Source organism: Pelodiscus sinensis, chromosome 15 (genome assembly GCF_052426305.1).
Source record: "Pelodiscus sinensis isolate ZL-2025 chromosome 15, ASM5242630v1, whole genome shotgun sequence".
Taxonomy (NCBI): domain Eukaryota; kingdom Metazoa; phylum Chordata; order Testudines; family Trionychidae; genus Pelodiscus; species Pelodiscus sinensis.
The window spans coordinates 38,717,595-38,965,492 of record NC_143066.1 but is presented as its reverse complement, the minus strand read 5'-3'; the positions used below and the strand labels follow the sequence as shown (position 1 = coordinate 38,965,492).

The window sequence follows — 247,898 nt, the reverse complement described above, 5'->3', positions numbered from 1 at the left end:
CCAATCAGTGACACACAATGAATTTTATTTCCTTCTCCCTTAGACCACGGTAAGGCACAAGCGGGGCTTTAGAGACCAACGTAAATGAGACCAGAATCAGGCCCACTGACATAATGGTCTTTCCATCCTTTGACAGGTCCTGAGTATTTCAGGCCTAATTGTGATTTTTGAACGCCCAGGGGCTCTCAACGGAAGCAAATTCGCTCTGCCTCCCATCTGAAATGTGTAGAATAACGACTCCTGTTGGCACATACCTGTTAACATGGGAACAGTAGGTGGGAGCTGTGGAAAGACAAGGAGAACAAAAGTTGGCCTCCTGAAGTAGGACATGGTTTTAATATCGTCATTTGAGGTGAGATGCAAATGCTGTCTGAGTAGGAGGAAAAAGGCTCTATTGGTAGAGCCGACAACCGTCTGCAGGGAGGAATTGAACCTGCAACCTTAGGGACTAAAGCCATGTGCCTCTGCAGCAGTGGTTCCCAAACTTTTTGGCATCACGCCCCCTTTTTGATTTTTGAGAATCTCTCATGCCCCCCCCCCCCCATAGCAGCAAAACAAAAAAAAGGAACTGACAGGGGCCAAAAACCAAAAAGAGCAGCACAACTTGGGGCGGGGGGTGGGAATTTGAGAAGGGAGGCTGAGTTGCCTCGCGCCCCCCCCCCTCCCGGAATTTCTTCACGCCCCCCAGTTTGCGAACCCATGCTCTACAGCATGAGCTAAAAGCCAACTGCTTCTCAGGCTACATCGACCCCAGGAAGGTTTGACTACAAAAGTGCTGTCAAGATGCAAAAGTCGCCGTAAGTTTTTCTGCCTCCCTTTGTTGATATTTCGTGGCCATATTGCTTACTCCCCTGCAGACAGAGAGAGCAAAGCATTGTGGGGAAGCATCCTGCGGTGCGGCACTGTGGGATGGCAGAGCTGATCCCTGTGCTCCTTGGGATTCTCTCTGAGTTCTCGTACAGCATCCTCAGCTGCTGGGAACAGCATCATGAGTAGCTGTGTGAGCTCTCCGTGCTGAGGAATGTCGGAGCAGCACAGTTGTCTCTCCAGCCTTCCCCCTGCAGCAGCAGCCGGCGTGCCGCTGGGTTCCTAGCAGGGCAGAACAGGAGCATCCCAATGACTTGCTCTTTTTGTTTGTTCCCCAAATGGAGCAGCTCCCTCAGCTGTCAGATGCTTCCCAGAGCTTTGAAAGGGGGGAGGGGCGCATGCCAGCATGGCAGCAGAGATCACAAAACACTGAGCAGAGCCATCAGGACAGGCATTGTGGGATACTGGCGGAAGCCAGTTCTCTGGACAAACCAAATAGCAGAATCCACACTGGCTCTTTGTCGACAATAAAGGAAGCTGGAAGTTTTTATTGCATAACTGGGTGTTCTTCCCAACAGAAGTCCCAGTGCAGCGTCAACGCTCTCACTGTTTAGTCACCAAAAGGCAGTTTTGGATGACAAAACATACCAGTGTAGATGAGGCCTCAGCAAATGCTGCAGAGCAGACTTCTCCCTGCCGTGTCAGTGTCTCTGGGTTATATCACATACTTGAGAATCTCTCAATTTAACTTCTCCATGTGTATGTTCTATTCACATTGCACCGACAGTTACATTTATTTAGGGGGCATCCGTCTTCAGTGCAGGTGAAAAGTGCTGGGCTGTGAGTTCTGAAGCTTGGAGGCCTCTGTGAAAACTCAGAGGATGAAATTCTACCTTATGCAAGCACGAGATCTATGAACCCCTAAATAGGCCCTTGAAATAAGTGATGGATGAACCCTATTCTTATTCTCCGCATTGGGCTGAATTTCATCCAGCGTATGCATTGTGTAGGCAGCAATTATACAAGTTTCTTCCAGACTGGCCCACCTGTTTGCCCCAGTCCTGCCCCATCTTGGCTGAGATTGCCTACCTGGGATGTTTTACTAAAACAAAATAATCTCTACTTACAGACAGGGAGCGCCGGGCACTGGTAAAAGGAGAGAGAAAAAGTGCTGGTTAGAGTATTAACACGGATCACAGCTGATCCTTTGAACACCATGGACAGAATTAGCTCAGAATGGCTCATTAGGGAGCAGGGAACGATAATCTCATTGCAGGCTGAGTCAGGCGTATTGTATTGATAAGAGCGAAAGATACTCTGCCTGAGACCCACTGAGGGCATTTGGTTTGTCTCTCTACCCCGATCCCGAGCTGGGGAAAATCAGTTTAGTTCCATTCCCGTTAGTGGGGCCACGATTCACTCCAATGGAGAGATCTTGCATTAAGGAAGAAAATATTGAAAATGGCAATTCAGGCTGTCCATGCATCGCAGCGGACTCACTGGATTAACTCAGAAAAGTTTGTTGACATGGTTTTGACCCACGAACGCTGATGCCAAAACAATTGTCTTTAAGGTGCCCCAGGATTCCTCGTTGTTTTTGTAGTTACAGACTAACGTGGCTTACTGCTCCGAGATTAAGACAAACAAGTTTGTGTACATTGATGGGAGATACCACTTCCTGCTTCTTATTTATAATGTCACCCGAAAGTGAGAACAGGCGTTCCCATTGCACTTTTGTAGCCAGCATTGCAAGGTATTTACATGATGTGCCCCTGCATGCTTCACCCACCATTCCAGCGGCCACCCTTCCAACCTGATGGTGCTTATTAAAAATATGCTCAGTATGTTTTGACTGCACTCCTTGGGGAGAATTGTATGTCTCTTGTTCTGTTCTACCCGCATCCTGTAAATTTCATGTATATTTCAGTCCCGGATGATGACCCAACCCGTGTTCCTTTTAAGAACACATTGGGCACATCAAAAAATGAGGTTTACAGGTTCTTCCAAAAAAGGGTTGGTTTTTTTTTGTGAAAAAGCCATGTCTAGACTGCATTTTTTGGCGAAAAAAACTCTTGTGCAAAAAGGGTCGGAAGGGGATATGCAAATGAAGCATGAGAATATGCTAATTAGCGCTTCATTTGCATTTCCTTTTTCGGAAGAGGAAAGCCGTCTAGATGTACTCTTTCACTGCAGATTGGACAAAGTGCCAAGACGACCCAAAGCAAGATTTCTAGAAAACAGCTACAGCGCTTGACCCAAGATTGAAGAATCTGAAATGCCGTCCATAATCTGTGCAGGGCAGGGTGTAAAATATGCTTTTAGAACAACACTCTGATGCAGAAATTCCAGAACCTGCACCACCAAAAAAGAAAATCAACTTCCTCCAGCGGCCTCTGACTCAGTCGGTGAAAATGAACATGCATCCGTCTGCACTGCTTGGAATCACTAGCAAAGATCACTATGTCATTAGCACAGATACATAGCCCCTGGGATGGAGGTTAAAGCATGAAGGGCCATATGAATCTTTACTGCATCTGGGTGGCAATCATTTTTTATGTGGGGGCCACTTCCATGAATTTCAGAATTTCATAGGCCACCCTGGAAAGTGCGGGGCCTTGGGTGGAAGAGGTGGGGCCAGAAGACTTTGTGGGCTTCCCCGCCTGCAGCCCTGATTGGCATGAGGGCGGGGGAGCGTGTGAAGTCTTTGCCCCCCCGGCCCTACCCTGCCAGGGGCACACAGCGCCTAGAGAGAACCACAGCTGGTGCTGCGTGCCCCTGGCAGCGGGGAGGAGACTTTGTGCACTCCTCCATCCCCAGGTCTTGATTGGCTTGGGGGTAGGGAAGTGGCAGAGCAGCCACAGGCTGGATCAAAGGGCTTGGCAGGCTGGTGCCAGCTCACAGAAGCTGTCTTGCCCACCCCTGTTGCAATGCCTACTACAACAGTATCATGCAAACGCCTGTTTTCTCTTTCAGGTGATACTGTAAACGAGAAGCAGGCAGCATTATTTTCTGCAAATTGTAACCAAACTTGCTTGTCTGAATAATTGGCTGGACGAACATAGGACTGAGTGGACTTGTAAATGCTAAAGTTTTATTTTTGAATGCAGTTATTTTTCTACACAATTCTACATTTGTAAGTTTGTCTTTCATGATAAAGAGCTTGCCCTGTAGTCCTGGTATGAGTTGAATACTTTTGCTTTTATCATTTTACAGTGAACATATTTGTAATAAAAATAATATAAAGGGAGCATGGTACACTTTGTATTCTGTGTTGCAATTGAACTCAGTATATTTGTAAATGTATGAAACATACATAAATATTTAAAATAAATGGTATTCTATTATTGTTTAACAGCATGACTAATCATGATTAATTATTTTAAGCACTTGACAGCCTTAATTACAATGTAACCATCCAGATCCCTGCAGCTATTTTAAGTGCCGCTAGCAGTTCAAATAAAAACCAACCAACCAAACAAAAAAACGGCAATTGATGATTTCACGTACGTACCAGATTTAAACCTTCTATAGGGTGACCTAAAAGAAACGCAAATGAGATCGTTAAACTGATGGAAACAAGCTTATTTTCTCTGACCCCAACACAAAACCTGACCACCCACATGAAACAGAAATGGAAGCAGGTGGCTTTGAAGTTCTTTTTTTCAGATTTTTTTAAACACGAAAATAACGACAGTGATAATGAGTGTCAGAGGCGATTCACTTTTCACGAGTTGCTGCTGTGATTCTCATTTTCTCGTCTCAGAAGGATGATAAATACTCGAATCCTCTAACTAAGCATAATCATAACAATTTGCTTTGCCGGATATGGAGTGACACGGACTCAAGCATCTTCCCTGCGTTGGGAACTGGACAGCAGCTAAGATGGTTTGTTATGACAGGTCCCGACTGTATGCACAGTTACAGGGGAGATTAAATTACTAGCCATGCATTATAGCTGTGTAGTCTAAATAACTTACCTGAAATTAGTATAATTACAAGGGCAGCTAAAATGGATGATCCTTCTTTTCCCTTCATAGTTTTTCTTTCTCCTACCTGGACCTTCTATTCAGGCCTGGAAGGAAAATATATTACCAGTTTGTGAGTCTTCCTTAGTCAACCCTGCTAAATTCCTGCCATTCCCCCTGCGGCCATGGGGCCGGATTGTTCGCATATCATAGAATTACAAAATTGGAAGGGACCTCGAGAGGTCATCAAGTCCAGTACCCTGCCCTCACATCAGGACCAAGCACCGTCTAGATCATCCCTGACAGGTGTCTGTCCAACCTGCTCTGAAATATCTCCGGAGATGGAGATTCCACAACCTCTCTAGGAAACTTATTCCAGTGTTTTACCAGCCTGGCAGGTAGGAAGTTTTTCCTAATGGCCAACCTAAACCTCCCTTGCTGCAGTTTAAGCCCGTTGCTTCTTGTCCGATGCTCAGAGACCAAGGAGAACAATTTTTCTCCCTCCTCCTTGTAACTCCTGCTAACATGGGAGCTTTGGATCTATCTCCAGATCTAAGCTCATTTCGCCTCCATGTTTAATTTGCCATGCTATCTCCTCTGCCTTCTTTCCACCGTTACCTGTTCTTGCTCTTACAAATGCTGTGAAACTAAGCCTTTACGACAGGGACCAGCTAGTGTTGGGGTAACACATCTTGACCTCCTCTGCTTTGGAAGTAGCTCTTTGGGGGGTGGTCCCCTTCCAACATTTCCGAGGTCATGATGGCGGGGGAGGGGAGGCATGTAAAACTCGCTTCTCCATTAGGGAAGTCCCAAGGTGGAGGAGGAGGCAGACACCAATTTTTGCGCAAAACAGGGTCAAAATCAAATGTCTCACTACAGAAGGGACAGAAAAAGCTCTGTCAGGGTGCTGTCTAAACCCCTAATTAATCCCACCCACTGGAAGTCATCACCTGCTGGAAGCCCCACCTCCTACCCCGCCCCTTCTCTGCGGCCACGCCCCGGCCACGCCCCTTCTCTGAGGCCCCACCCTGGCCACGCCCCTTCTCTGAGGCCCCACCTCCTGCCCATTCCATCCCCTCTCCTTCCCCCATCCTTGCTTACCAGGCTGGGGCAGGGGGCGAAGGCTCTGGTCTTGGGTCGAGGAGTTCAGCGTGTGGGAGGGGTTCTGAGCCGAGCCTGCGGGAGGGGATGGGCCTGCAGGAAGGGATTCAGGGTGCAGGCTCTGAGAGGGAGGTTCCAGGCTGGGGCAGGGGTTGGGGATGTGGGTTCCGACTGGACACGACTTACCTCAGGTGGCTCCAGGGCAGTGGTGCAATGGGGCTAAAACAGGCGCCTCCCCCCCGGCCCTGTGCCACTCCCGCAAGCAGCCGGCATGTCCACTAGCGGCTCCTGGGGAGGAGGGGCAGGTGGCTCCTTGCACTGCTCCCCTTCCATAGGCACCACCCCTACAACTCCCATTGGTCAAGGTTCCCCATTCCCGGCCAATGGGAGCTGCAGAGGCTGTGCCTATGGGCAAGGGCAGCATGTGGACAGTCCCAGGGACATGCCAGCTGCAAGAGCTTCCAGATCTAGCCCAATTCCAGGAGACTCACAGCCAGCATTTTGCACAGGGATGGAAAAAATTGGAGGGAATGAATTTTGTTCTGTGCAACGATATTGCGGTAATGTGCGGATGCGCACCACCCACGGAACCCAAAAGCCTAGCTATATACTTGGAAATGTCCCCATAGGGATGACGACTCTGGCCACGACCAGTTCGGTATTTTAGCACTCCCTTGCTCAAAGAATTAAATTGATGCATCAGAGGGAAATGAGACATTATGGGCAGCACAGACCACTCAAAACCCCAGTACAACCCGCTTAGAAAGCAGGAAAAGAAACACCACCAACCTCACAAGCACGTGCTGGGTTGTGAGATGAGTGCGGCAGACAGTGTGTTTGTGCGAGTGACTGACACACACACCGTGCCGGGGAGTGGCAGAGGTTTGCACTGCCCCTTGTTTGCCTCAGCACCTCATCATTCAGCGTTAAGCAGGTACACTTTCTCTGCAATGCATCTCAGGGCTGTTACCCCGCCTCCATTCCACCAGAGCAAATCTCTCTGGTTTTTCGATGAGCGTATTGCCTCTGTAGGCATGACACTACCGGCGTAAGTTGCAGCCAAAGCTAGCCCATCATGTATGCAATTGTCTGGAGCAAAGCCTAATGGGCAGCAGGTTTAAAACAAATAAAAGGAAGTTCTTCTTCACACAGCACATAGTCAACCTGTGGAACTCCTTGCCTGAGGAGGCTGTGAAGGTTAGGACTATAACAGGGTTTAAAAGAGAACTGGATGGACCTTTGGTCTGACCCGATGTGGCCATCCTTATGTTCTTAAAATCCCTCCTGTCCAAGAGTTTCGTGCATTGTACAATGACAATTTTCCCTTCCTCTCTCTCCCTTTTGCAGTGGTTTCCTCCTGGTTTTGTCACGAGAGTCTCTAAGCACCCAGCCTGTGTTAAATCCTGAACGGAGTATCTCATACAGTCTGTACGCACGGCCAGTCGTGAAAACGCCTCCTTAGTCACCATTTGAGAACCACGATTCTAACACCCCTCCTGAAACAGTAGCACTGGGTGCTATACCACATCCTGTGCCATCCCCTCCCATCGGTGCTGTTATCATTAGCCCGGACTCAAAATGATTCGAAAGGGAAAAGATCCCCCCGACCTTACCGTTGCTTTTTTCACAACTTCACGCACTCCGGAGCGGGACAGGCATTCCACAGCCAAATGTGTCGCATCCGACCAGAGGTGGCACTTTCTGCAGCATCACCTTTTTATACGCGGCCATCAGAGCGAGCCGAGGGAATGCAGGGCACCACGCCAAGCGCCGGCTTTGACTTGGTTCCAAGAAACAAACAAACAGACTCACGCCCTGCCTTGCTTCCGGCATCTTCAGGTGTCAACCTTGTTTTGGCACAGCTGTTCCGTCCACAGACAGTTTGGGCAGAGGGAAAACAAATCATTTCATTATAGTCAAAACCACTGTTTGTATAGATGGGCCTCACCTCCACCCACCCAACAGGGTGATGGACAATCCCAAAGCTGGAGGAAAAGAGTCAACGAATTCACACACATTTTAGCCAGGCCGCTGTATTGCTCTGATAAACAGACTTGGCTGAATTTGATTTTTATGTTGTGTTATGTCAATGGATAATGTCAGAGGGGCGGCCACATTAGTCTGTAACTTTAAAAATAACAAAAAGTTCTGTGGCACTTTAGGGCACGTCTCCATTAGGCAATTATTTTGAAATAACTCCTGAAATAACACAATCAAAATGGCATGTCCACACTACTGGAAAGCCTCAAAATGAGTCCGAGGCAAGCTCCATTATTGTGGACATGCTACCTCGACTTAGAGCCCCCAAAAGCAGCGGGGAGTCATGCATTCGAATGACTCTGGGGAGGAGCTATTTCAAAATAGCAGCAGTGGAGTATCCACACTCTTGCTATTTTGAAATCGCTATTTCGAAACAAGCATTATTCCTCGTGGAAAGCAGGAGTTATTATTTTGAAATAGCCAGCCCCTTCTTTCGAAATCAAGGGCTCGGTAGCGTGGAAGTTCCACTTATTATTTCAAAATAAGGGGTGTTATTTTGAAATAACTCCCAAGTGTAGACCAGGGCTTAGAGACTAGGGGTCTGTCTACACTGCATGGCTATTTTGGGATACCAGAGGTATCCCATAATAGCTACCCTGTGTCTACACACGCTGCCCATTATTTCAAAATATTTTTTAAAATAACAGGCGCGCTATTTCACCATCCCCTTAAACTTCTTTGCACAAGGGATAAGGGATGTCTCGAAATAACGCATTATTTTGAAATTTGGTGCCGTGTAGATGAGCCGGATTTCAAAATAAGCTATTTCAAAATAGATTCAAAATAAGATACGCAATTTGTGTAGCGCAAATTGTGTATCTTATTTTGAGTTTAGGGTGCTGTGTAGATGCACCCCAACAAATGATAGATAGATAGATAGATAGATAGATAGATAGATAGATAGATAGATAGATAGATAGAGGGGGTGTGTGGGGATAGATAGATAGATAGATAGATAGATAGATAGATAGATAGATAGATAGATAGATAGATAGATAGAGGGGGTGTGTGGGGATAGATAGATAGATAGATAGATAGATAGATAGATAGATAGATAGATAGATAGATAGATAGATAGATAGAGGGGGTGTGTGGGGATAGATAGATAGATAGATAGATAGATAGATAGATAGATAGATAGATAGATAGATAGATAGATAGATAGAATCATGAGCTTTTGTGGGCAAAACCCAATTTGTCATCTCCAGATTGGGGGCACATAACAAAATTCATTCTGCAGTACATGGACATGAAAAATTAGAGGAAACACTGCCCAATATAGTCATAATATTTAGCAAGTCAATTGTGCTCTCCATGTCAAAGAGTTGCTAGAGATCTAGGGTCAATTGGGGCTGTCTGCTGGATAAGAGATCTCCAAGAAAATGGGTGGTTTTGTGGTCTGTGGGAAAAAAAAAAAGATTTGTGGAATATAGGCACAGCCTTATGTTCAGCAAGAACAGCCTAACATCCGGGAAACCTCAGTTTCCATATCAGTTTCGACCTCTGTTTTGTAGCATCAGTTCCCATTCTGCCGTGAAGGAAGAGACTCACACTTTAAGTGACCTGAATCACCCCTCTGTCGTTTGAAGTTCTCATTCGGGTGGTCACCTCAGCTGATGGAACATCTCTTGGGGGGAGCACAGTCGATTGATGCCGGCTAGTTCCTGCTGAGCTATTCACTCCTCTCTTTAGAGCCGTGGTTCTCAAAGTGTGGTCTGTGGACCACTAGTGGTCTGTGACCATCTTGCAGGTGGACAGCAGGCTTGGAGCTTGCCCTCCTGCAGTGGGGAGCATGTGCTGGTGCTCCATGAGGTTAGAGCACCAGCTTCCTGCTGGGTTTGGAGGAGCGGGGTGGGGGAGCCTCCTGGGCCACATCTGGCTAGCGTGGGAAGGAAGCAACTCCGCACATTGCTGCTCACCCTCCCCCGGCGGGAGGAACGGCAGTGCAGGAAATCGCTCACTTGGAGGCTTTTCTCGTTGCTCCCATTGGCCGGAATCACAGCCAATGGGAACAGCGGGGGCGGTGCCTGGGAGCGGCATGAGGCACAAAGCCACGTAAGCTCCTCCATCCGCTTCATGCCCAGACCCTGCACCCCAATCCCCTCACATGCCCTCCCTCCCTCCCACAACCAGCCCGCTCCTGCCCCCTCCCTCCCTCCCAGACCCTCACAACCAGCCCGCTCCTGCCCCCTCCCTCCCTCCCACAACCAGCCTGCTCCTGCCCCCTCCCTCCCTCCCACAACCAGCCCGCTCCTGCCCCCTCCCTCCCTCCCAGACCCTCACAACCAGCCCGCTCCTGCCCCCTCCCTCCCTCCCACAACCAGCCTGCTCCTGCCCCCTCCCTCCCTCCCACAACCAGCCCGCTCCTGCCCCCTCCCTCCCTCCCAGACCCTCACAACCAGCCCGCTCCTGCCCCCTCCCTCCCTCCCACAACCAGCCCGCTCCTGCCCCCTCCCTCCCTCCCAGAACCCCACAACCAGCCCGCTCCTGCCCCCTCCCTCTCAGACCCTCACAACCAGCCCGCTCCTGCCCCCTCCCTCCCTCCCACCCCCAGCCCGCTCCTGCCCCCTCCCTCCCTCCCTCCCAGACCCTCACAACCAGCCCGCTCCTGCCCCCTCCCTCCCAGACCCCCACAACCAGCCCGCTCCTGCCCCCTCCCTCTCTCCCTCCCTCCCAGACCCCCACAACCAGCCCGCTCCTGCCCCCTCCCTCCCAGACCCTCACAACCAGCCCGCTCCTGCCCCCTCCCTCCCAGACCCCCACAACCAGCCTGCTCCTGCCCCCTCCCTCTCTCCCTCCCTCCCAGACCCCCACAACCAGCCCGCTCCTGCCCCCTCCCTCCCAGACCCCCACAACCAGCCCGCTCCTGCACCTACCTCTGCTGCCTGCCATCCACACAAGGTTGTTAGCAGCATTGTTTCCAGTTGTGAAGAAAGCCCCCAACGGCTTTCCACGGGCTAGGTACCAAAATCTAGACCCTGGGTGCAGACTCATAGGCTGCGTCTAGACTGGCATGATTTTGCGGAAATACTTTTAACGGAAAAGTTTTTCCATTAAAAGTATTTCCGCAAAAGCGCGTCTAGATTGGCACGGATCCTTTTGCACAAAAAGTGCTTTAGCGCAAAAGCATCCGTGGCCAGTCTAGACGCAATTTTGCACAAGAAAGTCCCGATTGCCATTTTCACCATCGGGGCTTTTTTGCACAAAACAGTTCTTCCCTGTCTACACTGGCCCTCTTGCACAAGTATTCTTGCACAAGAGGGCTTTTTCCTGAGTGGGAGCGTGAAAGTATTTGCGCAAGAAGCACTGATTTTGTACATTACAGAGTCAGTGCTCTTGCACAAATTCAAGCGGCCAGTGTAGACAGCTGGCAAGTTTTTGCGCAAAATCTTGCCAGCCTAGACACACACATAGACTGTAAGGCCAGAAAGGGACCATCATGATCTTGGCTGAGCATTGCAGGCCGCAGAACTGCACCCAGCCACTTCTGCAATAGACCCGGACCTCTGGCTGAGGAGCAGAAGGCCTCAAGTCATGACTTAAAGACTCCAAGTTACAGAGAAGCCAGCCTTTATTTTTAATCTGCATGGCTGTGTCCAGACTCAGGGGTTTTTTCGAAAAAAGTAGACTTTTTTCGAAAAAACCTCACCTGCGTCTAGACTGCAGCCGCGTTCTTTCGAAATTAAATCGAAAGAACGCGGCTTTTCTTTCGATGGCGGTAAACCTCATTTCACGAGGAAGAACGCCTTCTTTCGAAAGTTCCTCTTTCGAAAGAAGGCGTTCTTCAATGTAAATAGGGCTTCTTCGAAAGAGAGCATCCAGACTCACTGGATGCTTTCTTTCGAAAAAGCAAGCCGCTTTTTCGAAAGTTCAACATGCAGTCTAGATGCTCTCTTTCGAAAGAGGCTTGCAGTCTAGACATAGCCCATGTGGCCCAGGCCCCATGCTGCAGCATCTCTGCCAATCTGACCTGAGAGAAAATTCCTTCCTGACCCCAGATATGGCAGCCAGTTTGGCCCTGAGCACGCAGGTGAGACCCACCACTTGGATACTTAGGAAAGAATTCTCGGAGTGAAAAAACAACCACCATCACAGCTCCACAGGAATTAAGTGTGAAAATATCCCTTCCTAGTTCACCCCACACAGTTTCTGCCTCCCTCAGCTCCTCGCAGGGCGGGGTATTGTGTGGTAGGTGGAATCACATAGTCCTCGATCCCCATCACCCATGTTCTACGCCATGCCATGAGCGCCCGGAGCCCCTGTGGAAATGTGTTTGGTAACATGCAAGAGACACGGACCTCATGTGTCGTCCTCTCCACATCTGCTCCATGGAGCTACGTTGACTCCATTACCTTGGGGGTTCACTGTGCTTGCGAGGGAATAGGGGCAGGATTTGCCCCTCAGAAGAGCAATCCCATGAAAACCATTTCTCATGGGTACACAGCAGATCAGGGACCGTGAACACTCCTGCCAGAACATAAGAACGGCCATAGCAGGTCAGACCAAAGGACCATCCTGTCTTCGGACAGTGGCCAATGCCAGGTGCCCCAGAGGGAATGAACAGAACAGGGAACCATCAAGTGATCCCTCTCCTGTCACCCATTCCCAACTTCCGGCAAACACACTGAAGGGACACTCTCCTGGCTAATAGGGACCTCTCCTCAATGGACTTATCTAGCTCTTTTTTGAACCCTGTTATAGTCTTGGTCTTTACTACATCCTCTGGCAAGGAGTTCCACAGGTTTCTGTGTGTTGTGTGAAGAAATACTGCCTTTTGTTTGTTTTAAACCTGCTGCCTATTCACTTCATTTGGTGACCCCCTACTTCTTGTGCCACGGGAAGGAGTAAATAACACGTCCTTCTTTGCTTTCTCTACATCAGGTATGATTTTATAGACCTCTATCGTATTTCCCCTTAGTCATCTCTTTTCCAAGTTGCCAGGCAGGTCTCTTGCACTGTGTCATTGTTTTTAATTTGCTACTTCCCTGTTGATCTTCAGAATAAAACACAGAACTTTCTCCTGTGCTTTATTAATCCTTAAAAGACCTCACCTACCCAGCCTCACCAGTGCACAATCACCCCAGGTCAAATGACATTTGGCTCTGAATAACAACATTAGCATTCCTGATGTGCTGCTCATCATGAACACACTTGTAAAATGCGTGTGGATGCCTGCAGGGCAGGCTTAACACGCTCTGCACAGCCGTGGGGAGGAATCCCCACTCCCCGGTGCAGGGAACGGTATTAGAGGCTAGGGAGTTTGGCTTAGCGAGTGCATGCCCCACAAACATGCGATGGGATGCAGGAGCAGAGTTCCATGGGGCATTGTCAATGTGCCAGCTCAACCACACAATATTTTGCCCGGCTCCTACTGGTTTCTGCATTGGACTAGACCCGTCTGGGACTGGACATGGTGCCTGAAAGGGCAGAGGTACCCGGGCAGTCTGGCCTGGGCACTGTGACCCCCTCCCCCATGCCCACCAGGGGGAACTGGACACAGAGACGTGGGCAGATCTCTTGTAAGCTCCTTAAGCACCAAGTGATTTCTGAGCAGCACTGCAAGGACTGAACGACCAGCATCTCATTACTCCATAAAACAACTCAGGTGTCATCTATCTAGCCATCCCCATACGCTCCACCTAGCCATCTATCCCCATACACTCTGCCCATCCCTCTATTCCCACACACCTCCTCTCTCTTCCTCTCCTCATACCCCCTCTATCTAATCCATCCATACACCCCCTCTATCTATCCATCTATCCCCATACACTCTGCCCATCCCTCTATTCCCACACACCTCCTCTCTCTTCCTCTCCTCATACCCCCTCGATCTAATCCATCCATCCCCATACACCCCCTCTATCTATCTATCCATCTATCCCCATACATTATCTTTCCATCCATCCATCCCCGTACACAATCCATCCCTATACACCTCTCAAACCGAGGCGTATGCACTGGCTTGGCCATGTCTCACGTATGTTGGATGGCCGAATACCGAAGGACCTTCTCTTTGGCGAATTGGCGTCTGGAAAGAGACCGAAAGGGCGACCTAAATTGCACTATAAGGACACGTGCAAGCATGACCTCAGCGCTCTCTCTATCAGTGCGAAGACCTGGCATTTGCTCACCTTAGACAAGTAAGCCTGGAAACAGGGAGTGAAGGAAGCTCTTGCTATGTATGAAACTACCTTGGTGAAGGAAGCGGAAGACAAGAGAGCCCTCAGGAAGATCCGTGCCCGTGATACCAGAGCGACATCTGCCTACTGCTGCTCACAGTGCGGAAAGGACTGCCATTCCCGGATTGGATTGCACAGCCACAGAAGACACTACTCGAATCAGTCCAACTGGGGCACAAACCCATGAACCTTCAGGATCGAAGGATGCCTACGAGATGACACCTCTCCCTCCCTCTCCTCAGACCCCCTCTATCTAATCTATCTATCCATCCATCCCCATAAACCTCCTCTCTCTCTCCTGTCCTCATACCCCCTTTATCTAATCTACCTATCCCCATACACTCCCACTATACTTACTATGAATGACAATACGCTATGATGTATGTACAAAGTCTATTCTAGGTTATGCCCCTTCCCAGTTTTCCATTGCTTTCTAAGTTCACTCTAAACCCAGGCACAGAATCATTGGGACTGCTAGGGATTCCCAACCTTTTTGTGGGGCACCTGGGGGGGTGGGGGCAGACTCAGGGCTCACGGCTTCACCCACCAAATTAGAGGAGGGGATCTTGGGTTTGAGCCACAGAGAGCGGGTGGGTGGGTCCGGGCTCTGGACTCCATTGGGCCTCTAGACTTCAGCCACGGGGGCTTCAGGCAGGGGGAGGCTGGGGCTTCTTATGGGGTGCGCTGGGCTCAGGACTCTAGGCCTGGCTGGAGGGGCGGGGCTCAGAACTCCTCACGGCTTCGTTCCTGCTGTTAAACCCCTATGGGCACCAGAGCTCCCAGCGCTGGGTCTCTGCCCAAAGCCAATCAGAGGAGGAACCAGGGAGGCCATTTGGTCTGGGCCTCAAAGTCAAAGGGGGGCTCAAATTTAGACCCTTGTGAAGTTTTCCTGCACAGAGAAAGGCTAGAAAAGCATGTGAGAAATGAAAACCACTCCCATTCTGGCTCACTCTTTTGCAGCGCCTTGCTTTGTTTTCATAGAATCACAGCACACTAGAACTGCAAGCGCCTTTGAGAGGCCTCAAGTCCAGCCCCCTGCCCTCACGGCAGGACCCAGCACCATCTAGACCATCCCTGACAGGTATCTGTCTAACCAGCACTGAAATATCTCCAGCGATGGGGATTCCACAACCTCCCTAGGCAACTCATTCCAGAGTTTAACCACCCTGACAGGCAAGAAGTTTTTCCTAATGTCCAACCTAAACCGTCCTTGCTGCAGTGTAAGCCCCTTGCTTCTTGTTCTATCCTCAGAGGCCAGGGAGAACAATTTTTCACCCTCCTCCCTGTGACACCCTTTAGATACTATCTTGTCCCCCCTCAGTCTTCTCCTTTCCAAACTAAACAAGCCCAGTTCTTGCAGTCTTCCCTCATAACTCACGTTCTCTAGACCTTTCATCTTTCTTGTTGCTCTTCTCTGGTCCTTCTCCAGAGAAGAGCAACAAGAATGGCTTTCACATGTTGTCATTTTTAATTTTTATTCTGGCTGGGGGCCTCAGAAGCTTGAAGTAGCCTGGGCCTCTCTGGGCCTTTCAGAGGATCTGCTTCTGCCATGGGGCCCATGGCCTCCTGAAACTGGCTCAGCGCCTTCCAGGGGGGTTGCAGACCCTGGCTGAGGGCCACTGGCATAGATGAAATGAGTAAGGCTTCTGAGTCACATCCTAGGGGGACAGATACTCATGCCACAGAAGCCACCTTGGCAGCTGGTGTATATTGGCCCCTTTATTGACCATCTTTAAGGCAGGAAGACTGAACTCTGGGGTGAAACCAATCATGGAAGGTGGTTGGGTGAGTTAGTTTTGGTCTCCTCTTGCTTTTCTGGAACAGCGTGTTTTGCAAATCGGGCTAATTTGGGCAGGTTACCTAGGAACAAAGCCCAGGGACTCGAGTGTTATATTTCAGGCAAGTGCTTCAGGAAGTGGTTTTCACAAAATATAGATGGTACCATAGGCAACTGAAACAAACCACGCCACATTACGAGCTGGGCAGCATCAGAACTAGGCAAATTCCTCCCTGGTGATTGCTCCCTGAGTTGTCCGAACCCACATTCACCCCACTTCAAGTCCGCGGGCAATTTGGAAATGAGGAGGAAGAGGCAGGAAACTAAAGGACCGTGTTGAGTGGTCAACAGAGGAAGGAGGTGTTGATGCACAAGGATGCACCTCTGGAGACCTGGAACATGTGCAGTTAGATTGTTATGTAATTACTCCCAGGCTGGGCAGACGGCAAGTTGCGACTGTTGAAGGGCTAGGAATTGTGCACGCGGCTGGGCTACGTGGAATTCCCTGTTATTTTTGTTAATAGAATCCTAAAACTCTAGAACTTGAGAGGTCGAGTCCAGTCCCCTGCCCTCACAGCAGGACCAAGCACTGTCTAGATCATCCCTGAGAGATGTTTGGCTAACCAAGGGGTGGGCAATAATTTTTCATGGGAGGCCGCTCCAAGAATTTGTAAAGTGGGCAAGGGTCGCACTCTTCCGTGATATTAATGGAGGAGGTGCGGGGTCTGGGGTGGGGGTTGGGTGCAGAAGGGAGCTTGGGGTAAGAGAGGGAGTTTGGGTGCAGGAGGCAGTTGTGACCTGGTCCACTGGACTGAGGTGCAGGGGGTTGGACTGTGACCTAGGGCAGGGAATTTGGGTGCAGGGATTTGGGTTGTGAGCTAGGGCAAGGGGGACTCTAACCTGGGGCAAGGGGATTGAGGTACTGCATCTGAGAGGGGATACGGGTACAGAGGATTTGGGCAAGTGGAGTAGGGGGCAGAGGATTGGGGAAGGGAGGCACTGGGGTGCCAGAGGCAGGATCTGTCCAGGAGACTTACCAGCTAGCAGCCCGTTTCTGAATCAGCCTCCCGCTACAGCCATGTGCTCTGGAGCCCCCTGTGCTTCATGGCTGCCTGTTATTGAAACAGACAGCTCCCATTGGCTGGTTTGACTAGAAACTGGCCAAAGGGATTGTGCTGGGGGCAGGAGCAGTTCCTAAATCTCTCTCTCCTCCCCTCTGGACTCAGTTTTTAAAGAAAAAACATGCTGCAGTCGTGTTTCTGAGCAGCTTTCGGGTGGGGCGAGGCAAGTGGAGAGCCTGCCTAGGGGTCCCCGCAGCATCCTTGGGCTGGATTCGGTAGTTTGGTGGACTGGATCTGCCTGCAGGCTCTATTTTGCCCAGGCCTGGTTTAACCTGCTCTGAAATATCTCCAGAGATGGAGATTCCACAACCTCCCTAGGCAATTTAGTCCAGTGCTTAGCCACGCTAGCAGGTAGGAAGTTTTTCCTAATATCCAATGGAAACTTTTCTTGCTGCAATTTAAGCTCATTGCTTTTTGTCCTATCAGAGGTTAAGGAGAATATTTGTTCTCCTTTCTCCTTGTGAAACCCTTTTAGGTACTTTAAATCTGCTATCATGTCCCCTCTCAGTCTTCTCTTTTCTAAACTGAACAAACCCAGTTCTTTCAGTCTTCCTTCATAGGTCATGTTTTCTAGACCTTTAATCATTTGTGTTGCTCTTCTCTGAACCCTCTCCAATTTGTCCACATCTTTCCTGAAATGTGGTGTCCAGAATTGGATACAATACTCCAACTGAGGCCTTAGCGCAAAGTAGAGCAGAAGAACAACTTTTCCTGTCTTGCTTACAACACTCCTGCTAATGCATCCCAAACTCATGTTCTCTGGGCTTCCCTCCACAACGGATCCGCTTGTTTCTTTCCTACACTAGAAATGGCAAGTTGTCCTAAACAACTTGCTGTTTAATCAGAGACACTGACATTTACTATCTGTATGTACAGCCCCTAATACCAGGGGCTTCTGCCCAGACTGAAATCTAGACGTGCTAACACAACATAATAAATAATAATAATAATTAATAAACAACAACAACAACATGTGTTGACAAGAGTTAGTCTGTAACCACACTACTGAGTTTAATGAAACTACCTACGTGCTTACAGTTAAGCACCTGCAGAAGTCTTTGCAGGTGAGTCACCATACCGCAGAGAAAGATATTATTTCATCTTACCTACTGAGATATACTTGCAGATTTTAGGAGATTACAGACAACAGCCATGTCTCCTGAGATCTGTTTTGAAGTGCTAGGTAATAATATCTTACCCTTTGTGACAGGGTATGGCCAGAAGAATACAAAAGGATATTAGCCTCTAAGGGAGTAAATCTCTGTTCCCAGGGTGAACTGGCAGGGGCTAGTTCAGAGCCAGCGAGAACTTTGCTGAGTCAATCAGGGTAATTGAGCACCTGGAGCTGATTAAGTGGGCTTGCAGTGTCAGGTGATAGGACACCTGGGGCCAATTAAAGAACCAATGGAGACTGGTTATCAAAAGAGCTTCCCAGCAGTTAGGATGCATGAGGAGTTGGGACAAAAAACAGGACTATGTAGCACTTTAAAGACTAACAAGATGGTTTATTAGGTGATGAGCTTTCCTGAGCCAGACCCACTTCCTCAGATCAAATAGTGGAAGAAAATAGTCACAACCATATATACCAAAGGATACAAAAAAAAGGAACACGTATGAAAAGGACAAATCAAATTTCAGAACAGAAGGAGGATGGGGGGGGGGAGAGTAAATGTCTGAGAGCTAATGATATTAGAGGTGATAATTGGGGAAGCTATCTTTGTAATGGGTAAGATAATTAGAGTCTTTATTCAAACTTAAGTGTAAAGTGTCGAATTTAAGCATGAATGACAGTTCAGAGGATTCTCTTTCAAGTGTAGTCTTAAAAGGCCTTTGAAGCAGGATGCAGGTAATCAAGTCATTGAGACAGTGTCCTTTCTGGTTGAAATGGCAGGAAACTGTTTTTTCTTTGTGATCCTGTCTAATATCTGTTTTGTGGGCATTGATCCTTTGGCGAAGTGTCTGAGACGTTTGTCCAATGTACGTAGCAGACGGACACTTTCGGCACATGATAGCATAAATGATATTTCTGGATGCACAGGAATGTGTGTTCTTGATCTTATAACTCACTTGGTTAGGTCCAATGATGGTATCAGCAGAGTGAATATGTGGACAAAGCTGGCAAAGGAGCTGGGAGCACAGAGGGAGCGCTGCTGGGAGTTTAGGAGAAACAAGCACCAGAGACTACTAGGAGGAGGAGATTCCCCTACAACATCTCTCCAGTCTTTTGCTCCTGTTGCCACTGCCCCTTGGTCATCTCAGATCTGGACCATTGTCCCCTTCATCTCTCTGACCCCTCTGCTTCTCAGCTCTCTCCTTTCCCGCCCTTTCGAAGTGCTGATGCCGAAATCTTTGTCCTCGCTTGTTCGTCTCCATCGCTCCCTGTTTTCATCACCTTCTCTGGCTTCTTCTCTCTCACTCCATCCAGGTCAAGCTTTGCATCCTCACCGTTGCATTTCCTGCTTCCTGTACATCTCTACATCCACGTTCTCTCCACAGCCCCTTGCTCCGTTTGCTCTTTCTATCACCCTTCCTTCATATGTGGAGCAGCCTCCTTCTTCCCCCACGCCAGGGGTTCCCAAACTGGGGGGCACGCCTCCCTGGGGGGGTGAAAAAATTCCAGGGGGGGCAAGAGGTGACCCAGCCCCCCCCGCCAGTCTCCCCCTCAAAGAATCCTGTCCAAATGGCCACCTTAAAAGGGCAATGCCTGTTCTGCTCTTAAAAGGGCAATTTTTTTTTTTTTTGCTCAACAAGTTTTGCTGTTGTTTTTGGGGGGGGCATGAGGGTTTCTCAAATTAAAAAGGGGGCATGTGCCGAAAACTTTGGGAACCACTGTCTTACACCAAATAACCCCTCAAATACCTATAGACACGCCAACTGCTGGATCAGATCTATCTATCTAGATTCTCTTACTGGCCAATGGCTAATAGGTACATGTGAAAACCTAGTGTATGTATCTCCCTCGCATCAAAGGAGCCCATTTCATCCAAGATCTGACACATTCCCCACACTCCTCCTCTTCCTCTGGCAAGAGCTCGAGGGAAGTGTTCATTGTAAATGAAATTGTGATGGAAGACAGCAATGAAATTAGATGGTGGGTTTTTGTACTTCTACCCCCCTCTCTAAAACCAGCTAGAAGTCTAATAGATGCTGAAGTTCTGAGATGAGAATATCATACAGCACACCCCGATCTGCAAATTGTTCTGAACCACAGAATTGGTCATCCTAGAGTTCAGCTACTTCCATTGTCCCAGAAAAACTCTTTGAACAGTCAGTGTGTATAACCACAGGTAAGTTTGACCGTGGGTTCAGGGAACCGCCTAAAAATGCGGCTCTCCCTGCTCTACCGTTAAAGAAAAGATTCTAATGAAACTGAAGAGCAGCCAAATGCTAAATTGAACACACCCTGTAGGAAAATGAGACAGATTTTTTTGTTGCACTGAAAATAAGAGCACTGGATTAGAAAAAATTGGCTCACACTTTGTATTAACAGGACTTTTATAAATAGCTCCTATAGGGTGGATCTCCCTGGCCTGGCACTCTTGGGACCTGATTAGTCCCGAACAAGGGAGTTAGCCAGACCAGAGAGGTTGCTGCTTGCTGTCAGCCCTGGCAGGCTGCGAGATGCCAGACCCGCTGATGGATGCTGGCCCCCCACCACCAGCCCCACTGCCAAATGGTAGCCTCGCTGCAGCCAGCCTGGCTCTACTGATGGATGCTGGCTCGGCTGCCACTGGCCTGGCAGGGCTCTCGGCCCCAGCTGGATTCCCGGTTATTGGGGCTCTTTGATGCAGGAACATCCGTGATCATGCTGGACCACTGATGTTACCAGACCAGAGAGTTCCAATTTTGAAAGGTTCAACCTGCACAAAGTTAATACAGATTTAATAGTAGAGAGGGTTAAACTTTTAACATAAACCTTTGTTTAACAGAAAACTTTGGGGTTTGACTCCATGAAAAATCCACAGAACTGTCCGCTTCCCTTGGAAAGGTTTGATTTTTCACCAGAAAACCAAACAGCCAAACGTTTTCAGTATTCAAATCTTTGATTCTCTTTGCTGAAAAATTGAAATGTCCACGGGGGTGGGGGGGGGAGGGGGGAATGCTGACCCACTGTAATTAACAGCACTCTTAAAAATGGCTTATCGATTATTATAGATTGGTTTCTAGTCCTACAGGTCAATAGTTGCTTAGCACCATGTTTTATAACTGTAACAGCAGCTAGTGATGTGCTGGGGACACACACTGCGCCTGGCTGACACATGCTTGAAGAATTTATTATTAATGTGAACCTCTTATGAACTATTTACCAATGCAACCTGAATATAAGGTGGTTAAACAGGTAACATCTGAGCTTATTTGCTCTATTGGAATTTATTATATATTCATCACGAATATCACCAGTGTTCCCTGTAAGCTGAGCACTTGGGCGGCTGCCCAGAAAAGATTTAAATGCCGCCCAGCTGATTAACAGAGTGCCCATAGCTGGCAGCATGTGTTTCCATGGGTGGTGCACATCCACACTTGTCTGTGCACATAAAATTATTCTGCATAGGGGGTGGAACTTTGTCATATTATTTTGTTCATTACCCCATGTATGAAGCAGGTTCTGATGACTCCCATGACCTCTGATGATTCCCCAATCTCCAGACCATGGGCCAGATTCGTAAAGGTTTTCAGGCCCCTAATTCGCATTGAAGCCAATGGGAGTTAGGCACCTACATAACATCCCATGCCCATTAGTGTTTACATTATCGTGCTTTCTGACCAACAAGCCCTTTGACAACCTTTATCAATTTGGTTCATAACTTTGAACCTTTCTTTTGCAGTGGGCATTCACACTGGAAACGGGACCACGTGAAACATGACACTAGACGTCATGGTTTGCAGTGAGGTTATAGCATTGTTGATCGCACAATATTAAAGAGACAAGCTGGGTGAGGTCACATCTTGTATTGGGCCAACTTTCTCCAGTAAAGGACATGTTATCCACTCCAGAGAAATGTGACAGGCTGGAATGAGTCTGGGAATGAAGAACACCAAAGCAGAAGGCTCCAGATGAAACAATCAAAGTACGATCCTAAATTTCCGGACACAATATTTTCAACTGACTTGTCTCATCACTGACTCTTCCAGTTGTTTTTCCTTCCCTCTCTTTGTAGTCAATTAAGCCTTTGGGATGACAGAGGTAGAGACTTTTTAAATGAAAGCCATGTGGTGCATGACTCCTAGGCTGTGAACGCATTCATAAGATCGGCTCTGTTGGACACCCTTATATGTAGAAGACTCAGTTGCGTAGGGCGCCTGAACATTTGGGGCACCGCTGGGTCTTAGTGCCCCACCTCGCCTCACCGATCCCTGTTCTGTAGCTCTGCTTCCTCCACAGCCTGCCAGAGCCATTAGCAGATGGAGCCTGGGAAAGAGCCATTCAAGTGGCAATGAAGCTTTTTACATAGGCATTTGCAAACCCCAAGTCTATCCTGTCCCTTTCTGAATTGACTGTGTTAGCTGACAGGGCCTTAGCTTACAATTTGTTTTAGAACATAAGAACGGACAGACCAATGGTCCGTCTAGCCCAGTGTCCTGTCTGCCAACAGTGGCCAATTCCAGATGCCCCAGAAGCAGGGAACACAAGGAATCCTCACATGATCCCTCTCCTGTCACCCATTTCCAGACACACAGAGGCTAGGAACACCATCCCTACCCATCCTGGCTAATCGATTCATGGAGGTTAGGTCCATCAATGTCTATCTAGCTCTTTTTTGAACCCTGTTCAAGTCCTAACCTTCACCACATCCTCCAGCAGGGAGTTCCACAAGTTGACTATGCGCTGAGTGAAGAAAAGCTTCCTTTTGTTTGTTTTAAACCTGCTGCCTATTAATTTCATTTGGTGACTCTTAGTTCTTATATTGTGGGAATAAGTAAATAACTTTTCCTTATTCACTTTTTCCACATCAGGCATGATTTTATAGATAGATGTCTGTCATACACCCCACCCCCCGGCTCCTCTTTTCTAAGCTGAAAAGTCTTTTTAATCTCTCTTCATATGGGACCCGTTCCAAACCCTCATCATTTTTGTTGTCTGTTTTGAAACTATTTCAGTAATTCGTTGCTGATTATTATAAAATTGCATCTCTAAAAAACTCACACCCCCTCCAGCTGCCATGGTGCACAGGCGCACCAGTTTAATGGTACTGCGTAGGGCCCCATGTGTCCTACAGCTGGCCCTGGTGCCTAATTCTGTCTGTTTCACCCACAGGAATCTGACTCGCTGCACTGATTTCAAAAGAGCGTCTCTGGGTTTACATGAGTGTAACCCAGGTCAGCACATAGCGCTAACTGCAGCGTTCTCCCTTTCCTCCGGCAACTTGGCATGAGGGAAGCCAGCAGGGCCAACAGCTACTGTGGGCCTGGGGAGGAAGGGGTGTGTGTGTGGGGGTGGGGGCTGGCTCCGTGCCCCCAGAAGGTGCAGTCTCAGGTGGAAGGGGCAGTCCGTTCTTACACTGCCCCAGTCCTCACAGGCCTCTGACTACCACCGCTGTCACAGAAGCAGCATCAGCAGCTGGGAGCTTTGGCCCCTTTGAAACACTGGACTCAGTGCAATTGCCCCCTAGATACTCCCGCACACTCTAGCTGGCGGGCCGGGGGGAAACGAGCCAGCTCAGGCTGAGATCTTGCACATTAGCACCGCACCATCCACGGTTCATGGTCTGAGCAGCATCACTGCAGTCCCCCTGAACGGTGAGAGTCAGCTGTTCGCAGCATTCCAGAAGCACTGGAGTCCCCCAAGCCCACCACCCTCCAGTTGTTCGGGGCTTGCCTGCTGGTGCGTAACTCTGCTCGCTCCAGATCTAGTTCAGGAGGAGAGCAGCTGAACCTGCTGCATGAGCAGCATTAGAAAGCTGATCATGCTCAACGAACCGTGATGAACGTGAGCCCGTTTGGTGGCTTCCCAGTGACAGGGTGCTGAGCGAGCACTCGGCTTTCACCTCTCCGCCCAGCGCAGGAATGTGAGACATAGCACCATGAATCAACTAGGGACCGCACACCCCACCGCTGACACCAACGGTGACTAATGTAGAAGGTGAAACTCTCTGGATGGGGCAGCAGCAAATACAGAAGCCAATTCACTATCAGCACATGGAATAAAGAAGCCATTCCCGCAGGGTGTAAACCCATGTCTACGTTTACAAAAAATACCCGCCGCATGGCATCTCAGAGCCCACGTTAATTCAGTCGGGCTGGTGAGGTTCGGACTGGGGGGCTAAATATAACAGTAGAGATGCTCTCCCATGGGCTGGAGAGCCAGCTCTGGAACCCAGCTACGAGGAGGGTTGTGTAGCCCGTGCACCAGCCTGGGCTTCTTGCAAATTAAATTGACACCCAGTTAAATGGTTTTCACTCTGTTTACACCTCTGGTCTGATTTGCCAAGACACAAAGTGATGGCCCAGGTTCTGCCTAGGGTCCAGCCCCCCTGTGCGGCAGCTGGACAAAGAAGAATTCTCCCTGCACATACGTTGGCAGGAAGATGAGCTGTGTGAAGAGGGTAGCAGAGCTAGGCCCCAATTCAGTAGTGCTCTGGGTCTGGAGCACCCACAGGGAAAAATGAGTGCACCCACTAGCAGCCAAGATCCCCACTTTGCCCCCCTCCCCTCTGCATGACTCTTGCCCACTGATGACCCAACTGAACAACTCCCCTGCCCTCCGTTGCTTCCAGAATGCTGCACACAGCTGATTCACACTGTTCAGGAAGCTCCAGGAGGATTGGGGAGGGGCAGGGACAGGGCGCACTCCGGGGAGGAGGTGGGTCAGCAAGAAGCGTGGCAGGGCAGGGGGTTGAAGTGGGGGCAGGGTCTGGGGCAGAATGGGGGGGTTCAGCAGCCCCCGGTTAAAGGAGAAGTCGGCATCTGTAGTAGAAATAGGCTATGCCGGTCCTCCACTGGAGTGTGTTAGAGCTACCCCTCGGATGCGTTAAATCTGGACCCATGTGCTAGATTTGTGTATGTCTAGCTTTTCTAAATAGTTCTTAACCTGTTTTCTCCACTGAGGGCTGCCCACCTCCTTCCCATACGGCATTGCCTAGTGCATTTGTCTGGAAGCTGACCTTGTCTGTGAAGACAGAGGCAAAGGAAGCATTGAGTACTTCGGCTTTTCCCACATCTGTCACCAGGTTACCTCCCTCATCTAGTAAGGGCCCTGCATCCTCTCTGATCACCCTCTTAGTGCTAACATGCCTGTGGAAAGCTTTCTTGTTACCCTTCACATCCCTTGCTAGCTGCAATTCCAATTATGCTTTCGCCTTCCTGATAACTCCCCTGCATTCTCAAGCAAGATATTTATACTCCTCCCTAGTCCCCTGTCCAAGCTTCCACTTCTTGTAAGCTTCCTTTCTGTGTTTAAGCTCAGCAAGGATTTCCCCGGTAAGCCAATCTGGTCGCCTACCATATTTGCTTTTCTTACTGCACATCAAGAAGGTTTGTTCCTGTGCCTTTAATAAGGCTTCTTTAAAATATTGCCAGTTTTCCTGGACTCCTTTCCCCTTCATGTTAGCATCCCAGGGAATCCTGCCCATCAGTTTTCTGAGGGAGTCAAAGTCTGCTTTTCTGAAGTCCAGGGTGTGTGTTTTGCTACTCTCCTTTCTTCCTTTTGTCAGGATCCTGAAATTTATCATCTCATGATCACTGCTTCCCAGGTTGCCATGTGGGTCTCCAGCCACTCGATGCACCCTGAATTTTCTGGTCCAGCTTTGGGCATTCATTGTGCACATGCAGTGGCAGGGGCCTGGCTTTTGGAAGGGAAGGCACTTTGCCGCTCATTGGTGTGATCAAACTTTTCCCTAGTTTTCTCGCTTTCCCAGAATTGCCCCAAGAAAGGGAGCTGAGAGCCGTGGATAGTTCTCTGAAAACATGTGCTCCATGTAAGAGGCAACAGAATGTTAGGAACCACCAGGAATAGAAAATAAAACAGAACCTATCATAATGTCACTCCTATCTCTGTCCTGATGGTACACCCACCCTTGAATACTGCCAGTTTTCCTGGACTCCTTTCTCCTTCATGTTAGCAACCCAGGGAATCCTGCCCATCAGTTTTCTGAGGGAGTCAAAGTCTGCTTTTCTGAAGTCCAGGGTGTGTGTTTTGCTGCTCTCCTTTCTTCCTTTTGTCAGGATCCTGAAATCTACCATCTCATGATCACTGCTTCTCAGGCAATTTTAGTTCCCCATCTCAAAAATATACATATTAGGATTGGAAAAGGCACAGAGAGAGGCCACAAAAATAATCAAAGAGGTAGAACCACTTTAAGCAGAGATGAAAAAGACTGAGGCTGTTTTGCTTCGAAGATGGATGACGAAGGGGGGGATATGACAGAGGTCTATGAAATCCTGAACGGTGTGGAGAAAGTGACTCGGGAAGTTTCACTTACCTCTTCACACAATGCAAGAACTCAGCGTGTCTTGATCCAATTACTAGGCAGCAGGTTTAACACAAACATAAGGAAGTTCTTCAGCAAATACAGTCACCTCACAGACTTCGCTGCCAAGGAACGTTCTGAAGATCAAAAAAGAATTAGATGAGTTCTTGTTGACGACGATCAGGGATGCAATGCCCAGCTCTTGGTGTCCCTCAACCTCCAAGTGCCAGAAGCTGGGGCTGGCCGACGGGATGGATCACTTGAAATTCATAGAATCATGGAACACTAGAACTGGAAGGGACCACGAGAGGTCATCGAGTCCAGTCCTCTGCCCTCACAGCAGGACCCAGTATCATCTAGACCATCCCTGATAGATGTCTGTCTAACCTGCTCTTCAATATCTCCAGAGAGGGAGATTCCACAACCTCCCTAGGCAACTTATTCCAGTGTTTCACCACCCTGGCAGGAAGGAACTTTTCCCTAATGTCCAACTTAAACCTCCCTTGCTGCAGTTTAAGCCCATTGCTTCTTGTTCTATCCTCAGAGGCCAGGGAGAACAATTTTTCCTCCCTCCTCCTTGTGACACCCTTTTAGATACCTGAAAACTGCTCTCATCTCCCTGCTCAGCCTTCCCCTTTCCAAACTAGACTAAACCCAGATTACATTGTTCTGTTCATTGCCTCCGATACATTTGGCACTGGCCAGGGTGAGAAGTCAGGATACTGGGCTAGATGGACCATTGGGCTGACCCAACAGGGCCGTTCTTGTGCTCTTAGTGGAGGGGAGGGAGCGTGTCCAGAAAACACATTGGGGAGCACTTCAGAAGTGACGAGCGCCAGACAGATACACACATAATGAAAAGCAGAAGAGTCAGTCAGAGCCAGCACACAAGTGAGAAACGCAAAAAACCCGCCTCAGCGATGTGCCCCCCCCCCATCTACCCCTCACACACCAGAGCCTGGGGGGCCCAGGGTAGTAGATTGTGCATGCACCAGCCCTGTGGGGCAATCACTGGGGGCAGGAGTGCTGGCGTGGGATCCCCAATGCAGGTAGGGGAGCCCTGAGCCTCAGGGGCCAGACCCAGGCAAGCTAGGGGCTGCATCCAGCCCCTGGGCCTTAAGATCCCCATCCCTAATTTACAGAGTCACTCATTAACTGGCTCAGAGAGCAGCATACCTTCTCCCCTTTCTTTTTCTGGTGTTTCTTACTGACCCTGCCTCCCTCTTCCTCCAGCTCACCCGGCCTGCCTGTGTTTTCCTAGCGAACAGGGACATCCAGAGGCCAAAGAGGGAAGCTCACCAGGAGAGTTTAGCAAGCCGGCTTATTCACTCGCCTGCCTTTCCGATCTACTGCCCTGAGCTGCTGTGTTCCTCCTTTTCCCAAGGGAAGTGCAGGGGCCCATGCCCGGCGCCACCGCAAATTAGCCTTAGAGCAGACGATTTGCTCCAGGAAGCTGCACCGGCAGGGCATGGAGCAAACGGCCTTTTCCACCTCTGATTTCTAGACTCACAAAATGAATCTTTGGGTTTTCTTCCCCTCTGGGTGTTTCCCCTCCCCTCTTCACCCGTGGGGTCCATGCCACATTCTTTGACCAAATGCAAGACATCAGCAGACAGGGCAGGGAGTGAACTGAGCGCTCCACAACTGGGTTGCTCACTGCAGAGGATAGTGGTGGTCCCCATAAGAGCTGCCTTTCCCACTATGACACTGACTCTGCTGTGTGACCTTGGTCAAGTCCTTTGACTTCCCCAATCTCCTCCCAAACAAGGGGTAGTGAGCTTTGCAAAATGTTTAGCCCCAAGCCCAGGTGGAAGTCAGCTGGTTTCCCATAGGCTGTGTCTATACTGGCCCCGTTTTGTGCAAAAAAATCTGCAAATGAGGCAAAGTGTGGAATATCGCTGCACCCTCTTTACATAATTAATGAGGCTCCTTTTTTGCACAAGAGGCTTTTGCCCAAAAAGGAGCCGTCCACACAGCTCCTTTTTGCACAAACCCCCCCTCTTCCTCAAGAGCCATTCTGCATTTCTTTCAGGAAGAACAGCTCTTGCATGGGGGGGTGGGGGGGAAGGGGTTGCACAAAAAGGAACCGTGTGGACGCCTCCTTTTTGTGCAAAAGCATCTGGCGCAAAAATGGAGCCTCATTAATTATGCAAAGGGGATGCAGCGATATTCCACGCTTCGCCTCATTTGCAGATTTTTTTGCACAAAATGGGGCTAGTATAGACGTAACCTTATAGGGTTTTGAACCCAGACTTCAGCTTAGGTGCTTAAACCTTCCTGCCATCCCCTATAGCCTCCCAACTCTGCCCTACAGGCACCCCTTGACTGTCACCCTCTAACACCCATGACTCATGGCGCCTCCTGCTGGACATGCAGGGAATTAGCTGCAGAGCACTAGCTGCAGAGCACCCCCCTCTGGCCAGTGTCTCACCTACTGTGACCTGTTTGTGTTAATGGTTCTGCCACCTTCCATTAGGAGCCACGTCCCTCCCAGACTGCGGCACACGCCCCTCTGGGTACCACCCACCACAGTGCCCCCCACACTCTGGGGTTCTCCTCCTCCAGGAACCCCCAACCTCCCACACCCAGCTTGCCTCAGTGACCCACTGCCAGGCACCATCTACCCCCTTACCTCAGGGGCAAACAGCCATCTGACAAGGCCACTCCTCATAGGCCAGGGGTGGGAACCTGCTGCCTTCAGCTGCCTCCCTGCAGCCCTAGCACCCCCAGGCCTTGTCTCAAGCCCTGCAGCCTGGGAGTTTGCCTGGCCAGCACACCCCAGCTCTGCTCTGTCTCAGGAAGCATCTCGCTTCCCTGACTGCCAGGTCCCCACTGCTCCCCAGCTACAGCAAGCCTGAGTGAGTCTTTCTGCCCTGCAGGAGCCTTTATTTATACCGCCCTCAGCTGGGCCCTAATCGGCTGCCACCTGCCACAGCTCTCTGCCAGGGCTGGATTGAATCTTTCTTAGGCCAGGGCAGGGCAGCCCCTAGGGTTGCCAGGTGTCTGGTATTGACCCGGACAGTCCAGTATTTTCGCCTCCTGTCCTGTATTTTCTAGTTTTTTCCCTGCCAGGAGGCGAAAATACCAGACACTCGGCAACCCTACAACACACTCGGCAACTCTTGGGGTCCTTTTTTGGTTTTTTTGCTCAGCAACTTTGGTCTTCCCCCATTCTTTCCCCAGTGTTTTTTTTGGGGGGAGGAGTGTGTGGGGAGTATTTTGGGTTAAACCATCTGGCAACCCTGCCTGCTCTGCCCCACACCCCTTTGGCACCCTGCGAAGTAGCGCGGTGGCTGACAGAGTGGAAGAGCTATTGCTCGGGACATGGCGGACTAGATGGGGCAAGACACTAGAAAATGGGAAGCCTGCACTAGCCAGATATTTAATGGTAGCGAGGTGCCTACGTCCCATTGGTTTCCATGGGACTTGGGCACCGAGATACCTGCGAGGAGCCGAGCCAAGCTGACCTAATAAACAGCGATAACTGCTAAGGCTCCGAGGCCTGTAACCCTCTCTCAGGAGGAAGGGTTTTCTGGGGGCGGCTGCCCCTGGACCTGTGGGAGTGAAGGGAGGAAGATTCCCAGTGAGATTCCTTCCCCCCAACAGCGTCACCTTCCTCCTCCTCACACTGGCTTCCCGCTGCCTCTCCCTGCGAACCGGCCCCGGGGCACTTCTGGGGCTGCCAGTAACACTTGTGTTCAAAGTGCCGTGCCGTGGCTGGCCCGGGAGCGCCCTGGAACTGCTGGGAGACCCATCCGCTTGGGGGGGAGGAAGCCACCTGTGCCTCTAAAACTCCAAACCGTCTCCCTGCCCGGATTGAGCTCCTGCAGAACGACCCAGCCCCTTGCAGCTCTTCCCAGCCGGGGGAAGGCTTAAAACCGCCCCTGCCTGGGGAGCAGGTTCGCCCGGCAGCGCCGCTCACCCGCCATGCTAAGGCAGAGGCAGGAAAGGGTTAAACGTGGGACCCGGCTGCAGCCTGCGGCTAAATACACTGCGAGTGCGCAGCTTAACAGGGCCTAAGGGGCACGTACATAGCAAGCAGGAGTGTGGGTGGGGCCCTATAGTGAGGGCTGAGGGAAGCTGGGCGTAGGGTTTTCACTCTGAGGGAGCAGGTCTCTGGTTTTCATAAGCCCAGGATTTTCCCGCTTCCCTTAGGGAAGGGGTGGGGAGACTAAGCCCTGGGGATGGATGCAGCCCCTGGCTTGCCTGGATCCAGGTCTGGGTCCCCCCCCCCCCCCCCGGCATTGGGGAGCCCACACTGGTGCTCCAGTCCCCCTCCCCCTCCAGCCGTCCCTCTGTGGGGCTGGGCCACACCAAATCACCTAGCCAGGGCCCGCTAGGCTCTGGTGTGCGAGGGGACTGTGAGGCACGTCCCTCTCCTCAGTCACCGAGGGGTCGGTTTTGTTTCTTTGCTTCTCACTCGTGTGCGGCCCCCGACTGAGTTTTCTGTGGGTCAGCAGCCCCCACCCCTGGGGTTTTAACCCTGAAGGAGCAGGTGTCGGCTTGGTTTTTCTCCCCCCCCCCCCCCCCGGCCTTTCCTGCTTCCCTACGGGGGCCATATAGCACCTGCCGCGTCAGGGTTCTGGCGTTAGAGCAGCAGGTGTCGCTCTCGCCTCATGGATCTGGGGGCGCCGCTGGGCAGCGGCTAGTGGCAAAGACCTGACTGGCCCCCGGAGGAGCGTAGAAAGTGGCACGTGCAGAGGCAGGGAACCGTGGGCTGCCCTATAGCCCCGGCAATGGCGTAGCCACCCCAGTAATCTGCACTGGGAGGGGGGACTGATGGATTGGCCCCTTGCAGGGTAGAGACGCTTCTCAGCCCCTGCCCCTTTCCTTCTGCCCCGGCGCTGGGAATTAGACACCAGGCTGGCTCAGCGAGCAGGGGGGGGGTGTTATTTCTGCCCCTTGTGCCCCAATCCCCATAGACCACCCCCTCAGCGCGGGGGAGGGGGGCTCATTGCAGACCTCTTCCGCTGGAGACTGTAATGGCGTGAAAATGCCACTGCCCTTTGGGAAGGCAGGCAGAGCAGACGGCAGGGGAGCAGCACCGTCAGCAGGCTTTCTGGCTAGGGCCTTTCAGGCCCTGCAGGGGTCTGGGTGGTCACTGTGCGGGGCCTAGCTCATCAGAACGGCCAGACTGGGTCAGTCCAAAGGTCCAGCTAGCCCAGGGTCCTGTCTGCCCACAGCGGCCAATGCCAGGTGCCCTGGAGGGAGGGAACAAAACAGGGAATCATCAAGTGAGCCCTCCCCGGTCACCCGTTCCCAGCTTCTGAGAAACATCCTGGGTACGTCTACACTACAGCGCTAATTCGAACTAATTCGAATTAGCGCATCCAGACTAAAAAACTAGTTCGAATTAGCGTTTTGCTAATTCGAACTAGCATGTCCACTAGCATGGACCCTGAACCGGGGTTAAGGATGGCCGGAAGCAGTGCCGGCAGGGCATCAGATGAGGACTTAGAGCATGGAGCTGCTGTCTCAGGCTAGCCGAGGGCTGTGCTTAAAGGGACCCGACCCCCACCCCGGACAGACAGTTCTCAGGGTTCCCCGCTTGCAAAGCAGTCCTGGCTTGGAGTGCCCGGAGTGCCCACACTGGGCACATCACACCACTCGGCCATCAGCCCGGCTGCACTTGCCGCAGGCTGCCATCTGGGGGGGGATCAACCAGGGGGCTGCAGGAGAGCTTCCACCCTGAGGAGCCCGCAGAGCCACCCCAGTCCTCCCCACTGGGGGCTTGTACCCCATTCCTCCCTCACCTCCTTCCACTTGCCCCTTCCTAGCCCCCCTTCCTGATGTACAAAATAAAGGACACGTGTGTTCAAAAATAGAAACTCTCTTTATTGAACAAAACTCGGGGAGACTGGGAAAAGGAGGTGGGAGAGGGGAAGAGAGAGGGTGGTAGAGGGGAGGGCAACTAAAATGATCAGGGGTTTGGAACAGGTCCCATATGAAGAGAGGCTAAAGAGACTGGGACTTTTCAGCTTAGAAAAGAGGAGACTGAGGGGGGATATGATAGAGGTCTATAAATGCAGGAGTGGTGTGGAGAGGGTGCATAAAGAAAAGTTCTTCATTAGTTCCCATAATAGAAGGACTAGAGGACACCAAAGGAAAGGAATGGGTAGCAGGCTTCAAACTAATAACAGAAAGTTCTTCTTCACAAAGCAAATAGTCAATCTGTGGAACTCCTTGCTGCAGGAGGCTGTGAAGGCTAGAACTAGAACAGAGTTTAAAGAGAAGTTAGATAAAGTCATGGAGGTTGGGTCCATGGAGTGCTATTAACCAGAGGGTAGAAATGGTGTCCCTGGCCTCTGTTTGTGGAAGGCTGGAGATGGATGGCACGAGACAAATGGCTTGGCCATTGTCTTCGGTCCATCCCCTCCAGGGTACCTGGTGCTGGCCACTGTCGGCAGACAGGCTACTGGGCTAGATGGACCTTTGGTCTGACCCAGTATGGCCATTCTAAGTTCAGGGCTCAGGGTCGGGGGTCTCAGTGGACCACCTTGATTTTCATGCAAACCTGCTCCTGGGTGGCCAGGCTGGCAGCTATCCTGCCCTAGACGGCCACTTTCCTGTGCCTAGTGCGGAGGTCGTGGACGAGGTCCACGATGTCTGCACTAGACCAGGCGGCCGCCCGCCTCTTGCGGACCTGGGCAGGCTCCCGGGAGCCGCCAGCCTGGTCCCAGGAAGAGGCGGAGGGCTGGGTGGCAGCGGGTGGCTGGCTCGAGCCGTGCCAGGTCCAGGGTCTCCTGGCTGGGTGCTGGCAGGCTTGCACCTGGCACGGGCATCGTAGCCAGCCCGTGCCCCTTTAAGGGCTCTGGGGCCGGGAGGGGGGCAGAAGAGTTTCCCTGGTGGTGCCCAGAGTGGCCACCAGGGAAAGCTGGGGAGGGCTAGCCTCCCACTAGTTCGAATTAAGTGGCTACACAGCCCTTAATTCGAACTAGTTAATTCGAACTAGGCGTTAGTCCTCGTAGAATGAGGTTTACCTAATTCGAATTAAGCACTCCGCTAGTTTGAATTAAGTTTGAACTACCGGATCGCTAGTGTAGCGCCTATCAAAGTTAATTCGAACTAACGTCTGTTAGTTTGAATTAACTTTGTAGTGTAGACATACCCCTTTACCCGACCTAGCTAATAGCCATTAATGGACCTATTCTCCATGCATTTATCTGGCTCTTTTTTGAACCCTGTTAAAGTCATAATCTTCACAACCTCCCCTGGCGAGGAGTTCCACAGGTTGACTGTGTGCTATGTGAAGAAAAACTTTCTTCGGTTTGTTTTACACCTGCTGCCTATTCATTTCATTGGATGTCCCCCTAGTTCTTATATCGTGGGAACAAATAACTTTGCCTTATTCGTTTTCTCCACACCAGTCCTGATTTTATAGATCTCTGTCATAGCCTCCATTAGTCTCCTCTTTTCTAAGCTGAAAAGTCCCAGCCTTTTTAATCCCTCATCAAAGGACGGCCGTTCCAAACCCCTCATCATTTTTGCTGCCCTTCTCAGACGAGGCGCCGTGTCTCAAGCTTCCAACAGCCACACACCCAGGCCCGGGGCTTCAGTTCTGCCCACGTAGAGCTCCGGCGGCTGGTCCCCCAGTGGCACAAAGTGCTGCCGGGACAGCTGTGCGGGGGGACTGGGGCACCCAGGCACCCGCATCCCTGGCACCCACGGCAGCCTCCTCCTCTTCTCCTGAGAGCTAGGGGCCCTGCCAGGCGTGGGGGCCGTCATGCACAGCCTGCACCTTTGGGATGTGCCTCAGGTAGGGTTCACCGCCCGGGCAGGCGGGGCCACGCACGGGGGAACCGACTGCACACGCCTCACACTGTGTGCCTAGCCCTGCATCACTGGGGCTGTACCCCAAAAGGTGCTGTAGCCACCTGACCTCCCTGGGATCCTCATTCCCTGTGCACAGGACTCCACGGGGGCACTCGTGAAATACCTATTCAGGGCCTGCTCCCACCAAAGGCCAACTCTTAGGGTACGTCTAAACTACATGGCTCCGTCAATGGAGCCATGTAGATTTGTTGTTTTGGCAAAGGCAAATGAAGCCGCAATTTAAATGATCGCGGCTTCATTTACATTTACATGGCTGCCGCGCTGAGCCGACAAACAGCTGATCAGCTGTTTGTCGGCTCGCGCGCTAGTCTGGACGCTCCCCTGCCGACATCAAAGCCCTTTGTCGGCAGCCCCGGTAAACCTCATCCCACGAGGAATAACGGGGCTGCTAACAAAGGGCTTTGATGTTGGCAGGGGAGCGTCCAGACTAGCGCGCTGAGCGGACAAACAGCTGATCAGCTGTTTGTCGGCTCAGCGCGGCAGCCATGTAAATGTAAATGAAGCCGCGATCATTTAAATCGCGGCTTCATTTGACTTTGCCTATGTGTCTAATCTACATGCCTCTGACGACAGAGGCATGTAGTCTAGACACAGCCTTACTGGTGTCAAGGGAAGCAGGACTGGGCCCTCAGGCTGCAGCCGGGTCCCACGTTTAACCCTTTCCTGCCTCTGCCTTAGCATGGCGGGTGAGCGAACCTGCTCCCCGGGGCAGGGGCGGTTTTAAGCCTTCTCCTGGCTGGGAAGAGCTGCAAGGGGCTGGGTTGTTCTGCAGGAGCTCAATCCGGGCCGGGAGACGGTTTGGAGTTTTAGAGGCACAGGTGGCTTCACCCCCCCCAAGCGGATGGGTCTCCCAGCAGTTCCAGGGCGCTCCCGGGCCAGCCACGGCACGGCACTTTGAACACAAGTGTTACTGGCAGCCCCAGAAGTGCCCCGGGGCCGGTTCGCAGGGAGAGGCAGCGGGAAGCCAGTGTGAGGAGGGGGAAGGTGACGCCGTTAGGGGGAAGGAATCGCACTGGGAATCTTCCTCCCTTCGCTCCCACAGGTCCAGGGGCAGCCGCCCCCAGAAAACCCTTCCTCCTGAGAGAGAGGGTTACAGGCCTCGGAGCCTTAGCAGTTATCACTGTTTATTAGGACACCTTGGCTCGGCTCCTCGCAGGTATCTCGGTGCCCTTTACAACCGAATAGCCTTCTTGCCTGCCGGGCCACTGACATGCTAGGAATGTCTGCATGAAGCATAGCTTAGCTGATGCATGGCGTTGGAGCGGCAAAGGTCAGAGCCCTCTGCCGTCTGGTTCTTTGCCACGCTACAGAGCAATCTTGCTGGTGGAAGTGTCCTCTAGGTTGCAGGGAGACTTTGTGATGTTCTCTGGCCATTGCTGGTCATGTAGGGAGGGAAGAACTGCCTGCGTTTTAAAAGCAGATGGGTTTTAACCTCCTTGTGGTGCAGCATGAATATGATCCTGTCCCCCCAAAAAAGTCTGTTTTCACCCCCAGCAGGGTGGAGGGGAGGAGGGGTCTGGTTTGATTACTGGATACAATTTCTGGTCAGGTCTTACTTGATCCAAACTGGGGTCTTGCCTGTTTCTTCCTGAGCTTCTAGGCTGTGACTTCCAATTAATTCCCACCACACCAAAGGGCTACGTCTACACTGGCATGATTTTCCGAAAATGCTTTTAACGGAAAACTTTTCCGTTAAAAGCATTTTCGGAAAAGCGCGTCTAGATTGGCAGGATGCTTTTCCGCAAAAGCACTTTTTGCAGAAAAGCGTCCATGGCTAATCTAGACGCACTTTTGCGCAAAAAAGCCCCGATCGCCATTTTCACGATCTGGGCTTTTTTGCGGAAAACAGTACTGTGCTGTCTACACTGGCCCTGTTGCGCAAAAGTCTTTTGGGAAAAGACTTTTGCCCGAACAGGAGCAACATAGTATTTCCAGAAAAGCACTGACAATCTTACATGAGATCGTCAGCGCTTTTGTGGAAATTCAAGCGACCAGTGTAGACAGCTGGCAAGTTTTTCCGGAAAAGCGGCTGATTTTCTGGAAAAACTTGCCAGTCTAGACACAGCCAAGATGTAAAGATAATGGCACCCACTGGGAAACGGACACAGAAGCAGTGTGGTCTAGAGGTTAGCGAGGAGGGCCATGAATCAGGTCTAATCCTAGTTGTTCCACTGATGCACTGCGTGATTTTGCAGTCACTTAAGGCTGCCCTCCTTTGGTTTTCTCTGCTGTAAAATGGGGATCATCTCGAAATCTTTGGATAAAAGTCATCACACGGTGCAACCAAGAAATATTAATATTACCCTGTTTGCACAGGGGTGGAGGGGAGAGAAATTAACAAGAGGCAGGCGTCTCACAGTGGTTCAGGAGGAATCAGATCTTTCGTCACCCCTGAAATACTTCTGTTACCATGGGGAACGGCTTGACAGCAAAGATGAATGGTCTTGGGTGATTTTCAATGTAAAGACAGTTCTGAAAGGCAGACAGACCCCGCCCCATGTTAGTTACCGGACGTGAGCTTTAGGTGTGGTTGGAGGCATTGGAGGCTATGTTCCAACAGGTTCTCCCCTCCCGCATGCTCCTCGCTGTAACCAAAACCACACAAGCCAAGAAGAGCTGCTCCTTTGAATAGAATCCTGTGTTTCACCATAAATCTTTGTGCTGAATTGACGCACACAGCGCACGCGATCATAGCCAGATGCAGGGTATTGCACATTCCACACGTCAGACTTGATTCTGGTTTCTTGTTTTCTCTGGGGAACTCTAGGGAAGTCAATGCACTTCCCCCGATTTACACCATCAGTCTGGACTCTCCGCCTGCACCCACAGGAGAACGGATCTACGAAGCAGGCAGTGCATCTGAAAGTGCCACGAGACGACAATACACCGGACAGGCCAGCGGCTCGCAGACGAACAGGAGCTATGTCGTTAGGATCCTCTGTCTTGTAGTTCAGCGGCTTTCCAACTGTTTTTCTCATGGTGAAAACTGTTCCGGAAAAGGGCCTGTGTAGACAGCGGAAATTTCTTTTCCGCAAAAAAGCCCCGATGGCGAAAATGACGATCGGGGCTTTTTTGCGGAAAAGCGCGTCTAGATTGGCACGGACGCTTTTCCGCAAAACGTGCTTTTCCGGAAAAGCATCCTGCCAATGTAGACGTGCTTTTTCCGAAAATGCTTTTAACGGAAAACTTTTCCGGAAAATCATGCCAATATAGATGTAGCCAATGTGACTGGAGCGCAGGCTCCGGGGTGGGGCAGAGGAGCGGAGTTTGGGAGATGGGGGGACTCTGGCTTTGATGGGGAGGGACAGGGCTGGAGTAGAAGGGGCTTACTTTGAGCAGCTCCCAGTCAGCGGTGCAGTGCGGGGGCTAAGGCAGACCAGGCTGCCCCCAGAAGCAGCCAGCAGCCGGTTCCCAGCCAACGGGAGTGTGGAGCTAGTGCTCGGGGCAGAGGCAGTGCACAGAGCCCTGTGGCTTCCCCTTTCTCCCCCGCAGTCCCATCTAGGAGCCTGGCCTGTTGCCAGCCACTTCTGGGGTGCAGCGCAATCTGTGGTGCCAGGCCAGGCAGGGAGCTGTCTTAGTCCCCTCACTGCTCACCTGACCCCCCTGCAGCACCGAGCCCCAGCGCCTGACATCCTACCACCCACTCCTGGGTCGCGACCCTACGTCTGAAAACCGCTGGTGTAGAGTCTATCATGTCAGAGCCTGCTTTAGTGACACTGCAAGCCCAGCCAGTGCCCCACCCACAAGCCAGGGCTAGTGCAGGTGGCAAGCTTTGGAAGATGGGGCATTAGGGGAAGGAAAGTAGCCAAGGAATTAACCCTCAGATCACCGGCTTCTTCCAGCCCGCCCTGGCGTTTGCCAAAAGGTGTGGTTGCATGTCTGCGGTGGCGCCTTCCGTCCAGGATGGCACGGAGACTTGGGAGCTGGTGTCATTCACCGGCGAGTGAAATGGGATGCCCAGAAAAACGCAGGTTAAGTTGTCAGTTCAGACACACCCCAGCCCGCGGGCTTGCTTGGGCGGGGTGTTTGCATTTAGGGGGGTAGCGGGTATTTCAAGGGACACGGGGCAGGGAGTCACCAAGCACGGTTTGAATGAACTGGGGAGATTCCATCCTCCAACAAGTCCCAACGAGTCTGAGATGTGTACAGATCTGAAGGGATTAAAGAGGGATTGAGACGGTTCCTACGTCCATAATAAACCCCCTCCGAGATGGCGCTGGGCCACGGGTTACACGTTTCCTGCTGTTCTGCTTCTCCACAGGCCTTTCAGCAGCGGTGTGCATGTGCTCCACGCCAGTGTCCCCTGTAAACTGGGCACTTGTGCAGCCACTCCGGAGAGATTCAAATGCAGCCCGGCTGATTAGCGGAGTGCCCACAGCTAGGCTTTTTTTTCCCTACTGGTGCACATTCACACATGCCTCGGTGCACGGAAAAAAATTATTCTGCACATGGATAGAAAAATTATTCTACGCAATATCCCTTTTCTCTGGCCGGAGGGGAATAACTTATAGTATTTTGCACACTGCTACGCAGACGTGGGAGTTATCAGAACACACAACATAGGCGTCCCTTCCATTTCGCTTCTTGTATTTTGATAGTTCAGGTGTCAATCCACCTGTCAACTGCTGGCTGAGGAACAATTTTCTGACATGGTTTCAAGGGAAGCCTGCCTTTCTTTTTCCTGATGTGATGAATCTTACTAGAGCCCAGAAAAACATCACGAGGCTGGGAGGAATCTCGTGATAATTCCCTGTTCTGTTCCCTCCCTCTGGCATTGGCCACTGTCGGCAGACAGGATCTTGGGTTACATGGACCTTTGCTCTGACCCAATATGGCCATTTTGATGTTCTTAATTAGGCCCTGGAGGAAGTTTGCACCTGTGCATAGCCCCCTCCCTCAAAGCGCTTTGCAAATGTGAATGTATTTACCCTTTTGAATATGCCGGGCGGTTAAATTTCGTTATCCTCTTTGAGCAGAAGATGAAAGAGAGGGCAAGGGATTTGGCCAAGTTCATACAGCAAGTCAGTGACAGAGCTGGGACCAGCGTCTAGGTCTCTGGATTCCCGTCACTGTGCCTTGGGGGGCCCGGCCTACTTCACGGATGGTCAGAAGTCGTTGGTCTGAGACGACCAATGGAGAAGGTCCCATGATGCCTTCTTCCCCACTGGTGTTTTGCACTCTGTCCCTGCCGCCTCCTACATGCCAATGAACATTCACTTGACTGTGCTGGCCAGCTGTCGGTGATTGCACCATGGTGGAGGCATCTGCTTCTCTTTCATCTGGAACAAACCTGTTCCTCCACTCAAGGGATGGTCAGAAGGGAGCATTGTGATCATCTAGTCCAACCCGCCCTTCGTAGGCCACAGAACCTCGCCCACCTCCTCCTGGCATAGTCCCCTAACTCAGGCTGAGTGACCAAAGGCCTCCAATCATGCTTTCAAGACTTGCAGGCCAGGTCTACACTAGATCCGGCTCCTCGGCGTAAGGTACACAACTCCAGCTACATAGACTACGTAGCTGGAGTCAGTTTACTGTAAGCTGAGTTTAGCGGCGTCCTCGCAACAGAAGACCGACGGGAGTAAATGCTCCTGCCAGCTTCCCTTACTCCTCGCAAGAGCAGGAGAACCAGATGCTGGCGGGAGCACCCTCTGAGTTTGATTTAGCGAGTCTTAACTAGACTCGCTAAATCGAAATCCGGAAGATCGATCACGGCAGCAGCGATCTTCCGTGGAGTGAAGATGTGGCTTTCAAAACTCCCCAGACTTGTCTGATTCCAACACATTTAGTCTCGTATTTCCTTCACGTTTGTACACGCCGTCGGGTGATGTCGTTTTGCTTCGTTCCAATGATTTGGGCAACAGACTATCCAATGGGCATTTCCAAAGAGATTTGGAGTTTATGAAAAGGGCTAAATGGGTCGTCCTTTTTGGAGCCAGCTCAAAATCCATTGTAGTTCATGGGCAGCCTCCCATGGAATTGAATAGGATTTGGATCAGACCATCCATTCCACAGGGTAAGCAGACCGCTCAGGGAGAGTTTCCCATCCCACCATGCCCCTGCAGGATCAACTTATAGTGGAGGGGGGAAGACCTCCTCTGTTATTGGTCTCTGTTATATTTGCCAACTTTGGTTGCCAGCCAAAATTACCTTTGCGGGTGGCCTCTTGGGGTGTTGTAGGGGTGCTTGTCCCTGGTCTGAGTTGCCCACTGTTTTTCCCATGGGCTTCCCAAAGCCAAGGGCTCTCTGATTCACGGCAATCAATCCAAACCAAATATTGCTTTTAACAAAGAACATAAACAGAGCCTTTTGTAACACCGTTAGCCCCTGCCGGGTGTGTAGGATGGGGAGGGCATACCGCCACACCCTGTGTTATTGTAACACCACCACACCCAGCCTGACGCTGCCTGTTGCATCAGAAATATCGAGCGCGTACACTGCACATACCAGCAAATCATGCCCGTGAAGGAAAACATGAACCATGGGGAGACGCAATAGTCACATCAAAGATAAGGGAGAAGAGGTTTAATGCACTTGTTTTGAGGACACACGAGAGGATGTCAGCTGTACTGATTGTCTGTGTCTCTGGCCGTGACTATTCCCCCTGTGAATCTCTCCGCTGGCTGCCTTTTGCCTTCCACGTTGCATCTCGGGGGGAAATCCTGCATCCAGGAATTCCATAGGCATTTTGCTAAATCCCTAACCCCAGTTCCTTGTCTTTGCTGTCAGTGGCCTGGATGACTTCTAGCTTGCCTACTGCTCCCCCCATCCTTAATCTACTCTATTTGTTCCACAGCTGAAGCCCATAGGTAGCAGGTTTAAAACAAACAAAGGGAAGGTTTTCTTCACACAGCGCACAGTCAACCTGTGGAACTCCTTGCCAGGGGATGTTGTGAAGAGCAGGGCAGGGCTTTAACAGGGTTCAAAAAAGAACCAGATAAATCAATGGAGGTTAAGTCCATTAAGTCCATCAATACTTATTAGCTAGACTGGGTAGGAATGGTGTCCCTAGCCTCTGTTTGTCAGATTGTCAGAGGTGGGTTGTCAGAGGTGGGGAATGGGATCACTTGATGATTTTGTTCTGTTCATTCATTCCCTCTGGAGCACCTGGAGCACCTGGCATTGGCCACTGTCGGCAGGACCCTGGGCTAGATGGACCTTTGGTCTGACCCAATATGGCTGTTCTTATGTTCATCTTCACTACCCTGTTTTCTTCTTTGACTTGGTGCTTTCCCTGTTGTTGCCCGCTACTTTGGGATGTGGTGGTTAGGCCTTATCCTTTAGCTCCAGCTCTACAGACTCATGCATTTAGTTCAGAGACCTTCCACTCCGTTCAACGCTTGGTGTATTTGCCAACGTGGCTCTTGCCCCACTAAATTCCGCTGAAAGCAACACTTCCCACTGCTGATTTGTCCAACACCCCTGAGCTTGTGAGGGGAACTAGCTGATGGGAAGAGAGGAAACCTAGAAAGGGAGGGGACATGCAGAACATAGGGATGAGCCTCAGCACTGAGCAATGTCCCTGCACACAGAGATCTTTGGTTCCTGGGGAAGGGGTAGCTAAGCACAGCATCCCTGCTTCCTGGAAGTCTCTCTCTCACCTGGATGTTGGTGTGTGAGATCTATATACCTGCAGGTACCATGCCATGAAAGCTGAGCTACTGAGGGTGTACTCAGAAGAGGCAACAAGGACCTGAATTTGACAGTAAAGGCATGCACCACCCACACAGCATAGCATGCTGATGACAACTGCCTTGTTTCCAGGGCGCAGGGGACATGGGTGGGACTCAAACCCACAATCCTAGGCTTTGGAGGCTGAATCCTTAACCATTAGTCCACTAGAACCTCCCTACTGGCACCTACTGCCAGCTCCGGCCCATGAGTCTCACTTACGAAGGGACTAATGAGTCTGCTCTACAGCCCGAGCTGAGCGCCAGCTGCTTTTCGCTCCTGCACTAGAGGCTCACGCACTAAGCTGCAGAGATCCTCAGTTCGATTCCACCTCCAGGACACTATGTTCCTGTAAAGCCTCGTTCCTTTGTGTGGCCCCCGTGCAGTGTTAAAGCTCCGGGCGGATATGTCTGAGTTTCATCAGCTGGCTGCCCGGGAGCTATAGTTCTCACAAGAGTGAGCATCACTTCAGGTACTAAGCACAATATGTCAGACACCATTGCTGGGTAGCTTGCTCTTCTAGAATCCCCATCTGCCTGTTGAAGAACAGCTCCACAGATAACACCCTGGGGGCTGTAGTGTAGCTATTTAGAGACCAGTCTGTTCCTGCCTGGCGCAAACCGCTGACGCTCTATTCCTTCCTCCGCGGGGCGGATTAGCTGGGCCTTGATGGCGATTCAGTGTTGATTCTCCTGCTGGCACGAGTCCCTTCCTGGTTCTTGCATTTCAGCTTCTCGTGGTCTGAAAGGAGGAATAATTGTGGGCCTGGCTGCAGACAGAAAAGCTGCCCAGTGTCAGCTGGACTTTCTTGCTTTGCAAGGTGGTTTCTTTTGAAGAATGCTACGTTCCTGTAAAACCGCGCTTCCTTTGTGTGGCACAGATGCAGTGTTAAAGCTCCATGTGGCTATATCTGAGTTTCATCAGCTGACTGCCCAGGATCTATAGTTCTTACCTACTACAGGACCTGCTTCCAAAGCTGAGAAGACCGATTTTCACCTAAAGACGGTGGGCTATTGGAAGTCCTGGGTTTAGATCTTAGTCTCGTGCCCATTGATGTCAATGGAAAGGGACTATTTACGTCAATGGGGCTTGGATTGGACCTGTCTTCGTGGCCAGACGTGTTACGTTGAACTCGGCTCTTCACCAATGTAAAATCTCTGTCGTTTGGGTGGCGCCAGGAGGGGTGTTGGTGCCAGTCGCTGTAATGATCCATGTCCCCTGCAGTCCTGAGTCAGACAGACAAGCATGTGTGCCTGCGAAGGATCTCACGTTCGTACAGAAATAGCTGCTACACGCATAAAGCGACACTTTGAGAATGTTGGGCGACCAGGTAAAGTCGGGGATGGGTGCATGGTAGAGCCATGAGTCAGCGCACACCTGTGCTGCACCTCCCGGTATGGACAGTGAACGAATTTGACAGATCTAGGTGTAAAACCCACCTCGTCTACAGCACTTTCCCCCCGGGAACAACGAGAGGATAAAAAACCAAAAAAGACTCAAATCTGGCCATGCAAAGTCACCCTTGCTCCCACATGGGAAAGGAGACTGTAAAACACCTTTCGTGCGCCTTTGTTTGGTTTGCTGCTTAGGACCCTGGTGCCTGGTCCTGTTTAAAAATCCTAACGCGGTAGAAAGAAAATTCACCCTCATCCAATGCTTCCAGACTCCTAATTAACAACTGAGAACAATTGACTAGATTAGGGAATAGCATGGTCTGCGGAGCATTGGGAAGCCAGGAAAGTTACAGCATAAGATGCTTAGCGAGACAGAGGAGCGGAACGAAAAATTGTGGCTAAAAGCCCTGCTCTCTTGTGCAGCAGCTTAGGTGCCTGGGAGAAGCTGTCTCTGGTTTCTCAGTGGTCTGGGACTGAAAAGAGGCCTCCAATGCACTTTGTAAATGTCAGTTATAGACTCATAGACTCATAGACTCCAAGAACAGAAGGGACCATCATGATCATCTAGTCTGACCCCCTGCACAGTGCAGGCCACAGAATCTCATCCACCCCCTCCTAGAATAATCCTCTCACCTATAGCTCAGATATTGAAGCTTTCAAATACTTTGAAGACCCCAAGATGCAGAGAATCCTCCAGCTGTGATCTGTGCCCCATGCTACAGAGGAAGGCGAAAAACCTCCAGGGCCTCTGCCAATCTACCCTGGAGGAAAATTCCTTCCCGACCCCAAATATGGCGATCAGCTAAACCCTGAGCATGTGGGCAAGACTCACCAGCCAGACACCCAGAAAGTTCTCTATAGTAACTCCTATCATCCCTCCATTGACCTATTTCCCACTGATAATGAATAGTCAATTAGTTACCAAGATCATGTTATCTCATCAAACCATCCCCTTCATAAACGCATCTCGTTTAATCTTGAAACCAGATAAATTTTTTGCCCCCACTATTTCCCTTGGAAAGCCGTTCCAGAACCTCACTCCTCTAATGGTTAGAAACCTTTGTCTAATCTCAAGTCTAAACTTCCTACTAGCCAGCTTATATCCATTTGTTCTTGTTGTAACCTATTCACCTAGTGTGGGTCACTATCCCGTGTAGTGGCACTTAGGGTAGGGCGAGACGACAAGTTTTTGTCAGAAAAAGGTATGCAAAATGTGCTCTGCATTTTGCGTACCCTTTTCTGATTCTTTTGTCGGAAGAGGCTTTTCTGACATTTGGCCCATCTAGACTGGGCCAAATGTGGGAAAATCCCCTTCTTTTGAAATCCCTCTTCTTCCTCGTAGAATGAGGAATACAGGGACTTCCGAAAGAGCGCAAAAAAAAGCGGAAGCGCAAACATGTTCCCTGGATGCGGCAGAGTTTTTTCAGGATGCCTCCGGTAGCCCAAAAAAATCCTGCAGTCTAGCCATACCCCCAGACCACTCACAGCAAGAGCTAAGAACAACAGCAATCTACAGCCTAAGCTGAGTGCCAATTGGCTTTATAACTCAAGCAAGTCCAGCAGTCCCAAGTTCAAATCCACCTGGTGGCAGTTACACAAGGAGAGCAAGCGAGAATGTTGAGATTTTGATCAGCATCCCCTCTTCCATGCCAGATGTTGTCAGAAATCCATAGCTTATATGACACAGTGCTGCCATGTCTCTCTTTGGTGGGCGGAGGGAAATTCTGGGCGTCTTCCTCCCTCCAAAATGATGCGAGAGAACAAGGCTGGAGAGCAACTCTTTGGGATTTCCCTGCCATGGCCTGGAAGACGGACCCAGCGGTCGTGGAGGGCTACACTCTGACCTCAGCAGGGCCCTCCACATTGCTTTCAAAGCTTCAATACGTTGGCTTCAGCAGAGCTTGAAGACGAATTTCTATGTCAGAAAAACCTACATTCAGACGGCTGCGGTCAAAGCGCTGCTCTGCTCTCCCTTTCTTCACCCAGATGATAGGTTGGCGCCACTGGGGGTGTGTCCACACTAGGAAACTATTTAAAGTAACTAAAATCAATGTAATAACTCCAGAAATAACAAACTCAAAATAGCGTGTTCTCACTACGGCGAAGCCTCGAAATGAGTCCGAGGCAGGCTCCGTCAATGTGGACGCACTACCTTGACTTAGCGCCCCAGGAAGCACCGGGGAGTAATTAGTTCGAATGCCTCTGGGGAGTCGTTATTTTGAAACAGTGGCACCAGAGCATCCACCCTAATGCTATTTCGAAATAACGATTTCGGAATTAGCGTTCTTCCCTGAGGAAAGCAGGAGGACAGATTTCAAAATAACCAGTCCATTATTTCGAAATAGCGGTCTTGGTTGTGTGGACGCTCCCCTTATACACTCGATCTAAGGGGAGTTGTTTCGAAATAACTCCCTAGAATAGAGCAGGACTGAGAGATCTATGGATGGGATAGAAAAATGATGCCCTTCTTTTAATTTAACCCTGCCTGTTCCATGCGGCCCTCCGCTTGACCTTTGCCTTTCCTGGCTGTACCCTGGGAGATTGACAAGTTCTGGTTTTGCTACTGACATCCCCAGCGATTATAGGTGTGGTGGACACTCACCCTCCATCCTGTCACTTCAAATGAAGTTTGTACGCACTGAGAGCCACACCCTGATCCGTGCAGTGAAAAGCAGCCCTCGTCTACTGTGCCGTTTCCAACCACACACACAATGAGGAGAGGCAACTGAGAACTCAGAGGTATGTGCCGCTCTGGGTAGGACTCCCTGCCTTTGTTTTCCATGGAACCTGTTGTTTTCTTTGACGAGGGGCAGGCTGTTTGCTATAGGAAATGCATGACAGCCAAAATGATTCTAATGCTCAAATCGCTGCACATACGCTAGCACTAAAATCAGGCAGCAGGTTCCTTAACGCAGGTCAGGCCAATTTCAGCTGGTGTCCGTATCTTTGAAAAGGCACATCATTTGAACGGGTGTCTGCGTTATTTCCTAACCTCCTGCAGATACGTTTGGCATCTTTTGATATTGCAATTAAATATGATGCCCCTAAAATACATTTGATTTCTCTTTGCGGCTGTGCACAGACTCGACAGTGCAGACGGATCCCAAGAGAGCGGTCACAGCAATGGCACCTGGACACGGAGGGCTGGGTTTGCTTCTTCTGATTGGTGAGTAATATTATTTGGGTGCACAACCACCCTCTATGATATCCTTCCAAAGGGCTCTTATTGAAGCAAATCTCTTCTGAAATAGTATTTTCTCCCTGGAAAACACTATGGTAAAAGATCACTTCCAAATTCTTTTGATTGTTGCTATAAAAAATTACTAAATCGCCAGCCTTTTGTTGCTATTATTTATTGTAACACACAATCAAAATATGTTAGGCTCTTTAGTAAACAAATAGAAAGGATATGGTCATAGATTCTTGTGTGTCTTATTTTTAAAGAGTCATTGCTATATGCATATCTGTCTCTCTCTTTCACTCTCTGACACTTGTTTCGGTGGCAAGGAACGTCCTGAAAAGCATTCACTGAAGAAACGATTCGTCCAATAGGGTACAACTACACAGCAGCGTTATTTCAGAATAACATCTGTTATTCCGAAATTACTATGCAAGCGTCTACACAGCTAGCCGGTTATTATGAAATGATTTCAAAATAATGAGCATCTTATTTCGGCATTTGTGAATCTCGTTCCACAAGGAATAACGCCTCTTCCGAAATAGCTATTTCGGAATAGCAGTAGTGTGGATGCTTCATTGCTGCTATTTCGAAATAGCGCCTCCTCCAGGCCATTCAAAGTAATTACTCCCCAGGGCTTCCTGGGGCTCTAAATCAAGGTAGAACGTCCACATTTGAGGAGCCTGACTTGGACTAATGTCCAGGATTCCCTGTAGTGTAAATGCACTATTTCAAAATAAGCTATTTTGGAGTATTTCTTTTGGAATAGCTTATTCCAAAATAAATCTGCCGTGTAAATGTAGCCTATCTGATGCTTTTTGTATTCCTCTACTCCCAATTTTTTTGCTACTTAAAGGATGTTTGCCCTATTGGCTTCTTTAAAATTCATCTGCACTTTTCCCTTAATTTCACACCTGAAGTTATGATCATGTTTGTGTTATCACAGTCGTCACTGGAGGTTTTTAGGAACAGGTTGGTTAAACACCTGTCGAGGGGGTTCTAGGTTTCCGTAGTCCTACTTAATGACTTCTTGAGTGCCTTTCCTGCCCGACATCTCGATGATGCTAGGATTTATTTTTTTTTATAACTCCATCAGCACCAGAGATAATGTCAGGCGGGATATTTAGATCTGGAGTTTGATTGAGACACAAACTTTCTAAAAGTTTGGTGAGGTTCGACCGTGATGTCTCTGCCATAGGTCTGTCTCTATAGTAATATGGTTCACATCACAACCAATGATAAAGCCAGCTAAGAATATTCACAGAGTCCTTGGATGCGTTAGTACTAGAGAGATGTAAACATTGTAGTGGAAACAGCAACTGGATTCTGTGTACCAGCCGCACCATGGGAGATGAATTGAGTATTACCTGTATTTGGGTTTCTTGGGAAGCTGAGGTCTTCATTACAGTCTGGGAAACTTTTGTGCTCAGAGTCCATGACAAATAAAAACCATGAGCCTAGAAGAAGAACATGAGTAGCACCACCCTATTGACGTCAATGAGATTCCTCAAGTGCTCAAAAACAATGAGTAGTCCTGTGGCACTTTAGAGACTAAATACACACACACACACACACACACACACACACACTTCAGAGGGGGGCCGAGTTAGTCTGTAACTAGAAAAACTTAAAAAACAACCAATAGGCTAGTAGCACCATAAAGATTAACAAAACAGGTAGATGGTGTCATGAGCTTTTGTGGGCACAGCCCACTTCTTCAGATGACTGGAGTATTAAAAGTCCAGATCCAAGAATAAATAAGGGAAGTGGGGGGAGGAGGGGAAAAAAGGAGAAAAAAGACACGCTTTCGTGGGCAAAACCCACTTCTTCTGAGGAGCTTGAGCCAAGAAAAAAGCCCCCGGGGGACTCAGAATGATAACAGAAAATGAAGGGGGGGATGGGGAAGTACCTGTCAATTATAATGCCGGTGCTAATGAGGCTGATTGAGTAGGCTGGGAGTGTCCCCTGCTTAGCTTTTGATGTCAGTGAGGTGTGGAACATACTGAAAGCTCATTTCATAATGGGTCATCCCAGTCAAGTTAAAGTTAAAGTTAAGCATCTGCTTATGAGATTTCTAAGATCAAGGCAGGGGCTCAGATACACGCCCTTTGCATACCTGAGCCCAAAGGCAGCCTAGAAGAAAGGGTTGTAATGTTTATGTCCCCGTCTCTATTTCCAACTACTTCGGAGCAGGCATTAGTGCTTCAAAGCCATCCTCTGGCAAAGAAACACTCACATATTTGCTGTTGCATACAAATCTTCAGAGCTTTCTCTCGTACGAAATGTGTACCTAGGGGAAAGTTCCCCCTTTTGGCTATGGGACATGATACCTCAACGATAGCACTTCATGTAATCATCCAAAAGGTGTGGCACTTGATGACATGAATGAGAACAGCCATTGTAAGTTAGAATACTTGCCGCCCAGGTGAGTACAGTAATTAGGGACCCTTCGTTAACCTCAGTGAACTCTGGGCCTGGTCATAGAGGAAGACCAGACCTATTTGGTCATCTAGTAACCCTCACTCCTTTCACCCCATCCATCCCAACGATTTCGTTCCCCAGGGCACAATCTTCATTAGCCAATCTCCAAGGCCCTCCCCCGTCTGGCTGTAAAAGCCTCAAGCCACGGGCAAACAGGAAACCAGCAACAGGAAATTGCTTCTCACCAAGTAGCTTAAATTTCCCTTTGCTTGGTTTCACCTTGTAACTGCTAGATTTGTCCCCTCTGGCTACCCTGAACAATTCCTCTCCTTCGTGCTTCAGGCTGTAAGAAGGCAGGTCGCCACCCCGGGGATGAAGAAATTATTTCCGAGGACATTGATACTGTGTGAGACTAGGGCGCATCAGGAAGTCTTTTCTGGCCTTCCTCCTAGGGAGGAAAATGCCTGGAGGGCCAGTTCTTCCCCAGTCTTCCCGTGTGGCCTTGGTCATGCCACTTAATCCTGTCTGACCACAGTTCCCCGCAGTGGGTGTGGTGGGAGTGATTTTGAATAATGCAGGAGCCATGCTGGGCCGGGAAAAGGGAAGAATAATTCAGCACTGAAGACAAGGTTGTGGACCAGATGGTCGGCCGATCTGCTCGTGTGTAGCAGGAGGCAGGGTCCAGGACTAGATAGCGTGTCCTCGAGCATCTCAGTTACTCAGAGTTACTCAGCGTGTAGTCAACCTGTGGAACTCCTTGCCACAGGAGGCTGTGCAGGCTAGGACTATAATAGAGTTTAAAGAGAAGCTAGATAATTTCATGGAGGTTAGGTCCATAAAAGGCTATTAGCCAGGGGATAAAATGGTGTCCTTGGCCTCTGTTTGTCAGAGGCTGGAGAGAGATGGCAGGAGACAAATTGCTTGATCGTTGTCTTTGGTCCACCCTCTCTGGGGCACCTGGTGCTGGCCACTGTCGGTAGACAGGATACTAGGCTAGAAGGACCTTTGGTCTGACCCAGTACGGCCGTTATTATGTTCAGAGGGGACAGTGAGGCAGGGCTCCCTGGTGCACTGCTCTGGCAAAAAGGTGCCGGCCGGCTGGAGCGCTCCACCGCAGCAGGAGGCAGATGAGAGACTCCCAAGCAGGCTCCTGGAGTTCTCCCGCAGGCTGGCCTGCTCCTGGGAGGGAGTCGCCCACATCCCAGCCTGTGCTGCTGCTCCTCTCTCCCCGCCCTGGCTGGACCCGCCGGGCAGCGCAGGAACACGAGCTGCGTGGGCCAGAGACCCAGCCACAGCAGGTCACCTGGCTGCAGGTGGGACAGGCCCAGGTTTGCCCCGAGCCCCTGTACCGGTCCAGGACTGTCCCAACCTCCCCTCCCCCAAAGGGGTGCCATTTAGAGAGGGCAGGAGGGGCTGAACCCCCCTTCCCCCATTTCCCTTCCCCGAGATTTGTACCCAGATGCTGCTTGTTCTCCTTCCTGTCACTATCAGGGAGGGAGAGGAAGGCCCCCCACAAACCCTCTGCTCTGAGCACTTCCTCACACACCCCAGCCTTGACTCCTGCACTCCCCCATGCACCCGGCCCCCTGTCCTGAGCCCCCCATCCCCTGTCCTGTGCCCCCCACATCTCAATCCCATGCCCTGAGCTGCTCTTCGCCCCCCAGTCCTGATTCCTGCACCTCCCCCACACCCTTAGCTCCTTATCCTGAGCCTCCCCATCCCTTTGCCCTGACTCCTGCACCCTCCGCACCCCAACTCCCTGCCCTGACGCCCCCCCCACTCCACCCCACACTTACATTTCTTACAGGTACTGTCATATCCCCTTCCCCCCACACACAACCTCCTGCCCTGAGCCCCTCCCCCTCCCTCGGGAGGGTTGCAATATGGTGCTTGTGAGAAACGGAAGCAGCTTTCACCCCTGCAGTTCCTCTGTGGGCTGGTCCTGCACCCCTCGAATTCCCTGGCAAGTCTCCCCCGGACTCCAGTGGACTGTGGCTCAGGCCCACAGGTTGGAGTCTGTCTGGCTGCAGGGCATTGGTTAACATGGCTCTTCCTGCTTAGTGTCCTGGCAGCCTCCCGGCTCTGGCTTCTGCCTGGCGTGAAGCGACTGGTTCGACGGGGGTCCTAGTAACATGCGCCGGGAAGGAGAGGGGAAGGCGGGTGGGGAGGGGGGAGAAGAGCCGTGTTCCTTTCAAGAGCCAGCGAACCACAACACAGGCTAACAGACAGGTGCCAAAGATGCGGGAGGCGGATTAGCTCTCTCCCCGGGAACCACCCTCGGGCATCAAACAGGTCAAGCCAGAAGCAGGAGCCTCCTTTTGGCTGGGTGGCGGAGTGTAGAGCGGGACTCCCCCGTGGCGTGTTGTGACTGCTTTGCAGGACAGGGTCATAATTCAAAATCATCTGGACAAACTAGAGAAATGGGCTGAGAAACAGGATGAAGTTTAATAAGGACAAATGCAAAGTGCTCCACTTAGGAAAGAACAATTTGTCTCACACACTGAATGGGAAGCGACTGTCTAGGAAGGAGAACGGCAGAAAGGGATTGAGGGGTTATAGTGGACCACAAGCTGAATATGAGTCAGCAGTGTGATGCTGTTGCAAAAAAGCAAACATGATTCTGGGCTGCATTAACAGGTGTGTTGTGAGCAAGACACAAGAGGTCATTCTTCCGCTCTACTCGGCGCTGGTTAGGCCTCAATTCGGCTACGTCTACACTGGCGTGATTTTCCGAAAATGCTTTTAACGGAAAAGTTTTCCGTTAAAAGCATTTTCGGAAAAGCGCGTCTAGATGCTGGCAGGATGCTTTTCCGCAAAAGCACTTTTTAGCCGAAAAGCGTGTGTGGCCAATCTAGACGCACTTTGCCGCAAAAAAGCCCCGATCGCCTTTTTCACGATCGGAGCTTTTTTGCGGAAAACAGAACTATGCTGTCTACACTGGCCCTTCTGCGCAAAAGTCTTTTGGAAAAAGACTTTTGCCCGAACAGGAGCAGCATAGTTTTTCCGGAAAAGCACTGCTGATTTTACATGAGATCGTCAGTGCTTTTCCGGAAATTCAAGAGGCCAGTGTAGACAGCTGGCAAGTTTTTCCGGAAAAGCAGCTGATTTTCCGGAAAAACTTGCCAGTCTAGACACAGCCTTGGAGTATTGTGTCCAGTTCTGGGCACCGCATTTCAAGAAAAATGTGGAGAAATTGAAGAGGCTCCAGCGAAGAGCAGCAAGAATGATGAAAGGTCTAGAGAACATGACCTATGAAGGAAGGCTGAAAGAACTGGGCTTGTTTAGTATGGAAAAGAGAAGATTGAGGGGGGACATGATAGCCGTTTTCAGGTAATCTAAAAGGGTGTCATAAGAAGGACGGAGAAAACTTGTTCATCTTGGCCTCTGGGGATAGAACAAGAAGCAACGGGCTTAAACTGCAGCAAGGGAGGTTTAGGTTGGACATTAGGAAAAAGTTCCTACCTGTCAGGGTGGTGAAACACTGGAATAAATTGCCCAGAGAGGTTGTGGAATCTCCATCTCTGGAGATATTTCAGAGCAGGTTAGATAAATGTCTATCAGGGATGGTCGACTCTAGACAGTACTGGGTCCTGCCATGAGGGCAGGGGACTGGACTTGATGACCTCTCGAGGTCCCTTCCAGTTCTAGTGATCTATGATTCTATGATCCATCCAGTCCTTTCCAAAGGACTCCAATGAGCAGGCCTGCTTCCCGGCCCTCCTTCTGAGATGGGCCAGGTTATACGGTGAAAGCCTCCGCCTGCTCCTTGCTCTGCTGCTGAGGTCAGGAAGGCTGACTCGGGGAGCAGCCTTGGTGGAACGAGTCCCAGAACACGGCGTGCCTGTCAAGTACCAGCGGCCGGGTTAGGAAAACAAACCCACAAAACCGCCGCCTGGGAATGAATCAGCACTGTTGAGTGGTGCCTCTCCCCACGGAGCGGCGGGGGCTGATAACCATCGCCCTACCCCGCCCGTCTCCGTGCCTTTCTATTGTTCATCGCCCTCGCTCGCTCCAACTTGCCTGCCGTGGGACTCGAAGCCCTTGAGGGCAGGTCATGCCTTCTCCTCTGCAGTCATATGTGTAGCAGCCCTGATCCTAACAGGGCCATGTGGCACACACCCCATTGAAGGTACCAGTTACACTGTGAACTTGAGGGGTCCCTGGATCCTCATTTGGCTTCCCCCATCTGTGCAGTCTGGCAAGGGGATTATGCAACTCAAAAGAGACCTTGGTGCCATTGCAGATAGTTCTCTGAAAACATCCATTCAGGCTACACGGCAGCCATCTTTGTGCAAAAACTCACTGGCTGTGTCTAGACTGGCAAGTTTTTCTGCCTTTGCGGAAAAGCTTGCCAGCTGTCTACACTGGCCGCTTGAATTTCCGCAAGAACATTGCCGATCTCATGTAAGAAATCAGAGCTTCTTGCGGAAATACTATGCTGCTCCCGTTCAGGCAAAAGTCCTTTTGCGCAAAAGGGCCAGTGTCGACAGCTCAGATTTGTTTTGTGCAAAAAAGCCCCGATGGCGAAAATGGAGAGTGGGGCTTTTTTGCGCAAAAGCGCGTCTAGATTGGCACGGACGCTTTCCCGCAAAAAGTGCTTTTGCAGAAAAGCGTCCGTGCCAATCTAGACGCTCTGTTCTGCAAATGCTTTTAACGGAAAACTTTTCGTTAAAAGCATTTGCGGAAAATCATGCCAGTCTAGACGTAGCCACAGAGTGTCCACACCTCAAGCGTGTTTTTGCGCAAGTAAAACGAAAGAACAGAGGGATTTTTTCTGGTGTAGGAATTCCTCCTTCTGTGAAGGATAACTCCTTTTTGCACAAGAGTTCTTGCACAAAAAGGTTGTGTGGATGGGCAACAGGGTTTTTTGCACAAAAACAGGAAAGAGGAAAAAGCACAGGTGCCCTGGTGGCTATTCTGTGGATAGCTATCAGCACTTCCTTTCGAGAGAGCGTCCATGCAGTGCGGACGCTCTCTTGTGCAAATGTGCATCACTTTTGATGCGCTCTGGCAGTGTGGACACACTCTTGCGCAAGAAGTTTTTGCAGAAGATCTCTTCCGCAAAAAGCCTGTAGACATAGCCTCAGTGTGCAGCAGCAGTCAGAAAAGCAAACAGAATGTTAGGAATCATTAAAAAAGGGATACATAATAAGACAGGGAATATTTATTGCCTCTGTATAGATCCATGGGACGCCCACATCTTGAATACTGCATACAGAAGTGGACACCTCATCTAAAAAAAGATACCTTAGCATTGGAAAAAGATCAGAAAAGGGCGACAAAAATGATGAAGGGTTTGGAACAGGTGCCATAGGAAGAGAGATTAAAAAGACTGGGACTTTCCAGCTTAGAAAAGGAGAAATACAACAGAGGTCTATAAAATCATGATGGGTGTGGAGAAAGTGAATAAGGAAAAGAGATTTACTTGTACCCATAACGTAAGAACTAGGGGTCACCAGATGACATGAATAGGTAGCAGGTTTAAAAACAAACAAAAGGAAGTATTTCTTTACACAATGCATAGTCAACCTGTGGAACTCCTTGCCAGAGGATGTTGGGAAGACCAGGACGTAACAGGGTTCAAAAAAGAGCTGGATACATTCATGGAGGAAGCAAGGGAAACACAGATGCCTTCAGAGTGTAGTGAGTAAGACTGGCAACAAGAAGCAAACTAATGTGACCTTGCTCAGACCCATCATGTGCCTGCCTTGCCAGGCTGTTTTCTTTAAAGCAGCTCCCCAGAAAGCTGTCTGCACATCCGTAGCAATGTCTCTCTGGGGGTTCCTGCAGCACATCTGCCTAGAATCCCTTTGACCTCCAGTTTTGCCCTTTGGCTGCTGGTGTTTGTCAGGGTCCCCTCTCGGAGAACTCCTGGGCTGGCTCCCAGCTTCCTCCGAACTCTGTCGAAGGGTCTTATCCCGCTTCCTTTTCCTCGCCGACTCCTCACCTGCATTTTTGTTGCTGGCCCTTGCAAGGTTAGCCTACGTCGGCCAGACAACATGCAGCTGCCCACTCTCTACATCTTCCAAGCCATCGCTGCTCCTGGAACGGACTGGCATCTTTGCTGGCAGAAGCCCAGGACTGGGTGGCCCACGGAGACCAAACTTCCCCTGCGGCCCCCACGGAGGATTTCCTCCAAGTGCATTAGGAGGAGCATTGCCAGCCGAGCTAGGGCAGTGATTCTTCCCCTTCATTCGGCACTAGGGAGGCCACACCTGGAGTACTGAGTCCAGGATTACAGAAAGGCTGTGGACAGCCCCCAGGCCCCTGCCCGAAACAGGACCAACCCCAACTCAATCAACTCAGCCAGGGCTTTGTCAAGCTGAGACTTAAACATCTCTAGAGATGGAGATTCCTCCCCCTCCCTAGGGAACCCATCCCAGTGACCCCCCCCCACCCTCCTAGGGAAATAGCTTTTCCTAATATCCAACCTAGACCTCCCCTATTGTAACTTGCCTAGTGTGGGGATGGAAGGACATCCCTAGAGGGCTTTACGTCCCAGCTTGACAAAGCCCTGGCTGGGATGATTGAGTTGGGTTGGTCCTGCTTTGGCAGGGGGCTGGACTCGATGACTCCTGAGGTCTCTTCCAGCCCCGGGATTATGTGATTCCATGATTCAGGCAGGAAGCCATGTAGGGAAATGTCCCTGCTTGCTCTCTGGGCTTTGCCTGGTGTGGGGATGGAGGGACATTGGTTTCCATCCCAGCCAATCTGCTGCTGTTTATCCTCCCACCCCCCAAATCAATAGCAGCTTTGGACAGCAGCTAGAGAACTACAACATGCCTGCACATGACACGTGACCAGGTACACACACACCCCGTGTTCAGCTACACAGCCCATGTTCAGAAGGGAGACAAGGGCTGCAGAGACAGAAAAAGGAGGAGCATAAGGCCACGGCAGAAAGAAGGCAATGAATGGATGGTGTAATGCCGCTGGCTGAGCCGCCTTTGCAGGGTGGATGGGGGTAAGCCACCCTGCAAAGCTAGTTGCGACGGTCTCTGAGCTGGATTCTGACATGGCTTGTTGTCTTTCAGGTGGGCTGATGGCAGTGGCGGGTTCCGTTGCGACGTACCCAGTAAGCAGATCTTTCCGTACTCTAAAGAAATCGCCTCTTGGCTCACTTGCCAAGCCCGCGTGAATTGGAGTCTGGCCGCTTCCACGCCTGATCCCCATAGATCAATGGGAGTTAGAAACCCAGCGGCCCAATTCCGTCCCATGACTACGGGGGGAGCGCCCATATTCCTCTCTCCTCCCTGTTTTGTACGTCGTCAACGTACTGCCCTTCCCCTGCCGTGTCTGATCGGGGTCCTGAGTTCGTTGGGGAATCAGACGCAGGGCGAGCGTGGCAGGCTGGGAGCCCACAGTTCTGCAAGGGAATGAGCAAACGTGCCCAGCCGCGGGTGTTTGTTACTTGCACTTCTGCACAGCTTTGACCCTTTCCCATTCACTGCTCCTGCTGCCCCACGGGGAACAGTCTGTCCTGTTTCGGACTGAACAGAGAACTCACTAGAGCTGGCTTGGAGCAAGCGCCCCTACACTTGGAGGGGCTAGCTGAGCCCAACACTAACCGGAGTGTTGCCAGTGGTGCTCTAGTGAGAACGGGCCAAATGAAAACTCTGCATCTGGACTCCGGAGGGGTTTGGAATCCTGGATGCAAATCCGAATGTTGGGTGGCTGGTGCCCGGGGCTGGATGAAGCATCTTGAGATGGTTGAAACTGGATCCCGAAATAACGGTCTCTCTCTCTCTCTCTCTCTCTCCCCGCTCAGTGCACCAGCGGCCCCGTCGACGGTAAGTTTCTCACCGTAGAAATGCCCATTAATGGGTTGTTGGTTTTTTTCAAATAAGTCCTTTGCCTACCTTTCCTCCATGATCTCCTTTTTCTCTTTTGAGCAGAAGCTGCCGTGTGTGCCCCAGTGCAAAGGTACGTGAGCCAATTCTTTCGGCATGACGCATGTTGGTAAAGGGACATTGCTTTGGATGGCCAGATAATGATACTCGCCCCATTTCTGCAGCACCTTTGCTCGTGGAGGTTGTATTTCCTAGGGCCTCTCCCAGCGTGCAAGGAGGGGAGGTTTACAGAGCAGCCAAGTGGAAGTAATTTGAGAGATTGGGCATAGTCAGGACGAGCCCGAGAAGAAGGGCTTCTCAGAAAGCCAGGACTCTCAGAATCGTAGAGCACTAGGACTGGAAGGGACCTTGAGAGGTCATCGAGTCCAGTCCCCTGCCCTCGTGGCAGGTCCCAGCACCATCTAGATCAGGGCTACTCAACTTTGGAAGCCCCAGGGGCCACAACGATACTCACAGCACATGCCTAGGGCCACAACTTCAGTGTGGTTGCATAGACATGCAAATATATATGCAAATATAGGCAACAGCTTCTTTCACACTGACGGGCATGAATACAAAGCATGTCCCACAATGCCCCGGTGCTCCCGGCACCTCCTCCCTGTGGGCTAGAAACACTGACACCCTGTACCTGTCTGTTCCAGCCAGCCCGTCCGCTTGCGTCTTTCAATGCTCACCCCGCCTGAGAGATACCTCGCCGTTGTGTTCCCACTGGAGGCCACGTTCCAAGGATCCCACCCGTGGGCTGCGTGTTGAACTCCATATAAACCCAAACCGCACCGTGGGCCACAAACAAACGGGCCGTGGGCCACACATGTTGAGTAGCCCTGGTCTAGACCATCCCTGACAGGTGTCTATACAACCTGTTCTTAAATATTTCCAGTGATGGAGATTCCACAACCTCCCCAGGCAATTTATTCCAGTGTTTCACCACTGGACAGGTAGGCAGTTTTTCCTAATGTCCAATCTAAACCTCCCTGGCTGCAATTTAAGCCCATGTTCTGCTGTGAAATAGTTACCACTGAAAACAGCTGCTGCATTCAGACCTTGTGAAGACCCGAACTCGGCCCGATGGAAATAATTATTAGACACTGTGCCCAGGACTTGAATAGACCCACTCTTTGTCCAGATTTAATTTGTTTTCTGCAAATGTCTCCATTATTTGTCAGCGTCCACAGAGTAGCTTTGGCAAATCGTTCTTGGGCATTCATGTTCACCATTTCGTATCTCGTATTAGATCTCTGTGTTGTGTGATTGGTCACCAAAGTCACACGGTGCTGTTTCTGTTCCCTGATGGGTGGCCTGAAACTTTTTAAAGCGAGGAATAACAAATCACTAACTGCAGTAGTGAATACCTGAATGGATGAAATGTTACGCTTTAAATCTGGAATTCGCTAACGTTTCCCTCAAATTCAGTGGTCATCTGACAGCTCCTGAAACATCCAACCCCTTGGATCATGGGGAGTTGAATGTGGGGTTTTTTTTGCAAAGATATTTGTGGACGTATGTGTGATATATTTTGCTGTTCACCCGGTTCTGCCACTCGGTTGTGAGTCAGGTGAGGCTAACACAAAAATTGAGATAATTCCTTTTGCCCTCCAGCGTCAGCGAGGAGACACTCCTTAAAATCGCCAGGGGCGAAAGTTCTCCCTGCAGTATCGCTTTTGGCCAATATGCATGTGCGGAGGTAAAGCTGCTTCTTCTCTTTCCATGGGCATGTGCTTATTTTCCACTGTAATAAAGCCCGTTAACATCAAAGAAATCCCGTCACCTTTCTCAGCACAGCTGGTTACCCCCGGAGGGACCAACACGTGGGGTGTGTCTACATTCTCAGATTCCCAGTACCTTGCCCGTAAGGTTTCGAGACATGAAAAATGGCCCAACATTCCTTCTGTGTGTGAGCTTCTGTGCCCTAGGAGAACCTTAACCAATACACCAATGATTAAAGCGCTGTGCTACAGTCAAGAGCCAGCCAGCAAATGAACCCTGCTCTGCTGAAAGGCTGTATAGAACTATCGTAAAATTACATAGTTACCGGTAGATCTTGTGTAAAACCGAGGTTGGAGTCTGAGATTCCATCTGCTTCCAAAATCTTGATCTAGACTGTGAAGGGTGTTCCATGGGCATCCCTCCTTAAGTTAGCCAGATCCCAGCTGGCATTTCGACACTGTGTTTGAAGAAAATTGGTGGGCCCTACCATTGCATGACCACCCATCCCAATTCCTTTAGGCAGCATCTTGATTTTGATGGGGCAATACTATTGTTTTCAATCCTAATTTATAAGGCGGCAGGACAGTGAAGGTTTCAGGAACTAATTAGAGCCCAAGAAATGTCGTTTACAATGTAGGGACGAATGTGTTTGTACCATCAGCCAAATCTCCAGAGAAGGAAAACCTCGCTCACCAGAGCCTGCACTTGAGCAGAAAGAGAACTGAGATCTTAGAATACTTACGCAAAGTAGCTCACGTCTGTATTTCAAGGTTGCTATTTCACTAGCAACTTTTCCCAACCATCTCTAGTGCTGTTTTTTTGTTTCCATGAAAAAAACTGAACAAAACCATTTTTGTTGAAATTTTTCTTCAAAGCATGTTTGGCGTTTTGGTTTTTGGATGGTAATGTGAACAATTTAACTAGATTGGGGACGTTTTCTAGGGAAATTTCCATTTTGACAGGAAAAGGTTTTGTTGTTGTTGTTAAAAAAATGTTTACCTGCTCTAAGCTCTTCCCTGATTTTGCGGGAAGTGAAGGTTGGTGTATCTGGAGTCAGACATAGCCACACCTCTGAATTTAATCCTAAGTCGAGAAAGAATCTAAATAGGTATAACCTGACACTTTCTTTTGACTCCTCACCATGGGCATGTCTACAATGGGAATTATTTTAAAATAACGCCCCTTATTTCGAAATAAGGTGAGCGTACATATAGCAAGCCCATTGTTTCAAAATTATTTTGAAATAATGGGCTTGTTATTTCAAAATAATAACTCCTGCTTGTGATAAGGAATAATACTTATTTTGAAATAGTTATTTCAGAATAGCATTAGTGGAGACACTCAGTTGCTGTTATTTCGAAATAACGACTCCCCAGAGTCATTCAAAGTACATAACGGCTGTAATGGGTCAGACCAATGGTCTATCCAGCCCAGTGTCCTGTCTGCCGACAGTGGCCAATACCAGATGCCCCAGAGGGAGGGAACACAACAAGTAATCCTCACATGATCCCTCTCCTGTCACCCATTTCCAGACAAACAGAGGCTAGGGACACCATTCCTACTCATCCTGGCCATTGATGGACCTAACCTCCATGAATCTATCTAGCTCTTTTTTGAACCCTGTTAAAGTCTTAACCTTCACCACATCCTCTGGCAAGGAGTTCCACAGGTTGACCGTGCTGAGTGAAGAAAAACTTCCTTTTGTTTGCTTTAAACCTGCTGCCTATTAATTTTATTTGGTGACCCCTAGTTCTTATATTGTGGAAATTAAGGAAAAGTTACTTACTTTTCACTTTTTCCACACTAGCCAAGATTTTATAGACCTCTATCATATCCCCACTTAGTCTCCTCTTTAAGCTGAAAAGTCCCAGTCTTTTGAATCTCTCTTCATATGGGACCCGTGCCAAACCCCTCATCATTTTTGTTGCTCCCCAGTGCTTCCTGGGGCTCTAAGTCAAGGTAGCGCGTCCACATTCAGGGAGCCTGCCTCAGACTCATTTCGAGGCATCCCTGTAATCTGGACACGCTATTTCAAAATAGTTATTTTGGGTTCCCAAACTGGGGTGTGTGAAGAAATTCCAGGAGGGACATGAGGCGACCCAGCTCCCCGCCCCCCCCCCCCCCCCCCCCAATCAATCCCACCTCAAGTTTTGCTGCTATTTTTGTTTTTCAGCCCTGGTCAGTTCCTTGCTTAACAAGTTTTGCTGCTATTTTTTTGGGTGGGGGGCATGAGGGTTTCTCAAAAATCAAAAAGGGGGCGTGATGCCGAAAAGTTTGGGAACCACTGGTTTACACTATGTATCATTAATTCCCTTTTCTTTTCCAGAGCGCTTGGCTTCAGGTTTTCAAGGATGATTTCCTTGCGTCCTTGCATTCTTGCCTCAGCTCCGTACCCATCAGTCCTATGGATTACACATATTCCATTTTGTTCTTTTCCAAACTCCAAACCAATCTACTTGCAGCTGCCCTGGAGAGTTTCGGTAACCCGGTAGGTACCATATATCTGATGGCTAGTTCCTCCGAAATGTTCACGCCAGGGGATGCTAGGCAAATGAGACACCCATGAGATTTCACAGTCAGTATAGCCGTTCAGCTACTATATTTCGGTCATTGTATTCCCACTTGGAGTAAAGGTAAAGAATGGCACATCTCAGCCAACCTGGGCTTCAGAGCATGCCAGAGGTCTCTACCACCGGCAAAAAATAGTTCCAAGCTACATGACCAAAATTACTAGACGATATAAAATATGTTATACAGTAGAGTCCTAATTATCCGACCTAAACGGGACCGACACGTGGTTGGATTACCAAATATGTCGGATGATAGGGACTCTACTGTATGTGTCCTGGCCCCTTCCCTCCATGAAGCTCCCGGGTGCCCGGCCCTGCTCACTGCCCCGTCGCTGTCCTGGAGCCACTGATGTCGCTCCTGCTGGCGCCGCTTTGCCCCCGGGAGCTGCGGGGTCAGATAAAGCAGAGTGTCGGATTACCGAAGGACGGATAATCCGGACTCTACTGTACCCGATGTTGTTATTATTTGCATTGCGGTAATGTCCAGCAGTCCCAGACAGTCCCCATTGTAGTGGGAGAAAACCAGCTGGATTTGTGTTTGTTTGGAAGTTGACGTCCATGTGACTTCATACGTTTTCTGCTTGTTCCTTCCCTGCAGGTCTCTCGCGGGCCTCTTTCACAGGAGTGGAACGTGATTTTCTTCAGTGGCATATGGGAGAAACTGCTGCAATTGCCTGAGGCCACCAGCCCCTCTGTGTTAGCCCAATGGCTCCCCAAGAGACTTCAGCCATTTGTGGTCAACCCAAAGGTCTTCACTTGTCTGCGGACCAAAAACACCTCCTGTGAACGATTTCACAAGCTGTGAGTGGGAGCACGGACCTGGGGAGGCTGCCATATTGTGGGAACAGCCAGCCTACCCTCACTCTATCCCGCAAAACATGAACCACAGCCTCACTTGGTGTGACGTTGAAATGCCATTGGAGAATTAAATTCATTCCATTCGCGTGTCCGTCTGAAGAGCCGGCTCAAAGCCTCCTTAATATAGTTGCCATTGTCCTAAACTCTTTCCACAATAGCCAATACCCTACAACAGTCTGAAGTGTCTCCCTTTGCCCATAATGACACACACTTTAATGTATCCAGGTCTCTACAGGGGAGGGGGTCACTTGATGATTCCCTGCTCTGTTCACGCCCTCTAGGGCACCTGGCATTGGCCAGTGTCAGCTAGACGGGCCTTTGGTCTGACCCAGTATGGCCGTTCTTAGGTTCTCTCCTTTAAGGCTGACAGGGGTTAAGGATGGGAGGGACAGATGATTGAAATGCCTTGGAAAAAAGAGTACTGTGAATTAGTGTATATAACCCGTGGGTTATACAAGTTTTTACAAACCCCGCCCTCCCCTCCCCCGGAGTATACAAGTTTATTTTTACTCACCTGTGCTGCGCTTTCCGTTTCCCCCACCCGGAGATGTAGTTTATCCTGATATGTGCAATTACCTTAAAGTAGCGTATATAACCCGCAGGTTATACATGTCCGCGGGTTATCTACAACTTTTTTTTTTTTTTTAAATACACAGTCAGGAAAAACCGTAGGTTATGCACGAGTGTGGGTTGTATACGCTAACTGACGGGGGTAATTCTTACCAGGAAGGAATATTACTGCGCCTCTGAATTTTGTTTGGTGTAAGACAGATGGTGTGAGCAGGTAACCGCTTGAGTTAGAATTAAGCCATGTCTGAAATACAGGGCTCTCTCTTCAGAGCCGCTGTAAGTGAATATTCTCCAGTAGCTCTTAGCTCACACTGTTATACAGCCACCAGTGCCGTCAGCATTTCGGAGGGGAGGGTGATACTGTACTGGATTGAGATCAGGCCTTCTAGACCAGCAGTTTTCAGACTATGGGTCATCACCCAGTTTGGGCCGTGGAATGTCGAGCGCTGGGTCTCGGTGCTGGAGGGGGCTCAGGTGACCAGTGAGGGGGGCTAAGGCAGCTCCCTGCCTGGCCTGGCACCGCAGACTGCGCTGCACCCTAGAAGCCACCGGCAACAGGCCCAGCTCCAGGTGGGGGCAGAGAGAGAAAGCACACAGAGCTCTGTGCACTGCCCCTGCCCTGAGCACTAGCTCCACACTCCCATTGGCTGGGAACCGGCCGCTGGCTGCTTCTGGGGCGCAGCCTGGTCTGCGGTGCCAGGAGAGGCAGGAAGCTGCCTTAGACCCTCCTCCTCCCCCTCGCTGCACCTCTGACCGGGAGCCTTTCAAGGTAAATCCCTCCTGCCCCAGCCTGAAAGCTGCAGCCCCCTCCTGCACCCAAAGCTCTCACCCTCAGCCCCACCTCAGAGCCCGCACTCCAGTCAAATTACACTGGGTTGCAGCATCAACAATTTTCTTCAACTGGGTCACGAGAAAAAAAGTTTGAAAACCGCTGGTCTAGATCCACGCACGAGCCTCTTCACACTGGCGAATGTAGCTCCTCCGCGTACTGCCATTGACAGACAAGGTGATGTGACAGACACACACGCGGTGCGTGCAACCTGCAGCCGTCACCGGTGCATTTTCAAAAGGGTGCCGGTGGCATTAGCAGCATGATCGCCACAGGGTTGAATGGGAGTAGTCGTGCAAGCCAGTCCCATCATATGACTTGGAAAACGGACCAACGGCATTAGCTCAGAACCTCCTCTAGACCCTGCTCAATGAGTAGCGTGATGCCGAGTACCGCCGGCAGGTGACCTGTTTCTGAAAAGGAGGGAGCCCTTCCGGGTCTGCCTGAGTCTGAAATCTCTGCTTTTGCTTCCAGAGTTGCTTCCCTGAATGGCATCTATCCCAACCTCACAGCGGAAGACCAGAAGAATATTTACAAAGGGCTCAAATATTATCTCAAAGGGGATGGTAAGTGACTTCCCTCCACATGATGTGACAGACCCAGGGTGGCTGGCTACTATAGTCTGGTGAAGGGCAGACATGCCGGGAGCTGGGCGAATGGTTTCCAGTTTCCTGACTGCACTTGCCAGAGACTGTGGCCCAAGGCTGGCAGAAGCCTGAGGTTAGTTAAGAGTTTGCCTGAGGCAGCAGGCTAATCAGCCACCAGCAGCCAATTAAGGCGACTTCAGAAGGTTTTTCCTCAGGTAAAGAAGAGGGAAGGAGAAGAGGGACAGACTGAGAGGAGGAAGTATGTGGCAGAGAGCTGAGGAAGGAAAGATTCGCTCCGGTGCCAGGGAGAAGGTTCTAGGAGTGTTTGTGGAAGTAAAGGCTGTTGAACTGAGGCGAGAGGAAAACCCTGACCTACAGGGCACGGCTGGAGCCTTGTCCTAATTAGAAAGTGGAACAGTCTTGAAAACAATCAGATATAAGATTAGACACAGGCTCTCTCGTGGCTGAGGTGCCGCAGATTTGCAATGTGCCCATATACTCATGAGAGGGGGCGCGTCGCATGATAATGGACCACCAAGAATAGGTTCCTTGCCTGGACGGGGTGATAACACGGGGCTCTCTCATACAATGAGCACAATGATTTACATTCTGGCCAACCAAACGCCTAGCTGAAGCCAGTCCAGAATTTGGTCCACGAACCACTTCTGTTAACTCAGCTGGGGGAAGGGAGCCAATTAAGATGCCAATGTGTGTCACATATTTCGTCTAGCAGAAGGTGCAGCATACACACAAACTTGAATGCACGCAAAGAGACGGTGGAGCATCTACAAAATGGCAGTGAGACAGCGGTGGTCAAATGTTCCTAAGGCCCTATCACGGGGTAGACTCACCACCATAGCGCCTCCAGCGGGCAGTCCTGGGAATTAGCTTGTTTGGCTGGCTAGACGCCTCCCTCTGGCTGGTGCCGCCTCGTGTTTCTCTTTGTCCACAGCATCCTCTTCAAGACACGGCCCTCTGGCAGTGCCCGAGCCCCCCTTCTGGGGGTTGATGTTTGCCCTGCTTGCACTCCAGGGTCCTATCCCTCCCAGGGGTACCCTGCTCTCCTCCCAGGGAACACCCAGGTCCCCTGGCCCCACCGTGCCTCAGTGACCCATGGCCAGTCTTCATCTAGCCCCTGCCTCAGGGGCAAACTGCCGTCTGACATGGCCACTCATCATGGGCAAAGGGGTGTGGACCTGCTGCCCCGTCTACCACAGCTGCCTGTCTACAGCCTGGGAGCTTGCTTGGCCAGAGCCTCCCCAGCTCTGCCATCCTTCCCCAGCCCTGCTCTGCCTTCAGAAAGTCTCCTGCTTCCCTGGCAGTCAGGTCCCTCCTGCTCTCTGTCCAGAGCAGCCGTCAGTTCTCCCTCTCCCCCCAGGAGCCCTTCTTTATATAGTCCCCAGCTGGGCCCTCATTGGCAGAGCTACCTCAGCTGGGGCTTCGCTCTCAGCCCTCACTCAAGGCCTGGGTTTTGCCCTTAAAGGGCCAGTGCAGGGCAAATGCCCTGTCACAGGCCCTCAGAGAACTAGCCGGATATGCAGATAGGGTTGCCAGATGGTTGAAACAAAAATAGTGAACACCCCCCCCCCCAAAAAGGGAAAAAAATCTGTTGGGGGGGGAAAGGGGGGGAAGAGACCAAAGTTGTTGAGCAACAAAACAAAACAAAAAAAGACTCCAAGGACTTATTAAGCCAAAAAAAAATTAAAATAAAACAGCATATCCCTTTTAAGAGTGAGTACAGGGATAGGAAAACAGGAACGGTTGCGGGGCGGTCCTTAGGTCGGCAGCCATTTTGTGCCGGCAGCCTTGGGGAACCAGGTAAGCATGGGGGCTGGGATCGGGGGGCTGGGAGTGTTGAGGGCCAGGGACGGTTCGGGGGGGAGGGAGGCCGGGTGCTGAGTAAGTGCCCGGCATTTTCACCTCCTGGCCAGGGAAAAATTCAGAGAACACCAGACATCTCAGGTGTCCGGTATTCTCTGAATTTTTTTACTGGACAGGAGGTGAAAATACCGGACTGCCCGGGTGAATACCGGACACCTGGCAACCGTATATGCAGAGTCCTGTGTGGACACAAAATTGGTATCTGCATCTGCAAAAATGAGGGCAAATCTGTGCCTATAAAGTGGATAGCCACAAATTTGCAGGGTTCTAGATCCAAAATTTGTGTCCATATCTGCCACAGTATCCATAAAATGAGCTGCAGACATCCGTGGATCACAGGGCTCTACAGAGATGCACATGCGCATTTTCTGTTCCATGTGCAGCTACTTGCTGAATGCACAAATGTGGGGTTGTCTGTACTTGAGAGTTTGAATGGGGGAAATATATGGTAACCTATCACTTCGGGATCTGAGGAACACAGATACCCTGATGATGAGTGGCTAGAAAATGTTTTGAGACAAAACAAACCTTTCTCTTCTGCAAAGTTAAGAAACAGGAAGCAAATGAAGAGCTGAACTATCTGGTTCGTGTTTAATTGTTTGTTAATGTGAAACAGCCCATCATGTGTGGTTGCATTCAGGATTGTGCAAAACCAGCACAAATGCATGCCTCTACAAGTGGAGAACTCAAGATTATGCATGAATACAAACACAAACTCTTGGGGAAGTCTTCGGTTAATTTATCTCTGCTCGGCATTCCGAGACGATTTCAGACTGCAAGTTGAAGCCTTGGTTTTACAAGGGGGTTGTCCATATTTTGCAGGATCAAAACCGAATTGCTACAATGCCCCTCTTCCAAGCCAGAGCGCCACTGCTTGGTTTGCGAATTACCTGGGTTCCTATCTGGAGCATGCAATAGTGGGAGACCTCCAGCTCTTTGCTGATAAGCGAACTGTAAGTACACGCTCAGCATGGTGGAGGAGAACATGCAGTGTGCAAAACATTAGCTGTGCAAATGAGTCTGGGGCAAGATGAAAGCAGCCGGCCTCATGGTAACCTGCTAAATCTCTTCCTCTCCTGACTGACGCCAGGAAGATGCAAACATTTTTTTAACGTTTTTTTTTCTTGACCCTCTGAAATGTTTTACTTCATTTGCTATATACAGCAAAGGGTCTGTGGGGGTCTTCTTTACACCCAACTCATTTTGTCCATCTCTCGTTATAACAGAGTCACGTTTCTGTTCTTGCACTGAAATTGGCTTCCTGGTAAATCCTAGAAACCAAATTGGAGTCAGCAGCATCAGCAGATTTTAAGGCGAGGCTGGATGGCTTTCTAGACGAGATGTTACAGCTCAGACAAAGGCTGTGGGTTTCCTGCAGAAATCATTTGATGACTTTTTTGACTTGTGTTATTCAGGTGGACAGGTCAGATCATAGAATACTAGAACACTAGAACTGGAAGGGCCCTTGAGAGGGCATCAAGTCTGGTCCTCTCCCCTCGCGGCAGGGCTAAGCACTGTCTAGATCAGTGGTCCCCAATGCGGTGCCCGCGGGTGCCATGGAGCCCGCCGGGGCATTTATGTGCACCTGCCGAATGATCTGGGCTGGTCCCGCCCGCAGCGCATGGGCAGCTCCACCTGTAGATGCCCGGCACATGGGCAGCCCCGCCCGTGGGCGCCCAGCGTGTGAGCGGCCCTGCCACCGGACACCCGGCAACCCCTAAAGGTTGGGGACCATTGATCTAAGTCATCCCTGACAGGTGTCTGTCCAACATGCTCTTAAATATCTCCAGAGATGGAGATTCCACAAGCTTCCTAGGCAACTTATTCCAGTGTTTAACCACCCTCACAGTTAGGGTACGTCTAAACTACGATTTTTTTTTCGAAAGAGGATATGTCAATTCTGTGGGCATTTGCATATCTTCTTCCGATCGCTTTTTCGAAAGTGGGTCTTGCAAAAGTGAAAGTAGTCTGGGTGCGTTTTTCTCAGGGAAAAAAAACCCTTTTTTCCAAAAAAACCGCTCTTCCTTAAAAAAGGAGGTTTACACAGTTTTTCGAAAAAGCGTCCAGACTACTTTTACTTTTGAAAGACCCGCTTTCGAAAAAGCGACTGGAAGAAGATATGCAAATTCCCACCGAATCTGCATATCCTGTTTTGAAAAAAAACCCCGTAGTTTAGACATACCTTTAGGAAGTTTTTCCTAATGTCCAACCTAAATCATCACGGACCTTTTTTGTATTCAAACATATTATTTGATTCATCATATAGTTGAATAGATGATCACCTGCAGAGAATTTGACACTAATCATACCACACCCAGGTCATAAAAAAAAAAGCAAAAACAAATTTTTAACGTTTCAGAGGCCTGATTTCCAAAGATGCTGAGGATTCATTGTTTCCATGAAGGCACCCCAGGGACAAGCACAATCCGGCGAATGACTCTCATGATGTTTGGTGCTTTTCTTGAAGTCTCAGCTCCTAGAGTCCTGCAATTACATAAGAAATTCGGCTTTTACTTAAAATACATTTTTAAGAAAGAGGCCTTAAAATGTGACCCCACTGGACCTGAGGGGATGAGAACACAGAGGCCAAATTAAACAAGTCCCACATTTATTTATTTTAAATATCACAATTTTTAAGCTGCGCTCCTGATTTTTGAGGCATGATGTTTGAACACTTAAGGAAGGCAATACAAAACTAGAGCCCAATACTTACAACCGTCCCTCATTCCCTCTATGGTATTCACCACTCATCAGAGCCCAAAGCCAAGATATGGCAGGATCACATGTGTGCGGCTGATGACAGCAGCGTCAGATTTTCCGATGATCATTTTTTCACACTCAAACAAATTTTCTGTTAGTTTAGCTCTGACTAGTGACCTACTGGAATCTCCTCATTCAGATTCTCTTCTGACTTTTTTTGACTGCCATGTAGGACTATGAGGGATATGCAGGGCTAGCGTCAGACTTTGCTGGGCCCTGGGCAATTGGGGGGGGGGAGGGGGGTTAGCTCTAGGACCCTGGAAGAGGTGGGGCCTGAGGTAGAAGGGGCAGGGCCTGTGGTGGAAGGGGTGGGGCTAAGGATAACCACACCCACTACCAGCCAGTCCTCAGCATCACCTGAGACTCCGGGCCCTTTTAAACTACCAGACTCAGGGGCAATTACCCGCCTCTTTCAGCAGCCCCGGGAGTATGATTAAAATGTCCGTTCAAACCTGTTCTACTTTTGCATGTCATCCTTTTTAGCTTCAGACATTTGCCCGAGATCCAGTCAACTTACAGCTGGTCAGTAACCTCAGTTTACCCAGGGAGACGGCTGTGTACTACACCTCATTGCTTACCTCTGCACCCAGCTTCCAGCTGGCAAGGTAAGAGCACACTTGTGGCGTATCTTGGGGTCCTTCTATAGCGACATCTTTGCTGGCTACTGATTTTGAGTGGCTAACGTTGACCTCTTTGTGGGTCAGAGAGAGTCCTCAGGGAATGATGGGAAATCTGCTTTCCAGTGCAGTGCCCTCTCCCGACTAAAAACCAGAAGCACACTGGGTTATTCTGGGAAATCGGTGTTAGGCTACCACACTTCACAGGGCCTGGGGGAATGTAAAAGCCAATAGGGATTGTGGAAAAAATCAGCACATGGAACCCTCCGCACAATCACAAAAGAAACATAATTTTGGCCTTTGATTGATGGCGGGAACAGGCCTTCCTTTCTGACATTGGTCTCTTGTCCTCCTTTCCCCACTTCCAGCCTCCCCGACAGGTTGGTTTGCTACCTCAGCCCCTTTGCAGTGAGTGGTCTTGACAGACAGGACGCTTTACGTTTGGCTCAGAGGATCACTAAAAACTGTGTGTCAAGTTGGATTCGCACAGGCACCCGCGAGGAGGGGCCAGCCCCGTCTCTGACAACTGAGGAGCGACAGGTAATGCCCTGGGCTAATGGCCTGGTGTGAGCCTCTTCCCCACAGCTCATGAAAGGACAGTGCTCCCGACAGAAGCAAACACATTTCCATGGCCCTGAGCTCAAACCCGCGCTATGGTAATACTATTTATCTCCACCACCCGTGTTCCCTGTAAGCTGAGTGCTTGGCCCAGGAGCGAGTCAAATGCCACTCAACTGACTAGCAGAGTGCACACAACCCATGTGTTTCTACTGGTGGTGCACATCCACCCATGCCTCAGTGCATGCGATAAAATTTATTCCACACATGGATGGAAACAAAATTAGAGGGAACTTTGACTACAGGTAACATTTCCTGAGGCAGGAAGTATTATTCTCTCCATTATTCTGTGAAGAAAATGGAGGCATTAAATGACTTGTCCAATCAATGATTGAGCCAAAAGTCTGAAAGCTGCTCGGATCTTGCCGTGTTGTCCACTCAATGAGAGCCCTAGATAAACAGAGAGCAGGGATTAGACCTTCTTGCCTGGCCCCAACACTAGCGGCTCTCAACCTTTTCAGGGGATGGAAACGCGAAATAATTTGCACTCCCACCCCTGCAAGTCCCATGGCAGCAAGAGAGTGATGTCCCCAGTGATCCCCAAAGCCACATGCTCAGGGGACGGGGTGCCATAGGGGAAGAGGGCAGAGTGAAGGCAGGAAGGGGAGGGGCTCGGAGGCCAATAACAGACAGCACCCCTCAGCCGACGGGCCAGATTGTAAATCGCTCCGGCCAGGACTGACCCGTGTGCTGGGAGTTTGAGACCCTGGATTAAGACTTCAAAAGACAAGCGCACCGAAAAGACCCTTCCTCTGGGTGCGCCTACACAGCACCGTACACTCGAAGTAAGAGACGCAACTTGTGCTACACAAATTGCATCTCTTCTTTTGATTGAATTTCGAAATGGGCTATTTCGAAATTTGGCACGTGCACACAGTGCCAAATTTCAAAATAACATGCTATGTCAAGACATCTCTTAACCCTAGGGGAAAGAGGGATGCTGGGATGCCGAAATAGCGCGCCCGTTATTTTGAAAACTATTTCGAAATCACGGGTGGCTTGTTAAGACACTGGGTAGCTATTTGGGGATACCTCCCGTCTCCCGAAATAGCCGTGCAGTGTAGACACACCCTCAAGAAGCTGGCTCATTGGCTCTGATATTCTGAACTGCTCCTCCGTCACTGGGGGCTCTTTCTAGGTTGCGTCCTTGTTGGTGAACAAATTCGACCGCTTCCCTCCCGACACCCTGAATGCCCTGGGGCAGGCTGCCGTCGGGCTGTCCCTGTCGCAGCTCGAGAATGGCGTCAGCAACGGAGACCTCCACGCGTCGCTTCCGTCCCTGAGCCGCGTTCACGGCTGGAACGCTGAACAAGCCCGCACTCTCGTTAGCAAACTGCTCGGCTCTGGCTACCAGGTACGAAGAGCACAGGTCTCCATTCTGTCCGCATTGGAGGGCTAGTCCCGCATGGCCAACCCTTTGCCCGTGGCTTTATGCTTGCGCCGCAGATCTCGGACGGCCGGAGCCTGGCAGCGCTGGGGAGTCTGGTGGCCGGCGTCAGCAGCAGCAGCCTTCAGAGTCTGCCTCCGGATGCCATCTTGGAAGCGGTTCGGATCCCTGGGTTCGTGGCGCAGCTCGAGGCCGCGCCCGCTGCCCTGAAAATGGCCCTGGTGGAAAAGGTGAGGTCCTTTCTCTTAGCCAGGCGGCGTCCTGAGCAGAGCCTGAGGCGGACGGTGACTCTTCCTGGTTGAGAGCACCATGTGTTGCCAGCAGGCGTGAGCAGACCTGCAGAGGCCTATGTATGTGCTTGCTAACAGGGCCGTGCAGCCGGCGCCTGGGTGTGTTTCTTCCCTGGGAGGAACTTGGCTGCCAGCCAGGCGAGCATGACTTGCTTGGATGGGTCATGTACTCATGGGCGGTGGGTGAACCTAGAGCTGGGGGAGGCAACCCCTCAGCCCCGCCTCTTCCACTTGAGGCCCCGCCCCCTTCAAGAGCCAAGCCCCTCCCCACAGGGGCACCTCCCTAACCCTGGAGTGCAGGGAGGGTGGGCGGCACACGGCCCCCACCTCAACGTGGCTGAAGCCTGGGGAGAGCCCGGGAGCCATGCTGAAGCAGGGGGTGGAGTGTGGGCGGGGCCACAGGTGGTGCTTTGGGAAGGCAACGCCTTCCCCTGCCTCTTACACCCACCGCCCATGCTCATACCAGACATAGGCCACTGCTACATAGTAAGAGCTGAACTCGCCGGGTCCATGGAGAATTCCACGCCCAGCGAAAGAGAATGAGATGGATGGAAGCTTTGGGGCTTATAGCTTGTGAGCAGTCCTGAGGGGCATTCGGCAACTCCCTCCCCCCCTCCTCCGGGTGGAGCGACAGGCCAGTGAGCTTCTTCTCTAGGCACCAACTCACGGATGTGCCTTTACGTGCAATTGCAGGGAATTAGCCCATCTGCCAAGCCTTTCGGCCGGCCACGATTTTACTTCTTACGCTCACATGAGACCTATTCAAGAAAGAGACCACTGTTAATTCCCCGTCCCTCTTTGCGCTCACAGGCTGGCAGGAGAAGCTCTGACCGTCGATTGGCATTCAGACTCAACGGTTGGGCTTCTGAACCACTAAGGGCTTACCTCCACTTACCAGGAGATCCATTCTCTGGAAATCAATCTCCTGGGGTTCAATTTAGAGGGTCTAGTAAAGACCTGCTAAATAGATCACAGATCATAAGAACATAAGAATGGCCCTACGGGGTCAGCCCAAAGGCCAGTGGCCAATGCCAGATGCCCCGGAGGGAGTGAACACCAAATGCTGGAATGCTACCAAGTCACACTTGTAGCTACATTGTTGTTTGTGCTGTTCTCGCTTGCCAGTGCTGAGTGTGAAGAGTAGGAAATGGACATTTCCTTGCTCACAAGAAAGCCCATGCACCAGGGCAGGCTGAGATCTTCTCTATGTTCACAGAGAGTGAAGAGATAGATTCCCCCTCCAATTTCTAGCTTGCTAACCAAAGCTAAGGCATAAAGCCAGGCATGGCAAGGAACTCTTCTTCGCTTGTCAGTCTGGGTCCCGCAGCTCATCATCAAAACAGATCAACTCATCACCATAGGCCACTGGTCTTTGGCAGACCTTTCAGAGTCACCTGTCCCACAACATCAGGGCATAGCAGCACTCCCAGTCGGCGAGATACACCAAGCAGGGAACATTCCTTGGCATATATTCTCTGGCAAACACCCACGTACCAGAGGGACATCTTCCTGGCTTCTCTCCAACCTGTCCTTCCCTCTCCAATGATTGCTATTTTTAACCTCCGCCTGGGGTTTATTACATTTTTTTCAGATTGCTTCAGCAGCCGGGAGCCCCGTCAGCCTGGTGAAACACATCCCAAACAGTCTGGCTATTTACATTCCAAAATCACGGCTGGCCTTTGGGGACGAAAAGCCCGATGTTCAAGAGCTCAACCAGAAGTTGTGGAGCAGGGAACAAGTAAGCCACCCTGTCATTGCCTTTGCCGGCCGTTGGGGGCCTGGGTAGTGGTTAAACTGTGCCGCTAGGAGCTGTCTAGACTCCACCGAATGTCGCTAAGTGGGGGGAGGAGCTTGGTGTTGCGCTAACGTTCTCTTTGGCTTGGTTCCACTGCAGGGGAAGAGTTTGGTGTCACACTAATGTTCTCTTTCACTTGGTTCTGCAGGCTGCCATGTTTTTCAACGATGTACTAAAGGTGGAGTCTAACTTCAGCAGGTAGCGTTTCTTTTTTGCTTTTTCTTGTGTGCCGAGTGTAACGCCGAGAGGCGGAACCGAACAAGGGACCTCTGGAGCGGAGGCTCTACCACCTGAGCTAAAAACCAGCTGGCTCTCAGCTAACGCTGTAGAGGAGACTCCTACTTGCTCTCTCTGTCAGTGATCTCAGTGCCCCTAGGTGGGCCAATGCACCACACCCAGAAGGTGTGTAGGTTACATGACCCATTGTCCCAATTCATAGGTGCTCCTCAAATTCATCCACAGTATGAGGAAAAGAAAGGCCTTGAAAGCCTGACAGACGGGGTTCTGCCCCCAGTAGGCAGAAGTTCCTGCCCCAGGCCCATTGCCTCTCAAGGGCCTTTGGCTGGCTGTAGAAAACACCCTGGAGTGAGAAATGTCACCTAAGTGCCCGGTTTTAGTCCAATGACTACAAGATTACAGGGACCATCTCTCTCTTGCATAGGGTTGCCAGATGGTTTAACCAAAAATACCAAACATCCCCCCACCCTGAAAACCCCCACGGTTGAGCAAAAAAAAGAAAAAAAAAGACCCCCATAGTTATTAAGCAAAAAATACAAAAATACAAAAAACCACCATGGCCCCTTTAAGGCCTTTGGGGTTTCTTTTTGCCAGCGGCCATCTTATTTTCTTACTCTGTGCGGAAAGAGAGCTCCCCTGTGGAACCATGCAAGTGGAACTGGGGGGGAGGGGGGAGATCCGGGAGGGGCCCGGGAGCTGGGCCCAGTTGCTGAGTGTGTCGTAGGGTTGCCAGGTGTCTGATATTTTCACTTCCTGGCAGGGAAAAAAAATCAGAAAATACTGGACATTTTAGGTGTCTGGTATTTTCTGATTTTTTTTCACTCCCAGGAGGTGAAAATACCAGACTGTCCGAGTCAATACTGGACACCTGGCAACCCTACTCCCGTGGCTGTGTGTCAGGGCAACTATAAAATCAGTATCAAGCTCATGCTGATTTATTTATATGTGCTTTTTTATATGGAAAGCCATTCCCTTGGTAAGGGCTGCAGCCCAGTCTGGGAGAACTAATGTGGAGATATCTGTGGGGTAGGGTTGCCAGGTGTCTGGTAATGACCCAGACAGTCTGGTATTTTCGCCTCCTGTCCAGTAAAAAAATTTCAGAAAATACCAGACACTTAAAATGTCGGGTACTTTTTGGGTTTTTTTCCTGCCAGGAGGCAAAAATACTGGACACCTGGCAACCCTAAGACACACTCAGCAACTGGGCCTGGCCCCTAGTCCCCTCTGTCCCCCTGCTCCCGGACCTTCTGGTTACCTGGGGGGGGACTTGATCAAGAAAACAAGATGGCCATCGGCAAAAAGACCGAAGCAAGGGGAAGCAAGGAGAAGCAATGCCTTCCCTGGGTCTTAGTGCTCAACCTCTGCCCCTCGCACTTAAAGTGGCCATGCTGTTTTAATACTGGTTTATTGTATTTAGTTTAGTTTTTATTTTTATTGTTATTTTTATTTTTTTTGGTTAATAACTTTCAGGGTCCTTTTTTTGTTTGTTTTGCTCAACAACTTTGTTCTTCCCACTTTTTTCCCCCCTGGTGGTTTTTTTTTGGGGGGGGGGTATTTTTGGTCAAACCATCTGGCAACCCTACTAGTGTGTTGTGAGCAAGACACGAGAAGTCATTCCACTGCTCTACTGTGCTCTGAGTAGGCCTCAATTGGAGTATTGTGTCCAGTTTTGGGCATCATGTTTCAAGAAAGATGTGGAGAAATTGGAGAAGGCCCAGAGAAGAGCAACAAGAATGATTAAAGGTCTAGAGAACATGAGCTATGAGGGAAGAGTGAAAGAATTGGGCTTGTTTAGTTTGGAAAAGAGAAGATTGAGGGGGGACATGAGAGCGGTTTTCAGGTATCTAAAAAAGTGTCACAAGGAGGAGGGAGAAAAAATGTTCTTGGCCTCTGAGGATAGAACAAGAAGCAAGGGGCTTAAACTGCAGCAAGGGAGGTTTATGTTGGACATTAGGAAAAACTTCCGACCTGTCAGGGTGGTGAAACACTGGAATAAATTGCCGAGGGAGGTTGTGGAAACCCCATCTCAGGAGATATTTAAGAGCAGGTTAGATAAATGTCTATCAGGGATGGTCTAGACAGTACTGGGTCCTGCCGTGGGGGCAGGGGACTGGACTCGATGACCTCTCGAGGGCCCTTCCAGTCCTAGTGTTCTATCTCCCACACGGGCATCTTCTCTTGGGACTATTGCTGTTGCTCAGAGTCTGCCTCTTTGCGTCCCTGGATCATGCTTCTCTGGCTGGCCCCCGCCTTCTGCTCTGCAGCAGGGAAAGGGCAATAGGGCGCTTTGGCTAGAACTATCCTTCCTCCTCTGAAGTTATTCGGGGGACCTCGCGTGTGGGGGAGCTCAGGGCTTGGAGGAGCGCTGGGAGGGGATGCGCCTGCTGCTGTGTGCGTGTTCATTCTAGGAGGTCAGCAGCGGCCGTGAAGTCCTCCTGCACCGCACCCAACTCGCTTCCTTTGAACTTTCAGACTATCCCCATCTGTGCTCCAAGGCTTCACCTGCGCAGCCGCCAATGAGATGGAAACGGAGCGATTTCAGCAGCTGGCCCAAGCCATGAAGCAGAAGAACGTCAAGCTAGGCGAAGACCAGGTCAGTCCCCACGACCACGGGATGCCACGTTGCGCTATTCTCATGAAGAGGCAGAACACATCGATCAAGAACCCAAAACCCCATGCGCTGGGGGAGAGTGTAGCCTTGCTCGGGACCACAGGTGACTCTGAATCACTGCCATGACTTTGGCAAGGATCAATGTTCCCTATAAGTTGCACACATAGATGGCCACCCGAGATTCAAGTGGCATCCAGCTGATTAGCAGAGCACCCACAGGCAGCAGCATATGTTTCTACGGGTGGTGCACATCTGCACATACCTTGGTGCAGCAAACAAAATTTATTCTGCGCTTATATGGAAAAAATTAGAGGGAATATTGGCAAGGACCAGGTCAAAGACTGGCTAACAAGGTTTTGCAAGAATCTTAACCTCTTCCAACCCAATACCACTCTCCCTAGGGTTTTTTTCCCCAAGAAAAGAGATTTGTTGTTTTTTTCCTCTTTCATGTGGATTCTGGTCTATTTTCAGCTAAGTTGTTTGGTTAAGAGAGTGACCCTCAACGGCATTCCCAAGGATTTGGATGACTATCCTAAAGACATGCTGCTCTTTTTAAGGTAACTTCAGAGAGCCTTTTATCTTGCAGCCTTATTTTAGCTGTGTAAATAAGGAAGAGCGCCACTGAATTCCATACGCTACCGATCAATGCATCGGTCTGTATCCATTTATAGTGCATGCCTTCTCATTGTATGTGGGCCACGTCAACCAAGTAGAGTGAAATGCAAAAAGAAAACAAGCTGAGAAATATGAAAACCGAATTAGACGTAAAACTTTTTAGTTGTAACGATCTAGGGGATATTACTAAGAAAGGTACGGATTGCTTTGCAAAAGGTATTTTTGTCTTGCTAGGCAAAAGGTCTTTTTTGTCTAGAGAGCCCTTTGGTTTTTATTACTTTCCAGCTTTGTGAATATTTTCACATACAACCCCTAGTGAGCCAGAAAAGCTAAACTTCACAGCAGAATTTCTCGACTCGGCTGTTATCCTTTTGGCTTCTGTATTCAGAGCGTCAGACATGAACAAAGCCAGGCTGGGTTTCAAAGTAAATTTCCCAGCGAGAAAAATAATTGAAAAGAGACACACATTTGAGGACAAAGTGTTTGAGATATGACACAGACTATAGAACATGGGACACAGGACAGGGGGTCGGCTTTAGTGGATGTGACCCTAACTTATGTCTCTCTTCTCCCTCTGATTGGGTCAAGTTTCAGGAGAGGTATGGAAAAATTGGAGAGGGTCCAGAGAAGAGCAACAAAAATTATTTATGTTCTAGAGAACAAGATTTATGAGAGAAGGCTGAAACAATTGGGTTTGTTTAGTCTGGAAAAGAGAAGGCTGAGAGGGGACAGGATAGCAGCTTTCAAGTACCTAAAAGGGGGTTACAAGGAGGAGGGAGAAAAATTGTTCTCCTTGACCTCTGAGGATAGGACAAGAAGCAATGGGCTTAAATTGCTGCAAGGGAGGATTAGGTTGGACATTAGGAAAAACTTCCTACCTGGAATAAGTTGCCTAGGAAGGTTGTGGAATGTCCATCAGTGGAGATATTTAAGAGCAGATTAGACAGACACCTGTCAGGGATGATCAAGACAGTGCTTGGTACTGCCAGGAGGGCCAGGGACCAGACTTGATGACCTCTCGAGGTCCCTTCCAGTCCTAGTGTTCTACGATTCTATGTTTTGCTCAGTAAAATCCTCTGTGATTTCATGGCGTGTTTGCTTTTCCAGTCCTTCGGATTACGCAGGGACAGGAAGCTGTCAACAGTACGTCAGGAACGTTGGGGAAGCAAACATTGACCTTCTACAGAGAGATTCCCCACAGCGGAAACAGCTGCTATCGGACGCCTTAGCTTGTTTGGTACGCATTCAGTAAGGAGCCAGGGTCCCCGGAACTGGACGGTGGGCTGAGAACAAGGACTGTGCATCTGCAAACCGGGAAAAGGGGCAGAGTTTAAATTCTTACACTTTAATGGGAATGAATGTTGCAAATCAATGGAACCCAGACTCTGTATTGTAGGCTGCATAGCCTTTCTCTACATCCCCACCTCCAAGGCTGTTGGATCATAGAAATTTGCCCAGCCACCGTGCAGCTGCTGAGGGCACTGTACATTTCTCCTGTACCAAACCCGTGAGCTGTATGAGATTCAGTACATAACTGTAATGAGGCTTGTGTGAAAATGTCGCCTCTTGGTGGGATGGACTCAGAACGGTTCACCTGTGTGGCATAAGCCCTATACTGCTAGGAGCTAGTTGGCGGTGTCCTTTAGCTCTAGTGTCACAGACTTATGGATTTGAGCAGGGAGATCTGAGCTCTGAACCAAGGAGGGCTGAGTTCTTAGCAGTCACAGACTGTAGCAAGTGACACCGGGGGGATTGTGGCCATAGATTTGGGATAATGCCATAGGAAGGACGTTCTCTGCCTTTGAAAATGTGAATCTCAGATGTTTTGAGAATGTAGAAGCAGGAAACATCCCTAGGAGACATCCTGGATCCAGCCCATTCCTCCATCTTGTCCAGTATCTTACCCCAGTTCAGTACCAGAGGAAGGGTTTAGGGTCAGCAGCAGGAGGGGAGAAAGAGGAAAGGTCCTTCCAGGGAGCAATCCACAAAAAGGCAGGATTGTTACCTCGACAAAACTGCCCTATCCCCTAATGCACCCAGCCCCGTGTGCAGAGCTGAACAGGAGAGGGAAGATTCCTTCCTGACCCCTGAAGAACTGAGCCGGGAAGCATGAGGGTTGATTTCCCATCTTGGATCCTTAGTGTGCGCAGCAGGAAACTTTGCAGAAAGGATAGAGAGGCTCAAGCTACATCTCGCCAGGAATTTGGGGGAAGCACCAATCCAATCCACACATCCCAAGCCTGGCCTCTTTACCGAGGGCTTGTGGGTGGAATTCAAGCCACAATCCAATCTCTCTCCCTCTCCCCCTGAAATAAGAAGTGTCAGCTGCTCTGTGAATTCTCCAGAGTTACTGTTCTCCCCTTTTGACCGAACACATCTATTGTATTAAACTAGAACATTCCTGACACTGGCGTGAGTGAAGAACATGCAGAAGTTCTGGGTCACCTGGTTTGTGACCTTGGTGAAGAATACATCAGAAGTTCCGGTGGGAGTTTGCTGCTGCAGTTAAATCAGTGTCAGTCCTTCACACCCGGTCAAGAAGAGGCTATTAGAGATGTCATCAGAAATGGAAGCACTCCGTTCGGGTAGGATTGCCATTGGATTTGCTCCCTTTGCACATCGGCTCAGATGACGTTTTCTTGCCTGTTTCTAGGTGGATCATAAATCTAGTGTGAACGGCCATTTCTCTTTACAATCTCAGCCCATCAGATCCTGCCCAACACCTGGAAAGGCAGGTGCAAGAGGGACTCGGGGTGGGGAGAAAAAAGGCCAGGTCTACATTAGTCTTGGCAGCTCTGCTTAAGATGGGCAACTCCAGCTGTGTAGAGTACATAGCTGGAGTTGGCTTACCTAAAGCCCAGTTTGGTGGTGTAGCCACAGAAGGAGGCTGATGGGAGCAAACACACCTGTCGGCTTCCCTTACTCCTGGCAAGAGCAGGAGTACAGGACGTCAGCATGGGTACCCTCTGAGTTTGATTTAGCAAATCTTCGCTAGACTCGCTAAATCAAACTCCGGAAGATCAACCGCTGGAGTGGCGATCTTCTGTGGAGTGAAAATGTGGCCTAAGTTAACCGAACTTTTCTGAACCTTGGAGTTTTTGACTCTGATTCTGGTGGCAGTGTGGAGCTAGGCTGGTCTAATAGCTGAACACTAACCTGTGAGTTTTGGAGACCTGCAGTTCTCGTCCTGGTTGTGAGCCGACTGCTGCATGGGAAGTCATTGGATCCCCACAGCTCCTCTTGTAAAGAGGATTCCAAAGTAGATCTCCCTCATCAGGAAGCTGATACAACATGATTTTTTGTTTTGCTTTCAGGCCTCCTTCAAAATGGTCAGCTTCTACCCTGCACGAGCTCCGTGGACTGTTCCGCATATTTGATCGGAGTATCTTACAAAAGATCCCTCAGGTATGTTACAAATGGGGCATCTTGCAGCTTCCTGGAGTGTCCAAAGTGCATATGGCCTGATTTTGCTCCCAGTGAAATTGATGGAAAACTCCCGTTTATGTTACCAGTGCAAAAGCAAGCCCCTGTTGCAAATAGCTTTAGTCAGTTTTGCTAAGTACGGGCAAGGCTTGGCTTTATAGCACTGTGTGGGTGCATCTAGACTGGCAAAAACTTGCCAGCTGTCTACACTGGCCGCTTGAATTTGTGCAAGAACACTGACTTTGTAATGTACAAAATCAGTGCTTCTTGCACAAATACTTTCACGCTCCTACTCAGGGATAAGCCCTCTTGCGCAAGAATACTTGTGCAAGAGGGCCAGTGTAGACAGGCATCTTAATTTTTTGTGCAAGAAAGCCCGATGGCTAAAATGGCCATCGGAGCTTTCTTGCGCAAAAGCACGTCTAGATTGGCATGGATGCTTTTGCGCAAAAGCACTTTTTCCACAAAAGCATCCTTGCCAATCTAGATGCTCTTTGGCGGAAATACTTTTAACGGAAAAACGTTTCCATTAAAAGTATTTCCGCAAAATCATGCCAGTCTAGACACAGTCTGTGTGTATGTGAAGTGATGTGATTGCTGCACTAAGCACCCAGTTTCCTGTGAAACTTGGAATAACAGCAATCTAGATCATTATCACTCTCTACAGATTGAACCTCTCTAGTCCAGAACTCTCTGGTCCAGGAACATCCATGGTCCGGCATGATTTCAGTGAGCTGCATGTCCACTTAGCTTGGGTGCGGCCAAGTTTCCCGCAGTCCCATAAAGTTTGTTTCCAGCCACCAGTCCTGGCTCTCAGTGTTCTGGGCTGTTCTTTAGCTTCGATTTACCCCTAAACGTCTTTTAAGAGCCCAGCAAGCAGAGGAAGTGTTGGTCTTGCTGCTAGACAATATTGACTTCCCATGGTCTGGCAAATTCTCTGATTCAGAATTGGTCAGGTCCCGAGGGTGAACTAGAGAGGTTCAACCTGTAGATTGCAGTAATGCTATTGGTGGCCATTGGTAAAAGTTATGCCATCTTATTGGAAAGCACTGGGCTTGTTTAGTTTGGAACGGAGAAGACTGAGAGGGGACATGAGAGCGGTTTTCAAGTATCTAAAAGGACAAGGAGGAGGGAGAAAAATTGTTCTCCTTGGCCTCTGAGGATCGGACAAGAAGCAAGGGGCTTAAACTGCAGCAAGGGAGGTTTAGGTTGGACATTGAGAAAAACGTCCTACCTGTCAGGGTGGTCAAACACTGGAATAAATTGCCTAGGGAGGTTGTAGAATCTCCATCTTTGGAAATATTTAAGAGCAGGTTAGACAGAAATCTATCAAGGATGATCTAGACCAGTGTTACAAGCACCCTTAGAGGTACACAAGGGAAGTCGGGAGTACGTCATCACAACTGAAATTTGGAGAAAACTGAATTTTTGTTTTAAGTTTTACAGCATTTTATTATTTTTGTACTTTTTACACCCAAAAATTTAATCGCCTCCCTGGCTACGACTAAGTTGTTTAAACAAATGCGTTACAATGGTAGAAAAAAAATGGTGTGTCTGAAAATTGCAGGTACTGGGGGTACTTACAATTTTTTTTTTTTTTGAAAAAGGGGTACTTTATTTAAAAAAAAGGTTCAGAAACATTGCTTTAGATGGTACTTGGTCCTGCCATGAGGGCAGGGGACTTGACTCGATGACCTCTCGAGGTCCCTTCCAGTTCTAGTGTGCTGTGATTCTATGATTTAAAGCAGTGTTTCGTAAACTGTGTTTCTTAAAGTGTGTGCAAGGAGGCAGTTGGAGGTGTGTCGTGGAAGGTGGAAGGCCCTTAAAAGGACAGGCGACGGTTTTTGGTTTTTTTGTTTTTTGCTCAACAAAAAATCCTCATAAAAAGAATTATTGTTGGTGTTGCTCAGTCTTAAAAAGTTTAAGAAACACTGGTTTAAAGTCACGTTGCCTTTGCGAGTAGCTTGTGTGCCCACCACTGCCCCCTAGAGAATGGAACGTACCACACTTGCTTGAGCCTTCGAAAGTCTCCCATTTCTTCGGGCCTGGTGCCATGGAGCGATTTCCTTGGCTCCCCAAAGGCTGGTCACTAGCCTGGAGCGGGAAGTGGTACGTGCTAGTCTCCATAATACTCCCAGGCGTTTTGCTGAGTGTCAAGGTCCCTGGCTATGTAAGCGGGTAGAGAAACACCCCGGTGCCGCCTGCCTCGCCTTCATGCCGATTGATTTTCTTTGCAGGCCGTGTTAACCCCTTGGCTGAAAAGCTTTGTGCATGATCTGCCTTTGCCCAGGGAGCAGCTGGCTGCCATGGTTCAAAACCTCCTGCCCTCCAGGAGGAAGCGCGCTGCTGGTACGTGGGGCGTGTCCTAGTCCCTGTGCCTGGTGATGGGACTCGGGGGGGGATGTCGTCGTCTGGGGCCCCCTGCGAACGTCCAAACGGAGCTCCTCCTGGGAAAATCCCCCCCCCCCCCCGGACAACCCAGCCCCATGCACGGGCCTGGGAATGGGGGAGGCACCTGGCTCTTAATAAGACCCCGAGTTAGAGCTTCGTGTGTGGAGACGGAAGAAGGCAAAGGGCTGTCCGTGGTGCCTAGCGTCAGGTCACTGCTCCAGAGGGCTGGCGGGTCCAAGGAGACCCACGTTTGTATCCCCCGGCCGAGCTGGGCATATCCCCACCGCTTGGAAGGGCTCCATGGTCAGGTGCAATGGCTGGGGCAAGGGAAGTGGAGGGGAGAAGCCTTCGCCCACCCGCTCCCTTCACTCGCCCAAAGGGCCGCCCGCCGGCTGGGCGCCTCCGTTCCTGGAGGGTTTGTGATGCTGCTGCAGGACGGGTGCTCCACAGCGCCCCCTGCAGGCTCCGCCGAGCGCCAGCGGTCCTCACCCGCGCCGGGGGTGGTGGGGTAGCGACAAGGCAGGGCGGTGAGACGGCCCGTAACGCCGGCGCTGTCGGATCCGTGCCCCGACAGAGTGCCCGCCGGACAAGAACATTACCGAGGCAGTGGTGATGGATGAGCTCATGCCCATCTACTACACCCCGGAGGAATTACAGGCCTGCTTGCAGGGGGTCACCCTGGTGGAGCACCTGGCCCAAATGTCGCACTACCCCTTCACCGACCAGCAGTTGGCCGTGCTGAAGAAGAAGCTGGATGAGGTAAGGCCGGGCTGCAGGGCAGCACAACCCCGTGCACGAATAGGTGGAGCCCAGACCAGGTGCAGCGAGGCTGGCTCTGCGCTCCTGGAAGGGGCGGAGCCTCATGGGGAAGGGGCGGGGCCTCATGGGAAGGGGCGGGGCCAAAGGCAACCCTTCACACCACCCCAGCTGTGTCCCCCTCCAGCGCATGGCATTCCGGCTTCCCCAGGCAGCCCTGGAGTGTGCCATGTGGCGCTCCAAATGCAGATTAAAGCACCCAGGGTCCAGCCACCACCCCCTTTGAATTGCCAGGCCCCAGAGCAATTACCGGGCCCCCCAGCGGTGGGTCTGCTAGCACCTCGCTGTCAGAGGTCCAGAGACCATGTCCAGCTGTCCCCGTCCCACGGCGGCTGGCGTGAGGGAGGAGCCGGAGCCGGCCCAGGCCGTGAGTGTGGGTGAAAGAGAGACACGGAGCGTACGCGAGGAACGGGAGAGCGCGTGGGGAAAGCAAACAGACCGTTTCGTGCGCCTCCCTGCTGGCCCTGCTTCTCCCTGGCCCCACCGCCGTCATGCGCCCTCCGAAAAACACACTGCGTCGCCGGGATTAACCATCCGTTTGTCCCCAGCTGTATCCCAACGGGTACCCTGACAAGGTCATCCGCAACCTCGGGGCCATCGCCTCCCTGGTCACCTTCGACGAAATTAAAAAATGGAACCTCACCTCCGCGGACACACTCGCCTTCCTGCTGAGCAACGAGCCGCCCAACGACCAGGTAACTAGTTCCCCGCCCACCGGGGGGGCGCCAGCGTTTGGGGGGCCTGGTTTCATTGGGGGCTGCTTATCGTATTCAAAGTCGGGTAGTCCTGCCGGGATGGCCGGACCAGGCTTTTCCAGTCGTGTTTTGCACGGAGGGGACATTGGCTTCCCGCGAGGGGCCGGGGAGGGAGAAAGACTTCCAGGTTATTCGGCTTCTTTTTCAAACCCTTCGCAGGCGGCTTTCATCATCACAAAATACATCAGCCTGGGAAACCCGCTGAACATCACGGCTCTGAACGCCATCGGCACGCGATACATATGCCTTCTGACGGAGCCCCAGTTGCAAATGATAGACCCCGACACCCTCAAGTGAGTGGAGGAGGCGGTCTTCTTTGTTTCTGTTCTCCCAGCCAGCCCAGATCCCTACCGCAAACCGACCCAGGAAGCAGCATAGCAAGGAGCTGGCCCCCCAGCTCTGCCACTTCTCTGGCATGTGGCCTTGGGGACGTCACTTGACTTGTCTCTGAGTTTTAGCTTATTTTCTTGGCTACAACCGGTGACTTTTCTCAGTGGAGTAACACGGTGGGCCTCACTGCCGCGGGCGCCTCCTGCTGGAGGCTCTGGGAATTAGCTTCTCAGCTCTGGAGCGCCCCCTTTTCCACTGGTGTCTCCCCACTGTGTTGTATTTTTCCTTCACTTCTGTGTTAGGACCCACGTCCTCCAAGACTGTGGCGCCCTCCCCTCTGGGTACTGCCCTGCCACCGTGCACCCACACTCTGGGGTTCTCTCCCTCTGGGGACCCCCTATCCCCACCTTGCTTCAGTGACCCCCTGCCGGTCTTCATCTAGCCCCTGCCTCAGGGGCAAACTGCCGTCTGTAATGGCCACTGCTCATACACAAGGGGGTGTGGACCTGCGGTCCCCTACAGCCCTAGTACCCACAGGCCTTGTCTCAGGCCTGCAGCCTGGGAGTTTGCCTGGCCACAGCTCCCCAGCCCTGCTCTGTCTCAGGAACCCCCCAGCTTCCCTGGCAGCCAATCCCTCCTGCTCCCCAGCTGGAGCAAGAGTGAGTCTGAGTTTCCTGCAGTCCAGGAGCCTTTATTTATACAGCCCTCAGCTGGGCCCTAATTGGCTGATACCACCTGCCACAGCTGCTGGCTCCACCCACGGTGCCAGCCCTTTCCCAGGGCTGGGTTTTAACCCTTAAAGGGCCAGTGCAGGGCAGACACCCCATCCCAAGCGGGTTTGGGGGCAGACAGCCACAAGAAGCTCAGACACTTGTTTGCCGTGGTGCAGCATTTCCGACGGGTGACGTGATGCCGGCTTTTGTCTTCGCTTTTCTGCAGAAGGGCCAACTCGCTGGACCCGTCCGCCTGTCCTCAGGCTACCAAAGACATCCTGTACCCCAAAGCGAACCAAGCGTTCGCCGACAAGCGCAGCCAGCTCCCGGCGTATTACAACCTCATCAAGCCATACCTCCGTAAGCAGGCCTGCAGGGCCCCGGTGAAGCCTTACGGACAGAAGAGAGGGGCTGAGCCTTCCGGCCTCAACTTCCACAGAGTCTGAGAGAGTTTGGATCCGGGGGGGGGAGGGGGGGCATTTCGGGAGGGCTGGATTTGAGTCTCTGGATTCAGGCCCTGTTTTACAGTCTGGCGGGGCAACTTGAGGCAGGACTAGTGCTAGACACGGGCATGATGAATTAGTCTCCATCTCTGGGAGAGTTCTGCCAGTGCTCGTGGAGGCTGCGAGTCCCAGGCCGGCGTGAATCACAGGTCCGGGCCATAGGATCCGCACTCTCTGGCGAGAAAGGCCCATGTAGCCTGGGAACGGGCTGCCTCTTTGGGCGCTGCAGTTACTCCCACGCCGCACAACTGTGACTGTGTTTCTTTCCCGCCCCAGCCGGCGCCCCGGGCGAAGACCTAAGCGCGCTCAGCAGGGATAACGTGAACATGGACGTCGGCACCTTCATGAGCCTGAGGAAAGACTCCATTCTGGTGAGTGTGAGGGCGACGGAGCGTTCCCTCACGCACATCGGGCCGGATCCCGCCTGCACCCGTGTCCCGCAGGACTTCCCTCCCCCCACACTCCGGGCCGTTCCTCCCGTGTGGAAGCGCTGAGAGGTTGGAGTCAGGCCCGGGCGAGTCCAACGCAGAGGAGTGGCACGGGAGAGCCGGAGGGAGGCTGCGGCGGGCCTGGCTCGGCGCCAGACTTGGGGACTCTCCTGAGGTCAGACTGGCCAGTAGCAGCGGTGGGCGGGGCCGGGGCCCCGTTCTGCGAAGCACGTTACAAACGCCTCTTTAAAAACGGTCCCAAAGTGGTTACTTGCAGAGGGGCTGAGAGAATTGTCGTCCCCCTGGGTAAGGCGGAGGAGGGGCGGGGCTCCGTCCTCCTGGAAAGGGCGGGGCCTCAGGCAGAAGGGGCGGGGCTAGTGGCTCCTTGGCAATTTAAAGGGCTCAGGGCTCCAGCCGCTGCTGCAGTAGCACATCGGTGGCCGGGAGCCCCGGGCCCTTTGGAATCATCGGGGCCTGGGCAGTTGCCCCTTTGCCTCCTCCCCTGGCCTGTCGGCCGGCCTGGTTACTTCCCAAGCCTTCGACAGGTTGCACCTTACAAACCAGAACTCTCTGGTCCAGCACCATCCGTGATCTGGAAGGACCACAGATGTTTCGGGGTCAGGATGTCCCAGTGCGCTGCAGGGGGGTTGGGTGGAAGGTGGAAGCCCAACGCTATGCAGAGAGAGGTCGAGTCGACACATGGTCCAGCTGGACTGCGGTGGGGGCTGGGGACAGGAGCCTGGCGCATGGCTCAGCTGGGCTGGGGGGGGGAGCCAGGAAGCCTGGTGGGGGAGCAGGGCAGGGTGGGGCTGGTTGCAGGGGGCCCAGAAATATTATTGGCAACGTGACATTTCACCTGCAGTCCTGGCGCCCCCGTGGAAGAGCTGGCCCTCAACTCCACTACTTTGCTTTCCCCCTAGAAACTAACCGCTGGCGACATCCGGGGCTTGCTGGGTCTCAATCTCAAAGATCTGAAAGGCCAACAGTACAATTCACCTGCCCAGGACTGGATCCGGCTGCAGAGACAGTCCGAGCTGGATAAACTGGACATTGGGATCACAGGGGGAATCCCAGATGGCTACATCAGTCTCCCCCCCAAGCTGGAAAGTATGAAACACACGGGGCTTTGGGTTTCCATGAACTGGGCTTAAATACCCCTTTTTCTGATAACCCAGGGAGCAAACAAGCACAACTCGGTCTGCCTGGGAGGTTTCACCATTGCACATCAGTAAAGGGGATCTGGCTGCATGATCCTGTGCCGTGATGGACCAGGACTTGGAATCTAAGCAGAGAGGGCCGGTATTCAGATGAGTGCTCCAACTGCTGGACTGAGAACGTCCCTTCTGGCTTGAGATCTCACTAGGACCAGCTATGCCCTTCCACGCCGGCCCGTTCCAGCATGGGGCGGAGGTTCAGTGACACACGGGGTGGATGATTTGGGAGGGAGATGTCAGTTGCTCCGAAATTCTAGCCAGGGGGCTCGTAGGCTTCCCTGGGTGTCTCCAGACAGGACGGGAAATGGCGGATTTAAATGGCTGCCGAGCTTTCTGTTCCTCAGCCGCCACGTTGCTTCTCGTTTCTCTAGAGCCAACGACGGCCTCTTGGAGCACCCGCGTCAGCGCTTCCTGCCTCCTGCCTGCCCTGCTCCTCAGTGTCCTGCTGACTTCATTCCTGTCCTGAGAATCTTCACCTCAGCCAACGGGAAGGCGGAGCGATGCCTTGATTTCGCAACCGCGCGTCGCCGCGGGACCCAGGAACACACAACTGAGGGAGAAACCGGAAGCAGCCGGCACCGTGGGGGGGGGGGGGGGTCAGGCGCCTTCTTCGCAGCTTTCCTTTTGGTATTCGTTATAACAAACAGCAGTTCGGTTAGAAAACAAGATGTGTCAGCTCTTCCAGGCAGGGCCTCGCTGCGTGTTCGGCATTTGTACAGCACCAAGTGCCCTGCTATCCTGCTCCGTGGCTGGGGCCCATAAGTCCTGCCACATGATGCAAATAATAAAGAAACGTAATCTTACCTCACACACTGAATGATATTAGCCTAGTAGGCAAAGGGGCTAGCGGGTGGGCTGGTAGCGGGAGAGTGTGCATGTTTAATCATTTATTTATTGGAAGCTTGCTGTCTATATAAGGAGCTGGGGAGTGCGCATGGAAATCGCTAGGTGGTTTTTAAAAAAAATAAAGGAAATGGGCTGAAAATCGCAGAAGCAAGACGCCATGCTCAGTTCTGTGGTACACAAAACAGGGTTGAAATGACCATGAGTTTTCGGGAGTAAAGAAAACTTCGTCAGATGAGTTGGAGTAGAAACGCGGATGCGCTACTCAACGTAGAGCCCTGGGAAGCACTGGGGAGTAATTAGTTCGAATGCCTCTGGGGAGAAGTTATTTCAAAATAGCAGCACAGGAGCATCCACACTAACGGGATTTCAAAGTAAGCCTTGTTCCCTGAGGAAAACAGGAGTACAGATTTTGAAATAACAGGCCTGGTCGTGTGGACGCACCGTTTATTAATTCGACTTATGGGGTGATTTTGAAATAACGCCCTAGTGTATACCAAGGCTTACATGCCACAGGACCACTCGTTGGTTGTAAAGCTACAGACTAACACGTCTCCCCCCTCTGAGGGTTTAAATGGTGAGTCTTGGCCAAAATAAATGTCCGGGCCCCACCCCATGGTGGCTGACGCTTCTGATGGCATTTAGCCTTGCTGGTGAAAGCGGAAGTTGTTCCACCCTGGCCTCTCCTGAATGGGGAGAGTTTAATCCTCTTCTCCACGCTCAGCTATTTCGCACGTCAGTGAGCAGTGAAAACGTGATACTGTCCCTACCGGCCTCAATGAGTCAGCTAAGCTGGTTTGACTCGCTTTCCCTGTCCATGCCGTCAGGAACCGGCGCTGGACACCAGACTGAGACGTGAGCTGACTGATGAATTGCCCTGCCCGGGGCATTGGGAGTTCAGTTTCACACAACTTTATTCAACAGGCCGTTGTTATGATTTACGCCATGCCCAGAGCGTGCCAGGTGCCTGCTGGACGGGGACGGGAGATGGAGAACCCCTCCAACCAACCTCACTGCCAACATAAGGCCACGGCTCAATGAGACTTTGCAACAAACGCAGGGGCTGAAGCAGAGAAACGGGCAAATCTACGATGGGGTCGTTGTGTGCATGGTCCCTGTAAGTAGAGCTGTGGCTCTAACCAGGCCCCCTGCATGGTCCACCAGCGACAGACTGGAGCCATGTTTCCTCTCCTATTAGGCAGCTGACAGAGAGCCTGGGAGACCGTGAAGTCTGGTGTCACTGGCTAGTTCCCCTTGATGTGGGGAGAGGGTGGACAGAGATGGGAAGAAACTCAGATGACCCCAGCCTCCTCCTCTGCTGCTGACACTCCCAGAGGATCAGGGTGGGTGTGTGGAGGCCAGCCGGGGTGTTGCTGTCAAGAGGGCACCACTCACGGCCCGTGTCCCCCGCCAGGATACCCCAACCTGAGTGGAGACCAGAGGTGGTGGAGTGGAAGGCAGCCTGTTGCTGCTGCTATTCCTACAGCTGACGTCACTTGCAGGGGAGCTGAGGAGAGTCCAGATGTTCAGGAGATGGTAAAGGACCATCCTCACCATGGGCAGGCACTGGAGCTGGGCTGCAGGGGTCAAAGAAGAGCTGCCTGGAAAATTTTCAGTGTGTTGGTTGTTCTGGGTTTTGTTTTGTTTTCATCAGAAAATGTCGATTTGTCAAGAGAGAAAATTCTCAGGGCATGTACCAGGTGCCGCAAAACTTTCAGTGGGAAGGATTCTCGGGGCCGGGATTGACTTTCTGGTCAAAAGCAGGGAGAGGGAGAAGAAAGTAAAAGCATTCCAGGGAGATAGACCCATATATTTCACCCAAGTACATAGCTACGCAATCTACCACTTTTGCCTCCTATTGTGTTTACAGGCCTCCTTTTTCCGATAACATACGAGCAATTAACTATGGATCAATGAGGCTTCCCAGCTTGAAAGCATCACAGTTTATACATTTGGAGAGTTGAATGTTAGCTGAATATGAGCAAGGCAATCCTGTACTACAGGACTTTGCTTGCTAAGGCCTTGTCTACACTACTGTGGGCTGTTGAACTAGTTCGAATAATGTAGCTGAAGTCAACGTCCATAGGTCTGCTTACCGGTATCTTCACTGCAGTAAGTCGACCGCTGATGCTCTCCCGTTGACTCCGCCTACTCTTCTCATTTTGGTGGAGTCCCGCAATCAACAGGAGAGTGCTCGGCAGTCAATTTAGCATGTCTATAGTAGACATGATAAGTCAACCCCCGTTGAATCGATTGCTGCCCATTGATCCAGTCCATAGTGAAGACATGCCCCAAGGATCAGTTGTGAGGTAAAAAATTTTACAACTGTATTGAAAAATATAATGCTAGCTGGAGATCTCTGGAGAGCAGAATAACGGCTCCAAAGTGGGGTGTTCCAATGTGAATGGGACATTGTGCAAAACCTGGGGTGGACTTTTGGGGATAGACTGTTATTGGCTAACCTTCTCCTCCCCCCAACACCTGCCCCATTTTTCCGTTGACCACCCCACTTGCATGTTTAATGAAAGCCCCACAAGTCACCACTCACTGAGGGTTAGACGTTCCTCAGATGGAAGAGCACTTACTTAATCTACTAGCCCCATCAACTTGCCCTCAGCAAGATGTGTAAGAATCTCTTCAACTCACGTGGTAAGAAACTATGAAGCTAGAGGGCCTGGAGGGAAGAGACAAATCCTGAAGTGCCCCTTCCCCATTTTTTTCCTCCATTCACTTAACAGGGGAGAATTTAGAGGCGAGTTATTGGTAGATCAGCCTGAGAAGTCAAGCCGGGGTGGTGGAGATACACGGACACCGCAATTGCATTTCTAAAAGGGGAAGGAACTCAAAACAAAACATGAAAGGAACTGGTATGTTTTATTATAACTAAGCAGAAAGGCAGCTGACACGGAAAGCCCTCTCACAGCCAGGGGTAGCTGCAATTCGGAAACAGGAGACGCCTTTGCATGCGTTCAAATGACAATCCGGCTGCACTCTTCCCCATAAACGCCCCCACCCAGGTGGCTTTGGCATGGCTTGAACAAATCCTGATCAAAGATCTCTCATGAGTCCAAAGTAAAGCAACTTAAAGGCACCTAGTGGGTTCCTGGCACCGGCTTCGGGGGATACACGACACTCCTGCGTTGGTAGCTGAGGAAGAGTAACCCTGATTCGGATGCTCCTGCAGCGAGCAGCGCCTTACTCCCGGAGTGGGTTCAGTTGTGCGGCTACCTATGGGCTAAGGCAGTCGGGCCCGTTGATAGGAGAGGGGAGGCAAATGGGGCAATTGTCCAGGAGTTCAGGAGGCTTACAAGGGCCCAGGGACCCCCAGCTGTTCCCAACGCAGTAGAGCGAAGGCAGGCTTTCTGCCCGCCCACCCCGCAGGCCGCTCCTGAAAGAGGCGGACGGTACGACAATCCCTGGGTGTCAGGCTGCGAGGCAGGCGAGACGCAGGCGTCTAGTAGAAAAGCACCAATCACAGTGCGGTGGTGCATTGCATTCTGGGTAAGGTGCCTCCATGCGCTACCCCTGCCCCGAGCGCGGACTCTGCATCTCCCATGTGACGGGAACGGCAGCCAAAGGAGCTGCGGGGAGGGTGCATGCAGGCAGGGGTGCACGGGGATGCCCTGGGCCCCCAGCCTAGGAGGGGTGTGCCGGTCGCGTTTGGGAGCAGCCTGAGGTAAGCGCCACCCCCCCACACCCTCCTCAGCCCTGAGCCAGCACCCAAACCCCCCTCAGAGCCCAACTCCCCCGCTCTGCACCCATATTCCCTCCCAGAGCCTGGCCCCCACCCCCCTGCCCCAGCCTGGTGAACGCGGTGGGGGGGGGATGGCGCGAGCAGGGCTGGGGGCCCAGGGGAGGGGCGGGCCAGGGTCTTTTGGGGGGCTGCGTGATTAGACAGTTGGCAACTCTACCATGGGAAGCCCTGGCCGTGTCAGAATAGTGCAGCCAGCAGGCAGCTCGCTGGGCATCAGCCAACTCAGGCTCAGCCCTGCCCAAATGTCGGGGGACCACGTCCGTGGCTTGTGCGTGCCTGGGGGCCCATTGGCTGTTCGTCCCCAGGGCCTGAAGGGGATACTCCATGTGCGGGTGGCAGAACAGAGCCTCTTGGCAGCTCGACATGGAGCCCAGCCCACGCCCAATGCAATGCACCAGCGCATTGTGACTCGTGCTTTTCTACTAGACACCTGTGTCTTGCCTGCCTCGAAGCCTGAAACCCTAACAGCTTTGGAGCTGAAGCGGGCCCAGCTTGGTTCCTGTCAGCCATAGGGTGACGTGCTCCCCCGCGGGGCTGTTGTAATGGCAGCCTCGAACTCAGAGTCAACTGGCGTTATGTTAACTTGTGGGGTTCGGCTGGAAAAGCGGTGGTGTCCCCTGCCATCCCATTAATCACTGCTGTGGACATGGCTGCCGCTGCCTGGACTTCGAAGGCACTGTGGCCATGTACACCAGACAAGGACTTGGCAATATCCGTTTCATTTGTAACCGGGGTAGCTAGTGTGTCGTGCACAGACAGCTGGGAAGTGTTCCCTGGAGGCTGGACATTTGTGTGGCTGCTCAGGAGAGAGTCTGATGCTGCCTAGCTACTGGTGGTGCACATTCACACATGCCTCGGTGCACATGAAAAAATTATTCCGCATGTGGATGGCAAAGATTAGCGGGAACGTTGCAACTGGGTCAAATTCATCGCTGGCGTCACTCTGCTGAAACCAGTGGAGTTATATCGGCTTTGCAGACCCATAGGTGGGGCAGCGTGAGCAGATCTGAGGGGGTCCTTCAGGGATTTTCAGCATGCTGCTGCTCCTGGTCCTGGCACGGGGCTCTTGTCCTGCTCTCTCCAAACGGCCCAGAGACAAGGTGCTTAAGGCGACTTGGTTTCCCTTTTCCCAGGGGGATTGCAAGGCCCCAGGAAACAGGGTGTGATGGTGCTACTGCCACTGGAGGTCCTGTGCACGGATTTGCTTTCCATGGTGTCGCTGCTTCCCTTTGGGGATCTGTGAGATGCCTGGCAGCTGCTCTCCCAGCCGCTTTGGGGCAGGGCAGGGGCGGGGGGGGATTAAAAGAAGGAGGAATACGGTGGAGACAGAGCCTGTGACGGTGGCGCTAGAGAAACCTCCACAAGCAGACAGCGACGGCCGCGGCATGCAGCAAGCTGGACACTGGCTTGGTTCCGGATGCTGGATGGCGGAAAGAATAAAAATCAGAGTTAGTTGGATTGGCCGCACGAGCAGCCTGGTCCGACTTGCACGCCCAAAGGAGGCTGATGGGAACAGAGTCCTTTGTGGTGTTCGGGCACCCGTGGGGGCCTTTGACAGAGAGGGAGAGGGAGGTCTTACCCTTTGGCCTCCATCACCTATCGCTCAGACCAGCCCCTGAGGTCACACAGCAGCTCATCAGCCGCAGCCGGGCAGTGGGCGGAACAGAATTTCCTATGCTCTGCCGGGAAGGACCGAGTTTCCTCTCATGGCTGCTGGCAGTGGCGATGGGGTTGCAGATGTAAGGCCGGAGCAAATCCACTCAGCTCACATCAGTCTATGACAGGGGCGCTCCCGGCCCACCCCACTCGACACAGACCTTTCCGTGGTCACCAGCCAACCACCCTTGATGATAAAATGGGTATGGGGGGAGGGAGGGGGTGATGCAGGGTCTGGCCAGGAGGGAGGATGCAGGAACAGGATGGGGGTCTGGCCAGGAGATGGGGTGAGGAGCAGGCTGGAGGGTGGGGGTCTGGCCAGGAAGTGGGGTGAGGAGCAGGCTGGAAGGTGGGGGTCTGGCCAGGAGGTGGGGTGAGGAGCAGGCTGGAGGGTGGGGGTCTGGCCAGGAGGTGGGGTGAGGAGCAGGCTGGAGGGTGGGGGTCTGGCCAGGAGGTAGGGTGAGGAATAGGCTGGAGGGTGGGGGTCTGGCCAGGAGATGGGGTGAGGAGCAGGCTGGAGGGTGGGGGTCTGGCCAGGAGGTGGGGTGAGGAGCAGGCTGGAGGGTGGGGGTCTGGCCAGGAGGTAGGGTGAGGAGCAGGCTGGAGGGTGGGGGTCTGGCCAGGAGGTGGGGTGAGGAGCAGGCTGGAGGGTGGGGGTCTGGCCAGGAGGTGGGGTGAGGAGCAGGCTGGAGGGTTGGGGTCTGGCCAGGAGGTGGGGTGAGGAGCAGGCTGGAGGGTGGGGTTTGGCCAGGAGGTGGGGTGAGGAGCAGGCTGGAGGGTGGGGGTCTGGCCAGGAGGTGGGGTGAGGAGCAGGCTGGAGGGTGGGGGTCTGGCCAGGAGGTGGGGTGAGGAGCAGGCTGGAGGGTGGGGGTCTGGCCAGGAGGTGGGGTGAGGAGCAGGCTGGAGGGTGGGGGTCTGGCCAGGAGGTAGGGTGAGGAGCAGGCTGGAGGGTGGGGGTCTGGCCAGGAGGTGGGGTGAGGAGCAGGCTGGAGGGTGGGGGTCTGGCCAGGAGGTGGGGTGAGGAGCAGGCTGGAGGGTGGGGGTCTGGCCAGGAGGTGGGGTGAGGAGCAGGCTGGAGGGTGGGGGTCTGGCCAGGAGGTGGGGTGAGGAATAGGCTGGAGGGTGGGGGTCTGGCCAGGAGATGGGGTGAGGAGCAGGCTGGAGGGTGGGGGTCTGGCCAGGAGGTGGGGTGAGGAGCAGGCTGGAGGGTGGGGGTCTGGCCAGGAGGTGGGGTGAGGAGCAGGCTGGAGGGTGGGGGTCTGGCCAGGAGGTGGGGTGAGGAGCAGGCTGGAGGGTGGGGGTCTGGCCAGGAGGTGGGGTGAGGAGCAGGCTGGAGGGTGGGGGGCTTGGGTGGGAGGAGCGGGTTGAGGATGGGGGATCTGGGAGGGAGAGAGGGTGCCGGAGCAGGGTGGGGAGGGGGTGTCTCGGCAGGAGGGGGCGCGTGAGGGGAATGGGAGTGCCCAAATAAATCTATTCATCGTTAGTCTGCCCCCTGAGACAAATGACTAGTGTTGCTCCAGGGGTATTTTTTCATTGGGATTGTTTCCTGAGAGACTTTCCTTCTTCCTAACTTTTGCCCATTGTACAGATACCTACCGATGGCTGGTTCAAGAATGATGTATCCTGCAGGTGTGGGCTTTCGTGGCCATGTTGTGTTGGCAGCTGGTTTTTTAGTGGCTGTCTTGGGGGTGATCGTGGTTGTGGCAAACCAGTGGGTGGCCGGTGCTGGAGGAACAGCAGTCTTGCCTGGGCTTTTGGGAGGGGTAGTTGTCGAGAGAGAGGTAGTCTTGCTGGTGGACCTTGTCATGTTGGCAGCGGGGGTGACGACAGACTTTCGGGTGGGTGTGGAGGTGATGAGAGATGGGGAGGTGGAGTTTGGATGGGGTGGCGAGGAAGTGACAGGCTTCTCAGGGGCGGTGATGAGGGTGGTGTTGCGGGTTCTGCCAGGTGCAGGAGTGGTGGGATAGTGGATGGTGGCGGGTAGGATGGTGAGATTGTGGGTGGTAGCAGGCAGGGAGGTGACACTGTGGGTGGCAGTGGTATTGTGGGTGGTCAGAGTTGGGGTAATGATAGCAGTTGGGGAGGTGGTATTGTTGGAAGTAGTGGTATTATGGAGGGCAGGAAATGGGGTGATGATAGCAGGTGTGAAAGTGGTGTTGTAGGAGGTGCTGGTATTGTAGGTGATAGCGGGTGGGGAAGTGGTGTTGTGGATGGTGGTGGCAGTGGCATTGTAGGTGGTAATGTTGTGAGTGATGGTGACATTGTAGGTGGTGGCAGGTGGGAAGGTGGTGTTGTGTTGGGGCGTGATACTGTAAGTGGTACCAGGTGGGGAAGTGGTGTTGTGGGAAGTAGTGGTATTGTGGATGGTAGCAAGTGGGGTGATGATAGCAGGTGGTGAAGTGGTGTTGTAGATGGTTGTGGTATTGTAGGTTGTAGCGGGTGGGGAAGTGGTGTTGTGGATGGTGGTGGCAGTGGCATTGTAGGTGGTAATATCGTGAGTGATGGTGACATTGTAGGTGGTGGCAGGTGGGAAGGTGGTGTTGTGTTGGGGCGTGGTACTGTAAGTGGTACCAGGTGGGGAAGTGGTGTTGTGGGAAGTAGTGGTATTGTGGATGGTAGCAAGTGGGGTGATGATAGCAGGTGGTGAAGTGGTGTTGTAGATGGTTGTGGTATTGTAGGTTGTAGCGGGTGGGGAAGTGGTGTTGTGGATGGTGGTGGCAGTGGCATTGTAGGTGGTAATATCGTGAGTGATGGTGACATTGTAGGTGGTGGCAGGTGGGAAGGTGGTGTTGTGTTGGGGCGTGGTACTGTAAGTGGTACCAGGTGGGGAAGTGGTGTTGTGGGAAGTAGTGGTATTGTGGATGGTAGCAAGTGGGGTGATGATAGCAGGTGGTGAAGTGGTGTTGTAGATGGTTGTGGTATTGTAGGTTGTAGCGGGTGGGGAAGTGGTGTTGTGGATGGTGGTGGCAGTGGCATTGTAGGTGGTAATATCGTGAGTGATGGTGACATTGTAGGTGGTGGCAGGTGGGAAGGTGGTGTTGTGTTGGGGCGTGGTACTGTAAGTGGTACCAGGTGGGGAAGTGGTGTTGTGGGAAGTAGTGGTATTGTGGATGGTAGCAAGTGGGGTGATGATAGCAGGTGGTGAAGTGGTGTTGTAGATGGTTGTGGTATTGTAGGTTGTAGCGGGTGGGGAAGTGGTGTTGTGGATGGTGGTGGCAGTGGCATTGTAGGTGGTAATGTCGTGAGTGATGGTGACACTGTAGGTGATAGCAGGTGCAAAGGTGGTATTGTGTTGGGGGGTGGTATTATAAGTGGTACCAGGTGGGGAAGTAGTGTTGTGGGAAGCAGTGGTATTGTGGATGGTAGCAAGTGGGGTGATGATAGCAGGTGGTGAAGTGGTGTTGTAGGTGGTGGTGGTATTGGACGTGGTAGCAGGTGGGGAGGTGGTATTGTGGGTGGAGGTGGCATTGTAGGTGGTAATATCATGAGTGATGGTGACATTGTAGGTGGTAGCAGGTGGGGAGGTAGTGTTGTGGGTAGTAGTGGTATTGTGGATGGAAGCAAGGGGGGTGATGATGGCAGGTGGGGAAGTGGTGTTGTAGGTTGTGGTGGTATTGGATGTGGTAGCAGGTAGGGAAGTAGTGTTGTGATAGGAGGTGGTCTTGTGAATGGTAGCAAATGTGATGGCAGCAGGTACAGAGGTAGTGTCGTAGGCGGTGGTGACATTGTAGGTGGTAGTAGGTGGGGAAGTGGTGTTGTGGGTTGTAGTGGTATTGTGGATGGTAGCAAGCGGGGTGATCATGGCAGGTGGGGAGGTGGTGACATTGTAGGTGGTAGCAGGTGGGGAAGTGGTGTTGTGGCTGGAAGTGGTATTGTGGATGGTAGCAAGCGGGGTGATGATGGCAGGTGGGGAGGTGGTGACATTGTAGGTGGTAGCAGGTGGGGAAGTGGTGTTGTGTGTGGAAGTGACCTTGTAGGTGGTAGCAGGTGGGGAAGTGGTGTTGTGGCTGGAAGTGGTATTGTGGATGGTAGCAAGCGGGGTGATGATGGCAGGTGGGGAGGTGGTGACATTGTTGGTGGTAGCGGGTGGGGAAGGGGTGTTGTGGGTGGAAGTGACCTTGTAGGTGGTAGCAGGTAGGGAGGTGGTGTTGAGGGTTGTAGTGGTACTGGGGATGGTAGCGAGCGGGGTGATGATGGCAGGTGAGGAGCTGGTATTGTAGGCGGAGGTGACATTGTAGGCAGCAGCAGGTTGGTTGGGGCTGGTGTCAGGGGTAGCGGAAGTCCCAATGCTAGCTGTTGCCATTAAGACTGGCTCTGGCAAGCCCCCGTGCAGACCGATGCCCAAAACGCGGTCCAGTTCCGACTGGTAGCGCCTCTGGATCCAGTTGGCCACTGCTGGGTGATTTTCGGCTCGTTTCAGATCAGGGAGGTTTACCCCAAGCAAGTTTTTCACATGCTGGACACTGAGGTTCTGCAAGGCACGGATGCAAACGGTTCACTCTCACAACCAGGCAGGGTTACCAGTGGCTAACTTTTCCGACAGGATTACTGATGAAACAATGACATGTAACAAGGTACTCAAGACACCGCACCCCACATCCCTCCCACGGAGCTCCGCTTGGGCAAGAGCCTTGGAGCGAACTCTTGCTAAACAGAATTGCGCAGCCTCCTTCCTGTTAAATGTCCTCCCATTTACATAGCTCGTCAGCTTCTCAGGGCAGTGAACATGCATCAACAGGGCTACCCCGTTCCCCTGTGGCTCCCTCCCTCTACCGGCTGCTGGGTAGCATCGCATGGATGGCCATTCCACCAGAGGTCCCGGCAACTCCGAAACAGCTGGTACAGTCAGTAGCAATGGAATTGGGGTCTTCTACTAGGTGGTAACCTGTAGTTTAAGGTGCAGGCAACAGATTAGGCAACAGACCTGCAGTTCGCTGGGTTTTAAGGCTGTAAATGTGTCGATATCCATGGCAATAGTTGATCCTGCTAAGTCTTCCAGGTCCTTCTGTGGAGCTCCACCTAATAAAAATAGATGACGCTGTTCGTAAACATAGAGACGCCCTCGCTTTTTCCAAGAAGGGCGCAGGGTTGTTGCTGCATGGTTTTACAAATATTAATAGTGTGTCTAAAAAGCTTCCTCTAATCCGGGGGTGGGCAAGATACAGCCCGTGGACCGGATCCAGCGCACCAAACCGTTTCATCTGGCCACGGCCCGCCCTGCCACGCCCCCGCCCCCAGGCCAATCGAGACCCAGGGGCAGGGGAGTGCATGAAATCTCCTCCCCCCACCAGGGAACCGCCAGCTGTTCAAAATGGCTGGTGGTTCCCTCTAGGTGTTGTGCACCCCGGCTAGGTGGAGAGGTGAGGAGAGACCGTGCGTACCCCTTCTCTGGCCAGGGGCACGCAGCACCAGAGGGAACCACCGCCGTGTGTCCCTGGTGGGGGGAAGAAGGGGAAAGAGATCTCCTGTGCTCCCCCGCCCCACGGGGGTGCACGCAAAATCTCCTCCCTCCTCCGCAGGCGGTGCTTAGAGGGAACCGCCCCTTCCGGTGGAGGCCCCACCCCTTCCGGGACAGGCCCACCCCCCCTCCATAAACGGTTGTAGGACAGTTCCGTATGGACTGCACTGGAATGGAAGAAGGGAAACGTTTACATACCTACCTAAATACGGACGAATTAAAGGGTAGTAAGCACTAGTTCCCCTTTGGCTAGCAAACGCATCGCGGGCTTTTGCATACAGCCGATCTTTCTTGCTTTGTGAACAAGAAGAAATGTCGACCTTCCCAGCAGTCCTAGGAGAAGGGAACATCGCACGTTACAATCCGTAGATCCTGCTCTGAATGACATTACACCAAGGCCCGATCCTGGGAATCTATGAACCCTCCCAAGATTTGTTCCTTGATCCTAAAAAAGGCAAGCCATGTGAACCTGTGAAAACGGGCAAATAAACGGAGAACGGCTGCAGGTCAGCGGCTCCCTTTGGCCACACGGCCAAGTATGAACTCAGTCCAGCAAAGTATCTGACCCATGATGTTCTGCAGCCCAAACCGGCAGGGCCTTGTATGCACCTATAGCAGGGTGCAAGCATGGATCTCACCCCAGGACTCTGTCCGGACAACTGGTTTCCAATCATCGTCCTCCCATTGGTTTTTGGCATTTTTCATTCCTGCCTCTAGTTCTAACCTCTCTAGCAGGCCTGTCGCTACTGGGGGCATCTGCCTCTCCCCCAACCAGTCTTCAAGGGGCCCCAAATTGTTGTCAGAAAGTCCAAATTATGTACAGTTCTCCAGTGTTACGCAGTGGCCCAGAAGCCAACTGGCGAGTCCTCATCCCTTACAGAAATTATAAATCCCAGCAAATACCAACACAGTATCCGCATTTTACTTTTTAAAGCTCTTAAAATCCAAAGTTTTGTCATGGTCCAACTAATTCTGGACTCAGAAGATTGTCTGTTTTGTTTTTAAAGAGCAACATCCAGGACCCCAAAGTACCCACATCCCCCTCCCGCTCTGTAGCAGGCAAATCTTGCATTTCTTACTAGCACGAGGTTAAGTGATTTGCCCAAGACCACACAGTAAGTCGGTGGCAGAATCAGATCCTTCCCCCGCCCCCGCCCGAGCCTGCCTGAAGCCCAGTCTTATGTTCATTCCACTAGTGCCCAGCGGCAAGCTGATTCTCATGAACTCTCCAGCCCCGCTTTGCAGACCCAAGAGGTGTCCGAAATCAGGCGGGTTTTCAGGATCGCTCGCTACCCCAAACCCTGAACCAGTGGAGTTTGGTCCAACACTGCTCAGCCCTAATGTTGAGTCTAAAGATTCACTCAGGAAATACAAGCGCCGCTTCCATTTCTAACGGTGATTTACCCAATTGCCTCTGGGCTTATTTCATTAATCTGATCATCCTCCAGAGCGCAGAGATCTCTCCCGCCGATCTTCTGAAGTAAAGGTCCCGTTAAGGTGCCCCCCAGGTCCATGTATCTAGTGATCAGTTGCTTGGCCTGGAAAACAGAATTAAGGAAGGTGAATTTATGGAGGGACTCTCAATAGAACACACACGTGTAGAATAGTAACTGCTACAAACACTGCGTCGGGAACAGAGAACCCGACTCCTTCCAGCCCGCGCGGCCAAAGGGAGAGGAGGAACGTAAATCCAGATCTCTGAATATTCTGGCCAATGTGCCTTGGCTCTGTACAAGCTGTAGAAGCTGTTCTCTCCTTCAAATACCTCTCCTCAGAACTCCCCTCGCCCACCAGGCCTGTGAAATCCAACCCTGTGTTGTAACCACCTTTCCAAATGTGAGCTCAGACATGGGCGGTGGGTGAAGGTAGGGCTGGAGGAGACAAGACCCGCCCACTAGCCACGCCCCTTCTGCTCAGTCTCCGCCCCCATGGAAGCCACGCACCCCCCAGCACCACGAGGGAGGGCGGTACATGGGCCCAGCCTCCCCGGTCCCGGAGCATGGGAGAGAGCGGGCGGTGGGGGTAGCAACACTCCACCCCGCTATGCACTTGTAGCAGGCGTTCTGGGTGCAGAGTGTGGGCGGGGCCAGGTTGGCGGGTCAGGAAGGCAACGTCTCCCCCTGCCTATGCCACCCAGTGCCCCCGGGCTCAGAGTCCCTGCTGATCTCCAAGCACATTGCTCTGCTGCATCTGCCCAAAATGGGAGACTCGGCCCTTTAAAATTCTCCTTGTGCAGAGGAAACCAACCGGCCCGGCTCCTGTGTCTATTGCCCCTCCATATCCCTGTCTAGGGTGCACCCTGGGGGCAGGAGGAGCCAGGGGGCAGTGAGCCTGCGCTGGGTCCATGCACCATGGGCCTCATGTCACATGGAGGCAGCCACCAGCTGGGATGCGGTAGAGCAGCCCGTACACTGCCACTGTCTTTAAGAGAGTGAAACTAGCAAGAAAACCACGAGGCCGGAGCTGTCACCTCCGTCCGGCCTCCCTTCGATTTGCAACCCCTTCCGTCTGCTTAACACCACCCTCTTCCTTCTCCCCGGTCTCCTCTCTGCCGACGGGGCATCGCACGCGGTTGCCTCCCCCGCGACTGGCGTTTGTACCTCGGCGGCCTGCCAGCGTCCGCCTGACGGATCCAGCAAGGCGGACAGCGTGTCGCTGGAAGTCACTCTCCACTTGCTGATCTCGCTCCCCTCGTAGCGGCGGGATAACTGCCCGAGCAGCTGTAACTGGTCCTCTGGGATGCCACCCGGGTAAATCTGGAAGATGCCGGGTGACTGAGGGTCAGGGAATGTGCTGATCCGCTGGGTGTATGTGGAACATGGCTACAAAGAGCCAGGAGGCTTAAAGTGTAACTAGAAAACCTGGTTTTACCCCTCTCTCTCTACCAGACAGCATCCTCTCGGCTTCACTACCCTCCTTGTTGTTGTTCCCCCTCCTCTTCGGTCTCCTTGTGAAAACTTCTGCTTGATTTCTGATGGCGAGCCCCTGTATTGAGCTGAAACGCTCGAGTCACGGGGCAGGCAACACCCCAAAATCAGGCACAGGAGCACCACAGCCGAATGCCAACATCTACCATCATGTAATGCCCACCTTTAAGGTGGGAGGGATAGCTCAGTGGTTTGAGCATTAGCTTGCTAAACCCAGGGTTGGGTGTTCAATCCTTGAGGGGGCCATTTAGGAATCTGAGGCAAATCTGTTGGGGTGGTACTTGGCCCCGCTATGAGGGTAGGGGACTGGACTCAATGACCTCCAAAGGTCCCTTCCATCCCTATAAGATAGGTGTAGCTCCATATACACACCTGGTTAGACCATTTGTGCCCATTCTCAGCACTGAGTCTGTCTCTGGCTTCTCTTGATTCAACCAGTCTACTACCTTGCTTCTCTCCATGAGACCTTCTCCAGCATGTATTATTCTCACTGTCCTCCTTGCTTCTCGCTTGCATTCTCCACCACACATTCCTACCAGCCCTGACCTCACCCCATCTTTCTGGGGATGGAGCCATGCTGCCAAGTTTGAGCTCTGACACGCTGCTCTTGAATTGTTTCTGCCTCTCTGGCGTTTTGCACGATCACTCGGCTGGCGTGATAGCACTGAAGGGTGACAGGGGTAGTTTATGGCACCTGCCTCGCCTCCAGCGTTGTGTCTGATGTCACGTGACCTGTTTAGTCGTGCTGAGCACAGGCAGAATAAAGGCCCAGGCTCAAGATCAGTTAACCACAGAACCACGACTATTCATGAGGGGAAGAGGGTACAGAGGCAGCTCCCTTTATGCTTTTGGTGTGGCTATTTCCAGACAGTTTCCCTTTCTCCCAGGGGCAGGGCTCTGACCCTACCCCCAGACTGCCTGCCTGAGGAGAGCGACACCTCGTCAGGGCGGCTATGGATGTGCTAAGAAACCCCCAGCCAGCACGTTGACTGACACAGTACTTCAGGGGGCAGAAATGAGCTTCCCTACTCCACCTGCTCCATTAGGGACGCCAAATCCTGTGTAAATGGTGAACCGGTTTAACTGTAGGTTTCATCGGTTAACGGACCACTGTGACACGGGCAGCGGGAGGACGCTGGAGCAGCCCCCCACCTGCGGTGTGGTGGGCCTGGCTGGGTGCTGTGGGAGAGGGGATGCTCCGGCTGGGCCGGTCCCACCACACCACAGAGCTCGGCCAGGCCGCTCTGCGTGGGCCGGGCACTGGTTACCCGGTTACCCCAGTAAACATGCTGGTGAGGCAAAGCTCGCCAGTTAACTGGTTAACCCTTTACATCCCTGTGCCCAAATGCTTATGTACTTTGTCCTGGTCAGAAATCTTTCCCCACAACGCTTGTTCCACAGGCTGAGAATTGCCTACAAACAGCGCGCTCCCTGCCTGAAAAGGATGCGTTCACTTACACAAGAACGGCCAGACTGGGTCAGACCAACGGTCCATCCAGCCTAGTGTCCTGTCTGCCGACAGCGGCCAATGCCAGGTGCCTCAAAGGGAGTGAACACAACAGGGAATCTTCAAGCAAGCCCTCTCCCGTCACCCATTCCCAGCCTCTCACAGATGCTAGGGACACCATTCCGACCCATCCTGGCATAGCCATTGATGGACCTAACCTCCTTGAAATTACCTAGTTCTTTCTCGAGCCCTGTTAAAGCCCTGGTCTTCACAACCTCCTCTGGCAAGGAGTTCCACAGGTTGACTGTGCACAGCATGAAGAAAAACTTCCTTTTGTTTGTTTTAAATCAGCTACCTGTTCATTTCATTTGGTGACCCCTAGTTCTTACATTATGGGAAGAAGTAAATCACTTTTCTGTGTTTACTTTTTCCACACCAGCCACGATTTGATAGACCTCTATCCTATCCCCCATTAGTCTCCTCTTTTCTAAGCTGAAAAGCCTCAGTCTTTCTTCATAGGGGACCCGTTCCAAACCCCTGATCATTTTTGTTGCCCTTTTCTGAACCTTTTCCAGTGTCAAGACCTCCAGGAGCTCACTGGCCTGTTGTGACTCTATTTCATGATATTCTTCCTTACCTCGCTGAGTTTTCCCTTCATGACATCCAGGTATTCCTCTGGGAGAGGGTGCGCCAGCAACGGGACTAGGTTGGCTTTCAAAACCTCGTTACTCAAGCAGGCCTCAAACTGCCCCTTCGTGTCATAATGCGCGATGAAGAGCGGGTCTTGGATAGCACTGGCGGTGATCGGGTCAGACTTGCACTCTGTTGACAGAATTGGAAAACGGGGTAAATTCGCAGATTAATATATTCCCAGGCCACCACAGGGCCTGTTGCGATCATCGAGTCTGGCCTCCTGGATAAGCCAGGCCAGAGAATTTCCTCCAAACAATACCCAGCCCAGACCTGGTAGGAAAACAGCCAGTCTTGATTGAAAAATTGCTGGAGGTGAAGGATCCCCAGGACGTGTGTGAAATTGTTTCAGTGGCTAATTACCATCAAACGGCGCTTTATTTGCAAGCCAAATTTGTCCAGCTTCCACTTCCCACCCTTGGATCGTGTCAAGATCTTTGACTGTTAAACGGAAGCACCCAGTATGAAATATTTGTTTCCCATGTAGACACTTAGGGTACGTCTAGACTGCAAGGGTATTTCGGGACGCTGGAAGTATCCCGACATAGCTACCCTGCGTCCAAGGAATGCGTCCGCTATTTTGAAATAATTTTCGAAATAACAGACGTGCTATTTCAGCATCCCTGTAAACCTCGTTCTACACGATCGTTCCATGAGGAATAAGGGATGTCTCAAAATAGTGCTTGATTTCGAAATTTGGTGCTGTGTAGTCTATTTCCATTTTAGAATGCAATCTAGACGTACCCTTCCAGACCAGGGCTGGGCAGTAAAATGGCGGCAGTTCACCAGGATTAGCCCCTGGTGAGATGCCGCTGCTATATTTACCTGCTCCTCCACCGGTACTGGTGATCGCGGCTCCCATTGGCTGTGGATTGCTGTTCCCAGCCAATGGGAGCAGCGGGAGGTGGTGTGGACCGGGACATGTTTCCCGCAGCTCCCATGGGAAATTCCATAAAATTTTTCCCATAAGGGAGAGATTTTCCTCCACTTGTGCCCAAGAATGACCTTGGGATGGGTAGGCTGGAGTTAATGTAGGTCTGGGAGGTTAACTGTGCATCTTAGTGGTGGATCCAGGCTTGCTTGGAGATGCCACCCAGGTGTGGAGGGGCTGGGTGATGGTTATAAGGGGAGGAAGTGTAGAGCGGAAGCAGAAAATCCTCAATCCATCTCTGGGACGAGCGAGACAGAGGCCCAGGTGGGAGAGGCCTGACATCCTCACCCCAATGAGAGAGGCAGCCAATGGTCATGAGAGACACAGAACAGCCACTGGAGTGGAGGAGGAGAGCAACTGGACCGAGCAGGAGGGAGCCCTGAGGGGCACTGAGCTGAGAAATGTCGGCCCAAAAGAGAGCGGAACTGGGTTTGGTTTAGACTTTTTTGTGTTGGGATTTGCTTGGGGAACTCTGGGTAAGGCCCTGAGAGTCCCAGCCCTGAAAGGAAGGGGACTCTACAGAGGTTGCATGGGGAGAGGGCTGAGAAAGGCTGGGCAGGAAGCAGCTCAGGAGAACCGAGGCGAGGACAGGCCTAAGCAGCCCTTGGCTGCTGGTTGTAGGGTCCCTCGGCCCAGCGTAGCGGGAAGGAGCAGAAAATGGCGGTGGGCTGCCCACAGAGAAGCCTGAGAGAAGGCTGAGAGGACTGCAGGGCCAGCAGCTGGGGCAGAGGACCTCTCGGAGAAGACGTTTGGATTATGAATTTATTGGGCCCCATTAGGAGAGGGTGGACTAAATCGGGACCTGGCTGAAGGGCCGAGTTACAGGACAAAAGACCACTGCAGCACCAGGGCAATCCCTGGCAGGCAGCGCTGGGCTGAGAGAGACCCACCGTGCCCCGTCTGGCCACAAGGAGACACCGCGGTGGTGAGCGAGCTCCTTCACAGACCTACTAGCACAGCGAGTTTGCAGCCCAGACAGCCTCTGGTGTTGGGAGCTGGGACAGGTATTTACTTTTTCTTGCTGTCGCTGCCCTTCCGGGTTCCAGGGGGACTCAGAGCAGCCTAAGTGTCATATGAAATTCTACTCTTAATGACATTTCTGGCCCCACTGAATACAAGTCCTGGAAATGCTGGGAGGGTCTCTCGTTCTCACCTTCCCTCAAAATTTCCTGCCCAGTTTTGCTGGCCCGAGGAGAACTGAGAGAACAGGGTTGGGGGGCTGAGGTCATGGAGAAGCTCTGGAAAATGCTCCTCCAAACCACTGCATGGCTGTGTCTAGACTGGCCAGTTTTTCCGGAAAATCAGCTGCTTTTCTGGAAAAACCTGCCAGCTGTCTACACTGGCCACTTGAATTTCTGCAAAAGCACTGACTTCCTACTGTAAGAAATCAGTGCTTTTTGCAGAAATATTATGCTGCTCCCGTTTGGGCAAAAGTCCCTTTTGCACAAAACTTTTGCGCCAAAGGGCCAGTGTAGACAGCTGAGATTTGTTTTGTGCAAAAAAGCCCCAATCATGAAAATGGCGATCGAGGCTTTTTTGCACAAAAGCGTGTCTAGATTGGCCACGGACGCTTTTCCGCAAAAAGTGTTTTTGCGGAAAAGCATCCTGCCAATCTAGACGCTCTTTTCCGCAAATGCTTTTAACGGAAAATCAGGCCAGTCTAGACGTAGCCCATGAGTTTCCGAACTAATCCAACCCCACGATCGCCCCATTGCTAATTTTAGCACCTCTCCACTTACGCTCAACGGCACGCTTCAATCTGGGAGATGACGGTGACGCGGCTCCAATGGATTCTAAGAGGAGCCTGGTTTTTTCCTTCTGAGCGGCACTTTGGCTTCGGTATCCAGCCACCACACTTCTGAAAAAGGCCTTCCTCACCCCCTGGGGACAAGGAAGAGGGAGAGTTCTGAAGTCACTGATAAGCTGAAGAAAACACCAGCCAGAGCCCAGACGCCTGCTGCCCTTAGTCACTAGAAGCGTAATCAATTGCCCACTGGAATCGGTGAGCGTCGACCCGGAGACTTCCCTGGATCAGACCCAAGCGGAGAGGAATGAGGGTCTGGCAAAGAGGCAAGGGCGTGTCCGAGATGCCAAGACACGCAGAGGAGAAAGCGCAGCGGCAGAACGGGGAGAGCGGTGAAGGGAGAGAAGAGGCTGGAGACAGAGGAATGGAGGGAGCAGGGGGAGAAAGACCCAGTGCGTGAGCGTCTCCAGCTCGCAGAAGGATCTCCCCATGTGGAACCAAGTCTAGACCAGCTGGGTTCTGAAATCCTGCTTCCCACGGGGTGAACTCAGCCAGGCCCGCCGGCGGGGGGGACAAAAGGAGCAATTGCCCCAGGGGCCGGTAAGTCAAAAGGGCCTAGCAGCCGCCGTTGCTATGGCAATGATGGCGGCGACTGGAGCCCCAGGAGCTACAAATCACGCGCCACGTGCGTCGAGTGGCTCTGAGGGCTGGAGGGGTTCGGCGCATTGCGCTCCAGGTGGCATGGAGGGCTGGCTGTCCCGGCTCCGCCCCTTGCACCTGAGGCCCCGCCCCTTCCGGGAGCACAGAGCTACCCCTCCGCCCCACCTGGCCCGGGGCCTGGCGAGTCCGTCGCCCCTCCAGAACTCAGCACCTCTATCTCCCTGATAAGCTCCGGAGGTGGGTGCCTACCTCGTCGACTGAGCGCCACGTCGTCCGGTTCAGATACACAGGGAGCGGCCCAAGCCGCTGCAGGCTCTCTGCGTCCCAGGAGGCGGGAGCCCTGCCCCACCGGAGAAAAGGCAGAGTTTAGACAAGTCACAAACCGTGGTCACCAGCCCCCAAGAGCCCTCCGTCTCAGGGCCAGAGCAGCCAAAGGCAAAGCCCCTACCCGTAGTGGCTGTCCCCGCAGCTGAGGCGAGCGTTCAGCGCCGCTCGCTGGGCTCCGGCTAGATCTGGACAGAGCTTCAGGTTCTCCAGGATCTGCGGGTCGGAGTCTGTGATGGCAGCTGGCTCCATGTCACACACCAAGGCGCCGAGGCTGCTGAGCTGCTCCTGGCTGAGCGTGTTATTCACTCCTCCCTGGGGGAAAGGGCGACACAGCAGGGCTCAGAGCTCACTTGTCCACAGGCAGCTCCCCAGAGCCGGGCGAGGGGGAGCCGTCAGCTCCACCAACCCGCCTGGCCGTATTTGGTCGCCTTCCTTCAGCCTTCGCTGGGCCGGGGGAATAGCTTGCACGTAAACCCTTCACAAAATGTGTGTGTCAGGCCAAAGGCCGGATCTGACCCCCCCTCGACACACCACAGAGCGGGACTGACTCTGCTACTCAACGAGAACGTCAGCACTCAGCGTTACAGTGGCAGGCTCTGGCCCCAAATATTTGCCGCTAATATTTGTAAGGAAAGGAAACCAACTAGACTTAGTTTATTCTGGGAGGCTGTTGTTGTGCTTATAGAGCAGGGGTGGGCAATCATTTTTTAAGTGGGGGGGGCACTTCACAAATTTCGGAAGTGGTCACGGGCCGCCCCAGAAGAGGTGGGGCCTCAGGCAGAAGGGGGGGGCCAAGAGACTTCGTAGCTCTTCCACCCACAGTTCCTGATTGCCCTGAGGGTGGGGGAGCACATGAAGCATGCTTATTAAGTTTGCAGATGATACCAAAGTGGGAGGGGTTACAAGTGCTTTGGAGGACAGGACCATAATTGAAAATGATCTGGACAAACTGGAGAAATGGGCTGAGGTAAACAGGATGAAGTTTAATAAGGACAAATGCAAAGTGCGGCACTTGGGAAGGAACAATCCATTTCACACACACAGAATGGGAAGCGACTGTCTAGGAAGGAGTGCGGCAGAAAGGGATCTAGGGGTCACAGTGGAACACAAGCTAAATACGAGTCAACAGTGTGACACTGTTGCCAAAAACGCAAACCTGATTCTGGGCTGCATTAACAGGAGTGTTGTGAGAAAGACGCAAAAGTCATTCTTCTGCTCTACTCTAAGCTGATTAAGCCTCAGTTGGCATATTGTGTCCAGTTCTGGGCACCACATTTCAAGAAAGATGTGGAGAAATTGGAGGGGGTCTAGAGAAGAGCAATAAAAATGATGAACGGTCTAGAAAACATGAGCTAGGAGAGAAGGCTGAAGGAATTGGGCTTGTTTAGTTTGGAAAAAAGACTGAAAGGGGACATGAGAGCAGTTTTCAGGTATCTAAAAGGTTGTTACAAGGAGGGGGAGATATTTTTCTTCTTGGCCTCTGAGGACAGGACAAGAAGCAAGGGGCTTAAACTGCAGCAAGGGAGGTTTAGGTTGGACATTTGGAAAAACTTCCTACCTGTCAGGGTGGTGAAACACGGGAATAAATTGCCCAGGGACATTGTGGAATCTCCATCACTGGAGATATTTCAGATTACAAAAGTGAAACGCACAGCAAGGGCCTGTGAAGTGAGGCCCATGCTGAGTGCTCCCTATTGACTCTGAGAGCCGTGCACGCCCTCTGCATCCAGTCAGTCACTTGAAAGGTAAACTGTCACTTACCAAGCACAATAGGGCCTTATTCAGGAGTGCCGTCCTTTGGGCTGATCCATTTGGCAGCAGGTTGAGATTCCCTTGGGAAGCCAGACTGTAAAACTCTTTGCAGGTGTGATTACGCACTTGGGTGAAACTGTAAGGAATGGAAACAGCTAAAACTGGGCAGAAACAAGCCTCAGAAATGACAAAAAATGTGGTTTGCCACATGTGTATCTTCTTCAGCCACTTGTTCCAAGGAGGCCCTTGGCATGTTGGGACAGGAACACCAGCAGTTCTCCTGAGAAATGAGCTAATGAGGCTCTGAGTGGGATGGTCCAGAATCTAAACCCTCAGGACTCTCAGAAGAACCAGGCTCATCTACTTCTGCTCAACCTGTGGAACTCCTTGCCACAGGATGTTGTGAAGACTAGGACTTTAACAGGGTTCAAAAAAGAGCTCAGTAAATTCATGGAGGAAAGGGCCATCAATGGCTATTAGCCAAGCTGGGTAGGAATGGTGTCCTAGACCCTGTTTGTCAGAAGCTGGGAATGGGTGGCAGAGGATGGATCATGTGATAATTCCCTGTTCTGTTCATCCCCTCTGGGGCACCTGGCACTGGCCACTGTCAGCAGACAGGGTACTGGGCTAGATGGACCGTTGGTCTGACCCAGTGTGGCCGTTCTGAGGTTCTTACGCCCACACTCTGCACTCCCATGGAGAGGGCATGCAGTGCAGCCAGGCGCTAGACATGCTGTTGTTGCCAATGTCCCAGCCCTGCCCAGGTAGCCAGAACTAGTAGGTGTGACCTGCCACTTGCAGCCTGAGACCCTCCGAGTGCTACGCTACAAGACAGGCTCAGCCTGGTGAGGATTAAGGTTCATTCAAGCATGTTCTTAGCTTTGAGCCTGGGGGTACTTGTAGTGACTTCAATGGGCCAACGTTTGTGCTTGATGGTAAGCACGTGCTTAATTACTGTGCTGAGTCGGGTCTGAAGTTCCCCATCTTGCTGTCCTTACTCCGAAAACGCTCCCTCTGAAACCAGGGTTTTAATTCTCACCAAGCATTTCCTGGAACTCCCACAGGGGTGAAAATATTTCCTGGAGCTCCGCCCCGGATGGCTCCAGCTGGATTTAAGCCCTGTTCATGGGGATTTTTAACGAGGGAGGGCTGCAGGATTGGATGTGAGGGCCCAACTCCGCAATCCTTCCCTCCCACGAGTAACCCTATGTCCTTGAAAGGTCCTCGCTGGATTTGAATCGGGGCTCAGGACCTACGGTTGTTTTCTCCCATGAGCAATGAGTCCTTACGCCACTCTGAGATACTCACTCAAAGAAAAGGAGCATGTCCGGTGGGTAGCTGGTGACGTTTGCTGTCAGGTTCTTTGCAGCTAGGATTTTAGCCAGGCAGGACAACTGACGGAAAGAAACAGGCCGATGACGGTCAATCTCGCCTGCTTCTCACACAGCATTTCAGCACGTTAACGAGTCAGCAAAAGATGAAAAATAACCCTGCCTACTCAACGGGGAGGTATTGGGAGGGCTTGTTTTTAAATGACGTGATTCGTCCCCCAACACGTTCCTCAGGCCGGTTGTGCTCTCCGCACTCTGTGTTTCTCCCCACGTTATTGTGGGCCTGGAAGGCCATAGAATCATCGGATCCCTGGACAAGGAGGGGCAGGCTCTGAGCTCGGAAGGGGGCGGGGCCTTAGGCAGGAGGGGTGGAGCTAGGGTAGCCTCCTCCCACCGGCTCCTCAGCACCAACCAGAGAGCGCCTCCGGCTCCCTGGCAACAATTTAAAGGGCTTGGAGCTCCGGCCACTGCTTCTAAAGCAGCTGGGTGCTCCAGGCCTTTTGGAATCGGTGGGCCCTGAGACAGTTGCCCCCTCTCCCCCCCGGCAGGAGACCTATTTGGGTCCTCGGTGTTACGGATCAAAGCAGCTGAGCGCTGCCAGCAGGGTGGGCAGTGCCGCCGTTCCAGTAAGGCGCACTCGGCACGAGGGCACGTCCCGTCGCCTGAGTGCCGGGCACGGGAGCAGCAGGCCGGCTGCTTCAAAAATCTCTGAGGGAGGGAGGGAGGGGTGAGGTAAGTCCCGTTTGAGCCGGCTCCCGTCGTGAGGTGCGCAGAGCCCCTCAGAGTCAGGGGCACGGTGCCTATCACAGAAACACGCCCCGGAGCCAGGCCCCTCGCCATGCTATGACCCTAAACTTAGCACATGACCCCCTTTTATGGCTGAGCTCTTCCAGGTCTGTCTTAGGGCCGGACGTCTCTCTAAACGGACGGGGCTTAGCCCCCCACCTGTGACTAATCGGCTGCCTCGCCGCCGCTGAGGTAAAAGGCCAACGAGCGTGTCACGGGAGGGAGATGAGGGGCAGCTGCATGGAGGTGCCTGCAGGAGACTCTGGATCAGGGAAGGGGGTTATTGTACCAGTCGGATGGGTCCCGGCTGACAACAGCTGCTGTGTGAAGGGCAGGAGAGGGAGGGCAGAGGTGGCAGGGCTGGTGTCGAGCTGTGTTTGAACACATCCCTCAGGAAGGGGAATGAAACAGTGACACGGCCGGGAGCTCTGCTGAGGGGAAACTGAGGCTGGGGGTTGTTTTTGGGCTTGGGAAAAGCCTGTTCCAGGATTCGTTTCTCCTGGAGTCAGGATGAAATCCAGGCCCTCTCATGGAATACCACGAAGGCGAGACAGGGTGGGGGTTTGTGGGGGCCTTGTGCGTTGCTACCCACTCTCATTCCCCGGAGTGCGCTGTGCGCCTGAGAGGCAGCAACGTGCGCTGCACGTGTTCATCACACGCTCTGCTGCCTCTCCACCCCGAACCAGCGTGGCTGCTAGGAACCTCCTACCTGCTGAGCGCTCAGCACCGCCTCCTGGGTTTTCGCTTGCTCCACCAGTGCCGAGAGCTTGTCAGGCGCCAGTCGGCTGGCTGCGCTGCACTGGAAACCCTGCAGCACGGAGGCTGAAAGGCTAAATTCAGGGCGGAGGGTTAGTTCTTCCTAAATTGGTGTGCCCCCTAGCTTGGTGCCCGGGGGCAACTTCCCCCCCCCACGCCCCCCCCCGCTACACCACTGCTCCAACCCCAGGGCGCTCTGCCCCGGCGTGGCTCTCCCTCCCAGCCTGCTCCAGCTCCCGTCGCCTGTATAATGAGTCGGGGGTGCATCTCCTGCTGTCGCCCTGTGCCAGGCCCCCAACATTTCCCGGGTCCCTCCATAGGGACCATAGGTCGGTTGGAGCAGCCGCCTCATTGCTCGGGGCAAGGAGCAGGGCGGGGCTTGTGGAAGGGGTGGGGCAGGGCCAGCTGGGTGAGGCTTGTGGGTGGTTTCCCTGGGCCCCATGTAGGGGCACTGTGGGGGTTGCCCCTCGCCCCGTGGGACGGCCCTGTCTATGATCATAAACTGTCATGAGCGGAGAGGAAGTACACAACACACGAGCCACCCTTTAGACTTTTGCTTTGACCTTGGGCGAGTCCGAACCTGCGTTTTGGCAGAGGTTCGCCCTGGTATTTGTGTTTGGACTTAAAGGGCAGGGCATACTTTACGCTTCTGTTGTTCGACACTAAAACACGACACCGAGGTATTTCCGCTCCACCTAGGCATTCAGGACCAGACGGACAAAGGCATTTAGGTGCGTAGGCACCTTTGAAATCGGGCTCCTGTCCAAGCAGCCTGTCACGCTGATCCTTAGCCCCGCCAAAAATAGACACGCTGTACCTCCATCCACAGCGATTATTTTCCCTACCCACAAAGCTTGGGGTTCTGAAAACAGTACTCACTCAGCGTAATTATTGGTAGCATTCAATACCTCCACAAAAAACACAGCTGCCTGCAAAGGCAAACAATACAGGCTCAGATACGGACGGGCAAGACAACCCAGAAGCACGTGCAACTAGCCCCATAGAGGAAAGAAGAAAGCCAAGATTACTGCGTGATTAGATGTCTGGCTGGGGGCACTGACTCCATAAATCCTTTATATAAGTGGCGAGGAACTCCCTTAACGTTCACACCACTTGAGCAGGTCACGGAGATGTCTGAGAAACCGTGGGAACCATGTAGACACACTGACAACGCACCTTTATACAGCGCCGCTCACAAAAGGTCCCCCGGCCCTTCACCTCCCAAGATGTAGCTAAATGCAGCCTTAAACGTAACCGACTCGTCTGTGAATGCAGAGAGCCGCCCTCTGTCAGGCCAACCTCCCATTGACTTCAATGCCTAGGCCGAGGCGGGTGACCTTCCATACCCTTCCGGAAACAAAGAGAATGAGAGGAGCCCTTTACGTCACCTGCTGCGGTGACCATTGTTTCTCGCTGATTTTGCGAAGATCTAGGAGCTTGTCTTGAAACGCCAGCAACGGGATTGGAACCTGGTCGACCAAATCGTCTGGCACGTTATTTAAAATGGCATTCAGTGACGAGGAACTGGAGACGATCTGCCAGGGATAGACAGAGGGTATTAAAATGCATGGCCTTCATCTCCTATGCATCTTGCCCCAAACATGATCTTAATGTATTGGCAGAAAGGGGGGCAAATCAGCCAGTAATCAACACATACCCAAATTTTCTGACAGCATCTCCAAATCTTGAAATTCCAGCTTCAGATAACCCAATGGCTTGCTTTGCAGATCTAGGTCTCTGGCTAATGCAGATTACATTTTGCTCTCCACAGAAATACAGAACTCAAAGGGACCTTGAGAAGTCATCTAGTCCCGACTCTTGTATTGATGAATGACCAAGTAAACCCCTATACCATATGTAAGAGGTGTTTATCTAACCTATTCTAAAATACCACTCTTGGGATCCTGTTCCAGATCTTAGATATTCTTATATTTAGAAAGTGTTTTCTAATTTCTAACCTAAATAATTCTTCTTGCAGATTAAGCCTATTAGAACATAAGAATGACTGTACTGGGTCAGATCAAAGGTCCATTTAGCCCAGTAGCCTGTCTACCGACAGTGCCCAACACCAGGTACCCCAGAGGGGATAGACCGAAGACAATGATCAAGTGATTAGTCTCCTGCCATCTATCTCCAGCCTGTGACAAACAGAGGCCAGGGACACCATTTCTATCCCCTGGCTAATAGCCTTTTATGGACCTAACCTCCATGAAATTATCTAGCTTCTCTTTAAACTCTTTTATAGTCCTAGCCTTCACAGCCTCCTCTGGCAAGGAGTTCCACAGGTTGACTACACGCTGTGTAAAGAAGAACTTTCTTTTATTCGTTTTAAACCTGCTGCCCATTAATTTCATTTGGTGTCCCCTAGTTCTTCTATTACTTCTTCTCCTACCTCCAATGGACATGGAGAGCAACTGATCACAGTCCTTTTTATAACAGCCCTTAACATATTTGAAGACTATTAGATTCCCCCACAGTCTTCTTTCCCTAGGATTAAACATGCCCCGTGTTTTAGTCTTTCCCCTGAGGTTGGGTTTTCTAAACCTTTCACCACTCAGGCTTCTCTCCAAAGGGTCCACATCTTTCCTAAAGGTGGCCCCCAGAACCGGACACAGTTCTCCAGATGACACTTCACCAGTGCTGAGGAGAGTGGCACAATTTCTCCCGTTAATATTCCCCAGAATGAGGCTAGCCTCTCCCACATATTCGATTTGCAATCTACTACCACCCCCCAGAACCTCTGCGGCAGCTCTGCCATCTAGCCCATTATTCCCCATTTTGTTCTTGGGCATTTGCTTTTTCCTTCCTACGCTCACTACTCTGCACTTCATCTTGTTGAGTTTTGACCAACTCTACAATTTGTCAAGGTCATTTTTAATCCTAATCCTGTCACCCACGATGCTCGCAACCCCTCCCACCTTGGCATCGCCCATAAACTTTGAAGACTCACAGAATCATAGAACACTAGAATTGGAAGGAACCACGAGAGACCATCAAGTCCACATACCTGCCCTCGTGGCAGGACCAAGCACCCTCATGGCAGATCATCCCTGATTGATAGATGTCTATCTAACCTGCTCTTAGATATCTCCAGTGATGGAGATTCCACAACCTCCCTAGGCAACTTATTCCAGTGTTTCACCCCCCCGACAGGTAGGAAGCTTTTCTTAATGTCCAACCTAAGCTTGTGCTGAAATTTAAGCCCATTGCTTCTTGTCCTATCAGAAGTTAAGGAGAATGACTTTTCCTCTCTCTTCCTTGTAACACTCTTTTAGACACCTGAAAGTTCTTATCATGTCCCCTCTCAGTCTTCTCTTTTCCAAACTAAACAAACCCAATCCTTTCAGTCTTCCCTCATAAGTCATGTCTCCTAGACTTTGAATCATTTTTTGTTGCTCTTCTCTGGACCCTCTCCCATTTCTCCACATCTTTCCTGAAATGCGGTGCCCAGAACCGGACACAAGACTCCAGGGCTACATCTACATTGAGCTCTCTTGTGCAAGAACATATGCAAATGAGGCACGGCATACGTAATGAGCTGCCATTTTTGCGCAAGTCTACACTGCTCCTTCTTGCGCAAAAACTCCTGCTTATTTTAAGGCAGAATGCAGGCAGTCCCCGGGTTACGTACAAGATCGGGACTGTAGGTTTGTTCTTAAGTTGAATTTGTATGTAAGTCGGAACTGGTACATATTGTAGGGGAAACTCTAGCCAAACATTTCTCCAGAGCTCAGTCTTATTCTCCCACACCTCACTTCCCTCAGTCCTTTATTCTCAAGCTGAGGTGTCTGCTGAGAAAAGCTGCTCCGCGTCTCCCTGGTCTGCTGGGGAGGGGTGCTAGCTTTGCGTCTCCCTAGTCTGCTGGGGGGAAGCAGCTAGTGCGGGGTTGCCTCACCCTGTTTGTAAGTAGGGATCTGATGTAAGTCGGATCCATGTAACCCGGGGACTGCCTGTAGCTCTTGCACAAGAGAGGGTTTTTGTGCAAGAAGGAGCAATCTACACCTTCTTGTGCAAAAGCCCCTTGCGCAAAATGGCGGCTCATTAAGTATGCAAATGAGGCATGGCGGTATTCATCGCTGCTCCTCATTTGCATATATCCTTGCACAAGAGAGCGCAATGTAGATGTAGCCTCGTTGAGATCTAATCAGCACAAGAGTACAGCAGAAGAACGCCTTCCCGTGTCTTGCTCACAACAACTCCCAAATTTATTAGCATGCTCTTCACTCTGCCCACGCGTCACTCCATTTTCCAAATCATTAGTGAAAATAGTGAATAGCACCAGGACTGAAGCCTGCAGGACCCTGCTGGAAAAGTCCTCCCTGTTTGACAGTGAATCATCTCTAACTTCTCTTTGAGCAGCATTGTGCACCCACCTGAGAGTAATTTCATCTAGATCACATTTCCATTGTGAGACTGGCCTGAGGACCCTCAACCTGCCCTCCGGCTGTCAGAGGCACAGAAGGCCGGTTCCCTCACCCTGCTCACCTTGTCCACAAAAGCTCTCTTTAAATAGCCAGGAGCCTTCCTGATGGCTCTTTGGAAGATGGGATTCTTAGCCAACTTCAGGGCAGTAGCTGCCGTGATGTTCCTGAAGACGTCACTGGAGAGTCCTGGCACCAGTGTTCCGAGTCTCTGAAATGCCTCTTCTGTATCAAACTATGAAGGGAGAAAAAAAACCCACAGCAAACCCGATTAGAATGCTACAGTGCAGCATTTAGTGGCCACTTCCCCACCCCAACACCGCTGCCTAGCCCCACAGGAATTCCCTTTTCAGCTAAAGGCCAAGCCAACGGGGAAGGCACCAGTTCCACTAAGTAGTGTGCGGAGGAAGGTAAAATCAAATGCATAACGACAAACGGGGGAAGAACTGGCTAGATGGCAGACAGGCTGAAAAGATTCCGGGGGTGATGGAGGGTTGCAAGTCTGCTATATATACGTCTGTCTGTCCGTTTGTTCCAGAACTCCTCCTAAACGGGAAGCGCTAGGACCACCCGGTGTGGTGGGAAGTTTCCTCTGATCAGAACCTAAAGCCAGGTCAGGGTTTGGCTGTGCCAGGACAACGGGATGTGCCTGGAATGGGATTGTGGCTCAGAAAACGGTATAGAGAAGACACAGACACCCCAGCCCAGACCGCCTACCCCACAGGTGCCTTTAGGGCAGAGTGGGGGGACTGAAGCTCCCCGCACCCCCATTCGTAAGGGAACATTGCTGGCTGCTCCCCTTCATCAGGGAGTGAGGAGCAAGCGCACAGTTTGCTGCATTCCTCACTTTGGATGGGGTACAGGGGCCCCGGCCGGGGACATGCACCCCTCCCCCACTGTGCCTGCCTGAGCTGCAGCAGCCATGGAGAGGCGCTTCTCACCTGGCCCCAAGCTGCTGCAGTGAGAGAGGGCTGGGGTTGTCCTCTCTCCCCTGGGCAGCCTGCACCCCGAATCCCTCCTCCCCAGCCCCACCCCAGAGCAATGATTTAAATCAGGGGTGGGGAACCTAAGGCCCAGAGGCCGGATGCAGCCCCCGGCTTGCCTGGATCGGCCTCTGAGGCTCAGGACTCCTCCCCAGCATCGTGGTGACCCTGCTGGTGTTTCGGCCCCCCACCTCCCTGCGGTCCCCGTCCCCCCAGTTGGGTTGGAGCCCCAGAGCCAGCTCTCTGCTGCAGGGGTGTAGCCCTGAGCCTCACAGGCCGGAGTCAGGCAAGCCAGGGCCAGATCCAACCAGGGGCTCTGCCTGGCAGGGGGAGGAAGGAACTCCGAGTGCTGCTGCTCCCCCTCCTCCCAGCTGCTGCAGCAAAGTGCTGCCTGGAGTCTTTCCCCCTGCCACTCTGATTGGCTGTAATTGAGGCCAACAGGAGCAGCAGGGGGTGGTGCCTGGGAGCAGCAGGGGACATGGAGCCATGTGTGTCCCTGAGGAACTGTGCCAGGTAAAGCACCCCCACATCTCCCACCCCAGCCTGCTCCTGCACCCTAACTCCCACCCAGCCCTCCCCACCCTGCTTCGGCACCCTCCCTCCCTCCCAGACCCCCACCCTCAGCCTGCTTCCCAGCAGCCCCCTCACACACACTGATCCCCTCATTTTTGGCCCTACCCCAGAGCTTGGGGGGACCCACAAAATCTACTACACTGTAGGCTCCGGTGTGCAAGGGGAACATGGGGAGTGTCTTTCAGCTTCTCAGGTGGGGGCCACGTCATGTGTGAGAGTTTGGGGTTTTTTGTTTTTATTTATTGATTTGCTTCTCTTTTTTTGCAGCCCCCAACTGATTTTTCTGTGGGTCAGCAGCCCCTGACCCCCGAAAATGATTTAAGTGAAGCATGGACATTTTCATTTCATTTTCTAAAAATGGAGTTAAAGACCCTGATTCAAAATAACATCACCCCCAGGTGGTCTTTTCTGACCCACCCAGGGAGAGGACCAATCCCTACCATGAAATTACTGCGGATTAACTTGCTCATCAGCCCTTGCGATTGTCCCCTATCCCAGCCGTCAACGCGTCCGAGCGACTGCAAGGCCAGCGGATCTGCGATAATCTGTGGTCTCAGTTCTAAAATGTGCCCGGAGGTCAGCCCCACGGCTTGCTGCCCCAAAGCAGCCAGGGTCCTCGTGTCAAAGGTAGTGACCTGGGCCACCAGCATCGTAGCAAGCTGGAAAGCAAGCGAGATGAAAATCGTAAGAGCAAGAGGCCGATCGCTAATAACGCCGGCCACCTGGAAAATGCCGCGGAACATTCACCTGGGACAAAATTCTGCTCAGGAATGTTGTTTTCTGACAATGGTGTGGAGATTGTGTTTGTGACCTTCATTCAGACTCTGAGGTTGGACCTCCCTGGTCCAGCACCCTCAGGCCTGAGAGGTCCCGAACCGGGGCGTTTGCTGGACCAGGGGATGTCAGTCTCCTCTCTGGGTTGTGGGGGTCCCTGGAGTCTGGGCTCCCTGTCCTGCTGCCATGCCAGGTCTTGGGGGGTCAGTCTCCTTGAGCTGGGACTTTCCAGCCTACACCAGCCCCACTTCCGCCAGGATTCCCAGCCGGGGTCATGGATAGCCCCCAGTTGCTGCTGGCCCCGCTGCCACTGGGGATCCTGGCCAGGGCCAGGGATTCCTACAAGCCAGCACCGGCCCCGTTGCCACTGCACCAGAGTTCCCTGCTAGGGAAGATTCCTCCTGGCTGCCACCGGAGCTTCCTAGCTTGGGGCTCCCGGGGGCTGGAATCTCCAACCACCGCAGAACCAGCCCCTGCTGACCCACCTAGGGCTCCCCAGCTGGCTCAAACTCACCTCTGGGGTGCTCTAGTCCAGCAACATCTGTGATCCTGCTGGACCACAGATCATGCCAGACCAGAGAGTTTAGGATTTGAGAGGTTCAACCTGCATCTCCATCAAGGGATCAAACCAAACCCACAGGCATGCCTGGCGCAAAAGCCACATTTTCCTGACATTCTGGGCTGCCGGGATTTGAACTGTCAGAGAAAGGTCTGAACTTCAAGCTCCAATTCAGCACTTCCCAGAGTCCGATCCCTGACCTCTGGAGTCACGCGCTGATGGGCAGCTAAGTAACAGTCTTTAATGACTAGAGCGCTGGGTATTTACCTGGCGGTCAGTGGCAGAGGAGTCTTGGAGTTCAGATGTGTTTGAAGGACCACAGTGGAGGTTTATCCGAGCAATGATGCTCAGTGAAACATTGGCGCTGAGCAGTCGTATGGCAGTCGAATGTCTGGCGAAGCAGAGGAGCTGGTCGGGAAGGCTTTGAGTGATGTGAAATGAGAAGCGTGTTACGAGGGTGGATGAGACAGAGAGAAAATTTCCCATTGGCAATTATTTACACTGCCGGTCAACACTTCTCATTTGAAACTCTTTTTCCCATTAAAAACTGACTTTTTAAAAAAACAACCTTTTCATATAGAATCTGGTTGGTGGGGGAATAAATTTTTCAACTATTCCAATTTTTCAACTAAAAAACCCCATTTCAATCTTTTTTTAGTTTTAAGGTTTCATTTTTGTTTGTTCATTTTTTGTTTCTCCTCTTTGCCTTTTTTTACCTCCCTCCTTCCTTTTTTTTCAGGGGGATAAAAAAAGGCAAGCAACAAAATGAAAAACATGAAAAGTGAAAAAAACTGTTTTAAAAAAACCCAGAATTTTTTTGTAAATATTCACCAACATTTTAAAAAAAATGCATTTTGCATTTTTTCATGAAATTTACCAATTTTCATCCCACTTTCATATGTATATAAAGCAGGATGAAAATTGGTAAATTTATATATACAGGCAGTCCCCGGGTTACATGGATCCGACTTACATTGGATCTCTACTTACAAACGGGGTGAGGTAACCCCGCACTAGCTGCTTCCCCCCAGCAGACCAGGGAAACGTGAAGCTAGCGCCTCCCCCCCACCCCTCAGCAGACCAGGGAGACACGGAGAGGCTTTTCTCAGCAGACACCTCAGCTTGAGAATAAAGGACTGAGGGAAGTGAGGTGTGGGAGAATAAAACTGAGCTCTGGAGAAATGTTTGGCTAGAGTTTCCCCTACAATATGTACCAGTTCCAACTTACATACAAATTCAAATTAAGAACAAACCTACAGTCCCTATCTTGTATGTAACCTGGGGACTGCCTGTATATAAACGAGACTGTGTGTGAATTTAAATAAATAGCTGCCCTTCTACAAACGTTTGCAAAGTACACAGAAGCAAACAGGCCATCCTAATTCCTTTCCTGCAAATGTGCTTTGTTTTTTGCCCTAATACATATTTCTTACTCACTTGACAAGACTGAAGTTTGAATTCTTGGCAAACAGCGCTGTGGCATAGAGCTCCGCGAGGTCCTTCTGGATGCGTGTGTCGTTGATGAGTCTCAGATTGTCGGGGTGTATGGCTAGATCCTGGAGCTAGGAAAGGACGAACAGGTTGCGTCAGTCCATGCTCAGCTTGATTTTCAGAGAAGCAGAATATTTTCTGCCTCTGTAGACTTCAACACGGATTGACAGCGCTCAGCAACTCTGAGATGAAGCCAGTAGCTTTTTGAATGCCCACCAGTGAGCGGTCTAAACGCAGAAGCTCTGAGCACCGGCCATGCTGAGGTATGCTACCCAGAATGCTTCATAGGAAGCTGGTGTATCCACTTGGAGAGGGAGAAGTAAGGAATGGCGGATTTTTAGCAGCAAAGATCTTTTGCCTTTTGCACCCAGGATCCTGAATAGCTAAATCTCACATTCGCATGATTCCAGAGACGGATTCAGGACAGATACAGTCTCACTAAGGTGTTTTCATGGCAAATAGGACAGAGGTCCCATGTGTGCAAGTCTGGCTAGGATGCGGAGTTTATTTTCCAGGCCCGCTATGCTCTGTGGATGTGCCTGTCCTTGACCCATTTCATCCTCCACGCCCCAGGGAATTTGTATCCCGGAAGGATCTGTCTCCCTGCACCTTACCTACTAAATCAGAGAATTTACCCCACAACTCTCATAGACTTACTCCTATGGGGCAGTGGATTCTGCCCCTGCTCACAGGTTCTGCTGTTGTCTGGTGCCCAGTTGGGGATGGCAGAAGGAGCTTGGTAGCTACCTTGACCATGCCACCTAAGGGACCTTGTGAGCCTCTTCTTAAAGGAACCTCTCCCACATGCACTGAATTCAATGGGAGTTTTGCCCGTAACTGCCGTGGCAGCCGGATCCAGGCCCCGAATCTCACGCTGTGGTTATTTCCAGGCTGGCTTGGCATGGCAGGCAGGTATCACACTGATACTTACAAGGGTCACGTTGTGGTTGAGGAAGGATCTGACATCGGCGGCACTGCTGTGGCGGAGGGAACGCCCCAGGTAAGCAGCGAGCCAGTTTGCGGCGCGCGGGTCGCTGGCGTTGTAACATCTGGGCCTGGCACTCGTAGCTGTATAACGATGGACGGTTTAATCACACACCAGGCAACGTAGATAGTGAGGAAGTTCTATAGCAAGGGCTGCCCCCTGGTGATTTAAAAAGGCCTGGGGTTCTGGATCACTGTTACCATGGCAACAGAAGTAGCTGGCGCCCCGGGCCTTTTACATCTCCTCTAGAGCCTTACGGTCCAGGTGATGCTGAAGGCTGGGTGGGGCAGGCAGGGATGCCATTTGGGGCGCTGAGGGCTGCCTGCCTCTAGCCACGCCCCTTCCATCCGGGGCCCCATCTCGCCCAAGGAGTCTGGAGCCAAGCCCCCTCCCCACATTGGCCAGGGCCCAGTGAAGTCTGTTGCCAGCCCCATCTATCTCTCTAGATATCTGTGCTGTCTTGATGGTTGGAAGCTAAAATTTCTTGCAGCTCTTTATTGAGATGTCAGATTGCAAACTCATACTCAGCCCAGACCTGACCTCTGAACTTTACGCGCAACCAGATCCAGGTCGAGTTCAGACATTATCCTCTCAATGTTCTTCTCGTGCCATTGGGCGCCATATTGTCAGAAGAGAACACAGACCCTCTGCTCCTAGGCCGGACGTTGCGACTCACCTGTGAGATAGGCTTTGGTGAAATCGTAGATGTCTTGCTGGCTGACATTGAAAGCTGTAATGTTACTGCTCAGTTTGCCCACACTGCATGGAGAAACAGAAAGAACGGTTAGACAGCAAAAGCAAATGCATGCTAGACAGGAGGACAGGAGTAGCTATGCAGCTAAGCAACAAGATGGCTTCCTCATATAGACAAGGAAGCGGGTACTGGCAACAAAGATGGGACAAGGAAAATTTAAGAAATATTCTGTGACACTGAATATTTTGTAACAATGAATAGTCCTCAGGCACCTTAGAGACTAACAAAAATATATATATTATCATGAGCTTTCGTGGGCAAAACCCACTTCCTCAGATGAGCTGGAGAGGAATAACAGAAACCCGGAATTTATATCAGAAAAAGAAAGAGGGGGAAGTGTGTGTGGGGGGAAAGTATCTGTCAATTGTAGGACCAGTGCTAATTAGGCTAATTAAGTGGGGGTGGAAGTGTCCTATAGTTCCCATGACTATTTTGTGTTCCAGACACATAAATGTCAAGAAACTTGCTCTGATAAGGATCAGAATTGCCTGTGAAGTAAAGACTAGCCCCGCGGAAGGCATGGCGTCGGAATGGCTTACATCTGGCGGAAGGCTGTGCAGCTGGCATTCAGAGTACCGCTGAAGTTCAGTAGGCTGCCTTGGATTAAACTGAAGTATGGCGACAGACGTGGCCCGAGCCACGTGCTCACCACGGTCTCATTGTCGCTCCTCAACACCACAGGCCACACGCCAGTCAGAATGGCCACCCTGGTGCCACTGGGGAGGATGTTCTAGAGGGAAGGCAACAGAAAATGGCAGGTTCTCCAGCTAACATACACCAGTTCCAGAGATTTCTGCTGAAGAAAGGGTGAAGTTCCACCTTCCACCCAAACCCACAGAGCAAGTCTCACAAGGCTTTAAAGAAGGCCTTGTTTAGCCTGTTTCATTAAAATCAAGGGTTGTACTGATGTACATTTCATACCCGCATCACCCTCTTTTTGGAGACTCTGGCTTGTTCTGGCAGTGGGGGGCGAGGAAGGAAGATAGAATGTACTAATATGTATTTCCTGTTTCTAATTTCTGGATTCTACCGCACTTTACTGTCGATCTAGGTTCGTGTAGTTACACCCATCACTGTGATATCTGAGCACCTGAGAGCAAATGGCCTGTTGAGACCAGCTAATGCTTTTGGATAACAGAGATGTAGGCCTCAATCCTGCCATTGGAGCACAGGGATGAAAAAGTTTAACTGGTTAACGGGTTAACCAATAGGTATGAGGTTATCTGTTCCTGTTAACGGTTAAACTCCCATGGGGCAGGCGGCACCAGGAGCCCGTGAGGCCAGCAGCCCACAAGACCAGTGGCACCAGCAGCCACTGGGTTAAGCAGTCCACGAGGCTGGTGTCACTGGCAACCCACAGGGTCATTTAACCGTGTAACCAATGGAATTTTAATCAGTTACACAGTTACTATTTTTAACCCTTTTTATATCCTTGCCTGCAGATGAGCACTATTGCTCTAACTTCCTTGGGAAAGTGTCTCTATTGTCTAAGACTACTCTAAAAGGAAAGGTTGAATCAAGATACACAACTTCAGCTATGTTAATTACGTAGCTGGAGTCGACGTACTTCATTTTGAGTTTCCCTGCTCCCATCAGCTTCCCTCATGCTTTGCAGAATCAGGGTTACCAGACATCAATGGGAGAGCCCTCTGAGTTTGATTTAGCAGGTCTTAACTAGATCCACTAAATCAAATTCCAAAAGATCAATCTTGGTAGCGTTGATCTTCCATTTAGTGAAGACATGGCCTAACTGGTCTTGCTGCAGTAAATAATTTTGGAATCAATAGGTGAACGTATGGTTGAGTAGCTATGTCTCAGAAGAAAGTGTTTCTCTGACAGTGATACTTAGTGGTTAGGGCATTAGCTCAGGTCGTGGGAGGCTTGAGTGGGTTCAACCCCCTGATCTGCCACAGATTGCCTTGGGCATGTCACTTAGCCTCCTCCATGCCTCAGTTTCCCATCTGCAAAATGGGAATAATACTCCCCCACCTCACAAGGGCTTTCTGAGGATACAGATTGTAAAGTCCTTTGAGAACCACCGATGACAAGTGCTGTACAAGAGCTCAGTATATACATTTGCACAGCCCAGGTTACTAATGTACCTAAATTATAAAGCAGATTAGGATCTGATCCTGCAAGCCCTTGCTTCATGACCTTGCAGAAGGCTCATAGTCCCTGGGGTGGGATCTTTCAATATCAATTTTCTGAGTATTTGTATTACATCTATTTTTGTTCTACTCTCTGATAGAATATTCATATTGCACCTTGAAAGATATTAATAGAACTCTTGGTCCCATAGTCATTCTTAGCTGTTATGTAATTTGTTCTCCCTATTTTTTGTTTTGTTCCGTCCTACATTATATAACCCAGCAAAATGCTGTCAACTTCCAGGAACACTCTACAATTTCTAATAGACCCCCACAGCGAAAATTTTCCTGATTTTTGGTGACGTGCACTGTCGGGACACATTTGGAACTCTATGAATTCTATTTCTTTGGACACCGCTTAATTCAGCTCTCTGGTGGCGCGTTTCCGTGCAAACCCCTTTACAATCTGGATGTTCATTTGGACCTTTGGAAAGTGAGAAGCAAACCTCTGCCCTACCACAATGCTCTTCATGTTAAATGAATCAAGGAAGGCCCCTTTCTTGTTATAGTTCTTCAGAAGAATGGTCAGGAAGTTGTCGTCATTGAGAAAGTCAGAGCCGGATAACAAATCAGCCAGTGCAGCTGGGGCCACTGTATTCACAATCTGGGATGAAGAAAGAAAGGTTAGGATGGAGAAGGCCGACGGTCACAACTCTTGGACAAAAGGAACTGTTGGCTCTGAATGTTGTATTGGTGCTGGGCTCACAGGAGCGTAAAGTCAGTTAGAAACTTTCACAAGAGTTCATTTGCACTTAGAATCCTAGAACACTAGGACTGGAAGGGACCTCGAGAGGTCATCGAGTCCAGCCCCCTGCCCTCATGGCAGGACCAAACACCATCTAGATCATCCCTGATAGATATTTATCTAACCTGCTCTTAAATATCTCCCATGATGGAGATTCCACAACCTTTCTACGCAACTTATTCTACCGCTGAACTACCCTAACAGGAAGTTTTTCCTAATGTCCAACCTAAACCTCCTTTGCTGCAATTTAGGCCCATTGCTTCTTGTCCTATTGTCAGAGATCAAGGAGAACAATTTTTCTCCTTCCTTCTCATAACAGTCTTTCGGGTATTTGAAAGCGGCTATCATGTCTCCTCTCAGTCTTCCCTTTCTTAACTAAACAAGCCCAATTCTTTCAGTCTTCCCTCAAAGGACGTTTTCTAGACCTTTAATCATTTTTGTTGCTCTTCTCAGGACCCTCTCCAATTTGTCTACCTCTTTCTTGAAATGTGGTGCCCAGAACTGGATACAACACTCCAGCTGAGACCTAATCAGTGCAAAGTAGAGCGGAAGAATGACTTCTCGTGTCTTGCTCACAACACTCCAGTTAATGCAGCCCAGAATGAGTTTTGTTTTTTTTGCAACAATGTCACACTGTTGACTCCTATTTAGCTTGTGCTCCACTATGACCCCTAGATCCCTTTCTGCAGTTCTCCTTCCTATGCAGTCGCTTCCCATTCTGTATGTGTGACACGGATTGTTCCTTCCTAAGTGGAGCACTTTGCATTTGTCCTTATTAAACTTCATCCTATTTACCTCAGCCCATTTCTCCAGTTTGTCCAGATCATTTTGAATTAGGACTCTATCCTCCAAAGCACTTGCAGCCCCTCCCAGCTTGGTATCAACTGCAAACTTAACAAGCGTACTCTCTAGGCCAATATCTAAATCCTTGATGAAGATATTGAACAGAACCGGTCCCAAATCTGACCCTGTCATAAAGCAATGATGAAAAGAGAAATGGAATGGGAGAGTTGGCTCATATGCTACTTTGATTGGTCCCTGGTAAATACAAAAGAGAGAGAAAGAGATGCAGCTAGCGCTTGGACTAGTAACTGAAAGACACTCTGAAAGGGAACTACATCAGAAGGGCAGAACACCACTCTCCTGCATTCGGCATTTGGAGCCCACGATCTGAATATGTGGGCAAATTCACTGCATTGTGTAGGTGGGTGATGTGCCCAAAGGGATGGCAGCAAGCTCGCACACACATTTCATCACTAAACTCCAGTACCTTTTGGAGTCTGGATGCCGGAATGATCGAGGCGAGATCTCTCAGATTCAGAAAAGCAGCAAAGCCCTGCAATGTCTCGCTTAAATAGACGGCAAAGCTGGCATTCGTGACGTAGCACCGCAGGGAGGAGCCTGAAACAGCCAGAGGGGAAAGGACAATGGCTTCGCATTAACGCTCGGGAGCGGGGCTCAGAGGAGTGGAACAAGCCAGTTTACAACAGCGGTCGTGTAAAAAACCCATTCTGCACATGGACACTGTACGTGCTGTGGCAGGGTCAGGCCAGAGGGACTGAGGGGGGGAAAGGCAGTTCAAAAAGGGGGAAAGACCTGTAAATAGAAGCAGAGGGCTGCAGGACAATTAGATGCAGTTGGGAGGGACCTGGCTCAGGCAGACTGGGGCCAGCTGACTCCCCTTCTGGCAGGCTGAAAACCTTTAAAAAGCCTCAGCAGTTGGACATGGGGAAGGGAGAGTGAGAAGACAGGAGGGAGGTGAAGGAGAGACAGAGGACGAAAGGTTAGAGAGCGATTCATACCAGCATTAGAACAGAAACAGCCGGGAGAGGGAATCCCGGGAGAAGCGACCGGGCTCTCTACCACAGAGATCCGCTGCAAACCCCAACATCTGGGGTGGGGAGCAAGAGGCTGGCCCCCGAGGTGGCCTAGGTAGGAGGGGCCCTTGCCACAGGGCACAAATGAAAGGTCCGTGTTTCGTCAAAGCACCGGAAACATTTAGTGAATCCTTTGCGGGCACCATGCGTCGTACCTGCTGTCACACGCAGTATCCGGCGGTAAATGCTCCGTCGCGTGGTGTTGCTGAAGTCGGAGATGGCCTCATTAAGCACGGTTACTCTGGAACACAGCAGATACATCACCTCACTCATTCCCGTTCAGCAGCTTGGCAACCCCTTCCTCGCCCTCTAAGGCCTAATCAAACTCCTGTTGAAGTTCCCATCCCGAGTCCAAACTGACCTTGGCGGGATTTGGCTGGGACCCGGGGCAAACTCATCTCAAGTACAGTGAATGTTTGGGACGTTTTTCACCCTCCTCTCCAGCTGGGTTTTGACTCAAGCACAAAGCCCAGGAACGTGGCTAAGCAATTCCACCAGGAGCCAGCAGGGACGGCTTAAGGCTAAACATTGCTTGGATGGACCCAAAATACAGCTCTGCCAATCAGCTTGTGTATTTCATGGGAGAGGAAGATAAAAAATTGGGAGACTCCTTGGAAACAGGGAACCCTCCCCCTGCTCAGATGTTCTGGAATGAGGAGAGGGCAAAGAGGTTGGATGGAGCATCAAAAGATGCACATTGCTACAGAGCTAAAGTCTGGACTAGCCAGGGACTCCCAATTTTTCAATTTCATCACCCAAGAAATACACAAGCAGATCGGCAGAGCTATATTTTTGGTCCATCCAAGCAATGGTTAGCCTTAATCTGTCCCAGTGTGTCCCAATAAAGATATCATCAGAGGATGTAACACGACATACTGGTAAGATCAAGGGAATAAGTACCAGAGCATTTGGGTTTGATGCTAAGCATCTATTTCTCCATTGGAAAAGTGCCTGCTCATGTAAATGATTAATATTAGAGGTGGTCAAAAAATTTCTGCCCAAACTGGTTTTGGACAGAAAATTGGCTTTTTGAGGAACCAGCCACGGGTGGGAAACCTCAGGCCTGAGGGCTGGATGCGGCTTTCAGCTTTTGCCTGCTTCCAGCCCCTGAGGTTCAGGGTCCCACAGCTCCAGCCTTCCCCCTCCCTCCCCCCCAGGCCCTACCACAGGGCTGGAGCACACAAAATCTGCCAGGTTTGCCCCCCCTAGGCTCTGGGGTGCGAGGGGAATGTGGGGAGTGTTTTTCTCCTTCTTAGTTGGAGGACATGTGAGTGAGTCTTTGTTTGGTTCTTTTTCTTGCTTCTCACTTTGTGTGGCCCCCGATTGATTTTTCTGTGGGTCAATGGCCCCCCCAAGCTAAAAAAGCTTCCCCACCCCTGAGGGACACCTGTGATGTATCACACAGGTTCACCAAAAGGTGCAGCATGGGAGATGTAATCCAACCTGGCAGCCTGGCGTATAGAAGACAACGAGAGTATGAGGCACCTGAACTACAACTCCCATGGGGCACTGCAGCAGCATTGCCGAACCACATTATGGCAGGGCTTGGCTGACATCTTGTGGGCTGAGGTGTTTTGTTGAAAGAGCAAAACTTCCCATGGGGAGGGAAAACAACATTTTCCAACCAGCTGTAATTGATGCAGATAATTATCATAGGCCTGGCTCAGACTAAAGGCAAGGAAAGAGCTCCTACACGGCATTGATGACGGAGCAGTTTCTAGATTCCAGGCCATCAAACACGAGAGGGATGTGGGTGCTGTTCAGTCCCGAGATCAGGCCTGCGAGGCGAGGCCCCATCCACCGTAGGAATTCAGCATCATCTGCCCGCTGGAATATTGGCTGGGCTGCAGCGAGGACGTGCTGTAGCAGGGTGGCTCTGACGCCCCCCTCCAGACTCACGTTGGCCTGAAGCAAAGGGAACGAGAAATAGGGAGCTGTGCTGGCTGACACCAGTGCCCGATCTGGCCTGAGCGGTCTTGGATTCAAACCGCCAGGGAGGGAGCCGGTTATCTCATTCCAATGGGTCTCTAGACTCACGAGGCGCTGGGTGCCCCTTTGACTCGTTTCCGCTCCCATCTTTGCACCCTCCCGTAGACTCCCAATGGACACACCACGTTGAAAATAAAAGCCCAGCTCTCCCTGTCCCAAATTCCTCCCACTGCTGCGTCCCTCCTGGGGACTCCTCTCTCCCCAAATCCCTACGTTCCTTATGGAGCAGTAGGGGATGTGTCACCCCTGGACAGAGATGAGAAACAGATACCGTCGTGCTGAACCTCCGCATCCAGAGAGCACCCCAACATTTCTGAAGAGGTGGAGCCTATCCAGGCTATGAATCATCCCGTGGGTTTTTGCACAAAAGTTTCATGGCCTTCAGTGACAATTCCTCCGCACCGGACTCTGGAAGGACTCTTACCCGCCTGAACTGTCGGTCCAGTTCATCGATGTACTCGGTGACTGTTGAGGTGGTCACAAAACGCATCAGTTTTTGAACATCTTCTGGGGACTGCAAGGTGGCTGACAACTGCGCACGCTGCTTCACGGTCAAACGACTGAGCATCTCGAGCTAAGAAAGAGGCAGAGGGAAAAGGGAAGGAGGGAGAGGGATGATACATCTGCTTTAGGTAGGAAGGATGCACAGGGCAGCCATTTTAGTGACTTAAGGAAAAGCACACATTGCTCTGGTTTTTAGAAACCCTCCTACTACAGGTGAAGGGTGGGGTTGGGTGGATGTTCCAGAGAGCGGTTGATATCACAGCAGGCCTCCAGGATGCAGTCTTGTGTTTGTCCACACAACAGGTACTACGTGGACAGCAACATCCCCCTTGCTCACTGATGATGTGTTTCACCCACTGGCCACGGGAACCACTTCTAGAGCAGTGTTCCCTCTAAACTTCTCCATCCATGGGCGGACATTCTCCAACCATGTGCAGAATAATTTTTATGTGCACCAAGACGTGTGAATGTGCACCACTAGTAGAAATGGAACACCTAGCTGTGGGTGCACTGCTGATTAGTTGGGTGGCATCTGAATTTCTCCCGAATAGCACACAAGTGCCCACCTTACAGGGAACACTGTTCTAGAGGAATTCATTCTCCATGGCACAATGAAGCGCTGACCTCTGCACCAGGGAGCCATTCAGTGCTAACCGGGACAACAAGATTTTTAGCACCTGTCCGACTAGGAAGTGGCCTGAAGCCAGCAACTCCTAACTTTCACCTTCCTCTGTATGCAGGAATAACCACAGCCACTACTCACGCCATGAAATCTGGAGTTCAGAGAGACCAAGTCTTGATAGGCAGCGTATTTGCTGAAGTTTCCAAAGTTAGCGGTTAGCCACGCGGCACTGGTGTTAAGGCCCTCGGCACATGCAGATCCTGCAAGAGAACAAGGAACAGACATGCCGCACCTCCTGCAGCTCCAATCAAAGGGCATGGTGAAAACACGAGGTCATGGTGAAAACACGAGGTCATGGTGAAAACACGAGGTCATGGTGAAAACACGAGACTTCATTAGAAATTGCCATGAGACCACACACTGCCGAGGTTATTCAACAGGCTGTGATCTGCCAGCGGCAGGTGTTAAAAAACTCCCTCCTCACACACCCTCCCCCACCATTCAATAAAACTCAGACTCTTCCAGGCCTAAGTCGGCACTGAAACATGCAGTGGTTTCTGGGCTGCCGCTGGTTGTATTCCTGGGCTTTCACAGTCTCTTTGCCAGGCAGCAATCTGAATAAACTGAGCTCTTCAGCAGGAATCCCTGCCCACCCCCGCCCCCGCCCACCGTGAAAGCAGCCAGAGATGTGCTGGGTTTGCCTGGGGCCATCAGGGGTTTCCTTACCTGACGCGTTTAACCCTTTCAGGTAAGGGAGCTGGAAAGCACCGTAGACTTCCCTGTGGGTATTGTGGTTCATCTTGTTGAACTCCAGATCCAAGCCCTTAACTCTGCAATAGGGAATGATGCATCCCAGAGAGAGCGAGAGAGAAGATGAGGTAGGACAGGCAGGATGTCTCCTTCAGCTTTTTGCTCCCCAGCCCTTGATTTCCATATGGCTATGGATCACCGTTTCCACTTGACAGGAGGGGTCACAGGATCTCCCGCCCTGACTGTGTATGTTGTGCACAGATCAGTACATACAGCTCTCCCACTGGGGGGCTCATGCCCACACTCCAGGCTGGGACCCACTGTCTTACCGAATCTCTCACCCCCTTTCCCTCACGTTGTTCTCTCCCCCTTTCCCTCACTAATCTCTCCCTCTCATCAAAGAAGCAGGTGTTACAAAAGCTAAGGTATCTCTTTCTCCCCACCCTATCTATCTATCTATCTATCTATCTATCTATCTATCTATCTATCTATCTATCTATCTATCTATCTATCTATCTATCCACATACACCCCATCTATCTATCTAATCTATCTATCTATCTATCTATCCCCATACACCCCCTCTATCTATCTATCTATCTATCTATCTATCTATCTATCTATCTATCTATCTATCTATCTATCTATCTATCTATCTATCTATCTATCCCCATACACCCCCTCTATCTATCTATCTATCTATCTATCTATCTATCTATCTATCTATCCCCATACACCCCCTCTCTCTATCTATCTATCTATCTATCTATCTATCTATCTATCTATCTATCTATCTATCTATCTATCTATCTATCCCCATACACCCCCTCTATCTATCTATCTATCTATCTATCTATCTATCTATCTATCTATCTATCTATCCCCATACACCCCCTCTATCTATCTATCTATCTATCTATCTATCTATCTATCTATCTATCTATCTATCTATCTATCTATCTATCTATCCCCATACACCCCCTCTATCTATCTATCTATCTATCTATCTATCTATCTATCTATCTATCCCCATACACCCCCTCTCTCTATCTATCTATCTATCTATCTATCTATCTATCTATCTATCTATCTATCTATCTATCTATCTATCTATCTATCTATCTATCTATCCCCATACACCCCCTCTATCTATCTATCTATCTATCTATCTATCTATCTATCTATCTATCTATCCCCATACACCCCCTCTATCTATCTATCTATCTATCTTCCCCATACACCCCCTCTATCTATCCATCTAGCCCGCACCTGTAAGCAGGGAAGATGTCAGACTCAGGACCTGATCCAACATGCTGTTCAATACGTACTATCAAGGGCACCGACAGCCTCTGAGGGACCCTGGGTAAAGAGGGGAGGTTCCCACTCCACACTCTTGAAGGGGAGGGGCCGGGGCAGTCATCCCGGAGTGCTGCCCAGAGAGCACGTCACCAGCCCCCAGGCAGCCCTCAGAGCGGCCAGGAGCATACCGTGCGGTGCTCCGGCGGTGATTTAAAGGGCCCAGGGCTCCAGCCACTGCCACAGTAGCAGCAACAGTGGCTAGGAGCCCAGGCCAATTTGAATCACCAGACTCCAAGGCAGTTGCCTTCTTTGACTCCCCTGCCTCCCCCTCCCTGCATTGATATAATCAGCAGCAGATGTCTCTTGATCCCTCGTAAGTTCAGGCCCTCGGAACACCGATGGAATTGGATTCAAATCATGGCTCCATATCTAATGCAGAGAACTGGGAGAGGAGAGAGGTTTCCTGTGATCCTAGCTCTACCCAATTCAACATACATCGCCTGGTACTGCGCGCATCCCAGGGTCTCATTGCGAAGGCACTGGAGTATGTTGGCTGGGACTGCTGCCAAAAAGGGCCTTAACCTCTTCTGGAACCACGGCCCCACAAACTCGGTCTTGTTATAAAGCTCTTCGTGCCTCAGCTTCCCATCCCATAGTGCCTCCAGCGCAAACCCTTTCCATTGTAGTGGGATCAGCGAGGAGTTAGCAACCTGCGACAGAAATATTTGAGTTTTGATGTTGCATAACAATCAGCATCCCGTACATCCCACGGCTAGAGCTCCGGTCAGCCCAGGATCCCAGAGGGTTTTACTGGGGCCAATTCTTTAGGCCTCCGAACCAACGACGGACCAGCTAGTTGTCCCTCGTGTTACTAGTTCTGAAGGTAGCTGGTTTTGGTGCTGGGCAATCATTTGTGAGCTGAACTGGGCTTGTCCATCTGTCAGAATAGTCCCAAATAATTTTCATTCTGTTCAAACAGCCTTGCTGACATTGAGAAGACTGCCTGGGGGCTCTCTTTCGAAAAAGCGGCTTGCTTTTTCAAAAGTACTGGTTGTCGTCTAGGCGCTCTTTTGCGAAAGAGGCATTTTTGAAAGTATCTTTCAAAAAACCTCTTTCGAAAGAGGCTAGCAGTCTAGACGTAGCCTAAAAGTGCTGTCATATGGGTGGAAATCAGGTAGCTATTGCATTTTATTAATATCAGCAGAACTGACTTATATGGGTCCTGTGTGTTGGGTAGTCTTGCCTTAATCTTTGTATTCATGCCTGTCAGTGTGAAAGAAGCTATTTGCATATATATGCAACCACACATAAGTTGTGGCCCTCGGCATGCACTGTGAGTATCATTGTGGCCCCCAGATCTTCCAAAATTGAGTAGCCCTGTTATAAGAACTAGGGGTCACCAAATGAAATGACTAGGTAGCAGGTTTAAAACAAACTAAAGGAAGTTTTTCTTCACTCAGTGCGCAGTTAACCTGTGGAACTCCTCACCAGAGGATGTACTGAAGACTAGGACTTTACCAGGGTTCAAAAAAGAGCTAGATAAATTCATAGAGGTGAGGTCCATCAATGGCTATTAGCCAGGATGGGTAGGAATGGTGTCCCTAGCCTCTCTTTGTCTGGAAATGGGTGACAGAAGAGGGATCAAGTGATAATTACCTGTTGTGTTCCCTCCCTCTGGGGCATTTGGCATTGATAGATGGACCTGGGTTAGATGGACCTTTGGTCTCACACCGTATGGTCGTTCTTATGTTTTTATGACAAGGATGGGGGGAGATGGTCATGTTCTTTCTCAAAGACGTAGAGTAAGCAGCCTGCTTTAACCAACTCCTGCACTCTCTTCATGGACCCTAACGCAACGTGCTCTTTTACCTTGCCATTAAATTCTTCTAATGCCTCCTCCAGCTGTTTCCCGTTCACTTTGCCGACGAGGAACTTCAGAACACTTGGCTGCAAATCTGCATCTTTCCTCAGCAGGAACTCGAACGCAGCGCTAATAAAGGAACTGTTCCACGCCGACAGGTGGTGTAGCTGGAGAAGAAACAGCACCCGTTGACCTAGACAATACATAATTCTTTCTTTCTTCTCATTTCGACTTTCTCCAATCTGACAACATCACTTCCTGCCTGACATGAGAGCAACTAACTCCAAGTTATTCATAGACTTTAAGGCCAGAAGGGAGCTTAGATCATCTTGTATATGACAGACCCGATGGTTAAGTATGACAGACTAAGGTGAGTCTTCCAGACAAGGAGCAGTCTTGATTTGAAGACAGCGCCATGTCCCTTGGCAGTTTGTTAATCACTCTCATTGTTACACAACTGCCTTGCTTCTATTGGAAATTGTCTGATTCCAGCTTCCAAGCTATTGGTCCTTCTTGTGCCTTTCTCCGCTAGATTGAAGAGCCCTTTTGTACCAGGTATTCGCTCCTTGGGAAGGTTCTTACCCCTTGTAGCTTGGCATGGTTCTGTATGGCTGTTACCTAAATTTACACTACTACTTTGGGAAAGTAAGGAAGAATGAGGCCTCTTCTACTTCCCTAGTATGTGCTAAGGGCGTCCCAAGTGACTTCTTTGGGGCTTCTACTTCCTACTCCTTCTGCTCAGGTGGACGAAGGGAAATGTGACTGCAGTTAGTCTTTTTAGGCCCACCAGTGCACTGGATAGTTGGGAGGGAAACATTCTGATAAAGACCTTCCTCTTGGAGCAGGGGGCGGGCCAGGCAGGGGACAGTGAGGCTTAGGTCACATCTCCATTTGTGGGAAGATTGACGCTCTGTTGATCGATCTTCCGGCGTTTGATTTAGCGGGTCTAGTTAAGACTCACTAAATCAAATGCCGAGGGTGCCGTACTCCTAGCAGTTGCGAGGAGTAAGGGAGGTTGATGGGATCATTTCTCTCATCAACCTTCCGCTGTAGAGACGGTGCCAAGCTCAACTTAAGATACGTTAGTTACCATAAGCCAACATTCCTGGCCTTAGACTGATCATTTCCTTGTTAAAATGCCCACAACATCCTAGTAAACTCAATGGCTGTGTCTAGACTGCATCCCTTTTCCGCAAAAGGGATGCAAATTAGACACATTGCAATTGCAAATGAAGCGGGGATTTAAATTCCCCCCACTTCATTTGCATAAACATGGCTGCCGCTTTTTTCCGGCTCGGAGCTTTGCCGGAAAAAAGCGCCAGTCTAGATGGGGATCTTTCAGAAAATAAAGCCTTTTCCAAAAGATCCCTTATTCCTTATTTTAAGAGGAATAAGGGATCTTTCGGAAAAGGCTTTATTTTCCGAAAGATCCCCGTCTAGACTGGCACTTTTTTCCGGCAAAGCTCCGAGCCGGAAAAAAGCGGCAGCCATGTTTATGCAAATGAAGCGGTGGAGATTTAAATCCCCACTTCATTTGCAATTGTGATGTGTCTATAGACACAGCCAACCCCTTTGAAATGATGGAAGCGAGCAAGATGGGAACACTACAGTGAAATCAGGCGGAATGGCAAAGAAAGGGTATTTGTAACCTCTTGACCAGCACTTTGTGATACTCACATTGTCACAGATTAAATGAGTGAAACTGGAGGACCCTCCGACATCATTACTGTGAAAAGAGAGGAAGAAACCACAATGTACGGCATAAGAGCAAAGACGGGAAATGAATACTAATTCAGTTTCTTTTAGTGACTGGTTAACGAACTGCTTCTTTTTCAGCTCAGGACATGCGGCATGCCAGTTCAGCTCCCTGTGAAACCACTGGCAAAGTATCAGTGTCCACAGAGAGTCTATAAATACTTGTTTTCTAATTGCTAATATAGGATACCCATTGAGTGCAAACTACCCAGAGATAGGCTGTAAGGGGCAGGGGAGCAGCATTACTTGTCCTAGTCTAATAAATCTATGAATATATAAGGTGCCACAGGACTCCACGTTGCTTGTCCTAGTCTAGTTTTCAATGGGGCACAAATTTTGCTTTGGCCATCGCAGGTGCAGGTGCCGCTGTGGTCTGCGGTTGTATCTGGTGCCATCAGGGAAGAGCCGAATGTGACCTTAGTGGTGGTAGGGATGGTGTGGGACACACAATAGTGTGGGGAGGAGATCCTGCTTCTTCCCACAACCTCCTATTTGTTGCTTTTCCCATTACACCCTCTCGGCACGCAAGTCACACTCACTGTGCACACTGTCAAAACAGTGCGAGTTCCACTAACTTGGCAAATGGGTCCCTCTTCTGACCAACTTACACCCAGTGTGTAACACAGGGGTGGATACAGTTCGCCAGGGTTAGCCCATGGTGGGTCTCTGGTGCTTTATGGACCTGTGCGGCCGCAGGTATAGCTGTTGTGCTCCCATTGGCCACAGATGCCTGGTCCCAGCCAATGGGAGATGTGGGAAGCGGTGACCTGGTCTGCACTGCTTCCTGCAGCTCCTATTGGCTGGAAACGGGGCTCTGTGGCCAATGGGAGCTGCAAGCGGCCATACCTGCAGACACACAGGTAAATACAGTGTCGGGGGCCTGCTAGGGCTAACCCCTGCGAATCGCATCCAGGGACACCTATTGCCCACCCCTGGTGTAGCTCACCGCTGATTGGGGCACCAGTCAGCACAGCCGAGGGACTTTAATGGGAGTTGCACCCATGTACTGCAGTTGGGATTTGCTCCATGTCGATGCATCAGCTCTTGAATTGTGTGGTGGGGGGAGGTTGAGGCTGGGAGGACTCATTTAATCCACCTTTGCAAACAAGTGCTTCTCCAATGCAAGGCACCTGGTTTTACTTAGCTGGGAGCTGGCGCATCCTGAGATGGTTCAACCCGTCATAGTCCTCCAGCACAAACTCTGGGAATGAACCAGAGCGGTTTCCCATTTGAGAGTTCCCATAGCACAGAGCTGAACCTTTAATACAGGGGCTGATTATGAACTGATCTCTGATTCTGAAGGGCAGGGACAGGAAGATAATCTCCTCCCATCTCTGGTTAAGTCAACTTGGAACCTACTCGAGGAAAGCAGGCAACAGCCAGACTAGGTTTTAAAAAAGATTTTTCCAGTCAATTTCTGTAAATACAGGTTGAACCTCTCTAGTTCAGCACTCTCTGGTCCGGCAACATCCATGGTCCAGTATGATTGTAGTTAGCTGGATGGCCACTTATCATGGGTGTGGCCAAGTTTCCCACAGTTCCATAAAGTTTGTTTACAGACACTAGTCCTGGCTCTCGGTGCTGTGTTCTGGGCTGTTCTTTAGGTCTAATTTATCCTTAAATGTCTTCTAACAGCCCAGTAAGCAGTGGACATGTTGGTGATGCTACCAGACAATATCAATCTCCCATGGTCAGGCAAATTCCCTGGTTTGGCACCAATCAGATCCCAAGGGTGCCAGGCTAGAGAGGTTCAACCTGTACCTGCATGGGTGACAATTGGTAGCATTTGGGGGCTGCACCACCCCCACATGCCCTCCCCTCCTTCTGGGTGGCCTTCCCTGCACCCCTTCCACTTGAGAGCACCGGTCACCAATGAATACCTGGTTCTGTTCTCACAAACTTCTGTTTCTGATAAAAGAGGAAGACAAAGAAAATAATTAATGTTTCCTCCCCATGGCAAACCTTAAGGCTTGTCACAAAATACAATGACAGAGTGTACATGGCAATCACATACCGTTTATCGGAACGCCAGGCGCAGGACACTGGAGCGGAAGGGGGAAAAAAGCACACAGAGAAATTTAATCTTTCGCTTTCTTATATGAATGATTGACATGGTCCTATCACAGACATTATGGTTACAATGCCCTATTTTAATATAATACCAAGAAGCTACTATATAGTTGAAAGAGTCTGTCTGTCTGTTCAAGAACTCCTCCTAAATGGTAAGAGTTAGGACCAGCAAATTCGGCAGGCAGCTTCCTCTAAACCTAACTTAAACTTTAAGCAATGTAATGGTTTGGTTGAGCCAGGAAAATGGGATGTGTCAGGAATGGGATTGCTTCTCAGAAAACCATACAGAGAAGAGACAGAATCACCAAGCCAGTGAAAGGGGCTGGCTGGGGGTGTGCCTTCCCCCTGTCAGGGACTGCCCCAGCCTTGAGCCTCCCACCCCTCAGGAGACGTTAGAGAGAGAGGAGAGGCTGAAGTCTCCCCCCCCATTGGTATAAGGACATTGTTGGCTGTTCCCCTTAGTCAGGGAGTGAGGGGGAAATGCAGTTTGCTGCATCCCTCCCTCTGGCTGGGGATCGCAGAGGCCAGATAAACTTGAACCTTCGAGATTTGCACCCCTCCCCCAGTTGTGCCTGCTGGAGCTACAGCAGCCATGGAGAAGTGCTTCTCACCTGGCCCCAAACCGGTGTGGTGAGAAAGGGCTGGGGTAGTCCCCTCTCCCCAGAGAAGCCTGCAAACTGAACCCCTCCACCCCATCTTCTATTTTCCAAAACATGAACATTGCTTGAGTTAAGGACCTGAGCAACGCCCCGTCCGTCTCCTAGTCTCTCATATTGTAGGACTTCAAGATGGCAAGTCATTCACAGAGTGTGGGCTGGATGCTCTGGTCTGTTACAGCCTGTGGATGACACTCTAACAGTGCAGGGGGTGGGACTGGATAGGGGCTGTCTCTGACACAAGGGGTGTGGCCGGAATGTCACTCGCTATCTGCATTCTACAACAGCTGGGATGTGGTCTCCTGAAATTGCAGCGAGCTGAGAGAGAAAAAAATCCCAGCAGCCGTGAAACTATTCAAAGCAGGGCTGGCAAGCGATTAAAAAATTAAATCGCGATTCATTGAGCGATTAAAAATTTTAATCGCGATTAATCATTTTAATCGCGATTCATTGCACGATTAATCATATGCGCTGCCCCCTTGGAAGTGCAGTTTTGGCACTTTAAAGGGGTAGCACATTAGGAGTCCCCAGCTGATCCCCGGTTCGGCGTTGCAAAGCTCCTTTGAAGTGCTGCTCTGGCATCCAATTCCCTTTTCTATCCTCTTTGCTTGCTGCATTGGTTGGCTCCCAGCCAGACCCAGGATCAGGCTCTTTCTGTACAGGACTGACGTCACCCCCAAAATGCAGCAATACCGCATTCTCAGCACGTCTCTCCACTGCAATTCTCACGTGGCATTCCTCAGGCATGACACATCCATGAACCCAGCCGATCTTGCCCCTCACTCTGCTTACTTAGGGCTTGTCTTCACTGCCCTGCAGAGACTGATCCACCAGCACTCGATTTATTGCGTCTGCTTAGACACGATAAATCAATCTCCGAGCACTCTCCCCTTGTCGCTGGCATTCCACCAGGTTGAGAAGAATAGCTGAAATCGATGGGAGAGCAGTCCCTGACAATCTTACTGCACTGAATACACTGCAGTAGAAGATACTATTTTCGTAGCTGAAGTTGCGTAGGCTAGATTGACAGGGGGCGTTTAGAGTAGACAAGGCCTCAGAGATGGAATATACTGTACCAAACAAACCAACAATATAGTGCGCTTGATTTTTATTCAGGTTGCAAATATATGTGCAAAATTAACTGTGTTTTTGTATGCAATTACTATCTGATTACCTATGCAAATTAGATCATTACGCAGGATCTGTGTTCGTACAGTTCTGGCCTATGATCCTAGTTCAGAAACACTAAGATAGTACAATAAATAACAATAATAACTAGGCTCTTACGACATCTCAGAGGGGTCGCCATGTTAGTCTGTAACTTTAAAAACGAGTAGTCCTGAGATGCCCTAGAGACTAACAAAAATAGACAGGGTCATGAGCTTTTGTGGGTAAAACCCTCTTCGTCAGATGAGTTGCACCGTGTATGTAGAGGCACTGGGCCTATTTCAGATGTGCGGTTGCATGTTCGTTTATGCAACTATGCTATTTTAAAAAGTCAGGCCTAATACAGTTCTTTTCCTTCCAATTTTTACAGCCCTGGCATTACCATTGGTTCCTATGGCCTGGGCTAGTTTTGACATCTTATCATCCTTCTGTCTTATTGGCCTACATATCACCTTCTTTCAGAGGTCTCTGTTGATCCCTCTTGCACTGGACTGCCTGGAAGGATCTGGCGAGTGACCTGAAATGCCTCATTGTTCACATTCCTTTGGAGCTGTGTTAGTACCTTGGTGAGATTAAAGCAGAGAGCAAAACAACTTACTGATGCAGCTGTCACCGGGTCCACTGAACATCCTGTGAAATGTTTGTTAAAATAACGTTAAAACTGGCCCATGGCTATTTCAACAAGATCAAATACAAATTCTAAAGCTCTCAGAGGAGTCCTATAAAGCATCCCTTCCTTTACAGTCCGTGGCAAGGAGTCTTTTCTTCGTCTCCTTATTGAGCCGTCATTTTGATAAGCGAATGCAGATAGTATACGCCGGCAAATACTGCCTGAAGGATCAACCAAGCATATTCTAAAAATTCTGCAACTGAGAAGGCTATAGTCACTTTCAAGAGAGCCTGTCTCTGATAATCTAAGGCATCCACTGACTGAGTGCCGGCCAGCCGAGAAGAGAGTGAGAGGAGTGTACATAGGGACAAGGTGGGCGTGCTTTCCTTTGGAGGAGAGTGCACAGTGCAATACATTTCCTCTCCCGCATGGCGGTGGGTAATCAAGGCAAGGGGAGGCATTGCCTTCCCAAAACTTCATGACAGCCCCAGCCCTCTGGGTAGCCAGGAAGGATCGTGCCTGAGGGCTAGGGTTGGGTGGGGCTTGGCTGGTGGGGGAGGTTGTTGAAGGGGCGTGGTCTTGGAGGAAGGGGTGTGGCTTTGGGCAGAAGGGGAGGGGCTTGGGTTTCCCTTACCCGGCTGGGCCTTCACCCATGCTCTCCCTTGACCATTTAGTTAATGGAAAGATGCCCTTGGACTTCAATGGGGTATTGGATGGGGCCCTTAGCTAGAACTTAACAGTTCCTGTGAACCTGGGAGCAATGTGGATGTGTAAAACAAAAGCCTATGGCCGTGTGGAATAAAGCAGAAGACGTACTGTTCCAATCCACGGGTGAGAAACTCTGAACGAATACGCTGATTATACATTGAGAAAACAAGTGACTCACCCAGGTAAAGGGCAAAAGCCAATATGTAGGAAATGCAGCTCATCTTGGCTGTGAAATGCCTTTGTCTTCCGATTAGAGCTGGAAAACACGGAACAGAAGCAGAGCACTGAATAAGCAGCCATCACACTGCAGCTCACTACATCGGGTTCAGTCCCGTGGTCTGGATGCACCAGTCACCTGGAATTGCACGTCCTGTGTAAACTAGTAACACTCCTGACAACAGATTCGTGTCTCCTACCTTAGCCAGGCATTACGTGCAGAAGCAAGACCAAAAGCAATCTGCATTACGTAAAAGTACAGGTTGAACCTCTCTAGTCCGGCACCCTTGGGACCTGACTGGTGCCAAACGAGAGAATTTGCTGGACCACGGGAGGTCAGTGTTGTCTAGCAGCATCACCCACACTTCCACTGCTTACTGGGCTGTGAGGAGACATTTCGGGGTCAATGAGAGCTAAAGAACAGTCCAGAACACTGAGACCAGGACCAGGAAACAAACTTCATGGGGCTACAGAAAACGTGGCCACCCCCATGATAAGTGGACGTGGCTTCACTTTAAAATCGTGCAGGACCACGGATTTTTCCAGACGAGAGAGGTTCAATCTGTAATTCATCTTATATCTTAAGGTCCCACAGGACTCCTTGTTGTTTCACCTTACAAAGGAGCTGGTGATATCTCATATACATTAGCCCATGGGTGGGTAAGATCCGGCCTGTGAGCCACATCCAGCCTGCCACGCCTTTTGATCCAGCCTGAGGCCTGCCCTGCCAATGCCCTGAGGCAGGCTCTCGGACTTCTGAAGCCTGAGGCTGCTCAAAAAGGCAGGGAGTTCCCTCCAGCCGCTATGCCTCCCCCTAGCCCATTGACTGTGCCCTAGAAGCAGCCAGCAGCACGTCCAACTCCTAGGTGTGTATGCGGGGGCGGAGTGGGGGGGCAGACAGCACAGGGCTCTGCGCACTGCTCCTGCCCAAGCATTAGCTCCGCGCTCTTATTAGCTGAGAACTTGCTGCTGGCTGCTTCTGGGGACAGCCTGGTCTGCGGTGCCAGAATGGGCAGGAAGCAGCCTTAACCCCCCCGCTGCACCACTGCCTGGGAGCTGTTCAAGCTACATAAGAACGTAAGAATGGCCGTACTGGGTCAGACCAAAGGTCCATCTAGCCCAGTATCCTGTCTGCCGACAGTGGCCAGCACCAGGTCCCCAGAGAGGGTGGACCGAAGACAATGATCAAGCGATTTGTCTCCTGCCATCTCTCTCCAGCCTCTGACAAACAGAGGCCAAGGACACCATTTTATCCCCTGGCTAATAGCCTTTTATGGACCTAACCTCCATGAAATTATCTAGCTTCTCTTTAAACTCTATTATAGTCCTAGCCTTCACAGCCTCCTCTGGCAAGGAGTTCCACAGGTTGACTACACGCTGTGTGAAGAAGAACTTTCTTTTATTAGTTTTAACCCTGCTCCCCATTAATTTCATTTGGTGTCCTCTAGTTCTTCTATTTAGGGAATTAATAAATAACTTTTCTTTATTGGCCCTCTCCACACCACTCATGATTTTATATCCCTCTATCATATCCCCCCTTAGTCTCCTCTTTTCTAAACTGAAAAGCTAAGCCCCTCCTGTCCCAGTCCTGACCCCCTCAAAGCTGGGGCCCCTCCTACATCCCAAAGCTCCCCTCCTCAGCCCCAACCCCGAGCTCACACTCCAGTCAAATTCTGTTCTGCATCAACCATTTTCTTCAGCTGGGTCATGAGACCAAAGGTTTGAAACCCCCGGGCTAACGGGTGATGCTCTTTTCCCACCATGAGAGTACGTCTGGCCTGGCTGCCGTTCAGTGCCCCAGTCGTAGAGGACCCTCCAGAAAGACCCTTTCTGCTGCTCGCCGGGCATAACAATCAAGATGTGTTTGATTCCCCCCGCGAGGGTGCTAAAGAGTCTTTCTATTGACATCACTCGGCGTCGGATCAAGCCTTGGGAGAGGGAAAGAGGCTGGAACACTGAGGCTGTGCCGTCAGCGGCATGACTCCTCCAGGAATCGACAATAACGAGGGAAAGCAAATCCCTGGCAGCCTGCAATCCCTTGGCGTGAGGAAGAACACGCAGGGATAACTGATCTCGCTGAGACAAAGACAGCAGGGCACAGTCACTGATTGCAGGGCTCGGCAATTTGAATCCAGGATTCAGACCGGTGCCAGATCTCAAAAGAAAGCTCACAGGTTTCCCTGTGTGCTATCCAAGCCATAAATCTGCCCGGGTTCACACTAGGGATGTAAAGAGTTAACCGGTTGACCCAGTAAGCATTGCCTTCCGGGCATGCTTACTGGGGAAACAATGGGCCTGTCTACACTAGGAAACTATTTTAAAATAACTAAAATCGATTTAATAACTCCCAAAATCGAAATAGTGTGTCCCCACTGTGGGGAAGTCCAAGGCAGGCTCCATTAATGTAGACGCGCTACCTCGATTTAGAGCCGCAGAAAGCACTGGGAAGTAATCACCGTAAATTACGGCATATAACCCGCACACGAGTATTACCCGCACCTGAGTATAACCCGTGATTTTCCCTGATTGAGTAAAAAAAAGTCTTGTATACCCCATGCATGTGTATAGCCTGCGGGAGATGGACCGCAGGTAACGTTAATGCAAAGCACGTGTAATCAAGTGTTACTGAGTAGCTAAGGAGCACTAAGTAGGCTATAACCCTTATTGCTGGTATATAATCCCTTTGAACCACACTGCTTTTCCATTCATTTATTCCTTCAGTGTTTTTAACTTGTATTTTAAACTTTTTAAACTTTTATTCTTTTGCACAGTAAACTTTTATTCTTATTCACTAGTTGCACAGTAAACTAATGAATTTTAATGTATTTTAATTAATTTTAATATAACTGCCTCTACTATTAAATTAAAATATGCTGCTTTTCTCAAATAAGAGTCAGTCTTCTCTTCCTTTCAGTAAAAAAACCCTCTGTATTACACGCGGACGAGTATAGCCTGCGGAGGTGGGGGTATGTAAAACTTTGCATAACCCGCGGGTTATATTCGCTAAAGTACAGTCGTTCGAATGACTCTGGGGAATAGTTATTTCAAAATAGCAGCACCAGTGTGTCCACACGACTGCTATTTGGAAATAACAATTTTGAAATTAGTGTTATTCCCTGAGGAAAGCAGGAGCACAGATTTCAAAATAAGCAGCCCGCTACTTCGAAATAACGGTCTGACTAGTGTGGATGCGCCGCTTATTTATTCTGCCTAAGGGGGGTTATTTCGAAATGAACCCCTAGTCTAGACCAGGGCTAAATGTTTAACCAATTAACTAGCCCGCCACTGCTCCAGAGGCCCCTCAACCACAGCTTGACGTGGCCGTCGGGTTAACCAGTTAAATGTATAGTTTGACCAGTTACCGGTAACATTTTAAAGGGGATTTCACAGGCTAGTTCACACAAAGCTGGGAGAGTGTGGAATATTTATGACAAAATGACAAATGGCTTGAGGTCAAAGGATTTCTCATTCTGGAAGGAACTCAGACAATGAGGAGATTTTCAATGCAAAGTCATGTCTCCTGCAGGTAACATTGTTTTTTGAACGAAGTTGGTGACCTTCCCATTGCAAATGGGATCCTTTGTGTTTTTGTGGGGTTTCTAGGAGAAATTGGACCTTTTGTTTCCACTGCTCATAGAGGAAAGGAGGGAATTTGTGCAAAAGAGAATAGGAACAATTTGAATGCAAAATCTGCAAAACAAATATTGTGAGATGTTTTGTCGCTTGAGATAGCTCGGTCTCTCCGGCAAGTGGTTTTTTTGTGAGCCTCCGGGAAACCTTGAGTGAATCTGAGAACATTACAAATTGGTAACTCAACCAATAACCAGCCAGCATCTGGTGTTTTTGTGCTGTTTTCCTTCTACAGAGTTTGCAAAGCTGTACTCGGAGGCTTTGAAGAGGATTGTTTATACTACCGTGTGCCGGATATTGTGCAAACACAGAGGAAGAGACAGTCCATGCCTTACACTCTAAGACAAGTCACAACCAAGGTGTGTAACAAGCAAACAGAGGGAATGTAGTAAGGAGGATGAGATAAGAGACCTGTGGTTATGTAAACACCGTGGGTACATCTACACTATAAGGGAAGTCAAAGTAAGAGACGCAACTCCAGCTACATATATTACGTAGCTTGAGGCAACTTATCTTAAATCCCTGTCCACACAGTGGGGCTACGTCTACATTGGCAACATTTTGCGCAAATACTTTTAACACAAGAGTTTTGGCGTTAACGTATTTGCACAAGAGGGCGTCTACACTGGCATGTGCTTTTGCACAAGAGATGTGCTTTTGCACAAAAGCATCCGTTCCAGTGTAGCTGCTCTTTTGCGCAAGAAAGCTCCGATGGCCATTTTAACCATTGGGCTTTCTTGTGCAAGAAATTCATGTTGCCTGTCTACACTGGCCTCTTGCACAAGAACACTTGCGCAAGGGGGCTTATTCCTGAGCGGGAACGTCAGAGTTCTTCTGCAAGAAGCCCTGATTTCTTACATTAGAACATCAGTGTTCTTGCGCAAGAGCTCGTGGCCAGTGTAGACAGGTGGCAAGTTTTTGCGCAAAAGCACCAGAAAAATCTTGCCAATGTAGACATAGCCTGGGAGCTTGACAGGAGTAAATGCTCTAATTGACTTCCCTTACTCCTCACAAGGATCAAGAGTACTGGCATCAATGGGGCACCTTTTGAGTTTGATCTCACGAGTCTGTATCACACCTGCTAAATTGAATCCTGGAAGATCGACTGTGGCACCATCGATTTTCCATGTCATATAGACGTGCCCCATAGGTGCACTCCAGCACTGTGGCTGGAGTCACTGGGATGCCTTAGCTCCGTGGTCACCAACCAGTAGATCGCGATCTACCGGTAGATCTCAGGGGCTCTAAGAGTAGCTCTTGAGCCCTCTTTGAACTGCGCACCTGCGCAGTACATTTACATTAGATTTCCTCATGTAATGTAGGCAGGGCTTCAAGGAAGGGGCGGGGCAGTAGATCTTTGCCTGTTCTGAGACTTAAAAAGTTAGCTGCTCTCTCAGCATAACAGAAATGTAAACCCTGTATAGCTGGCCAATTATGTCAGGTTTGTGACTGCTTTGTACTCCTGGAAGGCTACAAAGCAGGCAGGGTATGCTGGTGAATCTGGCCCCACAAGCTAGAAAGAAAATAAAAATGCTCAATTAGAAGAGCGTAAAGCTAAACGGAACTGTATGAGGATACGGTCTGGCTGGCGGCGTAACACACGGCGTAGAATTTCACATGGTGAGCCCTGCCTCAAGCCAGTCAGTACGAGGTGGGCTAGCGCCTAGCATTGAGGTGATATCACAGGGTGGACTCACCCTGCCAATAGCCCTGGGAATTAGCTCGTCGGCTCACTGGATGCCTCCCTAGTCTGGACCCACACCACTCTTGGAGCACGGGGTCCTCTTTAGGACGTGGCCCTTTGGCAGTGCCCACTCCTGTGTCCCTCAGCCCCCCTTCCAGGGGGTGGGTGGGGTGTTTATCAGTCTCTGCGCTCCAGGGAACACCCAGTTCCCCTCTGAACTCCTAGTCTCAGTGACCCACGACCAGCCTTCATGTAGCCCCTGACTTGGGGCAAACTGCAGCCTGTAATGGCCACTGCTCATGGGCAAGAGGGGGTGGACCTGCTACCCTTGCTGCCTCTCTGCAGCCCTAGTAGCCTCAGACCTTGCTTCAGGCCTTGCAGCTTGGCCAGAGCTTCCCCAGCTCTGCCTTCCTTCCCCAGCTCAGCTCCAGGAAGCCTCCTGCTTCCCAGGCAGCCAGGCCCCTCCTGCTCTCCAGACAGAACAAGAGCAAGTCCCACCTCCCTGCAGGAGCCCTGCTTTATATAGCCCCCAGCTGGGCCCTAATCAGCAATAACCGCCTCAGCTGGGGCTTCGCTGTCAGTCCTCACTCAGGGCTGGGGTTTTGCCCTTAAAGGGCCAGCGCAGGGCAGACACCCTGTCACAGGTGGCCACAGGAGTTCCAAGGACTCACTCGGGGTAGGTATTACCCTGGGTTTTACATGCCCTTTGCCTGCTTTTGCGTGACAGCAGCAGCATCTCCCAGACCTTACTTGGTCCCCTTCAAAGGGCCATCTTGGATACAAATGCAGAAAATGTCCGTGTGTTAAGCGAGGCGAGCTGGGTGGTGATCATGATTGGAAATCCCCTTTGAGCTGGGAACCTCACTCTCCCTCACACACATACAGCAGTGGTCACCAACCAGTCGATCGGGATCTACGGGTCGATCTTGGAGCCTGTGACAGGGGATCCTGACTGGTTTGACCAAGAGGCTGTCAAGTGCTGGTACTTCAGCTGCCCCTCCCCACACTGCTGCTCATCTCCTGCCCCTTTGCCTTGGAGCTCCCCCTCCGCCCCCACCGGGAGCCTCCTGCTTGCGGTGCAGAGCAGGGAAGGGAGAGGAGGGGTGCTAATGCCAGGGTGCCCCCTCTTCCACACTGTATTCTATCTCCAGGGCGACGGGGGGACACAACAGGGCTTGGGATGGAGGGAGTTTGCTTGCTGCTTTTGAGAGTGGGGCAGGGGCAGGGGCAGGGGCAGGGGCAGGGCAGGAGTGAGCCTGCCTTAGCCCCACTGCACCACCACCCAGGAGCCACTGGAGGTAAGCAGGGCTCAGCTGGAGCCAGCTCCGAACCCCTACCCCAATCATGAACCCCCTCCTGCACTCCAGGCCCCTGCCCTAGCCCTGAGCCCCCGGAACCCAAACTCCCTTACAGAGCCTGTACCCTAAACCCCCTCCTGAACCCCAACTCCCTGCTGCAGGCTCAGCTCAGAGCCCCCTCCCTTAGCCCAAGACCAGAGCCTGTGCCCCAACCCTCTGCCCCTGCCTGGTGAAAGGGAGGGAGAATTGGGGAGGGAGGAATGGAGGACGGAGTGAGCAGGGGCAGGACCTCGGAGAAGGGGTACAAAGGAGGCCCCACAAGGGTGTTTGGGTTTGAAATAGATCTTACATTGCACTTCAATTCAAAAAGTGATTTTGTGCTTAAAAAGGTTGGAGACCCCTGACATATCGGAACCTGTATGGAACTTGGTGGGAGATGCACAGGTTGCAGGAGGGAAGAGTTCAGGGGGGCACCAGGAAGCTAGTGTGTGAGCACATGGTGGAATGCTGACTACAGCCTCCGCAGCACTTCTATAGATTGTTCTTTCTCTAATATTCTGGGACTGACACAGCTACAACGACAGTGCATCATCTTAATAAAAAGACCATTTAGTTTAGAAATATGAAATCCTGTCGTGTAATTACCCCAGCACATGAGAGATAACACATAGTGGGAGCACATTTCAAGAAAGATGTGGCGAAATTGGAAAAGGTGCAGAGAAGAGCAACAAAATTTATTAAAAGTCTAGAGAACATGAGCTATGAAGGAAGACTGAAAGAATTGGGCTTGTTTAGTTTCGAAAGGAGAAGACTGAAGAGTGCTCTTTCTTCAACATCCTGCTGTGCGGACAGCACCAAAAGCTGAGTTAAGATACTTTGACTTCAGCTGCACAATTAATGTAGCTGAAGTTGTGTAGCTTAATTCAACTTTGTCCTGTAGTGTAGATGTAATGTTAGAGATTAGCTAAAACCTTGAAGCATGAGGTTTCCTATCCCTTCCAAAAATAACAATAATAATTAATAAAAAGCATTATCTCTTCTAACTCTAGACAGTCTTGTTATCCATATCAGTGTCCAATCCCTCCTGGAATCATGCTAAGTTTTTGATCATATTGACTTCATGTGGCAATGAGTTCCACAGTCTACATCCAAGAGTTCTAAAAGAACTCAAATGGGAAATTGCTGAACTATTATCTGTGGTTTGTAACCTATCCTTTAAATTGGCTTCCGTACCTAATGACTGGAAGGTAGCCAACGTGACACCAATATTTAAAAAGGGCTCTAGAGGCGATCCTGGCAATTACAGACCTGTAAGCCTAACTTCAGTAACGGGCAAATTAGTCGAAACAATAGTAAAGAATAAAATCGTGAGGAATGTAGAAGAAGATAATTTGTTGGACAAAAGTCAACATAGTTTCTGTAAAGGGAAATCATGTCTTACTAATCTATTAGAGTTCTTTGAAGGGGTTAACAAACATGCGGACAAGGGGGATCCAGTAGATATAGTATACTTGGATTTTCAGAAAGCCTTTGACAAGGTCCCTCACCAAAGGCTCTTGTGTAAATTACATGGCCATGGGATAAGAGGGAAGGTCCTTTCTTGGATTGAGAACTGGCTAAAAGACAGGAAACAAAGGGTAGGAATAAATGGTAAATTTTCAGAATGGAGAGGGGTAACTAGTGGTGTCCCCCAAGGGTCAGTCCTGGGACCAATCCTTTTCAACTTATTCATAAATGATCTGGAGAAAGGGGTAAGCAGTGAGGTAGTAAAGTTTGCGGATGATACCAAACTGTTTAGGACAGTCAAGACAGAAGCAGACTGTGAGGGACTCCAAGAAGATCTCACCAAACTGAGTGATTGGGCAACAAAATGGCAAATAAAATTTAATGTGGATAAATGTAAAGTAATGCACATCGGGAAAAATAACCCCAACTATACGTACAGTATGATGGGGGCTAATTTGGCTATGACAAATCAGGAAAGAGATCTTGGAGTTATCGTGGATAGTTCTCTGAAAACTTCCACACAGTGTGCAGCGGTGGTCAAAAAGGCAAATAGGATGCTAGGAATTATTAGGAAAGGGATAGAAAAGAAGACACAGAATATCTTACTGCCCCTGTATAAAACTATGGTACGCCCACATCTTGAATACTGTGTACAGATGTGGTCTCCTCACCTCAAAAAAGATATTTTGGCCTTGGAAAGGGTTCAGAAAAGGGCAACTAAAATGATGAGGGGTTTGGAACGGGTCCCATATGAAGAGAGGTTAAAGTGACTGGGACTCTTCACTTTAGAAAAGAGGAGACTGAAGGGGGATATGATAGAGGTATATAAAATCTTGAGTAGTGTGGAGAGGGCGGATAAAGAAAAGTTATTTATTAGTTCCCATAATAGAAGAACTAGAGGACACCAAATGAAATTAATGGGTAGCAGGTTTAAAACTAATAAAAGAAAGTTCTTCTTCACACAGTGTGTAGTCAACCTGTGGAACTCCTTGCCAGAGGAGGCTGTGAAGGCTAGGACTATAAGGGTATGTCTACACTACCACCCTAGTTCGAACTAGGGTGGTTAATGTAGGCAACCGAAGTTGCAAATGAAGCCCAGGATTTGAATTTCCCGGGCTTCATTTGCATCTTGCCGGGCGTCGCCATTTTTAAATCCCCGCTAGTTCTGACTCCGTGCCCGCGGCTACACGCGGCACGGAGTAGGTAGTTCGGATAAGGCTTCCTATTCCGAATTACCGGTACACCTCGTTCCACGAGGCAAGATGCAAATGAAGCCCGGGAAATTCAAATCCCGGGCTTCATTTGCAACTTCGGTTGCCTACATTAACCACCCTAGTTCAAACTAGGGTGGTAGTGTAGACATACCCTAACAGAGTTTAAAGAGAAGCTAGATAAATTCATGGAGGTTAGGTCTATAAAAGGCTATTAGCCAGGGGATAGAATGGTGTCCTTGGCCTCTGTTTGTCAGAGGCTGGAGAGGGATGGCAGGAGACAAATCGCTTGATCATTGTCTTCGGTCCACCCTCTCTGGGGTACCTGGTGCTGGCCACTGTCGGCAGACAGGATACTGGGCTAGATGGACCTTTGGTCTGACCCAATATGGCCGTTTTTATGGTCTTAAGTTCTTAAGTTAAGTGAAAAAGCATTTATTTTCTTTTCTTTTGATCCATTTTGAATCTGACCCCCTTTCATTTCATTGCCTAGTCCCCTTTTTCTTGTCTGACAAGCCAGGAAGAACAGAAGCTGCCAACCACTCTGAACTGTTTCATCGTGTCATCTTTTAGGGCATGTCTACACTGGGAAACTTATTTTTAAAATAATGAAAATCGAGTTAACTCCAGAAATAACAAAATCAAAATAGTGTGTCGATACTAGGCGGGGGGAGCCTCGAAATTAGTCTGAGGCAGGCTCCCTTCATGTGGACACGCTACCTCGACTTGGAGCTCCAAGAAACACGGGGAAGCCATTACTGTGAATGACTCCGGGGAGAAGGTATTATAAAGGAAGTGCCACCCGAGCATCCACACTACTGCTACTTTGAAATAACTATTCCGGAATTACTGTTATTCCCCAAGGAAAGCTGGAGTACAGATTTCAACATGAGCAGCCCGTTATTTCGAAATAACGGGCTTGGTAGTGTGGACGCGCCGCTTATTATTTCAACCTCAGGGGGGTTACTTTGAAATAAAGCCCTAGTGTAGGCCAGGGCTTACCAGCTCCCTTCTCAGCTACACAAGCCAAATCTTTTCAGTTTCCCTGTAGAGCAGTGTTTTTCCATGCCCTGAGCTCAGGGTCAGGGAATAATGTGGAGGCCACTCCAAGATTTTGGGACGTGGTCAAGAGCTGCACTGTGCTATAGAAGGGGTGCAGAGTCTGGGAGAGAGGTTGGGTGCAGAAAGGAGCTCGGGGGAGGGGACTAGGGTGCTGGAGAGGGGGTGGGGTGCGAGAGGGAGTTTGGTGAAGGAGGGGGTCTCAGCACATGAAGCTCCTCTCCCCGCCCCCCAGTGCAGAGAGGCAGATGGAGCAGCCAGCCGCTCTGAGCCCTGGGGCTGCTCCCTGCCTGTAGCTCCAGTGGGGTGGGCCAGATTGAAAGGCTTGGCGCGCTGGATCCAGTCCCCGGGCTGTATCTTGCTGGCCCCTGCCTTAGACACTCCAGTCACTCCTCTCCCTGGTTCCGCTGAGGAGGGTCAGGACTCTGGCTTGTGAAAGGATGGTCCGGGAGAAGGGACAGGGTTACCCGGCCTTTCATTGGCGTTCCTGCCTGCCTACCCATTCCCTCAGCTGCAAGAACCTGTGCCTCTCAAAGGTGTTTGTCGTGGCCCCCAAAAGGCCATTTTGCTTTTTGCACCCAGCGAGGGAGCCCAAGAATTCCTGCCAAACCCCACAAACAGGCTAAGCACCTGCAGCTTGCTAACGAGATCCCAAGGCAGATGTTCCACTGATGGGTGCCGATTCCGACCAGCTTCATCTCTGGCCTCCCCATTTCCCTAACACACGAGAAGACTCAGGGTCCCATCCCTGGAATTCCCACGTGAATTTGTGCAGAATAGTTTCCTGCTCAGCCAGTCGGTCGCCTGAATCAAGATGAACAGTGCAAATGCCGACCTGCGTCCAAGGGGTGATTGTTTCCTTTCTACGGCTTTAAAGCGATGGGACAAACCCAGCTAGCACTCCCGGGTCAATGCACCTATGCTCAGAACCTTGCTCGCCCTCTCAAATTCCCATGAACTCATTTCTCAGCATTCCTCATGGAACAGACAAAAATACTGATCCCTCTTCTGATGGGAGAAGGGTCCCCCACGTCCTTAAGGACCGCCACTGGGTATGGCTCTAAATGGCAGATCAGAAGGAATTCCGTACAATTAAATCGGTAAAAACCAGCATGAGACCAGTTCGGTGTCATATCTCCTCTCTACCCCAGCCACAGACAGAGACAATCAGATCAGCTAGAAATAGCAGGTAGAAAATAAAGAGCTCATGAGCAGATCGATAGGCTGTTCACACAATCCACAGCATCCATGTTTCACTGAGCCACAGGACAGTTAATAAACTTCTAGTCTGAGTACATTCTAGCTATTCCATGGTATGATTAGCTATCAAGTCAATATCGTTTTCATTTTCATCACTGCTCCACTCTGGGCATCTGTTTTCTCCTGCAGTTATACAAGTTAAATTTCTTTAACCCAAATAAAGATATTGACTCACCTGTTACCAGGAGGGCTGCAAACTCACCTTCTGTTTGTGCCTGATGTCCCTGACCCTGGATGAGTAATGTTAAGGAACAGGTCTGTCCTGGTCTTATCACTCCAGGGTGGGTGGGGGATGTTGTTCTCAGGCAGTGGGTGGGACAAGAGTTGGTTTTTCAAATGGTGCTTTGGAAAAGATTCTTTAAAAAAAACCTGTTAGTCTGAACTTCCTTCTGAGTGAATTAATTCCTTCATGGAACAATTCAACAGATGAGAAAGAGTTTGGTTCTGCTTTCCCTGCTAAGTCAGAACTTTCTTTGAAGTCAGTGGAAATTCTTTAACCTGTGTCAGAGATACAGTTTATATATTGTAGACAGTCTACAAAACAGAGCAGTGGACTGGTACTGCATTGTATTGTATTCTCCTGCTTAATAGTTTTCTTTCTTTCTTTCTTTCTTTCTTTCTTTCTTTCTTTCTTTCTTTCTTTCTTTCTTTCTTTCTTTCTTTCTCACTGAGAATTCCTACTCCAATTCTGGAGTAGACTACATGTAGTATCAGAGGGGTAGCTGTGTTAGTTTGCAGCTTTAAAAACAACCAGTAGTCCTGTGGCACCTTAGCCCTGGTCTACATTAGGGAATTATTCTGAAATAACGTACCTTATTTCGAAATAACAAGCGGAGCGTCTACACTACCCACCCCATTATTTTGAAATAATGGCTGGTAATTTCAAAATATTAACTCCTGTTTTCCTTGGGGAATGAGCTTATTTTGAAATAGTTATATTAGGAGTTATTATTTCGAAAGAAGTTATTTTGAAATAATTTCCTAGTGCAGACATGCCCTGAGAGATTAACAAAAATATATATAGCACCATGAGCTTTTGTGGCTAACACCCACTTTCTCAGATGAGATAGTATGTTGTTTCCTGGACTAGTATCCCAGAGCTGAATTCTGAACTAATTTCCACTAGTGTAAATACTGTTACTCCTCTATTTGCCACCAAGACCCGCATGCAACTCTGATTTGGATTATTAGTCCACTACGCTGAAGTCACTGTGTTAAAGAAAAAGGGTCAAATTCTCAGCTTAGGCCTCCCAGACTGTCTATGCTCCCTGTGTCTACATGCTCAAAACCTGCATCTGCTAATTAGCCATCCGATTACCTCATCTGCATGTCAAGGCGAACCTGTGGGGGCAATTGAAAAGGCTCCTACAAGAGGAGGGCTTGTCAAGCTACACACTGGCTGGAAGCAATTGCAAATTGTACAGACAGGACAAATACACAATCCCTGCCCTTGCTAAGACACCTTGAGCCATTCCCCTTTGTTACTGGTGAGACCCTGCGGTGTCTGCTTTGCAGGAGTGTTACCCACAACAAATGATTCTCAATAGAAAATGGTTGCCATGGCGAGGAGAGGGGATTAGCCTCTCCCATGGCCCCATCCCCCCCTCCTCCAGGTAGAGCAAAAAGGGGGTTTACAGCTGAAATGCAGAAGCCGAGAAAAGGGCGTGTCGGGGAAGGATGCCAATCCCTCCCGCAGGCCCGCCCGTGCTCCCAGGAGTTATTTTGGATAAGAGACCCTTAGGAGTCCATGTTCCTCACCGGTCCAGCTGCAAATTCATCCAGTGAAAGAGGAAAATTACTTTGGGACTGCGGCACATTTTGCTGCAGCCTGAGAAGGAACAAAGTTGGACATTAGGAAACACGTCCTAACTCTTAGGGTGGTTGAGCACTGCAATAAATTGCCTAGGGAGGTTGTGGAATCTCCATCGTTGGAGACATTTCAAAGCAAGTTGAATAGACATCGGTCAGGGTTGGTCTGGTGCTTGGTCCTGCTGTGAGGGCAGGGGACTGGACTTGATGACCTCTCGAGGTCCCTTCCAGTTCTGTGATTCTCCGAAGTCTTCATAAAGCCATCTATTAATAAAATATAATAATGATTATTATCAGGGCTCGACGAATCACTGAATCTACTCGCCCGTGGCGAGTAGATTTCAGCCGGTCGCCCTGTTCACCGGAGCCGCGTGCATGCGCAATGCGGGTCTTGCACATGCGCAGTGTAGGGCTGGCGAGTAGGTTTTGCCACCGTTTGTCAAGCCCTGATTATTATAATGAGCTAGCCCCAGAGGTTTCATAGATTCCAAGGCCAGGAGGTACCATGGTGATCATCGACTTGTCTAGCTTCCTGTGAAACACAAGTTCTAAAACTTCCCCCAAGTAATTCCTAGAGCAGATCTTTTAGAAGCACATCCGATCTTGATTTTAAAATTATCAGTGACAGAGAATCCCACAAGCCCCTCAGTAAGTTGTTCCAGTGCTTAATTACTCTCACTGTCAAAAATCCAGTCTGATTTGTCTCGCTTCCACTTCCAGCCACTGCATTGTGTTAGACCTTTTTCTGCTAGAGTGAAGAGCCTAGTATTAAATATTTATTCCCCATGTAGGTACTTATAGATTTTAAATCAAGTCACCCCTTGACTTTCTCTTTGTCCTTGCATTTACTCAGGCAAAACTCCCACCAAAGACAACAAGTTTAGCACAGCAGCATTAACAATGATGAATAAGAAAGTTATAACAATACAGGCTGAACCTCTCTTGTCCGGTACCCTCGAGACCTGACCGGTGCCAAACCGGAGAATTTGCCAAACTACAAGAGGTTAATGTTGTCTAACAGCATGACCGACTCTTCCACTGCTTACTGGGCTCTTAGAAGACAATTAGGGGTAATTAGAGCTAAAGAACAGCACAGAACACTGAAAGCCAGGACTGGTGGCTGGAAACAAACTTTATGGAGCCTCAGGAAACTTCAGCCACACCCATGTTCGGTGGACATCCAGCTAACTAAAGTTATGCCAGACCACGGAAGTTACCAGATCAGAGACTGCCAGACTAGAGAGGCTCAACGTGTATTTGTCATTGCAAATATACAGTATTTCAGCTGCATTTTGGGTTAAATAGGCTTTCGTGAGCTAGCCTGGGAACGTAAATGCCATTGATAACATTGATTCTATGGGAAAATGCGTTCCAATGTGTTCCAATTTCTGTTCAATTCCTCCGGGGCACCTGGCATTGGTCACTGTGGGCAGACAGGACCCTGGGCTAGATGGACCTTTGGTCTCACCCCGTCTGGCCACTCTTATGTTCTTAAACAACGGACTTTCAGGGGAACTTTTGGAACTAGGGATGTTAAATGTAGTTTAATCAACAAATCGATGGATTTTCCATTGACTAGTCGATTAGTTGCTAAGCAGGGAGCCGCAGTGGGGTTAGCCTGTCAGCTCTTAATCCATGTAAAAGGGCAAAGCTCAGCAGGAGGGAATCAGCTGTCCCAGGCGCTGGGTCCCCCCAGCTGTGCTGTGCCCCTCCCCCTTCTGTGTCAGCTCTTAATGCGTTTAAAAACCAGAGACTAGGCGTGAGCAGGGATCCAGCTGATTCTGGGCTCATGCCCAGGCCCCGCTACCTCCCTGCCTCCCCCTGCTCCCTATGGAGATGATGCTGGATGGGGGAACTGGCTTTTAAGCTGGCTTCCCCCAGCACCAGCTCCTGCTCCCTGCCCACTGCAGAGAGGCAGCAAGGGGTGGGGAAGCAACCAGTCGAGGGACTAGTCGATTATCTGATAAGCTTTTGTTTGTCGACTAGTCGCTTATATCCCTATTTGGAACACAACCCATTCGTACGTTGGGGACTTTCTATATTAGGCAACAGTGTGGCACTGTTGCAAAAAAAATTAAAAATGCCAACATCATTCTGGAAAGTATTAGCGGAAGTGTTGTAAGCAGGACAGAAGAAGCCATTCTTCCCCTCTCGTCTGCACTGATTCGGCCCCAGCTGGAGTGTTGTGCCCAGTTCTGGGTACCACGTCAGGAAAGACGTGGAGAAATGGGAAAGGGTCCAGAGAAGAGCAACACGAATGATGAAAGGTCTAGAGAACATAATATATGAGGGAAGATTGACAAAAATCTGGGATTTGTTTAGTCTAGAAAAGAGAAAACGGAGAGGGAACATGACAACAGCTTTCAAGTACCTATAAGGTTGGAGGAGGGAGGAAAATGATTCTCTTTACCCTCTGAGGATGGGCTCAAATTGCAGCAAGCGAGGTTTAGATTAGACATTCGGAAAAATGTCCCATCTCAGTGGTGAAACGCTGCATTATTTTGCTGAGAGCCTGTGGAAATTCCGCCACCGGAGATACATAAGAGCAGGTTAGACACAGGGCTGTCAGGGCTGGTCTAGGTGTTACGTCAGCTTTGTCTACAGTTCTAAGATGAAAGTGTAACCAACGCCAGGTTAGGGTTGCCAGGTGTCCGGTATGGAACTGAACAGTCCAGTATTTGCGCCTCCTGTCCGGTAAAGAAATTGAGATAATACTGGACTCACAAAATGTCCAGTATACTCTACTTTACCCAGTTTGGTGCCCAACGGACATGTGGCAGGGATGGGGTGTGTGGCAGGGGAGTGGCCCGTCAATTAAAGGGGCCACAACTGAATTTTGCTTTTTTTTCCCTCCACAAAATGTTCCCCGTGCTTTTTTTTTCTTTTGGGGTGGGTCCGGTATTTTGGGTGGAACCATCTGGCACCCCTAGCAGCAGTGCGGTCACAGCAGGCAAGCGGGAAGGACGCTCGCCCAGCGCTGTCGATAAACAGCTTCCACAAGGGGAGTAGCGAACAGCACCGGGACCCTGTTTCCAAGTAGCGCTTTACAGTGTGGTAACTGCTGCGCTGGGGTGGGGGTGTGTGTGTAGGGGGGGGTTCGTACCCCTGAGCCAGAAAGCTGCAGCGCAGTAACTTGCCAGTGTGGACGAGCCTTTAGTCCAGCCAAGAGCACAGGGATGGGACTAGCACACGGGGTTTCAAATAAGGGTCACGACTCGGGACTGGGCGGGGGAATGTCGGGCGCTGGGTCTCATTACTGCAGGGGGTCAGGTGACCAGTGAGGGGTGGCTAAGGCAGCTCCCTGCCCGGCCTGGCACCACAGGGTGCACTGCGCCCCAGAAGTGGCCGGTGACAGGCCCGGCTCCTAGATGGGGCAGCGGGGGGAAAGGGGGAAGCCACAGGGCTCTGTGCGCTGCCCTTGCTCCAAGCACTAGCTCCGCACTCCCGTTGGCTGGGAACTGGCTGCTTCTGGGCCCGGCATGGTCTGCGGGGCCAGGAGACGCAGGAAACTGCTTTAGCCCCCCGCTGCACCGCTGAATCGGAGCTGTTCACGGTCAGCCCCTCCTGCCCCAGCCCTGCCCTCCCCAAAGCTAGAGCCCCCTCCTACACTCCAAAGCCCCTCTTGTCCCAGCACAGAGCCCGCACTCTAGTCGAATGATGTTGGGTTGCGGCATCAATGATTTTCTTCAGCTGGGCCAGGAGAGAAAAAACTTTGTGAACCGCTGGACTAGATGATCTCCCGAGATCCCTTCCAGCCCTGGGATTCTGTGAGCCGCGCCTCCGGGTTCCTAGCACAGTCCCGCAACGCCAGAGCGTGCGGCTCTCATTCTTCAGCTTCTTATTTGTCTGGGGAATGACAAAGGGACGTCCAACCTGCCTGACTGGTTCCCCCCAAGCAGCGCGTTAGTCAGGCCTGGCATTTTGGGTTTCTATTTTAGAATGATCTCCCGTAAAGATAGCGGCCTGGCAGAGTGATTTGGTACAGAAACCTGTTTGATGTGATAGGATCTACAGGAAAAGGCCTTTGACTGCCTAAGGCTAGCCACCCGAGGTCAGGTCTTGTATTGGGAATGAGAACGCAGCCCGGGGACCTTGACAGCTCATTGCTTACACGGCAGGGGCTTAATGCGCGTGATACTGAGTAGCCATCGCTCAGCATCCATGTTCCCTCTCCTCTTTTCCATCCCTGTGCGGATTTTCCCATCCACGTGCAGAATAAATGTTGCTGTGTGTACGAGGCATGTGTGAATGGGCACCACCAGGAGAAACACAAACCTAGCAGTGGGTGCACTGCTAATCAGCTGGGCAACATGGGAATCTCTCCTGAGTGACCGCACAAGCACACCACTTCTATGGGTCACTGGTCAGAATAAACACAGCAGTCTTAACCAGGAAACTCTCGCAACACCATGGCTGTGTCTACATTGGCACCCTTTTCCGGAAAAGGGATGCAGAGTAGCCAAGTCGGAATTGCAAATGCAGTGGGGATTTAAATTTTCCCCGCTGCATTTGTATGAACATGGCTGCCACTTTTTTCCGGCTCGGGGCTTTGCCGGAAAAAAGCGCCAGTCTAGACAGGGATCTTTTGGAAAATAAAGCCTTTTCCGAAAGATCCCTTATTCCTGATTTTAAGAGGAATAAGGGATCTTTCGGAAAAGGCTTTATTTTCTGAAAGATCCCCGTCTAGACTGGCGCTTTTTGCTGGCAAAGCCCCGAGCTGGAAAAAAGTGGCAGCCATGTTCATGCAAATGAAGCGGGGGAGATTTAAATCCCCGCTTCATTTGCAATTGCTCTGTGTCTAATCTGCATCCCTTTTCCGCAAAAGGGGTGCAGTCTAGACACAGCCTAAGCGTTACAAAAAAAGACTATTATCAATAACACTCCTGTTTGCAATTTCCTCCCTGACCTAGCTGAAGGTAAGTAAAACAAACCTCTCACCTTTCTATCTGGTTACCTGTGGAATTTCCAATGGGCAAATCACCACATCTGTGCCCCAACGCATGACTAGTATGTTTAAATCCTAAGGGTGTGTCTACACGGCACTGTAAATCGAAATAAGATACGCAATTTGAGCTACGTAAATTGCGTATCTTATTTCGATGCTATTTCGAAATGGCTTTTTTCATCATTTGGCGATGTCTACACGGTGCCAAATTTCGAAATAAAGTGCTATTTCAAAACGTCCCTTACTCCTCGTAGAATGAGGTTTACAGGGACAGTGGAATAGCGAACCTGAAATAACAGGCTTGCTGTAAAGACACGGGATAGCTATTTTGGGATACTCCTGCATCCCGAAATACCGTTGCAGTGTAGATGTAGCCTAAGATGCGTCTGTCTTGTTTGGCTCAGGAGAACGATACCATGCAGGCATTGCCTGGGAGACACTTCTCCTTCCAGCGAAGTCTGATTATTACAGCAATAATATTAAAGGTTATTAGTGAGCAAGGACCTCATCCTCCAGGTGAGGAGAAAGAACAGAAAGTGCGGGTCACTGAGGAATAACCCCATGGCTGCACATGTACCAAATCCAGAGATAAGCTTCCAAATAGCTGCACCAGTAGATGACTATCAAGGAAATGTGAGCAATGTTCCCTCAATGTTTTTCCATCTGTGTGCAGAATAAATTTTGTTATGTACACTGACGCATGTGTAGATGTGCACCACCAGTAGAAACACACACTGCCGGGTGTGGGCACTTGGGCGCTCTGCTGATCAGCTGGACGGCACAGAAATCTCTCCTGGGTGACCGCCAAAGTGCTCGGCTTACAGGGAACGCTGGTTGTGAGCCGACTGGACACTTTGGGGATGCCCAAAGATACCGAGGACCACTTGTGTTGCAGGTTACTAAATAAGGGCCAGTTTCTCCACTGCGGTAACTCCAATCACTTTAGTAGAATGACACCAGAAGGGTGTTTGGCCCATAGCTTTAGCGCTATGGCCTATTCCTGCTGGGGAAAGGCCGGTGCGAGAAACGGCTGAATAACAGGTATCTGACCCTCGTCGGCAGAGCTGAGCAAATGACTCCATGAGGACAACTGATGAGTCCATCTCCGTCTCTGGGTTCTAATCCCAGTTCTGATGTTGACCTGCTCCTGTATCACTTACTTTCTCTGAGACTCAGTTTCCCCACCGGTAATACGGGGGACTATGATTTGACGGCTTCGCAGAGGCGCTGTGAGGCTTAGCCCAATAACGATAATACAATTCTGCGTCAGCGCAACGTATTCAGGAACGAGGCTGGGGCAGCTCTCGTGACAAGACTCAGGAGTTTTGGACTCTTTTTGAAAATATGGCATCAAAAGGAGCCTCTCGTCACTTCCCTGTGAACAATGCTGAGTCTCTTGTCAATTTCATTCTCCCTCACCCCCAGTAATGTAAATCTGTAAGGTAAAGATTCCATAAAACCAGCTGGTGGGAAGTTCCACACATGGCCACGAAAGAGATCGGTAGCCAGATTCGGAGACCTTTCACCGACAGGTATCTGGGCCCACCCCCAAGCACGGCCACAAGCTGTTTGTTACACCTGCTACCCCTCTGACAGCCCTCGGCAGCCTGTGTCAAACAAGCAGGGGGAGTCGCAGGCCAACGCCTAAGGGACATGCTGTTACCACAAGCTCTGTCGTAATTGATTCCCCCCACTGACCCGATCAGCAAAAGGACAAGGACTCTGTAGAGCCGCTCCCAGCCCGCTCCTCAATCAAAAATAGAGCAGTTTTTTAAAGGCAGCGGGGATGTGAGATTCAATCTAGTACAGGGGTGGGCAAAATACAGCCCATGACCCCGAACTGGCCCACCAAGCCACAGCATCCAGCCCACCACTGTCCTGTGACCCAGTCGGAGCCTCGGCCTCCCTCCCCTTAACCCTCTGCCTCCCATCCTGCCCTCCTGCCTCAGGTCACAACCTTCTCCCAGACCCTGCACCTCTCCTCCAGGTGAGAATCTTCTCCTGCACCCATACCTCCTCCCAGACCCTGCGCCCCAATTCTCTACCCCAGGTCACAACCCCCTCCTTCACTCAAACTCCCTCCCAGACACCCCCCCTTGTGCACCCCAAACTCCTACCCCAAGCTCCATGCCATTAACGTCATGGAACAGTGCAGCCTTGGGCCCCTTACCAAATTCTCGGAGTTGCTCCCCCCCAAAAAATTATATTGCCTGCCCCGTATCTAGTGACTGGAGGCATTAATAGCGCCCTGCAGATATATGAAATTTGGGCTTGCATCCACCTCCGTGCATGGCGAGCTGCCGATTAGCAGGGCTGTCGGCATTAAGAGTCTGAGCGTGAGCGTGAGCTACGATGGAAATCCCACAAAGAACCCAAATCCCCATGTCTCCCTCCCAGTGAGGTGGGGACCGGCTCTTCTCCTTAAATACTTAGGGCTAATTTCACCTCCCGGAGGGCCTTGTCAGCCTTTTTCTCCTCACAATTGGCTAAACGTTCGTTAGCGGTGAAGCCCCTTGCTCCCTATTTCTCCCTCGAGTCGCTACTGACGAGGGCCTGCGACAGCGTAGCCCGGGCACTGCGATGGGTGGGATTTCCCTGCGAGCCGGAGCCGGACGAAAGCCTGTGTTTTCATAGCAGATAGGAGCCAAGGAATTCCAGCCGGGCCAGTCTGGGCTCATTCCTTAAGCCCCTCCTGGCTGGTGTGGCCTTTCTTGAACTGCCAAAAATTGCTCTGCCTTCCAGGGTTTAATCAGGGATCTGTGGGGGCAGGGGGGTTGAATCTCCTGTCACTTGGCATCCAAACCTGCTTCTCACCCACTCCAGGGAATCCCCGCCTGAACGTGCCTGGGCTGCGCGTTGGGAGACTCAAAGGCAAATCAGTGCTAGCTGGCTTCAAGCGAAGGGGAGTGGAGGGGGCTGGAGAGCGCGGCGGGGGCTGCCGCTGCAAGGAGGAAGTCGAGTCGGCTTGCAGCGGTCACATTTCGGGCATTTGGAGCATGAGGCGTGGCCCGGGCGAGGCAACGCCACGGGCGGTGCGCAGAGAACACCCCTGCTGCTCCCTCGCTCGCAGCTCTGAGGCGTGGAAGCAGCATCCGAGAGGCACAGGGACTCAAGTGTGAGCAAAGGGAACGTGAGCTTGGAGGGGTCAGACTCCACTGTAAAGAGCCCGTGAAGTTCTAGAGCGGGGGGGAGACACGTCCCTTCCCCACCTGTCCCAGGCGGCCTGGCTCTAGGTGACTGGTTTAGGCAACTCATAAAGACCATCAAAAGTCCCATTCATTAGAGCAGCCAGACCGGGTCAGGTCAAAGGTCCATCTAGCCCAGTGTCCTGTCTGCCGACAGTGGCCCATGCCAGGTGTCCAAGGGGAATGAACAGAACAGGGAATCCTCAAATGATCCATCCCGTCACCCATTCTCTCTTTCTGACAGAGGCTAGGGACACCATTCCTACTCATCCTGGCTAATAGCCACTGATGGACCAATCTATCTTCCATGAATTTATCTAGCACTTTTCTGAGCTCTGTGAAACTCCTGGCCTTCACCACATCCTCTGGCAAGGAGTTCCACAGGTTGACTGTGTGCCGTGTGAAGAAAAAACTTCCTTTGGTTCGTTTTAAACCAGCTCCCTATTCATTTCATTTGGTGATCCCTAGTTCTCGTGTTATGGGAGCAAGTAAATAACTTTTCCTTATCCACTTTCATATAACATCCACAGGGTGACAGAGGTGCGAAGAGAGTGTCTGGTTTCAGCAAGTGTGAGAGTGTGGACGGAGTGTCGGATTTAGGCTATGAATATTGGTGAGAGCATAATTTCCAGCCCCCTGCTAGGGAAGATTATAAAGACAATAACTGGTCTCCAATGAACAAAGCACTTTAAACTATGCTTCATCCTTAGTTTTCCCTACAAGATCACCATGGAGGGAATGGCCTCTCTCCCTAAGGTCCTTAGCTGATCCTCGCCACTGCAGACCTCCCAGTTTTCATGAATGCCTCCTCCCACCTCCCCTGTAGGGAAGGGTAGTCCTACTGCCACTACTCCGGTGGGGAACTGAGTCACAGAGCAACAACCCAACTCATCCCAAGGTCTCACAGGCAATGAGGGGTGAAGCACGGAACTGAACCTACCTACTGGACTCTCCTTGGTGCTCTCCGGAGTCTGTTCCTTTAGCAAAGGAAACTTGTTCAGTAGCGTTGGTCGAATGGAGATAGCTACGCATGAGGATACCAGGAGGAGCAGTGTAGAAAGCTTTGCCTTTGTCTAAGGGGCTAACAACACTGGCTGTTTATTTTTTAATATGACAGCATCCCTTTCGTGCAACACCCTGTGGCTGTGTCTAGACTGCAGGGTTTTTTCGAAAAAAGTAGCCTTTTTTCGAAAAAACTTCACCTGCGTCTAGACTACAGCCGTGTTCTTTTGATTTAATTTCAAAAGAATGCAGCTTTTCTTTCGACGGCGGTACTCCTCATTTCATGAGGAAGAACACCTTTTTTCGAAAGTGCTCTTTCGAAAAAAGGCGTTCTTGAATGCAAACAGGGCTTTTTCGAAAGAGAGCATCCAGACTGTCTGGGTGCTCTCTTTCGAAAAAGCGCTTTGCTTTTTCGAAAGCACTGCTTGCAGTCTAGACGCTCTTTTTCGAAAGAGGCTTGCAGTCTAGATGTAGCCTGTGTGTGTAAACTAAACAGGCCTTGGGTACAAACACGGTGCACAATTAGTGGTTTAATACAGGAATGTCCACATATGCATTAACAATAAATAACAACGGTTATCCTGAGATTTACAAAATGTCACAGAACACAGCCACAAGAACAACCCACCACACGTTAAAAATACATCACTAGATCAATTTAAGGCATCTAACAAATTTCCCAACAGAAGTGACCGTCAAATCTCTACCACACAATACTCACAGATGAGGATTTAAAAGAGCAAACACTGTCCAACCAGGTGCCAGGGTGGAAGCGTGTGAAAGCGTTATTGCAAAATATATTTCTCAATCCACAATTCGGAAAATTTCAGGAGAAAAATATTCATCTCTCATTCCTGCAGCCTTGGATAAAAGTGCAATACAAAAAGCGTCAGTCCTCCCGAGTGTGCAGAGCAGGCAGAACGTGCTGTGGTCTTTGCCCCTACGTTTGGTCCCAGGGTTCTGGATGGAATGTTTTCAAGATTTCAAACATGTGGGACAAGTTTCGTCGGCCAACAGGTGAACGAACACGGAGGGGCGCTCAACTCACCGATCGGGTGGCCCAGACAATGGCTTAATTTCCTCTTTGTGTGTGTGGGGGGAGGCGACCGTGTGAATACTGGATCATCACAGCTAGGACAAATTGAGATCTTCGTGGGCACAGGCAGACACACTCCAGTGTGAGCCAAATAGTCCCCCCCCCCCTCACACATATGCTGGTAGGACACTTTCTACATCTCTTACAGGGTACGATTCATCCATGGGTACGTGTCCTGCGCACGGCCCTGAATTGCCCAGGACTGTCTGTGCCGTCTCTCCCCCACAGTGAATTTCCCCTTCCCATGCGGGTCAGGGAAGTCACTTTACTCAGAAAACGGGCGCTCATCTTTGGCTTACAGTTAAAGGAATCTCCTCAGACTATGGTACTTCCCAGCGGCTTTCACTCCCTACGCTTCCCCCCCCCCCATACACAGAGTGTGCAGCGTGGGTGTGGCTGGGACCTTTGGTGCTGACGTTATTGGTAAAAGAACTTCTCATCCTTTGGTCCTCTACTTCCCCAAATACCCCATCTCCTTCCAAACAGACAGCTCACATCCGCCTGTGCAGTAGGGATGTCACCCGTTAACCTTGGCAGGTGATGCTTATCGCTAACTAGTTAACTAACAGCCTGGCTGGGAGGCAGCAGCCCCCACCTGCCCACAATGAGGTGGATCTGGCCCAGCTGGAGCAGTGCAGCTACCCCTGCCCGACCCGGCCTGCCACGGGCAGGGGGTTGCTCCAGCCCGGTTAACCACAGTGTTTAACTGGTTAACCAGGATTTTACATCCCTATTGTGCAGGCGCGGTATGTAACCTCCAGCCAGTAATGCTGAGAATCAGGACTGCCCAGAGCCAATGCTAATCCATGCAGTGCTCCTCCAGCTCACGACTCTGACAATCACGCCTCAGCCAACGGACGCCGGTCACGTCGTCTGACTCACCCCATCTCCAGCAGACTCTGGAGCAAGAGAGGTGTTTTCTGCCTTCCTGCAAAACAGCAGCAGCTGAACTCGGATACTCAATGGGGAGGCTCAGATCCTAAAGCAAACCGAGCTGGAGTCTGCTTCCCGTAGCTATTAAAATTTGCTCCACGCTTTGCTCCTAACGAATGTCTCTCAGGATCAATTCCCATTCATCCGTGGGCTGATCGCTGCTTCAGGCTTGAGTGGGAATAGTGTAGGGAAGACCCATGAAAAATAATGACCCAGGTGTTCTCCAGCCCTAACCATCGGTGACACCTGCACAAAATATCAAGCAATAAAGTGCCAAAGAGGCAGATTCTCCTATCAACGCATCAAAAGCTGATGGCAAATGGCTCTCTTAAGAACCCATCTCATAGCAAGTCCGTACAAGCAGTCCTGTGGCACCTTAGAAACTAACAGATTTATTTTGGCATCCGCTTTCATGGCTCAAAACCATCAGCATCATGCATCTCGTGAAGTAGTTTTTACCCGCAAAAGCTGAGGCCCAAATGAGTCCGTGCATCTCCAAGGCTATGTCTACACCACAGCACTATTTTGGGATTCCGAAAGTATCCTGAAACAGCTATTGCACGTCTTTTTCAGCTCGCCCGTTATTTTGAGAGATAACGGGCTCGCTATTCTGACGTCCCTGTAAACCTCGTTCCACGAGGGTTAAGGGACGTTTCAGAACAGCGCTTTATTTCGAGGTACGGGTGCAGTGTAGATGCACCCCACGGTGCCACGGGACTCCTCATTGGCTTTGCAGATGCAGACTAACCCAGCGCCCCCTCTGAGACAAGTCCACACAGCAACCGGAAGCTGCAGAAACGCACAGGCATCCTGTAGTGCAATGAAAAGTAATCCGATAGGACACGAACCCTCCTTCTAGTGGGTGTGGCAGTCTGAGCTCCATGTGGTCCAGAAGCGGAACATACCAGCCACGGTGCAGGAAACAAGCAGGCCAGTGCGCATTATTTTTGCAGCTGAGACTGTACTGAGGACATATCCAATGGTATCTATGGAAACAAGTGACCACAGCCATTCTAAGGGGCAAAAATACAAGCATGCAGCCAAACCAAGCTTGATTGAAGTCAGTGGTTGTCCAACCAGGGGTCACAACCCAGCACTGGGGCTCGGTGCTGCAGGGGGGTCAGGAGAGCAGTGGTGGGCCTAAGGCAGCTCCCTGCCTGTCCTGGCACCACAGATGGCGCTGCACCCCAGAAGTGGCCGGCAGCAGGCCCAGCTCCTAGGTGGGGCGGGGGGGAGAACGCACCTAGCTCTGCGCACTGCCCCTGCCCTGAGCACCAGCCCCGCACTCCCATTAGCTGGGAACCTGCTGCCGGCTACTTCTGGGCGCAGCCTGGTCTGCGGTGCCAGGAGAGGCAGGAAGCTGCCTTAGCCCCCCCGCTGCATCGCTGACCGGGAGCCGCTCAAGCTAAGCTCCTCCTACCCCAGCCCTGACCCCTCCCCCAAAAGCAGAGCCCCTTCCTACAGCCCAAAGCTCCCCTCCTCGGCCCCACCCCGGAGCTCACACTAGTCAAATTATATTGGGTCGCAGGCACCAACAATTTTCTTCAACTGGGTCATGAGAAAAAAAAGTTTGAAAACCACTGACTGAAGTGACCCCACAGAATGTTCGTTTCCACATCTCATGGGTAGCGATGGGAGTTCTTTCACCTCTCCCCGCGGACAGATTTCTCATCTGGGGCAACACGCAGGTGGATTCTCTTAGACACGAGAGGGTGCAGCGTTAGAAAGACAAGGTGGATGAAGTAGTATCCTTAACTCTGACCTTCAGAAAAGCTCTGTAGAAGCTCAAAAGCTTGTCTCTTTCACCCAGAGGTTGGTCTTACCCACCTGGCTTCTCTCATACCCTGGGATTAGCATGGCTACCACACTGAATCGGTTCGCATGGTCACTTGCACAATAGGCTGGGGATTAAGGGACCCTACAGGCGTACACTGATGTGACAGCTCAGGGCTTAGCTAATAAGGTGACAGGTGCAATATAAATACTAGGATGCACAGGGCACAGTGGATCTAAGCGGGCTATCCTGGTTTACTGTCGCAATAATCCATGGCCTGGCTCACAGAATTCCAGGACAACGTTATCCCATTATTTCAAAACTACCGTTAAACGCTGAAGAAAAAAGTTTTAAAAATGGCCCCGCAGAAGATATGAATTAGATTTGCAAAGCAAGGAAATTCCTCGGGTGAGGCAAACCCTCAATTCGCGACTCTCCCAAAACAGGGACACTGCGTTCTCCCCTTAAATCAAAGCTTCCTCGCTCTCGTTTGTGAGCATCCGCCCCTTAGCACTCCTTCGGTTTTGTGGGTTTTCCTCTAGTCTCACTGCTGGAATCCCAAGACAATTTAAACAGGGGGTCTCTGAAGCCTGATGCTTCTTCTGGCACCATCTAGTGATGAAAGCCGGGCAGTGCCTGGTCACAGGCATTAGGAGAGAAAGGTGATTTTTCACGAATTGACTTCGGGTTGTGATTTCCTGCTAAGAATTGCAGAAAATGCCCATTTTGGTTCTAAGCAGGAGTCAGATGTGCATCGCCAGGCAAGCACCAGCTCTTGGAAAAGGAGCGTAGCAGTGCAGGGTGTAATAAAATCTCACCACCCGTAGGAAAAAGTCTTGGGGTGTTGGGTATTTTTAAATCTGCTCCTAGTGCCACGGTACTAGAAGTGTGAGGTTACAAACATCAGACTGATAGCCTTGCGGAAATACTACAGGACTGTATCCCGTGTCGAATTTCCATAGAAAGTTTAAAATTCATCAGTGTTCATTCATGTAAAACCTTTTAAAAATACAAATGGTCTAAATGCAGCGGTGACAGGCCCAGACTCGGGAAAGCTAGAGTCCGACGCGCGCCCATCAGAGGAACCTCCTAGCGGTGGTTTAACTGGGGTTCACCCGCATGGGGAATTAGTGGCAAAGCATGCGGCTGATTCTTTTAGCGGGATCAGTGCAAAATGCTACATGCTCCTTCCTTACACCCTGCACTGGAAGACAGCAATAGCTAGTAGGAGTCAGCGAGTGCATGCGATCGCTCCGTAGACGGGAATGGGGAAGCAAAAGCAGATCGAAATATTCCAGCCAGAAAGAAATCAGGTTCACACCTCTTCTTTATGACTGATTCCCTTTGGATCTTGGCAATGTTTCAGACTAGGGGCTTGAAAGAAGCGCCACCATTTTCTGCCCAAGCTCCGTAACGGCTGACATGCAGCGAGCAGGTTTAGCGCTAAAACAAAAGTGCCAGGGCTCCTGCCTCTTTTCGGATACGGTGCACAACATTGCGATCCTATCGCTGAGTTGCAGAGCAAGGAAAAGTGCCCCCGGAGGGGGTGGGGTGGTGTTTCACTCATGAAAACCAAAATGCCAGGTGGTGCTAAAATTCAGTCCAATTTCACTCCCAGACATGAACCCCTGGAAGCGCCATTCGGAGAGAGGCATAAAAACGTGCTGATGCGGCAACGTGTTGGGTGCTGGGGGGATGGGGATCGGCCAGGTGCCACTGTGATCAAACGGGGGAGCGGGTCTGAAAGGCATAGCACCAGCAGCAGCTCATTCCAGGGCCCACTCTGCCAACCACTGCTCACACTTGGCTCGCTCTTCCTCCGTCTCCAGGCTCTTGGCTTTGCTGGGCATCTCCTCTTCCCCGCTACTAAGAGATGCTTCCCGGTGCCTTGCCTCTTCCTCCACCCGGAGGGTCTTGTCCTTCAGTTCCTGGATCATCTCGTCCAGTCGGTGAACCACGCGGTGTGGGACCCAGTTGCTATCCAGCGAGGTCAGGAAGGGGTCAGGAGCTCTCACCTCAATTAGTTCCTTGCCGGCAGGGATCCGCAGGTAGTGGGCATGAAGCATCATTCTGTACGGGCTGCTGTCCTTCTTCAAGCTGTAGGTGAAGTCCCCCACGATGGGGTGTCCGGCAGCGCTGCAGTGAACTCGGAGCTGGTGTGTCCGGCCTAAATGGAACACGGGAATCAAAGCGTTAAGGACGCAGCGTCCAAACACGGAGAGCGAATCCCTGTGTGGTTGGAAGAGAACGCGCTGTCGGCTTTGACCTTTGGAGACACGGGCTCAAGAGCTCATTTAGGTCATGGCTGACACGGAGTTTGGTTTTCATCTCCTCCTAGACCCCCAATGGTTCTGCTCCTCGGTGCAGAACCGAGTAACCCTGTAAGTGAGGCCCAGGGCTGGAAACACCAGATGACTGGGGCTTCTCCGAGCAGGATCTCCTGCTCCTTCCCTCCAGCTTTCTTGCCTCAGAGAGACTCTGTCTTTTAACAGATGAGACCCACCCAACCGCACCGTCAGGGTGAGTCAGCAGAACAGCTCTGCACCCTGCTCTAGGCTCTAGAGCAGGGGTCGGCAACCTTTCCGAAGTGGCATGCCGAGATTTAACCCTCCTGCCCTGGTCTCCGCTCCGGCTTGTCCTCTCATGCTTTCACAGTTTCGCTTTTTTTTTTTTTTTTTTTTTTTAAACAATAAGGGTCCATCTACACTGCATGGCTACATAAGCTGCACGTTACATCGAAATATTTTTCGAAATAACGGGTGCGCTATTTCGCCATTCCGGCAAAACTCATTGCACGAGGGATGAAGGATGGCTCGAAATAGCGTGTTTATTTTGCAATCCGATGCTGTGCGGATGCGCCAAATTTCAAAACAGATTTGAGATGAGATATGAGATTTGCGTCACGCAAATTGCATATCTTATTTCAAGTTTAGGGGGCTGTGCAGATGCATGCTAAGCGATGAATATTAAACATAAAATAAGTAAAAATAAAAAGAGAAACTCAAAATAAACACCCTGAATCCCTTTGACAATAATAAAGCAACTAACACCATAAACAATCATTACCATAAAAATTTAAAAATAATGATAGGTATTCCTATAAAATACAAAAAATAATACTTCTTACTCAAAATTAAGTAAAAGCTCAAAAAAGGCCACCAGTGGGGTGGTTTAACACACACACACACACACACACACACACACACACACACACACACACACACACACACACACACACACACCAATAAAGCCCAACTATTAAACCCTTCAAAGTAGGGGTGTGAATGGTTAACAACACCCTTCCTAGTTATGGTCAGCGACTGCTCCAGCTCTGTGGGGCGTGGCGCACCACAGGTAGGGACACTCCAGCCTGGCAGACCAGCCCCTCCCTGACCGGGGCCACCAGAGAAGCTGCTGCCCGCCACGCAGCCTCCGTACACATGCGGGAGGGGAGTTGAGCTCCTGCCACATGCCGTAGGTTGCCGACCCCTGCTCTATAGTGCGCCATGCTAGGGCCGCCTCAGCCCTCTAGCTCTTACCCGTCAGCGGCTGCAGAAGCACTTTAGTCACGGGGTCGCCGCTGTACGATCCATGCTCCAGGACGGTCAGCTCGGACTGGCACGGCTTTGGATTTTCACAGCCTAGGACAAGGTGGGAAATAGGAGTTCAGGCCGATCCGCCCCCGCTGCCCGTCTCCTGAGACAAGCAGCGACAAGAGTGCACGAAAAGGCCCCCCCGCGTACCTTCCGTCCCTTCGATACACATCATGTGGGTCATGCCCTCTGTGGTGTTCTTCCCTATGGCATAGTGGATGGTCATTCGGCTTTCCCTCACGTGCCCCCTGACCTGCAAGACAGAAGAGCGTGGGTTCATTCACGGGACAAACCCCCCCCCCGAAACTCACTTCGGAACAGTTCCAGGACCCTGAAACCAAAACTTGGAACCTCTTCTGGGCCATCAACTCTGGGTGCAACTGTTCCCCCATGAAAACGGAGCCATGACACAAAAATCACGCTGACACCCAAGGGGAGACCCCAGCCCCAAAGCGCTTACACGCTAAGGTTCCCATCCTGAAACAGTGCGCACGCAGGCCACTGCGTCTCTGTAGAGTCCATTGGACTCTAGTGAATCTACCTTGCTCTGGCAATTTCCAAATCAGAACCTAAGTACTTGATTTGAAACAGCGGCAGCAGCCGGCTGTTAATATGACACAGAAAATACAGTTCGGACACACAAATCCCACGACTACGCACTCTCACAGCAATACTCATATATCCATGAACCGACTCTCTCACAAGCATATATAAAATCTTAGGTGGGTTACCAGAGAGGCTTTTGCACTAGAGCTTCCTAATTCCTGCAACACAACCAGTGGGCATCGATATCTCTGGCCACAAACACCAACAGTACTTCCTGTGATGTCTCTGTGAGGAAATCCCTCAGGTCTGCTGGACAAACGGATTCTGTCTCCGAAGCAGCGTGAAGCGACATTTATTCAACGCATGTTTGTTTTCTCCTGCGACGCTAAAGCCGTTTGTCTGAAATAGGGATGTCCGAGTTTAACCATTTAACCGATACGCGGAGGCTTATCCGTCAATCGTATCGGTTAAACTCAGCCAGCTGCCGGCAGGGCAGTGAAGCCTCCGTCCTGGGAGCCCAGCAGGCAAGAGCTGGCAGCCCCACTCCGCAGAGCCCGGGCGTATAACTGCTGAGAGGTTTTTAGCGGTTCCACGTTTACTGCATTAAACGATTTTTAACATTCCTAGCCTCAAAGTGGGTCTGAATTAATATGTCTCAGAGGGGGTAGCTGTGTTTCTCCATTCATGCTCATTGGAAGAAGTGGGTTTTGCCCACGAAAGCTCATGATACCATCTATAGTTTTGGTAATCTCTATGGGAATGTCTACACAGCAAAGTTATTTCGAAATAACTTTCCTAGCATCTACACAGCCAAACCGCTATTTCGAAATTAATTCGAAATAGCGGAGCGCTTATTTCAAATTTGGTAAACCTCATTCCACGAGGAATAACGCCAAATTTGAAATAGCTATTTCGAAATAAGGGCTGTGTAGACACTTATTTCGAAATAGGGGGCCTCCAGCCTTCCCAGGGTGCCCTGGTGGCCACTCCAGCCTCAACCAAGAACACTCTTCTCCCATACCTTCCAGATGGCAGCCTGCAGAATGTGCAGCCAGGCTCACAGCAACGCGTCCATGAGAAGCACCACAGTGCCCAGGGGCAGCTCTGGCTCCATGTTGCAGAGCGCTGTGGTGTCCCGAGTGAGGGCAACCAGAGCATGCAGAGACAAAATGCTTTGCTGTCCCTCATCGAGGTAGGCAAGCAAGCAGGGAAACCTGAGACCTGGCTGTCCGGGGGAGGCGGGGTCCCTTTAAGCACAGGCCTCAGATAGCCTCAGGCAGCAGCCACACAAAGTAACTCCTGACCTGATGCCCTGCTGGACCTGGTTCCGGCCGGCCTTAAATGTGATTCAGCGTCCACTCAGTGTGGACGCACTATTTCGAAAAAGCAAAACGCTATTTCAAAACGCATTTTGTGTGTAGATGTGTTATTGCAAATTAACTATTTCAAAATAAGATATTTCGAAATAACGCTGTAGTGTAGACATACCCTATGGTGCCACAGGGCTACTCGTTGTTTCTGAATTAATCTCGGCCAAATTGCTAGCGACATGATTCCCTTCAGTTCATATCTATAAACACAGCAACAGTGGGAAAGGCTTTCCTGGCTCAGCTGAGACAAAGTGACATTGCACCCACCGTTGCTACCCTGGACCAGAGCTGATCTCTTTGGGGCATTTATCTCCCTCCTCTCGATTCATATCTTATGTGTAGGGTTAAATCCCAATGACATCAAAGTTAAACACATGCTTCAATGCTTTGGTGAGTCAGGGTGCAAGTTCTGATGCCCATCTTCTCCACTGTGTGCGTCATTGTTATTAAAAAGAAGAGTTTAAAAACATTTCATGACACGAGATTCAAAAGGGAATAACGCACAAGGGCACAGGAAACCACCCACATTTCTCCTCAGCTACTAAGACGAAGGAATCCTTGTCCATCTGTCCATGAGACCGTTTGTTCAAGAACTCCTCCTAAACGGTAAAGAGCTGGGACCACCAAATTCGGTGGGCAGCTTCCTCTCCTCCTAACGTGAAGCAAAGTCAGGGTGTGGTTGTGCCAGGACAATGGGATGTACCTGGAATTTGATTGTTTCTTATAAAATGGAAAGGGGGGGATCGGGTAGGAGGGACAGTTATATTGCACAGTGACCACAGGGGGCAGCAACAGCTGTAACTCCACTGGGCCAGCAAGGGTGAAAAAAGGGACAACTATCTACTATATGTTTCCTTTCTGAGACGCTTTGTCCGGAAATGCTGCTGCTCTGGGCAAGGCAAGGCGGGTTGGGGGGGGGGGGGGTCCCTACAGCCTTTAGAAGAAAGACTCAGAGAAACCAGTTTGGGCCTTCAAACATGGAGCGAATAGGAAGAGGGGGAATTAGAAGGTTCCAAAACTAAGCCAGTCACCCGACCTTATTTTACGTGTTCCCTGAGCCTTCTGGTATAGCTTAGCTCTTAGTAACCGGTGTTGCTCCTGAACAGCTGTGAGCCAGATGTGCCTGCAGGATCCCAATCTGCAGCAGACAAACTACCGGTTTATGCACCTCGAAGAATAACGCTGTCATTAAAAAGGCGGGATGCCACGAACGATGGCCAGAGGGTGCAGGACCATGACAGAGCCCAGGCAGAGAGGGCGACGCTTACCAGAGCAAGGTAGGCCTTGGTCACCATCCGCTCCTTAAAACACTTGTATGCGCTACCGGCAGCAGCTTTGTTGAGCGCAACGCAGAGGGCCCCACTGGTGGAAAAGTCTAGCTGATGGCAAAACCTAGGAGAGACAGGTAGCGCAAGAGAGAGTCAGACACACTCTCCTCGGGATGCCGGGCAGCCACAGCTGGCTCTTTCCCCCATACTGTCGGAGTCTGGTGTAGTGGTTTGCGCGCCTAACTCCCAGAGGCGACTTTGAGAGTCCTACCCCAATAGGCTAATCCACGGAGCTGGTACACTTTGGCAGATGCTGGGGTTTGGCCCAAGCCCAGGCGCCATTTCAAAGGGACGTCTTCTACCGGGTCTATCTATACTTTTAATTCTCAGTTGGGTTGCTGGGTAGCGCCCATTCTCACAGCTGCGAGGGAAAGCTGCTCAGAGAGACGCTTTCCGCTGGCACGGAGCTCTGCTAAAATCAAGGGATTCCAAATGGCTTTGGCATCAGCCCACAGGATCTGCGCACTGAAGTCCGGGCCCGTCCTTACCCAGGCACTGAATACGCAGCTGCACAGGGGCACCGGAAAATGTGGGGCCCTGCTGGGTCTTAATGTTTGCCCACCCGCCTCTTCCTACCCCTGTTCTGTGGCTCTGCCTCCTCTGCAGAGGATCTGGTTAATTTCCAAGCGGAAAAAAAAAAAAAGCTTGACAGAGCTGTGAGCAGCACACAGAGCCCGGGGAACAGCCATGCCCATGGGAATGAAGCTGTTTCACTGGGATTTGAACCGCAGGCACACCCTGTCCAGCTCTGAATGTTCTGTTTGTCGGCATTTAAAATTGGCGCTAAAACCATTTCATTCGTGTGTGGGTGAAGATTATAAAATGGCACCTCTCAACGATTGTCTTCCCTCCTCCCCAGACTGCCCGTGGGCCGAGGGACCCCAGTTTAATAGTACTGCGCGGGCGCCTTAACTCCCTGACTTCGGCCTTGATCCTCACAGACGTGTGACTTCTCATGATTTCAGTGGGAATTAGGTGTCTAAATACCACTGAGGATCTGGGCTTCCGGGGATTCAACTTGATCACCCGCTGTGACGTAGTGGGGGAGGCCGTCTGCTCTGTAACCCGGGGTCCCCCTGCGCTGTGCTGTGTGATTCCTACTGACTCATCACGTGTATTCGCCCGAGGACCAGCCTGACCAGATAACAAGGCTCTTCTCCCAGGAGAGAGACAAAGGGAGGGAGGTGGAGACGAACACCTGGTTTGGGGGCAGGGTCTGGGAGCGAGGCAGTTTCTGGCTGGAGAACGTGAAGGGAACAACCTGGGCTGAGGGTCTCAGGAGGGCGATGGACCCCCCTAACCCAAGGGGTCTGAGGCATCCTGGCCTTGACTCGTAGCCTCGTCACGTCTGTGCTGGGCTGTATCCCGGAGAAGCAATAAACCCCCTCTGTTCTACTGGCTGGCGGAGTCTGTTTTTGCTGCTACGCTTTTGGGTGCAAGCGTAACCACCACCAGGCAGATTTGAACCTGGGACTTCCGGAGCTTAGCGTAGGAGTCCCTAGTGCTTGAGCTATAAAGTCGGCTGGCCCTAATTCCTATCCACCAAGCATTGTCTGCGTGGGATGCGTTCTGCTCTTCGCCTGTCCCAGGTTTCGGGGGCTTTAAATGTTCTCTCTTGCCCCTTCTCCTGGCTTTCCTGTCTCCTGTTCCAGCGGGTCGGCCTTGGTAAACGGTCACAACTTGGAGCACGTTCCGAAGGGTTTTTGTTGGGACGAATCTGTTCTAGCAGCCCATTTCAAAGTCAACCGCCCTGGCCTGTGAACATTTCACCCCCCAGCTCTCTACAGCCCCCGTTTTTGCAAGCTGCCTGTTCCTGGGACATCACGGCTGTCTCGGAGAGGGCATGACTCTAGAACCGCGGGACAGCACCTCTGTTGTGGCGAGAGGGGCGCTGCCCTTCCAGCTGCACCTACCTGAAGCCGTAATACGTGTCTGGGTCAGCCAGCTCTGGGAAGCGGTGCTTCAGCTGGCTCTGCAGGGTCAGTTTCTCGTACCACATCTTGCTGTCGATACGAACGTCCCAGTGCTTGTTGACCACGATGAAGTCCGAGCTCTGGTATAGGATGGACAAATTATCAATGCTGCCCGGCTCCATGGCCCTCTGCAGGGAAGGACGCGGGTCACGCTCCTTCGTTTGTAAAATCCTGAAAAACAAAACAACCCAAAGCATAAACACGGCTCAAACATTCACTGGATTCCTGTGATGCAGGGCAGAAGCACTGCCTTTCGCCAGCTGGTGCAAACGCCATGCCTCCCTTGGCCCAGCCTCGTTTCCGCAGTTGTTTGTTACAACCTCTTGACGGGTCCTCTCATAGAGAGACAGCAAGCTCCTTGGGGCAGGTTGGGTGGCCGATTCTCCCGACCAGACAGACCAGACGCAATTTGCGGCTATGGCAACTGGTCCATCTGGTCCAGGAGAGTTGGCATCCCTGTCTTGAATTAGGTTAATACTAGGGATGTTAGAATTTAACCCAGTGTTTCTTAAACTTTTTAAGACCGAGGAACACCAAACAATAATTTTTTTTATGCGGAACACCAAGGATTTTTTTGTTGAGCACAAAAAAAAAAAAAAAAGGCACCACCCCTTTAAGGAACACAGTTTAAGAAACACTGATTTAAACGATGCTCATCAGTTAAACTCTACCCCCCTCCCGGGAAGGCAGGCACTGGTGGCCCCACTCCCAACAAGGCTTCACTGCAGGCTCCGCAGTATGAAACTTACTTAAGCTTTATCCTGCGAAACCTACAACGTGCGTAACCACTATGATTTTTTTAGCAGTTACACGGTTACCTTCTTAAACATCTTTTAACATCCCTAGTTAAAACAGCAGCGATCGCAATGCAACCCTGATGGGCACAATGACAACACAATTAATAGTGTGTGCACTAATAGTGTGTGCACTATTATCGTTCACATCTGCACACACTCTGGCTAATCTCCTGCCCATCTGTCTGGCTGGCACTACGCCTGCTCTCAGGCCGTGCTCCACTATGCACTAGTGTGGGATGTGAATGGACTCTCCACTTCCAGCTGTGTACATAGGAGGGATGAAAGAGTTTAACCGGTTAACCGATAAGCATTATCTTGACTGGTTAACCTTGTTGGTTAAACTCCTGGCCACTGCTGGCGTCCTGTGGGTCCGGCTGCAGCTGAGAGCCTATGGGGCCAGCAGCCCATTTGAGTTTTTAACCATGTAACTGACTGAATTTCAATCAGCTGCACTTTATTATTATTTTTTTTCAATTTTTACATCCCTACTACATAGGGCAGCAAACCCTCTTGCTTCTACTCTCTATGGGTATGTCTACACTTGCTCCCTAGTTCGAACTAGGGATGCAAATGTAGGCGACCAAAATTGCTAATGAAGCGAGGATTTAAATATCATTAGCATGATCTCGCTGGCGTGTTACTCCAATCAACAGCTGGTTCGAACTAACGCGTTGATCACTTTTGAAACATATTTAAATCTCCGCTTCATTAGCAATTTCGGTTGCCTACATTTGCATCCCTAGTTCGAACTAGAGAGCAAGTGTAGACATACCCTGTGTTGCATTTGGGACTCACAATGCGTGGAGAATTAAAAGCCCTTATAATTAAAAATTTGTACAGAACCTCACATAACTGTGTCATGAGGCTCTTAAATGCTCCCACAATGCAAATAAGGAATGCACCCCTTGACGTGGAATTTACAACTAACACCGACTGGGGGGCAGATCAGAAATGTAGACACTGTAAAGCAGAGCTTCTCCAAAACAAACAGAAGCATTAATGTGCCAGTAAAAAATTATAATCCCTGGGAAATAATGAATTTGAAATATAAATATGGATCCATCTATTGGCTCAAATTGAAAAATTGCAGCCCTAAAAACTTGAAACCAAAGTGACAGTCCCAGCTGCAAGCAAGACAAAATGCAAAGACCATAAAGAGTGAAAGGTAACTTGGATTTTTAAAATCCTTTTAATTATTATAACAAAGGCTCTGTCTTTGCACTAGACAAATGGCTGCACCAGTGTTGTCGGTAAGATAATGAACAGTTTGCTTACAATAAATGATGTGAAATATACCAGTGTGCATTTAATGACAGCCGTCAATACAATCGGGACATAGCATGGGTTGTGTTCTTTCATCTCAGCACCATGCACTCTCCCATCCATCATCTCCAGGCCAATGTTCCCTTTAATGTTTTTCCTATCCACGTACGGAATAAATCTGATGACTCTGGTCTGGGTGGCCGCCCAAGCATTCAGTGTACTGGGAACACCGCTCCAGGGCACGGTACAAGATTATCCCCTCTATACGTGTATTTTCTCCCATATTTTGGATCGTTTGAGTGTGTGTCAAGCAATGAGGCTTCCTTTGCTCGCACTCAGGCTCCAATGCTGCACAGCTGGAGGAAAAAGGATGCAGGCCGTAGATGTGGGTACCCACATCCCCGTGTGGCCCCAGCTCTCACCCCCCACACTACCCCCCCCACCAGCTCTCACCCCCCATACTACCCCCCCCACCAGCTCTCACCCCCCATACTACCCCCCACCAGCTCTCACCCCCCATACTACCCCCCACCAGCTCTCACCCCCCATACTACTCCCCCACCAGCTCTCACCCCCCATACTACCCCCCCCCCCCACCAGCTCTCACCCCCCATACTACCCCCCCCCCCCACCAGCTCTCACTCCCCATACTACCCCCCACCAGCTCTCACCCCCCATACTACCCCCCACCAGCTCTCACTCCCCATACTACTCCCCCACCAGCTCTCACCCCCCATACTACCCGCCAACAGCAGAGGCGCCGGCAGGGGGTGGCTGTTCATTTGTGATGAGGTCAATTTACGAATCACGTGCCAGCAGCAGCCCTTAGCCTAGGCAAGTGCGTCCTTCCTCTCGCTGGACGAGGGGGGGGGGTCGGTCCAGGCCACTTACTCGTGCTCCCGCTGCCCGCACAGCCCAGGGGTGGCCGGTGCAAGCAGGGAGAGAAGGGAGGAAATTCATGCAACCCCCTCCCTCTGCCCCGGGGGTTGCCCTGCAGCAAAGACCCGCCTCCAGCATCCCCAACGCCCCGAGCGCCACCGACCTGCGGCTGCTGCAGCCCCGCGCTCCGGGCCGGGCGGAACAGGCGCCGCGGCTACATTGTAGCCATTCCAGCCGCGAGCCGCCCTAGCCGGAGCCCGCGCGGCGCGTGAAGGGGCCAGGCAGCCAATCAGCGGCCCGCGAAGCGGCCGGATGGAACGTTCCCCGGAAGGGCACGCGAGGAGGAGGAGGCGGAGGCGCGCGCGCGCCGGGTTTGCAGCTGCAGGGCGGCTGGGGCGGAGGGAGCCGGCCGGGCGGTGCAAGGCGGCGCTGGGCCCATGGAGGAGCCGGAGCTGTACGGCATTGAAGATGACTTCGAGCAGCAGTTTGCGGACGAGCTGGAGGTGCTGGCGGAGCTGGAAGGTGGGTGGCGCGGGGCTGCCTTGTTTCCTCTGCACGGGGAGCTGTGCAGGCTGGAGGCAGGGGCGGTGGCAGTTCTGCTTGCGGGGGGAGGGAGAGCAGCTGCCCCCCCAGGTCTGTTACAGAGTTCAGCCTGGCGTCTCGGCAGATGCAGCCTGGATCCATCAGCTGCTTGCCCCAGGAATAATGAGGAGTCTTGTGGCACCTTAAAGACCAGCAGATTACCCACAAAAGCTTATGCCCCCATCACAGAGCATGCTAAAAATGTGCGCTGTACCTCTCTTAATAGGATCTACCCATACTTAGGGCTCATCTCCCTGGGGCAAGCAACTGTCTTTAATTTTTGCTTGGCGCTGGACTGACCTGGGATGTGGTGTGACTAGCCAATGGGATTTCAAAAGAAGGGGCCTTTACCCAGGAAAGCTTATGCCTTAATAAAAATGTTAGTCCTCCAGACGAACAGGACTACCCTTCTGAGACTTGCCCCAGATAGGGGGTTGCCATGTTGCAGTGGGTACTTAATGCCGTTGTACATCAGGTTGGTCTTCTTGAACCTTGTCTGTGCTCCCTGACTAACAATGAATTTTCTCTGGCAGGGTTTGATGCCCTAAAAATATGCACTGTATGTGTCTTAATAGGACCCACCCACGCTTAGGTTCCATCTCTTTGGGGCAAGCATCTGTGTTTTAAACTTGTTTGGAGCACGACTGACCTGGGATGAGGTTTGACTAGCAAATGTAGATGGGATTTCAAAAGAAACCTGTTAAGCACAGCAGGGCGAAAGGACTGGTTTAGTGCTGTGCGTGCCCGCTGGCAGTCTGTGTGGCGCCTCCTAAAATCAGGCTTACTCATGGCTGCTTCCCCCATACAGAGGGGTCACATACATCACTGTAGTTTCTTTTCCAGGTAGCTCGTCTCAGCCATCGGTCCCGAAAATCTCCCAGCTCCGAAGCAAAAGGCAGACGTTTGAAGAAGCCATCTCAGCCGGGGATGTGGTTAAGGACTCTGCTGCTTCCCATGGCAAGCCATGCCAGGGAAAGGACTCTAAAAACCCAGGGGACGCCGTGGAGAGCCTTCTGGAACCTAACTCTAAGAAGCGGCACCTCCTGCATGAATCGGAGGAGGAGTGTTTGGAGAACTGGCCTCCTCACGAGCCTCCTGCTGCACTCAGTATGTCTTGGAAATGTTCTTTGGGTAGCTGTACAGACATGTAGGCGAGGCCCTTGTGTGCCTCCCTTTGGCTCCAGTTGGTGCTGTACCTTAAATGCCTTTTGTAGCCACTGTTCCCCTTTCCAGCTCCAGCTGTTGGCATAAGGCTAGTTTGGCCCTGTTTGCTCTCATCTAGGCTGTGTCTAGACTACATGGCTCCATCGATGGAGCCATGTAGATTAGGGTTGTAGGCAAAGTCAAATGAAGCCACGATTTAAATGATCGCGGCTTCATTTAAATTTACATGGCTGCCGCACTGAGCCGACAAACAGCTGATCAGCTGTTTGCCAGCTCAGTGCGCTAGTCTGGGCGCTCCCGTGCCGACATCAAAGCCCTTTGTCGGCAGCCCCGTTATTCCTCGTGGGATGAGGTTTACCGGGGCTGCCGACAAAGGGCTTTGATGTCGGCAGGGGAGCGTCCAGACTAGCGCGCTGAGCCGACAAACATGATCAGCTGTTTGTTGGCTCAGCGCGGCAGCCATGTAAATTTAAATGAAGCCGCGATTATTTAAATCGCGGCTTCATTTGCCTTTGCCAAAACAACAAATCTACATGGCTCCATCAATGGAGCCATGTAGTTTAAACGTACCCCTAGAGGGTAATGTGGACACTTGCCACCCATCTCCCAAGCCCGTGTTCATCTCTGAGGCAACTGAAGGTTTGTTCTCAGGGCACTGCAAAGATGGGCACGGAGCAGTCCCCAGAGGCATGGCCTTTCACCGGAAAAATTGACTGCCCGGAATCACCAATTCAAGAAACGTTTCTATGTCTTAGCAGGATGGGCTTGGTAACTTGGGCTGACGGCTTCCATTCCTGTCTCTGTTGTTGACTCGCTGGGCGAGTCAGTTGGCTGCACTGTGCCCATCTGTTAAACGGGGATGCATGGGAATCATTTAAAAAAAAAGGACAGAGAATATCTTATTGCGTCTATATCAGTCCATGGGACGCCCACATCTTGAATACTCCGTGCCGATGTGCTCGCCTCGTTTCAAAAAAGAGATCTTGGCATTGGAAAAAGTTCAGAAAAGGGCAACAAAAATGATTGGGGGTTTGGAATGGCTGCCATATGAAGAGGGATTAAAAAGACTTGGATGTTTCAGTTTAGAAATGAGGAGACAAAGGGGTATATGATAGAGGTCTATAAAACCATTATAGGTATGGAGAAAGTGAAGAAGGAAAGGTTATTTACTTGTTCCCATAACATAAGAACTAGGAGTCACCAAATGAAATGAATAGGTAGCAGGTGTAAAACAAACAGAAATATTTCTTCATACAGTGCACAGTCAACCTGTGGAACTTCTTGCTGAAGGATGTTGTGAAGACCAGGACATTAACAGGGTTCAAAAAAGAGCTAGATAGATTCATAGAGGTTAGGTCCATCAATGGCTATTAGCCAGGAGGGGTAGAAATGGTGTCCTTAGCCTCTGTCAGAGGCTGGGAATGGGTGACGGGTTAGATCACTCGCTGATTACCTGTCCTGTTCATTCCCTCTGGGGCATCTGGCATTCACCAATGTTGGAAGACAGGATGCTGGCCTAGGTGGACCTTTGGTCTGACCCAGTATGGCGGCTGTTATGCTTAAGTGCATTGAGCTCCTCAGATGAGAGGCGTTGTAAATACCTTTCCGTAAATACATTGCCTTTTGTAATCAGCATTACCGCCCCCGCCCCATTGTCTTTTGTGTTAAACAGCTCCTAAGCCAAAGCGACGAAGACTTGAAGCTGTTAAGAAGCTGAACTTTGGGGCAGAGGACCAATTGGCCGTTCCTGATTCCCCTCAGGATGATATTACCCCACCTCCTTCCCCCGGAGACTGCTCCAAACCGCCGAGTGCCAGGTGAACAGGGCCGGAATCCCTTTTCTCATTGTTTTGTCCCTGTTGCGAGGAAGGCCCTGGACAGTCAGTAATCGGTCTTGGACCTACACTGTTGTGGTAAATTAGAAGTCTTAGGCAGCTGGGGGTCAAATCTCCATTTTGGGTTCAAGGGAAAAGTATTTGGGTGGTTTTACCCTAGTCCGTTCTCTCTTCCTCTCCTCTCCCTGCCCCCTTCACAGAACTAAGAGCACAGACAGCTTCTTCCCCTCAGGGGTCCAGGGCTGGACTAGCAGAAGTCTCTCTCTCAATTTTGGTACCATGCTCACTGCAGTGATATTTGAGTGTCACTTGGGCATGTCGGGTGCACTGGGTCAGGTTCAGGGGCCTGGATAAGGAGGGAAGAGAGGACTGGAATTTCTAGGACATGAAGAGGGTCAAGATGGAATGGTGTGCGGAGGGGCCTGCGGTGTCCGCATTCAAAGTGCCGCAGGCCGGCATGTTGGTACGTTGGCGGGGCTGCGTGAGGAACCGCCAGTGCTAGAAGAGCGGGGAATGCGGCATGGCAAGCTTTGGGTGGATGACAGAGCTTTGTTGGGGAACTCGCCCAGCGTTTTCCTGCTTGGCTTTGTTGCCATTTCCCGGTGACTTAGGCCATGAAGCCTCCTTTTGGGCGTTTGAGATTGGAAGGTTTCCATTTGGAAGTAAGTTTTGCTGAGGCTATCCTGCTGGACGTCTAATTTCACGGGCACTTGTGTTCCCGATCTATCTTTAAAGGAGCACAAAGATCCTGAGCCCAGATAGCCTGGACGTAAGCGACATGGCTCCCCTGCGCATGACGCCACCCCCTGAAAAGGACCCCAAACGGGTACTCAAGCGCCCGCCCATCCTGGAGGACTATGTCAACGTGACGTCTACTGATGGCACCAGAGTCTTCATGGTTCTGAAGGAAGATCACTCCAGGACAGGAGTGGAGGTAGGATCTGGCAAGTGGGGGCTGGGTTGGTTAAGTTTGTTTTGTGGCCTCCAGTGCAGTGATGAAAGCTGAATGCTCCATGTCTCTTGCTAAGGGCGAAATGAGAACTCGTGCATTGTAAATATGATCTTTACAGCTCCCCGATTCTCTGGGCTGGAGCGTGCGAAGACCACTTCATTTACTGGGGGTGCCTTTTTCCTACCTGAAGGAGCAAGTGTCTGAAGAGGTATGGCACCCGGTTCCTATTTCTCGCTCTTCTCTCGGCTAATGATTGATGTTTCTAGGGTCAGGCATCAGTTCTGAGTGCCTCAATCTTTAAGTTCAATATGGTGTAGGCTTCTGCAATTCTCTATTGGCGTTTGTGGAACCTGTGAAAGAGTCAGTCTGTACATGTCTTAAGCTACGTACCCAGAATTGGTCACCCCTGAAAATCAAGGTGCCAGATGTTCTAAAGTATCGTCCACAGCTGTATTTTTCTGATCTGCCGCTTGCTTCCCATCTGATGGTGGAAATTAGAGCTGGGGGGAAAAGACTGGAGTAACATTTCCAAAAGAAAATAAGTGGCGTAGAGCCAAAGTCCTATTGGCTTCCAGTGACATTTAGCCACCTAAATTCCTAGGTCACTTTTGAAAGTGGAACGTAGTCACTTACGTGCTTTTGAACATGTCACCCCTTGTAAATTTATTCCTTGCGCTACATTCTCAAGTGCTTTGCCTAGCATAATGTGGCTCAAGTAACGTTCAAGATGGCTTCCCCCCACTTCGCTTTGGCTGAACTAACCCTTCTCCCTCCTTTCACATACGATATGGTTTCCAAGCATCGATCACCATCAGCAAAGCGGATCCCTAATCAGCATGGTCCGCTTGGAGAACGAGCACCATGCAAACCGATCTCTAGCTAGGTCTTTAAGCCGGTTTGGCTGGATGTCCAGTCTGTGTCCGTCGCTGGTGACCCCAGGTGTCCTGGATCTTGCTTGTTTGGGTTCCCAGGACAATTAATCAGATTATTGCAGGTGCTGCGTTTCAGTATAAACACCCTCAGGATGTCAGTGTGCCAACCCCGAAGGACCATAGAGTTTATGTCCAGGAACAAACTTGCAGGATGAATTTTTCTTGGGTGGCTAGAACACTGGGACCAAAATAAGGCAGGAGAGGGTCACATGCTCTAAAATAGCTCGTTTTGTAAACAATAGATTGGAAAATCTGGTTCTTCAGACTAGGTGAGGCGGCCTTCTTGAGAAGCAAGTGGTGTTTGAGGGCCTCCCCCACCCCCGGAAATTGCTCTGTTTTAATATATGGATTTTAATTCTTGGAATAAAGCAAAGTGACATTTTCTCAGTATAACTTCTATGCCGTCCTGCCGGGCAGAGTGTTCCTTACGAAATCCCTGCTAAGTCATCAGCTGTGGATTAGAGTGATTCTGACTCCCATTCCAACACTGTTTGTTTTTAAGCGCCAGAGGCGGGTTTTGGAGGCATCGCAGCGGCTGACGGAAATATTAAACAGGTGGGTCATTTTGCAGTTCTCCTTCTGCCCTTGTACTATTTACTGCCAGGGGTCCCAGCCAACACACCCTGGCCACTTCCATCACCGCACAGGAAACTTCAGTCGGGACTCAGCTCCTGACGCATCCTGCTAATTGGAGCTGTGCTCCAGGGTGTTTCTTTATGACGAAGGCTGCTCTGGTGGTCCGAGGAATGACCTGGAAGTCAGGATATCGGGCGGGGGGGGCTCTGGGTTAGGTCACTTAATCATGCCATGCCTCAGTTTCCCCATCTGTACCCAGATGATCCTTTTGTTCACCTGCTGTTTGCGCCTCCTGTCTGTGTAGACCAGTGTTTCTTAAACTATGTTCCGCGGCACACTGGCGTTCCATGAGCAACTCACAGGTGTGCCGCGACCTCTTCTTCTTTGTTTTTCTTCTTTGTTTTTGTCTTTTTTTTTTGTCTCACTTAATTTTCTTTAAAAAAAAAAAAAAAAAATCGTAGGTGTTCCGCATAAAAAAAATATTATTGTTTGGCGTTCCGTGGTCTCAAAAAGTTTAAGAAACACTGGTGTAGACTGAGCTTTTAGAGACCGGGGTGGTCTTTTACTCTGTATATGGACAGCAACTAACACAAGGGGACCCTGATCACAGATGGAAGCCTCCTGGTGTTACTGTACTAAGAAGTTTTCAAGAGGGTCCAGCAGGCATGTATTCTTGGCTGTGCTGTTCAATGATTTTATCAATGACCTGGAAGGAAACACGAAATCACCTCCAGTTAATGTAGATGACACACCCATTGGGGGAGCGGTAAATTCTGATGACACCTGCTGATACAGAGCGACCTGGTAATATTGATTGCCTGATCTTTGCTCTGTCTTTACCGGCTCTCATGGGTTGAGCACTTCTGTGCTCTCAGGTTTTTAACCTCTGCCTTTTTTCTTAGTCACCTCCATGGAGAGGCTGAAAGTGAGGCCCTAGAGGCTAACGAGGAAACAGACGGTGCTGACGATGAGGATGAATCTGCGCTGCACTGCCTGTGGGTCGACCGATTTACGCCTCGTCGCTACACGGAGCTGCTGAGTGATGATGTAAGAGCCCTACGCGCATTAGACCTGATGGGTTGTTGTTTAGGATAGATCTTCAATTGTGAAGATGGCTGGTGCCAAATTTTGGTTCTGGCAGCTTCTGGAGACCCCAGCTGAGATCAGGGCCCTGTGGGGCTAGGCTCTGTGCGTACATACAGTGAGTGGCAGACCCTGCCGTTTAAATGGCCGAGAGAGACACGGGTGGGAGGGAAAACTCAGAGATGGGCAGGGACTTGCCTGGAGTCACCCAGCAGGCCAGTGGCAGAGTGGGGCATACAACATGGGTCTATTGATTCCCAATCCAGTGCTGGGCCCGCTAGATCAGAGGTGCATAACCTGTGGGTCGCGACCCCCTTAGGGGTTGTGACTGCCTTCCTTGAGGTTCACAGCGCTTGGATCCAGCCAGCTGCTTTTCCTGGCTTCTCGGCTCGGTATCCAACATATACGGGGCAGGGGGAGTGGCAAGAGAGAGGCCACAGTCCCACAATTAAAGGGACGCTTCCTTCCCTTCCCCTCCCCCCCCCCCCCACTCCATCAAATTTGGCGGCCCCTGTGGGGGTCACGAATGAAAATGTTGCGCACCACTGCTCTAGATGGAGCTGCCACCTCGGAGCCCTAATGGCATCCTTCAGGAAAGAAGGTTAAAATGTCAATGCCTGAAGGTAGTTAATTCACCTCTTATGGGGCTGAGGGTGTATTGGGTGTCCAGCTGGGGTGAGGAGGAATCCCTCCTGAAGGCTCAGATCCGAGCTGTTCGGTTGTTTCCTGTGGGTGCCCAGAAAAAATTCCCCAGCTGAGATCTTTGCGGGCCGTAAATTGTAGCTTTTTAAGCTACTGCAGAGGATGCTTTCAGCTCAGTACCGGGGCAAGGTGGAAGGACAGCTCTGCGCTCCCAGAAGGGGCGGGGCCTCAGCAGAAGGGGTGGAGCTGGGGCAGCCAGCCCTCACTGCCTGGAGTGCACCATGCTGGTCCCTCCCAGCCCTTCTTGCTGCTCAGAGTGCTTGGTGTGATGCTCAGGCAACTATATAAAGGGCCCAGGGCTCTGGCCATGGCTGTTCCATAGCCCCTTGGAATCTCCGGGTGTCCCGCCCTTCGTGGTCCGCAGACCTGCCTCGGTACACGGGAGTGTCTCGTGCGCACCTCTCTTTCGCCTCTCCGGCAGCTCCTGCAAGCGCCTTCGATGACGTGTCCCGCCCTTTTCCCTCCCCTGCCGTTCAGTACACAAACCGCTGCCTTCTGAAGTGGCTGAAGCTGTGGGACGTGGTGGTGTTCGGGAAGGAGAAGCCCGTGAAGAAAGCCAAGCCGAGCGCCGACGCCCGCCCACCCTTCACGCAGGCCAAGGAGCCGCAGAGCAAATGGAAGAGCAAGGCGCAGTTCACGGAGGAGATTCTGGAGGCTGAGCTGGACCAACACAAGAGACCCAAATACAAGGTGCCGATGAGTAGCCCGGCCCCTCCGCTCCCTGCCCCACCCTGAGAGAGGTGGATTTACTCGTGTGCGTTTCAGTGAATTCTTGGGGGTTTCCTGCCTGCTTCTGCTTGCACTTGCCTTTTGCACGTTTCAAGGGTGGGCTAGTGGCTGGGTGAAAGGAGATGGTTCCACACACGGGCAGGGCTTACGCACGGGCAGGGCAATGTGCGAGATGCGACGTGGCACGAGCTTACGCCTATCCAGCTCGTCTAAAAACGGCCTCCACTAGAGGGCAACATTACATACACTGAAGCAGGCCCAGGGTTACCCAGTAGGGGGCAGTGCTGCGCAAATACATTCTAGGCGGATGCAATCACACACACATCTGATCATTTTATCATCTTAGTTCTGTTCCGTACCGTGTTCCTTATAAGCTGGGTGCTTGTGCGATCGCTCAGGAGAAATTCCAATGCTCCCCAGCTGATTAACAGAGCACCCACAGCTAGATTTTTTTTTTTTGTTTGTTTCTACCGGTGGTGCCCATTCACACATGCCTTGGTGCGCATAAAATTATTCCGCACATGGATGGAACCGATTAGGGGGAATATTGGTCCCGTGAATGGATTTTATAGGGCAAATAAGAATAGAAACTCAACAGCACTGCATGCGTCTCCTCTGTTGGAATAAACAGCAAGTGAAGGGATGTAAATTAGGGTCATGGCAAAGATTGCTTTAAATAAATACCCTACTGGGATCTTAACCACTTAGACACAATTGTTGTCGGTCAGAATTGGGGTTTGTCCCAATGGGTGCCTGGCAGGTCCTCTACTCCGTTAATGAGGATAAACTTCTAGCTGCGTGTGTGCGCGTGTGCTCCCCTGTCTAAACATTTTAACCGTGTGCAATTAGTTAACACAAGAGACTCCTGAAGAAGCCCCCAGAGACCACAAATCAGATAAGGATCGAAAGCACCAGAGTAGGTTTATTGTCAAGTGACACACAATAATAGTTGTCAGCCAACAGACTCGCTGCTGCACCTCTACACCGTATGTAAGCCGTGGCAATGGGCTAACACGCGCTAAGTGCCCTGGATTTCCAGCGACCCTCGCCATGGTCAGTCGATCACCCTTTGGGGTTCACTTTTATACACCGGTACAAACAAGTTACACATCACTCCTGACCTATCGGGTTGCCACCCTCTGTTGCCTAATTACCGCCCCTTACTTCACAGAACGGGGGTTTACTTACTAGCCATCATGTTGTCAATTGCGACCTGGTCCTGATCCTAGGTCGGTATGTATGTTATTGGTGGGGAGGTGTTTGGTACCAAGATGTTTCTCAGTGAGGCTTCCTGTTACACCCCCCCTGGAATGTGCCTGGTGCCTTTTGGCGTTCTTTGTGCATGACCTGGCGTATACTATTTCTCTTTTACCCAGCCTCTTTCCTGCTCGTAGTTCTGCTGAGCCAAAGTCTTGCTCACTAGCTTTCGGGCCTGCTGATTTTATGTTGCAGACTCTCAGCTTACTACAACAGTGTGTCACCCAGAAGGCATCCCAAAGCACTCTCCGAAGTTAAACATCCCATCGTGCCCTGCTGGCACTGATGCTGACAGGAGGCTGTCTAATGCATTCCATTAATGGACTTTCCCATCCCTTTGATGAATACATGAACTGTTTTCATTTGTATTTATCACTTTGCCAGACTTGGGTATGAAAGACACGCCTCTCTAGCAGTCCTTTCAGCTGCCGAGGCTGATGTTTAACAGAAGTATCACAGAGTCGTTTAGGCCAGGAAGAGGAGAATGTGTTTTCTCTCCAGTTGAAGTGGCAGGAATTAAAAAGGCACAGTTACTGGGACCCAAACTGGGATTTGATCAGGATCCTCGCCTAGGGTTGCTTTATAAAGCACTATAGGGCTATGTCTAGACTGGCATGATTTTCTGCAAATGCTTTTAACGGAAAAGTTTTCTGTTAAAAGCATTTGCGGAAAAGAGCATCTAGATTGGCATGGACGCTTTTCCGCAAAAGCACTTTTTACGGAAAAGCGTCCGTGCCAATCTAGACGCGCTTTTGTGCAAAAAAGCCCCGATCGCCATTTTCGCAATCGGGGCTTTTTTGTGCAAAACAAATCTGAGCTGTTTACACTGGCCCTTTTGCGCAAAAGGACTTTTGCCCGAACGGGAGCAGCATAGTATTTCCGCAAGAAGCACTGATTTCTTACATGAGATCGTCCGTGCTCTTGCGGAAATTCAAGCGGCCAGTGTAGACAGCTGGTAAGTTTTTCCGCTAAAGCAGCTGCTTTGGCGGAAAAACTTGCCAGTCTAGACACAGCCAAGGAGTTTAAGGCCGAGTGGTTCCCAGATCTTTGGGAGGTGGAAGATGGGGTCGCTTCAAAGACAGACCAGTTTTCAGGTGGCGGAGCTGTGACTCCTTGCAACACAGCCCTTGTCGGGGATCGAGCAGCTCTCTCCTGCGCTGGGTGCGTTGCTCAGCGTTCCCATTCTCCGCTGCAGGTGGCGCTGCTGTGCGGCCCGCCGGGTTTGGGGAAGACCACGCTGGCCCATGTTATCGCCAAGCACGCAGGGTACAATGCCGTTGAAATGAACGCCAGGTGAGTCAGTTCTTCTGCCCAGCCACCCGGCCTGGCCTGCCGGAGAGCTTCGAGTCAGTATAAACTCAAGTATAAACTGGAGAGGGACATAACCGGCTCCAATTGGCTCTTTGTTTCAGCGACGACCGCAGCCCGGACATCTTCAAAACGCGGATTGAAGCTGCCACTCAGATGAAGTCTGTGCTGGGGGCCAACGAGAGGCCCAACTGCCTGATCATTGATGAGATAGACGGTGCGCCGACTGTAAGCCCCAGGACTTCTGAGGGAGGGCTCAGCCTTGGGTTTCGTAGCTGGGGAGGTCCCACAATTTCCTCACCACTTGTGTTGGAGGAGCAGGAAAGGGACCGAGACACTTAGCGCCAGATTTTGAAAGTTATCTAAGCACCATCGTTCCCTGTACGCTGGGAATTTTTTATGGCCGTTTGGGAGCTTGATTAGCAGAGCACTCACAGCTAGGTTTGTGGTGCACATCCGCACATGCCTTGGGGCACATAACATTATTCCGCACATGGATGGAAAAGATTAGAGGGAACATTGCTAGGCACCCTAGAAGATTTCAGAAAAACTCCTGCTTGCCTGACACCATTGAGATCCGTAGGATTTGGTGCCTAGAGGCTTTTGCAGATCCCACTCTGCTTTATCCCTTTCTAAAAATCTGGCTTTTAGTGGCTGGCTGCCATCGTGCTTGGTCACCAGCGCTCTGCTTGGCAACTCCCAGAACTTAGCTCCCCTGGCTGGGCTCGCTGAGAGACACCGAAGCCTGACAGCAGGTGGCGCTGACTTGCGGCCGCAGTGCATGCTGTGCGCAGTGGGGAGGAGATGGAGAGGGATCTAAGCAAGTCGGAAACGGGAGGGATAGAGTAGAGCTGTAGAACAGCGGGGGGAGGGGTGTTTACCTGGGCGCTCTCTGGGAGGCAGAGGGGTGGTGGGCAGGCAGGCTGCTCCACGGGAGCTAAGACAGCCAGCTTCCCACAGGTACCAGCTCCTGGCTGCCTCCCTCACCCTCCGCACTGCTGCCTCTATCAGAGGCAGCAGTGCTGGGGCGGGGCAGGTAGCTCTGTGGAGTCTGATGCTTGTGGGGAGCTGGCTTAAAAGCCGTCTCCTTCCGGGCACCAAGTCTTGCCTCAGGAGGTGGGGGGGAGTGCGTGTGGTCATTAGGGCTACGTCTAGACTGCAAGCCTCTTTCGAAAGAGGCTTTCGAAAAAGAGCGTCTAGATGACAACCAGTGCTTTCGAGAAAGCAAGCCGCTTTTTCGAAAGAGAGCCCCCAGGCAGTCTGGAGACACTCTTTCGAAAAAGCGTAGTTTGCATTCCATAGCGCCTTATTTTTTTGAAAGAGCACTTTTGAGGAAAGGCGTTCTTCCTCGTAAAACGAGGTTTTCCGTAGTCGAAAAAACTGCCGCATTCTTTCGATTTACTTTCGGCAGCAGTCTAGACGTAGGGAAAGTTTTTTCGAAAAAAGGCCACTTTTCAAAAAAACCCTGTCGTCTAGACACACCCTAGGATTAACTTATCGGTTATTCGTTTACACGACTGTGCGCGAACATCCCTAGGATACACACAGGACTGTAGAGTTTGGCAGTTGCCTTGCGGCACCCATCCCCCCACAGGGCCAGCATTGGGTCCCCCAATAATGGGCACCTCTTGTACACAAGCCAGTTCTGTGCTTGATCTTGGACTAAAGCCCATGAGGGAGAGAAATCCGCTCAGGAAAGCCCCGCCCTGCAGTAAACCGACCGACCCCCAGTTTTCCCTGCGGCCGAGAATTAGCTCAGCTGTATTCATTCTTTCCTGTATCCCTCAAGAACATTCACTCCTTTTTCCCTCGCCCAACTCTTCCAGGCTTCCATTAACGTGCTGCTGAACATCATCAACCGTAAGGACACGGAGACCGAGCCAGCGGCGAACCCTGGCGGCGCAAGTGGCAGAAAAAGGAGACGAGAAGGAGGCATCTTATTAAGGCCAATCATCTGCATTTGCAATGACCAGTTAGTATCTTTCTCTTGGGCCTCTCCCTCTGGGTCAGGAAACTGGAGGAAGGATGGGGCATAAAACCAGAGCCAAGCAGTGGGAGTTGCCGGCTGGCTGCTCCAGGCCTTGCAGGAGGCTGAGACTGGGATAAAGAAGGGTGGTGGTTTAGTTTTCCTTCTGAATGCTTTGCTTCCTCCTCGGCACCCACCCGGAGTCCGTGGCTTGTGTGGTGTGACTGGGGAAAGGCTGGCTGCTTCATTATGGGGAACAAATCCCCACCCCTGCTCTTCTCTCCCTCGGCGTTCGCGTCTTGGTTTCTCCTCCATCTAATTCCAGTGGGCGGGAGAGACGCTGGCACGTTCGGTCAGCGGGCCGCAAGACACCCCTCTCTGTGAGCACCTCTTCCCGCCATCGCGTTCCCATGCCAAGCTGTTACCAAACCTCCCCAGAGAAGGCGCCTTTCAAACCTCCTCTCACCAGCCGTTCAGTCACCACGTTCTCTCTCTGACTTTCAAACCCCGGGCGACCCATGACCCGAACAGCCAAGCGGGTATTAGGCATGTGGCCGTGTCCACGTTTCAACCGTTAACCCGTGGGCCTGGCCTCGTCAGTTAACCTTCACGGTTACACGCAAGGGCCCTCCCCCTCACACTGCTGCTGCCTCTGTATCACAGGTGGGAGCCGGTGCTTGCGGAGAGCTGGATTTTAAGCAGTGCAGGGTGGGGGCGTGGTTCTGTGGCAGGCGATATACGTGGGGAGCTGGCTTAAAAGCTGTCTCCTCGCGCTCACAGGCTCCTGTTGAACCGTCTCCCCTCCCTGCCCCGTAAACGTGTAACTGCTGAAATTTCCAGCAGTTACACAATTACCAAACACCCCCCCACACACTACACAATTACCAAACACCCCCCCACACACTACACAATTACCAAACACCCCCCCCCCCCCGCCACACACACACACACACACACACACACTTTTTAACATCCCTAGGGATATGCTGGGGTCTACAGCTTTTCCTATGGACAGAGCTTCCGCGGCAGACCCGGGCTGTAGCAACCTGCTCATTTATTTATTTATTATTTATTTAAAATATTTTTTCCTGGTTTCTCTATTTAAAATATTCGAGGTGGCTTACGAAGTTTTTTTAAAACACAATAAATAAATGTATAGAAAGTAAAATACAAAGGGTGGGGTGGGGAGGAGAACCTGCTACAACCCCTCAAGAGGAGGTATTTCCTCCGCCCTAAGGGTAATCCTTAAAAGGCTTCTGTGTTCCCCTTTGGCAGGTACGTCCCGTCTCTGAGACTGCTGAGACAGCAAGCGTTCCTCTTACATTTTCCTCAGACCGCCCCCTCCCGGCTGGTGCAGAGGCTGTATGAGGTCAGTATGCGCCCAAAGCGCCTGTCTGCCCGGGATTATTTCGCGGCGAGGCCTGTGCGGTCTGGGAGCTAACGCCCTGCCTTGCGTGTCCGTAGATCGCCGTCAAGCAGGGCATGAAGGCAGATACGGGGGCGCTGGCGGTGCTGTGTGAGAAGACGGAGAACGATATCCGCTCGTGTATCAACACCTTGCAGGTACGGCAGAGCCACCACCGGCCTCTTCTCTCGGCACAGGTGAAACAGGAGCGCTTGCTCTCCCGCCCGGCACACCTCGCTCGCCGAGCCCTGGCCGTGCTGCTGCAGCTGCTAATGAACGGACTGGCTGGAGGAGATTATTAATGCTGCCCCACCTCCCATAGACCCGTGGGTGGTATAGACTCTGCCACTTTTGTTACACGGCCGGCTTCTAGCTGGCAGCTTAGAGGAAAAGCTCAGTATCTCCATCGTTGGCCCGTGGATTGTCCATCTGCCTCACTGAATGTCTTTAAGCTCTCCTGTGAAGCAGCTCTCCCCTTTCGGAGCTTGTGAAGACCCGGACTTGAACAGGGTTCAAAAAAGAGCTAGATACATTCAAGGAGGTTAGGTCCATCAATGCTTATTAGCCAGGATGAATAGGATTGGTGCCCCTGGCCTCTGTTTGTCAGAGGCTGGGAATGGGTGACGGGATGGATTGCTTGGGCTACGTCTAGACTGCAAGCCTCTTTCGAAAAAGAGTGTCTAGACGAGAGCCAGGACTTTCGAGAAAGCAAGGTGCTTTTTCGAAAGAGAGCACCCAGGCAGTCTGGATTCTGTCTTTCGAAAAAGCACAGTTTGCATTCCATAGCGCCTTTTTTTGAAAAAAAGGCGTTCTTCCTTGTAAAACGAGGTTTTCCGTGGTCGAAAAAAACCCGCCGCGTTCTTTCGGTTTACTTTCGAAAGAATGCGGCGGCGGTCTAGATGCAGGAGAAGTTTTTTTTTTTTCAAAAAAGGCCACTTTTTTTCAGGAAAAACCCTGTAGTCTAGACACACCCTTGATGATTCCCTGTTTTGTTCATTCCTTCTGGAGCATCTGGCACTGGCCACTGTCAGCAGACAGGATACTGGGCTAGCTGGATCTTTGGTCTGACCCAGTCTGGCCGTTTTTTTTATTCTGGGACGATTCTCATTTCCCGAGTGAGTCGCCTGAGTTGACCCTTCATCTAAGTGGGCTGCAAGAGGGTTTCACAGGACAGGGTAGGTTTGCTCACTGTACTCGCATCCCTCGAATGTGCCGGGGGATGCCGGTGCCGACTGGACCGTAGCAGTACTTTGATTGGATGCAGAGGGAGCGCCCAGCTCTCACCGTCGACGTTATGCGCAATCTGGCACCTTGTTTCACGTGCCCTTGCTGTATGTGCCACTTTAGTAACACCGGTAGGAAAACCCCAGCAGAATCCGGTAACCCTGTGTGTGGGCAGCAGGAGACAAAACGTCTCATGGGCCGCATGTTGAACCCCGACAGGTCACCTGCCGGCCGTGGGTTACTCCCCACTGCTTTGGACCAAGTGTGAGAGATCAGCCATCCCATTCAGATCAGCACAAGCTAGCAAGGGTGAATGGCCAAATGCTACCAAACGCCTCTTCCTGCCTTGGCCCCCAATCTCCTTCCGCTACAGCCGGGCCCCTCCCTCGTGTTCGTCGCGTTGCCCGACTTTCTGCTTGTCTTTCCAGTTCCTTCATGGGCGAGGCAAGAAGGAACTCAGCGCACGGATGGTGCAGACAATGAAAATTGGCTTGAAGGACCACAACAAGGGCCTCTTCTCCATCTGGCAGGAGATCTTCCAGCTTCCAAAGCTGCAGAGGTGACGGGGGGGGCGGGTTATGTCCCCACCCGGGTTGCGTGGGAAACGGACTCTCGTTTGCTCAGCGTGGGGGTGGGGTTCGCCTACCGCTGAGGCTATAGAAGCAAGCCGCTCTTTGCATTTGCTTGCCATGGACACATCTGAAATCTCCTTAGGATTGATGGGGCCCTCCGTGGTACTGTTAAATAGGTGCCCCCGTGGCCCATCTTATGGCCCTTGTATAAATCCGTGGTACGCCCACAGCGTGAATACTGCGTACAGGTGTGGTCGCCTCTTCTCAAAACAGATATGTTGGTATTAGAAAAGGTTCAGAGAAGGGCAACTAAAATGATGAGGGGTTTGGAACGGGGCCCATATGAGGAGAGATTAAAGAGACAGGGACTTTTCAGCATGGAAAAGAGGAGTCTGAGAGGGGATAGGCTAGAGGTCTATAAAATCATGAGTGGTGTGGAGAAAGTGAACAAGGAAAAGTTATTTACTTGTTCCCATAATACAAGAACTAGGGGCCACCAAATGAAATTAATGGGCAGCAGGTTTGAAACAAATAAAAGGAAGTTCTTCTTCACACAGCGCATAGTCAATCTGTGGAACTCCTTGCCTAAGGAGGTTGTGAAGGCTAGGACTATAACAGGGTTTAAAAAAGAGCTAGATAACCTCCATGCGTTTAAGTCCATTAATGGCTATTAACCAGTCTGGGTAAGGAATGGTGTCCCTGGCCTCTGTTTGTCAGAGGGTGGAGATGGATGCAGGAGAGAGATCGCTTGATCAGTATCTGTTCGGTTCACTCCCTCTGGGGCACCTGGCATTGGCCACTGTGGGCAGACAGGACACTGGGGTGGATGGACCTTTGGTCTGACCCCGTCTGGCCGTTCTTATAGCAGCCCGGAGGAGGGGTGGATGCGCTTTTAAAAAAAAAAAGATGTGATTTGGTAATCTTCAGCCACACACGGATGAAATATTTTACGCAGATTTTACCCTGAGGCCCTGTCGACGAACAGAATCAATTCAGAAACGGACAGGATAGATCTGGGGTTGGCAAATGCCTGCAAAATGGTTTCGTTACCGCTTGAACGGCTCTTTCCCAGGCTCCGTGCTGCTAACTGCTCTGGCCGGCTGTGTCCCTTGCAGGTTCGCTAGATCCTCTCCGGAGGAAGCGGAGCCACCGCACAGGGCTAGGAAGAGGCGGGTGGGTGGACTTTCAGACCCAGCAGTGCCCCAGATTTTCGGGTGCCCTATGCAGCTGCGTATCCTGCATTTGGGTGAGGACCGTCCTGTCTCCTTACAAGCCATAGGCCATAATCCATATCCTGCTACGCAGACGGCTTCATTTAGGCAGCTCTGGGGTACCTCGTACTCTTACACTGTGCCACCTTCAGTGTTGGTTGTAAGTTGGACAGAGGGCAGTGCTAACGCCATTCTGAACAGCCCCCGACCCTGCCAATCGATTTATCCTTGGACTCCACCATCCTTTCTTTAGGAGCAGGTGAGGTTGATTATTCATCCGTGTTCCCACTTCTTTCTTTGCTGTCTCCCCCCAGACAGAGGATCGGAATGGACCCTTCCTTGCCGAATCCGAGCCTCCTGGGAGGTGACGCCGACGGGTTAAATGTGTCGGGGGGAAGAGCCGGCCTTAATGCAGCCACCCAAAGGTTCCACCACGTCCTGCATCTCGCCACCTCCTCCGGGGAGCAAGAGAAGCTCACTCAGGTACAGCAGGAAAGCCAAAGACTGTTGCCTCCAGCCCCCAAGGTAGTTTCCATCCCAGTAATGGGGCAGGGATTTGGCTAACACCCGCTCTGGCTGGCATCACACCAGGGAGGTCCTGCTGCAGTTTGAGTCTATAGGACCACATGTGTTGCCAGTTGATGGTACTAAAGTAAGACCACGCCAGAGGCTGTAGAGTGGAAGGAAGGGCATATCCAGGTTTACTATGGAACAGCAGTGACTGAAAATCACTTCCAAGTTCCTTGGTAAACAAGAGGGTCTTGGTCTCTTCTGCTTTATGAATCTCAGCCCTGCCAGGTAAGTAACCATTGGACGCCACCGTAACACCATGCACTGTGTCGAGGTAATGTACGGTAGCTAGGACGTGGTGGAGTCCTACCGCCTTCCTGTGGGGTTATACTGTAGGGGGTCCTGACTGAACTCAGTAGAACAGGGTGGGACGCTTCCCCGTCGCTTCTAATGCGTCCTGAGGCCCCAGGGAAGTAAGTCTGATGCTAGTCGACGCAGGAAAGAGGGGGATGAATTTTGTGAGCCAAACCGGCTGGTGTGTAGTTCTGTTGGGTCCTCAGTGATGTTCTGCCTTCTGGTAAACACGTCCTTTGCGTGCTGGATGGTGATACTGGCCAAGAATCGCTCCCTGATGAGTAAAAACATCGAGGATTCTCCTGGCACCTTAGAGACTCATCGATTTCTTTGGGCATCAGCTTTCGTGGGCAAAATCCCACTTCACCAGATGCATCCCGAAAGCTTACCCCAAAGAAATCTGTCAGTCCCAGAATTCCTTGTACCTTTGCAGATACAGACTAACACAGCTGCCCCTCTCGTTCACGTCACTATTCAGCAAGAATTCGTGTTTCCATTAATGTCAGGAATGTTTCTGGCTGAACTTCCAACGCAGCCGTTCTGATTGTGAAATTTAAAGCAAGTTTTTACAGTCGGGCATTTGTGTGGAAGTGAAGCCGTTCCCTTTTGGGGGCAGGGGACACCAATGCCTAAAACCTGCTAGGCATCCTTTAAATAAATCTTCTTGGAGGTACCGCAAACACCTGCGGAGGGAAGTACCGGCGACTCCATATTCTAATTGGCTGAAGATCTGAAACTCCTTTATTTTTGTTTGCACAAATGTGCAAACGTTTAGATGCTACTTTTGCACACGCAGTGGTTGAAATCACACATTTGCACGGGCAAATACGATGCTTGCACATGCAGTTGTTGTACAGGGGCCATGCTTGTCCGCCTCGCCTGCACATGCAGAAATCCAGTTATGAAAACGTGGCTTTTAGCCTTCTAAAGGGGGAGAAATAAGAAGCGTGGCAATTCTCGGCTTCGTGGTACGCCAGCTGGGATGAGACATGGGATCGGGTAAGGGCAGCTGGTCTGACTGGTCATCAGACATCTATTAAAACCCTTTCGGTGGCCGGTGTATGTCTAACAGGCCGATGCTGCGAGTAATGATTTGGTTGTTGCTTCTGGACAATGCAGCAGGCTGATCCGAACTGCGTATTAGCGGGATGCTTGAAACCCGGACTCGCGGCGGCAATAAGCTGTCTAGTCGGGATCGGTGTGTAACCGGCGCTCTGCTCTGCTCCTTCCAGGGCCTGTACGACAACTTCCTGAACATGAAGTTAAAGGATTCCAGTTTCGGCTCGGTGTGCCTGGCTCTGGAGTGGCTGGGCTTCTCCGACATAGTCACCAGCACCGTGCAGCACGGCCAGAACTTCCAGCTGATGAGATACCTGCCGTTCCTCCCGGTGGCTTTTCATCTGCTCTTTGCCGCCTCCAGCATCCCCAGGCTAGCCTATCCCAACAGCCAATATGAGGCAAGTACTGAGGTCGAGTACTAATGGTCGGTGGTTTGGGGCCTAGGCGGGCGGGTTATTGGCTTCCTTTGCGTAGGCGAGAGAGTCCTTCTTTCGGCGACACGGATGTAGCCTTTGACTACAGTTGGGGCAGGGGACCTGGGCTGAAACGCCTGGCTTCGTAGGTTATTTGCCTCTCGATGTGCATGGGTGGTGGATAATGCCGGCAAGGGGGAAGAGGCGTGGCTTCAGGCAGAAGGGGCGGGGTTTTGGCTTGCCTTCCGCAGCTGGACATGCTGTTGGAGCCCAGTGGCTCACAGCGTTCCTGCTCTGTCTTAAGCCAGGCTCTGACCAAGCTGAACCAGATGCAGAATCTCGTGGCGTCCATGATCGCGGGGATCGCACCCAGCTCTCGGAGCCGCGCAGGGCTGCAGCCCCTCATCCTGGAGGCGCTCTGCCTGCTCCTAGACATCATCTCCCCGAAGCTCCGGCCGGTGAGTGTCTGCGCATGTCTCCAAGTGGGTGGCCGGGGGGGGCTTGTCCATGGGGCAGCGGGAACCCTTCCCTTTGGAAAGTCTCCCTCACAGGAGCGGGATCCCCAGACGCACCGAATACCTCGAGCAGACGGAGTACGAGCCTCGTGCCCCAAACTTTAGGTGAGCTACAAAGTTGGGGCTGCTGTCATAGGATGTCCCAGTTCTGCTGCTGGACATCTGGGGTCCTTGGGGAGGCACGTAGGGCCAACGGCTGGAGTCAGTGGGCGCTACAAGAACTCGGCGCCTCTCGTAATCAGAGAGAGTGTGTCCGTGCACCCGTCTGTCCGTGTGCGCGTACGGGTCAGTTTGCATTTCCACAGATGGGACGTCACCTGCCCTGGTAAGTCGCCAGCATTATGGGATCCAGCCAAGCCACGAGGCCAGCAACGCGGGGAAGGGAGCGGAGCAGTACAGGAAGCGGGGGGAAGGCCGCTGTCTATGAACGGGGAAGAGACAGGTAGCAGCAGCTGAAGGCAGGGCGCCGGTACCGGTGGAGTGCACAGGGGCCGTGAGCGGAGAAGTGGGACCCAGAGCAAGATTTGGTCTGTGATAGGAATGTGAACGGGTAACCGGTTAATCTAACCGGGTAATGGTTAACCCTTACCCAGGAGCAGCCCCCGGCCTGAGGCCCGTGGCAGGGGAGGGCTGCACCAGTCCCACGGGGCTGCCGGCTCCTGTGGGGCGGGCGGGGATCCAGCAGGCGTGTGGGGCTGGAGCAGCCCCCGCCCACCTGGGTTTAGTCAGTTAACTGGTTAAACTTAATGCCTGCAGCCCTAGTACCCGTCAGGCCCCTGCAGCCTGGGAGCCGGGGCAGGCCAGAGCCCCCCAGCTCCACCTGCCATTCCCCAGCCTGCTCTGTCTGATGCCCTCGGTAGCCCCCCCAGGCAGGCAGGTCCCTCCTGCTCCCCAGCTGGAGCCAGAGTGAGCTCCTGTCTGCCCTTGCAGTTAGCGCCAGGGAGAGAGGAGACCTGGTCTAAGCTGCCTGACAAGCCCCGCTCTGGGTGTCCGCCTTTGCCCGCCGGCCCCAGCCCTGGCCAGGACGGAAGCGCCTCTCCCCTGGCTGCGGCTGCTCCACGCTGGGACCGTCGGGGAGGGGCACCTCCTCCCCCCTCAGCCACGACTACTTCGTGCTGGGTCTGGAGAGCGCCCCCTCCCCCGAGCACAGCGCCCACCCCAGAGCTGCCGGGGGCTCTTCCCTTGACCCCGAGCTGTTGTGGGTTGAGAGGGCTGGGGGCAGCCTGCAGCCAGGGGAGAGGCGCTAGCCAGAGCCCTCACACTGCTCCCTAACCCTCTGCCCCAGCCCTGAGCCCCCTCCTGCACCCTGATCCCTCGGCTCCACCCTCCCGGTCACACATGGTCCGTGTATGGGAGCAATTTTGGTGCGATACATCCCCTCCATGTTGGCGCACCTACCGAAAGCCTTTCCGCACCTGGACACGAAACATCAGAGGGAGCTGTGGAGTTGGTTTCTATCCCGGGCTCTGCCACTGACCCCCTGCGTGACCTCAGCCAAGTTACTTAAACTCTCTGCTTCTGTTTCCCCGTCTGCAGCATGCCACCGTCTGCAGGTGGTAAGCACAGAGCAGCGTATCTCATGGTTACTTCCTTGGATCCCAGCAGTGGCTCTGCCAGTAGAAGTAGATTTAAAAAAAAAATGCTGTTGCCTCCGCTTTTCTTCCTTGACATCGATTTCTGCCATTACACACTGTGACTGTCAGCGCCTCCCTTTGTAGCTTCCCTTTGTCAGTTCTCTGCAATGCACCTTCCTCCCCGTCTGGAGAGGATAGGGAAGCCTTTTGTCAGTTTGTCACTTTCAGATGCTGCAGAAAAACAAACACATACCCACCCACACACATCCAGTTGGGCTTTTTTTGTTTTTTGTTTTCAAACATGTCTGCTCATACTCCTGATTTGAACACAGCTGCTGCATTGCCAGGCTGGGTTATATTCCGGTTATCCGATGCCAAGGTGCAGTAAAAATTGTGCTCTCGCTCCTCCTGCATTTTTCCCTTGAAATAAACTAGCTGGGAAGTGCTTGTTGCCTATTGTCCTCTGTGTGCAGAACTCGGGGAGTGATGGAGGAGTCTCTTGGATTGATCAGCATTCGAGCATCTGTAAAATGTGTTCCATGTAGCACTTACTGTCTTCCTTCAGCAGTCCCAAAGGAATGAAACTCAAAGTAGCTTGTGCGTGTTTCCTCCCACTTCTCTGAGAGGCACCCTGCGGTTTACCCAACCAAACACAGCCCATTGGTGCCAGAACCCAGGAATCCTGGCTCCCAGCAGCTCAGGAGAGGATCCAGCATCGCCTCGCTGATGTGCCCACAGCTAGGTTTTGTTTCTCCCGGCGGTGCACATTCATACTTGTTAGTGCTGTGGGCAGGGGAGCACTGAAATCTCTCCTGAACGGCTGCACCAGCTCCCAGGAAACAGCCTGCAACTTCTCCCTGCTTCAGTGGACGTCTGGCGGGTGCGGAGTGCTTTTGGAGAAAAGCGGGGTACTTGTTAGGGATGTAAAATCCCTGTTAATCAGTTAACCGGTTAAACAGGCCACGTTAGGTTGATCTAGGTTTAACTGGTTAACCGACTACACGGGATCCGGGCTGGGGATCACGCCAGCCCAGCTGGAGCAGTCCCCCAGGGATCCCATCCACGGCAGCAATCCAGGACAATCCTCAATTCTTCCGACCCCTGGGAGGTCACTGCTGGAGGAAGATCATCCAGTTCCACAAGTCAGGACAAATTTTTACAAGGGCTCCGGTCCTCATGGCGTGCGGGCTTGTGCCCCGATAGCCATCCAGTGCAAAGCACATCGGAACAGCCAGGCTGGGTCCAACCGACGGCCCATCCACCCCAGTGTCCTGCCTTCCAACCGTGGCCAATTCCGGGTGCCCCAAAAGGAGTGAACAGAACAGAGAACAGGGCATCCAGTGATCCCTCTCCTGTCCCCCATTCTCAGTTTCTGACCGCTTTGGCACACGACCCTTTGCCTCCAAAAAGGAGCTATAAAGATCTCGCGCAAAAGGGCGGTTTTGTGCAAAACGGACCCGTCTGCAATGCTTGTTTTTGCGCAAAAAGCCTTGGGCAGAGATTTATGCTAATGACAGCGTGACAAATGCTAATGAGCACTTCATTAGCATACTCTGCTGGCCAAACTGTGTAGTGTAGACGTATCGCGCTCGCTCTCTCGTTGGATGGTGAAATTCCTTTGTAGAAGAATGGCTACTTGTTAAATCGAGGTGTCCAGGCGGGTTAAAATGTTCCCCTCCTGGTTTGTGTGTGTTCCTGCTTCTGATGTCTGACATATTGTCGTGTGATTCTCTAACCAATTTTACCCACCTCCTTAAGTGGTTTACACCCAGCACAATGGATCCTACAGGAGACAGAGATGGGGGTGGGCCCTTAGCACGCAGAAAGCTCTGGACTGAAGTCTCTAGGCTCTTCCCTGGATCTGTAGGCCACAGATCACAGCCCCTCGTGGTTGGCATGGGCTTTATTGCAATATGAATGCTTTGCGCTGGTTTGGCATGTCCCAAAAGCCTTCGGTTAAGAACACGGCCTCAGTCTGATGGACTTTGTTCTTGTATAGGCCTTGACAGGCAGGTCGGAATATCTGTCTCCTACCATTCCACTCTACCTCCTCCCCCTTTTTTTCCTGGCTGTTCAGCTGGACGCCGAGTTTCTAGCTGAATGGTGCCAGCGAGGTGTAGGACAGCTCCTCCTCCATAGAATAGCTGCCCTGCCCCGGGCTGTGTGTTCTCTGTGTTAGGCCACGTCACTGCTCCGTGCCTCAGTTTCCCCACCTTGCCATGGAGGATAATGCCGCTTCTGAAGGCGGTAGGCGCTCGGATCCTACGGTAGAGGGGGCCAGAGAGACGCCTTCGAGGGGTAACTGGCTGTCCCGTGTGTGAAGGAGTCTCAGCTGGGGCTGTTTCTTTCCAGGTGAGCACGCAGCTGTACAGTCTCAAGGAGAAGCAGCAGCTGGCTGACCTGATCAGCACCATGCTGGCCTATAACCTCACCTACCACCAGCAGCGCACACCCGAGGGGCAGTACGTCTACAAGCTGGAGCCGTGAGTATGCGCGCCGCAAGGGGAGGGGCAGCGAAAGGTCTTTGTGACTCAGGCACTTACCTGTGATTGCCCGGGGCCGTGAGGGGGAAGAGGAAGGCAGCTGGCTCAGGTGGAATAAGAGGAAATTGTTCTTCTCTCACACACAACTAGCCCTCGCCGCCCATAGCCACGAGAGATTGGCGAGGATGCAGTGTGGGATCAGACCAGCAACGGGCACCTGAGGGTAGCAAGTGGGCCATGAGAATGGCCGTCCTTCATCTCAGTGGGCCACAGGATTGGCTTAATTAAGCCAGGCTCCTGGGTCAGAACAGCAGCTGTTAAAATTCATCAAGAGTTTATTTTTCCTGTTCCAGAGCAAAGGCAGCCCCTGCTGTCTGGAGATCAAGGTTTCCCAGGGAAGCTGCCTACTGCTTTCCTCAGACACCTTCCTCAGAGGCAGCCGATGCCGGCCACGACCGGCAACAGAATACTGGCTCGTTGCGCCGAGCCAGTAAGCTGGCAATCTATTTGTAATGCAGTAGAACTCAGAGGGTGTGTCTAGACTACATGCCTCCGTCGACGGAGGCATGTAGATTAGCCAGATCGGCAGAGGGAAATGAAGCCGCGATTAAAATAATCGCGGCTTCATTTAAATTTAAATGGCTGCCCTGCTCTACCGATCAGCTGTTTGTCGGCAGATCGGGGCAGTCTGGACGCGCCGCGCCGACAAAGAAGCCTTTCTTGATCGGCACAGGTAAACCTGGTTTCACGAGGCATACCTGTGCCGATCAAGAAAGGCTTCTTTGTCGGCGTGTCGCGTCCAGACTGCCCCGATCTGCCGACAAACAGCTGATCGGTAGAGCAGGGCAGCCATTTAAATTTAAATGAAGCCGCGATTATTTTAATCGCGGCTTCATTTCCCTCTGCCGATCTGGCTAATCTACATGCCTCCGTCGACGGAGGCATGTAGTTTAGACGTACCCAGAGTTACAAACATCTCAGAAATAGCGGCTGCCCGTAACACTGAAATGTTTGTAGCGCCGAACAAAAAATAAGAGTTCTTTTAAAAGTTTACAACTGAACATGGACTTGATACAGCTTTGAAACTTTACTAGGCAGGAGAAACATGCTGCTGTTAAATGAAACATGCACAGAAAGTTCTTAGTTCAGTGGTCCCCAAACTTTTGGGGCTGCCGGGCGCCCGGGGGTGGGGCCACCCATACGCTGCGTGCCCGGAGCTGGCGCCACTCATGCGCCGCACTCCCGGGGCTGGCGCCGCAACTGTGCTGCACGCCCAGGGGTAGGGCCGCTCATACGCTGCGTGCCCTGGGCTGGAACAGCCCATGTCCTGTGCGCCCGGGGGCGGGGCCACCCCTGTGCTGTGCGCCTGGGACGGCACCACCAATACGCCGCACACCCGGGGCCGGCACAGACCTCGCGCCACACATCCGGGGGTGGGGCTGCCTAACTGCCGGCCCCGGCCCCGATCGCTCGGCGGGCGCACAGAAATGGCCCAGCGGGCACCATGGGGACCACTGCCTTAGTTTATCAAACTTTTTAGTTTACACTTTTTAAACTTTCCCTTTTAGTAGCTTACATTGAACACAGCACTGTACTGTTTTTGAGCTGCTTTTTTTTGGGGGGGGGGGAGGAGAGCAAGGATGTCTCTGCTGCCACCTCATTGGCTAGTACTAATTCCGGTTCCATGCAAGACGTGGTTGACTAGTCAGTTCGTAACTCTGAGGTTCTGCTGTAACATTTCAGTTGAATATGTGGCACTTGGAGTTGGTCCCAAAGATTTCCCTCTGTTAGAGCAGCAGCTGCGTTAGATCAGTGGTACGAGTACCCGAGAGAAGTCTGGGGGGGTACGTCAACACAACTGAAATTTGGAGAGAACTGAATTTTTGTTTTTAAGTTTTACAGCACTTTGTTCTTTTTGTAGATTTTACACCCAAACATTTCATTGTCCGCCCGGCTATGATTAGTTGTTTAAACAAATGTGTTGCAATGGTAGGGGGGAAAAAAATGTGTGTCTGAAAACTGTAGGTACTGGGGGTATTTAAAAAAAATTCTAAAGGGGTGCTTTATAAAAAAAAGTTGAAAAACACTGGATTAGAGCACCCAAAAGTTTTAAAAGAAAGGCCATCCAAGAAAAATGCTGAATTGATAAGACTCAAGAAACATCCATATTTTCAGCCTGGGTGTTTCTGCAATCCATGAGCTGTAGGCTGGCTAGGGTGTGTGTGTGGTGTGTGGTTTTTTTTTTTTTTTTTTTTTGGCTGCATTTCCTTTCTTTGTATTCAATGAAACTTGATTAAATGCTCAGCAGCGTCTCCTCAAGATTCAGACCAGTAATTGCAAGAATCAAAATAGCGACGGAGGACATCACAAATCGGCTCTGTTATGTAAGCAAGGCAAGAAAACTCCAGGATTAGGCTAAGCACTCGCTCCTGGCTTCCGTGTTTGGGAAAAGCCGGTATTTCAGAGGTCAGGAGCAAATGGCAAACTGGCTAAAATATCACCATTCGTTTCTCTGCCTGTTGACTTTAAACACTGCCCTCTCCTGCAGTACAAATGTTCTTTCAACCCCTCCCTTCCTTCCCACTTGCTAATCAGACTTCGTTTTATCCTCTTTAACTTTCCTCAATCTGTCTTGTCTCTCTCTTTTTTTTTTTTTTTTTTTTTTTTTTTTTCTCATTTCTGTAGAAGGTACTTTCATGGGTATTTTGGGGTCATGCCCTCTCTGCTGCAAAGCAGAGTTTCTAAATCTAGCAGCTGATGCCTTGCAATTAACAATTTAATAGGCGGATGGGTGTGAACAGCTGCTTGTATCTCATCCCTGTCAACCGAACCCCGCTTTCAGGAGCAGGTGGTTAATGGGTGTTCTCTCACTGTTGTGAGTGTCTGTTCCGTTCTAATTCTCGTTTGCTAGACTTCAGGGTTTTTTACCTGCAATAAGAAGGAATTGCTTGCAGTCTGATGGGCAAGTCAGCCCATGGGAAGAATGTACTCACTGGGAAAGCTGTGGATCTGAAAACTTTTAATTCCTTTCTGTAGAGGTAGGGGGACCCCATAAGTAGGCAGGAAAGGATTTGATGGAAACGATAAATGTCGACTTTTTTTTTTTTTTGCATGACACACAAATCAATGGGGGCGGGGGAGGAATAACTACGGATAATAGCCTGTGCTGGCAGGTTCCCCTGCACCTGTCCCAAACCCTCCACCTGCCCTCTGCAGCTCTCCCCACTCACTGGCTAGTCACCTCCAGATGCACTACCAGCACCTCCAATCAGAGCTCAACAACTTTTCCCCTGGAGTACCAGCTACATCCCTAATCACAGTGGTTCCTTCTGGTTTTATCAATTAAATCTCTTCCCAGTTCTGCCGTTGATTGACTTTTGGGGGTGGGGTCACATCCCTCTAGCTATTTGTGTCAAATGGACGTAAAATGCTTTCAAATCCACTGATAAGAAATGCTCTGAATACTGTGAACCTGTCTTTGTTTCTATAATGAGTTTAAGAGTTTGCCACGCACCAATGAGGTAAGAAAACATTATTCCCATTTCACAGGTTGGAAAAATGAGGCACAGCTAGGTTAAATGACTTGCCCAGGGTCACAAAGTTGCTCATTGACAGAGTGAGGGCTAGCACCACAGTCCACATCCCTCTCATTTGGCATTCTATGGGAGCATGGATCTTTTGATTGACCAGAATTTCACAGGGAGAGAAATGGCTTAAGAAGGTTAATTTAAGCAGTTGAATTAATTGTGGAAGTTGGATAAAATGTACACGCTGACGTGCTTCCTGCCGTATCAACTTTGATCATACTAATAATCGTGATTTTTTTTTTTGAAGTCCAAACCATACATGGCGCTGGTGCTTGTGAGTTACAAATGGGTCGAGGGAGTGTCTGAAATGGAGAGATTCACAAAGATTTTCAAAAGCACCTGCAGCATGCTGGAACTGACGTCCCATGGAATGGACTTGTGCTTCTTAACCCCCCACCCCCCCATTCAAGAAGTCTTTTGGCAAAGCACTTCCAAGGTTCATTCTGCTAAAATGCCCTGTCGTTCCAAATCCCTTATGTGTCTAAGGGGCTTAGTGATATTTTTCAGTGTATTCTCCTCCCTCCTTGTTTTGATGATGGTCTTATTCGCTCTGTGCATCAATGGGCCATCTCTTCCCAGGAATATATGAGTGTCGCTAATCCCCACTCTCCCCCCATGAAGACTTGTGGCGTTTCTCCCTTCTTGAGATGGGAGAAGGGGCAACTCTGATGCGTTTTCCCATCTGTCTGATGTTCGCAAGTTTCCACTTTCTCCCCGGGCATCCCCTCGCGCTAATACCAGAGTGAGATTGTTTTGCTTTAATCGGATTAAAGGAGGGGAAGCAGCTGCCTGCCGGCTTTAACCAGAGAGGCGTGAAGAGCCGGCGGAGGGGAAAACCCAAGATTCCTGGGGTTCTCCTTTCGCCCAAGGATCACTCGAATGCGGACGCACCTCTGCGTGTATGTTCCAGGCGCGCTGTCACGAGACCGTGTTCATCACGGATTGGGGGGTGCCGCTGGGAATCGCGCTGCTCCTTCTCGGGCTGCTCTATCTGTTTGTTTACCTGCCGGCCACGCTCCAACAATCCACCGGCGAGGAGGCCGTGAGAAACGTCACCGCGGGGCACAGTTACAATGGCCTGACCGGCCACCCGTGAAAGGCTCCCTGCTCTTGGCTGCGTGTCCATGGCGTGGATGGGTCAGCGACCAGTTTGGCAAGAGGCAGGTGCGCTCCACATCTCGTTCGAGGAGATGGGATGAGGCAGCCGGTGTGGACGGAGAGAGAGTTTGGCTTTATTCGGCTCTGTTCCCAAGGGATGATCTGGAAAGGAGAATGGATACATCCAACTCCAGGAGAGTGGCTTTCCCGGCTGGAGGATTTTGTGCACTGTGCTCTCAGAGATTCTGCATAGCGTTTCCTATCCAGCGTCCCTGGCTTGCCATGTTCTCGGCAGGAGCAGTGCACTGTCGTCTGCCTTGATTGGTCTTCTGAGCCGTGTGACTTTTTAAATCTGGCTGCTCCCTAAAGACAAGTTTGTCCAAAGGCAAGTTAGCGTCACCTCGTCAGTTCAAAGAACATAAGAACGGCCAGACTGGATCAGACCAAAGGTCCACCCAGCCCAGTGTCCTGTCTGCCCACAGTGGCCACTGCCAGATGTCTCAGAGGGAGTGAACAGAACAGGGAATCTTCAAGTGATCCCTCTTCTGTCACCCATTTCCAGCCCCAGACAGAGGCTAGAGACTCCATCCCTACCCATCCTGGCTAATAAGTATTGATGGACCTAACCTCCATGAATGTATCTAGTTCTTTCTGAACCCTGTTCAAGTCCTGGTCTTCACAACATCCTCTGGCAAGGAGTTCCACAGGTTGACTGTGTGCTGCGTGAAGAAAAACTTCCTTTGGTTTGTTTTAAACCCTCTACCTATTCATTTTATTTGGTGAGCCCTAGTTCTTATGTTGTGGGAACAAGTAAGGAAAGGACGAAAGGCGACCGCGTGCTTGGAAAAATCGACGCTCTGTAAATAGAGAACTCAACGCAAGGACAATGGTTACTTCTCGCTGTGAACTTTGTGGGTTGGGTTCCACGTTGGAAGTGCATCTGGAAATCGAGGCCGGTTTTGGCGAGAGACGAGGACAGTAGTTTTGAAGATGGCTCTGCCTAATCCGACACAGGCTGTGCTTGGTCACAGATTTACAGCACTAAAAACGAGGACTGTGTCTAACAACCTGGAGATTTCTCTCTGCATCAGGGCCATTCTCACCTTTAAATTCTCATCCATGCTCTGCACAGCTAGGAAAATGGCGTCATACTGTTTGTCAAACGTGTGTCAACTTCCCTAGGCTAACGTGCAGTAAGTAGGTTTATAGCAGAGGTCTCCAGAAGAATACAGTGTAGTGATGACTGGGATTATTGGCCTGGACATGGTCTTTAGCTTTGCAGCGCATCAGTGTAGGCAGAACTAAGCATCTAGATTTCTGTTGCTTACAGAGAGGGTTATTAATATGTGACTGACATCTCTCTCCATGTGCACGCAGGACATCAGATTCTATTGATTGAACCAGGAGTAAAGCCCGTCTTTCTTTTTCTTGGCAAAATTACTCAGGTGGTTCACAGCCTTGCCTAAGGTTTGAGTCCTGTCCATCTTGGTTTGTGTTACCACTCGATGTGAACTCACGGATGTCAACGGGGCTGCAGGAACGAATCTGTCCCTTGTTATATTTTTATTGTCCTGAATATTAGTAATAATGGCATCTTGTTCCCAGGCTAATCATTTTAAAATCTTGTGCTTTAAGTGCAGTCCACACGTGCGAGGTGCGGGGTCTGCATTTCAGTGTAATAATCTAGGAGCCAGACGAAATATAGCGAAGAGTTGTGCTAATGCAGTCTCCAAGGTGTTGTTTTGTGGGGGGGTTTTTAATCCGAGTTCAATCAAAGGCTCTATTTAAGTACAATGAAACCTTTTTCAGGCGACAACCCAAAAGACTGGAAAATTGGAATTGGCCTTCTAATAGGATGCTTAATGGAGAGGTATTATCTAGTGAGGGAGGATTGGAAATGTTCTTGGTGCGTCTGAGGTTTTAAGACTAAATGCGTTTTGTCCAGGTTTTGCTTTGCCAGCCAGAAGATGCACAATCACACTGTGCATGAACATTTAGATTTTGTTTCAAGTGATTTCTTCACAGTCGCTGAGCTGCACGCGTGTTGTGAAATCTACATATGGAGAACATGTAGAACACGTCAGTTGTGCGATGGTACACTCTCCCCCATTGTGCCTGGTTTGGGCTTCTCATGGAAAACGTTGCAAAATGTGGAAACCATATGACATGAAATGCGCCATTTGATGCAGGCGTGTGCCGTGACAGCTGATCTTATGTTTTCTGGCTGGGCCTTGGTTTGTTTTTGTTTTGCAGGCATTTTCTGTGATGTACTGTAATCGTTACTATAATGATCTAGAAATGTGTGGCGGAGTGTGATGTCCTATTTGCACTTTAGGTTGTGTGATTGTGGGTCACTGGGAAGGCACACGCTATTTCACAAGTGCCTGTGGCCATTCCAATTTAAAATAGTAAATTGTCTGTTAGTCTTGTCTCAAGTCTCTCAGTCGTGTCTCAGACCAAAGGATGTCTAACACAGAGCTCGTGCTTTAAAATATTGCGCCTGTCGTTTCAAATAGTCCTCTCCTTTAAAAGTCCTTATTTTTTCCTGCGGCTACGGATTCAGATGTCTGTCTTCTGTCTTTGTTGCCTGTCTCTGAAGGCAGCAGAGACACAATGGGAAAACTGGGAAAAGGATGCCTTTTCAAATGGCAAATTGAACGAGAGACGGTCCCTAAATCAGAGCGAATTTGTCTGGTGCATGTTTGGTTGATTTGTTTTATTGCTTCCAAGAGAAAAAGCAAGTGCAAATAAGACATACAATATTTATAATTGTTATACAAGGAGGATAATCCAGTGTCTAAGAAAGTCTCTGACTGTGTTTGTTTTAACTGCTCTGAAAAAGGCTATACACAGTCATTTTGGCTAAGCAAAGCAGTTTTATTCGCCACAGGATCCGAGCGCTGGATTTGGAGGGAAAGCCTATCTCAATCAAACAAACAATAGGAGTTGGTTATAATTAGGGATGTAAATGAGTAGTTGACTACTCAACTACCCAATAAGCATAAATTTATCGGGTAGTCAAGTGGATTACTCAACTATTTGCCCCTCCCCCCCACACACACACACATACACACACTTGCTGCCTCTGTCACGGCTCATGCCGGTCTTGGCCGCTGCGGCTCTAAACATTTAAAGTACCGAGCTACAGCGGTCCAGAGCCGCCGGAGCGGAGACTGCTCAGTCCCGTCTCCTGCTACGGCTCTGCAGAGGGCCCCCTTATCGACTAATTGCATCGACTACACGATTAGCCAGATAACTGCTATTTAACATCCTTCGTCTTAATCCTTTTCTCTCGTTGGTTGCATTCAGCGCTGGATAAGAAATTTGTGGCAGGCGGTTTCCCATACAGCTTATGGGAAGGATGCTCTAATAAAACCCATTGAAGTGGAATGGGTAGAGATACTTTGATGGCAGCATGTTTGAAAAGGCTTACAATGCAACAGGAAATGCTCCTGCAGCTTCCTCTCGCATGAAGGGCTTTGTCTCTGAACTGACCTTGGTCTGCCTTACGCGTAGAGAGCTGATTGACCAAACTGAAGAGTGATTTGCAGTCTCTTCACAACCTCTGTGTGAGCGTAAGGAATGGGGGAGGGGGTTAATTTCTCCAGCCGGCAGCTCCGACAATACTGATCTTTTGCCAGTGTGCTGACTTACTGGGGAAGACGCGAAGGCTGCCAGTTAAAACAGTGTTTCCCAAATTTTATTTGGCCTTGGAACCCTTTTGAACGCGAAAGAATTTTGCAGAACCCCTAATAACAGTCTTATATATGGAGCTAAAAAAGTAAACCACAAATAAGTAAGGATAATAATAAACAAATGCTGTACAAGGTCATGAGATCAACATTTAGTTGAATTGCACGTATTTAAAAACAAAAATCACGTTATATGGGTACAAAACATTTTTGAAATCCTAAAATGTGATTGTAACGGAATTTTCTTGCGGAACCCTTATTTTCACTTCGCGGAACCCCAGGTTTTTGCGGAACACCCTTTGGGAAACACTGGGTTAAGATGAAGGACTAGAAATGGTCTCGTTGAAGTCTCTCCCGCGTGGCTGTATGACACTGGGGAGTTAATTCTAAATCCATCCCTTGCTGAAAGCCATTGAAAATTGCTGGACTTAATCTGCAAGTGTGTAGATCTGCTCCTGCATTTATTAAACCCTGAAACTGTGCGTGTGCTGTGTGTGGGTTGGGTCTAGGGTCCAAAATCCTTGGAAATGGGTGATCGATCCCTTTGACTTCCCTGGACTATGGATCAGGAACCAAATTCCCATTAAGTGATCTAAGAGGAACTGCCACCGCAGACCAAATCTCTTTCCTTGTCCCTGGTTCTGGCCTTGTCGAGGATTAGCTGTACCCCTTGTGTTTTGCAGGATGGGGTGGGAAGTGTAGTAAATAGGCAATAAGTTGTTGAAGTTGTTTTTGACCGAACTGCAATAAAATCCATCTCCTGTGTTATTACATTGTCTATTCCCTTGTCTAGTCCACCCCTCCCCCTCTATTTCCTTAATCCTTTTTATCCGGGATTTCTCACTGAATAATCTCCAGAAAATATTTGAATGCCAGGCGACCTGTTTTATTTCAGCTTCTACAGCTCGACGGCAGAGCACTGGAACGAGAAGGAACGATACTGAGCAAAGCTGGCTCTGATGTTCAATAATTGACATTTCTGTCCGAAATACCCAGTGTGTGTGTGGAAATCTCTTTTATTGGGTCAATTATTTGGCGGTGCAAGAGACGAGCTTTTGAATTTATACCACATCCTTTTTCAGGGAGCTGTCACCGCCAAAAAGTGGATCCAGTAAAAGAGAATACTTGCCCAACCTTGCCTCCCTAACATCCTGTGGTCCACATGCCCCCACCTCATTGCAAACAACAATGGAAGACGTCTATCAACTGCTGTTGCCATAGGTCCTGGCCTTGTGCATTTCAAGGTGTCTGAGCCCTTACAAATGTTGTTCTCGGTACAGTCGGGCTGTGTATATGGGAGGAGGGAGGGATAGTGGTTCGTGAGATGGACTTGATCATTGCAGACAGCTTCCACTCACGCATGCACTTAGCTACTAAAGTGCTCTGCAATTAGACAGGCAAAGATCTGATGGCTGGAAATTTGAAGCTGGACAAATTCAGACTAGACATCGCAGTGAGGGTGATCGAAGCATTGGATCGGGTCACCGAGGGATGTGGTGGAGTCTCCATCACTGGATGTCTTTCAGTCTGAATCAGCTGATGTTCAAAGAGTGGCACCATGGATCAGCCCCAGTTGATTGTGCTCCGTACGGGAATTGCCGGGTCACTGTGTTACATAGAGGCCAGACAAGAGCATAATAGTCCCTGTATGCAGAGAGGTGTCTATGTGAAGATTTGCCCGTGCAGGGAAGATTTGGTAGTTTGGGGGTGGGAACAGAGTGCGGTACTTTGACCTGCCAGGTCACTGGGTTAAACACTGCCCAGGGTCATGGGTCTCTGAGAGTCAGTTTCACACCCTTAATAGTGACTGGCGTCTCTATTCTGGCGTTCTAGTCTGGCGTGCCTGTTGGCCCCGCAAGGAAAAGGCGAAAGACTGGGTTGATTGTGACAACAGCTGCCCTGGCTGCTACAGGCGGCTCTTTCTGAAGTATGTTGACAGAGCAGTGGGCAGAGGGTCCTTTCGCTGCTGACAGCCCCAGGGCTCTCAATCTGGCTTCTTGCACAAGCATTAAATTTGCTGCCTTCACGTTGAAACAAATGTGAAGATGTATGTCCCCTGTATGAACTTCGTACTGGTTTGGACTCTCTTGAAATGGTCCCTGCTCTGACTTCTGGCTGGCTTCACTCCATGATTTCAAAGTGCTTCTTGGCTGGGAGGCTGGTATTTAAAGATGGGGAAACCGCGGCACGAGGAGACAGCTACTTCGGCCAGGCCTACGCTAAAAGGGAAGGTCAAATCAAGGTATCCAACTTCAGCTATGTTAATTATGTAGCTGGAGCTGATGTAACTTGTTTCGAGTTTCCCCACTGCCCTCATAATGGGAGGCTTACAGGAGCAGAAGCAGGAGTACTGGCTGACAGGGGCACCCTCTGAGTTCGATTTAGTGAGTCTTTACTAGACTCACTAAATCAAACTCCGAAAGATCGATCATGGCAGCGTTGCTCTTCCATTTAGAGAGAAGACATGGCCTTACCCAAAGTCACCCACAGAAAGTTACAGTCTTCGGGCTAGAGTCAAGGTCTCTTGACTCTACCTGCCATGTGACCCCAAGACCGCACTTCCTTCCAAGTAAATAAAGGAAAGAGACTAGAAAAGCAAGTCGTGAATGTTGAATGTGACTAGGATGAAACGAAACCCAGCTCCACAAGCCTGCAGATCAGTTTAAATCAGTGGTTCTCAAACTTTTTGGCCCACAGCCTATCCCGGTCAATCCAGATGTTTTTTGCAGCCAACCTACTATGACGACAGGATGGGCTGAGGGTGCAGGGTCTGGCCGGGAGGTAGGGTGCAGGAGTAGGCTGAAAGGGGGGTTTGGATGGGAGGGAGGGTACAGGATCAGTCTGGGAGCGTGGGGGTCTCGGCGGGAGGGAGGTGCATGAGGGAGATGAGGATGGGGGGTGCTTACCTGGCTCTGCCTCCCACTGCTCCCATTGACCATGATTCAGGCCAATGGGAGCTGCAGGGAAAACCTCTAGGCGAGTCGTTTCCTGTGCTACCGGGGGAAGGAGGAGCGGCAGCGTGTGGAGTCGCTTTCTTCCCCCTCAAGCCGGATCCAGACCATGAGGCTCGCCCCCTCCCCCGCTGGCACTGGCGCTCCGACCTTGTGGGGGCTGAGGCGGGGTTGGAGCACCAGAACAAGCTTCCGACTGCAAAGGAGGGGGGAGCCGGGAGCCCATGGGCCACCTGCAAGACAGCCATGGACCACTAGTGGTCCACGGACCACACTTCGAGAACCACTGGTTTAAATGAACCTCTGAGCCTAGATTTTCAGGGTAAGGTTTTCAAGGCTCATAGGGGAGCTACCTTTCCCCGCTGCCCTCTGTTCCTTTCTAAAAACCTGCCTCTTAGCCAAGGGCTGCCAGACAGTACCCACCAATGTTAACCCGCTCGGTTTCATTCCCCCGACTCTGTTCTTTTCTCCCCTAGAAATGTGGAAGACGTCTGCAGATTCCCGGACCTACCGGCTAGGAAACCGTTGACGTACCAGGCCAAGCAGCTGATTGCAAGAGAAATCGAGCTGGAGAAGATGAGGAGGACGGAAGCTATGCTACAGGCTCGGAACACCAGCCAGGTAGGAGGGGGCGCCGGTAACGGGAGATGGCCCACAGCCGTGGTTGTGGCTGAAAGGCTGCAAACGTGACAGACTCCTTGAGTTCTCTGGGGCATGTTGAGCGTAGGTAGGTTGCACGGATCATAGGGCCAATGGCAGCATTCCTGTTACGCTCAGAGGCCTAGACTTATGATCATGGATGGCTCGTTACATGGCACACGCCCTAAACGAGGGCGTGATTCCAAAGCAGGGTGCCTGCAATGACTTTAAACCGGCCCCTTTTAAAGTGATGCAATGTGGCGATCTCTGATTCGCCTTTGAAAAGCCTTAGCTATAGGTGTTGGTCTCTTGCGTTGTAAAACTCCCCCTCGCTCTCGCCTTTGTGGGATCAGCTGTGTCTGCCCCATGATGGCAACGAAGAGGGGAAAAGCTTTGACTCTGAAGCAAAGTGCACTGAGAGAGCTCTCCTTTGGCAAGTGAAAATCCAGAGTAAGCGTAACCCACACACATAGGTTTTGTCTACACTGCCCGGGGCTTTTCGGCAGAAGATATGCAAATCGTGCTCTCATTTGCATATCTTCTGCCGATCCTTTTTGCGGAAGAGGTTTTGCCGCTAAAAAGTCCAATATAGACGGGGCCATTTGTCGGGGGAAAAACCCCTTTTTCGCAAGATCTTGTAAACCTCATGTTTTGAGGAATAAGGGGTCTTGCGAAAAAAGGGGGTTTTCCGTTAAATGGCCCCGTCTATACAAGGCATTTTAGCGGCAAAACCTCTTCCGCCAAAAGGATTGGCAGAAGATATGCAAATGAGAGTGCGATTTGCATATCTTCTGCCCAAAAAACAGGCAGTGTAGACAGCCTTAGTGTGGTTCACCGTCCCATGGAGTGGCACATAGACCACTTGCAGCGAGAGAGAAGAATAAGGGAGTTCTACAACCTAGGCTGGGAGTCAGCTGGTTTTATAGCTCAAGCTGTAGAAGCTCCTATACTAAATTCCAGAGGTCCCAGGTTCAAATCCGCCCAGTGACAGATACATAAGCCCTCCTGCTAATCTTTTCCACCCCTGTGTGGAATAATTTTATGTGCCCCCAGGCAATTGTGCACCACCAATAGAAACGCAAAACCTAGCTGTGGGCGCTCTGCTAATCAGCGGGGCGGCATTTGAAATTCTCCCGAGCGGCTGCACAAGCGCCCACCTCACCGGGGGATACCGCCTGCCCTTCCACCTGAACGATTTGCTGGCTGTGCACCAGCAGCTTTAAGCCTGTCCTTGGCTTGCACCGTGTGAAACGTGCCCCGTTAACGTGGAGACTGATCGATCTTTAGGCTTTGAGCATCTCCGGACACAAACCACACCGGTGTTCTCTGCAGCGCTAGAAGCACGGTTGGCTCTTAAAACCTGTCCCAACTTCCTCCCTTCTTCCTCCGCATCGAGGCAGCCTTTTGCAAATGGCCCATCTACCTGCTGAGACTCCAGTAATGAACCCTTAACCAAAACGTAAATCACTGGAAGCAGTAGCCCGAAGTCGTTCGGAGTTTGTCCCGCCGCCATGCAGCTTGCGTGTTTCCGTCACGCGGCTGTGCGGAGAGATGCTCCGGCACCTGCTTGCTGGAGGATCATTGGCGTGGTGTTCTTTATTATCAGACCTCCCGTCCCACCTTTGTCCCAACGCCCGCCAGGAACAGGCAGCCATTTCGTCCCTCGCTGAAACACAGCTACCTCAGCAGCTGGAAATGGTCTTCTCACAGCACCTGTGTCTTCGGCTGCCTGCAGTCTCCCTCTCCCCTTCACCTCTGTGACTAGGAGCAGCTCCTAAACTCAGCCAGGAGAGGGACCCGGTAAATCCCCCGTTGGGCCTGACACGTTCCAGCCAGTAGAGGGCAGCACTATGCGCACACATCTGTCTCGGTGGCCGTAGCGTATTGCTGATGTGCCTTTTGCAAAGGCTTGCCTCCGTGTGAAGAGGGAATGGAAGGAGGGGAACCGAGGCACAGTGGGGATGGCTAATTGGCGCCAACAGTGCTTCAGAGAACACTGAGCAAGTGTGCTTTGAATCCTGAGAGGCTTAAAGGCTACATAGCTACCGGCTTCATCCTTTGCATCCCTCCGCGATGGCTGGTCCCCTCTGTGATGCTAAAGTTCTGCCTAGTGCGTTGGTTTTCCCTGCCTGGACGCTGTGACCTCGGCCCCGCATGTCGGTTTCCACTCTCGGGGCACTCATGCCGCAGCGGATTCTGACAGAGTTGTCCCCCTCACCAAAGGCTTTGGCTTGGGAAGATGAGGAGACTCAGAAACGGCATCCTCGAGGCCCCTGTGATTCTGGTGGCTTTACCCCGAGCCCTGCTGTGGTGCCGTGCGGTGAGATAATTAGTCCTTGAGAGCCGGCAGCTCGCAGGAGAGGGTGTTTTTCAGGGAGGGTGAGTGGGGAAAAGCGACATTGTACCAGTCCCTGCGGGATTCTTGTTTACATGACTCCCGCGATCGAGAGGAGGAGCTGGGCTGAGATGTTCCGAAGAGTATGGCAAATAATTGCTAAGGTGCTAGGGTTGTGGGGGTTTTTTAATTGTCACTTTTGTTATTAATGTTTATTACGCCAGTGCCCAACCTGCACAGGGCAGCACCCACACACACTCTCGAACAGCTGTCTAAACAAAAAAGCCAGACGTTGAGTTACGAGAGCTCCGTTCAGGCTCCTTTAGGGGAAGGCAAATGGGACTTTGTCCAGCTCTTGTGAACTTTGATTCCCAGCCAGTGGAGAGAAAAGTCTGATCAGAAGGAAAAATGCCACTTGAATGAGCAGGGCAGGACTGAGTTCTTGGCAGGGATTTGGGGTACGTCTACACTGCCCACTAAACCATGGGTGTGACTCTGGTTTGGGCCCAAGACCCCTTTTTCCCCCACACACAGATCTGTCTGACTGGAGTAAGCAAACACTCCAGACCCAGGCCCAAAGGACGGGGTTGAGGGGGCCATAGGTCAGAGCCTGGATCCAGGTCCTGTCATTTTGCAGTGTGGATGCAGCTGAAGCCACAAACCGGAGCCAGGACAGCACAGTGCAGGCTGGGTGTGTCAGCACGGCCCTGAGACTTGGGTCCAACAGTGTGTGCAGTGTGGACGCTCAGGCGTGGGAACACCGAGTCCATAAGCCTGTGTCCCACCGTCAGGGCCAGGTGGACACATTAGGCCTCCACTCACTTCCAATGGGGAAAGGTCACCCAGGGCGTCTCCGGAGTCCGCTGGGCCCTAGAACTCTGAACGAGCGTGTGTTTGGGGCCGGTTCTGAAGCAGGCCTGGGGGGGAGGATGCTGGGATGCCCGTTTTGTCTGGGCCGCTCGACAGGACACGACGGGAGCCCTGAGATGCCTCGTGTTCTAGGGGGGCAAAGGCAGGCGGAGCCCTTGTCTCGCCTACGGCCTTCGTGTGGCTGGTCCTGGTGGCAGAGCTCATGGAAAGGGGGGGGCCATCTTCTGGCCAAGCAGCTTGGTCCCCTCGTTGTGTGCTAATGCCACAGAAATGGGCATGAAGAGTTCCGGGTGCCCCCCACCCTCTCTGCTAAGCCCCCGCCTGTTCTAGTGCCTTCTCCAGCCAGGAGAAGAGCGACACTTCGAGAAAGCCGGTAGTGTGCCATCTGAAGGGCCCAACAGGCAATTGGAGGCTAGTCCCCTGGGGTGGCCGGCTCTTCCTCCCCTTGGGAGCCACGGGCTGAGCTGCCCGCTGGCTTCACTAAACCAAACCAAGTGAGCCCTGTTCCAAGTGAAACTGCCCAGCGACGTCTCTTCGCTCACCTCCCAAGGAAGCCAAAACCCATTGAAATCCCTTTCCAGAGAGGTGTGTCCTCTACCATTTGGAAGTTTCTTTGGTCCCTGTTGGCGCGACAGCCAGGCAGAGGGGAAAATCATCCAAACGTAGGGTTTTTTTATTTCCAGGCTGGTAGAAGCGTGGTACAGACTCACCTTGTGCGGCAAATGCACCTGGACTTCCCAGCGTAGCTCCGGGTTCCATTCTGCTCGGTGCTTCATACACGCAGTCCAGATGCTAGACAACTCTCACTCTAAATAGACAAACCAGACAAGGGAAAGGAGAGGCAAGACCAGCAAAGCAATTGGCCTCAAGTCAGCACAACAGAACAGTGCCAGATCTGGGCCTGGACCTAAGGTCTCTTGGCAACTAGCTCAGTGCCCCAGACTCCACTGTCTTCTCATTGTAGCTGCACCCACAACCCACCCAAAGAGCTATGACAACAGCACAGCGGGTTGGCTGACCCTGGGGCCTTTGATAGGGTGATGCATGAAATTCACACTCAGATGTTCCAATGCAGAGGGTTCCCATAGCAAGTGTCATGTGAAAAGGTGACCTTCAGAGCTGAGAACTAGTCTACACCAAATGGAAGATCGCTCTTCCGTGATTGATCTTCCGGAGTTCGATTTAGCGAGTCTAGTTAAGACTTGCTAAATCGAACTCAGAGAGCATGATATCTGGTACTCATGGGCGGTATCACGGGCGTCTGGTACTCCTGCTTTTGCGAGGAGTAACGGAAGCCATTGGGAGCATGTACTCCCTTCAGCCTCCGGCTTTGGGGATGCCGCCAAATGGAATACTGTGTACAGATGTACTTGAATACTGCATACGGATGTGGTCTCCTCATCTCAAAAAAGATATACTGGCATTAGAAAAGGTTCAGAGAAGGGCAACTAAAATGATTAGGAGTTTGGAACGGGGCCCATATGAGGAGAGATTAAAGAGACAGGGACTTTTCAGCCTGGAAAAGAGGAGACTAAGGGGGGATAGGCTAGAGGTCTATAAAATCATGAGTAGTGTGGAGAAAGTGAACAAGGAAAAGTTATTTACTTGTTCCCATAATATAAGAACTAGGGGCCACCAAATGAAACTAATGGGCAGCAGGTTTAAAACAAAAAGTAGTTCTTCACACAGCACATAGTCTATCCGTGGAACTCCTTGCCGCAGGAGGTTGTGAAGGCTAGGACTATAACAGAGTTTAAAAGAGAACTAGATAAGTTCATGGAGGTTAAGTCCATAAATGGCTATTAGCCAGGATGGGTAAGGAATGGTGTCCCCAGCCTCTGTTTGTCAGAGGGTGGAGATGGATGGCAGGAGAGAGATGGCTTGATCATTATCTGTTCGATTCACTCCCTCTGGGACACCTGGCATTGGCCACGGTCGCCAGATAGGATACTGGGCTGGATGGACCTTTGGTCTGACCCCATCTGGCTGTTCTTATGTTCGAATTCGGCTTAAGATAAGCCAACTCCCACGATGTATTTTAGGTGGCTGGAGTTGCCTACCTTAAGCTGAGCTGCTGGGTCTAGTGTAGACCTGGCCTGAGTTACACCCCTTAACTATCTGCATTTGTAACCAAGGATGTTGCTTAACCTGCTGTTGAACTTTCCAGGGGGAATTGTGGTTGTTTCACACTGCATTTTATGGGTGAAGAAGGAAGAGGTTGTTCATAGAGAGCAACTTTGACCTTCAGAGGATCAGTGGTTTGTCCGCAAGAGAAGAGAGGAGAAGGAGGAGCTGTAAACACAGTGTGGTTTGTCCGAGTAAACCTCCCTCGTTACAGGTGTCAGAAGAAAGCCTCGGTGAAACCCAAGGTAAACCAAGTGCGAAGCCAGGACTGCCCACGTCCAACGTCCGCAACCATGAGCAGCGTCTCCAGCACATCGTGAAGAAAGCTGCTTTTGATGAAAAGGTGAGACATAAGCCCCTCTGCAAGGAAGGGAGGTGAAAGGAGGTTGGCTGGCCCAATGCCTGGGGTGGTGGCACATGGAGTTGTTCCTGTGCTGAGGTCAACAGTTCAAATCTGGCCCGGGTAAAGTTGTTCTCATCTGGCAGCTGCTTGTTGACATATATTGTTGGTTTGCGGTGAACAACAAAAATGATGAGGGGTTTGGAACAGCTGCCATGTGAAGAGAGATTAAAGAGACAGGGAGTTTTCAGCTTAGAAAAGAGGAAACTAAGGGCGGATATGACAGAGGTCTACAAAATCATGTAGGGTGTAAAGTAAATAAGGAAAAGTGATTTACATGTTCCTGTAACATAAGAACTGGGGATCACCTAATGAAATGAATAGGTAGCAGGTTTAAAACAAACCAAAGGAAGTTTTTCTTCATGCCGTGCACAGTCAACCTGTGGAACTCCTCGCCACAGGATGTTGTGAACACAGGACTTGAACAGGTTTCACAAAAGAACTAGATAAGTTCATGGAGGAGTGATCTCTCAATGGATATTAGCCAGGGTGGGTAGGAATGAGTGCCAGAGGAGGGATCGCTTGATGATTCCTTGTTCTGTTCATTCCATATTGGGCACCTGATATTGACCACTGTTGGAAGACAGAATACAGGGCTAGGTGGACCTTTGGTCTGACCCAGTATGGCCATTCTTAACAGCACAGTATCTGAGCTGGCTGACTGTGCTTCCGAAGGCCTGGTCTCCACCTAAAACTTATGTCCACTAAGCTGTATCACATAATGTCTGTGGAAAATTTCACACCCTGCAAGGTGTAGTTAAATTAACTTAAGCCCCATTTTAACCTCTGTTGTTCTCCGTGGCACACCTCCGACTGCTTCGCGGCACACCGGTGTGCCACAGAACGCAGTTTAAGAAACACTGTGCTAGACAATATCGACATTCTCTGGTTCGGCACCGGTCAGGCCTCAAGAGAGGTTCAACTTGTACAGTGAAAGGAAAACTCCGTCCGTGGCTGCAATGAGTGTCTGCACCACAGCAGCGTATGTGTAGACGTACCCTAAAGGGGCTGCAATTTTTCATGGCATTTAAGTGACTCTCTGCCCCTTTTTTTGCTTGTTTGTTTAACCAAAAAAGGTCTGTTCTTTGGTATCAAAGCAACCCCTTTCCCCACTGTTGCCCGCCTGGAGACATCCCCCTCTTTCCTGACTGATCAGATCTATCGGTGGGGCTTTGGCACAAGTCTGTAGCATGGCTAGACGTGCCCTCTTACAAAGGAAACACTACACCAAGCCCCGCTCCGTGGCTGACTGAAGATGACGAGCTCAAGGTGCCCTTTGAAAAGAGCGGGGAGTAACCCTCTCACGACAGGCACGTGAGCTATTGTGGAGCCTTGGGGTGGCTCCTCCAGCAGCTTCCTGGCTCCGCGTCACTTGGCACCAAGCTTGAGGAGGGTGAGAGGCCATGAAGGTGGAGGCTGTAGAGACTGGTGTCAATTGGCCTCACTCCGTTGGCTGTTTTGGAGCTAGGCTGGATTGGGCCCCTGTATGTATAAGGCCTGTACCTGTTTTGGGTGGAATGAGCGGCCGGGCCTGCTTGCGCGCGCTCAGAAGGGTTTAGCTCAAGGAGCTGTGCGTCAGAGGGGTCGCTAAGTAACCCGGCATCCGTTGCCTCTGCCAACCGGCCTTGGGAATTTTCATGTCCTGGGAGCCAGGAAACCAGCGATCTTCCGGGAGGCTGTTGCAACAGCCGGGACCTGACTGAAACCCCATTTCCTGAGGCGGCAGGGGGTGTTGCTGGTGCGTGAGCAGAACTGCGGCACCCGCTGCAAGCAGCCTTCTCCTCCGCCCCGCTCTGCCTGTGGCAGCAGCGAGGGCCTCCGGCTAGTGCGGCGGGTCCTGGGGAGCAGGGAGGGTGTCGTGACGAGACTGAGGGAGAGCGGTCGATCACGGATATTTATAAACCTCTGCTCTGCGAAAACAAAGGGATTCGATACCCGGCTTCCCTTAAATGCCTCCGGGATTTTTTTTTTATAGTGCGCTCAGCAGCGTGATTAAATATTGATGGCAGAGTGACCAACCGACCATGCAGCAGCTGCATCGGTAGCCATGTTGATCAGCCTGCCTCAGTGTCGTCCGGGCCGCATCCTCACACGGCGTCAATCCTTGCCTTGCCGTCGAATTGTGCGGCGCTCGGCTGACTCGCGCCAGCTGGGGAGGTGGGCCTTCCCCTTCCTGGCATGGCCAAAAGTGGGAAACCCGGCTGCTGGCGTGAGGGGGGGGAGACTTGTGAAACAGACGGTCGGAGGCTTTGGGAGGCCGGAGGAGGGGGTACGACCGTGGGAAGCTTGTTCTGTTGTTACCTGAAGTGCATTGTAGCTCAGCCTCCTTGCCCGGACCAGTGCAGTGCCCGGTGCCGAGGCTCCCCCATGAACCCCAACTTGTGTGACATTGTGAGACCCACCCAGAGCCGTCGGGTTCTCTCTCGGCCTGCTTACGACTCTCGGTGCCTTCCTGCCGTGCTGCTGTGGCTCAGGGCTCTGTCCTTAGCGACGGCCTACAGGGGTGAGGTTTCACTCTGCCTCCCACCAGTCTCTTGACCCGTTCCAGGCCCATGTCTCCCCGGATCTGCCCCCCGAAGTTCTGGACTGGGACTTCTCCCCTCTGGGCCCTCTCCCGCGAAGGCATCACCTGTTCATTTCGGAAAGTCACTGGTCAAGCGCCACGCGCCCGGCTTACCCAAAATCACACGGCTGGCTTTAAACGCCTGAGGTGCTGTAAGAAGAATAGATCGGGGGGGCTCTTTTCATTTGCCTTCTGCGCCGAGCTGTCAGGGTGCCCCCGGCTCGCGTTCTGATGCTTTCTCCGTCCCGTGTGGGCGAGACGCTTCCTTTTCCTTGAGGAACCAAGGCTGAAACCCTCGCAGCTCCGCTTGGTTCCGGGAGCTGGGCCTTTAAGGAAACCCGTAGGTATCACGAGACTCGCTGACAGAATGAGGAGACTTGGCCGTACTGAGTCTGCGAAGCTCGCGCACCAGACACCAAAAATAGACAATTTGGTAGGAAAATCATAGGCCCAGAGATCAAATAGGGACTGGGGATGTAAATGGTTAACTGGTGTAGGGGCTGCTTGGGTCAGCCAGAGAAGCCCCTGTCCATAGTGGGCCTGGTCCCACCCACCCCTCAGGTTACATGCTGGCCCCCCAGGAGCGGAGCCAGCAGGAGCTGCCGGGCCCGCTTCCAGGGAGACTTGGCTGCGAGTTTCTATATAAGCTTTAGGCTGCAGATCCCGCCGATTTGTAAATGACGTTTTACATCCCTCCTGCAGGTTGGACCTCCCTGGTTTGGCACCCTCGTGACCGAACTGTTTTTTTCTGGACCAGGGGAGGTCATTTCTGGCTCCCCTGTTGCTCCCCTCCCCCCCCCCCCCCAGACTACCCTCCCTGGCTCCCAGCCCTCTCCCCCCCTCGCAGCCCAGCTCATCCACACGTCACCCCCTCCCCTGCATAGTGCAGTGGGCTCCCCCTCCCCCAGCACCCCCCCCCTGCGGTGCACTGGGGCGCTCTGATCCTGGAACGTCCGTGGCCCTGCTGGAGCAGAGAGCACCGGTGTGTAGAAGTGAAAAGCAGCTCGTGCGCGGTACCCAGAACATCAGCACAGAGCTGCACCCTCCAGCTTGCTCCTCCCATGTCGGCGAAACTCTCTGTTCTCTGCAAGTCACCTCTTGCTTCTGGACACTTCCTTGCGTGCCCTCTGCCCTCGTGGGGTGCACGGGCGGCAGCGCCATGGGGGGGGGATGCACGGGCAGTGCTCCATAGCAGCGCCCTGCTTCGGCTGCTGACTCCCCTTCCTTTCAGCCCCCTTTGCCTTTCACTGGGGGCTGCCGTTTCTTCTTTTCTTTCTCTCCGTTCATGGCCGTTCCTGATGCCCCAGAGCGGGACACGGCCTCCTTCCACGTTGACGCCTTTCCACTAGCTTTCACGTCTCCACCACGGTCTGTCCCCGGGATTCACAAATAAGAGGTGGGCTGCAGCAGCCCCCAGCCACTGGGGGGTTGCACCCTCAGCCCCCTGTCTGCCCCGCTCGTCTCTCGTGCACTGGGGCATCGGGCCCTGCACCTGCCTGCTCCTCCGCCTCCTTCCCAGCACTGTCGGAGCGTGCAAATCACCTGATTTGCACACTCAGAAGGTGCCAGGAGGGGGAGGAGCAGTAAGTGCAGGACTCGGGTGCCTCCGTGTGCGAGAGGCGCGTGGCGGGGGAGGAGACCGCAGGCCACAAGTGAAGCCCCCCCCCCGCCGGGGCCACAGGAGTTGCACCCCCTCGCCCTCCCCCCAGCTATAATTACAACTCTCTACATGACGATACACGCCTGTGTTCCGGACCCAGCTCAGGCTTCCCTACAACACAGCCCCTGGCCTGTCTTTATACAAAGGCATCTCGTCTACAGCCCGTGGATTCCAGGGCCGTCTCTTGGGGGGTCAGCCTCCGCTGGGGCGTCTGCATGCTGATGGTCACTGGGCCTGGACGCTCCCGCTGTCTTGGGGCCAGGTGGGGTTTGGATCAGCTGTCTATGGGGGAGAGGCGCTCTCCATCTGCCGAGCTCCCAAGCCAGCCCCTTCCCCTCCTGCTCTGCCGTTGGCTGTGTACCTGGGAAATGCTGATCCTAGCCAAACAGGCTGGGCAAAGCTTTCCGGGCAGCAGCCACGCCCAGGATGCGAGGCTGTTACCCACCGGCAAAATGCTTGGAGTTATTTCTAATCCAGTGGATCGTGATGCACCAGTAATCTCATCTAGGGGGAAATCAAGTTAATGGCAGATAGAGCGGGTAAGCCGTAGGGAAGATAAGCTCCGTGGCTTGGAGGATGTAAAATCCAACCAAGAACCAGAGACCACGTTTTAAAAATAACGAATAAATACATTCCAAGGCCTCTCGGCTCGTGGCATCGTTTTTTCTTCTCCTGACCTTGTCGGATGTTGCAGCAGGACCTGGCTAATTCACACTAAGCGCCGAGAGATGCATCGTGAACTGGTAGATTCGGGGAACGAGGGAATCGGCAAATAACCGGAGCAGGGAAAAGAAAAGCGAATGCGTCAAAATCGGCTTTGCTTCTTGCTAGACAGGCTGTGTTGTCAAGGGCACCTACTCTCCCAATTATTGCCGTTTGCAGCCTCAGGCGCCGTGCTTGCTGCTCTCCGGCTCCTAAATCATCATGCAGCAAAAATTGCTCTCATCTGTCCAGCGGGAACGCCGCACTCCAATCTCACACAGCAGCTGGGGTGACCCATATATTCACGGCCTCAGGTTGTTTGTTGTCACTCTATAGCCAGGGATGTAGCTGAGGCCAGGTCCACGCTGGGGGAGAAATTCAACTTTAGATGTGCCACTCCAGCTACGAGAATAGCGTCACAGGAATCGACGTGCCGGAAGTCCAATTTCCATGGCAGCCCCAGTGCTGGAGGTCGACGGGAGAAACTTTCCCATCGACGTCCCTTAATCAGTAAATCCCCTTTAATCAGTGAAATGGGGCTGAGCGGGGGGCTGACTGGACTGGAGCAGCCCCCTGACACGACAGGGGCTTCTCCTGCCTGACTGGAGCACCCTTCGCCTGAGGTAGCGTGCTCTGGCCAGGCTGGGGGCCCGCTGCGGCTGGTACCAGCTGAAGGCAGGGAGCTGAGGTGACTCCTCCAGTGGCCTAGTGGATAAGGCATCAGCCTCCGGAGCCTGGGGTTGTGGGTTCAAATTCCGCCTCCCTCTGGCCACCCCAGGAGTAGCTGGGCAGGTGGCCCTGGGTGGGAGCTGGCACCTGCTGGAGGTAGGTAGGATATGGCAGTGGCTAGAGGTAGGGAGGTGTGTTGGTTCCTCCAGTGGCCTAGTGGATAAGGCATCTGCCTCCGGAGTGCAGGGTTTGGGGTTCAATTTCCACCCCCCTCTGGCCAGCCAAGGAGTAGCTGGGCAGGTGGCCCAGGGTGGGAGCTGGCAGTGGCTGGAAGTAGGGAGGTGTGGTGGTTCCTCCAGTGGATAAGGCATCTGCCTCTGGAGTGCAGGGTTTAGGGTTCAAATTCCACCCCCATGGCAGGGGCCAGGCAGCCATCATCAGCCTTCTCCTGGCTGGAGCTGGCACCCACAGGAGGCAGGAAAGTGGGGTGGGCCCTCCACCCACAGAGTAGCACAGCTGCTCCGGCCGGGCTGGAGCACCCACAGCACAGCGGGACCGGCTAGCCCGGAGCAGCTCCCTGCCTGTGTCGGCAATCGGTTAACTATTAACATTCCTTTACGCTGCCACCTTGGACTGGCGTAGCTCCAATGACGGCGGAGAAGCGAGAGCAGCAGAGCACAGAATGTGCTTCCCGCTGGATCCTACAGCCCCGTCACCCCCCTGCTCCCTCACCAAGCTCAGCCCACTCACGTGCCGCTCAAATCCGAGGCGGGCTGTTGAGCTGGTACCTTTAAATATTTGGCCACACATACTGCGGAATGGCCTGTACGAGGCTCCATAGGCAAACCAGACCGGTGTCCTCTGAGCTCAATAGCAACAGTCCCATTGAGTTCAGGGGAGCCAGGGTTTCTCCCCATTATACCTGCGCATTGTATCCCGTCTTAGTACGCAGAGAACGTGTTTTGTGTTTCTTATGGGGACCTGCTTATGGCATTTGTCAGCAACAAAATCCTTCCTTTTTTCTCTTCCTGTTGCTAGCCCCAATCGGAACGTGCATTCTTTTTAAAAAGAAAAATTAATTTGTCTCCACTTCCGCTTTTTTGTTCAGTGTTTGCATTTCACTGCGGGAATCAGATCCGTCACTTCCACGCTTTGCTTCTAATCATTTGCATTCTCGTTCCTGTGCACGCAAAGATTTATAGCTCTGGTTTCCGGTCCTGGGCAGGATATTGGAATGAATCAAGAAAGGGAGCTGAAAGAGAGGGAGGTCTAGGTCAGTACAAGCACCCTTAGGGGTACTCGAGAGACGTCTGCGGGGTACGTCAACTCAACTGAAATTTGGGGAAAACTGATTTTTTTAAGTTTCACGGCGCTTTATTTTTGTACTTTTTACACCCCAAAATTTCATTGTCTGATTAAGTTGCTTAAACAAATGTGTTGCAATGGTAGAAAAAAAAATTGGTGTGTCTGAAAACTGTAGGTACTGAGGGTACTTACAATTTTTTTTAAAGGGGTACTTTATAAAAAGGTTGAGAAACACTGCTCTAGGTCTTAATTCATCCTCCGTGCGAGGAAGACGTCGAGACGACCTCTCCCTTCCAGCTCTCCATTTCTGTGACGAAAGGACATATTTTGAATCACGTGAAGGAAGTCAAGCTCTGGTTTTGTAATTCGATCAAAACCCCATCTGAGGTTGATTTGGGCCAGAGATCTGTATCCAGAGATCTGCCAAGGGGAAGTAAACTAAATCCATTCTGATTTCTTTTCACAGCCAGAAACTGACTTCTTTGGGCGCCAGCTTGTTAAGAAACCGGTGTCTCCATCCGCAGGTATGTGCAGAGGAGACCTGATACTGGTCGGGAGAGACGGAAGGAAGCTGGGAACATATGTTGTAGTGGAAAGCTTTGCAGTATCTTCTGTGGTTTCCTAATGCTGAAATCAAACCGACTGATTCATCCAGAGGGTGGGTGGAGCTGGGAGAGCAATTTCCACACTGTGTTGCGTAACTGTCTGAAGACATTTATGTGTGGGAAGGATTGGAAAGAAACCTGGGCCATAAAACCAGTCCAGTCTCCTCCACGGAGCTGCTAGGGTAGGGTGAAGTAATAAATATTTCATTACAGAAGCACCCAAAGGCCCAATTAATGAACAATAAAGATGGCTGCCGTTCTGCTCCTGCAAATGTTTTAAGCCGTAATTTTATTTAGGGCATGTCTGTGCTACAGCTGCTTAGCATAGACACTTCCTACGTGGAGAGAGGGAATCTTCCTGCTGCTGTCGCTCGTCTGTCTCTGAGACAGGAGCTAGGTTGATGGAACGGTTCTTCTGGATGCAGTTAGGTGAATGGGGTTAGGTCGATCCAACTGCTGTGATCAGGGTGTGACGTATTTCACACTCCTGAGCGACGTAGCTAGGGCGATGTCATTCTGAAATGTAGGCCAGGCCTTAATAAAGCTACGTGAGATGCTGAAGTGGGTGTATTATCAGGGCTTTGGAACAGAGGAACCTAGTTTTGAATGCACTTACTGTGGCATCGTGAATTGACTGTGGGACCGCACATAGGAAGCACCATGCCTAGCAATAATATTTGCAGGGGCCATCCTTTTTAGAATCCTATTGGTTCTTCCTGCAGAGTCTGTTGCCTTTGCTTGTTAAGACTTTCCAATTTTAAATCCCTGGATTTAATTTTATTATTGTATCTTTCCTCCCTCCCCCCACCACTCACTTTCTCCGGTCACCATCAGCTAATCAAACATCTGAACAAGACTCTGTCGAAAAACAAATTGGAAAATCCGTTGGAAAGAGTGATGTTTGGTTCCGATTTAATGAAGGGGTTTCGAATGCCGTCAGGCGGAATATTTACATTAAGGATTTGCTCTAGTGTTCAGAGAAAGAAATAAAAGAGAAGAAACAATACATACAGAACAGAAAGAAAAGCATGACTCAGCCTTCTAAAAAAATGTATGGCTCATGAGAACTTTCCTACGTTTATTTTCTATTCAGCTGTTTGTAAAAAAGAAAAAAAAAGTAAATAAGCAAAATAAAAAAATGTTAAAAACATGTGAAGTATTGCTTTGTTTATTTCATTTATAAACCCCGTCGTTCTCATATTTCGCCAGTGGTGCTGCAAAATTGTATAGTCTACAATATACAAAAAAACTATTGAAATTTTGTTTATAAAAGTCTTTTTGTTTTTCTTTTACAAGTTCAAAAAGGCTTTGTAAGGTTCACAGAAGCAGAGTTAAGCGAGCGCGTAACTGAAAACTACAGGATTAATCATGAGACAGTTTCTGCCTGTGGTATAATTTTGCTTTTCGAGTTCCCATGCATCTCCAATATATTGCATCTCTGACCAATGTACTCTGGTGCTATGTGCTGTTTTTGTTTTTGTTTTTTTAGTATAAAAAAGAATGGCTTCTACTAATAAAAATAATAAGACCAGATGAGGATCGTGTTTGTTGAGTTACTCATATTAGGACACTAATTAAAAAATGTACATTCAGAGTTAATGCAAACTTGAGTATCTTGGATGGAAGCATTTTGTCAGCCACTGCTGTTTGGGAGCGAGTTAGACTTAGGTACATTAGAGGATGCTACATTTTCCTTTCTCCACCCAAGGGTTGCTTTTCATCAGCTCTGGATTCAGAAACGGGTCTTCTGGAATGTTATCGTCTATCCACTTAATCAACCTGCGGAGAAGAGGGGAGAGGAAAGCCATTAGCTCTGTGGGTTTCTCATTGTCTTATTCTCACTGGAGTGGAGATGGAACGTTTCTTTTCATGGCTCTGCAGTAATTATACTTAGTGTTTCCATGGCATCTCTCAGCTGACCAGTGTCCCCCATAAGCTGTGCACTAAGGCGGCCACCCTGGAGAGATTGAAATGCTGCCCCACTGACGAGCACAGCGCCCCTAGCTGACAGCATGTGTTTCTATTTGTGGTGCACATCCACACATGCCTCGGTGCACGTAACAAAATTTATTCCACACGTGGGTGGAAAAATCTTAGTGGGAACCTCGCAGCTGACCCATCCCAGGAGACAGGTAAAATAACTGTTGTCTCAAGAGACAAGGGGGCGAAACAAATTGCCCAAGGGCACAGAGACAGGAGTGTGACTCTAAGGAGAACCCAGCAGGCTGGGAGGAGACTGGGGGTGGTTGTTTTTTTTGGGGAGAGCTCGGCTGGCTGCAGGGGGAGGCCGACGTGTGGGCTGAGGGCCCAGGCCTACTGGCCTGAGACACCCGTTGCTGCGTTCAGAGCTCAATAACCCCTTCTGTTTGGTGCTAGCTGATCGTTGCTCTGGTCTAGAGAACAGGGGGGCTATGTCCTCTAGGAGTGGAGGCCCTGGGCGTCCAGAGGGAGGGGGCTCACGGCGGAGGCAGGCGGCTGGAGGCCCTGTGAGGCACCGTCCCGGAGGCGGAGGGGCGAACCCCCCAAGAGGGGGTCACCGCACTGGAGGGGGCTCCCCGAGAAGGGGCTGTTGCGCTGGAGGGTGGGGGTCCGCCAAGGGGCCAAGTGCGGGCACGACCTGTGAGCCGTGACATTAACACCGTGGTGCGCTAATAAACCCTCAACCTCCAGCGTCTGAGTGTCCCACTGCTGGGGGGGTGTCTGCTATTAGAGTGAGCGGAATTGGAGGCACAACGTGGTCCAGAGCGTTTGGCTGTGGTGTCAGGAGCAGTAGCAGTAGCAAGGGGGCAGTGAGTCTCGTGTTCTCCTGCCGTTCACGATCCCCTAACGGCTACAGGGATGATACGGGAAGGTAACAGCAGGGAAGCCTTTCAGGCCCCCTGAATTTCTGCAAATGCAGATCAGCAGGTGAAAATGAGGAATTGGCAGCACGTGACCTGCCAGCCTTCTGCAGACCACAGCTGGAGAACCTCCGTTTCAAAACGCCTTGGCTTTGCACCACGTTTGCTCACCCATGCAATCGGTTGCCCACCCAGGAGGTGGTATTTTTTTGTAATACGAGGGGGCTGTATTCTAAAGCTCAGCCCGCTGCCTGGAATGTGTAAGGCTTACACAGATGGCCCGGACCAGGGCTCGCCAAGTGAGGGAGGTGCAATGCATTTTCACTAGCGTTCTCTTCTGCCGCGTGAAACCTGCTCGATTTGCCATCCTCCTCCCACAATGCAGGAGGCGGGGACGCCAGAACTGTCAGTGTCACCCGACCTGAGCGACTGTACGGAATGCTGCATTCTGGGCTACAGTAGGAAGGTGTCAGCGTGTTCAGGAGGGAGTTGGAGGACAAGTAAGATGGCTTTCGGGATGCTTACAGAGCGATTGGACAAAGTGGAAGGATTTCAGCCTCGGGCGCATGCAGGCAGAGAGTAACTGGGCCAGGTTGTGATGACGTGGACTCTCACGTCTCCCCCTCTCTGCTACAGCTAGAGAGAACAGTGTGGCCGGCTCTCTCGATCTGGATTTTGTTTCGAAAGCCCCAGAGTCAGGTGATTTTTATGGGCAACTTTCAATGAACACACATGCTTCTTGCAGCTCAGAAAGCCGACGGCCAAGAAAGAGCCGTGTTTATTTTTGCTCACATGCTCTGGACTGCCTCCATGGTTCTTGGAGCTGGTGTTTGCTCTTCCCAAAGGGGAGTAATCTCAAAGCTCGAAAGGGGAAGGGGCCAGGGGCAGCTGCGTCTGATGCTGTGAAAGCAGGTGGGACAGCACTTTGCTAGCTGGCTAGGTCTTGAGTTGGATTGGTAGAGGTTCAGCCTCCGGAGGTTTCAATGAACGGTGCCAGGCTTGGACCGTCAAGTCAAGAAGGCATGTGGATTTTTTCCAGCAAAGGTGCCTAGAATGGAGTAAGTCCGGCCACATGCCCTCTGGAATTGCATCAGTATTAACTCCCAAAAGACCTGAAGGCACAGATGTTCAAATGTAGATGTAAATTCAGGGCCAGCCCTCCCCCTGCCTCTGCTCTAGCACCTGCCTTTGCACACTCATTTTGCACGAGTGTTGCCGAACACCTTGTCCGTGCACTTAGCCTCACTGTTGGTATGGAGATGGGAAGTGATGTTTCCAGGGGCGCTTCCAGTCTGGCTCTGCGGGGAGGAAATGTGGAGGCTCGCTGGACAGGGAGAGGTGTGTGGGCACCATTAAATATAGGCCAACGTCAGCACCCTGCAAGTGGCCACAGTCTTAAAAGCGGGTGGCTAAAGAGGAATCGTCTTTTGCTTTCTAATGCAAGGGGAAGGCCCTGGGAAACAGACGGGAGTGGGTTGGATCAGCTAAAGGAAAGTTAGACCTCTATTAGGAATGGTCTAGAGAGTGCTGGGTCCTGCCATGAGGGCGGGGGACTGGACTCGATGACTCTCGAGGGCCCTTCCAGTCCTAGTGTTCTGCGATTGTGTGATAGTTATAGCCTCATGTCACCCAGCTTTATCCTCGGTGAGCCATAGAATCCCAGGGCGGGCAGAGACCTCAGGAGTCATCGAGTCCAGCCCCCTGCCCAAAGCAGGACTGACCCCGACTCAATCATCCCAGCCAGGGCGTTGTCAAGGTGGGACTCAAAAACCTCTAGGGATGGAGATTCCACCCCCTCCCTAGGGAACCCATCCCAGCGCTTCCCCACCCGCCTAGGGAAATTGTTTTTCCTAGTATCCAACCTAGACCTCCCCCCTTGTAACGTGAGCCCATTGCTCCTCGTTCTGCCACCTGCCACCACTGAGAACAGCCTCGCTCCATCCTCTTTGGAACCCCCGTCCCCTTCATCTTTCCTGCTGACTTCGAGCCCCCGTAGTTGGGCTTCCTGCAAGCTTGGCGACACTGCCCACCTCGCTGTAGGTATTAGTGCTCTGATCCTATGGTGGTAACAGGTGACCCAGGAAATCAAGGCTGGGGAAAACTGGCCAGACTGAAAGCTTGTGGCTCTGCAATCCTCCCACGGCATTGGTGGTCTCGTGCGGGTGGGGAAGAGACAGTTGCCTAGATAAGATGAGGCATTTCAGCCACGATTCTCGGAGCGAATCAGGCACGTCACTCCCATTGGTTTCAAAGCTCCTAAGTACTTTGGAGGATCGGGACCCGAGTATTCTTGGTGCCAATTTATTTCTGGCAAAGGGGACTGGATGAAGGGCCAGGGAGCCTGCGGTCCGGTGCAGGGTAGACTTTCCCCCACAGCCTGCCCATACACCTCACTCCTCCCAGCCTCCGGAGCACCTAGAAGGTATGGCGTGTCCGTCTCAGCCTTTCCGGCGAGGCGGCCACAACAAAAAGTGCAAGGTTATCAGCGGGGCTCCATTGACCTGAGTGGAGCTACACCAGCGATGGGCAACCTGGGCTAGCGAGCGGGCCGCAGGAGTGGCCCTCCATCATCTCCGTGGGCCGCGAGGTGGTCGGACCCACACCAGTCTGCTGGGAGAGGGTCGTTTTGCTCACTGCGCCCACATCCCTAGAATGGGCGGGGAGTTGTGCCTACCGAACTAGAGCAGCACTGTGGTGGGAGGCAGAAGAAGTGCAGGGCTCTGCCCATCAATGTGGTGTGCAACCAGCCCCCACCTCACGTCACGCAATGGCAAACAACATTTCTCACGGGCCACACTTAGAGCCCCGCTGGGCCTCAGGCAGCCCCCTGCTGGGCTACACCAATTTAGGTCAGTGTGGTCCAAGGGACCTGTTTGAGAGGAGGGTGCCTGTCCACTGGGGTTTGGGCTGAGACACACCCCCTTGGTCCATGGGAGCAGCTGAAGGGGAGGGGAAGGCATCGACTTACTCGGGTATTGTTTTAGATGACATCTCCCGCTTGTAAGCCAGTTGGTATTTCAGGCTGTCGACTTCCTTCTTCCACTGCGGAAGTTCCCATTCATCCATGGTGGTAGGTCTTCCTGAAAGTCCTTTTCAACGTGGCAGCAACCAGGGCTGAAAAACAAAGGCAAATGGGCGCATGTTAAGACTCCCACCTCCCGTTTTTTCCTCTCAGGATCCCTTCAGGGCTGAACACCTCAGGGTTGGGCGGCCGGGTGCCTCTATCCCCTGGGAAAGACCTCCGCTCTGGCGTTGGCCGAGCAAATGGCTCACGGAGAACGCGGCACAGCCCTCCGTGCACCCCCTCCCGTCATGGGCGTGGCAGTTACCCGGTGAGGGTGGCGCCGTACGTTGCTGTAAGAGAACGTTACCTCGCAACCCTCGGTGAGTTGCGCCCTCTGGCTGCCGTCAACGAGGTCATGCCAGGAAGCTAAGCGTTGGTTACCTTTCCCCGTGGCCCATCACGCTCATCCCCCAAATCTGCTCCTGTCACTGCCCTTAGATGTCGTTCCAAACCTCTGCCAGGGTCTCGTTGGCAGCTCCTTCGCTACAACCAAGACTCCCCCCTCCTCCCCTTCTCTCTATACAGCTGCCATCCTAGCACCCCATGGGAAAAGGCCACCTGGTAGGCCAGAGCCAGCCCTTTTCTGTCTCCTGTGGCACATCGGGATCATGCATCATGGGTCCTTCCCATGGTTGCTCCTCGGTCCAAGGCGACTGCCCAGGATCTAGGTCGGGCTGGTGCCTTCGTTTGAAAGCAAAGCTCTCCCGTGCTGGCCCCCCTCCCCTCTGTAATTTGCATAGTGCATCATACGGCATTATCGTTTGACTAGCAAATCCGTCTGAGTGCTGTGCGGGGCACGGGGAGGGAGAGCTGGCAGCTGGTCCCGCCCGATGGAAATGAAGGATTTAGGCTTGATGCAAATAGCAGCCTTGCAGGAGCGAGCTGCCAGCGGGCGAAGCTCTGACGTGGGTCGGCCGCGTGGTACTTCCCTGGGGGCAGGGTGAATGGCGAGAGAAGCAAAATGTGACTCCCAAGGGGGACTAACCCAACACAGTTCCTACTGAATGAGCTTGGGGGGGGGGGGGGGGGAGTTTCCTTTTGGACACCCGGCCCAGCCCCACCATGGTCGGACGTGGGCACCTCGCTCTGATGTGGTGCCTGATCAGTCTGGGTGCGAGAGGCAAGACCCATTTCATCCGAGGGGGCTTTCGGACACGGGGGGAGAGGACTTAGGTCAGAGGAGAGAATGTTGGCTAAATCTCGGAGCCAAAACTGGACTCCCTTGCCACAGGGCTAATCCGCCATTAGACACAGAGAAGGGCCGACCGTTCTCCGGCCAGCTGTTGGCAAAAGCCACCAGGACCCGTTTCCTATTGTCTAATCTCTGACGAGGGCCGTAGGCTGGAGGAAGGCTCATTCAGGGGGCAGGGGGTGGGTTTGGGACTCCGGGGACTGGTACGTAGCTGCTGGCTCGGCCACAACCCTCCTGTGTCCTTTTGACCTGGGTTCTCATCGGTATTTCACTACCCGTCTCCCGTTAATGTCAACAGGCGCGGGGCACCTCCCTCCCGTCTTGGTGCCTCGCTCCATCCTTTCAGCACAGGGGTAAATACATCAGAAGCACTCGGATACTGGGGCATTGCAAGCTTCATGGACGCTGGGAGGTCAGGTTACCAACCCTTCAGGACTGGCCTGGTGTCTCCTAGCATCAACACCAACCTCCTGGTAACTATTGAAAGCAAACCTGAGGCGTTTAAATCGAATATTTTAAGACACTATTTTTTTTCAGCTACATCCAGCCTGCCCTGTAAAATGGAAAAAAGATGCACAATTGGCAGTATGCAAATGGCGGGTCTTTTTTCGATGTAATTTCGAAAGAGGCTATTTCGAAATTGGGCGCGTCTGCGAGGCGCCCAATTTGGAAATAAAATGCTCTTTTGAGCTATCCCGCGTCGAACGAGGTTTCCAGGGACGGCGAAAGTGCGCCTCGGCTCTTTCGAAAACGTTTCCGCAAGAGCGGGCGCGTTCCTTGGACGCGGCGTTGCTCCGTTGGGCTATTTCCGGAACCAATGCAGTCTAGACGTGTCGGGGGAAAGAAACCTCCCAGAATAGCTTCTGTCAGCGTCGGCGGCCCTCTTGGAGGCTCTTGGTATCTTCCTGGCCTTGCGGGCCACCTCAGGGGTTCAAGTACGGAGGTGGCACCTGTAGAGTTTGTCTCTCGAAACCGTAACAGGTGGGTTTGTTTGCTGGACGCCTCACCTTCTGATCTGTCATGGTCACCTCTCCATGCCCCTCTTTGCTGCTGGTCATCCCACCCCCAGCAGCTTTGCTTTCCTGCAGCGGCTGAAAGGAACCGTTCGGAGCTTCCTCCTGCAGCGAATGGGACGTGAAGGATCCGGGTCTGTTACCCCCTCGCCTGAGTCAAATGTGACAAGCTCCCTTACTGACGCGGGCGGGGCTTCGGCTGCAGTGAGGTGCTATTCAGCGCCCCTACCGCTCTCTGAATGTCTGGCCCAGCGGCGGCAACCTGGGGCCACACCCCCTAGCCTGCAACGTCGCCTTTAGTGAGGCTGCAGCAAGCTAGATCCCGTGAGGAGTAGGCCCGTTGGTGGAACCCTCGATGGAATGATCCATTTTCTCACAGGGGGGCGTCCCTCGGTGTGCGCAGGAGTGTTATAGCTCTGGCCCTGTGCGGCAGGCGTGAGACACGGTGGGGGCTGTGAACCCCGTCGCATCTCGGCTCTCCTCCCCCGCGCTCACCTTGGTCCCGTTTGTGGGCACAGGTCGGGCAGCTGAAAGGTGCTGGCTTGATGGCCCTGGCCCTTTAACATCCCTCTCGCCCTGTCCTACCAAAGCGTGTGACCTGGAGGGGCACCTCACTCGGTCTGGCTGGGGTTGAATGGACCCAGTCCCGTCAGGCCTTGCTTTCTCTACCACCATGAGTGGTGTGATGGGCCCGTGGTCAGGCTGATGGGCTGGTGAGGTAATATAGAAAGCTGAGAGCAGCCCATTGCCTGTGTTTCTATTGGTGGGGCATGTCTGCACAGGCCTCAGTGCACAGAACGGCCACACTGGGTCAGACCAAAGGTCCATCTAGCCCAGTATCCTATCCTCCGACAGGGCCAGCTCCACATGCCCCAGGAGGAATGAACAGAGCAGGGAATCAAGTGATCCCTCCTCTGTCACCCATTTCCAACATCTGACAAACAGAGGCTAGAGACACCATTCCTCCCCATCCTGGCTAATCACCATTGATGGACCTAACCTCCAGGAACCTATCTAGTGCTTTTCTGAACCCTGTTCAAGTCCTGGTCTTCGCATCATCCTCCGGCAAGGAGTTCCACAGGTTGACTGTGTAAAGAAATACTTCCTGCGGTTTGTTTTAAGCCTGCTACCTGTTGATTTCATTTCAAACAAAATGTATTCTGCACATGGATGGCGAAAATTAGAGGGAACATCGCTTGGTAGCATTGGATTCTTATGTTTTGACAGCAGACAGCCATAGTTTTATTTTTAAGTGTTATTTTTAACCTTCCATCTATTTTAATTTTCACCGTGGCAGGAAGTTATGGGAGGATGGTCACCCGGGGGCGGGGGAGGGTCAGACAATTATTTAAGAACGTCCTGCGGCCCGATAAATAACTGAAAAATCAAACGCGACTCATGTCTCAAGCGGCGTTTTTCTTACTTTGCTGCCCTGTACATTTCAGCCGCGGTGGTGGGAGATCTGTGCGTGCGTGCGAGGAAACGGACGGTGCTTGCTATTGACGGCTGCAAATCTAATCCTGGTGCATCACTCACAATCAGCTGCCGGGGGGAGAACAACTTTGTCTGAGGCCAACCACGCCTGAGGAGTCACCAGTGAACGAAAACGGGAAAACTCCGTTTGCTGAGTCATCGTGTTCCCTTCCCCCCTGCCAGCGCTGCCTCCGGTTCCCCTTCCACCTTGCAATTAACGGCTCCAGCTGCCGCTCGGGAATACAGGCAGCTGGATACCCGGCGAAGTGCGATTTCACAGGGCCCAGTCCCTGTTCCCAGGTGCAACGTGTATCTGCCACCATGGAAAATTTGCTCTTCCCTCTGCATTGGGCACCGGTGCAAGCAAGTGTTGCTTCTGCCAGTCCCACGTTGCAGGGAGGCGTTGTGTCCGCCGGGGAGGGGGCTTCCCGTCTCTCACACCGGCCCTGACTGGAAAAAGCCTTGGCCCCACAGCGTATTACACAGAGGCCGGGCCTGCGACCTCCTGCCCGCTGTGTTTGTCTCCCCGTCCCCTGCAGCGCCCTGCACCTACCTCTGCGCCTTGCCGCCGCCTCTGCCCAAGTTAACGCGCAGCAGCACAAATCACACCCCTGCCTCTGGTTTTATAGCCCGGGCTGGCCGGCCGTGTGCTTTGCATGGGCTGCCCGTCCCATGAGCATTCAAATGCTCCGCTTTGATTGCGGTTTGGCTTCTCTTCTGGCGTGTAACAAATTGGACACGCAAACCCCAGCGGGGTAGCGGGAGGGGGCTCCGTGATTCCTGTTTTGCATTGGTGTCCGATCAGCCGCGGGGCCAGGGTCTGGCTGGGGGCGGGGGGGGGGGGGGGGGGGTCGGCATTCACTGATAGGCCATCGCAGGCTGTAGTGAACCCAGCTACAAGCCTTGGTAGGATTGTTAGAGGATTATTATTACCATCCCTAATGTCTATCAGGGATGGTCTAGACAGTACGGGGTCCTGCCGTGAGGGCAGGGGGCTGGACTCGATGACTCTCGAGGTCCCGTCCAGTCCTAGTGTTCTAGGATTATCCCTGCTGGGCAAGGTGGGACGTGTCTGTGCCCCCCGACCTGGTCCTGAATCCAACAGCTCCTGCCCTTTTCCGGCAAACAGCACCCGCCACGGGCTTAACGCTAGCAGCACGGCAGCGAGAAAGGGGCGCACGGCAAGAGGGGGCAGGGACGGAGACGGGAGAGGCCGAGAGGAGAACGGGAGGGGCTGTGCGGGGGAGAGGAAGGAAAAACATTACAGAACTCGAATTACGGGTGGGGACGGGGACCTCCGAGCAAAAAGCCCAAGGAAACGACCCCAGCGGTGGCCGCCTCTGCTCTCAGGCTGGCTCCAGCTCGCGCGCCCGCCTGCCGGGCTTTGCCAAGGGGAGGAAGGAAGCATTAGCCGCCCTATTTTACAGCTGGGGAAACTGAGGCTCGGCCGGCAGTGACACAGAAAGTCCATAACAAACCTCCGTGGAGTCCTGGTCCCGAACGCCCCGATGCTAAGCTGCTTCACGGACGAGGAGAGAAGCGACGTAGGCAGCCCCCTATGATGCTGGCTTTGGGGTGGGCACAGCCCCTCTGCCCCACGCATCCGCCCCAGTTGCTGCCTGTCCCCGTGGGGCCCCTTGCTTCCCAATAGCGACCCGAGCTGCCCTGGCCCAGGAGTGAGGTGGGGGGGCCGGGTGGTATCCATCCAGCTCAAGCTACCCTCGGCCACGCCGGTCCAGGAGCCCCTCCGTGCCGCTAGAGCCGACGTGGGCGTCAAAGCCGCCGGCGCCCCTTGCGGTCGTCCATGGGGAGGTCACAGAGATCTCCCCCTGCCCCCTCCCCGGGCGCCACGAGTCAGGAGCGCTGGGACCCAGGCCCCCCTGAGGCGCGAGAGGGAGACCTCGGCCTGCGGGAGGGGATTCATCCGTGGGGGGGTGGTACCAGGTGGGCCGACCTACCCGAGCCAGGTCCCTCCTCAGCCAGCCAGCGGCAGCACCGGTGCTCAGGGCCGTCTTGCCATCTGCCGGGGGGCGGCGTGGAAACCCAGCCGCCTGTGCGTGGCACTTGGCCCCCGGGGAGCAGCCCCTCCCCCCATTGCATTGTGGGTGGCCGGGGCATTTGTGGGGGAGGTCCTCGACTCAGCTAGTCTGCTGGCTGCAGCCGCATGAGGTAGACCCTCCCTTTCTCCCCACAGCCAGCCTCCAGCACCACGCTCGCTCCCCTTGCGACATAAGAGCGGCCATGCTGGGTCAGACCAAAGGTCCATCCAGCCCAGGGTCCTGTCTGCCGACAGCGGCCAAAGCCAGGCGCCCCAGAGGGAGGGAACAGAGCAGGAAATCATCAAGCGCTCCCTCCCCTGTCACCCATTTCCAATCTCTGGCAAACAGAAGCTAGGCCACCACATCCCTCCCACCGTGGCTAATAGCCCTGATAGACCTGTCCTCTGTGATTGTATCTCATTCTTTTTTGAACCCTGTTAAAGTCCTGGTCATCACACCATCCCCCGGCAAGGAGTTCCACAGGTTGCCAGTGCGCTTCATGAAGAAAAAACTTCCTTTGGTTTGTTTTCACCCGTTCATTTCATTGGGTGACCCCCCTCGTTCTTATGGGATGGGACCAAGTGAATCCCTTCTCCTGAGTCACTTTCTCCAGACCTGGCCTGATTTTATAAACCGCTATCGTATCCCCCCCTCCGTCTCCTCTTTTCTAAGCTGAAACGTCCCAGTCTGTTTAATCTCTCTTCACGTGGCAGCCGTTCCCAACCCCTCCTCATCCCACACAGCGAGCGCTGCAGCAAACGTCCCCCCTGAAGCTTCTTCAATGCTACGAGGAGGCTGGTTTGGCCCGGAAACAGCCTTGCCTGAGAGGAGGTGGGCGCGGTAACGGTGCTGACTGGCCCGACGTTTGTCGGCGAGCGAGAAAAGCTTCCGGGCCTCGGCAGAGCTCTTTGCGCCAATCCCGGTCACCAGCCGGGCCCGGGACCCTCACACATGTCCCTGCGTGGTGCTCTCGGAGCATCGCCGCGGCCCCCACCCCCGGGTCATGTTATCTGTCCCCCTGCACCCATCCCCTGACCGCCTCAGCAGTCCAGAGGCAGCCCCGGCTTTCTCCCCCCGGGCAGCCCAGTGCGACAACGATCGGGGCGCTACCCCCGGCCAGCAGCTGCGAAGGGCCCCATGGCGCAGGGCAGTGCCCGCCTCCCTGGACTTTTCCAACCGGCAGCAGAGGCCGTGCCAGCGAGCCGGGGGTCCCTGCTGTGGTTACAGAGCGAGGCTGGCAAATCAATAGCAGTGCATGCAAGACGGCTTTGATTTAATCTCTTCCCCTGCCGGGAACCGGGGGAGGAATAAATTCCCCCCTCCCCTTCCAGGGCTGCTTTTCCAATAAATCAAATCTGCCACCTACCTTGTAAGAAAAACGGGTACCAGGAGGAGCTGGGGGGAGGACGACGCAAGTCCCTCCTAAGGATGCGTCCTCCGCTGGCTCCGTGCGCCTCGGTGGCCTTTTCCCGGAATGAATCCCGCTCCGGCACGCTTCCCCGTTAACAATCGCAAATCCTCAGTGTAATCTATTAATGTACAGCTAGTCCAGCTGCCTCCGACACAGCGCCGGGCGGGATAATGAGACCAGCTTTTCCCCAGCCCCCCGCCCCACCCTCCCCTGGGGGATTTTGCTGTTTTACGGTTTGGTCCTGAGCGGAGCTGCGCGCGAGCGAGTTTGCGTCTCGTGCAGATCACGGCGATGCCCTCTGCGCCGGCTAACGGGTTCTGCAGAGGAGGATCTGAAAGCTGGGGGCTCGTTAGTTCTTGACCGGTCTTTTTGCCACGGCTGGTAACAGCAAGCGTTTGGGTGCCATCGTTACCTTTCTCGAAGCTGGTGCGTTAATTGTCTCCCGAAGGGATGCAGGAGCCCAAGGGATGCTCGATAGAACAACACGGCGTGATACAATCGTTACGGTCCCACTCAGCCACAGGCTTTGCTGGATACGTTGCAGACAGATTTCTGGTTCGTGTCTGCAACGTGATTACACCAGAAAAAAATCTCTCACTCTATTTCCAGCTCTGGCTTCGCCACTGAGCCCTTCACACAACTGTTGCCAGCGTTGTCTCGCTATGTGCACACTGGTTCCAGGCTTGTTGTGGTCACATCTGTATGACTGAGCGGGCCACCTTGCCAGCAGAAAGAAATGGCTCCGCTCCCCTTTTAAACTCGTTAAAATGAGACACGGGGCAGGAACAGAAATGATGGCAGATTTTTTTTAAAAATGACCAAAAACTGTAGTGCTAAGAATTCAAGTAATTCCCATGGTGACTTTTTTAATTACTGCCAAACAAAATCTAAAATAACACACACACACACACACACATACACACACACAGAGCGAGGTGCAGTGTATACACACACACACACACACACACACACACACACAGAGCGAGGTGCAGTGTATATACACACACACAGTGTGAAGAGCAGTGTATATACACACACACGCACACAGAGTGAGGTGCAGTGTATACACACACACACACGAGTGAGGTGCAGTGTATACACACACACACAGAGCGAAGAGTAGTGTATATAGACACACACACAGAGCGAGGTGCAGTGTATATACACATTCACACACACAGAGTGAGGTGCAGTGTATATATACATACACACACACAGAGCGAGGTGCAGTGTATACACACGCACACACACACACAGAGCGAGGAGTAGAGTATACACACACACACAGAGCGAGGAGCTGTGTACACACACACACACAGAGCAAGGTGCAGCATATACACACACACAGAGTGAGGCGCAGTGTATACACGCACACACACACACACACACAGAGCGAAGAGTAGTGTATATACACACACACAGAGCGAGGAGTAGTGTATACACACACACAGAGCAAGGTGCAGCATACACACACACACACACACACAGAGTGAGGCGCAGTGTATACACGCACACACACACACACACACACAGAGCGAGGAGTAGTGTATATACACACACACAGAGCGAGGAGTAGGGTATACACACACACAGAGCAAGGTGCAGCATACACACACACACACACACACACAGAGTGAGGCGCAGTGTATACACGCACACACACACAGAGCGAGGCGTAGTGTATATACACACACACAGAGCGAGGAGTAGTGTATACACACACACACACAGAGCAAGGTGCAGCATATACACACACACACAGAGTGAGGTGCAGTGTATACACACACACACACACACAGAACAAGGTGCAGTGTAGCCGTCAGGTAAGGCACCTGAAAGACTAGTGTTGAGGCAACATGGTCTTGAACAGAAAACAGATTCAGATTTCAGGGGTCCAGACTGCTCTGGGGCAGAGGGTGGGAGTAGCTAGAACTGGAGTGGGCAGCAGTTACTGCTTATAACGAGGTCTCAGAGGGGGAGCTGTGTTAGTGTAACTTTAAAAACGAGTTGTCCTGTGGCACCTCAGGGCGCGTCTCCACTAGGCAATCATTGTGCAATAACTAAATGTGAAATCGTAACTCCCGCAATAGCTATTTTGAAGTAAGCGTTATCCCCCGAGGAAAGCAGGACAGATTTTGAAATAACCACCTTGGTAGTGTGGATGCTCCGTTTATCATTTCAACAGAAGGGGGGTTATTTTGAGCTAACTGCCTAGTGTAGACCAGTGCTAAGAGACTAACAAAAATATCTAGTGTAGCATGAGCTTTAGTGGGCAAAACCCACTTCTTCAGACGAGGAGCTGGCGTGGAGCTTACAGAACCAAGATATTTATAACAAGGGAAAAAATATCTGTGCTTTGCAGGACCCGTGCTAATGAGGCTAATTAAATGGGCTGGATGTGTTCCAGTCTTAGCATTTGATGTAAAAATGTAGCTGTTGGAGGCAGGGGAGGCTGGCTTTGTAATGCGACATCCAATTAAGTCTTTGTTCAAGCCCAGGGAAACAGTGTCAGATTTGTCAATGCCAGTTCCGCACTGTCTTACCGTCATTAGCTGGTGAAACTCGTCTGTAGCAGGACGGCTACTTGTAAATCCACGATTGAGTGCCCAGGCAGGTTAAAATATTCTCCTACTGGTTTCTGTGGTCCCATTTCTGATGTCTGATTTGTGTCCATTAATCCTTCGGTGCAGAGACTGTCCGGTTTGGCCAATATCCCTGGCAGAGAGGTACTGATGGCACTTGATGGCATAGATCATATCAGAGGACGGGCAGTTGGATGTGGGGGTTGATGTGGTTAGATCCTGTGAGGGTGTCGCCTGTATCGATGTGGGGGCAGAGTTGGCAACGGGCTTTATTGCAGGGGCAGGTTCCTGGCTGAGTGTGTCTGAGGTGTGATGTGCGGCTGCTGGAAAGAATTTGCTTCAGGTTAGGGTGCTTGTCATTAGCCAGGATGGGCCAGTCCCCCAAGGCCTGTGAGATGAGAGATCGTTTTCCCAGCTAGGTTGTAGATTGTCACTGATGCACGGGGGCGGGTTATGCTGCAGGCTGTAGGTAATGACCAGTGGTGTCCTGTTCTTCTCCTTGGTGGGCCTGTGTTGAGGAAGCAGATTTCTGGGTGCTGGTCTGGCTCTGTCAATCTGTTTCCTCACTTCCCCAGGTGGGTAGTTCAGCGTTACGCATGCCCGATCACGATCCTGTAGCTGGCTGTCTCCGTCAGTGGGATTGGAGCAGATCCGGTTGGATCTTAGGGCTGACATCGACAATGGACAGTGTGCTGTGTCCTGGATGGAAGCTACAGGCATGTAGGTAAGAAGAACAGTCGGCAGGTTTCTGGTGTAGGGTGGGGTTAATGAGACCTCCAGTGTGTCATTGTCAATCCGCAGCGATATATTGATGTTCGGCGCTAAGGTGCCACAGGATTAATTGTCGCTTGTTAGCACGGTTGCCTGAGACCCTACAACAACACAAGTGGTCCAGCTGGTTCCGAGATGGAGACAAGTCTGGTCCATGGCTCTTTGCAAAGTGCTGCTGCAGCCCGGCTGTGGAGCAAGGCCGACCTAGCTGGGACTTAGGAGAGTTTTTGGAGCTAGACACAGACGCTTCTGCCGGGGGCCACGCAGGACTTACCTGGCCACGGCAGCGCTGGGCGGCTGTGTGCCAAGCGAGGACGGGGCCCCTGTCTCTGATGTACACTCAGCGTGGCGACAGGCAGGAGAAAGGGGACTGATGTGAGGGCAGGGCCAGGCGGCGGCGGGCAACCGAGTGGAATTTGATTGGAACATGGAGTTTGGGATGGGGGAGAGGAGATCGGGAGTCAGGTGTTCCCTGTAAGTGGGGTGCTTGGGTGGCCCCCCCAAGAGAGAGTCAAAAGCCGCCCAGCTGATTAGCAGAGTGCACGCAGGGCCCCCCCTGCAGCCAGCACCCTGTGTTTTGACTGGTGGTGCACAGCTGCACATGACTGGGTGCACAGAACAACATTTATTCTGCTCATGGGTGGAAAAAGCGAGCGGGAAAATTGGTGTGAGAGATTGGATGTGGCTGGGCAAGGAGACTGGCGAGGCTGGCGGGGGAGGTAAAAGATTCACTGATATTTTTTTTTGAAGTTAGGGATGTGAAAGGTTAACTGGCGACCTGGGAGGTACGCGGCTTCCCGGCGTGCTTGCTAGGGAACCGGGGAACCGGACGGGACGGCCCCAGGCAGGGGGATCCGGGCTCTGGTGGCCCCGGGCCCTGGCTGTGTCTGTAGTGGCAGCATCCATGCCAGTAGCCCGAGCCGCGCTGCCCCAGACATGATCGCAGCAGCCTGGCCCCCGCTGGCCAGAGTCAGTGTGAGCTCAGCAGGGCTGCACCAGCCTGGTTAATCAGTTCACCGCTCAAACGTTCTGTGGAACGGCTTCACCAGGACCCCGCGGGCCGAGAGCCCAGCTGGGCCGCTGGTTACCTGGTTACCAGTACGGGTGATGCTCTCCGGCGAATGGATTAACCAGGCACATCCCTGGCTCAAAGGCACCTGGTCCCAGCATGGCAAAGAGACAGGGTCAAAGGACCGGGGGGAGGAGGGGCCGGGCTCAGCTTGGATGAGATGGGGGGCGGTTGGCACCGTGTGGCCCAGGAGCCGGTGGGGTGGGGCCGAGAGATTGGCCGACACGCTGGGATGGGCAGAGCGGGGCTGTTGCTCCTACGCTGGCGGCAAAGCCCGACTCCTTCCCGATGACACCGGCTAGGCTAGCACTCCATTATGCTGTGCATCTCGCTGTGTGTCTGTGTGTGTGTGTGTGTGTTTAAGTCTGTGTCTCTGTGTGTGGGTCTGTGTGTTTGAGTCTGTGTATGTATGTCTGTGTCTCTGTGTGTATGTGTGTGTCTGTGTCTCTCTGTGTGTATGTGTGTGTCTGTTACTGTGTGTATATCTCTCTGTGTGTGTCTGTGTTTCTGTGTGTGTGTGTGTATCTGTGTCTCTGTGTGTGGGTCTGTGTGTTTGAGTCTGTGTATGTATGTCTGTGTCTCTGTGTGTGTCTCTTTGTATGTGCGTGTCTGTGTCTCTCTATGTGTGCTTGTGTGTGTATCTGTCTCTCTGTGGGTGTGTCTATGTCCGCGTGTCTGTGTGTGTGTGTGTGTGTGTGTGTGTGTGTGTCTGTGGGTGTGTCTATGGCCACGTGTCTGTGTGTGTGTGTGTCTCTCTGTGGGTGTGTCTATGTCCGCGTGTCTGTGCGTGTGTGTGTGTGTGTTTCTGTGGGTGTGTCTATGTCCGCGTGTCTGTGTGTGTGTGTGTGTGTGTCTGTGGGTGTGTCTATGTCCG

General features: G+C 51.4%; 5 protein-coding genes across 10 annotated transcripts; 2 read left to right on the top strand and 3 right to left on the bottom strand.

Moving 5' to 3' along the window:
- The first annotated feature begins 45,892 nt into the window (after positions 1-45,892).
- MSLN (mesothelin) lies at positions 45,893-88,054 on the top strand. Its single transcript, XM_075899814.2, has 29 exons — positions 45,893-46,031; positions 46,375-46,458; positions 55,926-55,966; positions 56,660-56,681; positions 56,787-56,814; positions 58,341-58,425; positions 60,775-60,936; positions 61,617-61,819; positions 63,750-63,841; positions 66,566-66,696; positions 68,987-69,108; positions 69,489-69,660; positions 70,877-71,092; positions 71,185-71,355; positions 73,007-73,153; positions 73,359-73,408; positions 75,920-76,040; positions 76,530-76,615; positions 77,781-77,910; positions 79,068-79,258; positions 79,988-80,078; positions 82,334-82,445; positions 83,062-83,246; positions 83,852-83,998; positions 84,218-84,351; positions 85,328-85,461; positions 85,881-85,975; positions 86,953-87,139; positions 87,618-88,054. The coding sequence occupies exons 2-29, from the start codon at positions 46,416-46,418 to the stop codon at positions 87,710-87,712; spliced, it is 3,393 nt and encodes a 1,130-aa protein (XP_075755929.2). The 5' UTR covers positions 45,893-46,031; positions 46,375-46,415; the 3' UTR covers positions 87,713-88,054.
- A 2,890-nt stretch (positions 88,055-90,944) lies between these two features.
- Positions 90,945-154,034, bottom strand: LOC102452244 (uncharacterized). Of its 2 annotated transcripts, none has more exons than XM_075899812.2 (37): positions 153,647-154,034; positions 141,786-141,863; positions 140,888-140,919; positions 138,411-138,438; positions 138,277-138,304; positions 136,319-136,367; positions 134,650-134,808; positions 133,276-133,490; positions 131,459-131,562; positions 130,874-130,992; positions 130,031-130,180; positions 129,311-129,522; positions 127,773-127,858; positions 127,011-127,141; positions 125,453-125,599; positions 123,388-123,578; positions 122,771-122,853; positions 122,041-122,177; positions 121,056-121,180; positions 119,886-120,039; positions 118,726-118,944; positions 116,794-116,964; positions 113,697-113,843; positions 113,188-113,237; positions 112,262-112,382; positions 110,744-110,829; positions 109,445-109,571; positions 107,805-107,995; positions 107,606-107,696; positions 106,692-106,833; positions 103,969-104,153; positions 101,558-101,713; positions 100,362-100,495; positions 99,160-99,290; positions 98,424-98,518; positions 95,096-97,970; positions 90,945-93,263 (listed from the first exon to the last, which is right to left on the bottom strand). In XM_075899812.2, the coding sequence occupies exons 2-37, from the start codon at positions 141,826-141,828 to the stop codon at positions 93,190-93,192; spliced, it is 7,188 nt and encodes a 2,395-aa protein (XP_075755927.2). In that variant the 5' UTR covers positions 141,829-141,863; positions 153,647-154,034; the 3' UTR covers positions 90,945-93,189. The 2 variants fall into 2 exon arrangements, with proteins under 2 accessions (XP_075755927.2, XP_075755926.2); XM_075899811.2 differs by having other exon boundaries at positions 153,674-154,034.
- A 10,888-nt stretch (positions 154,035-164,922) lies between these two features.
- On the bottom strand, positions 164,923-180,265 carry RPUSD1 (RNA pseudouridine synthase domain containing 1). Of its 4 annotated transcripts, none has more exons than XM_075899807.2 (7): positions 180,128-180,265; positions 179,098-179,441; positions 176,966-177,196; positions 174,993-175,116; positions 171,959-172,061; positions 171,755-171,856; positions 164,923-170,382 (listed from the first exon to the last, which is right to left on the bottom strand). In XM_075899807.2, exons 3-7 carry the CDS (start codon positions 177,145-177,147, stop codon positions 169,982-169,984), a joined length of 912 nt encoding a protein of 303 aa, XP_075755922.2. In that variant the 5' UTR covers positions 177,148-177,196; positions 179,098-179,441; positions 180,128-180,265; the 3' UTR covers positions 164,923-169,981. The 4 variants fall into 4 exon arrangements, with proteins under 4 accessions (XP_075755922.2, XP_075755925.2, XP_075755923.2 ...); XM_075899810.2 differs by having other exon boundaries at positions 179,119-179,441; XM_075899808.2 differs by having other exon boundaries at positions 179,255-179,441.
- Positions 180,266-180,299: 34 nt separating this feature from the next.
- CHTF18 (chromosome transmission fidelity factor 18) lies at positions 180,300-230,761 on the top strand. The gene is made up of 22 exons (XM_075899806.2): positions 180,300-180,486; positions 181,390-181,653; positions 183,383-183,527; positions 184,281-184,479; positions 184,616-184,705; positions 185,932-185,984; positions 186,908-187,052; positions 188,268-188,480; positions 190,972-191,069; positions 191,189-191,312; positions 192,911-193,056; positions 194,326-194,419; positions 194,515-194,613; positions 196,108-196,238; positions 197,777-197,945; positions 199,559-199,783; positions 200,107-200,256; positions 204,240-204,370; positions 216,175-216,319; positions 221,881-222,009; positions 229,432-229,489; positions 230,405-230,761. Exons 1-22 carry the CDS (start codon positions 180,402-180,404, stop codon positions 230,539-230,541), a joined length of 3,030 nt encoding a protein of 1,009 aa, XP_075755921.2. The 5' UTR covers positions 180,300-180,401; the 3' UTR covers positions 230,542-230,761.
- On the bottom strand, positions 230,761-243,229 carry GNG13 (G protein subunit gamma 13). 2 transcript variants are annotated; one of them, XM_025187841.3, is made up of 3 exons: positions 237,674-238,095; positions 235,379-235,524; positions 230,761-231,349 (listed from the first exon to the last, which is right to left on the bottom strand). In XM_025187841.3, the coding sequence occupies exons 2-3, from the start codon at positions 235,474-235,476 to the stop codon at positions 231,244-231,246; spliced, it is 204 nt and encodes a 67-aa protein (XP_025043626.1). In that variant the 5' UTR covers positions 235,477-235,524; positions 237,674-238,095; the 3' UTR covers positions 230,761-231,243. The 2 variants fall into 2 exon arrangements, with proteins under 2 accessions (XP_025043626.1, XP_006129361.1); XM_006129299.4 differs by lacking the exon at positions 237,674-238,095 and adding an exon at positions 242,558-243,229 and having other exon boundaries at positions 230,763-231,349.
- Positions 243,230-247,898: the final 4,669 nt, after the last annotated feature.

Coding starts and splice junctions, on each gene's coding strand:
- RPUSD1 (XM_075899807.2), bottom strand. CDS start 177,147: ATGGAGCCGGGCAGCATTGATAATTTGTCCATCCTATACCAGAGCTCG. Junction 171,857..171,958: donor GTGTATCGAAGGGACGGAAG/GTACGCGGGGGG, acceptor ACCTTGTCCTAG/GCTGTGAAAATCCAAAGCCG. Junction 170,383..171,754: donor GCTTCTGCAGCCGCTGACGG/GTAAGAGCTAGA, acceptor TGTTCCATTTAG/GCCGGACACACCAGCTCCGA.
- MSLN (XM_075899814.2), top strand. CDS start 46,416: ATGGCACCTGGACACGGAGGGCTGGGTTTGCTTCTTCTGATTG. Junction 60,937..61,616: donor TGGAGAGTTTCGGTAACCCG/GTAGGTACCATA, acceptor CCTTCCCTGCAG/GTCTCTCGCGGGCCTCTTTC. Junction 85,462..85,880: donor CCTCATCAAGCCATACCTCC/GTAAGCAGGCCT, acceptor TTCCCGCCCCAG/CCGGCGCCCCGGGCGAAGAC.
- CHTF18 (XM_075899806.2), top strand. CDS start 180,402: ATGGAGGAGCCGGAGCTGTACGGCATTGAAGATGACTTCGAGCAGCAG. Junction 193,057..194,325: donor ATCTGCATTTGCAATGACCA/GTTAGTATCTTT, acceptor CCCCTTTGGCAG/GTACGTCCCGTCTCTGAGAC. Junction 197,946..199,558: donor AGCAAGAGAAGCTCACTCAG/GTACAGCAGGAA, acceptor TGCTCCTTCCAG/GGCCTGTACGACAACTTCCT.
- LOC102452244 (XM_075899812.2), bottom strand. CDS start 141,828: ATGAGCTGCATTTCCTACATATTGGCTTTTGCCCTTTACCTGG. Junction 138,439..140,887: donor ACCCGGTGACAGCTGCATCA/GTAAGTTGTTTT, acceptor CTTCCGCTCCAG/TGTCCTGCGCCTGGCGTTCC. Junction 106,834..107,605: donor CGTGGCGCTCAGTCGACGAG/GTAGGCACCCAC, acceptor CCTTGTCCCCAG/GGGGTGAGGAAGGCCTTTTT.
- GNG13 (XM_006129299.4), bottom strand. CDS start 235,476: ATGGATGAATGGGAACTTCCGCAGTGGAAGAAGGAAGTCGACAGCCTG. Junction 231,350..235,378: donor TCATCTAAAACAATACCCGA/GTAAGTCGATGC, acceptor TCTTCTCCGCAG/GTTGATTAAGTGGATAGACG.